The sequence below is a fragment of the Zonotrichia leucophrys genome, chromosome 2, assembly GCF_028769735.1.
Source record: "Zonotrichia leucophrys gambelii isolate GWCS_2022_RI chromosome 2, RI_Zleu_2.0, whole genome shotgun sequence".
Classification (NCBI taxonomy): Eukaryota; Metazoa; Chordata; class Aves; order Passeriformes; family Passerellidae; genus Zonotrichia; species Zonotrichia leucophrys.
The window spans coordinates 17,346,740-17,628,245 of record NC_088171.1 but is presented as its reverse complement, the minus strand read 5'-3'; the positions used below and the strand labels follow the sequence as shown (position 1 = coordinate 17,628,245).

Below are 281,506 nucleotides of genomic sequence, written 5' to 3'. Positions count from 1 at the left end.
TAACTGCCAAGAAGAAATTCATTCTACGTAGAAAGTGAGCCCCATACAGAGCTACAAATCTCTGTCTTTAATGTGCTAATGTCTGAGTCCTACAGTGTCTGAACCATCATGTTTCTGCCTGGCCAGCCTAAGTAAAGGGACTAATTCAGCCATCAAGGGAAAGCCAAGTGCTGCAGCTGAAAGAATTAGAGATCTGACTTTGTTCTTCACTGAAAAGACAGAACACCTAAAGGTCATGGCGCTGTTCATTACAGCGCTCTAGGGTGCAGGTGTCTAGATTTTACACTGTATTTTGGAGCAAGAAACTGGGTCTGAGGTTAGAAGAAAAGGAATATTTACCTCTTTCTGTAATAGAATAAAAGCCTTGCTGTTGAAATTCTTGCATTGTAAGTGAAGATGAAAGAACCCCTGTTCCATAAATTCCCAGAGTGCAAGAGCAAAGGCTGTTTTCCCTAGGCACAGAACAGTCACAAGTCAAGCAAGGATGGAAACCTCCCATTGAGGTTTCCATGAACAGAGCAAAGGCTGTTTTCCCTAGGCAAAGAAAAGTCACAAGTCAAGCAAGGATGGAAACCTCCCATTCTCCCACTACTCTTCAACAGCTGTCCCAGCACATGTTCTCACTCCAGCTGATGCCTGATGCTCAGAATTCCAGAAGCATTCAAATATCTAACTTTAAATTATGTTAACCCAGATTGTTTAATCCCAGTCCTGCAGAGTACTCACTTTTAGCCTGTGACCTGTACTGCCCCAGGGACAATTTTCCATAGGTCTGTGACCAACAATCAGGAGGGGCAAGTCCAATGCGCTGCTCTGCAGTATATGAAATTTCTAAAGGAGTTGTCACCTTCCATAGAAAGGAATTGTTTCTAAAACACTGGATTTCACATTACAAGTAGCAGGATCTAGTGTGTTACTGGCATCTGACCTGCACTGGACATTAAAACCATGTCGGATTTTAATTATATAGAAACGAAAATATACAAGCATTAAACTAGCAAGCAGGACAGGGAGTATAAGAGTAGGTGTACTTAATTTCTCCCATTACCCTGGAAAATGTTATTATTTTATATAATCCTGTATCACTAAATTTCCATTTTCTCCCACCTCTACACTCCCTGCTGTTGGACTTCTATTTCCTACCCATCCTCCTCTGTCTTGGTAATGAAAGTGGTTCTGGAAGAAGAGATGGTTGGGACCTGATGTAAACATGTTTTTGTTGCTCTGAGAAGCTAAAAGGAAATTACTTGTATTAAAGAGTCAGCTGCAGCCCACAGTTCTTTAAAGGCAGCCTATAAAGAAGGATGGGGCTGTGTGGTTGGGGATTGCACACACCAGGACTGCCCAGCAGGGCTCCCCAGGTGCTCCTTGCTGGGAGGCAATGCCCACTGTGGACAGTGACTCCAGAGCAGTCCCTGCCAAGCAGCTCCAGCTCATTTCCCCATTCAGATGAGCCCCTGCTGTTTGTATTGCACTGGCAGCCAGTGGAAGCCCAAGCCTGGCAGCAGTAAAAGCTGTAACACTGTCAGCTCCTGCCTGCAAAGCATGGAAAGGTCTCGGGGCACAGAACTTCTCCCAGGACTTTGTCTCACATGATGATTTTTCTCTTTCACCAGTATTTCCTTCTGACAAATGGAGATTATGGAAATAAAATGTGAAGATTTTAGGTTTGGATTCCTCTTTCAATGAAATTGACTTTGGGACTTAGGTAGTTTATTTTCACCAGTTCCCAGATGCATGACTTCCACCAGCACATTTCACCAGCATGACAAACCCTCCTGGCTGCAAAAAGCTCAGAGAAACAAGGACAGCAGCTCTGCACAGTGCCTGCAGAGAGGACTCCTGGGGCAGGTGGGACTGGGCACCTTCCTTCTGCACTTTCATCACTGCTGGGATCAGAACACACAGAAATGAGTTATTAATCCCCATCCCTTATCCTAATGAATCCCGTTATCCCTTACAACCCTTATGGTTATTGGCTCTTACACCAACACTTTGGACTGCTACTCCAAATAAGTCTAACTATATTTAATTTGGGAGATTGAGGATTAAACTGTATTAATAGTGATACTAATGAGCAGGACATTAATAAAATGCAGAGTGCCATAAGTAAGGTCCTGTTATTCAGTGAGATTCGTGACAGTTCTGAATAGAAGCTTTAATAAAAATTTTTAGACTGGAAGTTTATCACTGTGTTATTTTCTGTAATAACTTTGGATTAAAAAAAATTGTTTCCTGTTTTAAGACTACAGACCCAATAAGCTGCCTCAGGACTTCATATCCAACAGCAAATGACAAACAGCAGCATTTGATATAGTGCAAGTGCCTCCACAGCTCACTCTGTCCTTTTACCTTCAATACAAATGAGTTGCAATGCTGACTCCTACAGAAGTGTTTTTCTTGCTTAACCAAACAGATTACATCTCACATTTACTAAAATTTCAATAGATATCAGTAGCTGAAAGAAATAATCATAGTGAAGTGAAATACAAAATACATACAATTTATGGTAGGGGTCAAAATTGTCTGTTCAGGCACACACTTAAGGACTTGTTTGTGCATATCACAGTTCAGTTTGTGTTGATTAATTTCTCCCTTTGCCATTTCTCTTATCTCATGGGGGTTTTTTGAGCTGTGTTGCAGAAAAATCTACAAGCAAATCATGTATTGTTGAAGAGACACTGGCACCCAAGAGGTATGCACAGATCATCTCACCACTTTGCCATTAGTTCTTTTTTTTGTCCCTGTGACAGACTTTGTCTTCTACAGATGACAATTTGCAATCACTTTCTCCTTTTCTTCTGCTAGTTTAGCTACAATCATTATGAAAGAAGAGATCAAATGATCAAACTAAAAAGCCTTACAGTGATTGGAGCTGATTGCAGATGCCTCAGTTGTAATACAGCTGAAATTACTGATGCATTTACAGTCCTTGAAAGCAATTTAAGGGCAGTAACTTAAATGAATTGCAGCTATTGATCACTAGTTTTCATATTTCCTTCATATTTCCAAAGCCTCTTCTTTGCTCACATTGTAGGCAGCGTCACTTGCATCCAGGCCTGCATTAAGAGTGAACAAATTAAACCACTTCTATGGAAAACTGGACACATTTGGCAGCACAAGTCACCACAGGGTCTAAATCCAAGCAGTATCAATGCTGCAGCAAGTTGGACTTCTGCATCACAGAGAACATTGCAATTAAAAAATACTCCTGCTCTCTCTGGGGTACACAAAAAACACCCTGGAATCATGCACAAAGACAGATTTCTGCAGGCTGGAACAGAGCCCTCTTGGTACTCTTGTTTTGATTGGAAAAGACCTTTAAGATCATTTATTCCAACAATTCACCTCACATAGCCAAGTCCACCACTGGACCGTGACCCCAGGACAGAGCGCTGTGCTGTCCCTCATCCTCTGCTGTATTACTATGTAGTCACTGAACATGAACTAACTTAATGCTCATGAAGAACTGCTGCGAGAAGAGGAACAGAAGAAAAAATAGTCTGAAGATCAAGGCAGGCTCACAGAGAAGGTCTCCTCTCTCATTCAGTGTTTTGGTGGTTGGGACTATCAAAAATAGCATCATGAGGTCTCAGGTCCAAATCTAACTTTTTCAAATGAGATCTGAACCCACACGAGCATTCCAATAAAGTGCTTGTTGGTGCACATAGGGGCAAGAAATGCTCTTAATCCCTTCTGTGGACATGTAATCTGAGTGAAGCTGTGATGGAGCTGGCACAAAACTGGTTAATAAATGTACCCAGAGAGATTTCTGTAGCTGGCACAGAGAACAGCTCTGCAGAAGTCTGTCCCAGACCTGATTTTTGTCCAGCTGCTCACTAACGACTCAGACTGTGAAATACAGATTCTGTCTGTCAAGTGACTTGATGGTATGGTGCAAGGAGGGGCAGAAATCTGGGAAGAACAGAGGAAAGGTAACAGCTGAATTCAAACCAAAATCTTGACAACCTGGAAAAATAAGATGAAAAAATAGGTTGGGTTTCCGTAAATGCAAGTGAAGAGTGTCACTTCAAACAGGACTGTGGTAAGTTGATCCAGGCTGGACATTGGCCTCTAAAGCCACTCTAGCACTCCCCTCCTCAGCTGGGCAGGGGACAGAGAATTTAACAAAAGGCTCATGGGTTGAGATAAGGATGGGGAAAGATCACCCACCGGTTACTATCACTGGCAAAACAGACACACCTTGGAAAAATTACCTTCATTATTGCCAATCACATCAGAGTAGGATAATGAGAAAATAAAAACTTAATCTTAAACCATCTTTCCCTCCTCCCTCCCTTCTTCCTGGGCTTCACTTCAGATTTGCTCTACCTCCTCCCTGTGGTAGCACAGTGGGATGGGGAACTTCAGTCAGTTCATCATGTCATCTGTGCCATTCCTTCCTTCTCAGGAGAGAGAGAATTCCTCACACTCTTCCCCTGCTCCGCTGTGGGGTTGCACTCACAGGAAACAATCCTCCAGCAGCTTCTCCAACTTGAGTCCTTCCCGCATGCTGCAGTTCTCCATGAAGTGCTCCAGTGTGGGTCCCCACCATGGGGTGCAGTCCTTCAGGAACAGGCTTCTCCAGGGTGAGTGTCCCATAGGATCATAAATCCTGCCAGCAAACCTGCTCCATTGTGGGCTCCTCTCCACAAGTCACCAGGTTCTGGCAGGAATCTGACCCAGCACTGGCTCCCCACAGGGTCACAGCCTCTTTCAGTGCATCCCCCTGCTCCAGGGTGGGTTCCTCCACAGGCTGTGGTGGATCTCTGCTCCCCCTCCATGGGCTGCAGGGTCACAGCTCCTCACCATGGGACAGGGAATCTCTCCTCTGGTTCCTGCATCACCTCCTGCCCCTCCTTCTGCACCGGTCTTGTGTCTGCAGAGCTGTTGCTCGCACATATTCTCACTCCTCTCTCCACCATTTTTTGTTCCCTTCTTAAATATCTTATCCCAGAGCCTCTACCACCCCCACTGATGGTCTCAGACTTGAGCACTGCTGGGTTCCCCTTGGAGCCAGCTGGAATTGGCTCTGTGAGACTTGGGGAAGCTTCTGGCAGCTTCTCACAGAGCCACCCCTGCAGTCCCCCCTGCTTCCAAGACCTTGCCAGTAATCACAGTCATAGATTGAAGGTGCTTTATGTAACAGCCTTTCAAAAAGGGTCTCAATTATTGCTGAACAATGTTTTATCAGAGAGAAAAAGTACATAGTCAGCCTGGAATATATGAGTGGGAAAATGGCTTGCACCACAGACTGAGTCATCCTCCAGACCTAGTCAACAGTGAGGACTGGTATAGCCCCAACAAGGACATAATACTCACTTTTAGGCATCACACTTCCAGGAAGATACTAAGAAGAGAACAATAATTATTAGCAATCTAAAAACATATAATCTTCAAGGAAATAGTAAAAGTTGAACTGTCTGCCTAAAAACCATGTCAAATTCATGATGAAAGTCCTCCAATATCTAGAAGATTACTGTAGAGAGGAAGGGATTTTTATTTCTTTGTGGTCACGCAGGCTCAGAAAAGAAACATTGTGTTCAAACTGCATCAGGAATTATGCAAATCAATATTAGAAACAGCTTTTCAGTGTTAAAGCTAATAAAGCCTGAAAGCAGATTACCTTGGGAAAGCACATGGTGTTGGAGGTTTTCAGAACAGGGTGGACAAATGTTAAGCAAGAAACAGATGACCCCACTTGAGGCAGAGGCAGGGGCCAGGGACTCTCTTTGAAACTCTTGCTGTATTTTTGTGTGCCTCAAGGCAGCAGTCCTGGGTTCATCTGTGACTGCCTGCAGTGCCTTTCAGTGACAGCTTCCAAGACTGTCTGTGCTGTGGATCAGCATGAAGTCAATTTTTCAAAAATCCACTGTAGCAAGAAAGCTGTAGAGATATCAGGTAATCAGTGTTATAATAGATGTAAGGAGCTGTATTTATTGTCCTCTTTGGACAAAGGCTGACCTGCCTGCTGCCCTGCCAGCTCCCCAGACTTCTGTTACCCTGCCTTAACCACAGAGTTGGTTGTCTCCTAGATCATCTGTTGCAAAATACAGATTTCCTAAAAAATTCTCAAATTTAAGTACCATGAAACAGGTCAGAACCAGAAGTCCAGATTTTGACTGAAATTTGAGTGTAACAAAATAAAAAGCAGAAGAGGGAGAGAAGGAGGTGAGTTTGAATTCACTCCCAGCAGTTCTGGTGGAGGAGTAGCCTGGGTACCCATTTTGACTCCTTAAAACCAGGAGTAGGGAAAAAAACCCTCAGCCTTCTGAATTTGTTTCAAATTTCTCAGTTTGTCTTGCCTATACTGACCACACTAATAATTTTTTTACATAGCCATAGTAAGATTTTAAGCAGATAAAACTGGTCATGGAGTTGACAGTTTCCCTGCATTGGCTTCAGGGCACCGGGAGGGAGAAGGAAGGGATGAGTGCAGGACCAAGGCAGCAGGACAAGGTGTACAATTCCCTTGGATCTGCAGAAGGGGGACAGCCACTGATACTGCACATCAAAGCACAGCCCTGGCCTAGTCTTGGATGAAATACAGGAAGCCAGATCCTGCTGGTGATGGCTCCAATTCATATTTCCAGCTGGATGATCTTGGATGCTCTCTCACCCTCTCACCTTGAAAATTAGCCCAGGGCAGTTGTGAGCAGGTGATAAAATACCCCTGTAGTGCCAGCTACTGACAGTATGTGTTGAAGGAAGGTGGCTGTGAATCTCACCCCTCTCCACCCACACAAGCTGAGTTCCATCCAGCCCTGCCCAAATCTATGGCAAAATTCCTACTGACTGCAAATGCACTGGGACAGAGTTTATGAGCTACATGATTTACAGGATGTCTTGGCTGCCTGAACTAATGTCCATTTGTTTCAATGCCATTTGTGGCACCTAACAAATCAGCTGAGCCCAGAGATGAGGCAAGGCCTGACAGGCAAATGCCGAGGAGAAGCCTGGATTGTCACTGCTGATGCAAAGCACCTCCTCAGCCATAGCCATTTCCCAGGGAGCCCTCCCAGGGCAGGACTCACACGATCACTTTTCACCTCCCAGCCAAGGGTTACTCAAACAGGGAGCTGCTTTTGGGGTCAGCTGGAGTGGGAGGAACCAGCTACTGCCCATCCTTGCAGAATCCTGCCAGGCCCTCATGCCCTGTGGCAGGTGGTGCCCAGTGTTGTATTGGAATATTAATCCCAATATTACCAGTTAGATGGTGCCTGGGCCAGTTCTGATCCCCGCTGCTGGGCCAAAGGCAGCACTGTAGTGTAATTCACCCCAGAGATACCTTGGCTGCTGGAGATTGCAGCAGGGCACTGAACGAGTCCAGGCTTGTCAGGAACTCCGTTTACCTCAGGAGAGAGAGCTTCTGGCGATGGTGAAGAGAAAAAGGAGAGGATTCTGCTGGAGGGTTATATCCAGATGTTTATTCCATGGTTACAGAGGTCTGAACCGGGGCAACTGCTCCAACCAGAATAGCGGCCGCATGGTCTGATTAACCTTTTAAGCTCGGGGACAGGGGAAGGGGAGGGGACAGGTGAGCTACCAAGCAGGTGAAAGGGGCAGGGTCTCAAGGGACTAGGGACACCTATACGGGCCAATGTCCCCCAGGGTGAGGAGCATCCTTTGAAATCGACCAACCACACGACGCCTTGCTGGAATGTTAAGCCTGATTGACAGGGCACACTCAGCAAGGGGTGAGGGGGAAGGGAGAAGGGAATATTGGCACACCTGAGAAAGGGACCCGGAAGCTAAAAACACACCACAACAGTGTTGGGTATTTTTCTGCTTTCTAGATAGATGAAGTGCTGCCAAACCATTACAAATCACTGCAGGACTAATGAAAGGGTTCCTGACCTGAACACATTTTTGGAGGCAAATTTCAGTGTGTAGATATGACTATCATACTTTTAAAGAGGCACCAGGAACTGGGTAACTGCTATGCTCTGACAGCCCAAATAAGAAACCATATTTACTTCATTAGAAAATTAAGAGGAAAAGAAATAAGAAATAAAAACATGAAGTGACTTAGATGAGGAATAATGGATTTTCAGTTCAATGACATGAGAAAGATTTTCTAAAAAATCTATTCAAGTTGATTTGAATGAATTTGTGTTGAGGAAACAAAAGCTATATCTGTGTCCCTCCACAATTTAATTTCTGATCAACCAAATAATGTTAAAACTAATGTACTTTTTCTGGGCACTATTTAGTCTATTGAACTTGCCATTTTTCTACACAGATAAGGTTCTCCACAAAAACTTGAGAATTAATGGCCCATACTCATCTCAGAAATGACATATCCCAAACATGTTGAGATTGTAACCACACTTCTGTCTAGCATGGCTAGAAGATCAATCAAAGCTGGTTTGATCCAAGCTGTATTTGAGCCCACCTGGCCCTTTTCTCCCTCCATACCTCACTTCATTCCTAGCAGAGTTCCTCCTTTGCCCCAGACACTTGCCAAGCCCCTGGGAAAGAGTTCATCACGGCCAGCCAGGAAGCAGCTGGAGATTGAGGTGCTCTCACACCTCCAGGTGCCTCCTGATGGGACCTGTTTGTGCCCTGAATACACCAAAGTGAGGCAGTTCTGTCTTTTTGTACGCTGTGGCCTGTGACAAGTTGGTGAGGGTAAGGCAGCTTAAACCTGAGCACCCATCAGTGACTAAAGCTGAGTCTGAAGTCCTCTGCAGTGAGTGTGGCTTTTCCTCAGTGTAAATTCCCTCATTTCAGTCTCATCAGGTCAAAAACTTGTTTCCCTCCCTGTGTGACAGTTTCCTTGGAGGTGTGTCTGCCAGGTGGAGGCAGCCTGGCAGCTGCCCTGCATCACAGAGATGATTTGGTGAAGCAGTGCAGCGCACTGTGACCAGCCAGCCTTGCCTCCACCAGACCCTGGAGACCTGACACAGCTCCCTGTGGCTGAAAAGAAGCGAGAGAAAGATGACAAATGCTGTTGGTTAATTCCAAAACATCAGTGAGTAGAAAAGATCAGAGGTGAGAGCTGAAATGCACAGTGCAGACACAACCATGGCAGGAGGGAGGGCAGCAGGCACTCCCACTGCCACTTGTTCATGTGGTTTTAACCCACTGCAATTTGCTTCTTCTAAATTGAGAAAAGGATAGGGGGAGAAGATGTCTCGTTTTCTGCAGGTGTCTTCCACTGACTCTTTTTAAGAATTTGGCTGAAGGAGTAGGAGGAAAAGCTCATATTGCATAAAAAATGTTGCATTATCCCATTATGCTGATATCAGTCATTTACTATGGGAGAAAAAAGTCCTCCCCTCACAACTGCAGACTGTAAAGCATTCTTGGACTGTGCACTGAGACAAATGGTAACAATTGCTATGTATTTGCAGCATTTGGGTGCAGAGGGAAATAAAAGGTATCCTGTGCTAGCCCTTCAGAGCTTGATGGGTTTTCTCCATGGAAAGGACAATGTTTTCAGACTAGGTAGTTGTTTTCTACATCACACGGTTGTGATCTGGTTCTTCTCACAAGAAGAAGACCTTCAGTGAGTGGCAGGTTTGACTGTTTAATAGAAGCCTGAATTTGTCAGGAGAAGGGACAGAAAGCTGATGTAGGAACCAGACATCATTAATGCAGAGCTCCACTGGCCTGGAAGAGCTGAAGGATTTACCTGACACACTGGTACCCAGGCAGGAGGGCCACTAAATGTGACATGATTAAGATGGATTTCTTTGTTAGTCTTTCCTGTAATTTCTCTGTATTTCTGTTGCATTCAGGAGACCTTAGAGTTTTACCATGGTGAATAATTTAGCAACATGAAATTATTTGTTTCATTCTCACCTTCAATGTCATTCTTTTTAAAAGAGACAAGCTGATGCAAGGCTGTCCAATTAAATTGTTACATTTGTAAGCAGACTAATAATATCTTGGTAGCAGCTGAGATATACTTTACCCTTCATTGCTAGCTATCTGGAAGAAGCTGCTGGTACAATAAAACACTATTTTATATATCATTACAGTGATTCCTAATATTTTTCCAAGTCACATTTTCATGTAAGCATTTTAATAACCAATATATATAAACTCATTAAATAGAGCTGTTCCTCTCATTTTGTTTTCTTACATTTCTAAGGCATAAATATGTGTCTATTCTCAGTACTTGATTTTCTTGTATTTCCTTTTCCTTCATGTCTATACTTACATCATACTCATTCCACATTTTACTACCATATGTCCATAAAGATAATGTTTTTATCAATGAGGCACACAACAGAGATAAATAGCAATGTGGAATTAAACATGCCAAGCTGTTAATAAAACCTTAGCTGAACTTTGCAGTTAACTTTCTGCCCAGAAATATTTTCTTTTCTGTAGAAGATATTTTACATAATGAAGCTTTAAAAAGAAAAGCTCAAAGCATAGGTCCATGGACTGGTTTAGGGATGAGTGAGTCAGTGAGATTAAGGCAGGGCATGCAGTCAAGCTTTTCAGGCATTAATTGCCTGCTAAGGAGGAGTGACTGAAGCATAGGAGGGGTATTAATTTTGGTGGAGACCAACAAAGAGAAGAGAAATTTCTCATAATTTTATTTCTCAATCCCACTCCAATAAAAATTAAGCCTGTGAGAAGGTTTTTTAAAAGTGAAGGCAAGCTGATGTGAGGATGCTGTGCTGGGATGAGGAGAGTGCAGTCCCACCACCTCCAGCCAAGCCTTCTGCTGCAAGTACCACAGGCAGCACAGGTGAGCATCCCAGCACACCACAGAGCTGCCTGTTAGGGCAGTGCTTTCCTCTAGATCAAGACAGTGTATGTCAGAAGATGATGTTAAAATTAAAAGTTGCCAAGTACAGGAGGTGCTTTCAAGCTAACTGCAGACAAGTTCACACAACTTGTCTAATGTGATGGGTGTTTGAAATTCTGGATGTGTTGAAGTCAGAGACAGAAGTGCTGCTGCCTCCAGAAGTCACAGGAACAAATGGCCAATCTCTGCTGCTTGGTGGCCCCAGAGCTGGTTGGGTTTGATGCTGTTTTCACATGGTCCCAAGCAGCTGTGTTTGGCAGTGGTTGATGGGGAACCCACCCCCAACCCTCTACTTATCCAGTAATTGCCACAGGCTGGCAATTTGGCTTTTACAAATCAGCCTTAAAGCCATCCTGGGTATGCAGAGAGGATAGAAAGGAGCTGAGGTTGTAAAATTAGCTGCTTCCAGCCTGCTGCTCCCAGCAGAGTGATGGGGGGAAACCTGCAGGCAAGCACAGAGGGGGACAGATTGGAGATCCATACTCCAGGGCAAAGGCTGAGAGGACTGCCAGCCACTCTCCAAAAAGCTGGATGCTGATTTATTCTCCAAGGAAGGCAAAGAGAAACAAGAATTTGACCATGGACAGCACAACGAACCATTGCCCCTTATTCTGGGTGAACTGTACTGTGACAAAACAATTCTTCACCAAAAATTAAACAAGAAAGCTTGTGTTTCTGAATATGAGAAGAGTGCATGAAATGCCTTCAAATTACTTATGAAATGATGACTCTCTAATGTTTTTAAAAGCATTTGGAAAATGTAGTAAATACAGAAGCACTGCACTGCTATATTAAACAAAAAATAGAAACTGGAGCATTCATTGGAGACTGTGAGGTCCTCCCTGTGTTTTTTGAAGCCCCATAAAGGCCTCTGTGGCCAGGATTATATTTTCTGTTAATTCTGCAGGGTGGTTTATTTCCTACAAAATTCCATAATGCAAGGGTAACAGAAGTCTTTTGAAAATGTTTCATTAATAGGTAACAGCACTGTTCTGACCCTAAGATATATATACAAAACATATATGTGGAAATCAAGTGTTTGTTGAAAGTAAATGGAAGCAAAGTAACTCTGCCAGGGTCAATGAAGCACTGGCTTTCATTCATTACCCTAAGCTGATGTTTTCTATTAGAAGAGCTTTAGATGGAATGTGCCTGAGATGTTTTAAGCAGAAGGACAGGGATCAAGAGAAGATTAACTAGGGTGATGAAAACCTTGGAGTACACATTAGCCCATTTATGTATAGAAAAAAGTTGATTATTCATGTATGCCTTATTATTTAACAGGCATTAATGATTGTTAGCATTTAAACAAGCTCCAGTAAATCAGCTGCATTTCATGGCTGGTGGCTGATCTGCTGCTTTTCTCTATATCAAAATAACTTGGAAAGTGCCTAGAAGTATGCTGCAGATTTCTTTCTCTTTATGAGCTACTAAGATTACAAGGACATCACCACATTTCCTAAGTGTGAATTAAAAGAGGGCAAGGATTTTTTTCTAGCTGCTACTTTCTTAAAAAAAGAAATAAACACAGCTGTCTTTAGTCATAATATTTAGTAAGCAACAGGCCATGCTACACAGAGATGAAATTGGGAAAAAAACCAAATAAAAACAAGAACTGTAGTTTTAACTACCTTGCAGTTCCAGTATTCTGGAAAAAACCCCATGTGTTTCAGTTTTTAAATGATGGGTTTAAACTCATTATACTCTTCTGTAAACTCAGTGAAGACAAAGGTTTTTCTGAATGGTCATGACTCAGTTTTCAGATTACTATGAAAATTACAGGGATTTGGCTGCATATGCAGTTACAAATGGAAACTATTTTGTTAGTCTGATTCTAGTATGGGCAATTACTTTCTTAGACATATGCTTGTTATTTTTTAATAGATTTCAGTTTGTTTAATCTTCTTTGTAAATTAAACTGTCATGAAATGGTGCAAGAGAAGTATTTATTTTCAGATCCACCCCTGTTTTACAACACACCCTGCTGTATTTTTCCCCTACTTCTTATTTGGATAAAGCGCCAGAAACAAAATCTTGCAAAACTCAACACTTGAGTAATCATGTGGCCATTAGAGTATTTGCTATATAATGCCTAGTGTGTTCTGAGCACTCACTAGTCCTCATTTTCTGACTGGTGCTTCATAATCTTTTAATATTCTTCTTCAAATAGGAAGCAGGGAACTTCTGCTTTCCTTTCAGTACAAGTGGCCAAATGTTTAAATGACAACATACAGCACCATACCCCAGCTTATAGCAAAACACTACTGATGCTTCTCCCAGGTTTCCTCTGCCAAGCCCTAAAACCACAACACACTGATCATTAAATTAACTGAGACATTGTAATATGCAGCAAGAAGTTCTCCAGGATTAACTTAGCTCAGTCTTTGCTTCTGGAGTTACTCTGGGTACTGCTGCAGTACCTGTGGATGCTCTAAAAGGTGCTGTGGCTCGTGCTCAGGTGTGTGCTCCCTCTCTCAGCCTTGCAGAGTCACCAGCACTGTTGCTCATTTCAGGATACCAATCAGAAAATCTATTTCTTCTCAAAAGAACAGGTTTTCCTGTTGGAACAAATGTCCCTTGAGATCTGGGCACAGGCATGGATCAGTGAGCAAGAAAAGCAATATTTGGGAGCATCCAAGGGCTGGAGTGAGGCCAGGCTGGACCATCTCACTGCTCCCTGGAATGCCACCCTGCTGGAGCTGAAGTGCCACAGGCTTTGGGCAGCCCTGCTGTCCCTGCTGTGCTGCAGGTCTGTAAGGTCTGTTTCCATCATGTGTAGAATGAAACCATGAGCCCCATGAGCAGTCTGCCCCTGGCTCCTGAGTTATTGCTCTATTGCATTAGAAATGTTTACCTAAGGGGCCTATATCTTCTGTTTCTGCTTCTGAAGATACCCCCCTTTCATTAAACATCCCTCTCAAGCCTCTTGCAGTTTTACCCCTACTGTGATTTTCACTCATGTATTTTCCTGTTAATGAGAGTGACAAATGGCTGTGATCTGGACACCAGCTTTTTTTCCACTGAAAAAAAACCTGACCCTTTCTGAATTTCAATTTCTTACTATTCTGTTTTAAGCAATGGCCAAGCCTCTCCCCTTTACCCAAACCATTCAATCATGTGACATTTTTTCTTGTGTTCTTGTTTCCCTAGGATAGATCCTTAAACATGCAGAGAAAAGTACTGGAGCTTGCATCCTGCAGTAGCACATCCTCAGATTTTCAGAGTCTTTCCATAAAGGTGTGATTACCTGACAAAGGAATTGCTTTGCAGACCTCAGCATCTTCTGGCTGTTTTGTCCCACTAATTGCTGAAGTTGACCACTAAAGCCAGTTTTACTTCCTGGTGGGCTATTTCAGCATTAGAGCAAAAGACACCTAGAAAAATGCAGTTGCCAGCTTTACCAAATCATTCTGTCAGACCTATATAAAGTTACCCTACCAATAAATTGAATGAGAATGAACTAAATAGCTTTCTACTGATGTAAAAGGCTTATATTTCCAGACAGAACAAGGGACTTTGTCATACCACACTGCTGGCAAGCGTCTGCTTTTGTCTGTCATTTTCCTTCTCCAGACTCTGATTTTATTATTATACTGCTGTAATGAAAAGCACAAATCATCTGGACAGCAGTGGCAAGGAGCTGTATCTCACTGCTCTGATGTCACCAAATGACTGTATTTCAGGGCTCCATCATTATACAACTTCTGTAAAAAATGCTGACTAGCATTGAAGACTAGCATGCAAATGAACAGTAGCTGGCTACATGGGTCCACTCTGAGTCAGTCACAGGGATGGATATTTCAGCCCTGGCTACATGGGTCCGCTCTGAGTCAGTCACAGGGATGGATATTTCAGCCCTGGCTACATGGGTCCCTTCTGAGTCAGTCACAGGGATGGATATTTCAGCCCTGGCTACATGGGTCCCTTCTGAGTCAGTCACAGGGATGATATTTCAGCCCTGTCTCTGCCTGTGCCCTTCACCCCTGGCTGCCTGCACAGCTCCTGATGGAGCCTTCTGCCATTCTCTGCGAGGGTCAGGGCCAGGGCTTGGGAATTCCCCAAGGGAAAAGTCAAACATTACAGCACAGCAGGGAAAGTTCTGTTTTCCCTGCAGCTTCACAACACTCGGACAAGTGTTTCTTTGCTGTTGCTTTATTTGTCATCCAATTACTTCATGCATCAATCTCTCCCACCTGACAGCAGGAAAATATGCTTTCTGAATTGCACACATTTACTGGGACTTGTATGCAAAATTCCCGCAGGAGAAATCACAGTGTGATATTGTAGCTTTTTTTCAGGTTTAATTCTCTTTCCTTTAAATTAAGAAGACACTGGACTGGAGCACTAACTCAGCATTGTTTCCACTTTCTGTGGATAGTCAAATCAGCTCCCATCAAAGTACACCCACTCACATGCTAAACAGCAGGGAGCAAGTCTCACTTGGGTCTTTGTGTAAAAATTCACAGAATGGAGATTGAATCAGGACAAACTGAGTGACCTTGCTTTCAAAGGCAGATCAACTTTATTGTCTTTAGATGAAACGTTCTAGAGAGAGGTAGTGATTGAGCTATGTAATGTGATATCTGGAAAACTGACCCCAATTTCTGGTTACTGACCCTCATCTTACCTGCTACTGCTGTAGAAAGCTCAAGTAGCTGTGCAAAGGCAAGTGTGAACATGCTCAGACTCTGCCAAAGGTAATGATACGTTTCTACCAACAAAAAAAGCTACCTGGGGAAAAACTGGTGGGATTTCGTTTGGAAAATTTTGCAAGTAATTGTTTCTTTTAAGAAAAATTCAATCCAAAATTATACCAAGAAAAAAGCCAATGTGATTATTCACTGCAAACTCTTTTTAAATATACTGGTATGAAAATGATATTTTGGGAATATTTTCTCCTCTTCCATGTTGTTATTGGTGCATGTAGAAGGACATTGCTGCTTGTGCTCCTGTTCTGCTTCAGCAGCAAAATGGAGTCAGAGGGGCACCAAGAAATTCTCACCAGTGAAAAAATGTAGGGTAAGAAAAGCTGTGAGAAAGGGCAATATAAAACATTCTACTTTCACACCAGAAGCTGTAATAAACTTATTCCAGGGGCTCTGTGCATCCACAAGGTATGTACAATCCTGTCAGCAACAGCTGCTTAAACTGTGCTTTTCTTCAAGGAGGTATCTTGGATAATCACTGCAAAACCATATTGTTCTTACATCTTGTAAAGCAAAAACCTATCATGTCCAGACATTCATGACAAGAACTTTAAGAGATGGGTTTTTTTTGTGAAAAAGTGTCAGGGATATTTGTGTATTTAGTTGTCGTAGCACCAATTAGCATTTGAAATCTGTGTATCTCAAAACACCAGTATGATTCCTAATGTCCAGACAGTTGAACAGAAATACTTCTGTGGCCAGCTCAGTATTGCAGACTAGGGGCTTAATTTGGACTGAGGCATGGTACAAAACCAACTAGATCAGATCATTAATAAAGCCTCAAAACCTGCAACCCCACCTTGAGACATGAGAGACTTTGAGGCACAAGGTCCTCAGTGCGCCAGTCTGCAGCAGCTGCCAGGGGTGTCCTGAGCCTGGCTCCTGGAGCTGCAGGCTGTGCAGGGCAGGCTTCACTCAGTGCAGTCCTCTCTGGACAACAAACTGGATTTCTCACAATCTCTTCCACAGACCCCTCCCACAGATTTCCTTCACATGCAAAAGCCAGACATGGTCTTGGAGATGCTGGTCTGTCTTTTATCCAGGCATCCCCTACCAGAGATGAGGCAGCAGCATTTCATTCTCTCCTCTGCTTCAATTAATGCAATCTCATACCTCAAGGAAAAGTACATTGCACTATAATTTTTTCAACTTTTTTTTTCCCCCTGAAAAATATATAAGGGTTTTGAGTACAACAATGTTAGTGAGCTTCCCTCTACAAAGTGTATTGGAGCCTCACTCCACAAATGTATATCCACAGGTATATTTATCCTGGGGGAAAATCTGCTTTCTTCTGTCACTGACATCTTTTCATAAAAATCCTTTCTTTAGGATTTCTCCCCTTTCTCAGAAGCTGTGGCCTCAGCAACAAAATGTAAACAATGGTTATCTGCTGCTGTGGAATGCAACAGGTGCGTCTGTGATTGGTCTCAGGTGAATGTTTGGATTTACTGACCACTCACGGCAGAGCTGTTCTTGCTTTCTGCCTGGACACAGAATGTTGTTATTCATTCCTTTTCTATTCTTAGCATAGCAAGCTTCTGAGAACTTTCTCTCTATTCCTATTAGTATAGTTATAATGTAATATATATCATAAAATAATAAAGCAAGCCTTCTGAACATGAGGTCAACATTCTCGTCTCTCTCTTCACCCTGAAAGACCCTTGCAAGCCCTGTAAATTCTTCTATTTCAGAGTATGAGTGTGCCGAATTCCTAAAGATAATTAGCAAATGCTTATATCTTTTCATTCACATGTTATTTTAATATATATACACACATGTTGCATCTCTACACATACCTGCACATAGAGCTTGTACTGCATTGAATAGATACAGGTATTGACAGCCTTCTTTCATTTGCTTACCCATGTAACCCTTTGGAGTACAACAAACAGAAACAGTAGCAGTATTGGTAATTCAATTTCATTGAATAATGATATTTGAGTCATTATTCTTAAAAAAGCTTTGAGAAAATACAATTTAATCTGATTCTCCTTTGAGCAGAGCAAATGACATGTAATTTTTTCCTTGTTGTTTCTTAATTAAGTACAAGGAGTATTGAGTTTCTTTGTTCCTGAATGTTGTACAGCTATTCTTAGTGGTTATTTTTGTGTTCATTATATTCATTGAAAACCTCTTTGCCTTTAGAAGACAGAAGGTCAAGTACCCAATGTCAGATTCTGCTCCAGTGTAGTCAGTGGGAACTTTGTCATTGGTTTTGCTGGAAGCAGAATTAAACTTTTATGTGTTGCACTATCTTGATTGTGAATGACTAATTACCAATTTGTTTTAGCACCTCTTTCAAAACTTATTGAAGAAAACTGAAATATTTTTTTGAAAAACAAATCTCTGATCATGTTATTTTAAAAGCCTGTGGAACTACCACCATCCACTACTTTACAAAGATACCCTGAGGCAGCTTTGGGAGGTGAATGGCAGACAAACACAGCTGTGCCTCTGAGGCACGTGTGTCCACTGGAGGCCTGACTGAAAAGGAGCAGTCAGAAGCAAAGGCAGGTGGAAACACAGGACTATCAACAAGGAGATCCACAGGACTATCCACAATGCAAGTCTTCAGACTCAGAGATTTCAACAGTTCTTTCAGGTATCTTCTGTGCCTGATGCAGTTGCCTTTTAGGTGAATGAAGACGGTTGCCTTTATCTGAATTCAAGAATTGGACTACAAAGGATAAGTATAAATCCATAAATACAAGGAAAATGTAGCTCGTGTGGTTAAAAAGCAAAACAAAATAAAAAATTGAAATAATTTGCTGTGTATTCCTGTAATACCATGGAATCTGGACATTTTCTAGCAGTGCATGAAGTCATGCAGGTAATATTGTGGGTGCATATTTTGCTTTCTTCCCTGTTACCACTCTTGTTAGGGCTTTGTGTGTTTGTATCTGTGAGTATGTTTGTCCTGTATTTTTTGGGATGCTACATGACTGGGCATTTGACCTCCTTATTGCTCTGTGCCAAATTTAGACAAATTGATTGAAGAAACACTCAAACTGAAACTCTTCATGACATGTCTATTTGTCCCCAGGTGTCATGGTTTGAGCCTGGCACAGAGCCAGTGCCCCCCATGAAAATGCCTCACCCTTGTGTCTGCTGTGAGATGTGACCAGGAATAAGCAAAACAGGCTCTAACTTAAACATAAAGACCACTTTATTACTTAAACTACAGGGAAATAGGGAGAGACTATAAGGAAAAAGAAGAAAAAAGAATTGAAAACCTTACAAAAAAACCATTTTCCTCCTCCCCACCACCTGACTTTCCCAATCCAATACATTCTCTCAAAACAACTGCCCAGCCCGGCACGACACTTTAGTATACTCAAACATCAGTTCATGAAGAGGAAAGGAGACCTTCTCGTTCCATAGGCTTCTCCTGGAAACACACTGAGAACCTCGTGTGCTTCTCTGTTACTTCGGCACCGCCCGGAAGAAAAAAGTCCTTCTGCCGCTTGTAACATCGTCCTTCCATGCCCAGTGCTCTCACCACTGACGGCATGGACCAGAGCTGCTTTTAGGGTTGTCTTTCAAGGATGCCTTGTCTCACTCCAAAAAGGCACAGTCTCTGCTTTTGGGACCTCTGTCCCCCCCATATTTTTCCAACCCCCTGGGGCCGGGGGGTCCTCACGAAGAACCTTCCTGGTTTTGAGGCACTGCCTCCCCCTAAATGCAGTCTGTGTCACAGGAACAACTGAGTCCATGGCTACAAGAAAAAGTCCAGCCAAAAGGCCACTCCAAATCATCTCTCCCCATCCAATCATCTCCACAATCTCCGGGCCAAGTCATCTCATCTCTCATCTCCCTTCTTATTCAGCTTCGAGGAGGATTAGCATTTTTGTAAGGCCCCAATCATGCAAGAAAGGGTTAAAAGTTTTCAGTCTCTGTCTGTCGGTCCCGGAACGACTCCCACGCACGCCGCCCACACGCTGCCGCTGCGGCCGGGCAGTCTCCCTCCCCCTTCTCGCTGGCTGCTCTCCTGGGGGGGGAGGGGGGGGCTGGCTGCCCGAGGGCTGACTCTCTGGGACCTTCCACCCTTCCATCCTCGAAGCCCCCCCGAAGCCCCCTCAACCCCATCTCTGTCCAGGCCCCGGGCCTACCACGTGGCTGCCCCTCCCCCGCCCAGCAGCAGCGGGCCGGGCGGGGGAGAGAGATCTGAACTCCTCGCCCGACGATGTCCAAAAGAGGAAGTGCCAGGGCAGTGCCCTGCTTTTAACCCCTGTGTATTCTCGGAGGTGTGTCCAAACCCCACTGGCTACACCAGGTGTCAGTATGAAACCCAAAACCTTCATTGGTTTGACCACAGCTTCCCAGAATTCCCACTTCTTCCTGGTCAAACCATGACACCAGGAAAGCTCAATCTTGGTCTTTAAAGAAAAAAATTAGTATTTATACCCCTCCCAACTGAATTTTTAGGGTTCTTCTCCAGAGACAGTTTCCAACAGTGCAAATATGATTAATATTTTGGAGGTTTGGCTTTGGTGAAGCATCAAGCATCATTTATGTGTTAAACATGCACAGACTCTGCAACTCAACTGAAGAAAGTTTCTGTTACACTTAGTTGTTTCAAACAAAACTTCAGTGTTGTCTCCTTCTGATGCCTGATGGTCACAGCCCAAATAGAAGTGTCTGGTTTGAATCTCCTAAAGGCAGAGATACACTGTCCTTTAGTGAAAGCAGATGGGACAGGCTGGGATTCCAGGCAATTACCCACACACAGAGATCCAGGAATAGAGCAGATGATGGTGTTAAACTCTTTCAGCCTGCTGGAATGGATTCTCTTTAATAATATTCTCTTTAAGAATAGACTCAAAGGAATAATATTTTTCAAAGTCACAGATTATAGCACTTGACAGTCAGTGAAAAAGAAGATGAACTTAGAGAAAACATAAGCTGAAGGCAATACCTTTTGGCACATGGTTAAATTTCCTTTCTCAGTGTGCCTGTGATGACCCAGCATTGTAACCAGGCAAACCCACAGTGACCTGAACAGCCCATATCCCACCTTCATCACACCCACCGAAGTCTCTTGGACACATGAAGTGGTTTGTAGCCCCACCAGCAGCAAAGGACTTGTGTTACTGCTGCATTATTGCACCTTTTAAAGGTGAGTTCTGGTCCAAGGTAATGCCCACACACAGAGACTGAACATTGGTTTTATGGCATGCCCTCACTGACATTGCACTAACGGATTCTTGTTCTGAAGGAGAATAGAGATTTTTAATTTCCATGCTCCAGATCTGCTTGTAGGGGCAGGAACTCAAGTGAGAATGTCCCAAAGCTGCTTCCAGTGTACATTTCCAGCAGCTTGGCAAAATTTGCAAAATCAGAGGTCTGGACACTATGACTACATTTCTTAATCCTACAGAAGCATTTGAGGGCTGCCAACAGGAAGGCTGCTGTTCCAGATTATTGTTTAGAAGTTGCTGAGATCATAGGTCAAAGTATAAGACAATGTATTAAAGATCACTGCTGGATTTGCAAGAAGAAGTTTTCTGAAAGAAGAATCATTGGTGTCCATACAAGGTTCTACATCTGATTTTAAGCCACTCCTTCCCAAAACAATTGCCAAAGTCTATCAGCAGAAGGGTGAAGATGAGCTGGGATGAAATTAAACACCTTTTCAGATGTAAAGTAATTTTAAATTTGCTGGTTCTTTTTAATTTTAAATGAATTGAAAGAAGCATTTTAATTTATTAAAATGCAACTTAATTAATTAAAATACCTCTAATAAAAATTAAACATTCCATTCAGGAATAGTCAGAAAAGAGCATCATGAGAATAATCACATAGGGGCTTTTGCCACCAACAGTTCTAAAAGTCAAGATGAAATTCTGAAACAATTGCAGGTTGCTAACAAATCTGTAGCTCCCAATAATGGGGTGTGATCAGATGTGCTGCATATAACTAAACCAAGGTTTGGATGCTCCTTCTTTTCCTCTTTGCAGCTGTGCCCAGTAGCTGTTCACCATGCAGCTGGAAGGCAAGGGCAGACAGCACTCTTCATTCTTTATGTGCTTCCATGGATTTCCACGTTTCTTTTGTGGACCTGGACTCAGCTATGACATTTATTGAGCAGTTATGCAGTGCTGGTGGTGATGACAAAGCTGCCTTCAGATCCCCCTGCCCTGGAGCTTCTGGTGGCTATTTTAAGTATTTCAGTGATCTGGTTTGCAGCATGGCCTCAAAACCAGCCATAACTTCACACCTTGGAGGTGGTAAACTTTGGCAGAGCATTACAATTCTTGTTCAAGGCTGTTAGGAAGGAAGAAAGGAATTTCTCAAACCAGCTTTGCCACTGAAGGCAGCACACAGGCTTGACTTGAGTCCCTGCAGAAATGCAGTCCATTAGGCACCATACAATCAAGAAGCCTGGGGTTTTTTTGATTGGAGGCAATCTAGAAGTCCAGTCAATGTGAAATGTGGTGCACAGCTATAATATGAACTATAATATGAAAGCGTGTGTTTCCTTGGTTCTCAGAGTTTTAGCATAATCTAAATATAAGTGTCTAATTGCTTTTTATTGAATGTGGGACTCTGTTTCTCGTTAGAGGCAAGTCTACATTTGCTTTGGTAATCCCTTGCAGAAGTGCCTACTGAATCCTGAAGTTTATTTTCACTGAGATTTCTGTCACACTTGAGCCTTTTTCCCAGTACAGGGAATTACTCTGTCTCCCCATATGGCTCCCATATTTCTGGGGTATATTTTTGTCTGTATGTATATATATATATATATATATATATATATATATATATACACAAACATATGTATATGTATGTATGTTCTACTACCCTGTCCCTCATTAAAGTAAACATGTACTATAAAATCTCTTTGTCACATAGGCAAAGCTTTTTTGCTACCTACTCGAATGCAAAGAACATTCTGCTGTTCTCTGTACACTTCCTATAGTACAGCTCTGCTGCTGCGTCCATGATCAGCTATTTAATATACCTGCTGGGAAAGTGCTCAAATCCTTTAATAATTTTCAGAGAAATTGAGCATCCTAACAAAAATCAGTGTGTCTAATTGCATGAAATACTAAGAAGTGGGTAGAAGTTCTATTTCTTCCAGAAATTTGAATTCTTACAGGAGAGCTGCAGAGAGTGACTACTCTGCCAGAATTAGACATACATGTCAGTGCCTTCTCACCAAAACACATAAGGAGATTTCTGATTTTACCCAACAGCCCACTTAGGATGTTTTAGAAGACTTGGTTTCAGAGAACTCTTACAGCTAAGGGGAATTTCAATCAAATCTGGCCAAAAGACCTAAATCCCCATTATTTTTTACCTCTTCTTTATATGTAGATACTATGTGTGTGTATCTATGTTTATGTAAAAACAAAGGCAATTAATTGACTCACACAAAGTACACTGAGGTAAGAGCTCATTAGAATCAAGGTAAATGATTTTTTTTTAAGGTATTGGCAGCATGGAAATTTGGAACTGATTTATGTCAACATTAAAGTATGTACACTTAATTAGCATTGATTTTAAAACGGAAAATGGTCTCCCAGAATACTGTAGAGCAATTCCTTATGCCTTAATTTGCAGCAGATATTGCTGCACCAGAAAACAGTTTAGTAGAAACTGACCTATTTTAGGCAAAAGATGTATAAACATTAAACTGTAAGGAGGAATTGCTAGGATAATCTTCCTAGATCTCACAGAGAAAAGTCTTCTTTATCTGTCTTCAGAGCTTGCCAGAAAAAAGGAAGATTCTCATTTCTTTTGTATATATTCACATTCCAGCTTTTAGAAAATGGATGGAGGTCTCACTCACACTAAAGATATAATTGTGGTAATATCATGCTCAGATAAGCACTGAATGACTGGGCAGATTTACAGAACAGGCTTTGGGGCCCACATTCTGTGCTTCCTTTTCCATTTCTTAAGCAGAAATTGATTCCTATGTTCAGTCTTGCAACACCTTACCCCTTTTGTTAGGCATTTTTTCACGGCACATTACCCAGCACAAATGTACAGAGCTGCAAACCTGTTCATGAGCAGAGGGGAAGGCAAGTGAAGCAGTGCTCAGAGCAATGGATCCCAGAGAAATTGAGTGGAAGAGATGCTGAGAATAAGGAGAGCATGAGAATTTGAACTTAGGTGTGTTTTCAACTCTTCTTTTTTCCTGTATTTCCTTTTTATTTTTACAGGGCAATTGGGCTAGACTGACAGCGAGAAGAGCCCTAAAACCTGAAGTTTTTATTTTGAATTGGTGACAACTGTTTGAACATGGCATGTTTGTGTTTTTCCATACATTAGACTGGATCTTTGGCAGCCACCACTCATCTTAACACACAGCAGCTCAAAGGAGGACACAGAACTGGCTGCATTGGGAGGATGAGGCTGCACAGTCCCCAGGCTGTGGTGAGCACCTCCTCACAGGAGCAGCCCTTGGGCTTCCATGGGATATAAACCCTCACTGGCCTGGAAACAGTGACTGCACACAGCTCAGAGCAGCAGATCTCTGTGATATTTGTTTTATGTAAACATACATATTTATTTTATGCATTCATACAACCATGACACATCAGGATAAAACTGCTAGATAATATCACATACCTCTACATTGCAAAAAGGAAAAGATGCTATGGATAACATAAGTGAAATACACACAGCTCTTTCCAAGCATGTGAACCCAAGGTTATCACATACATCTGCTGACAGTAACAGATGGCAGCACTAATTGTTGTTCAGGAAGTTCATGTTGTTTTAATTTCCTCAAGGGCAGTGCATGGACATGTACATGATGTGTTTCCATATTACCCTATTTATGCACTGCTTAGAGAAGTGCTGCTGCTTCCCACCAAAGGTGGGGTGACCTCGAGGCTTCTGCTGTTAGCAGAAGAGAGGGCTCAGCTGAGGAAAAGGGGGGCTGGAGGGAGGGAGGTGCAGGGACACAGGGAAGGGACACACAGGAATCGGCCTGCACCATTCAGAGCCCACAGTGTCAATGTAACAAACAGAATTTTTTTAATAGCGGAATATGGATGGAGCAAAATGTGAGCATGATTCAGTAATGATGCTTGATATTTCCACATCCAGTGGAGAGCAGCTACAATGGTACAGATGCAGAGGTTGCCAAGGAAACAGACGTGTTTTGCTTCAGATGTGCAGTGAAGCACATACTCCAGACATCCATAGAGCCTCATTACCACTGCCTCTGAATACCTCACTGCCATTAGGAATGAATTTTACCCTCGTAACACCCCTGTAGTGGTGCAGTGGTCCTTTATCCCATTTTTAAAGCAGCAAAGACAAATAGATTGAGCCAGCAGCCCAGCCACCCCAGCAGTCTGTGGTGAGATCCCTGAAATCCAAACAAGATCAGAGCATTTGTAGCCATGATCCAGCCAGTGCCATGACTTTTATGTGGTTCAACAATAAACTGCCAGGGAAGAATGTAAAGGTAACAAAACCCCAGCTTGTGATACAGGCCAGGGGATGGTTCCATGTTCATTTCCAAGGATATGCAATTCTTCCTTCTCAGGATATAGCAGGGAAACATGGGTATAGTTCAAGGCTCTGTACTTCAGAATCAAGTGATGGTATATGAAAAATCTCTTCTCATCTGCATATCAGCAGTTTTATTACCAAATTGGAAAGGTAATAGGAAATTATAAGGAAATGAGCAGACATTACCCATAAAAGTCTGACATTTTACAAAGCTCTGTTCATTTCTGCCTTCAAACCAGCACAGCTCTCTGTAAGCTTGGAAGAGACGAAAAGGGAAAGTCTTCTCAATTTAGGTAAGATGAAGGAATGGCTCAATTATATGGAAATAGGCCATCTGATATCTAACCAGTGCTCAGGCTATATTTTCCTTGCTCTGTATTTCAATTTTCTTTTCTAGTCTATCACATGTCCAGCAAATTTTGTTCTCTTTAGAACAAAGAAACAATTAGAACCCATTACTCTTATAGTAGAAATTGCTGTGCTGAGACACACTGTTTTTAGATTTCTAAAGCAGAAGAAAGAGCACAGGACTCTCAGGGCATGATGTGGATGTCAGGAAATGCACTGAAAACACAGGCTGTGGTAATGGGCTTTCAGTCCTTTTAAAGAAATCTGGAGATAAGTAGAAAGAGCACTAATAAGAGCCAAATAATCCTCCACAGTGAACAGAGCAGTCCACAGTGCTTTCAGGCTGTGTGATGGGTTCAGTGTCTCTGCTCTGAGCTCTGAGTGCCAGACCCTGCTCTGAAACCTCCAAAAGCCTGGCAATAGCCTTTCTCCAAACCAGGGGGTTCTAATCTGGGGCTCAATAGCACAAGGTGAGGAGCAGCAAAGGGCAATGACACCTCCTGTCCTGCCAGTCTTTGGCTGGGTTGTCAAAGGGGCTGCTTCCTTTTTGACTGTCTGGTCTGACAAAATGGGCAACTGGGCATTAATTCACTTTGATGTTTGAAGATTACACATTTGTCTTTATTGATACAGAGCTTGCTTCAATAGTTCTCAAAAAGGAAAAAATATGGGTGTACAAAAAATCTTTGAAGATCTCTACTGCCTGCTGTTTTTAAGAAGCTTCTTCATCTACTCATGAGAAATATTTTTCTCATTTTTTTCTCAAATTTAAAATATGAACAAGCTGCAAAAAGAAATCAAAACAAATAAGTGTTAAGAGGAGAGAATCCCATCCAATCTACCTTTAGACACACTCTTAAATATTTCTACCATTAAAACTTATGTTCAAAAACATTTCCAAGGTCTTTGATGGAGGAATTCCTAGATTTCTTCACTCACACCCTCTTTTTCTTTCTAATAAAGTACCAATACATCCTGTTGCATCAAATAAAATTTAGGTTTAGCTGGAATCCACAGAAAATGAGGAAAGGGAGTGACTGTGACCTTCTCTGTTTTCATTCTTACAGCTTCTGCTCTGGGTATTTTCTTTTGTCAGATTAATTTGGTCTTTGAAGACTCCACTGTTGATCTCAGGGCACCTAAGCCATATCAGCATAGATCTCACATTAAGAAATAGACTAAAGCCCCCAAAATATCTACCTGAAACATTACAATTTTTTTACAATTATTTGTTCATTCAGAAATATGAGAGGAGAGGAGAAACATAACAAATCTGTACTGCCCAAAACTTTGTACAAGGCAAGATACAGGCTGTCTCCTTTTGAAAGGGACTTTATGGGGATTTAAAACTCAATTGCTACTCATCTAAACCTGTACAGAAATTTTTAACAAATGATTATAGTTAATGCCAGCTGACACCTGTTGTGATACACTTAAGGGAATAGAAAAGACAAAAATTTTTAAAAGGAAGGACTAAATCTCTCATTAACTGATTGCAAGTCAGGAGTCCATGTAACTTGCAACAAAACAGTTTGGGGCAAAGATTTGTCACAAACACACCTGTTTTATGCATGGCACCAAAATCAAGAGACATCCTTTTCTTTGTGCCTAGAGAGTTCACTCATCCCTCACTCCCTGATTTCCTTCAAAGAAAAATGAGTTAGCTATGAGGGCAAAAGATGCCGATGGCAGATAAAGAGGTTGCTGTAATGACCTCAGCCACGCCTACAGTAATTTCTCTCACTTACCTGTAGCATTACCTGCACACAACAGATGAGCCCATCTGTCTCCAAGCCAGCAACACCTCCAATCCAGGCAGCAGCCATTTGTCAAAACCTTCCCCAGGGCTGGAGAGCTGCCTTTTTCCTGCTCTTATCAACTAACTATTATTGCCACTTTTATGACTGCTCAGCTGTGGCAGTGATAAATAAGACCTTGCCCTGCCCAGAGTATTTCACTGGAACAAAATAAAAGTCCTCTCTAGCAGACAAACCTTTTACTAGCCGCCTTGAAGGGCACAGAAACACCTCAAGGGTAACATGAGCACAATCAGCATTTAGTGGCCCTGAAACCAGACAAATTCTTTCTTGTCTCTGTTCCTCAGTGGGCTCCAGCAGCCCCCAGCCACAGCCTTTCCTGCTTGTATGGAACCCCACTGCCTGGGCACATGCTGCAGCCAGGGCCTGGCTTGTTCACAGGGATGTGAAGTGTGGAGAGATGTTACTGCACACAGGCTGGGGCTGCTGTAGCAGAGGAAATGTCAGTGCTGGGTGGGTGAATTTCTGCTTCTGAATGGGGATACCAGGTGTTCTGGGGGGGGAATGGGCCTGGAGCATCCTCTTGGTGTAGAAACAGCCACTGGCACTGCTCAGCTCCAAAGACACTGCTGTCAACAGGTCTACAGTGCTCCTCTGGTGATGGGTAAGGGTATCCTGGTCTTAGAGTCTGGGCTGGGAGCTTCAATACAGACTGAGTATCTGTCCCCTGATCCAGACCTCAGTGATGTATCTTGTCAGTAACCATAACTGCTGAAGTAAGGATTTTCAATTTACCAAAGATAGTGTATTTCAAATCCCTGCTTCACAGTGGTTATTTTTTAGAAGAGAACAGATCCATGTGGATCTTTCAGATAGCTGGAAGGAATGATTGCAGAGGATATTTCACGTTTCACACCATAAATCCAGACACGTGACCAGGAGCCCTCAACACTTCACCATCAGTGTCAAGTCCAGTGAATTTGTATCTGCTGGTCTCCTGGGAGGCTCTGTGATATGGATACAGATGAGGTGAACTGCAGCACAGACAGAAGGAAGTCTTCTTTGAGTTAAGTTAGAAATAGATTTATTTATCAGCCAGATTTATTTATCTTATACCCATAAGAATACCACAATCCCTAATACAGACCTTAGCCTGGATACTTGCATTGGGTTTAGCATGTTTTAAAAGCACAAAAACTAAGGGCAACTGTTACAGTTCCAGCCTAAGTCTCTATTATCAAGTGATGTGTCCTGTGCTCCTACTGATTTGTGAAAATTCAGCCCATTTCATAAAGATGTCCATGTCTCATCATCTGCAATTTCTAGGCATTTAGTTCTGATATTCAAACCAGGATGGGCTTCTGGAACAAATTTCCCCTAAGTTGCTGTTAGATACTGAATACAGGCAACCTTCCAAGGAAAGTATTATTTACCCATAGGAGTACAGCAATGAGCAACAAAAATGCTACAGTAGCAAAATAACCTCAACACACCCCAGCCATTCCTAAACCTTGGCATGTCCTGGGGAATGCTCAGGTCCCACAAACTCCTGCTTGTGCAAGGGCCAGACTGCAGCAGGACCCTCAGTCATGTCAACTCCTGAGCTTCAGGAGGGGTCCCCCTCCCACAGCCAGCCTGCCTGTTTAATCAGTATTTCCATATGCTCTCCAACCTGTTTCTTATCAAAGAATATTGTGCCCAACCTGGACAAAAACAAATCTTCAAAGACTTTGATACCTGCATTGTAATTTAACTATGCCTGCAAAGCTGGACAAATTCTGAGATTGTCAGTTCTGAAATATATTTTATCAGGAGCACACCAATAAAACTGTAAGTATTTACTATCTTATATGCAAGGTAGGACTTGTGTTCTGGCCTCTGGAAACCAAAGAAGACTGGATGAAGGCAGGTCCTTTCCATACACTTGGCTTTGGGAGTAATTGCAAAGGTAAGACAAAAAGAAGTATTCCCTCTCCTCCCAGGATATAAGTGAATTCTCAAGTGCATATGCAAACACAGAACCTGAAAGAAGTTTTCAAGCTCATCAATACTTTAAGAGCAAGGGGTGATGCCAAAAGTGTGAAATGCTGCAAGAGCACTGTCATGGAAACAGGTCATCTCTAGGTCTGAAAATGCCACCTCCCTGTCTCCTAGGGCTCTACAGGTCCACACAGGACAAATCACCTCTGGTTATGCAGTATTTGAGCTTTCAGAGGCATGTGGTGTTTATGTGGTGTTTCCCAGATGAGCATGAGAGGGAAGCCTGAAGACACAAACCAAGAACTGAAACCTCTGTCACACACCAAAACCTGAGAGAGCAGAAGTACAGGTGCACAGCAGGGGTGGAGAGGTGGGAACAGTGGATTTTCAGCCTCATGGCTAACCATGAAAGGAGGATGAAAGGCAGAATGGATAAATAAGAGGGAAAAAAACATTTATAGCAAGTCAAACCCAAGTATTTGCAGCTTCCCACCCAGTACAGCTGTCACTGCACACCTCCAGCAAGGACAAAAGGTGGGTGACAGCTTGACCACCCTGGACAAGGGCTTCAGGAGGCTGAAGCAGGTGAGGATAAAAACTGCTCCTCAGACAGCATCACAGAGCTTGTACCTGTTGGGAGACTTGCAGTATTGGGCACTATTTTTCAAGGACTGCTCAGTGCTGTTTGAAACATATTACACTTGTCTGGCACTCGGGGGAAAAAATATCCTCAAAGGTTTTGGCACAAATCAAGCCTGTATTAAAGTTACTGATGTGGCACTAGTTTGAAGCAAAGGTTTAAAGAAATCTAGGTACTTGTTCAAGAAGAAATAAAATATAGGGCATTTTCAGGCATAAAGGCATCTTAAGCAATTTGTCTTCTCTACTTGGTATAAAGCACACATTTTCATTCTCCTCTCCTAATAAAACCAACAAATGTACTTCTCCTTCAACAAACAGTGTATTTTACAGTATATACTAAGACTTTTTCTTTTTTTACCTCTTGAGTAGAGTATGAGTTTTTTATTTGAGTTTGATGTAAAGCTCCTCTGGCTCTTTACTCAAGACACCTGCATTCAATCTGTGAGTATTCTCAGATGTTTTTTTTATACTCTGCTAGAGAAGGCTGCAATCATGCAACTCAGATGTGATTACCAGTCTAAATCACTCACCAGGCCAAACTTGCTTTGAAAGCCCTTATCTATCATAGGGACTTCTGAACTGAATACAACTTGTGATTTAAAACAATGAAGCAAGTCAGGAAAAAACAACTGTGACCAGGACACTCTGTCAACATTCCACACGCACAGAGCTCCTGAAGACACTTTAGTACATGTCTAGATTATTGACTATAATAGAAAAATACCCAAAGGAGAATTAAAGGTACCATTAGCAGTCAAGTGATGATAACGTGGAGCTCAGAGAAGCCTCATTTATCTAATGAGAAGTAGTTCCCAATATAAACATAGTTAAGAGGTAATGATGAAAACTGAGGTTTGCATGCCAAAACCCACAAATATATCCAGAGAATTCGCAATATAAACTGGTATTTAATTAACCAAATTACCCAACTTTATGTTCCAGCTGAGTAAAGTACTTTATCATATTCAGGATACTCTAATACCACTTTAGTTTACAAAAGTTGGTGGGTTGGAAATGCTTCAAAGAAGAGACAGAGAAGAAGCCAAATGTGATGGAATTTTCAGTTGAACAAATGTTTAAATACAACTGACTGAAAGCCCAAGAAGTTCTGACAAAAATTAGTTTACGTTCCTATACATGGAATTACCTAAACACTGGAGATTGCTTTTTCCTTCTTCCACTTTTCTCCCCTTCCATCTCCATTCCCCCAGTCTTCTCTTTTTAATTTCCCTTTCATTCCTCTATGTTTCCAGTGAAAAAACGGCAAAGGTAAAAGTTGAAGATATTGATTTTATAAGAAGATGCAGGGAATGCTTTTCCACAGTTCCTCTTTTAGAAAAAATTCTATTTAACGGAGACCAAGATGATTATATAAATATATACATACATATTTGTAGGTATGTATTTATGTATGCATGTATATTACCATGACAGGCTTTTACTTCAAGGTTCTGCTAAAGCCAGGCATTAACACCCTTCTAAGAAGGAAATCACATCCAGCCTTTTAAGGCTACTTTCAAGAAATGCCATTTAACTGGATTGCACTGGAATGTCTGGAGAGCAGCTCATTTCCCCTTGAAGAGCCTGTAACAAAAGATGCAATCCTGCAGGTCAAGATGTGCCTGCAGAGCTCCAAGGAAGGGCTGAGGAAAGCTGTGCAAACTGCAGATGGACAAGAAATCTGGTTTAGCAATAGCGATTTTATTATTTAATGCAAACAAGTTTCTTGGATCCCTCTTTTACAGTAATTTAATTTCATACAACCAGAACCAGACAGTGAAAGACAGGTACAGACAGGGAGATGCTGAGGCCCAGCAGATGGGCAACTCAGCTATTTTGGGGCTCACTCACTACTTATTTCTGCCAGGCAGCACAGCAAAAGCAGCACAGGCACTGCCACTAGCACAGTTAATATCTTCAGAGGAGGCAAACCCTCCAAGCAGAGGAAGGGGCACCAGGCTCAGTGGCACAGTGTGCTTTGAGACCTGCACATGTGGAGGATGTTGTACAAGGGAACATCAGGCCCCTGAAGAGACCTGTAAGGTGACCCTGAAGTTATCATGGGGAGCAGACAAACATCAAGATGGTTTGGGCTGTTAGGGAAAGGGCTTGAACAGTGTCAGCTGCTGAAGGCCAGAAGAGAAGAGGCAGTTTTGATCCAGCCCGGAGGAGGATGGTCCTACTTTCAACAGAAGTATTTCACAAATACTTCTTTTCTCCTCCCTCTGAATGTTATCTTTGGGTAATTTAGAGTATATTAATAATGCCTGCAATCCCTTTGTGACAGCACCTCTCTTTCCGTTCACATCCAATAAACAAAAGCATCCCCAGAAAGAAGAAACAGATGTACAATCTAAAACACTTGTAGAGTTCCCTCTGAGAACACATGAGCTTTAACTTGGCCAGGCCCTGACAGAAGCACAGCTGTGCTACTGCAGCAGGCTGATCTGGACCCACTCCCAACACCATAAAAGCTTTCACACATGTAGCAGAGGGTCTATGAAGCACCAAGGCAGGACAAATTTGTTTCTTTTCTGTGTTAGTGGGGCACTAGTCATGACCAGGATAAACTGCACTGCTCTTATGACAATTTTCATCTTTCTTGCTGTTTCAACCATGGGAACAGAAGGCAAGCAGATCTCTAGAAATGTCCACTGTTACTGTTCCTGTGTAGTGCCACTTCAGCAGGCACAGGTGACTAACTCAGACCACATCCGTGAAATGCTGACCCAGGAGACTCAGTGGCAAAAAACACAAGAGCCACCATTAGTCTTCCTCAGAATAGAACAAGAATACCAATGAAGTTTTATCATTTTATTTATCTCAGTGAAGTTCTCTTAAAACATATTACACTATAATATTAACAAAGGAAAGCGTCTAAACAGTATTTTTAAAACAAGGTAATATTTCAAAGTAGAAAATTTTTTAAAAAGCACCACTAGAAAATAGTACAGTTTTCACAGTGTACTGCAATCTGCAGAGACCACAGAACAGAGGAATATCCACAATATTAAAACAGACTTCACATATTCTGCCTAGTTTTGACTTGACAGAAAGCATAAAAAATTTGCATAGGAAATAAATAAATTCAGGTAAAACCTTTGAACTTGCAAAATGTTTCCCAATACAAATAAATGCAGGTTTTGTAAGCCAATTTTTTTTTCTTTTGTATTAGCAGCACTATACAACCTAAATTATTTTCCTCCTGTAATGATTTCCATAACAACAAGTTGTCCATTATCTTCCTAACACAGTAAAATAATCACTTGCTTTCCTGTATGTATTAACTTAAACTCATTCTGTACAGGTAGGATCTCCCAGCCTCATACTTTGTTATTTTGTGAATCCTTCCTTTGGAAACATTCTCTGGCAGATAAGATTGAAGAGGCTGTCTCCAGCTATTTAAACCATATTATTGAATGAGGTATCAAAAGATGCAAAATAAAAGTTTTTAAATGGATTCTGTACTTCACAGTATTATACTGTACTATTAATAGAAAAAAAAATTCTACATTTGTAAATATAATTTATAAGATACCTGTCAACAAAACATGCAATTTATTACAGCAAATGGGGTAAGTGCCATAAGATTAGCATTCTTTGTGCATCAATTCCTCTTGGACTCTATCTTATTCAGGACATCAAGCACCAATTAATGTTGCATGGTATGAGGCAATATATATCATTTTCATAGATGCAAAGGCTATACACTATGCCATTAATTAGGCTATCATAAATCTTACTGATTCCAACATACTCAAATTCCTGTTGTTACAACCAAGGTCTGAGTGCCCTCAACAACAGATCCAGGTTTTTCTTTTTTTTTGAAAGGGAGAGATTCAAAAGAGGGTCAATGATCAGCCTTCTCTTGCTTGAAATAAAGCTAATCTTGCTGCAAATTGCAATTAATAATACATATTGGATAAGACTTTTTTTCAACTCTCTGAGTGTCTTATCTCAGATGACATGAGTAAAACATTATTAGATAAATTATCATGACCAGATGGATGCCAACTACTGTGTTTCTACCACTGTGCATCTAAAAACTTACTCTGAATTTAAGAGAAATTCTGGGCATACCCCACAGAACCCTCCAAAAAGTTTTATTATATTGAAGAATTGATTCTCTGGAACTTCTCTCAGTTGTAATAACGTTCACTTGTACCTTCTTTGTACCTTCTGTATCCTTTAATAACAGTGCATTTAAATGCAAATACCACCAGCATGCATAATACAGGATTGTAGCATCATTCTCTTCCCTGTTTAACTGCACTAATCTCACAATCCCACTCAAACAAAGCATACTCATACAAATCATGCCATTAGATTTGCTATATGCCACATATAGACAAATGTTTATTATATTCAAGTAACATCTGCACTTTGCTAAAGAAGTACCAGATTATTTCAAACACCAGATTCTGATCTCTGCTACACAGGTTTAAATCTAGAATGAGTCTTAAGCTGTCATCCTGGTGGGTGACAACCTTCAACAGAACTGCAGAGCACAAACCAGCAAAGGATAATAAGGGGCTCTGTTTATGAGGAAGTGGCTTCCTTAACTTTTTCTAAAACAAAAGCATTGTACCTTTCGCTAACATTGCCTCTCCCTCTTACCATAAAAATACCCAGGTGTGCTCTCTGCAGAGCTTCTCCTACATCACATGCAGCCTTGTACAGAAAGCAGAATGTCAGAAGAACTTTTACTCCTGTGCCATTTCATCTTTGTTCAGTCTCAGTAGACTCCAAGAGTGAAGTTCCCAGAAAAACTGCTCTGCTCCCAGGTAACACAGCTCTTCTGCAGACAGATACAGATGCTTTTCATTCCAGAAATCCTTCTCTACCACTACAAATGTCCTCTGTAATGATAACACTATTGTGCAAATGTTGAACACCTTCAACAGCAGTTTTAATTCATCCCTCCTTATGACCTTGCAAGCACAAATGAGATGCTGGCTACACACAGGCACTGAGATTTCTGTCCCTGACAGACTTTGGGGACACCAGGATTACTGGTTTGTGTGCTTACACTGGCTGCAACACAATGCCCAGGGAGGTGTACTCTGACAGACTGCCTGGATTTTGCAGCTGAAAGCAAGAAAAACTACTGTTCTCTATTTGGAGCAGGAGAGCAGTTTGTCACAAACCAGAATCCTTGAGCATGTTCTTGAAGAAAAAACTGATGATGGAAAGATAATTTCAGATGTTAAGGACACAGTTATAATGTCACAAGTTAAACCAATGACCAGGTAGAAGTCTTGCACTTGGGTTCATTCTATTACAGAAAATTATAGGAGGCCATTATACAGCAAAAACAGTGTAACAAACCCCAAAACAGATTAAAACACAGCAATGTACGTATATTTTAGCTATACATACTCAGGCAGACACATTAAAGTCATATAGTGCATAACATTTCTTTTTAGTAGGGTTAATTTAAAGCAGCCTGCAAGTGCATTGCTTATGTCTCTCTTCTGCAGTTACATCTGTGACACAAACATATATCCTTTTGTAGGAATGCTGAAAGAAAGCTGGAAAGAGATGTGACAAGGCTTGTCTTTACTCCTAAAAAAAAGAAATAGAGAGAGCGAAAAAGCATTTGTAGAGGAGACAGAAGAAAATGGGATAAAACAGTCTCTATAGTTTAGAAAAATAAATAATTAGCTTGATGGATGAGGTGGAAGAAAATAAAAATTAGTGTCAATGAATACACAATTTCATTGAATTAACTGACTGATTTGACAAAAAAAAAAAGCCTTTTAAATGTAAGTACCTGTTTGGCAAAATAAATAGACTTGTGAATAATGGGGATTTTTGATCAGAAAAAGATTTTGCTGTTTAAAAGTAATGGAATAAAAATTTGCTTAATTTTCAGAAGTTTAATTTTCAAGACATTCTTTTAATACTTGTTTCTTTCTGCCTATGTACTGTTCCTTGTTAGAAGAAACTTCCTTCCTTCTCATTCTGCAACTTTTCACTGGCAAAACTAAAAACGAGAAAAGCCTTCCTAAATTACTTAAATGCAGATGACTTCCAAATGGAATTAGAACAGTCATTAGTTCCACTGTTTTTGTTGTAAAAATAATATCCTATTTTTGACCCAGTCTCTTTCCACAATACTAAGAATGTATACTCCAGTGTTGCCACATTATCACCTATTTGAGGCATGTTCTCTCAATATATGGAAAGCACAACATTTTGTAAGATGTAGACAAATTAGCCCCAAAGTACATTTAGTCCTTTTATTAGCCTGTTGCATGAAAAAAAAATTAAAGCAGGTTTCAATTATTTAGCTGTGCTGCTCTCAGTTACAGTACTAAATGCTATTTACCCTCAGCTGCAATTTTTTATGGTGCAGAAATAATAATTTTTTTTTATTAAAATAAGGGAATTTGATCTGAATTCCACATTTCCCTGTCTAAAGATGGTAACAAAATTAAAATCTTGACTTGAAAGCTCTTGTTTCCTTTAAATAGTGATAATTCAGTTAGGATTATATTTAAATATTCCTAAAATTGAGAGCATTTTGTGGGATGACCTGCTCAAGTCAACACAGTATATTGTCAAATATGTATAGAATCAGAGCAGAATCCAAGTACAATTGAAACCCCAATTCCATGCTAACTTCACTGGGCAGAAATTAAGATGAAATCCATAAAATAGATATGCTGGTTCCATGTTCATGAGTGATCTGGTTGATCCTTCCACGCACACAGTCAAGAGAAACTGATATCAGTGTTCCATTATGTACTTCAAAAGATGCACGGAGGGACACACTGGTCCAAATGCTTCCCTCTGGCATCTGACCTCCAATCTGCTGAGCAACTGCTGTGGGTTGCATGTGATCCATGGTCAGCTGATTGAGAGTCACTCTGAGCACATTGCAGGAATGGATTAGCTTTAAGTTAAATGCAATGCTGGCTACTCCCTTTTCAGTAAAAATAAAATACTTCTGAGCCAGCTGTCCAGAAGAAACCAGCTGTATCTGTTTCTCATTGGAGGAGACCTGGGTGAAATCCAGTAGTTTGTTTCTCACTGCTCCAGTAGGGAGACCTGTAACAGAAACTGTGGCTGATATGGCACTAGAAACCGCTGAAGGGATCCAGATGAGGCTGAACATACTGATTCCGGAACTATCTCCAAAATACCGAACATTACACTGTGCAGGAGAAAGTATCTCAAAGCTAACCAGATCTCCAGCATCAACCTTTGTGGCCCCAGAAGCAGATATTGATGTGTCCCTGTAATTTACCCCAGATTTAAATACATTCATTAATTCTCTGTTGGTACCATTCCTATTGATGTAAGAAATTAAAGAGAAGCCCTCCCGGACACACGTATGACCCATGGAATACAATGCTTGATGAAACACAAATTTGACAACACCAGTTTCAGTGAACTTTATAGCCCTACCATCATGAGATAAACTTAGCATATAAGGGTCAGAAACAGAAATTATTTTAAAGGTAGGTCGATAGTTGGTTTGGTAATGCATGGCTGTTGACATCTGTGCACTGAGTGCCACAGCACCTGTGTCGTGGGACAACCAAAACAAACTGAGTGGGGTATTAAGGTCATAAATATTTAAGTCTTTGCTTTGATTGCAGAATTGATTAGGGCTCCTCAAATACACCGAAAGAGTTTGGCTGGGCTCCACTTCAGCAGCACTGCTTAAACTAGTGCTCTGGAAATACTTTCCTTCTGGCTGCTCGATGCGAACACCACTCAGTTCATGGTCTTCCTCACTGCCATTAAGCTTTAAGGAAAGCTGCAAAAAGTTCCTGCAGTTGTGCTTTACTGCAAAATTCAGGTCAGTCCACAACAGACCATGTTGCCTGAATACCAGGCTGCTCTCTTCAGTGGACAGGATATCACAGGGGAGCTTTCCTTTTATCTTCAAGCTCAAGCCAGAGTAGACCTGAGAGATGCCAGACTTCACGGAGGGCAGAACGATGTTTGCAGCCCAAGACTCTGAGAGCTTGTTTTCACTGGCTGCTGAGCAAACTGTGTCACTGACAGTGGAACAAGGCACAGCCACCATTCCATCTTCACACTTTAAACATGCTTGGCACTCCTGCATTTCCTTATTAAAGAAATACTCCTCTCCACACATTCCCAAAGCTGCATCCTTCTCAGCAATTCCAAGGCACCGGAAACCACCTGGTCCACAGGAAATGGACTATTTTTATTGTCATACCTTTAAAATACTAAAAATAAGAATTCTACAATTTCACATATCAAGTATCTTTATATATCTCTAATCATAAATGAGAAAACAGAAGACAGTTATGATGTCAGATCACTTTGTGCTATTAAAGGAACCTCGATAGATTACAGAGGAAATATTAGGCTAAACTCACCTTGTCCAAGCCAAGCCCAATGGTTTGGAGTGAAAAAGAAGCTAAAGAGGGGCAATTCTAACCAAAATCTGTAATGTATCAGATACAATGATATTGCTCCAAAGACAGTCTCTTCCTTCTCTGATGTAAAAGGCACAGTGACTGGTACTCCAAGCAGCTACTTTCAACTAATGGAGAGCTCCCCTACACAGGGAGAAACGTGCACTGCCTGCCCAGCCATGCTACAGGGTAGCTCTGCTGTCACTGTAATTGCTGAAGCAGTGCTTTGCAATACAAGGGATAAGGATCCCTAGTATTCACTCCATATACAGTTTTTAAAAAACCTGTAAGGGACAAATGGGAAAACCAAAACTGTAAACAGCAGGCTTAAAATCATTATGCAATAGCCCATGCATTTAAAAAGTGGAAAACCACTGCCCTAAGACACAGGACACCAGTGGTTGTGATAAAGCTAAAGTAAAGCACTGCTGCAAACATGAGGAGAATATACATGTGCTGTTTGAAATTACTTTGTTGGACATAAAGCAATTTCATGCTGTTAAACGGTACACCATGACCTCAGTGGATCACAGAATGCACACCAAAAGAACAGGTTTTAAAAACAGCCTGTAATTTTCTGTGGCAATTTTCCAAGAGCACCACCAGCAGCCAGTGCTTCCACCTAGAGCAACCAGAACCCAAAACCTTTGTACATGGAGATTTCAGGATCTGAATCAACACACAAGATCTGAGGCATCCTAAAGAATAACCACCTGCAGTCTGTGCCTCAAAACTTAATCACTAATGCAGTCATTTACGCTTTTTTATCACCATGATCAAAACTCAATAATCATCTTTCTAATAGATCTCCTTAAATATCCTTTAGTATCTAATCCTATGTCATACACTTGCATTATTCTTGAGGTGGAAGCTTCCTGTACCTTGGCTGGGATTTGCTCTAAGACTGGGACTACCAGCATTTGCATGGACCCCCAACAATGGATTCTCCCTTGCTAGCCCAGGGTGTGGCTGGCAATGCTAACTGCTGATGTAGACAGAAAAGCTCACTACACTTGCTGCACACTGCAAGTACACGTGAACCTGGCCACAAGGGAGGTCAGAATGTTGGCTAGAATTCACTTCTGATACTGCATTATTCAGCAGAGAACACCAACACTGTGTTAATTTATACAGGTTTCATATATTCACCCTCATATCACTTTGTCTATTTACACTTCATTCACTTAAGTGATGATTCTCCACTAACACCAATATGTAGGACTGTACAATTTATGATGTGAGAATATTCCTTCTAAGATCAGGTACCATTTTATCAAGAGTACACTACAGAATGGTAAGATTTTTTTCTATCTGAAAAAAAGTCAAGAGAAACTTAACACTTTGTTCCTCTCTGAAAGTGTCTTGTTTTTTAATGAAAAACAAAAGTCAAATAAATAAGATTACATTTTTTTCAATTAAAAACATTCTAGAGGGAGTATAGAAAAAAGTCCCAGACAATCTTTCCCTTTGAAATCAGAACATGACATTTCTTAACCACTTCTGCTTCTCATATCAGCAGCTCCACCATCACTGAGAAATACTGGATGAACTAAGTACACACATACAGCTGGTTCACATGGCACAGAAAATCTTCAGCAGCGCCTAGGAACACTTTTTATGCTCTTTGTTTCTTACAGATATTTTAATGTATATTTGAGTGTTTACTAATAGCATGTTTCACAAATATTTGTGATGGCTATATGCGCTAATTTACTGCCTAGTCTTTTATTGGTTAGAACTGCAGCAGGTGTTCCCCCTGGGTTTACTTCAAATATGTGACTTCAAAGCAACACCCAGACTGCTCCTTGCTGTGGCCACAGTTGCAAGAGCAGCACCCTACCCTTCGCCCAGAAGAGGTCCAGCAGTAAATGATAGCCAAACATCAGAAACCAGCACAGCAGCATGCTGGGACTGCTTCCTACTGCTCTTTATCACTTTACAACCTCTGCCACCTCTGCCTGGCTGCTTGCTCTGAGCCCTGCTGCACCTGGTTTCACAGTGAGCAGTCCAGCTGTACTCAACCTGGCTTTGTGAAATTGAGTCTTCCTGCAGCACATTCCCCAGCCCTTGGCACTCACAGAGGCCAGGTAATTGCAAGGCAATTACAGTAAGCTATGTGTTTATTTTTCTGCTGCTACCGCTCACAGCTGCCTGATGCAAAGGTTACATTTGGGCAGATTAATATGGGAATTGTTCTCTTTTTAAACACTCTGTCAAACTTGGATCATCACATATCAATATGGTTCACTAAAAACCAGGACTATCTTTCAAGGATTTCATTCCTCTTTCTCCTGCATCCCACAGTAAGTTCTACAGTAAGTCCTCTTTATTTTGCATGGCATTCCAGGGAGAGTGCCTTTGGCTGATTCTATTTGTTGGATAAACAGTCTGACTACTCTCCCATGGTTGTCTAAGAAGGAAGTGATGCACCAAACCCTACTTTCACTGATTACATACCCCTAACTGTTATTGAATGACCAATGACTTAATGACTAGTCTTTAATCAAATAAATCAACAATTCTCATCTCACATAAAAGTGAAAAAAAGCAGCAGGCAAAGAAAGCATGATGTAGAGGAAAGTGGAAGAGTGAAGAAAGAGAGGCTCCTAGTTACATGATTCTTTACTGTTATTTTCTCTGTCCCCCCTCACACTGCACATTGAACAAGAGCTGCTACAGATGCAACAACCTTTGCGTGCAGCTTGAGAAACCACATTCAACATCTGGAACTCATATGTCACATCACATCCCTGTGTCACATCACATCCCCTCCTTTACCCAAAACAGACATTCTGTCTCAGCCTTTCCTCTGCCACGTTAATCACACTTGTGTAAGATCATGAGCTACCATGAACAGACAGGCTGAAAGTCACCTCTAACAAAAAATTACAGGAACACTCTCTCTTCCACGACAGATGACAGGACACCAATTCCTGTGCAGGTGATGGGTAATAACTTGCTTTCACATATCTACACACCACCATTAAAACTGGGAGAAGAGGAAGAGAGGGAAGATTCCTTTCCTTCCAAATACATTGCTACTGCCTTTCTGTGGTCTGACATACCATCACTACCCATCTGTTTCTTGGCAGTGTTCTGCCCTCACTTAGCTCCTCCTGCAGTTGTACAGATCCTTTTTTGGTCTGGTTCCCCTCCACAGAACCCACGGAATAAATTCCTTACAGCCTTCCCCCTCCCAAGCCACAGACTGGAGCAACAGTAAATTGCTACCACATTGGTGGCTCTCCTCTCCTAGGGCTGAGGCCTTGTGGGCTTCCATCCAACAAAACACAAACAGGAGCAAACCCAATGTCTCAGTAAAGACAAGACAAAGCCTTACACCTTTCTGATGCTCTGACTCCAATTTTGTGCTCTAAACTGTCTTGCCTCCAACTGTACACCTCTAACACTCTCCAAAAAGGTCTTGCCCTTCTTTTGTAGGACTGATGGCACCTTGTGTGCAGCATTTACCACACCAGGCAACACTAAGTGCCCTCTTCCTCAAGTCATTTCCAGTTTGCTGCAGTGTTTGTAGTAATACCATCCAAACCAACACAGCTCCTGTCTAGAAAAAGTAAGGACAAAGGAAGAAAACCCACATCCTCTTTTGATCCTTTCCTAGGCTCCCACATTTTTCTCCACCAGTGACTGGGTAAAAAAGGCACAAAATCACTCACAATCAGCTGAAAACAGCCCTTGCCCCTCAAAGAGGCCACCCCTTCTTACAAGTCTAGAAGCCTAGAGGAGGAAAAGCAGCATCTAATGAAGCCCATCCTGGGTTATTTGACTGTGAGACCTCAGATACAGGTCACAACTGGTGGAAATGCTCTATTTGACACAGAGTTCCTTTCAAGGTTTTCTGGATGACCAAAAATTAGACCAATATAAAGAAACTTAGTACCTGGATAAAATTTGCTCAGCATGTCTATTAATTTTGCTCTTTTGTGTCTGACTGCCATGAGAATGTAATGAAATAACGAAGTCTGCAGTGCAAAACACCAGACAGATATCTTCTTAAATATCTGAAAAACTCCCCCAAAGTGTCCCCAAATAATAGAAACTGTTGATCTTTCCTCAGTATTTGACAATATTGTTGCTAAGGAGAATAAGATTAATGGAGGGAGGTCTTATAAGAGTCTTCATTAGATCAAATCAGGTATCTACCCCAGTGCACCAGAAAATGACAACTATTTTTCTCCAAATAGGAATAATATCTTTGATTTGGGCCCTATTTGCACCAGCATAAACAAGAAGGAAGTGAGGTCATAAGAGAAAATTAAAAGCAAAGCATATAAACCCCAAGGAAAATAAGGCAAAAGGGACCATCCATTGCTTCCATGGGATATTAATGTCCTAAATAGCCCATTGTCCAGAAGAACTTCTATCAAATTACATATTAGTATTTTTTAACCCCTTTGATTCCAGCAAGCTGTGCATGTCACTACTCATTGACATACAAGCCTGTGTCCTTATCTATTTCTTTGGCCAGTTCCTGAAGATCTAATTATCCTCATTCTTTGATTTTCACAGAATATAACTTACCTGGAGTATTCAGGCATTTTATCCTCTCACCACAAATGCTTGGAGATTCAGTGCACTCATCTCTGTCCTGTAAATCACAAGAATCATACTGAAACAGTTTAACATGACAACTTAAGTTTGAAACAGGCATTTCAGGCTCTGTGGCATCCATCTGTCCATAAAAGGTGTATGTAGGGATGGAGAACAGGTTGATCCATAAGCATGTTAGAGCAGGACAATTTTGATTTGGATTTGTTACCTGTTTTAATCAGGTATCCAAAACCACTGTGTGATGCCACAGAAAACAAACAGTGTGCAGATGAGCTGACCAGAGGGGTTGCACATGTAACTCTTGTTATGATGCACATCCCCAAGAGTGGGGCATCAATCAACTGATCTTAAGGACAATGCAACACTTGAGACAGTGAAAGGAAAGGCTTTTAAGGACATTTCATCTGGGAGGATGCTGATAACTAAAACACACATGAAAAGTAAATCAGAAAGTAGTATTCCCTGCCAGCAAGCCCTCCTTTCACCCAACAGCAGGCAGAGGGGAAAGAAAAACAGCCTTCATTTGCCTTTAAATGTTAGCATTAAAGAAAATTGAGGCTAGCAGAGAGGGAACTGGACAGACACATCCAGGTTCTCAGTATCTGGTCCAGCTGGCCAGGCTCACGCTAAGCTAAGAACTGGGGGCAACACTTAGCAAACAAGATGCTGCTTTAAATATCAAGTTGCCCATATATCTTAGGACTTCTAAATGGCAGAAAGCAAACAAAGACTCATCTTATTGTGCTTGCATGCTAGTTTTGTGTTGTATAGTAAGATGTATTTTATAATAAAATGTATTTAACAATATAAGTATCCATGTTCTGTATTTGTATATTATGTTTAAGAAAGAACAAGTTCTTATATTTATTTTAACTGACAGCTACTATTTACAAACTTTAAAAGAAATGTCTGACTTATGCTTAATAAAGCTTTCCTGTGCTTTTCAGAGATGTCTAGAAGCTCCTGTAGACTTGTAATGGAATTAAATAAACAAATTTAGCATGCATAAGTCTAAATGCTTCAGGATGTCTTTTCCTACCACAATGAAAAGAATTGAAGTCCTGCCAGCTGTCAGGTTTGGGAAAGTGTCACACCCAACAGGCACAAACCAGTGCCTCATTTAGAACACTAAATGCTGAAGAGAAACACACAAGAAAACCTTCAGGCATAGACCCATTCAGTAAAACACATGAATCAAACTGAATTTTTCTAGCTCTCCAAGTAGTTATTTCCAGAATGTTATACCACTATGTCCAACACAATGCTTCATAAGCAGTAACTGAAAGACACAGAACTATGTTTCACCTGGCAAATCCGATCAGAGTTTGCAGAACACTCGGCCATTTGGAAAAAACCAGCAGGACACAATGTGCACTTTTCACACTGTGAAGGTGTCTTCTGGAAATTGCAAAATTCATCACTTTCACAAAGGCCACAGTCCAGCAAAGACTCCCCAACATTAATCACTTTTGCATCCACTTCTACTTTGTGCCCAGAGTATGACTTCTGGAGGTGATTTCTGACCTGGTTCTGAAGTCCATGAAGATGACTTTCAAAATAATTTTGAATATCTTCTTGCAAACTCTGAAATGACATTTGTTTCACTGTATCAAAAAGCATGCCATACTGGATTTTGATCAGGTCCATTTGCTCATACATTTTTCTTTGCTGTTCAAGAATCTCCCGTTGCTGGCTAACCAACACGTGCTGCTGTTCAGCAAGTTTTTGCTGCAAATCAACAATGATCTGCTGTTGGCTTTTTAGCATTTCTGTGAATTTCTCGTGCCCTTTCGCAAGGTGCAGCTGTAGTATTAGGGCATCTTCAGATGGAACTTCATTTTCTCCTGAAATACAAATGATCTATTATTGTCCAAGCTTGTTGTATTATCTCTTCAAAGGCATTCAAATTTTAGCAAATTAATGAAAAGTCTCACTAAATTCATCATTATAAGGTCAGTTTGCTTTACAATCCTTGTAGCCCCTTCATGAAACCACAAGGTTTTCCATTTCATAAGCAGCTCATGCAATCATCATTTGCCCCTGCTTCAGGGTGTAAATTAATCACACCAATAACAGATTAATCATTCTTATGTACATGTTCAAACACAGTAAAGAGTAAATGGCCAATTTTCACTGTAGAAGTGATAAAATGAAGTGGTAAAACTTGCTATTAAGGGTAGTAAAAGTAAGGGTCAATTGCAAAGACCTGCAAAAGGAGTCTGTGATACTGTGCAGCAGCAATAAAATGACAAAAAAGAAGTTCAGAGGAGATAAAGTTGAACTGAGGTTCTCACTGAAAAAAAATTCAAGTTTTTTTTAGATCAAATGTCATACTTGTAGATTATTATTACTCCTTGAAAATGGTCTTGAAGTAATATATCTAGATACAGATGTTGGGCTAGAGCCATGTAATCATCAGTTCAGTGCCCAACAGAGTTCAGAAAGGCAAATAAAATGCTGGGACTAATTAGAAGAAGAACATAGAACATAATATATCATTATGACATTACATTAATCAATAGAGCATCTGAATACAGAATGCAGTCTTGGTTCCCCACCTCAAGAAGGAGTATAGAAGAACTCACAAGTTCACAAAAAGGGCAGCAAGGAAAATCTAACACATGATACTGTTGCAATATGAGAAAGTAGGTAAGACTTTTCAGGATCAGGAAAAAGAAAAAAAGAAACCAAACAACTGTGCTATATTACAGGTATCTTAGAGCAAGTAAATGTGGAAAGACTTTTCTGTCTTTCTTCCAATACAAGAATTAAAGGACATTAAATGAAGGCAGCAGTTCCACACACATCAAAACTTAAAAAAATAAAATCAATTTGGGGCTTAAAGATAGACATCAATCAGATTCAGGAAATCTAAGCAACAAACTGTTGGAGCTGGGAAAATGATCTATGAAAATATTGTGTTGTACTTTTTACAGTATCTGCTGCTGGACACAGCCAGAGAGAATCCTCAACCCATATAATCACTCATCTGCTCTTAAGCAGCACTGATTTTTATTCTTCCAAACAGAGAACATGAAAGATGACACAATGAACAAAGACCATATCTAGTTCTTGTTTACAGTTCCCAAAATATTTTGCTGTTTGGTTAGTTTTACTCACAGCATAAGGCACATGTTAATTTCTATTTTTCAGCATTAAACAAATATTAGGGTAGTTTTCAGTATACTGGATTTGAGAAAACAAAGACCAGGATAAGAAAACAAACCCCAGTTTCTGTCATTCCTTCTTTTGGGATGTCAGTCTTTCATCTGAAGTAAGGTGCACTCACGGTGCTGCTGAGAAACAGCAGGGACAATGGGCTCATCTGATGTGAAATGGGACTACAAGCCTGCACTCCAGCATCTTCACCTGGCCAAAATAAATGCTGATTCAGCTGCAGCTGGCAGGAGTCTTCCAGACAGCAGGTCTGTGTAACCCCACAGACGGGCTGTGCTGGCTGTGACAGGCACCTGCCTCATGCACATGAACCTGCAGACATGGACACCACGCTGGGAATCAGCCTGAGTCCCTGGTACTGGCCTGTACACTGGAGGGCTGCCATCAGGCATGGCCTCAGCAAGCATCTGAACCTGCAACTCATATGAATGGGGCTTTTCAACAGGTTCAACAGACTACTTGGTTCACCAAAACACAATTTTTTCCAGCAGGTTAACTAGAGCAGGGATATTTTAATTACTAAAGAATCACTGCAAATCTACTCAGGCACAGTCACAAAGCTGGCAGACATAGACTGGGGTGGGCCACCCGGTCTCCACCTGTGCACAGTGAATTAATGCAGGGAGAAAAAATAGCCTTTGAGTCACCTAGGCAGTATATTCCAGCTCCCCTGCTGTCTGAGGAGAGGTCGATGGCAAAGGAACATCTCATTCAGCTGGTATTAGTGATGTGCTGAAATGGTACCTTGACAGAAATGTTCCTCTAAAAACACAGAAAGACAGGAACAGTCACTGACCTGTCTCTTGAATCACTGAATAATGGCTTGTGTTGGAAGAGTTCATCTTCCAGTGAAGATAAGCTTAGAGCTCATCCAGTCCTAATGCCCTGCCACAGGCAGAGGCACCCTGCACGAGACCAGCTTGCTCAGAGCACCATCCAACGTGACCCTGAACACTTCCAGGACTGGGGCATTCATGAACTCTCTGGACAATCTGTTCAGTGCCTCAGCACCCTCACAGTAAAGAATTGCTTCTTAATATCTTACCTACACCTACTCTCTTGTAAGTTGGAAGCCATTCCCCCTTTGTCAGGGACATTCCATCTGTCTGAGTTGCAGCTCTCCCCAGACAATTGTCAATGCATTTCTCCCAATTAGAGATGTGATTATCACATTATTTGTTCTGTTTGTTTCAGTAGACAAGCCATGCTGGAATTGCTACACAAACCACACTCATTTGCAAGATTTGACTCCAGCTGCCAGTGGGGATTCCTCTGCTCTATTGTAGGAAACCCACTGACCTATGTTCAAAAGAAGGTCTCAGGGAAACACAGAGAATGTTAGAGGTGACAAGCAGAGCAGAATGCTGGATGCTTGCCTATGTACACTGACTTGAAGGAAACCAAAGACAGGCAGCATGCCTTATTTTTTGTTCCTGATGCCAAATACATGGAATTTCTGCTAGATGCTGATAAATTCAACATTCATAAAGAACAGTATGCTGTTCTTCCACTCCTAGGAAAGAAAGCTTCCTTATGAAAGTCTGGGTTGGGTTCTGTCTTTGGAATGGGCAAAACATGTAAATATGTCCTCTGTCCAGTTTGGACAGAAGCATGTCTACAGCAAAACTCATTCACACTAACTGCAGCAGCAGGCACAAGGCAATAGCAGTACAAGAGGAGAATTTCTGAAGGTGCAGTGGTCCTCATCTGAAAACTCACATAGAACCCTGTGTGCTATCAGAGGTTTGCTCTCTGTGTGTTCCGTGCAGACAGTGCCTCCCATGAGATTACATGGCTTAGTGGGTAGAGTTGTACACTGCTTTCTCTCCAATATATGGGACACTTCTCTCTGCCACAGGAAGATGAATGCACAAATCCATGATCACCACTGCCCATAAGCCATTCTTGATGCATTCAAGGATTTTGTTAAGGGCAACTTCTAACCACACTTCTCTTCTTCCAAGACTTCGGCCAGCATCAGGCCTGCAAAGAGCATAAAATTGAAAGAGCGAACTCTGAGTCTCCAAACGTCCTCACCCTCTGACCCTTTAGCTTTAATTCCTCTGACCCACATCAGAGGGGACAAAGGACCCAAGCCTAAGGCCCCAGAGATGAGAGGTGCATATAATTCACCATGTTAGCTGTAACTGCTGATGGTGTTGCAGACTGGGCAGCACAGACTGACCAGAGACAGCCAAAGAATAAGAGACTGTTTGGAGAAAGAGGTTATGCTGAGCTGGATGCTCTTTGTAAGACCTGAACAGATACAATATATCTGTTTTCAGCACCATCTAAAAGTATTACTCTTTTCTGTACAAGCAGAATGCTCCTGCTATTTGCTGAGGCTTGTATAACACAGAGAGAAGGGCTTTGGTATGGACAAAGAAAATGCAAACATCCTGGGCTCATCGGAAAAACAGAGGCGTGGTATTTATGGTGACGTTATGAAGAAGAGTGTGCACAGAAGCAGAGAAAAGGGAGGTTAACCATACTGACTTGTTTTCAGTCCACCTTTGGTCAAGTGAGCATCCAGAGATACTCCAAGAAATCTGGGAACAGTTTCAGGCAAGAAAAGGGTAGACAGTCACTATATTATGCACAGGAGAGCTTAAATGTCAGTCCTGGGGCTGGAATCACCAAGTGCAAAAGCCTCCTTTGGAGGAGATGTCATTTCACTAGGTAGACCTTGGTAACTTGTAGGCTTAGCATGTGCTCTGGCGTCTGAGGCAGCCGTGGCACTCATATGCCACGCAAATGTGACAAAGCTTAAATTACCATCTTCATGCTTTTCATTAGTTTTTAACATCAATGGGAAATAAATCACCCTTCCTAATATATTTGCTATCTTTCAGACAAGGCATTAAATCAGAATCTAAACTGTTTTGTGGTTATTAAAGACCTGTTGGTGCTATTCATATCAGTAAATCCATAAATCCCTGACCATTAGAGACATCTTCTGCTGACCTATGAGTATAACCACAGACATACCTGGCTTCCTACAGGGATATCGAATTCACCAGAGCTCTGCTTGTCAATGGACAGGCAAGGGTTCTGAACAATGCACTGCAAGAGACCCTTTACCATTTTTCCCCCCTGGCTATTACAGTGAGACAGTTTGGCACCAATAGCAGGCTTCTTACCAACAGCACCAGCCTGGGTATGGAATGCACCCCATGGAAGCTTTTTATGATAGTGCTATAAAGGAAGAATACCAGAAGTATCAGACTGCAAAGAGAGAGACTCAAACTTGTTTAAAGACTGCACTAAAAAAAGATTCTGCCACGTTTACTCAGCTCTAGGTCTCCGAGGTGCAAGAGTTTAAGGTGGGGAGAGGAAGGGGAGCAGAGAGAGGAGCCACGGCAGCAATTCCCTCGCATAATGTGAAGACCAGGGCTAGATTTTCTTCCTAACTCTCCCAAAACAAGGAGCTGTGGCACAGTCGCTCAGGAGCCCCTGCATCCGGGCTCTCAGAGGTGCTGAAGCCCCTTGGCCCAGCAGACACCTGCCCGGCCCGAGCAGACGCAGCACCCTGCGGCTCTCCGTGACCGCACAGAGCCTCCGCGGGTTGCAGGAACCCTACGTGCCCCGGCAGGGCGGAGGTGCTGTGGAGTGTGGAGTGTGAGGTGTGCCCTCCCGCCCGCGGTCCCTCATGCCGCCCCGCACCTGGCTTGACGTCGCAGGTGAGCTGCACCCCCGGGGCGCCGCCGCCTCGCTCGGGAGCGCCGTGGGCAAAGTCGTCCCCCGCGAACTGGGCGGCTCTGTCGGCGGCGCGCAGCAGGGCGGGCTCGGGGCAGCCCTCAGCGGGGGCCGAGGCGCAGGCCGGGCCGCGGGGCCGCGGGCGCAGGCGGGGCGGCAGCAGGCGGCACTCCAGGCCCTGGCAGTCACGTTGGGTGGCGTTGGCGGCGCAGTCGCCGCCGGGGCAGGCGGGCAGCGGGGCGGCGGGCGCTGCCTTGCCCTGCGACGGCCGCAGCGGCGCGGCGCCCTGCAGGAAGGAGCGCGCCGGGCGCCCGGCCCGGCCGCCGCAGCGGGGTCCGCGGCAGGGCGGCGGGGGCGCGGAGCCGCCCTGGCACGGGGGTCCTTGGCAGGGCTCGGCCGAGCCGCCCCCCGCGCCCAGCAGCGAGAGGCAGACGCCGAGCCAGCAGCGCGCCCACCACAGCCGTCTCCCCGGCATCTCTGGCCGCGCCTGCAAGAGAAGAGAGGCCGCGGCGGGTCAGGGCAGATGCCCCTCGCCCTCCGCCCTAGCCCGAGGTGCGCAGAGCCGCGGAACCCCGCCCCCTACACCCCTCTCTCCCTCCGTGGTGCAAGCACCGTCACAGCATCCCAAATCCAGAAAAAACTTTTCACCGCCGTCCCGTCCCTCCCCCGAGTCTCCCGGCGTAACCTGCGGAAAGGTGCGGGGCGGCGCCCGAAGCAAGTGCGGCCTCGGGGCCGGGCTCCTCGGAGCGGCTGCCCGCAGCGGGGACCAACCTCCTCCGAAAGCTGGAGGGGAATGGAAATGTGCAACATTCCTGGGGCTTCGTTAGCATCAGATTTCCCAAGCGCCTCCCTTTAACTCCTTCGCTGCTCCAGCCCCTGCCGCTGCCCGGGGCGGCGGTGGGACGGAGGCGGGTGCGGCTCCGCGGCTCCCGCCGGCTTCGGCTTTCCCGCCGGCGTTCCCGGCTGTGTTATCCCGTGGCGCCTAGACTGGGATATGTACATGTCTTTAAAGGCTGGCTTTTGTTTCGAGTGATTTTACTGATCCTCAGGGAAAACAAAAAAAAAAAGGGGGGGGGGGGGGAGGGAACCCCCAAAAGCCAAACAACCAAAACCTCAAACCCAACAGTACAGGCGCGACGCAGTTTTCAATAAAGAAAATTTCACGCGGCTGAGAAAGTTATGGGTAGTTTGGATTTCTTGGTTCCCACTTCGATCGTCAGGAGCCTCAATCGAAGATAACCACGACTGCAGCTGCCACTTTCTCGGAGGCTGCCGAGGGCCGCAGCAGACCCGGAGCGAAGGACCGATTTTGAGCAGGGCAGCCATGGGCTATGCCCGGGTGTGTTTGCTGTCTGATAAAGCAGCTTCCCCGGGCCGCTCCTGGCAGCGCTCACACCGAGGTGTGAGGATCAGCATACCTTTCAAGTGCTCCGAGGCGTGAATAACTCCCCGCAGCAGGAGCCACCTCGCTTATCTAATCTCTTCCACATGCTGCCGCGGGAAAGCGACACCGACTATGTGTCCAGCTCAGCACTAACTGCGACGCCGCTTTGGGAAGTCGGCCGGCACAGATACAATAGCTGTGAACAGAAGAATTACAGAAAATTCTATTTATTGGTTCATTAGCTTCAGCTTCCTTCCATCCACGGGTTCACACATGTATAAATCCTCTTCAGAGTATCTTTGCAATGCTTTCACACAACCCCTTTGCTATCACTTATACAGGAAAGAGGAGAAACAGTATTGTTTTGTAGGTTGGTTGATTTGCTTCAGGGTTTTTTTCCCTACAAATACTGTTTGAAACTTCTTGGGAATCTCCTTTGTTAGCTTTTTTTTGTTTTGTTTTTGTTTTTTAATTCAGGCTGATTCATTTACTCTTTCTCTTGCTACTGGAAAAGCATACCAAATACACCACTTGCAAACTGGTTTGTCATTTTTTGACCAAGCATTACTTATGTTGAAAACATTGACTTGTCAAAACTGAAATGCCCTGTGCAGCAGCAGCAATAAAGGCTCCAACACACAGGGGTTGTAACCTCTGCTGAATTCTGCAGGGCTGGTGACCTGCCAGGTTCTAGAACACCTGCCTGGGACAGGGATACCTGTCAGCTCAGATTCATGAAATGCCCAACAGCTCCTTGACTCTTTGCCTTGACCTTCAACAGAAATAGAATTCCAGGGTCAACTGCTCCTGAGAGAGTCTGTATTTTCCTATGGCTTGCAGTAGCTCTATAAAAAGGCATAGAATGAATGGAAATAAACCTCCACAGTTTGTCCCTCTGGGACAGCCCAGCTGGAGCCCAGCTCCAGTATGGAGCTCTGCATGAGCTAGTTTTTTTTCTTCTAAATGAATACCTGTGTGTTTTCTCTAGTTCCTTGATATGTTTTGCAGCCAGTACATTGCTACCACAGCTGTATTATTTTGGGGATCTGTGCCAGTACATATAAAGCTGCATAAGATACAAACTCATCTTTGGATCATCTTCAGAAATGCCATAAAAAGGCTATAGAGTTGGGGATGATTCCCAGAGTGGCTACAACTTCAGGCTAATAATTCATGAAATGACATGAGACATGATGTTCTCAGACACTATACAGATCAAGAGCAACTCTCCTGAATTTGAGTTCTTTATATACCAATGCGAAAAATAAGAAGAGAATTTACCTTCAAACCTGAGCCTTAATAACAATTTTTGTTTCTGGAAAAAAAAAAGCTTTTTGACAGTGCCAACAAGAGTATTGATTCACACATTTGACTTTGGAAGTGTCTGTATGAAATGCTGCTATTGATTTGACAAGTAGCATAAACTCATGGACGCCATCCCTTCTGATTGAAAAGCTGTGCATCAATTAAATGGAGGGGGTGACACATGTAAAATTGTATGTTCTGCTGATGTCTAGTACAGGGCATATCAGCTATATGACACTATTTGTAGGTACTGTGAGCAGGTGCATAGGTACCCGAATCACCCAGCAAACCTGCTGAACATCCAAACTGAAGTCAGTGACTTCAGTAAATACACATAAAGCTGTATCTGTTGTACTCTTGCTTTTCCTCCCCGCATGGGCACTGTGTAAGGATGGAGAGTCCCTACTTCATGAGTTTGAAAGATGGTTTGGAGCAATGCTTTTGTTTTTCATGGCATTTTTCAGATTGGCTGTGTTTGCTGGCACAAAAGGAGCAGCTCAGTTCAGAGAAATAAGTGAGGGGCTCCTACATCTACACTAGTTGCAGTTTGGGGAGTGTTCTTCAGACCTGACAGTAATTAAAATAATTCAGAACTGGTTTGTACAGCTACAGCCAGTACTGGTTTGTACAGCTACCCAGTCAGGCACTGGTACTTGTTTGGTGTCTGTCCAGAGAAGAGCATATCCTGTTAGATTCCCCCAAAAAGCACCCTCTGCAGGTGCCAAAATTGAATGTCTCAGGCAAGAAAGACTGGGGTAATTGCTGCAAAACAGCCCTGCTACTCTGAACCAGCCCACAAACCCAGAAAGAACCCAAATCAGATTTACACAGCGCCACTTTCAAGCAGCCACAGCAGCTCTGTCGCTCCTTGTGCAGCGGTCGGTAGGCTTTGCCCATTTCGAGATCCATCTTACCGAGACCCTTGCGGGAGCATCACCCGCATCTCCCGCAGCCCGCGCACCCCGGGGCGGAGGGGCCCGCGGCGCTGCCGGCCCGGGGCGCCAGAGGGCAGCAGGGCCCCGCGCCTGCCCGCCCGACACGGCCCGACTGGCCCTGTCCCCTCCTGGGGGCAGGCCCTCCCCGGCCCTGTGCCCGACCCCGGCCCTGACCCTGTCGCCGGCCCTGTCCCCGACCCTGTCGCCGTCCCCATCCCGTCCCGGCCCGTCCTGGCCGCCCCTCAGTCGGGCTCGCTGCCTTTGGGCACCGGGCGCGGAGGGGACAGAGAACCGGGAGGATGCACCGCGTCCTTAAAGGCCAGTGGCTTTCACCAAAGCTCAGCGGCACGTTTTCTCTGCTTGTTTCTTTGTTGAGGCAGCTGAATGAAGTAAAATGTTCTTTCTAGCGCGCTCTGTGCGTGAGCCACTTTTTGAGAAGTCCAGACAACCTGCATTAAGCATTTTTGAATAACGTTTGGAGTTGGATGATATTTTGCAATGTGGATGACAAAACACATCTAAAGCAGTCATACATAGCACATTTTATCAATGTGATTTACTTCTCTTTAATTTCTAGTTTAACCACACTGCACTTTTGGAAAAAATCCCTGCCAGGTACCTAAATCTAAACCCCACGTTGTTTTCCCGCTTTTCACAATCTTTTACAATAACAATGTTAAACAATTATTTGATCCTGCAGGCCTTACAGACATGCTTAACTTAGCAATTTGAATTACTACTTCATCTGGCAGCACTGCTTACAGTACATACCTTTTAACATACACATTTTTCTCTAATCAAAACCCAACCAGAACAAAATAAATATTTTTTGTCTAGTTGTTTTCAATTATTTATTTTTTACAAGACTATTTTTAGGCTAAAATTCCAAGTATTGCTGTCATTTTTAGTAGATGTTGTTTACCAAAGAAGACTGATAATTAAATCAATATTTATTCCAGATGAAAAACATGGGAGTAGTTTTGAGTTTTGCCATTAAAGCTAATGGGAGTTTTGTACGAACATTAGCTAAGAAAGAAAAAGAAACTAAAGAGAAAGAAATCCTACCAGAATGTATCTAACTTGCTATCAGGCAGCATTTGAAACACTCTAATTTTGCTCAATGCCTTGTATCCTTCACTGTTTTTCAGAAAATTAGCAAATTTAACTCCCAAGGTGTTTTCAGTATTTTCAGAACTGCTAAGTTTTTTGTTTAGAAATTCTTTTAAATGAGCACTAATCTTCTACTTCTAGGTTGGATTTCAATAAATTAATTCCATACATTGTAAACAGATTCCTAATCAAAGTATAGATGAACTAATAATAGTTGAACTGGTAAGAGTGCATGCCAAGGGATTGACAAGTTTTGCCTAAAGCAGTCATTTCAAACAGTTTGCAATACATAATGGATAGACCTCAAACTTTTATTCCTTCCTTCCTTTAATGATTTTAGGTCATGGAAAATGTCATGCAATGATATGTTAAGGCTAATTTGTCTGTAACTATTCCTTAGATGACTGAACCACTAGATGAACAGAGCAGAGAGCCATGTTGCTGAAGCAGTGCTTCTCTGTGCTGCATCCTCCATCAAGAACTGACATCCAATCCCACAAATAGCCTCCCTTAGATGTCCAGACTGTCAGCCCTTTACAGGTAACAGTTTACCATCTATTTGGCAGAGGGAAAGAAATGGGAACTCACAGCTGTCCAAAGGGAGAAGACATAGAAACTCCACTGAATAATGACAATACTAAAACAATGCCCCCTCCTCCACAAGATTTCAGGGTTTCATGAAAACAATAGAAAAGGGAAACAGTATAGTTCAAGGGACATACTTTACTGTTGTTCAGTTGCACCCAAGAAGAAGTTATTACCTTGCCATATGGATACTGAGAACTGGAAAAAAGAAGAGCTATTCTCTGTGAGAGGATCAATGCCAAAGATCTCAGAAAACACATATTGTCAATAACCACCTGCACAGAAGCAGCAGCAACAGCTCTGCAGTGTAGCTACAAACAAATGAAGAATCTCCTTTTCTAAGTAAGTTTGGGACTTACCTGTTACCCAACCAATCCAATCTTAGGGAATCGCCTGAAATAATTTTTGTGAACATTCATAAAAAAAAGCAGATCAAATTAGTCTGGTAGTGCAAGTTTATTATTTTGTGGCTTCTACATCTATGGTCAAAATAGACCATAGACAGGTAATACAAATCTTTTTCTCCAGTTGCCGGGGGAAAACTAGATCCTTTTCACAATGTAGTTCTTAATTGTACTAAAACTGAGCAGGAGACTACATACACCACAGCTTGAAACTAATAGCATTTCATTGTTTCCACAGCCTATTGTAGTTTCTCTGAAAAACAGTCTGCTGCCTCATATCAGTGTGTCAGTGTGCTCCACACTGGCTCACAGGGCTGCACACAGCTCTGCCCTGCTCTGTGTTGCAACTGCTTCCTCCAAGTGAGCTGTATCTGCCCTGTGGATAAGCCTCCAGGCTCTCAGACTTCACATAATCTAGGATTTTACAGCTGGAGCGTACCATGAATACTTTGAATTGGTCAGGGCTCAGACTTTAAATTTTCTGAGAAATCTTGCCAGTTTGAAATTTTAATTTGTCCCAATTTAGAGAGAAAGCTGTTAAAACATTTCCTAGGAAATGGACATTCTGCTAACAATGTTATTTGGGAAACAAGGATCCAGAGCATTTCCAAAAAGCAACAATTTTTTCCAAGCACAGTGGAGCCCTGAATACCAGGAGGTCCTTGTATTCCTGGATCCCTGAGACAAGGAAGAGGCCATCACACAGGAGTAGATCTGACTGAATGGAAAACTGGCAGCTGTCCTGCCTTGCAGAGGACTATCAAAAGTTATCTGTATTCCATTAGAAGGCTCACTGAGATAAGCTTTCATGAAATGTTTCACTCTCAGTGAACCAGCAACTTCTGACAGAAAACATGCCAACAGAACAGTGTTTCCAAGAGATGCACTCATAGCTGGATGACACAATGATAAAAATATCTCAGACTTGGCTAGGCTGGCTGGTCAGCACGAGTTCAGTGCTATGAGTCTCAGCCTCCTGAAGTAATAATAATCTTTGAGTCACCTCTGTTCCCCTAATTGCTGACTGCACTCCTTCAGTACTGCCACATGAGCATTAGAAGCACAGCACAGAATCCTTGTTAATGGTTTCATACTTGGTTAGAGAGAATCTCCTTGACAGATATTTTTGCATTCTACTTTGAAAGTTTGTAGATCACCAGGCTACCCAGAAATTCTCCTGATCAAAGCACCTTAACAAGGAGTCTTCTCTTTTTCCTCAGGGTCCCTATACCATGGTAATGGGAAAAGCATGCAAATGATGAAGGAAGATTTCTCCTGTGTGGCTGTAGAGCAAGTTTTGGAAGACTTTATTGTGTTCTCATGCCTTCATACAGAAGAACTGCTAAGAGAAAGTGTGCTTGAGGTACATCACATCAGTGTACGTTCAGGCTACCAAGAATTGTGGGGCAGGGTCCCTAGCTGGACAAAAATAATGTGTTTTAAATCAATGTCAGCAAGTGCAAGAGATATCTAACTTACCCACTTTAGCTGCTGTATTTCCTTCCATACATTGTTTCTAATGGCCAGAGGACAACCTCAAATCTAACCTGTAGTTTCTCTTTTTCATTACAGGAGTAGCAGAAACTGTCCTTAGCTAGTAATACTCTGTCAGATTTTCCTTTTATAAAATCTAGTCTGAGTTTTTTTACACTTTTGCCAGTTTTTAACTGTTTGCATCAATACATACTCAGGTGTTTGCAAAAAATGTGATAGAAATTAATTTAAACCAGCAGCCTTAGTTCTTGCATTTCCCAAGTCAGGAAAGTTGTATTTTACAGCCTTAATAAAAGCTTTGGTTTTGTACATACTTGTATGTTAAATATTTGGTATAAAATAAATTGTGGGCAGGTTCCACCTATCAAAACTCCATGGCCCCTGCAAAAGTAAATATATCTAAACAGATGTAATTATGGTGTAGGTCAGATTAAAATGTACCAACTACTCTTGGAACATCAAAGAGCCTGAAGGGAAAATGGGGCTTAAAGGAAATATTTTTAAAAGCTAATAGGGGGGAAAAAAGAGGAAAAGGTCCTGGATTCACTAGAGTGAATGGTAAAGCAACCAGTTATAAATGGTGTCATGCAGAAAATCAAAGCAGAAAAAAAAACCCCCAAACTCTGCAAAATCAGGAATTGGTTGAGTGCAACACTGGATTAATTATTATCTTTGAAAATCTTCAAATTAATTATCTTTGAAAATCTTCAAATCACAAAACAATGTTTTTCGAAACAAAAAATATTTGGCTTACTACAGAGTGTATGTGTAGAGGATTTTGTCTTATGTTATAAAGAATAACAGACTAAGAAATCTAAACTTCACTTCCAAAACTGTACAGGACTTGCCAATATGGAAGTAGGACAAGATGGTCCTGTTTCTATTTTACTTTGGTTGACAGATTCTATTAAGATTAGTTTTCTTGGAACATAAAAAAAAAGCTGAAACCAAAACCAACTGTGTTTGGAATTATATACTTAATATTTTCAAAAGTTTTTGGCAATGCTCCTTCTAATCGATTTATGTCTAACAATTAGAAACAATTACTATGTCAAGCACAAGCCAAAAATGAAGAAATTAAATGTAACTATGTGAAATCTTCCAGGGGACATTTCAGACCAGAGTCACACCAGGTCTGAATCTGATAATCTTTCTCTTTGTTTTTTAGACATACAGTCACTGAATGTATAAAATGTTTAAAATGGGGACTTGAACCTGGAACTGAAAATCACAAAATCTTGAGTGTTGTCTATATTTCACTAATGCTGAAAAATATCACCAGTCAGTCTTGAGGCTGCCAAAGAGAACAAATAAGAGGACAGCTAGGTAATCTTTATGGACACAACTTATAACAGTGTAATTTTCAAAAAAGCCAGACTGCAGAGCTACAAGAAAGATAGGAATGCATCTTGGTGCCTTTTGCCTTCAGCGTGAAAATGGGAAGAAAACTTCAGTTTTAATAATTACTAAGACAAGTTTCTCTTTCTTTCTTTCTTTCTTTCTTTCTTTCTTTCTTTCTTTCTTTCTTTCTTTCTTTCTTTCTTTCTTTCTTTCTTTCTTTCTTTCTTTCTTTCTTTCTTTCTTTCTTTCTTTCTTTCTTTCTTTCTTTCTTTCTTTCTTTCTTTCTTTCTCTCTTTCTCTCTTTCTCTCTTTCTCTCTTTCTCTCTTTCTTTCTCTCTCTCTTTCTCTCTCTCTTTCTCTCTTTCTCTCTTTCTCTCTTTCTCTCTTTCTTTCATGACAATTTCTGATTTTCCAGACCAACAATGGGAGAAACAGCACAAGAGTGATAGCATGGAGTGCTTATATGTTTCCAGTTCTTTATCTTCATTCATCAAGGTTTTTTGTGTAGAGGAAAAGTTTTTCAGACATACCCAAAGGAAAGGGTATAGCTGTAAATAGTTTCTGCAAAGACATGCAGCATTGTCAATTTAGATCTGTGCATTTCCATATGCAGCCTTGAAGTTTTAAGAACAGGGGAGTTATTCTTGCAAAAATAAGTAAATTGTGACTGTTTAGACTACTAAATACTGTAGACTTGATCTTCATTTACCTCATGTGAAGGAGCAAATGTAAATCAGGGGCTCTGTGTTTTCCTAGCAATTATAAAAGCTCTTGAAACAAACATTCAAGATAAGCTTCTCTTTTTTCCTTTCTATAAATAAGGATTCACTTTCTCCTTGAGAAAGGAAGTACACTCTTGCTGTATAAGACAAGCAAATTAACTTCTGTGGTTCCTAGGGCAGAAATCTGCACAGTAACACACCAGGCTCTTCTCAATAGTGCTACAGTGTCTGATGGTGTCTCAAAATCCCTTTGTAAACAGTTTATATTGATCTTTGCTCCATGCTGTGAGACGTTTTGGGATATTTTTTTCAGTATGGCTATTTGCCCACCATCAAGACCTTATTTTGGTAATCCCAAAAATAGACTAGGATCAATTACAAAGACTTTTCCTCAACAATGTAGTTCTAAAATAAATTTAAAGCCCAAGATTTTGGCAAAAAAATCACATTAACAGTCAAACTGGAGATGTTTCAAACACTGATTGATCAAGACCCAGCTGAGTTTATTCTACTCAAGATAGATTTTCATTAGATAGTCCAAGGAGAGTGTTTGTTTTGGCCTCTGTTTCTAGAAATAATATTAACCTGGCAAAAAAATTGTTTCCATAAAAAAAAGGCTGTTGAGCAGGCTAAATATCTGTGTCTTTCTTCTCAGGTACTACATTAGTTTCACTTACATCCTGTGTTTGTGTTTTCAGGAGCTGCATTCAGTTTCAGGGCTATGGTTAAATCACCTGTCTAGATCTCTGAGGTTCTTACCTGGCCAGAGTTTGTGAGAGGGTCATAGGCCAGTGCAGGTATGTTCAGAACACATCTGAGACTTAAAGAAGTGTTCTCTCTCCATTATGCACCCCTAATCCCATAATGATTTGATTCCTAGACAGTTAAGGTGCAGATTTCCAGGCATCCAGGCACAGTCACAGAGCTAATGGGACCTAATGGGACCCAAATACTTTTTACAATCTGAGGCAACATTTAGCTCTTTTGACGGTTTTAGGTAGTTTTTAATGCCACTAGTAACATGGTTACAAATATCCAGTGGCAGACTTGAAAAACCTCAAGCTCAGGTCTTCTACACCCTTGTTTAGGTCCTTCACTTTCATTTTCCTTGCTTTATTATCAATTTATATGTTTTAAGGGAAAGAACAAACTTCCTTTAGAAGGAAGAAATGTGAGACAGTTACTAGAGGAAAAGAAGCTCATTAAGGAGATTAAACCAATGGAAATTTTCCTTATTAGTTGAAGAGGTTTCTATTTTTCATTTCATATGATCCTTGCAGAGAAAAAGTGGTATATAGTGTTGTTAAGCAAGACTATCTTCACTTCATAAGACAAGAACATATTTGCAAAGTTATACATGTTGAAGACTTTTTTCTGGAGTATGTTCTCATAAATGGGATGTTCCTTTTGTATGCATGCATCATAAGGCATGGAAAAGGAAAACCTGAATACAGAAGAAAATTATGATTAAAGATGCTGCATTGATCTCTGAAAGTCTTATATCTTATAACTTTTACAACAAATTACCACCAAGGTGAAGTTTGCTTTACAGTCTTCAAAAGAAACAAATCAAGAGCATACTGTGTATGTGACAATACTGACTGCTTAAAAAAGCAAGTGCATGCCAGTTGCTGAATTTACTTGGAATGCACATTTATATGTTCCAGGTTCACTTGCAATATATGTTTTTCAATTTTTCTCTTTATCCAGCTGTAAACTCAAGCTCAAGTTGAGCCTAAGAAGATTTAAGAAAATACCTGCTTCCACAAACTTTCCTTCTCTGCTGTAAACTGGGCATCATCTTTGACTCAGATATTCCCAGGCCAGCTGTGTCTAGAGATTGCTGATTATTTTCTTGAAGCACCTCTAAAATAGGTGCTCTCTTTCCATATGTCAAAGCTTGAAGCAAGGCTTTCATTTCAAATCCTTATCCATGGTTTCCTGATGTGGTCTTTCTCTCCTCATTTATTCTTTCTTGCTCTGAAAATTATTTTCTAGGCCTAATACTTTTATTGTGTCATTTTGTCTCTGCATTCCTTAGCTGGCACTGGTTTCCCACTTCTATCAAATGCAAAGTACTGATCTTTTTCAAGTTCCTCCATGTACTCTCCACATTTCACACCATCTCTCTCTCATTACAGACTCATAAGCCCTCATCTCTTCTTTGCCCATTTATTAAAATTTAGGACAGCCTTCACATGTTATGTTTTACATCTAAAACTTCTAAAATGTCTCTGCAAAAGGTTTTTTTAAATCCAAGATAATGTAGTACACATACTTGCTATTCTACTACAACTACCTGTACTTAGAAAAGTTTCTGGCAGCTGGGGATAATCTAAATGCTATTGCAAAGGATTTTCATTTGAAAATGAGCAAAAATACTATTGAGGAGTGAAATGTGAAGAGTAGGCAATCTGAATTATGTTCAGATGTAATAGGAGAGATGAAGACTAGTGCCACTGTGGCAAAAAGTGAGCAGAATCTGCAACATGCAAAAGAAGCACAGTGCATAAACACCAGTCATGGTGGAGTGATCATGAGTATGGGACAAGAACTTCCTCAGCTGTTTTGCTGAAGTACAGCCATAAACTGCCCCTTGTTCAAGAAGTCCTCAACGAAACTGTTAAAGATATTTAAGTAGTTAAGTCTGTTTGAGAAAGTAATCTCCTTACTTTCAGAGAAACATTATCAGCCAAAGATATTTCATGCTTATTTTATTTTTAGAGCAGAAGGAACAGGTTTTCAAGCTCAAGATATATTATTTGACATAGTTTCTTCAGAAATTTTACCCCAAAGCTGCATCTTGCCTTAATGTGTCCTGCAACAAACTCTTTAAATTGCTTCCATGGACATAGCTAGTACATAGGAACCCTGACCCTCAGTAACATGAAAGACCAGTAAAGCATGTGATTCTGGCTGGAATACCTAAGCTGTTGAATTATTTTAACTTCTGTTTTTTCCTTATTCCCAGAGAAAGCTCTGTTCTGGCCAGCAGATGGCTGTATCATTGTGCAACAGTACTATTTTTTGTTGACAAATGGGCACTCAAGCTATCAAATGAGGGAAATATGACAGCATTTAATATATTAGTTATAACCATAGTCTAAAAATAATACAACTCTATATTGCAATGGTGCAGTGTAGAAACAGAAGTTGTTGAATTAAAGAGAAAATGAGAATTCACTGTGTTCTCCTAACATTAACAAAAATAAAAGCTACCAGAGGAAGCACAATGCTATTGTCAAGTTCCTCTTTTAAACATTATTGATCTTATTAAATTTCAAAGGGAGCTCATATTCAACTTGTATTCTATGGAAAAACTATATTGCCAACTTCATCTGGAAAACACAGATTTTGGTTCTCTCCCAGTAAACCTTTCATTGTCTTATGCTCTTGTGAATCAAGTGAGATGCTTCTTGAGTAAAAGTGACACAAATGGCCACAGCTGGGTTATTGTAATTTCTTTGCACTTTTGAAGGAGAGCCTTACCTTGACTCTTGCTTGACTCATAGACATTTGGTTACAGACCAGCACCAACTACAGGCCATAGAAAGCTGAAGAAAAAAAGATAGAAAGCTCAAGGTCTCCAAATTCTTAATAGAAATATTCAGAGTTCAGCTGTACATTACCTGAACAAAGTAAATAATACCCTTCAGAAAATCTATAATTTTTTGGAGCACATATTTTACGAACAATAGGGAAATAAACCAGTTCCCTGACTATCTTATTTATCAGCAGCCATGTGAAGCTGAGATCACTGCTGCAGTGTGTTAAGATCTAGCACATAGCTTTTCTTTCAGGATTCATCATACAAGATTATGGTAGGGTGGAAACTAAAGAATATTTATTTGTTTAAATATTGTCTTGTGTCTCACACAAATCTAACATAATCTGAGCTGGCCAAGACAGGTCAAAGCTGCCATGGTATTACAAAACCCTTAGCCTTAAATTTTTGCCATACATGTACTTTTTCTGTAGACTCAACTTGCACTTCTAAGACACCCCTTGGTCTGGCTCACTGGGACCTACCAGGAAGGACTGAATGTGTAGCCAAATTCCAGCTGTGAATTTCATATGCGTGAACTAATTTCATATGCACCTCCCTTTGAGGTGGGGCTAGAAGATGAAACTCTTAAAAATAGGTTCCCACAGTTGCTTCAATATTTAGTACATGGTCTGAAAGCAAGTTCTGCTTTCTAGTTTCCCCCCCACCCCTTTTGAGCAGTAAGTGCCACACACGTGAAATGTTTTTTGCAGGAGCTATCAGGAACTTTGTGAGTAAAACAGTTCAGATGTCTATTTTTTAAGGTTTCCATCTGTTTTTTGCAGACAGTGTTTACACAGATGGGAAACAAGTGATTATGCAAAAACTCCACTTTGCACTTCTGCACAGCAGAAAAAACCACACAGGTAGTTTGTAGTGCAGCTTTCCTCATGCTATCCCTCACCCCACATGCATATTACATCTGGACAAATGTTACACAGTGCACATATGCTCTAAGTGACAGACACATGGCAGAAAACTTTGCAGCCTAATACTGACATGCAGCTACAGCAAATCAAATGTGCAAAAAGATTTAATTGGCATTTGTACTTAAAAAATACCTGCTGAGAGGGTAAGAAGAATAAATACATACTCAGATTTTGGAGATACTTTCTGAGAGCAAAAAAAATGCTGACAATTATCTCCTCAAAGAGTTCTGTAATCACTGTGAAAATAATGGATGTCTGGGAAGTGGGCAGGGAGTGGAAAAATTTTATTTTGAACCCTGAACAATAGGAAAACAAATCTCAAAATAAAGTTATAAAGTTGTTTGCAAGTACTATTGTGTTGTCAAAAGAAGATTATTAAGGGTTCCTAAAGCTTTCCCTGGGCCTCCAGGAAATGGGGAAATATTCAATATTCATGTGAATGTAATGAAACAGTCACCATGTAGCAGGTAATGGAGAACACTTAAACTTTATTTTAAAAAGGGGAAAGTTTAAACTGGTGTGACTAGAGGACCAATTTCCATGCTTGCTCTCACACAAGCTAACACATCCACCTTTGAATTGATGAAACTTCAAGAGAATATTCCACCTGTATAAACCATGCTTACAACATTTTAACAATCAGAAGGAAAAGTGCATAGAGAAATAAATCCCAGAGGAAAGAAGTGAGTAAGGAATGGGTTGAATAGCTTTAAATTAGTAAAATATATAATGAATTTCTTTCTATTAATAAAGTAAGATAATTCTCTCTTCCTTTGTCTTCAAGTACCTTATATTTACTTCAGTAAGAAGCTTCAAAACCTTACTCATTTCACACTTAGTTTAGCATTTTTTAAATCAAATACTCAGTTTAAAATGATACTTCTCATTAAGCTAACTTTGGCACACATTGCTCTGAGCAATATCAAAAAGCCTATTTTGTACAGCTAAAAAAATTATATCAATAACAAATGCTGACATTTTCAAATGAAGACCCTCAGGTTACAATTTTCTAGTTAATAACAAGTATTGGAACAAGTTAGATGAGATTTCAATATTCCATGCTATGACATATACAGGTTTCCTTTTAAGGGTGCAGCTGATTTCATTCATCATAAGATTAATAAAGGTAATAAATGAGATGTGTTAGTCAGGCTTTTCCTGCCTCAGCTGCAATTTATGTTAGATGCTCAGCTCTCACAAGTGAAGAAGGGGGCTGACTTGAACAGATGTCTACAAGGAGCAGAAAGGGATAGATAGATAGATAGATAGATAGATAGATAGATAGATAGATAGATAGATAGATAGATAGATAGATAGATGATAGACAGATAGATAGATATCTGCTATGTATGAACAGTTAAAAGAAATATGGATGTACACAATGATTTTTATATGTGAGAGCAGGAAAACTTTGATTTAAAACTCATTGAGTCCAGTGAAAAAGTTTCCCTCAGGCATCTCTGATTTATTAATCAAGACCTAAAAGAAATTTTAACAGTGTAAATCCTGGATATCTAAATAGTTTCCTAAACATTTTCTACATGCAAAAATGGAAGCCATTGACTAAGTCAAGGCCCTATCATACACAGAAGAAAAAGAAAAATGGAAATACATCTTAAAATTATGATGGTGGATAGAATTCTATTAAATAAGATTTGATCACATACTTTTCAGAAGTACTTCTAATTTCCTGCAGTTAAAAGTGTGAGTTTGCCAGCTTCACTGCTAACATTTTCAGATTAAAACATCTTCTTCAGCTTTTCATCCAGGTTAAGATACTGGTTTGTTTTGCTTTTGGTTTTCCACCGTAAGAGCCAATGCTTTCCTCTTAAGAATAATGGAGAAATAATTCTATTTTTAGTTCTGATTTGCTGAAAGATGCCTTCAAAAGGATAGAAGGGAAGACGGGAAGAAGGGTCAGGGTGCTCTGTAGCACACTGAGTTTCAGCTGCTTAATTTGCTATAATTTTAAAGAACCTTATATGACATTCTTGTTGACTAGCTTGTGTATTCAATGCAGTCATACTTCAATTTGATTTACTGTGACTTTTTAAATGTTGCTGTTGGTAATTTCTTTGACATAAACTCTTTAGTGAGAGCTTTCTGTCTTTCATGTAAGGAAGTTTTAGGATTTACAGGTCTTCCGTTGTATTGCACAAACACAAATGATTTTTTTTAAAACCCCACCCTTAAATTAATACATATTGGAAGAACATAAAACCTGTCATTGCTACTTCCTTATACATATACTTTTTACTTTTGGCCTTATAAGAAGATGCCAAACATTTTTCCGGAATGCTCTGACATTACAGTCTGATGTGGTGATGTGAATCACTTCTCACTAATTGCAATCTCCTAAAGCTTTCTGGAAAAAGAGTGTTGTGATGAAAGAACTTATCTGATGTACCCTAGAGGAACATCCAGTCATTGTACCAAAGATTTTCAGTATCTGCATTGTACTACTTGAAAAGAGGATACTCCAGTCTTTAGATATCACTTCCCTTAAACACATATTTTTAATCCTATCTTGTAGCTTGTATCTATACCTTTGTCCTCTATGATCAAAACTTCCATTCTTCCACCTGAAAGTTATTTTGTTTGAATAACCACAAAGCAAACAACCCTTTCAATTGTAATTGCATTCTCTATGTTTTGCTATGACAAAATTTAATTAATTGCACTGATTTATTTTCCTCTTTTTAAATCTTGGCCAGGGGCACAATGGCTTGGCAATATTTTACATATCTGCACCCTCTCCATTCATAACACTGAGGGCTATGGGCTGATCCTGCATTACTCTGGGCAGGTAAGATCTTAGCATGGTATCTCATTTACCCTGTAGAGAAAATTAAGGTCAGCCTCTACAAAGTCAGATGATTATTGTCAGTGTATAAAGTGATCTCAAGAAAATTTAAGGGAACACATTTATGGTAAAATGTTGTTTGTTTTTTGTTTTTTTTTCCAAGGGATTGTTGGTTTCCTGACACTAGAAATACATCTATTTGTTCCCTTTCAAAAACAGATGTTCTGCTTTAATTCTAAATTATCTGCTGCTTTATAGAAATATTACTAGGACGTGGAATCCAAAAGGACTGGAGAGGTCAAGAAAGCTCTCTTCTTTATTCCTCAGAATGGGTGTATAATGACAGCATATCTACCCAGTGATCTACTCACCCAAGATAAGAAAAGGAAAAGAACCATCTCTAACTGCACTTGAGTCATGCAACCGTTGAGAAATGCCCAACTGTAACCTGGGTGGAGTGCACATCTCCTCTTCCCATTAGAAAATTAAAAATTCTGGAGGAGAGCAGGCAGAATGTAGGGCTGGAATTCAGGGGAATGATTCTGCTGCACATTCATTTCATCTGACAGAAAACAAATTAGGAAGCTTTACTTATTTCCACCTCCTCTTCCCACAGACTTTGCTTTCTCTAACATTAGAACACACACTGTTAATCAAGTTTGTATCTGCTGTAGCATTACCCCCACCCTATGAATATGTGATGGCCTCCACCCATCCCAGTGGAGCACAATCGTCATGCTCCTGGACACAAACCAAAAACTGCATAGATAGCACTTAAGATTTTCTGCAATTTCTGTTCTTTTCTTTTGCTTTCTTGAGGTATGCTATTCTTATCTCAACTGTTCCTCTTATAGGCAATGCCAGGTGAGCTTTGGAGAGCTGCAAAATATATGCAAATATATTGCAAATGTATGCAAATACTGCCATTCAGCTCTCTCAGCCTTTTTCAGGATATTTGGAGAGGACAGGAACAAATCTAGAGACAAAGCAAACACAGGCTACTTTTACAAGCAGAATAGATGTTTTCTATATTAGCTTAACAAATATTTTGGTTATGTATTTAACAACAGCTAAATAAGTGTGAAACCACCAGTGTATTCAGGGTGTGACCATGTTATTGGTAGGTCACATACAGAAATAAAAATATACTTTCTGACAATAAAATGCACATTCAATATTACTCCTTAATACATCCAGAGTGTTCAGTGCTAAGTGCTGATTTAAAATTTGACTTTGGGATAAATTTAAAAACATAATTGCCAATGAATCTTTTGAAATTACTTCTTTCTTTGGTACCATAATGATACCAAAAATTCAAAAGGAGCAACTGCAAATAAAGTTAGCAAAAACAATATGCAGTATCCATGGAATCTCAGACTCCCTAGTTCCTCAACTAATAACTAATAGTTTAATAACTATTTCCATGATTTTACAAATGTTGTTTGCCAAATTTAGATGTATTTTCCTGAGCCTGGCCAAAAATGAAGCTCTGACCTCACTAAAGACTCTGGTAAATTTTAGCCAGTGAAATAATTTGAAATAATTCGGGCAGAACAATGCACTTTTTCCTAAATGCATTCTTAAATATGGCTGAGCTGTCTCAGCTGGATTTTTTCAAAGCAATTGCCCCTCAAAGCATTGAAACATATTTGCTGTGCAAAACATAGTGGTAGTTTAAAATGCTACCATCCTTCTGCCATAATTATTTCATCTCCAGCAGTGTTGGAGGAATGAAACACAGGATTTCTTGGCCACTTTGGAGCAAAATCTGGAATTTTAATACAAATTTCCAATAAACACAACAGTAAGCTGAACTAACTGGTGACTTCTCTAAACTGAAGTAACAGAAGGAGGCGATGGTGACATCTTTGCCTTTTTTCACTACACTTCTCTGTCATTGCTTTAGATATAGAAGAAAAATATCTGCTAAAAGCATTGTTTTGGCAAAGTTGTAGGTACCAAAACCAGGATTTTGAATCAAGAGAGAGTTCTATTTTCACACGGCTTGCAGTAGGCAAAATCTCTCTTAAACTTGGTGACATCAATGCTTCCAAGGTTACACTGAATTTTCTGACACTTGCTCTATAAACTTCAGATGGAAACGTCTCGATTATTTTTTTCCTCCCCAACTTTTTATGTAATATAACGCGTTATAAAATCATTCCTGCTCCATCAATAAAATCTAAATACCCTTCAAGGCAGCCTTTTCCAAAGGTACGAAGTGACAAAAAAATGCCATGAAAGCAGTTAGAGAAGTGCCTTGCACGTTAGAGAAGATGTAGAGTCACTAAAAGGAGCGGGGAAATAAACTCAAATCTGTTTGAAAACCCGAGCGCGCCTGACAGCGCTGTCCAGCCGAGAGCGGCCGCGGGAAAGGAGCACAAGGGCCGGGCAGGGCCGGGCTGGGCTGGGCTGCTCGGGCCGGCCGGGGTTTGCCCGGGGGACTCGGGGCCGCCGCCTGTGGCCGGGCCGGGCCGGGGGCGGAGGGAGGTGCTGAGAGCTCGGCGGGGCGGCCCCACTTCCCTCCAGCAGCGCCGGGCCCCGCTGGGCTGAACTGAGCTGAGCTGAGCCGAGCCGAGCCGAGCCGGGCCGGGCCGGGTCGGGTCGGGTCCCGCAGAGCCGCCCTGCGCCTCCTCGCAGCCTCCGGAGCCGCCGCCGCCCGCCCGCCAAGGTAAAGCGGGCAGGGAGGGAATGCGGGACCCCTGAGGGCACAGCGGGGCGGGAGGTGCGGCAAAGGCCGCTCTGGCTCTGGGCAGGCGGGGGGAGCCGCACACGGGACAGCCCCGCACACCGCGCTCCCTCCCCTCGGGACCGGCCTGGCTCCGGCGGGCTGTGCGGGACCGTGCGGGTTCGCGCTGGGTCCCGGTGCCGGTGGTTCCCCTCGGCGGGGTTAAGCCGGGTCAGACCTTCCCTGTGCCCCCTCCCTGGGGGAAGTGAGCCGGGGGTTGATCATTGCAAGGCAGGGGTGCCAGAGCTTCCCCGAGGCCGGTGGGGATCCCGAGGGATGCGCAGTGCCCCGTTTCCGGGTCAGCGTTGGGAAAGGGAAGGCAGGCGGGAGAGAGCTGCGGACCAAGAGAATACGGTGTATTTTCTTGGTCTCTAATCAGTCTTAAACTAAGCGTGTAGAAGGTGGTGCTGTCGTGGCCAAACAGTCAGGAGAGACTTCTAAAGAGCACAGTTTACATCTCTCTGCTGGTGGTGGTCTTTGGCCACGTGGTGTGGGGAAAAACTTTTTTTGTGTCGCCTGATTCAGAGAGCGTCCATCCCGCAGGATACCCTCAGCTGAATGCCACGGGGAAGTAACTGAAATGCAATCACCACAAGCTTGGGGTGGTTTTTCAATCCCTCGTGCACCAAAAAGAGAAGTTATTAAATCCATTCATTATCACACTGGGAAGAGGTGTCCGGTGGTGTCTTTTAGGCAGCATCCGATCCAGCTGCCTAACGATCTTAACTGTTGTTAAAAATTTGTTGCAGGAATACAGCCTACAAACAAAATAAGCAGGGTTCCACCAAACTAGCAGCTTAACTTTTTGACTTTTAAACTTCTCACTTACTGCCCGAGATGACTCTGGTTCTGTGAATAATTTGGCTCCAGTTTGTCTCTCCCTGTCAGAACTCCAGTTTGCAGAACTTGGGCAGTCATTTTTCCTCTTTGGTTCTAGTTCCTCTTTATGAATTACATGACGTGTGTGTTTTCTCATCTCTTTCAAACCTGCTTCCATGTTATTTCACATATGAAATTTGTTGATTTTACCGTTGATCAATTACCCTGCTGCTGCACAACAGTGCAGTAAACGTGGTTGGGCTGGATGTAGTCCATCTGTGTCATTAGAGACAAATAGGTGAGCCCCAGTGCTCCAGAGAGCTGTGCTATTGACCTGCTCCACCTGTGCAGTCTCCTAATCATTTGTGCCCACTAAATCTACAATTTATTTTTTTTCTGGTAACTTTGTAAAGAGTATGAATTTTGGTTAAAACTTGCTGTCTTAAACAGAATGTTTAACTTTTTGCTGAACCTCTTCAGTTCTGTTTTCCCCAGTGAGCTTTCTAAGGAGACTATTACATTTAATTGTACTTAATCCTTTGAGCAAGCATTGCTTAAAAATTGAAATAATTTGGTTTGAAATATGGCATACAAATGTCTTTGAGAGGTTGAATCAATGGAGTATTACAAATAACTGAGTAGTCCTTGTTTTATTCTCAGAAAATTCTGATCCATCTGAGAACACAACTGAAAAAATGTACTATCTCTGAAAGGAACATTTAATCATTCCCCGTGACTTCTCTTTCCTTTAAAAATACTTCCTGTGGGTATTACAGACTGTTCTGGTGTTTGGAGGCAGAAGGACTGATGGTTCAGTGTAATTATTGAGTAAATTGTGTTTAATTGTTCATGCTGGAATTTGTGATTATTGGTGTGTAGTATCCTCAAGTAGGGTATGATGCTTTTGAAGTGCTTGTTTATTTTGTTATCAAGTGTGTTTATTACAGAAAAGTTTGGTTTTTTTGCAGGTCAAAAGTCACTATATTTGGTCAGTGTCTAGTAGATCACATGCCATAGCTCATGTACCTGTAAATCAGGCGTAACCTTGATTTTTTTTGTAATTTATAAAGAGACTAACACGTTTGATAGGGTAACAAACAATCCATGGGAACATGGATTCTTTTTAAAGCATGCTTCTGTTCCAGAGGTTGCTTTACAGAAATGTAGCTGAATTTTGTTTTCCTGTATATCATTAGGATATCAAGGCCCTTATTCTTTCCTGCTCTCTTTGCAAACTACATGGGTTTTCCTCTCTCACAGACTATTTTTTCCATCTTTAGTTGCAGTATATCTTGATTGTTTTGTTGTGGGTCAGTCTGACCTGTTCTGATGATGACTTCCCATGGTCAGGTGCTGATCTGGGGTTAAAGTGAAAACAAGATCTCTTATTTGCCTGCAGCAATATGGAAGTTTTAGCCTTCCTTTGGAAGGTCTCTAGTGACAATGGTAACGTGCATCCATGCAGACCTTCCAAAGCACTTCTTGGGCTTTAGAGGCAGGACTCTCCTCATCCAGCTGTAGACATGAGCATCTGAGTCACCTTTACAGTCTCTTACACAGAGAGATAGATACTGCTAACCCTTGCTTTGGTGGCATGGTTTTAGGCCCTATAAAATTGTCTTCCTTTCCCTTCATTGTCTAAAAAGAGGTTAGGACAACCACGTCAGATGCAGATATCATAGAAATGCAATCATATGTCTTTCCATGATTAGGAGTGTTCCATGGCTCTTGGAAAAACAGGCATTTAGGGCATTTCCTTATTGTCCAGCCTACTGATCCCTAGCTACCCTAGATATTACCAGTAGAGCTACCAGTGTAGAAGATATATGTTGTACTGTGAAAGAAACTGGCTGCTATGTTCTCCTCAAGTTTCTGTAGGACACTTTTGAGCAACTACAGCAGCATATATGTTCCTCACACCCCTCAGTTTCAATTTATTGTATTGCTTTTGGGTTTTGAATGAAAAGGAAGCACAGATGACTTTAATCTGACTTAAAATTTTACTGTGCGAATTCACAAACTAGTTTGGTAATGATAGTTCAAAAATGTTAGGTTTGTCATTAGTTTCAAAGACTTTTTTCCAGTAAAGTGACCTTTCAAATTTGTGACCTAATTGCTCTCATAATTTTTTGCTGCCAGGAGCTACTCCAGCCTGCATGCAGCTCTGTTTCTTCCTGTTGAACATTGATTCAGCATGCTATGAATTTAGGCTCAAATAGATAAGGACTAAAATCATTAAAAGTATTAGGAGTATTTTGGGGAGTAGATGCATTATGAATCCTAGAAGAAGGATGACCTACACATAGGATGTGTATATACAAAACAAATTTTTCTCTGCTGCTCCATTTAGAAATGCAAACAAAATCATATCTGATAGAAGTTTTGCACTGGGTACATCTCAGTGCGTTTCCATTTTTGCTTTCACTCTGTGATCTAAAGCAGCGGATGTACAAGTGTGCCATGTGACATCAGTATTGAGGGATAAAACTCTCTGGGTCTGCCATCAGTGATGAGCACACCCCGCATGGTTGGTGTCACTACCAACGGAAAGTCCTCAGTTGTCCTCAGACAATCCATCTGATAAAGGAAATATTTTGGTGAAAATCGTGTTATTGTACTTGTCAGGGAGAGTGAGGATGGAAGGGGAGCAAATCTGCCTTTAGCAGCATTGCTGGTCCATCAAGCATAGAGAGAATCACTGGGAGCTGAAATCAATCACACAGGCATTCACTGGATGCTTTTGCTGATAAAAATGGCAAATTACCATTGGAGTCCCCAGTTTTAGGCAAAATGATGTGTCTGCCTCAAAGGAAACTCACCAGGAAAGTTATGAAGCTCAGCAGAATGTTTATTTAAACTGTTGGCATCAAGTCCATGTTGGCAGCAATGAAAACGTGCTCCTTGGTGGCCTTAGTTGATCCATTTTGGTACTCTCACTGCATCTTCAGGTAATCCAGACTGCAGAAACATCATTACTTCTACATCAGAGCAAGATTTTGATGTACTTTTGAAGATTTTTCTAGTATTTTCTAACAGTGCTGGAAGGCCCCATTCCCTCACTTGCTATGGGGATTTCATTGAAGCACATAAATAAGAAGGATTATCAGCCCAAAAATATTTTTGGAAGGTGATTTTTTTTTTTCTGTCTGATTGCAAATTAAAAAAAACAAACCCAAGACAAAAACACACACAAAAATACACCCCCAGTCAAATAGACATTACTGTTCTCTTTGCTTTTTGATGAAATATTGTCTTTGAAATATCTGCTGTAATGTGCCTTGCAGGTCGTAAGTACCTGAGATAGCCTTGACCAAGCAAGAATATGTGCCAAAACCATGAACACAGATAACATTCACAAATATTTGTTGTGGTCACAGCTTAGTTTTGTCCCTTAGTGATCATATCCTCATGGGGAAGGTGACAGACCTAATGTTTGAGACAGCAAATACTAACGAGCCAGTGGTTTTGGATGCCAGTTCTAGGAAGGAATCCATCACAAGCTTAATTGCAGTTCTGTTCCGTGGGAACTATGTTCTTACATGGAATCCAGCAAAACCTTTCATATCTGTCATTAGATTGGCCTTTTTTGTCTCCCCTGTGTCATGATGGAGTTGCTGTGACTAGATCAGCATTGTTCCATCCCTCCTCCACTTCTGAGGGAAAAAGAGAGGGAGGCAGTGGCATTTCCTTCTCATGGAAAACCTTAGAGAAATCTAAGAATGGAAATGTCACAAGGTTCTTCTGCTCTTGGTGCATTTTCTTCTCATGACTGTTTCTTTGTGCAGTTCAGGGCTCTCTGGGTTGTGACAAAGCAACCACTGCCATAACAATACAATGTCCTCTCTGTGGGGACTGCAGGCTTCCACTTTTCCTTACACATCTTCATCTGAAAGCTGCTGCTTGAAGCATGTAATCACTGCATTGTATAGACTGAAAGAAGCAAATTTGCTAGGTGAAAAGTTGGCAGTGAGCCGTGGAATTGTACCTGACACTTCAGTCAGTAGTAAAACTGAGATTTATAAAAAAATCTTCATTTAATTTTTCTGTTACGCACTATGTTACTGAGCAAGGTACTTTGGTGAAATATCTGTAACTCCATATTAAAACATTACTTGTTTTATTTGATTTTAATATATGAAATTTGTATGAAATAAACAGATGGATTCAATAAATTTTTTTACAAATTTGTCCATTTGCTTCACTCTTACTGTGAGAGCATTTTTTGTTAGTGTATTTTCATTTTTCAGTGTTCCTTTCCCATACCATGTGTGCCATCCCTTAAGCTTTTCTGGCAGTAGTAAGAATATGTGATTATAGGAAAGAAAATGGTGATTTAGAACTTTTGCCAATGAGAGGTCATAGGAATAAATTATTTGTATGGGGAGACAGTTGTGTCATGGACCTTTGTAGCATATCTTGTACTTACCTAGTGGCTCACTGTGGGAGGAAGTGGGTGCTGGAAAAGCTGAACCATTGTCTATCCAGCATAGCAGTTCCTGCACTCGGATTTGACACTGTAATTTTTCTTTCCTTTTTTCCTCTTCCTAAGTTTATGCTATTATTTTCCCTATTCCACACTTTTAACATGTCTTGATTCTTTAGGGAATTGAGGAGGGGAAGGATTTTTCTCTCATTTTACTCCCCTTTATGCCTTCATCTCTCATCTGTGGGCTTCCTTGTCTACTGCATTCTGCTTGTTAGGCAGTCTATTAATGTGGGATCAGCCTACTTCATGGACTATGAAGCTAAACATCAAAATTACAGTATTGTATTTTGCTGACAATTGTTTAAAGTACTCTTGTTGTCATCTAAGTTCTGGAAAGCAGTGTTGGGTAACAGGAAAAAAAAAAAACAGGAAGGAAAACATTGCACCAACATCAACAAACTACAGATTATGGGAAGGAATGTGGAAACTATAAATTTCTGTTACTCAGGGTTACATTACTCTTCTGCTATTCTGCCCTGCCATCATGGCAGGTTCTGAGGTTCTGATACTGAGTTCTGATAACTTGTATGTCTGAAGTTGTCTATACCTGAGTAGAGCTGAAGTAGACATGTTGTCAGCTCAAAATGGATGAGCCTGGGTAAGCTGGTGGTTCATGAGCTCAGGGGGCTCACTTCCACCCAGCCTCCTGCCTTTTCCAGGAGAAGATGTGTTGGCAGAATGGAAATATTGTTCCTGTGTGCCATTAGTTTGGCACAGAATAGGGAATTGGTTTTTTTACCAGTCTGGGTGAGGGCATAAGGTTGAAAATATGTCTTCTCCTACCATTTTACCTCTGGATAGGTGATTCTGGAATTAGTAGAATGTGAGTTCTAGTATCCCATGTTAACATTAGAGTAGGACTCTCTTGATTGTATTTATCTACCACTTTAATGTTAATCCAAAGCCAAATTTCATGTATTTATTATCTAATAAGGATACTTTGCAGTTGTACAGTCTTCCTGAAGCTATTTGTGTTTTAGTGTGTCACTTTTATTCCCTCATGAATGGAGTTATAGCGTGTCACACCATCCCTGAGATAAATGTGCAGTGTAACTTCAGCTGCAGATAAGCCTACAGTTATTGGCACACCACATTTCCCAGAAGAATAGTGAATATTAGCAAAAAACTGCTTTCAGAATTATCAGTGTGTGCAAGCTTTTTATTGGAAAATACTGTGCTTATCAGTGATAGGCAACTACAGTGCTGGAAGCAGTCTAATTGCTTTTGATCCATGCATTTCAAAATATGAGCTAGTGTTAAAGCAGAAGAGAGTTACAGAGCCATGTCATGTACGTAAGAAAGAGGAAAGTCAACATTCTAATTACCAAATCTGCTTGTGATTTTGAAACATTGAGGCCAGCTACCATTTCCGTTGTACCAGTCCAAAACTTCAATTTCCATTTGTAGTATCTACTAGAATTAGTAACTGATTGGATCATGTTCCTCCAGGCTGGAGTCTGCAGATTCAGATGTTCTCTTGTACTTTGCTTCATAAAAGTGGGCCTAAATGTCTGTTAAGGATTTTTTACTAGATGTGATGAAATAGCTAGTTAAGGAACTTCCATCCTGCCTCATTTAGGTATATGAGAGACGTGGGTCGTATGAGATTTTCCTTGACATCTAGCTGTAAAATCACTGTGAGGAACAGTTAGATCTGTTTCAGACCTGCAGTCCATCTGGCCAGAAGGTTATCCCCAGCAGTGGCTGGCATCATGTACTTCAGAAGGAGGCAAGAAATCTCATGCTGGAAGGTTTGGGGTAACCTGTCTGTCATGAAAGCTTTATTCTGGTTCCAGATTGGTAGAGTCTTTATTTTAGATCTTAAATCATGAGGTTCATCATCCTTGCCTGAAGCTCTCTGCTGTACTAGCACTTATAGCTACAACTGCACGTAGAGAAAACCAACTCATCTTGCTTACTCACCAGTTTTCATGATGAGTTTCACAGTTACACCTTGTGTGTTTCCCTGGAACAGTTATTTGTTCTTTCATTTACTACCCCATTGAATTTGTGTTGTAAGTCAGGATGAAATGGTGCCTCAGTAACTTTCCCCTAGGTTTTGGTGCATTTTTTTAATCACACTAGTTTCATATCTGCTTTCTGTGACAATCAGTTATTCTCTTTCCAGCTTTCCACTTTATGGTGGGACTCTGTCACTTTCATCATGCTTCCCTAGTTTTCCTCCATCTTCTCTCTTTGCTGTGGGATGATCTACTTTGTGTAGTTTGTAGTATACAAGGATGAATCTCTGATTTGAGCAATTTACTCCTCAGGGAGTCTCTCTAAAATATTAAAGATTTTTTCATTCCACTCCAGAAAGCATTTAAGCATTAAGCAATAGCAGGAGGTTGCTGTGCTGTTAGTGGTCACCTGGGTAGTCAAACTGTTCATTTTGGTGGTCCTGGTACTCTGACATTTACACTGTGTAGTGCAGAGACCAGGACCTGAAGGTGTGCTTTTGATGTTTCTGTGCGACTTGTCAAAATATACTTCATGTATTTTTATCTCTGCTACTTACGTATGTGGCAGCTTAAGAATAGCAACAATACTTTGAATGTGTCTGTAACACACCAGCTCACCAGATCACTAAGTGGGCTGATTCCTGATACTGTTCATAGCAAAAATCCACTCTAAGTCTTTATCTTCTGACATCATGGTGTTCCTCATTCCTTTTTTGTTGTAGCCCTTTGGTTAAACTGCACCAACTCTACTGAGTTGCAGAGATGATAATTGGTGTTTGCTGCTCGGTTTCCCAGAGCTTTGTGCTTTCCCCAGTGCAGAAGCCTTTTTACTGTGTAACTTCCTGTGTAACTTCATCTTGCTGTGAGCAGGGGCTAGCTTTGAGTATTTCTCAGAACTGTCAGATTCTAAAATACTGACAGTTCAAACTTTGCTTGGTATAGTACCATATCTGGGGTTTTTTTTATGTACACTGTATGGTCACTTTTTCAGATTTCATTTCATTTTTAAACAGTGCTGTTTTTTTCTTGGGTGGTTGGTTTGTTTTGTTGTTGTTTTTTTTTTTTTAAGCAAGGTGAATTTTTTACCACTGGTTTTGGTATACAAACTGTGGAGTGTTAAAGATTCTATCAAAGAATTCAATTTCCTGTCTAAATTGGGAAGATAAAAAAAATTAATACATCAAGTAGTTCTGCGGAACTTCTGTTAAATAGTAGGGTAAATTAATGAGTCAATATTTATCTATTACATAAACTAAAAGTGAGACTCATTGGTAGTTAGAATAGGAAGCTGATGAGAAAATGTCCCAATCTCTTAGATATGAAAAAGATAGGAGTATTAAATAAAACAAAAAATTTTTAAAAGTTTTTTATAGGAGTTTAGTGAACATTTGAGAATGTGAAAAGGACAGAAATAAAAAACAAGGACTACTTTTAACTAAGGCATCAGTTTGAAAACCAGTCACTTTAAAAATACGTTACATTTCACATATATGGCTTCCCACAAGGCCCTTCTCAGCTTGGGGTTTTTGGTGTTTTGTTTTTTGTTGGGTTTTTTTTGGGGTTGGTTTTTTTTTTTTTTTTGTGACAACCACAATTTCTTCCTTTTATTTAAATTCTGTTTTTTTTCTCTTCCTTCTCTTTTCTCTTTCTTACCTACATGGCATGGCTCTGTAACTCTTCTTTTCTCCGCTTAAAATCTTATGCGTAGTCTGGGAAACTTAAAGTACTGTTCTGTTTGGTTAGGGGTTTTTTCTGTTTGATTTATTGTAGTCAGTAGTGATTTTAAGAGTTCTTAGTATGAGTACAGAATAAAGAAAACCCTGATGGAAAAGTTACAGTAGAGTAGGACTGGGTATGAAGCTCAGTATTCTTCTGGGCACTTTGCTAAATCTTTTCCTTTGTTTTGTTAATACACCTACACATTTCATCTTGAATTTGTGGTTTGAATAAGTTCAAGGCTATTTGTAAAATTCAGAAAAATTTGCTGATCCAAAATGCAGCAACATCCAACAGGATAATTTCCAAATCTGCAAGTTTTCTTACCTGTTTCTTCTATTGTGGCAATCAAATAAAATAAATGGATATAAGGGGAGAGAAGAAGAGTGTATGGACAGTCTTCTGCAATTCCATGTCATGGTGGACTCATATTACCATCTTAAGTTGTTCTAGCTCTTGGCAAGATCTTTAGTGAATATGTAGAGTTCTTATGCTAATTTAATAGATAATTCAGTGTATTTTAACATAAAAAATTTTCAGCATGTTTGTTGATTATGATAACAATTTTGTCTTCCTAAACCACATCAATAAAAATTCAAGAGAAAATAAAATACCAGTACAGGCAGTGGCTTGATGACAACATGACTTTATCTTTTTTGTTTATGTTGTTAATTACTGAGGAGGGTCCTTAGGTTTGATTTTTACCCTTTTAGACAGTTCTTACTACTCCTCATGATAAGAACTTGCAACTGGTAACAACTCAAGTAATTTTTTTGCCATTTTTATATTTCTATTCTGTAAAAATATAGTAAAGGAGGATTTCAGTTTGTCAAAAGAACTTGTATGGGGATCTTTTCCTGAAAGTTGATGTAGCTAGTGCTTAAAAAAATCTACTGGAACTGATAAGATTTCCTTAGAAGATATTTTGATCTCCTAAATCAGAAAACAGGAAAACATAAAATTATTCAGCACTATTTAAACACTGATGAGATACTTGTCAGTATGAAGTGCTGCACCATTTTTTGTCACATAACAAATGTGTCTTCACTCTGCCTGATCAAATAAGTGCCATTTGATCTAGCCTTTCTATGAAAATTGATTCTCCAAGTGCCAGGTGTGTAGGAAGCTACACAGCTGTTGATCCAAATAAATTAATTAAGATTCAGTAATGATATGCCACCAGCACAGAGCTGAGTCTACAAAACCAGGATGTTGCGTACAAGGCTCTGTGTGAGAAGCGTGATACAGAGAGAGTGAGCCATCCCGTGTGGATGTGTCAGCTGGAAAGGAAGCAGATAAGTTGACTTTAACTCTCCACACACTCAGTCCTGTGTGATGTCTGTTCCTTGGGCAGAGCTGTGCAATTTCCACGTCTGGGCTAGGATTGCCCTCAGCTCTGTCAACCACATCCTATTAAAATGTCTTTAAGAGTATCCACTTCCCAAATCTTTAAGTCTTTTATTTCTGGGATATGAGAGAAATGTGAAAGTTCAGTTCTTGGTTGTCTGTGCCTTGTTTAGTTACATCACAGTTCTCAAAAAGCAGATACTTATTTTAGGGTTTAGTGACCTTTATTATTTATCCATGGAATAGTTACATGAATCAAGATGCTCTATTAAAGGAAAAACATTAAGACTGAAGAACAGGAAACTTGCTGGTTTCCTTCTCTTACCAGTCTTTATAGTCATTAGAATTGTCTTCAGTTGATTGCTTTTTTGCATCAGCCTGGTTCTCATCTTGTAAGGTGCTGTGGTTGGTTGCCTTTGGCTGGCTACCAGGTGCTTACCAAGGTGCTCTATCACTTCCCCTCCTCAGCAGAACAGAGAGAGAAATTACAATGAAAAGCTCATGGATTGAGGTAAGAACAGGGAGATCACTTTCCAACTACCTTTGAGCAAAACAGGCTCAACACAGGGAAATTAAATTAATATATTGCCAGTTAATAAGATGGTAGGATACTGCAAAATAAAAAATGAATAAGATCTTCACCCCACCCTTCCCTTCTTCCCAGGTTCAGCTTCACTCCCAACTCTTCTACCTCTTCCCACTCAAGTGGCACAGGAGGATGGGGAGTGGGGTTTGCAGTCAGTTCATAATACTTTATCTCTGCTGCTCCTTCCTCTTACACTGCTCCAGCATGGGGACCCTCCCAAGGGAGACAGTCCTTCATGAACTTCTTCAACCTGGTATCTTCCCCCAGGCTGCATTTCTTCAGCAGCACTTCCAGCCTGGATCCTTCCCACAAGGTGGAGTCTTAGAGGGGCAGCCTGCTCCGGTGTGGGTCCTTCACGGGGTCACAGGTGCTACCAGAAAACCTGTGCTCTGTGGGCTCCTCTCCACAAGCTGCAGTTCCCTCCAGGAGCCTGCTTCAGTGTGGCACACCGTGGCCCTCACCTTCATTCAGGGCAGGAGGACCTCCACAGGCTGCAGTGTGGATATCTGCTCTGGTGTGGTCCCTCATGGGCTGCAGGGCAACAACCCCTGAGCTGCATCATGGGCTGCAGGGGAATCTCTGCTCCAGCATCTGCAACAGATCTCCCTCTTTCAATACTGACCTTGGGGTCTGCAGGGTTATAGTGCTTATATTTCCCACTGCTCTTTCACAGCTGCTGTGCAGCATTTTTTACCCTTTCCTAAGGCCACAGAGGTGCCACCAGCATTGCCAATGGTCTCAGCTTTGGCCAGCACCAAATCTTGGAGCCACCACGAACTCCTGTCCCTGTCTGACATGGGGAGGACTTCCTTCTCACAGAAGTCACCACTGCAGCCATGCCCCCCTATCCCCCAAACCTTGTCACAGAATCCAATACAGCTGCACACAAACCCAGAGAGCTGATAGAACGACTTGCATGTTTAAAGTTTGGCGGCCCTAGTTTGAACCCTGGTTTTATGTGTTTAGTACCACAATTCTCAATCCTTTGCAGGCTTGAGCCTCTTCATAAAATGATGTTTTTAGTCCTTGTCTCTGGTAGCATTCCATGGCAAATACCCTTTTACACTGCTGCTTTCCCTGCAAAAGAACAGATTTATGAGGAAGAGGATTATTACAGAAGCTGTGTCTTCCCCACAGCTGAGCACCACTGGTGTGGGATCCTGTCCTCACACTGCCCTCTTGCAGCAGCCGCTGCCATCAATGGTCATGTAGCATGTACCCATTTCCCTTGTCTGTGTGCTTCCTCACATCTCTTGGGGTTAGGTAAGACTGCAGTTCTCTCAGTGCAGTAATAATTGAAAGAAAAAAGGAGAAATATTGAGCCAAAAAGTTGGTCATGTAACCATAACCTGATAACATTCAATAAATTCCTGTAGTATTAGTTACCTAAGCCAAAGAAAAAAGGCTTTCAAGATGAAACAGTAAGGAATTTCCCAACATCAAACTTCGTTTCCCTCTCTCTCACAGGCTGCATTTTTTTATGTTTAAGATACAACCATGGTTTATTAGCAGGTGACTTTGTTTAAAATGTAAATGATAAAAGGAGGTAGTTGGAACTTAGCACAAATCTGAAGTGTGTGTTTTAGCATGTACAGCCTCAGGGTTCTGAACTCTTAATAGATACTTCTGAGGTATAGATTCAGGGTTTGCAAGTCATGAGCAATTGTTTTAAGGTTATTTGTGAACACAATATAAAAGAGCATTGTGTGTCTTCTGTTTTTGGCCATTACTGGCTTTGAAATTACCTGAAATGAACTTCTTGTTTCTGGTGGGGTTTTTTTTTCAGATGGAGCAAACCTGTGATGATATAGATGAAATGTTCAGCAATTTACTTGGGGAGATGGACATGCTGACTCAGGTAAATAATTATTTTTTTTCCATCAAGATTAGAAAAGTAGCTATTATGTGTTCGAGAAAAGAGGGAACTGTTCTACATTTTTCATGCACTTCCACTCTGAATAAATGCAGTTACGTTGTTGTGGTAAACCTTCAACTAAATTTCTCTGCTTGAAAGTTTAAACAATTGGCCCAAAGAATAAGGTCATATCAGTACAGGGTAGGTTGTTAAAGAGATCTAACTGCTTGTGAAAGACATTTTCTGAAAAAAAAAAAAAAAAAAGAAAAAACAGTCCAGCAATTTAAATTCCTCTGGATTTGATCCAAAGAAATTAAAGGATTTTGTGAAAACAGGAAGAGTTTGAGTCTGAATTTTCAGGTATGAATGCTTAGCATGCATGGGTAAATGGGATATAGCCTAAGTGTCAAATGTGAACTTTGGAAATGAAAGCAACATTTTGAATATATGTTTAAAGGATTCTTTAGATATGGCAAAATATTAAGCTGCAGTGAGGGTGGCATTCAAGAATTCATGCTGATTTTGTTCCCAATGCAGAATACACTCTTGGGAGTATAAAACAGCATGAGCCATTTTCTAAAGCTCTAATCATTAAATACTTCCTGTAAAAGCTGACGAAAGGAGAGTTTTTATTTCTAGAAAAAAAAATCTACAAAGGGAATATATTTGTTGTATTTTAATAAATGAATGATTGAAAACACTTAAGTTGTCATCTTGGATGTGTGAGTTTGGTTACAGCCCCTGTTTGGAGGGGGTCTTTCTTCTTGATGAATGCCAGCGCTTGACAAAATAAATACCAATAATTCTGAGGCACAGAATAGAAGTTGTGTTTAAACTGGGTGAAAGCTAGGATTTCTCATGGTGTTGTTAGCTGTCAAATCACAGTACCTTGTCCCTCGGTAGCTTTTCTGCTCTTTAGGGCTTTTTGTAGATGTGCATATATTTATTTCATGTATTTATATATCTATGGAGGGATTTATGGTAATCTCATTTCATTATTATGCCTTCAAAAGAACAAAAGACTGCTTGTGATAAATTTTACCTCCTCAGACTGGGCACAGCAGTGTTACGAGAGCAGTGGTGCAAAGAGTGTAAGAGAGTGAGTCTCTTGTCTCTCAGCTCCCCGGTGCAGCACTGGGTGGGACGGGGTGATCCTGAAATTGGGATGGGCTTCTCTCCTCTCTAAAGTTCTGGCATCACATCTCCCATCAGCATGGTGTGGGACAAGCAGGCAGGGGTGTCTGAAAGCCTGAAGACTTGCAGTTAGCTGAACTGGATCTGTTAATTCCCTCAGACTCTTTACTTTCAAAACAAGACTGTAGATAGCTTTTCACACTCTTTCACCTGTCTATCAGTTCCCAAAGTAAGTGTAAATGATAGAAGCATGCAGAGATACCTCTACATGGTATAACAGGGCTGAAAAAGAAATGAAAATTCAGAATTGGTCTTTTCTGCTGCAAACTAGGAATCTCTATTTACACAGGTTTGCAGTTTACATTGCAGTAGCATGGGGTTTTGTTTGTTGTATTTGGGTTTTGGTCCTTTTCAAGCAATAGGAGGAAGCAACAGCTAAGTTTCATTTATAATAGTAAATAAAGCACTCTGGAAAGAAAATGACACTGTGGCTCAAATGTGTACACAGCTAAACTCTTTCCACGCTCCCCTTCAAAAAACCCAAGGAAGCTGAAAATCAGTCTGGCTTTGCCCACTGTCTCAATTAGAAGCAGTCCAGTTCTCTGCTGTTCCCCGCACCACGCCCAGGTGGTGCCTGACACGAGTTGCTGCCATCAGCATTGCACTGAGAAGCAGCAAATCCCTTGCCATGACTGTGGCACAGTGCTTGAACCCTTGTCCTGGCCCTAGGTAGTCTTCCAGTCCAACATGATCTCAGAAACCAGTGCATGCCAATCTGTTATTGAAAAATTCATTAGATAAATTCAGGTAATTGGTTTTCAAATGTTAATGTATATAATAGTAATTACCATTACAGTATCAGCAGATATCTGTTTTTCTTCTACCTTAACAGAGTTTAGGAGTGGAGACTGTACCACCTCCATGCCCCAAAGTGTCCAACAATGAATTTAGCTTTACAGTTGGTTTTAAAGATTTAAATGGTAAGTAGCTGAATCGACTCTTTCATACCTTTTACACTTGCTTAAAATACCTCACAGCAACAAATGAGAAGAAAATCTTTACATACCCTTGATCAAAAACCCCAAACCAAACAAAAGAACCCTGTTTTGCTGGAGGGGGGAGGTATATTTTTGTGTCTCAATTTAGGAAACTTCAAAGGGAACAATTTTTTTGGGACATTACTCAGTTTAAATAGAAGTTAGACTTTTAAAAATGTCTGAGTGTAGAAGAAAACAAAGTTGAGAAGTCTCCCAAATAACTTTCTGAAACGTAACATTTTTAATGTAAGGATTTAACTAGGTGAAAGACAAAGTTCCTCAGTGTGATGTCAGAGCTGCGTAAGCAATTCAGTCCAGTCAGCTTCAGCTGCTTCCACTTTTCAGTGCTTATTCTCATTTAGGTTTGCACTGTCACTTTTGCATGTACAGCTGCTTGCTGAGGCTGTATAGCAAACCAAATGAGGGGATTTGTCTGAGTTTTGAGTAAAAACCCTTCCTTTGATTTTGTTTGTGATTGAGTTTTGGGTTTTTTGGGGGGTTTTTTGACAGGCCTGGTTGTTTGCATTAGCCTGAGTTGTTTTTTTCCCAGGATCAGTTCCTTGTTGGGCTTCCTAAAGGCTCTATCAGTAAAGAGGGTAGAACTATGTTAATAGAGAGGATCATAAGCCAACTTTCCCACTGTAAAGAAAAACTTATTAAATACTATATTGACATAACAGGGAGAGCAGAGTAAACTGAGATGGCCTAGTGACATGTTCACACTTAGTCTCATGAATTATTATTCTTTATTCGACTATATTAGCATTTTTGAGTATCTAATTCAGTGCTCTCCATCCCTCTCAAAATCTCACTTAAATGTTTTCCCAGTTATTTGGTTATTTATTTCTTAACTGGACTCTTTAAAGGTATTTAAACCACTGACTCTGTTCAATCTTAAAGAACCCTTTTCTTCTAGAAAGCTAAAGCATCTTACCGTATATCTTTATACCATGTCTGGTTCAAACAACCACAAATTACATGTGGAGTTCTGGTATAGGATTTTATTTTCTACTCTGTCAGAGTAGAAACCAGAAAGAAAAAGTTACAATGTTTCTTTTAAAAGATACTTTTTTCTTTGTTCCTTGCTTAAAGGAGCCTCAAAAGCATATGTCACAGATCACACAATTACTGCTGTGCTGCAGATGATACCATGCAGTTTCTTGTCTCTTAATATTCTTTGATTCTGCTTCATTTTAATTTTTGGGTTGTAGAACAGCAATAATACATGGAGATACTCTTGATCTAGGCCTCAGTTACAAGGTTTGTTGTGTGCTGTTCCAGAACTTGCTAAGCATTTACGTATTGTGCTCACAGCCTAATGGGAGCTCATGGAATTTCTTGCATTCATATCAATAAGCCTGAACCCAGTGACCTTGCTGGATCAGGGCCATGTTTGTAACATCACAAGGGCCTGAGACTGTGCCACTGGAACTGAAGCTTCCTGTCCTGTTTAGTTTGTATTCCCAGAGTTCCTGGTACTCTGAACTTCAGTGTGTGCAGATTAGTGGCTGTTTCGAAAGCATGTTTGTTTCTTGAACCCGTGTAAAATGTTGTTTCCTTTCCTATGACCCTGTAACCATGCCTTCTGCAATTTAATCTCTGCTGAACTGGGAACAGTGCTTTGCATTGCTCTCACTCTCTGACACATTGTGTGATTTTCTTTACAGAATCCCTAAATGCCCTAGAGGACCAAGACTTGGATGCTTTAATGGCTGACCTTGTAGCAGACCTTAATGATGTTGAACAGAAAACTTTACAAGCCCAGAAAACTTCTTCTTGCAACCAGCAAAGTGCAGTCACTCAGCCTTCAACAGGCTTGAATAATGACATTTATTCTAAAGTTAGTCCCTATGTTACCATTACTGGACAGTCTGTGGATGATTTGCCCCCTCCACCTCCACCACCAAACCCTGAACCAGAACTTCCACCACCACCACCACCTCCTCCTGAGCCACTTACTCAGGTAAGTCTGAGTCAAACCTTATTTTAAACTTTCCCTAGTTCTTGGACTTATTGCCCATTCCTTCATCTTTCTAATCATCATTTTGATAGCCCAATACAGGCATAATCATTGCAAATGGTTTATTGTAACAGAAATCTATCACTGAATTCTTTTAAGAAGCCCTGATCAGTTAATATCTTCTTATGGAGAGCTTAGTTTTGGCATCAGTGCAAAGCATGGCCAGTGATCTCCACTTGGTGAAGATGTCACTACGTGCATTCATTGCAGTCCTTGCTATTTGTACTGATGAGAAAATTCTGTGGATGTTTCCCAGCTCCATCCCTGGCCTAAATAGGAAAAGCTGTGCATTTGTGGAAAACTCAACATTTGCTAGGTGACCAGGTCCAGGGACAAGCACAAAGCACAAGAGGTACCTCTCGTGGTCCTAACATGGAATTACTGCTCTTCTTGGTTTGTCTTGAAAGAAAGTAATGAAAACTATCTGGAATAGGGGACAAATGCTCTTAGAAGGTGTCAAAGTTATCCGTAGGTAACTATATTTATAAATATTTATAGTCATAAATAGTTAGATAGTATATAAATAGATATAGTTATAAATAGAGCAACTGGTTTGCCTGTATCTAAAATTTCAGACTTACTGCAACCTCTTTCATGTTGGTGTTTCTTACAGAGATGTTTTAACGACTGAAATAAAATGTGATATTTGTAGTATTTTTTTGACATGAAGTTTCAGGGGGGCAGATAATGTGAGAATTCTCTCCTCTCACAGCCCTGTGAGAAGAGAAGGCATTAAAAGAGTGATGCAGCCCCCCAAAAAATGAATCTGAAATCTTGAAATACACAAATATATCTCTTTCAGTATTCATGTTGACAGTAATTATGATTGAGAGAAGGTGTTTACATTTAGGGAACGGAAATATTTTAGGGAACATGAAAAGTGTCAGTTGGTTTTGCTTAAAACTGTGGTCAATTCATTGCTGTTTAAAAGCCCATGTGAACTGAATATGATGTGAACTGAATATGAATCACCTCAACATCACTGCTGCCCCTGGGTTTGGAATCATACAGCAGACATATTTAGCAAAGGGAACAGAAAATTGGATAGGAAAATTGGATATGTCTGATGACATAAAAAGTGGTTCACTAGATAAAGCTTCATTTGATGCTCAGGGCCTTTTAACACTGTTTGAAGAATGAAACTCATAAACATGGGAGAAGCTTTGCCATTTTTCTGCACCTCAAAGATAATAGTTCACTTCGTGTCCTAAAGGAATATCAACATTTGCAAAATACCAGCTAAACAGCTTCAAAAGCTGAAGTATTTTATGTACCTAGTACAACTGATATAGAAGAGATGCTATCAAGAAGAGTTTTATCCATTTCCTTCAAAAATTTCCCCATCTTGATTTAGACTCATGATCTTTAAGGAAGTACCAAACTTCTAAGTAGTCTGGTTTGTCAGCTGACAAGTATGGTCTGGAAGGGTGGCTGGTTAGGTGGGCTGAGACTGGCCATTCAAGGGCTAGTAAGTTGACATTTGCTGGCTGGTAGCAAGTGAGATCAGCACTGGGGTTTATATTATTTAACATTTTTGTCTGTGACCTGAGTGATGACATAAACCCCCACCTGAAACTGTGCTGAAGAAGCTTTTATTTAAGGGCACTGGCTGTCAAGATCACTGGCAAGACCTTCAATGCAAGGCCTTCAAGTGCAAGGGGACTTAAAACATGAGGGCCAGGCCAGCAAAATACTCAGAAACCCAGCAAGGTACAAGGTGTTACCTGGGGTGTAATAACCATTTGTACATTTTGGGAAAGGACAGGCTGAGCAGCAGCCCTGCTGAAAAGGGGATCCTGCTGGGTACCACAGTGAATAAGAACCCTGAGTGAAAGATCATCTCAGCAGAGGAGACTGGCCTCTGTTGGGAGAAGTATGGCCAGCAAACTAAGGAGTTATTGTTCCTTTCTCTTGGCACTGCTGGTCCCACTGCTGGAATACTGCGCTATGTGGAGATGCTGGAGAGTGTGCATCAGAGAGCTGATGGAATGGCCAGAGGCCATCGTGCAGTGATCAGGGGCCAGCAAGGACAGGCTGAGGGAGCTGTGCTTGTCCAGTCTGACAGAGGAGGCTGGGAGTGATCTAATGACAGCCTAAACATACCTGAAGGATAGATGCAAAGCTAGTGAAGCCAAATTCTTCTGTAGTAGTGTTAGATCACCAACATGGAAGGGGCAACAGCTACTTATTGTAGCTTTGTAGTCTCAGAGAGGACATTAGGAAAGTTTTTTCCACTTCAGATGGAGGTGTAGCACTGGAACAGGTGATCAAGAGGGATCCCAGATTCCCTTTCTTTGGGGGCTTTCCAAGCTTTGCTAGGTGAAATCATGACTGACCTGATCTAATGTTGGTGGTCATTCTGCTTTGGGCAAGAGCCTGACTATGGACCCTCAGGCCTCTCTTCCAGACAGCATTTTTATTGATGCTGGGATCTAAAGCTCACTGAAATCAGCCATGATTAATTTCTGTCCATTGAGTGCTGTACTGAGATAATTCTTTATTAACTGACATTGTGCATTACCTGAGGGTCAAACAAGATTTTAGAGTGGGAAGAGCATATACTTCCTAAACACAACTGGAATTCTATATGAAAAATATGTAGCCAAAAGTCACTTCTCCCTCAGTTGAACTGTTCCTCTGAGACTGATCTCTAATGATATTCTGGTCTTTTTCCAGATTCGGGGAGTGTCAGAGAAGGATAGGAACAGGATGTAGAAGCATTTCTAAGGAATATAACAGCAATACTTTATTTCCTCATTAAGGCATTGGTTTGACTTTTCCTGCAGCCTTTGCCTCATTTTATGATACAGGTTGTATTCAAATACTAATGGCATACCCACTGTGGCTCACTGTCCACAAAACTGCCCACAGGGCTATTACACAGACTGCAGTGTGAATGATGGAGGTAATAACCATTTAAAATTAATATGGAAAGAATCAATTTCAAATTAATATTCATTGTCTTGATTAGTATTTGTTTTGACATGACATTTCTGCTCAGTAAAATGAAATTCAGCAGTAAGTGGAATGTATTTTCTGTCATCAAAAACCACCTTCCTGTTAGCCAGATTCTTGATAAGTGATTCTTGACCCAATCAAGGCTGAAGTTGTGTTTAACACTTCTGGTTATCCACAGTCAAATAAGACCAGTGTTAATAATTGTCAATGCTGCTGTGATATTAAGCTCCTATTTTCTAACCCTTAGGTGTGCCAAAATAATGTACAGCCTTTCTTTGAGGGAAGCATAGAGCTGTCTCATAACTTTCCATCAACTCTGACATTTCTTTTAAAACTGCCCTTAAGCTAAATAAAGCTTCTTCATTTGCTATTGACATGATGACTTTATGTGCTTCTGTTTAAAGAGCCAGAAAACGTGGTGATGATCCTGTGGGAAAACAAATCCTGTAGCTTGTCAAAGCATTTCTCTAACACTGCTAAAATTTTGCATCTAATAGTTTATTTCCTTTTTCTGCATTAAGTCAAAGCTTATGAAACCAGGAAGGCTGTCAGGTGAGAGCTCTGTTGCATGGATTATACAATGGGAGAATTCTCTTCAGCACATGCAGATGAAGCCTGAATTACATCTGCCTAAAATTTTCATCAGCAAGCCTGCCCACACAACACTCAACCACTTTGGTTAAGATGCTTTTCCTGCTTGCTTCATGTAAGTGGTAAGGGAAGGGTCAGAGTGTGAGAGGCTGTGTGCTTTTCCCTCTGCACAACCATCAGCCTCCCTGCAACAGCCACCTTTGTGCAACTGATTGTGTTCAACTACAGAGGCTTTTTTTGGATTCTCTAAGTTAAGCAGTGCTGAGATATAGCAATGCAAATTTCCACACCTGCAGAGAAAAAAAAAAAGATATATTTTTAACTGATTGCACAGTATTTATAGTGGAGAATTTGATGACAGGAAATGTGCTTGAAGCAGCAATAAAAAAAAGGTGTTTAGTTCAGTCAGTCAGGAGTACTTTAGCTACACTTGAACATGCCCCAAAACTTGGGATGAATAAGATAACCTTCCTTCTCTTTCTTTGCTATTGTATGATATCTCAGTAACAGGGAAGTGATGGCAATGCTTAGTTAGGCTTAGTTTCTTGCAAATGCATCTTCTATGAGTTGCAGTCAGTTCTCTTGGTGTGAAGACCACTAAAAATTACGACTTTAGGATAGCAAATGGGGGCTGAAGGTAACAGAGATCTTGTGTGGAAGCAGAACAGGAACTTTCTCCCGCAGTCCTTGACTGGCAGTTGGTAGTCTGTGAGTAGTGTAGCACAAAATCTTACCTCTTTTAAACAGTGGAAACTGTGAAAGTAAGAGAGCAACAGGGATAACAAAAATCAGCAGAGAGGCAAAAAAGCAAATACAAGACTGTCTTCAACAGAGGCAACAGGGATGTTAAGTTGGAAAGAAACTGAACCCTCCAGTAGTACTGGAGGAGTCCAAGGCAGCCCCAGGAACCACATTCACTTGTTGTCCAAAATGTGCTTTTCAACTCCAAATGTGACTGGAGGAGAGTTCTGGAAGAGAGATGGCATAAAAGAACAGTCCCAATCTTGCAGCAGTCACAGAGGCAACACCAGGCAGCTAGTACTACATTTGGTACATGTAACTAAAATTCCTAGCACCTGGGGATCCAGAGTCTTCTTGGATCACAAATGTTATTGATGTTAAGAGAGAGGCATGTTGTTGATAGAGCTGCTTTGTAAAAGGAGAGCTGGGTGATACTGAGATTTTTGGGATTCTTACTGTGGAATGAAGTTGTGTGCTCTAACTGTGTCTGTGTTAATATGAATAGGTCCATTCATATAATATAAGCCAACTATTGGAGGTGTTCCTCTCAGTAAGTATCTGTGCAATAAGAGATCATATGTGACAAGTCAAAGAATTTAAGTAAATTAATGTACTGAACACAAAGTATAAAATTATAAGTGATGTAATTGCAAGCCAAAATTTCAGTATAATCCTACTTAATTTCAGTATAATCCTACTAAATTCTAGTTCTCTTGCCCTGATGAGAATCAAGTTTTCTTCCAAGCAGCTGCATGCACAATGCTATTTCACTGAGCCTGGATCTTCCTTCACCTTCTCTTTTGTATCAGCTGTATGTACAGAAACACAGAAGAGTTCAGTTTTCAGGCATTTTTGTAGCATTTGAGGAACAGATCATGTAAGAACTATATGGCTGAGCAGCAGCAGGGAGCATGGGACTTGTAAACCAAAGCTTTGGCTGAAGGATCTTAGGTCAAGGAAGTCTGGAAATTTTCTGTATGTATGAAGGTTGCTGTGACAAGCTTTATCTTCAGGATGTAAATATCAAGAAAAAACTCTTTTCAAGTAAATGTAAATTGCTGAGATTACTTAACAGGAAATATACCAAATATCTTGTGTCTTTTCAGGAAGAACTAGAGGCAAAGGCTAAAGCTGACAAGATTAAACTTGCATTGGAGAAATTGAAGGAAGCCAAAGTTAAAAAGGTGAGCCATAAAATAGTAAATGCTACCATAAGAGCTACCACCTAAATATATGTTAATATTCCTCTTAATAATGAATTTCTTACTAAAATGACTAGGCTTTTCCATATTTAATCTGTAAAGATACTCCACTGAGCTCTCATCATCCACCTCAAGAGAAGGTTCTGGGTGAATGCTACTGCCAAGGGACTGATTTTTTAGAGGACTTGGAAAGCATTGCATCTTTTTCTTTTTTTCTGTGTTGGGGCAAAACCCACTGTTCTGATAAGTTGCTTTAGAGAAAGCAGAGTGTACATGAAAATGTTGCTGAATTATGCTGTGCTGATCCCAGGAGTATTAAACTTTTCTTTATGGTGGATACAGTGGATTTTGCTAATCCCTATTAAATTGATGAGGGTCTTCTTGCTAAATCTTTCCACAGCAGTGTAGTAATGAACTAGCATAACAGAAATTATTTTAGACCAACAAATTAGAAGCTGGAGGTGTTCAGTAACTCTGAATAATGGATGTAAACTAAAGACAGTCATGATCTTTCAGTCTTGCTTGAAGAAGATGGGAAGTGTTGGAGCCTGCAGAGCTTCCAGGAAGAATGGAAGTTTCCAATAAATTTGGGAATGTCCAGTCTTGAGGTGGTTCCCACAGAACACTTTACATTCATCTATAAATGCTCTTTCTGAGAGAATGTCTTGGGAGGATTTCACTGATGTTGACTTTGTAAAGCTCTGTAACTAAAGTTATGACTGCTCACTGGTCACACTCTTTTCCTTGTAATGTTAGCAATTCTTCTTTGGGAGACTTTGTCTTCCCAACTTCTTTCCCCCCTGTGAATATTTGTAACCATACAGTAGAAGGTGGGTTCAATCTTGTCACTATGTCACTATAATGGAATTACTTTGTCACTCTTGAGTTTTAAATTGACTAAATATTGTCAAGAAAGCTGGTTTTCTCTCTTTTACTAGAAGCAGAGGGCAGGGATGATGGTGAAATGCAAGTTCACCGCCTTGGACTTCAGGAGAGAAGACTTTGGCTTCTTCAAAGGTCTTGGAAGAGTCCCATATGGAACTTCCTAATGGGAAGAAAGGATCAAGAAATCTCGTTAATATTTAAAGATCACCTCCTTCAAACACAAGAGAGTTCCATCCCAGTGGAAGATGATCAGAAAATATTGTGAAGATGATCAGGAGTATCTCCTGAGAGGAGAGGCTGAGATTGCCTAGGGCAGAGAGGGATCTATGTGGTGCTTGTCTATCTCAAGAAAAACCTCAAGAGAGGGTGCAAAGAGAATGGAGCTGGGCTCCCTTCAGTGCTGCCCTGTGATGGGACCCAGGGCAACAGGCACAAACTGAAACACAGGAGGCTCTGAATGCCAGGAGACACTTCTTCCCTGTGGGGGTGGGTGAGCCTGGCACAGGTTTCCCAGGCAGGTTGTTATCTCCTCCCTGGAGATGATACCAAACCATCAGACAGGGTCCTGGCTGTTGGTCTTTAGGTGGCTCTGCTTGCCTGGGCAATGATGGACTGATTGACCACCAGAGGTGCCTTCAATCTCAGCTGTTTGGTGATTCTGTGAAGATGGAAGCTGCATGCATGTTTCTGAGCAGTCAGTTATAACCAGACATAAATCCCCTTTTGCCTTAAACATGTTAGATTATGCATGTACAACATTCTTTTTCTGTTTAATCTGCACTATGGCTCAGGTGCTTATTTTACAGAAGATTCTTCTTACAAGGATTGGAATCAAAGCAAGTTCATGGCTTTTGTAACATTTGTTTTTGCTTTTCAGAGATAGTGTAGATTTTCTCTTGAGGATCATAACTCTCCTTCTACATGACCTTTTACACAGAATGTCTCTACAGAACCAAAGCTTTTTATGCACACATTTAAAAATAAAGAACTATTTAAACAAAAATATGGAAAGTCCTCCCAACTCACCAGCAGTGTACAGACCTTATAGAGAATTATTCTACTGTTTTCAGTACTAATGGAGCATTTTAAGTACCTTCTTATAATGGACTTCCAGTTCTTTATCACATTTTAGGTACTTCAGCATTTTCTTGCATTGTTCCTCTCTGAAGAAAGTTCACTGTGTTTCTTGTTTAACAAATACTTCACCATATAAAGAAGTAATGAGTGTCTTAGGTTAATTTGGTCAGTTAGTAACTCATGAGGGGAAGAGGAGGGGATTTTTTCTCTGTGGTGGCCAGTGAAAGAACCCAAGGGAATGGCCTGGGACAGGCCCTCCAGGAAAGTGTTCACAGGCCTGACAGAGTTCAAGAAGCATTTGGTTCGAGAAGCTCTTGGGCACATGGAGCAATGCTCTTGGGCTTGTCCTCTGCAGGGCCAGGAGCTGGACTCAGCGATCCTGATGGGTCCCTTCCAACTCAGCATATTCTGTGAACTCATCTGTTTTCTTATTGATGACAGCTGGACTATGGCCCATCTTAGTACAATCCAATTTCAGGCTATTTTGTTGGCGTGGCAAGATTCTTCCATTCTTTTTCTGTATAAAATGAAATTTTCCACATTCATAGCTTGCATTAAGGACACTGTCCCTTTGCACTTGGTTTCCCTATCAAGCATTTTCCTTAATTGCACATCTAGTAGATTTAGAGAAGAGATTAACTTCTGCTTTTTCTTCATAGCAATTTCACCTTTCCTGAAAACGTGCGTAGGACAAGGCTTCATTCTATTTTTAGAGAAAAGATCTTTATTTTGGGGAAAATTATAATGTGAAAATTTCGGAGCTGTTTTATTCTCTCAGCTTGCTTTGGGACAGGATGCCTTTGAATCAGTAATAACCTTCAGCGTTTATCTTTCTTATCTGTGTTAGCAGATTCAGACGAGTCCTTTTGTTGCTCCTGAAATTAACTGCCTGTTCTGTGACTTTGTTCTCAGCTTGTTATCAAGGTGCACATGAACGATAACAGCACCAAGTCCCTGATGGTGGATGAGCGCCAGGTGGCACGGGATGTTCTGGACAATCTCTTTGAGAAAACCCACTGTGACTGCAACGTGGACTGGTGTCTGTATGAGACGTACCCAGAGCTGCAGATTGGTGAGTGCTGTAGTCACATAGCAAATAGATAGAGGGCTGGTAATCTTAAAAGATCAGGTCAGTGTTGGTAATCTTGAAAAGATAGTGACATTTCTCCTGCCCATGTGTCCCCTGATGTTGGAACATCACAGGCTCTAAGCTGAGGGATGCTGCAGGAATATGTTTGGTGTGTTTGTGCTGTAGAATTGAGTCCATTCAGCTGTGCTGTGACCTGCAGAAGGCTCCTTGCTTTTCACCATTTCCATTATTTTATTTTACACAAAATGAAGGAGCCATGTGAGTTTCAAGGTGATGACAAACCCAAACACACCAGTACTCAAATCCACTTTTTGAAGAGACAATGCCGTGCTGGAGTGCTGTCAGCAGGCATGTATTACATACTGGCCAAACAAATGTCATTAAACAAGACTCTGTGAGAAGTGTTTCAGTCATTTCTAATGCTCTTCATTTGTGGTAATAATTTTTCTAAGTGTAGCTGTTTACAGGGCACTGCTCTGTGATGGGGTTGCAGCTCTGCTGATGGTAAGTTATGACTTATGGAGTAATTAACCTGGCCTCTGGGTCCTAGAAAACAGCTGTGCAAAACCTATGAATTGTTCTGTGCAACATAATAAGTCTTGTTTGAAAAAGGCTTCAAGGTTTCTTTCATTAAGTATTCTCTAATTGTGAAATATTTTAGAATCTTTTTATTTGCCAGCCTGAAAAGGTATTGGCATCAAAAGGAGAAGGAAAATTACCACTGCTTTCTTTCAGAGTCACATGTGACCTAGAGAAATGGGAAGTTGTCAAACAGCCTTTAACATTCTCAATTGACAGTCTCCCAGTAGAGATGGGAAAATTCTCAAATAAAGTCAAAGATCAATATTGCACTTTAAAAGAGTCCCAGGTGTAGTCATTCTGCTAAATTAAACAATAGAAATTTTAAAATAACTGGTAAAAAGCCTGACTGGTCATGAGCAAGGAGATGCTCATCTGCTTGTAAGAGTGGTGCAGAAATTTACTGCAAATCTGTTCTTCTACATGATTAAGATAATGATGCTGCATTCTTTTGTACCTGCTTATCTTAACTAAGAAAAAACTGGAAATGTCATTTGACCCTAGAAATCTGACAAAACTCACTGAATAATTTTGGAGTGTTTTCCTGTCTTAGAAAGTTGCTCCCTTTTTGTCCAGTGTGACTTGGACAAACATGTCTGAGTATTAGGATGACATCACAAAAGGCATATGGTTTCTGAATCTCCATAGTCATTAAAAAGAATGTACTTGTGTTTCTGCATAATCTGGATAGATATTTGAATTTCCTATCATGCAATTAAAACTGAAGGTATCAAGGAAATTGTTTGCTACAAACATAGGGGTAAATGGTTGGAATTTTTTTTGTGAAAATTCGTTGTGCTACTTTAGTCACAACTAATGCTAGGTGATTTTGGTTAGTGTTAGGGTATTGGTATAGTAAGAAATTATTCTCATAATGAATTAAAATTATTTTAAAAGCCAGGACAGAAGAAAAATACAAAAGGAAGTAAACTTGTATCTGCTTCAAGAAAAAAGGAAAAATCTATTAACCCTGATGCAGTGATCTATTACCAGGTCCAGGTCTGCTAAGGATGGAGCCTTTTTGTTTGCAGAAGGCAGTTTCAATATGAATGGGATGGTACATGTTCTTTCTTCTGCTTCCAATGCACAGCAACATGCTGTTAATTTTGTTCAAAATCAGAACAATGTGAGCCATTCTTCATTTTCATCAGTATACTTCTTGGCTGCTCTAGATAGCTTTATTACCATCAGCACAAAGACAGAACTTTTCTACACTTCATCTTTCTGCCTGCTTTCCACATTAGTATTAAAGAGAACAAAATTATGTTTACTTTAAGGAGCAAATCTGAGCAGCAAATAATTCTTGCTGAACTGAAGGTCCAAGCTACTTTTATATCACAAGATCCTTTACATACATATATGGTTATTTTGAAAGACTATTATTGTAAATAAGATAAACTACAGATTAAAATTAAATACATGTTAAATATCACAAATAATCTCAGTAGTGAGATGGTGATGTAACACTGGGCTGTAGGTGTACCAGAATGCAATAAAGACTGTTGCAGTCTTATAATAGGCATCCAGATTTGACTTTTTTTAGGTAAATTAGGTAAAAATACCCTCCTGAGGATGATAAAGTCATATTTTTCATACAAGAAAATCTTGGTGCAGCAAATGAACAAACAAAAATATATGTGGCAAAAATTAATGTTACTGTCTGAGAATTGTTTCATGCCTATCTTGAAGTATAAGGTGCTGTTCATCCTTCAAACTATTACTGGGGTTTTATATAGTGCTTCCTATTTCCAGTGCATTGCAGAAGTACCAGTTGCTAAATGAGGAGTGTTATGTTGTTGGTGTTAAAAGTTACTGGGTCCCTGCAGATGGGTCTTGAAGCTAATCTCATTCTGTGAATTTAATTAATTCACCAGATAGAGGTTGGATGGGATGTCCTAAAACCTTGTCAAAAGTAACAAGGGTTAAAGAAAACCTACAAAATGTATGTTTTGTTACTTCCTCTGATGCTAGGCCAGTCTAGGCCATTGGAAGATTTGATCACCAGGAATGGGAGTATGGCTGTTCCCAGGAAATGGCCAAAATTCTACTGAAAATTTGAGCTGGGTGAATTCCCTATCCCAGTAATGAATTTGTAGAAAAGTGCAGATTGGGACACTCCAAAATGACCTGTCAAGTTATGCTGAATTCCTTTTCCTTTAAAAGGAGTTTTATTTGAGCAATTTATATATTTTATCTAAATGAAACTGAAGTGGTTTCAGAGTTACCTCAGTTAACCTCAGCACACCCTGTGGCTTTTCTGGGTGGAGGAGTGGGGTTCAGAGCAGATCAGGAGGGGACAGAGCCGAAATTCTTGCATTCAAAATGGTCTCTCACATCCCTGGTAAGGATAACTACAGAGATGCTGCGTGAACCAGTATATCTTGACATTAGTTCTATCTTTGTTTTTTCCTACTCTGCTATTTCTGGTTTTAAATACAGTTGCTTGAAACCAAATATTTTCTTTTCAGTGCATAGAATTCTTCCTGCTGACGAAAAGCAAATCTTCATTGTAAAGAAGTAAACCAACAAATAAATTAATTCTTTACTTTTTTTTTAAATTCATTAGCCAAAGTTTGTCTATATCCCTTCTTCCACCCCCCTAGTCTGTGGTACTGCAAACCTTAAAAAAAACCAAAATCAGTCAAAAGCAGAAAGCAGTTACACCATGAAATACATGGGTGTAACTACTCCTGGTGGGTCACTGCTTCCATCCATCCCTTGCAGTCTTCAAGCAGCAGTTCAGAGATTCAGGAGGAATCCAGGAGCATGGCACAGCTACATAAAGTGTCTTCTGTAGCTGCTTTGCCCTTCCATGTGACACGATTTCCTGTGGTGTGGGACTGGTTCTGCTCCCATCTGTGCAGTGGAAAAGAGTGCTGGACTGTCCAGCCCTGAGTGAGTGAATCAGATAATGATTACATTCTTACACAGGAATTTCTGCAGCCTCTGGAGAGGGCAGAAACAGTTTGAATGTCTTACATTATCTTCTCTGTCTCTCCAGAAAGGTTTTTTGAAGACCATGAAAATGTTGTTGAAGTGTTATCAGACTGGACTCGAGACACTGAGAATAAGATTCTGTTTTTGGAAAAAAGTCAAAAATATGCTTTATTTAAAAATCCCCAGGTAAGCTAACATGGTATTTGGATAAGAGTCTAAACTAAGGTCATTTAGTCTGCATGTTGCCTATTACATTAATGATTTCTTTCAGCTCTGTCAGTTCAGAGAAAGCAAAACTTATATTTTCAACCAAAAAACCCACCAGGATTTTAAATGCAAGGATTTGAAAAGTAGAGTTTTCTGATTCTTTTTTCTGATACTTTTTTAGAGTCCTGTCTGTAGAGGTAAAAGCTGAAGCATGTAGTTCACCCCTGTAGTACAAGCCACTGCTTAGGTACAGCTCTTAGAACTGTGTGAGATGGCACAGCTCTAAAAAACCTTTGTTTTTACTACAGCTTCTGCACTATTCCTGCTGATGAATATAAATATTTCCTTGAAGGCCCAGTTTTTGCCAATTGTAAATAAAACTTCATAAAGGGTATACTTAATGCTGCAGAAGATTTACTGGGTTTTGTTTATACTGAGGAGAATTGGTTATCAGTAACTTGTTGTCATGGTTTGAGCCTGGCACAGAGCCAGTGCCCCCCATGAAAATGCCCTCACCCTGGTGTCTGCTGTGAGATGTGACCAGGAATAAGCAAAACAGGCTTTAGCTTAAACATAAAGAACACTTTATTACCTAAACTACAGGAAAATAGGGAAAAACTATAAGGAAAAGAAAAAAAAAATTGAAAACCTTACAAAAACCACTTTCCTCCTCCCCACTACCTGACTTTCCCAATCCGATACATTCTCCCAAAACACCAACTGCCCAGCCTGGCACCACACTTTAGTATACTCAAACTTCAGTTCATGAAGAGGAAAGGAGTCCTTCTTGTTCCATAGGCTTCCCCTGGAAACACACTGAAACCTCGTGTGCTTCCCTGTCACTTCGGCACCGCCCGGAAAAAAGTCCTTTTGCCGCTTGTGACATCTTCCTTCCATGCCCAGTGCTCTCACCACTGCGCATGGACCAGAGCTGCTTTTAGGGTTGTCTTTCAAGGATGCCTTGTCTCACTCCAAAAAGGCACAGTCTCTGCTTTAGGACATCTGTCCCCCATATTTTTCCAACCCCCTGGGGCCGGGGGTCCTCACGATGAACCCTCCTGGTTCTGAGCCACTGCTTCCCCCTAAGTGCAGTCTCTGTGTCACAGGAACAACTGAGTCCATGGCCACAAGAAAAGTCCAGCCAAAAGGCCACTCCAAATCATCTCTCCCCATCCAATCATCTCCACGTTCTTCGGGCCAGGTCCTTGTCTCATCTCATCTCTTATCTCCCTTCTTATTCAGCTTCGAGGAGGATTAGCATTTTTGCAAGGCCCCAATCATGAAAGAAAGGGGTTAAAACTTTCAGTCTCTGTCCCGGAGCTGCGGCACTCCCACACACGCTGCCCACACGCTGCCGCTCCGGCCGGGCACTCTTCCCCCCCTTCTCCTCCTGGGCCAGCTGCTATCACATTCGGTGTCGCCGGCTCTCTCTCTCTCCTGGGGGGGGGGGGGGGGGAATGGCTGTGCCCGAGGGCTGACTCCCTGGGGTCTTCCACCCTTCCATCCTCGAGGGCCTCCTCACCTCCCATCTCTGTCCAGGCCCAGGGCCTACCACATGGCTGCCCCTCCCCCGCCCAGCAGCAGCGGCTGGACAGGAGAGGGTGATCTGACCTCTTCGCCGCGACGTCCCAAGAGAGCCTGCCAGGGCAGAGCCCTGTTTTTTAACCCCTGTGTATTCTCGGAGGTGTGTCCAAACCCCACTGGCTACACCAGGTGTCAGTATCAAACTCAGAACATCCATTGGTTTGACCACAGCATCCCAGAATTCCCACTCCTTCCTGGTCAAACCACCACACTTGTGCGCTTTATCTTTGTAAAGGAGGATCTGCACACTGAATTGCATCAAATTATTCAGATAGGTAAATACACAAATTATTGTATGATGTGGTCAAAGCTGTGTGTACAAACATCCTGGAACATGCAGTTGCTGGATTCTGGGACAGAGGATCTTTTCCCCATGTCAGCTGACTGTTAGCTCACTGAGCATCTGGTTTGTTCCGAAGGGCAGCAAGAGATAAATGAGCAATTCAGCACTGCCAAAAAAAAAAAGGAGTCAAATATGTAATTTGGCAGCAAATCTCACCAAGCTGCTCATTAGGAAATTGGGGTTTTTTATAGAATGAGCCTGTATTTCAAATAAAACCTATGGAAAAGAAGTTTCCTTCATTGATATTAGTATCCACAATCAGGAAAAGAGAACTTTTTCTGCAGTGTACATGGATTAATGTTGATTTTTAATATGAAACAGCAAAACCATGTTTGGGAATACAATATGGTGGCTCAAAGTGTCCTCCTTTCTAGAGCACATAAACTTACCCAGCAGCAGAGGTTCAATTCCTCCTTTGATTCATACACTGTAGCGTTATTTGGGTAAGTGGTTTTTGAGCCCTTCCTCAAACAGGAAGTAAAACTTTGATGAACATTCTGCTGTGATGAATATTGCATTTTGGTTGCAATGAAATTTAGCAATAAACGTGACCTAAACCAGAACCAAACAAAAGTGTAGGTCTGTCCTTGTGTGTCAGCTGGATCTGGACAAGTCTGCAGTCATTGAGCTTTAGCCCCTCTGTGTAAGCTCTAAAATGAACAGTCTGAGCAAACTGGATCGGTTGTGGCTATCACACTGTTGAAATATTTTGCCAGTAATAAAGTCTGACCATCTGTCAGGCATGGTAAACTCAAACATTGTGAATGGGGAAAATAGTACAGACATATCAGCACTTTGTGGCAGCAAGTAATCAGCACTGTACAGAGCTCACACTAAATACTGAAATATTGTAAAATACACATCTGCAGTGAGTCCCTGAACAGGCAAACCACACAGAAATGCTAAGTTGTGGGGGGTAGGGTGTTTGCCTAGCTAACTGTGTACAGAAATTGCGGTGTAACCAAAAGGAAACTGAAATCTTGTGCTTGGGACTGTGTGCTTAGTATATTCAGCCTCCTCCTAACTCAGTCAAGGCTGTCACATAAAACTTTATTTTGAGAGTACACAAATTGCAGAATGCTTTTTGACACACCCATGGTGCTAGTGCCAAAGCAGCTAATTCCTTGTTTATTTCATGCTCATTCTGTTGGAAGGATTTTGTGGGGATCTCACAGGTTTTTAACTTGCATATCTTTTTCTGGGAAAAAAGAAAGGGCAAATCCCAATGGTGGCCAGGTGCCTACAGTTTATTCTTAGACAAATTAGAGGTACAAAATTTTCATCACAAATATTGGACACAACTAGTGCTTTAAAAAAATCTTATAAAGATGGGCAGATGCCTTCCTAAAACAAGAGGACCTCTGAAGAAGATCTGTGTGTGGCCAATGTTTATTGTTTTCTTTCTGTGAACTAGTTATAGACCTATTTAGCAACATTTAATTAAAAGTGTTTCATTTTCTGAGGGTGAATTGAGATTCTGGAATGCAGGATTATTCTCTACATGCTGGCAGTATGTTGCTCAGTTAATGCCCGTGGCTTTTTTTTTTAAGATTGTAATTTTTGTCATGCAGCACTTGGTAGTTTTTCTGCAGCTTTGTTTCTGAAATATTTTTTTAAAGTTTTTGGAATCCCTTTTAGAAAAAGCTTTTATAAAATTCTCAGGTGTCCCCCTTGCCACAAAGATAGGCACACTTTTGCCCTCTGCTCACTGTGATATGAGAGACCCTGTAGGGAAATTGCAGTAAAATACTGTTCCATGAGTGCCACCAGTGACTCATCTGCAGAGAGGGAGCATCACAAGTCTATGACTAAAGAGTGAAACAAAAATACATTCTGGTGCATGGGAAAATAAAGAGAACCTTTACAACATTGGAAAGGTGATGCTTTGTCATATGGTTGAGTTATGCTGGTTTTCTCTTGAAAGGAAAGGTTGTCAGGGCTCAACACCTCTTTCCAAAAATCTCAAAGAATAATTCTCAGCTAAAAGGTACTACAAAAGGAAGAAAAATGAGGGAAAATGGTTGTTTTTAAGGTGTAGCTGAATCTAAACTCCTTGCTGTGAATGCTGGTCATGCTCTTTGAACGCTGTCTTTTAGTTCTGTTTGCATGAACTTCCATTTCCTGTGGGGGTTTTTTGATAAAATCAAACAGTGCAGGCAATGCCACCTATGTGTGCTTTTGGTTTTTTGTTTTCTTATTATTGGACAGTATTTATGACAATTATTGAAAGTCTGTACAGTGAGTACTTTATGCTTCTGCTCCCTCATATGTAAGCCAAAAGCTAGATCTGCACCTTCCAATGGAGAACCCATACACTGAATTGATATTTTATTTCTTCTGAAGAGCAAGAGTTCCCAGCAGCATTCAAAGCAGGTGGAGTAAGGGTTTGTAACAGCTTTCATTACAAGACAGCTATAGCAAGTTTCATGCTTGAATATTTATCTGCTATCGACCAGGTGATACTTTTGTTTTTCACCAGCTTGGCCACATTTATAAATCAAGGTTTTCCTTTTGTCTCCACTGTTACCCAGTGATGGAAACATAAAAAGGTGACAGGGAACCTGGTTATTGAGTATGCTGGCAAAAGTGCAAAGAAATAGAAGTGAGGAAAGGGAGGTGTTTTTTACTGTACTCCCATTGTTTTGTTATCTTAATTTCTCTCTCTTTTTGGAGTTTCAAAAGATCTTTGCCTTTAGGTTCATGTATTTTAGTTCTTTTATGATCTTCAGAGCAATTATAGGCATCTTCTAATATTTTTAATGGGCAGATTCCTAGAGGACACACCATGATATGAGTTGCAGATATGACCTTGTTCTATTTTTTCTGCACAAACCACGCTGCATTGAGTAGCAGTTGCAATGATCTGAAATGGGATGTGAGCTGGCCAGTTCTTGCCTCATATTGGGTGCAGGTTGGATGAGCATAAGCAGGCAGCCCATTGCTCAAAGAAGCTAGTCATGAGTAGGAAGCAGCTGCCTTGTTTTATGCACACTGTTTGATCTGTGCTGTTGTGGATTTTTCAGATCTTCTGGAAAATCAATCTCAAGAGCTTGAAAGCAGAAATACAACCTAAGTGTAAGAGGAGGCAGAGGGAGCATGCTGTCTTGTAGCACCTGTTTTTTTGCCATGCAAGAAATAGTTGCTGCTGCATTCCCACTTGGATGGGTCTGTGAATGAAAAATGTGAAAGGTGTGAGAGAGGTGCTGTTTCATTTAGGAAATTCATTTTTTGAGTATAGAGACATGAACACCAATCAGAAAGTTTGATAGTGCTGTATTTAAGTACTGTTTTATCATGATCCAGGTTTGCTTTGCTTACATGCCAACACAGATGTTCTTGGACACTACTGAAAACACTTTCTATCTTCCACTGTTTGAGCATTATACAGTGCAGAGAGATACACCCTGATTATTTCTTTACCTGCCTTTCCACACCAAAGGAGAAGGGTATGTCCCTAAGTGGAAAGGTTTCATGCAGAGAAATAGTTAATTCTCAAATCTGTAGCTATATGTAGGAAGTTGCCCTGCAGCTACATCTTGTCCCATTAATGACCTGACATCCCAAACCAAACATGCATTTCCCAGTGATGTCCTCACACAGGAAAGAGCTTGCCTTTTGTCATGACCTTTGACTACTGGACTTGAAATGACCTCTTCTGGACACATGTGGTTTGCCTCCTCTAGGATGAATGCTTCTGATCAAAAATAGCAGACCACACAGTAATGAAACAAGTAGTGTTCAGTCTGCTCCCCAGTTTTTTAGCCACTGACAAATATGTATATATGTACTTCCAGATTTCAGGAAAGAGACATAAAGGAGGTAATGAGTAATAAATGAAGTGTGTGTTGACAGGTGAAAGACAACAGTGTACATCTGTGTAACATTGGGTTAGGTGACAGAGCCCCTAATGAAAAAGCTGTGGCATTAGAGATCCAGCATGGATATCCTTACAAACTTTCTCTCTTTAGGATTGATTATTTCAGTACAGGGTGGTCTGGGCTTCTGCTAAATAAATGCCAGATGCCTCAATGTGAATCAGTTGTAGTCAGAGGAGCTTTGTTCCACAGAAGGCTGACTAAGTCAGATGGATGCTCTCCCCACAAGTTGATGAGCCAAGCCTTGTTGAGACAAAGTGTACTTGCCTTGATAAAACTTCATTGTGTATTTTAGTGGTTGTACTATGTCTTTATAATGACCTGGAGAAGAAGCCTTACAGCTTGCATGTCCCTGTGCTTTCCAAACACATCCCAAGGTCTGGAGGCCCAGCCCAGCCTGGCAGTGCCCTCTGAGGCTTCAGGGCTGCAGTGGTGCTGCCTCTCAAGGAGAGCTGTTGCACAAGCGCAGATCACTGGGCTGCAGCTGCTTAGAACTTTTAAGTGGGTTTTGTTTTGACCTGATTTTGGCTTTTTTCCACTCTGAATATTGTCTTTAGATGTGACTGCAAAGCTGTGGTCCTTACTGGTAGCTTACTTACAGATTTGGACTAAAATTCTGTCCAGGCATTCTGAAGCCAGCTGCATTTCCTAGGATAATGTCTATTGTATTGAATGTTAAAGTTTCTCACACTATAGACATGGCATCAGCATAGGCCACATTGCAGGTGTCTGTGTTTCTGAGCTTCCCTGATTTAATGTGAAGTTCTAAGAAAGCAGTTTTTAAAAAACTGGTTTTGAGATCCAGACATCTTCTGCTTCCTCTCCTGGTGCCCCTCCAAAAACGGTCTGCTCTGAGGCTTGCGTTCTGGCAGACATCTGTTCCCAGCACTGCTTGGAAATGAAGATGTGGTTGTGTGGAAGAGTAGTGTTTCACTTCAGATAGATTGCACAGCTGTAAATGTTGTCTACTGGCAGGGCAGATTTGCTGCTTGTTTGTTTGTTGCTTATTCTATGGCAACAGCCTGTTCCTTTATTTACACACTTCTCACTTGTATTTTGGTATTGTTTGGTACTTTTGGTATTTTTTATTTTGGTAATGTTTGCATTTATGCTGCAGTTTAGGTGTTGAGAAGTTCTAGGCACATAAACATGTTGTCGCTTTCTCACAGTCTTGAGACATGAAAAAACAGAGATGAAAAGTCAGATAAATTGAAAAACTGTAAACCACAAGAACTCTGAGTATAACCATTCTGGCCTGTTGGGCATGGATCCAAATGCTACTTCCATCCTGATCTCCCTGCTTCCTTCACTGCCTTACAGTCTGCAGGCAGCCAGCTCTGCTTCTCTGGCCCTGCTTGCTGTGGAGCAAAGCCACTGCACATGCCCCAGCACACAAGTCCTAGCATCCTTCCTGCTTGTCAGAATCTGCACATAAATCCAAGTGCTGTCCTTTTGTCCATCTGTACAATGCAGATGGATTCAGACTGGTTATTGCTGTTTAACAGTGGGAGAATTTGTTTTCATGGGTGAGCATGTCCTCGAGGCACTGTGGTTCCTTTTTTGTGGGGCAGGCAGGAAGCGTGTCCTCTGAGGACAGCTGCAGTGTCACACAAACAGAGGAGTGCAGGCTTTATTTTCAGTAGGCTGGAGCACATGTGCCAAGATATCATGGTGATCACTTCTTCAGATTTCTTCTAGATTTTTGAACAGTTTCTTCACTGCATAAAAGTATTTTGAAGAGGATGAGCAGGAGTACAAAAGTAGCAATAGTAACTTTGGATAAAGGCTTTCGCATATAAGCACTTTAACTAAAAATTGACAGCTGAGTTATATCCAGAATGTAAGATACAAAGCATGCAAATTACCAGATTGGGTTGTAGGGAAAATGCTTTCTAGCCTTTTGATACTGCATTGTATTCATTGTACATCAGCCTGAAATCAAATGTTAGGTTCTCTACAACCTGTAATCATATAGGAAGCAATGAAAATGGGACTGCCAAAACCCAAACCCATTGATCCAGAAAAAGAGCCAAAAACATAAGCCACTGGTTTAAAGTTTTGGAGGCCATATTTACATGGGCAAAAACAATCTTGTATTACCTTTGGATTATATTCAGAATAAAAAATTAAAATTCATGAGCAGCAGATGTGTTAAACTTATCTGTTAGAAGAGTCCATAAGCATCTGTCTCTTGCACCTGCTGATTGGTACTCAGTATTGAAAGACTCAGTAACTATTGAGTGAGTTTGTGGATATCTAGTTACTTGTATTGCCAACTTTATAATGAACATTAACTTCTTTTGTGTCTTTGTCAGAATTTCTACCTGGCAAACAAAGGGAAGAAAGAAAGCAAAGAAATGAACGATAAAAACAAAGAGGCTTTGCTGGAGGTAAGCCAAATTATTGGGCTGCTAATGCAAATGTCACCAAAACTCTGCCACCATTTGCATCTGCTCTGCAGTAACAGCATGTAGTTCTTTGTGGGAAATGGTGTAACAACAGGAAGTTCTGTGATCCTTGGTGGCTTTGTATCTCGGGTTTAATATGTTGACTTTTCTCTGCATCAGCTGCTCCTCATTGAAAATGCAGATTATTCACCCTTAGGCCAGCCCTTGGGACTTTTTATTGTTAGTAAGGTTGATCAGTACCAAACAATTATCTTCAGGTTAGAAGTGGATTTACTTCTCAACTTATTAGCTGTACTACAACAGAAAAAGACACACTCACTTTTCCAGAAAGTTTGTTCCTTTCCTGCTCAAATTTTCCTTCAGATGTACACTTGAAAGAGAGAAAACCAGAGTTATTTGAAAGAAAAAATTACTGCAGTTCTTCAGGCAAGCAGTCTGGTAAAAGCTCACAAAGAAAATGCTTTTCTCAGGTGACTAAGGACTCACATTTCAAAAGTAGTGCATCTCATGAAGGCACCAGATGTTAACCAGCAGAGGTCCTGGTGAATTCTAAGTGAAAACATTAAGTGATAAGTGTGTTGGCATTAAAAATTACCCAACAGTAAGCCCTTCAAGCAAACAATTAGTATATCTAATTAAATAGTGTTTTAAATGCTAGCATGTATTTGAAAGTGAAGGCAGAGATTGAGCTGTTTTTAGAACTCTTAGCAGTCTCTAAAGAATCTCTCTACCAAAGTGTTTCTCTACAGAACCTATAAACACTGCAGTAGAGGAAAAAACCCAACAGTATCAACCACTCTATTCTACAGCCTTCATTGAGCACATCTATGTCTAGTTAAAAGCCTTTGTAGGTTTTTGCTTGACCCCAAGGGATGGAGGTTTTGCAAGCCTTCTTTATCAGTGTGTGAGCACCCAGCATTAGCTTGGAAAAGTTTCCTTTGCCTGTCTAAGTTGTCCATCCTCCTAGTAACTGCACTCCCCATGTTCATATGTTCACTGTCACAAGAAATGTCTTTATTTTTCAAGGGAGCATTTTTCTGCTATATATTGATAGGATTGTGCTTAATGGGTTTATTTTGTGCATTATTATTCTTGTTGCACAGGAAAGCTTCTGTGGGACATCTGTCATTGTGCCAGAGCTTGAAGGGGCCCTTTATTTAAAAGAAGATGGAAAAAAGTCCTGGAAGAGGCGTTATTTTCTTCTACGAGCTTCTGGAATTTATTATGTACCCAGAGGAAAAACCAAGGTCAGGAAGCCAAATAATCCTTCTAGCAATAAAACAATTCATGGAGGTGAAAGTGTAGAACTCCCAAGGTGACATTTGAAGAGCACTGTCTGGTGCATCTGAGAGGGCTGAGATTTCCATGCTTTAACTTTGACTACACCACTTGTGCAAATACTAGAATGCAGTCACTGAATCCTCTCATGTTTTTCTCCTTTTGATTTCAAGGGATAGATAAAAGCATTGATAGAATAGTGCTCCTCTGGCAGGCAGGAGGGAAAAGAAAAACAGCAGCGCACCCATCAGCTGGTTGTGAGCTGCCAAAAGCTTCACTGTTATATGGGTTCCCTGTGAAAGAAAATCTTAAAAAGTTGTCAAGTAACCTAATTTCTTGTCACAAAAAAAGGTAGAATTTTACTTTGTTTGATACAGACTTACTGCACCAGTAACCAGCATGTGAAATGCTGTACTTTTTTAATACTGTGTACCTAGAGAATGTGTTGTGTCTTTTATGGTTTTATAAGACTGTCCTTTGTGTAGAAAGAAGTGAGTCAGAAGCATCTACCCAGCTGAATTAGATTTACTTACATTTATTATTACAAAATATCTAAAGATGTTGAATTGCCAGCACTGGATGTATTGCACATAAGGGCGGCTGGCTTTTCATTTCTGCAGTGATGAGGTAGAACAGTGGATTCTGGGACTGGTGGTTTTTGGTTTTGGGTTTTTTTGTGTTCTGAAAACCACTTCTGTTACGACTTACAGTACTGCTAATGCTTCATATTTAGAAATGCTGCTACTGGTGAAGCTTTTCTGTTAGGATTTTTGTATTGCCCAAGAATTGCAAGGCTGAGTTAGGGGTGAAGTCAGTAGCCCAGATGAGGTGCATGTATACCAATGCACGCAGCTTGGGCAACAAACAAGAAGATCTGGAGGCCATGGTACAACTGCAGAGCTGTGATGTAGTTGCCATCACGGAAATATGGTGGGACGACTCACATAGCTGGAGTACTGCACTGGATGGATACAAGCTCTTCAGGAGAGACAGGAAAGGAAGAAGAGGTGGAGGGGTGGCCCTTTATATTAAGCAAACTTTTGATGCCATCGAAATTGAAACTAAGGAAGATGGAGTTGAATGTCTATGGGTAAGAATAAAGGGGAAGGCCAACAAGGCTGACACCATACTGGGAGTTTGTTATCGTCCACCCGACCAGGAAGAAGAAGTAGATCACTTATTCTATAAGCAGCTAGGTAATGTTTCAAGATCATCAGCCCTTGTTCTTGTGGGTGACTTCAACCTACCAGACATCTGCTGGGAACTTAATACAGCAATAAAGAGGCAGTCCAGGAAATTTTTAGAATGTATGGAGGACAACTTCTTGTTGCAGCTGGTGGGTGAACCCACCAGGGGAGGGACTATGTTAGATCTGCTGTTTGCAAACAGAGATGGGCTGGTGGGAGATGTGGTGGTTGGAGGTCGCTTGGGGCAGAGTGATTATGAAATAATAGAGTTCTCAATATTTGGTGAAGTCAGGAAGAGCACCAGTAAAACTGTTGCATTGGACTTTCGGAGGGCAGACTTTGGCGTGTTTAGGAGACTTATTCAGAGCGTCCCTTGGGAAGCAGTCCTAAAAAACAAAGGAGTTCAGGAAGCGTGGGCATACCTCAAACAGAGATCTTGAGGGCACAGGAACAGACTATCCCTGTGTGCTGAAAGATCAGTCAACAGGGTAAACGTCCAGCCTGGCTGGGCAAGGAGGTTTTGGAGGAACTTAAGAATAAAAAGAGGATGTATCAGTGTTGGAAGAAGGGTCAGGTCTCTAAGGAAGTATTCAAGAAGGCTGCTAGAGCATGCAGAAAAAAAATTAGGGAGGCCAAAGCTCAGTTTGAACTTAGAATGGCAACTTCTGTAAAGGATAATAAAAAATGTTTTTACAAATACATTAATGGTAGAAGGAAAGGTAAGACCAGCTTTGTTCTTTATTGGACAAAGGAGGGAACTTAGTATCTGAAGATGAGGAAAAGGCAGAAGTGCTTAATGCCTATTTTGCCTCAGTTTTTAGTGGGAAGATGACTTGCTCTCAAGACACCTGCCCGCCTGGGCTGGTTGATGGTGACAGGGAGCAGAATGGTCCCCCCATTATCCAAGAGGAGGCAGTCATAGAACTACTGAAATGCTTAGATATTCATAAATCTATGGGACCAGACGGGATCCACCCCAGGGTAATGAGAGAGCTGGCAAATGAGCTTGCAAAGCCACTCTCCATCATTTACCAACAGTCTTGGCTCACTGGTGAGGTTCCAGATGACTGGAAGCTGGCCAATGTGATACCCATTCACAAAAAAGGTGCAAAGGAAGATCCTGGTAATTATAGACCGGTCAGCCTGACCTCAGTACCTGGCAAAATAATGGAACAGTTTATATTAAGCGCCATCACGCAAAATTTACAAGATGGCCAGGGTATCAGACCCAGCCAGCATGGATTTAGGAGGGGTAGGTCATGTTTGACCAACCTGGTAACCTTTTATGACCAGGTAACCCGCCTGGTGGATGCAGGGAAGGCTGTAGATGTTGTTTACTTGGATTTCAGCAAGGCCTTTGACACTGTCTCCCACAGCATAGTCCTAGACAAGCTGGCAGCCCGTGGTTTGGACAGGAGCACTCTTTGCTGGGTTCAGAACTGGCTGCATGGCCGGGCCCAGAGAGTGGTGGTGAATGGTGCTGCATCCAGCTGGCGACCCGTCACCAGTGCTGTCCCTCAGGGATCTGTGCTGGGGCCAGTTCTGTTTAATATTTTTATTGATGACATGGATGAGGGCTTAGAGTCCTTTATTAGCAAATTTGCAGATGACACTAAGCTGGGAACCTATGTTGACCTGTTAGAGGGACAGAGGGCTTTGCAGAGGGACTTGGAACGTTTGGATGGATGGGCAGAATCTAATGGGATGAAGTTCAATAAGTCCAAGTGCCGAGTCCTGCACTTTGGCCACAATAACCCCCTGCAACGATATAGGCTGGGGACGGTGTGGCTGGACAGTGCTCAGGTGGAAAGGGACCTGGGGGTGCTGGTTGACAGTCAGCTGAACATGAGCCAGCAGTGTGCCCAGGTGGCCAAGAAGGCCAATGGCATCCTGGCCAGTATCAGGAATGGTGTGGCCAGCAGGAGCAGGGAGGTCATTCTTCCCCTGTACTCAGCACTGGTGAGGCCTCACCTGGAGTATTGCGTCCAGTTCTGGGCCCCTCACTTTAGGAGGGACGTTGAGATGCTTGAGCGTGTCCAAAGGAGAGCAACGAGGCTGATGAGGGGCTTGGAACACAAGCCATATGAAGAACGACTGAGGGAGCTGGGGTTGTTCAGCCTGGAGAAAAGGAGACTCAGGGGTGACCTTATCACTCTCTTCAACTTCCTGAAGGGTGGCTGTGGTGAGCTGGGGGTCGGTCTCTTTCTCCAGGCAACAACAGACAGAACAAGAGGACACAGTCTCAAGCTGCGCCAAGGGAGATACAGGCTAGAATTAAGGAGGAAGTATTTTACAGAAAGAGTGGTCAAATACTGGAATCATCTACCCAGGGAGGTGGTAGAGTCGCCATCCCTTGAAGAGTTTAAAAAAAGACTGGATGTGGCACTTGGTGCCATGATCTAGTTGAGGTTTTAGAACATGGGTTGGACTCGATGATCTTAAAGGTCTCTTCCAACCTAGAATTTCTGTGATTCTGTGATTGAAACTTAACACTTATGTTATTTCCTGACTAAAGTACAAAGGGGAAAAAAATTTATCTTGTAAAGGGATGTTGTGCTGCTGCTCCAGTGACCTGTTTTATAACCAAGCCACAGTGAAAAAAAGATCACCTTGCTGCTTTCACAGCAATTTATTTTGACTTTACCTGACCCTTAGATAATGGCTTTCATGCCTCAAATCAGGTTGTACACACAACATCTTATCAATTAGGGTCTAGAATGCTATTTAGAAGGCACTTAAGGTGGGAAAGAGTGAGAGTAGTCAAATGCAAAGTCCATCTTGTACATTTCCTTGTAGCATGCCTCCAACAATGACCAGTAGTACAATGCCAAAGCAAGGCAAGCATGTCCTGAGAGTTACTCAGCCTTTTTTCATCATCCAGTGATACCTTTCCAGTGACTTTTCGTCATAGTGCAAATGAGGGAAGTGCTTTCTTTTTTCAGGTGATAGGCTGTAAACATAGTCTCAGATGGAGAGCACAGTCCCCTTGTTTCAGCTGTTTAGCACTTTACTGCCTGTTTGTCATTACAGGCTTTGTGCCATCCTGCCTGTAACTGAGCAGTTTTAGGAATTGTGTGCTTTAAAGTCACTATATTACCACAACAAATCTAGTTCTTTAGGGGATAGTCACAGCTCTTTAAAATGGTGGCACAGTCATCTGTTTGCCCCTGCATCTGTAACAGCCTTCAGCAAAAGGATGCCATTGCCCATGTCTTGGCCATTCCAGAGAAAGTCAAGTCTCTTAGCTCAAGTCTGTGTTAATGGTGATCTACGTGATTGCTGCACTCTGTGTTGGAACAGCTGAGGGTCAGGTACACACCTCTGTTGTGGAGATCTAATCTCTGGGACATGAGCAGGATGCTGTGAGGGTGTTAAACATCTCAAAGCACTGCAGTAGAATTCAGTAGAACTCTTCAGTTAAAGCCCTTAAATTATGAGAGTTCATCCCTTGTCAGGGTAGTATGAAAAGTGCACGTGCACCTTGCTCATCATTCAGTTGTGGGCAGAGCAGTCTTTCTTTGAGGTACAGAAATGAACAGTTGGCAGATAATGATATCTTCAGCTGCTGCAGCTGTTTTAAAATTCATCCAATATATTCCTGTTTTCAGTATTTACAAAAAAGCAAAGACATCTGGATTACTTTTGGTACTTTGTGCTGGCTGTAAAATACATGGTAAAAGTGAAAATACAGGGCCACGTTCAGATAATTTTATACACATGCTAGTGGTGGTTTTTGTTTCAGCGTTCTTTGTTAACAAACCAGCACCAGTCAGCACTGCTGTCTTAATTTCTTTCTTCAGCATTTCTCTGCTTACATCCCATTCAAAAAAGGGCTGTTAATGGACAGGGTCACAAAACAAAAGCATCAGAATTACAGATAATTAAAACATCTATTTCTGTTAATTGTGTTGCTTTGTCATGTTAACGTTGCTCTGTCATGTTAACATTGCACAAATATTCACATTAAGAGCCTTTGTCCCTTGCATAAAAATCTGTTCCTTAGAAGATAATAACAACTGCATTCATATTGGTCTCATCACTATTGCCTGGTTCCTAAAGGAAAGGAACAACACATTATGCGGGATGGATTTCAGCACATTTAGGAACTTAAGGATGTTTGAAAAACCGAGGTCCACACACTCACTGACAAAATCTCTGGCATCATCAGCTGCAGCAGAGACAGGAGAAAGAGAGAAGTCCTGTCTACATCTAGTGGGAAGTGTTTCACCACATATCTTACTTGCAAACTCAGTTTGTAAATAAAGCCAACTCAAAGGGCATATTGTAATGAAAGTATCATTAAGAATGAGAACAGGAGACAAGAACCATCATATGCATATTATATCATACCCCCATATCATATCATACCCCATTTTTAGGGGTAGAGGGAGCTTGTGGTTTGTTGTTTTATTTTTTCTTTTTTCCCCCACAATTTCCTGATTTCTCAGTTTAGCCAACAGTGACCATGTGAAATGGCTATTTTTGCATTTCCACACAAAGGATTGCAAAAGTTACTGTAGGCAGAATTCATCACTGAGAAACACCCAGCAACAGAAACCTTGTTACTTTAGCAATATATTGTAAACAAGCAAATGTTAGGTTAAACAGAAATAGAATGATGCCAAGAAATTTGAGAAAATTCAAAGCAAAACAGATTAAATTTTGCTTATATCCTGATGAGGTTTGTTTGTTACATGTACAAAAGAAAAATAAGCTCCCAAAGCAATTTAGAACCCCAAACCTTCTTTCTCCACTCAGAATTTTAAGGGTGTGGTTTATTACTGTGGTGTTCTCTTTTGTCATATTAGACATAAGCTAAAATCTCCACACAAAGCAATGAAGCACAGCATAACCAGAACAACAGCAAAATGTTGAACTGTGTTACAGATCATTCATGATATGTATTGACCCTCTTCCTATTTTTATTTTAAGAAAGGAGACACCTAAAATTAATCCTTGCTTTTTCAGTCAACTTCGCTGGCATTCATTCATTTGATAAAGGTTCTATTAATGAGTTTCATATCAAAATTCAATTTTCTCTAACAATGATGGGCTTGGTTTTCATTTATAGACATCACGGGATCTGGCATGCTTCCTTCAGTTTGAGAACGTGAACGTGTATTATGGTTATCAACACAAAGTGAAGTATAAGGCACCTACAGATTACTGCTTTGTCTTAAAGGTAATGTACAAAAAAAAAGTTCTGCAAATATCACACAGTTTCTTTTATATGCAAACAGTTGCTATTTACACTAGTGATGATAGAGTAACTCCTGCAAAATCATGTGTGATTTCTTCTTTCCTTTCTTACTATCAGCAACATACATTTAGGACCTTTATTTTATTACTGACAGTCCTGTGATATATGTCTGCACTGCATCCTGAAGTTGTCTTCAAACAGGGTTGAATATGCTGACTGTTCAGGTGACTGGACACATTTGGGCAGGTGACACCCAGGGCAGATGTATGATGAGAAGTCTGGCAGTCTCTAATTTTGATGTTATGAGCACTATGAATTATACACCAAAAACCATGTCTACTTTTTTTGTGGTCTAGTCATACCTGTTGAGGGGTTTGTTGAACTGAGATGCAAAATTTTGCAGGAATAGGCATCTCATTTGTCATATTTTATTGCACTGCTGTTTCTGGCAGGAAGGCAAAATACGTTGCCCATCCACTCATGAAAATCAATGCTCGTTCTTGAATAAGTATCTCATTGCTGCCTCTCCAGGTAATAGAACTGCAAATAGGCCGGGAATTCTGCATCCCTCTCAGGAAAGGAAAAGAAGCCCATGTTTTTCACCGAGTTTAGACAGCAGAAATGAAGCTTTGAGGTTGTAGCAATTTGCTATCTGTCATATCACTGTGTACAAGACAGAATATAATCTTCTTGCTGCTCTTCTTTTTATAGGCGTGCAGTGGGAGCAGAATGTCAGAAAACACAGTATCTTGCCATCTCAGAAAAAAAAAGTACAGGAAATATTTACATCAGAGTGTGGTACTTACAGTACCACATTTCTGGCTGTAGTCGCACACTTAAAGCACTTTTTAATTCAGTTCCAAAATGTCTGCTAGCCTAATTTGCATATGGCCAAGCAGAAGTGGTTTATAGACACAGACTTATTTTCTAAAACAGATGTATCTAATTAACACAGATGAACAGTTTTAGTACTACAGTCCTACACAAAACACTCTACAAGAGACACAGGTGAGCTTTCAGAAGTTAACAGGTAAGCATTGCTTCTGAAAAGTACAACCTTTTATGAAAAAAGGGGAAAGGGAGCTGATGTTAAAAAAAAGAGGAAATTGATTTTCTAAACAGATGACTGGTCTAAGAAATATCCGACTAATTTAGTAACAGTTATTCACATCCTGTTCGCGTGAAAATAAAAGCATGATTTTTGAATGCATGTAGCAATGTGTTTAACTGTTCATAATAGTTAGGTGAACTTTCTGGACTTACTGCCATCTTTTCTGAAAAGAGGTATGCTACTTACACTAGCAAAAAATCACACCTCAACTGAAATTCTTGCTTTATCTCATGTGTGATGTTAGTGCTGTACCTTCAATGAGAAATGGGAAGAACAAGATCAAAAGCTTACACAGGAAAACTTCGTGTCTGATAGGTTTATAAATGTATGAAACCTACTTAGCAAATTGTGTTTGCTCTGATGCTTCTAAAATGTGTTTGCAGTACACTAGAAAAAACATTGTATCAATAATTATTTCTGAACAATGTAACTTAGTGATGAATAGATTATGTTACAGTGCTTGTTCTTCCTTTTAATTACTACAAATCATCATTGGGTAGATTCTTTATCCGCTCAGTTTCAGACTTGGCTTTTTTTAACAGCTGACTTGCAGTGCTGGAGTTGGTCAGGAGGTACAGGCAAATACTGATGTCTTCATATTTCTGTTGTTTCAGAACTGAAAGTCTCCCACTTAGTGTGGCTTTCTGAGGGTGGTGAAGAGTTTAATATTTATTATAGTTTCTGTACATCAATTTGAATTCTATATATAAATAGAGTATTAATTCTACTGTTTAAAGCCATGCTGCTGAAATTAGTTCTCTCATATCCTTGGCTTACCTTTGGAGGCTGGAGCTGAGAATGTAATACATCTTGAGATCTGTGGGCCGAGGGAAAGAGCAAAGTTAAATGTCAGTCTCTTTGATTGGATCCTTGGTGACACAGAAGTGTGTGGATGGTAACGCTGAGCCATTTATCACACTTAGTCACATTTTTGTCCTGTTTGGTTTGATCTGTAAGTCTCCCAGAAGAAAATCTCTCTTGCTGAGAGACACATGTCATGACATGTCAAAGGAAAACAAACCATCATTCTTGAGATATTTCTCATCCTGCCATATTTTGCAAATGAAGTCCTCAAGAAGAAATAACAGTACTCTCACATACAGGTGCAGTGAGGAAAAGACAATGCATTTAATAGGTAAACATTTGTTTTTATGATACAGGAAGCCTGGTAATTTTGGAGGAATTTGGATGCCCAGCTCAGTCCAAGCCAGTTGGAAATTTCTGCACAGCCAAGGCTCTGCTGTGTTCTCACAGCTCTTCCATTCCCCTATGTGTGCCTGGCCACAGAGGGCAGGATAAGATTATCTGTCTAACAAGTCGGGGAAGGTAACTGAAAGAGTAGCAGCCACAGCCCATGCTAGCTGTTCACTGAGGTGGCTGTAAAGCAAAGGAAATATTTGGGGAAAAAAGAGTCTGGAAGCCTTTATTAGCTCTGGCAAGCTGTAATGCCACTTGGGAAGTTTTTTAATAGCATGCCACTACATTTTTTAAAGAATTTAAAAATTTTAAGAATTTAAAAATTTCTATCTGAGGACCTCTTAGGAACTGCTATGTCAAAACAGTGAGCAGTCATCAGCCAAGTTACTTGCTCTGCTGTGTTTCAAACATAACAAAAGAACCTGCCCAGCTCAGAGGCAAGAGCTTGTACTTTATAGTACAGGAGAAATGCAAGGGTGTAAAAGCTTGAGCAGTACCTTGCTTCTGTGCTGGGTGGAAAATCCTGCTGAATTCAGAACTGTATTTTCCTAGCTTTGAGAACTGAGTTGAAAGTGTACCATATTAATTTCTCAGTGGTTAAGCTATTGGCATCTTTACTTCAAAAACAGGGACATGCCCTTTGTTCATACAAATGGCAGCAAATGGTCAGTAAGGTAGGCTGGTTTGGAGTTGAATATGGCCTAATACTTGAAGGAGTGTTCTTTCTTTTCCTCCAGTCCCCAGTTGTATGATGAGCCTCCTAAACTAATATTGTATGTATATTTATAGTATTTGTTCCTGCTTTGAAGGTCTTGTCTCACATTAGCAGGGAGAAAAGAGAAAGCATTTACTTCCCCCCCCCCCCCCAGTCTTGGTCATCTTTATGCTGTGTCTTTATGGAGGGAAGAGCACTCAGGAAAAATTTTAAGAGTGAGCTGAGCATTCTTGCCATTTTTACATCTATGTTCCAGGCATTGCCAGGAATGCAAAGAGAGTGCAAACACTGTAGCTAATGTTAACCACAGTCCTGGTGACCTGGTTTTAGCCAGAACGAGATTTTTCAGGTTGACTGGCACAGCCTTGAATAATATGGGTGTTGCCTCAAAGTCTTCATGACATTTCTTTGACTGTTGCTTCCCTTTGATCTCTCTAAATGGGATGTGGGCTTTTTCTCCAGTTTCTTGTCCTTGGCTGCAGTCAGGTATGGGGCTTGCCGAGACAGTGAGCTTTTAGTTACAGTGCCTGTCCCAGCTGACATGCACCCAGTCACCATCCAGAGCTGCTCCCTCTGTCCTGTTGCTTGTATAATCTAGGTGTTTCATTTCAACTTCAGTGATCATACCCGGGTTATGCTTGGGTGCTGGTATTAGTGTAGCAACAAGATCATGCGCATCATGGGCAGGTTACTCTGATACTTAGCCTGAAGCTGTGGTGGGTTTTGCAGCCTGGGATATTGGAGCTGCACCTAAACTAGCTCAAATATAAGTATTCTTATCTGGATATTCCTCTTACAACTAGAGAAGCAGGATGTGTTGTGTGTGCTCCTTGTGGATCATTTGTTCCCATTATGTCAGCACCCCACTCTACTATACCTCAGCACAAAAATGGGATGGGCTTTGCTTATTTGTTAATAATCAAGACACTGAGGAAATAATGGGCAAAAGGGTGGGGTGCCAGAAGCAATTAAACATCACAGTGTTTACTAGCAAAAGAGGGAGCATTTTGCTGAGCTTATTCAGAAGTTTCCTTTCAGGATGATTCAGGAGACAGCTGCAGTAACAGAACAAAGCAGCTACTTCCCCATATCAGGCAGCAGAAAGCCCAGCTGTGACCAACCAGAAGGAGCACAGTTGGCTCCTTCTCCTTTGGAGGGGAGAGCAGGGCCACCTTGAGCTCTGTGTGTGCAGCAGAGCAGGACTGATGTGCCTGGGTCCTGAGGGCAAGGCTGCAGCCTGGCACAGAGCCCCCAATGGAGTTGGCTTTCAGGAATCCTAAGGCTTTGGGGCAACTAAAAATGAACTGTGCTTTATTTCCCAGTGGCTATTTGGTCTGTGCTGAGCTTTAAACTTCTTCAGTGCACTTGTTCTGTACCACTGCTAAACAAACCTTCCTCCCTCAAAGGAAGTCCCACATTTCAAAATCCAGGAACAACACAAAGAACTTTCAGAATATTAAAAACAGAGCCTCTGAGTTTAAGAAATAGTTTTCGGACATCTGCTCTTGTAAATATGTAGATTATTCCTATTTTGTGCTCAGCCTGTTTAATGCTTTCATAAATTTAAAGATCCCACCCTTCTCTTTGACGTCAGATAAAGTGAGTCTTTTCCTAATGGAGATCTCCATATGCAGAGAAGAGGAAAGGAAAGGTCAGCCAAGTTTGAAAAAAGACCCACATTCAAACCTGCATCTCTCGAGTTTGGATTTGTCACTCTGTTCCCAGCAGAGGAGGCAGGAGAGGATCACAGCACAGCTCTCTGTGCCACCCTGCACAGGGTGCTGGCCACCCCTGGGAGAGCAGTGGTGAGGGAACAAAATTCTCTCTCCTTTCCAGCAAAAATATATTCATACACAGCACACAGCAAGCAGGAATGGTTTAGTTCCTCAGAACCACCTTTGCATTTACAAATGTGTGGTTTTACATCTAGATTCCCTGCAAATTTTCTCATTCGCCATCTCACGTTATATGGGAATTGCTGTGGAAGTAAATGAGACCTTTAATTATTTATTTTATATTCTGAAACTGAAAGCCCACAAAAATAAGGCATTTCACCAGAAAGGAAGGGATCTGCCCATCATGCTAGCTACAGCATCTATTACACTGAGCAGAAATGGTGACTAATGTTCATTTTGTGGATTGTCTCTGTGTGTGCATGCGCACGCCTGCTCATCCAGGAGCTGATTTTGTCACACCATGTTGAAAAATCTTTCAAAGCAGACAAATAGCAAGGTAATCTATATGCAAATTTGCTGGTTTAGTCAGTCTGATGTGCCTGTGACAAAGAGTGGATTTAATTATAGTTTATTGATGCTGGTTATGCTTGAGTAATCTGAAGGTAATGGTGCATAATGCTGAATTAATCTAGGATGAAAAAAATTGGTTTCCTGGGGATAAACTGAGACAAAGGGAAATCATCCTCTATTTCTACAGCTGGGTACATTTTCCTGTGCAATCAAAACAGTTAAGTTTTCCTGGAATCATTTGACACCATTATTTTAAAAAATAATTCTAATTGTTCAAAGAATTTTGAAAGTAAATTTTCAAAAATAATAGCTTGTTTGCAATAGCAGCATCATTTTAGCAGGTGATTTGGCATTTAGCTGCTTCTTTCCTGATTCCCTCCTCCCTCACACCCTGTGTGCTCTGTGCAGGCTGAGTCATGAACATAATGCGTTCAACACAAAGACAGTTAAAAAGGTAGAAGGTCAGAATTAGAGTGTTTGAGATAGAAAACACTAGGAATAACAACTATGTAGAACAAATGGCTAGTGCATGAAACAAAGATAGAAAGCAGGAGATTAATTTTTTTTTTAATGTGAAAGATGTGGAAATTGTTTTGGTATGAGTGCTTCAGATAAGTGTTTCAGAGTAAATTCATTGCAGGATTAACTGAGAAAGCAGAAGTAGAAACACTTTTTATTGCAGAACACTTTCAGGTATGTGGGGTTACAGTCATGTACATGCACAGTTTTGCCAGATTAATGTACGGAGAATAAGGACAGAGAATGGACAGGGAGAAATTGAATATGATAGCTTTGGAAAATATTACTTCCTGCAGAAAGCAGACCTCTTTGGTTACAATGGCTATTATATATATTTTTAATGACCTAAAATTTTTGCCTCAGGTCATTAGAGAAATATAGGTCAAAAGAATAATTTCCTTAATAACAGAGCAATTACTCTTTTGTACTAGAGCTCACACATCTTCAAGAGATCAGTTAAGTGTGATCATCTTCATGCAAGGGGTGCCATAGCATCTGAATTTGACCATGATAAATATTAGATTGCAAATCTGAACCATTTCAATGTGACTTTTGAAAGGTAATGACTATTAATTCTACTTCCAGCCATGGGAGCCAAAGGAGTCTCAGCTTTTCAGGGAAACTAGTTCAACACAGCACAAGTTCATTGGTAGTAGTTAAGGTATCCAAAAGCATTGAGCATTTTGTGAAAATTCAGCCAAAAGCCAAAGCTTGTGATCCAAAGTTAGTCACTCTTTATGCTTCTGGCTATTGTTTCTGCCTCAGAGACTGAGCAATGATCCATATATTTTGGGGAAAGGAATGCAATGAGATGCCTGAATAACTTCAGTTTACTTTTCATCTTCAGTGTTGGAAGAAGGCAACTCAGAAGAACATTTTATTGGGATAATCTCCAATTTCATGCACACATGGCCTTCAGTCATTTGTTTTGGCAGACACCACAGAAACCACATCATTCAGTTCCCATTTCTTCAAGTTTTCAATGTGTTTTATCTTTTTTTCCTTAGGCAAAGAGTCTACTTTATATCTGAAAATGCTATCTGTGGACAAATATTTTTTTAAACCTCTTCAGAAAACAAACTTTATATTCGAGTGCTTCTGCTTTTTTTATCTCCAGGCAGTTGATACTTACAGAAGAGGCAATGGGACAGGGGAGAATGCTAGGTTCTGTTCCAAGCCTCTTCAGTGCTTTTCTGGGTGAAACATGGCACATCCTTTTGCAGCCTGATGTTTGAGATGCTCAGATCTTAGTACCTACAAAATCAGGCTCAATGATGTGACTAATTCATCATTATTAAGAGTTTTGACATTGAAAGATGAAAGTTCACTATAGTCCATATTATTTCAAAACACTATTCATTTTTTTTTAATTTGAGAAAAATTCTGGAGAGCCTTTCTACTTGCATATTTCCACTTTTCTTTTAAACTATAACTTCTAGAGTTGTTACTGTTTAAGCAGTTGTCTTTCATAATTCATTTTGGTGCTGCATATTTCATAGGCTAAGGTGCTAAACCTTCCAGAGATGTTTTCACTTTGCTGTCAGATGATTTTAATGATCCTTTAAAGACATGGTATGCACCCTATAGCAAAATAAGTTATCTGTGTATGAGGTGTGACATACTGGTTAGTGGTTTTCTGCAGTATTTCTCATATGGCTGTTATTGATGTTGTTGACCTCTGTGGTGTCACAGACAAGTTATTACACAGACTCTGAATCTAGTTCAGTAAAACCAGACTACAGCTGCTTATGTCTGTGTGCTGGACTAAACATTCTCCTGAGACACAGGAGCTGTGAAAGGAGGAAATTGGTCCACACAGAATCATAGAATTGTTTAGGGCTCTTCATACCAAGTCAGCATTTCCAGGCACTTCCAGTTGCCTAGGTTCTTCTTCAGATTGCTTATTCTGAGTTACCATTTTAATGCACTATGTAGTATATTTTGTGTGAAGCTTTAGGTGGAAAATTGAGCTTTTAAAGGTCAGCATTGAGAGCTGAGACTTCTGCCATTGTACTGCCAAAGCAATTCCACTATGATACAGTTCCTCCAAGCGAGCAAATGGTGGGGTGGGTGGGCTGTGAAATCTTCGGCTGAAACATTTTACCTTCCTACCTAAAGTGGCAAGCTTCATGCATCTAAAAACCACAAGAAGCCAAATGTCTCCATCTGAGCCAGTTACTAATAATCTTGTATGGGTTAGGAATTTTCAGGGCTAAGCTTAGTGGTGCTGCTGGTGTTTGTTCCTGTGGTCTGGCCTTGCAGACAGCTGCTGCCCGGAACAGTCCTCTTAGACCTGATCCAAAGCTCTTGTGAGATGAGAGGGATATTTCCAGTTGACCTCAGTGGTCAGTGGATCCAGTAATGAGTTAATCTTTATGTGTCATTGATAAAGTTACATATAAAAAGAGCCAGTGCTGCTGCTGCTTCTGGGAAAATGAGATGCATTACAGTTCTCAGCTATGACAAAGAGATTATACAGGGTGCCTGCATGGCTCTGAGGTGTCTGACCTTCCTTCTCAGAGCTGGAGGTTCAGCAGCCTGCTAGTTTGGTCCCTAATTGACAGCACATATTTGTGACTGTGCACTCAATCACAGTTGCTGATTGGAGTAATTCAATCAAGGAACTGATTGGGGCAATTTGGAATAGGTCCCACTGGTGAATATCAGTAGTTGAGATGGATTGCCTGCTGGAGACAATAGCCAGCAAATGACAGGGTAAAGGGTAGCCAGTGAGTAACTCACATGTTATCCAGCAAGGGACACTGTCACCTTGTTCCCTGACTATTCCCCCTCAATTTCTCAGGATTGTGAGACCCCCCACTCTGGGTTTATCTCGGCTGTTTGAGGGGCCTGGAGAGCCCTGGGTGACCTTGGGACAGCCCGGGTATCGAAAGACGAGAAGAGGCTTCAGTTCTTCTTTCTGGTTTTATGTTTATTAATTGTTTATCTAAAAGATGTTCTTTCAGCCCAACAGAGATCCGCACAGCAGTCAGCCATGGGCACACTCCGTCTCCCTCCGGGGCAGGCACCTATCTTTATACCCTTTGCTACGTATACAATATTTATCATTTTTCCCCAATACCATCTATTGTTATAACTCGGTGTACTCTTAGTAATAACCAATCCAAAGGTGCCACCGTGGCCAAAGAAGATGGAGGAGAGGAGGAAGAAGGAGGAGGACAGGACACACCCCAATTCCTCCATCTTACTCCTCTAAACCCCCCTGTACATAAATCTTAAACCTTGTGTCTCACCCTCTAATTAACTAATCTTTCCACCCTTCACCCCGGTGAGGCCCTGTGAAGCCCTCATCCTTGTCGTCTCCTGTGTAGGGTTAAAGTCCAGCTACCAGACACTTCTGGCAACATTCCAGGACTCCCGAGACCCCCAAGCTGGTCTCGGAGGCTCAGCATCTCAGGGCTGAGATTTTGAGATCCGACATCTCCCCCTTCTGTTTGCCCCAAGAAAACCTCTTTTACAATCCAATTCATGGCATCTGGGACGACATGGATGAGGCCTAGGAAAGTTATTACAATATAAAATCCTAAACTATTAAAACATAAAATCCTACCCTTAAAATTCTTCTCCAAATAGGAGAAATGTCAAAGAAATCTGCCCTTAAAATTCTTCTCCAAATGGGAGAAATGTCAAAGAAATCTACCAGCTGATCAATTTATGATCCTTTGTCAGTTTCCCCTGTAATAGGTAAATTTACTCCGTTGCCTGTTACAATTCAAGATCCCAAGGAGAAAACCCCCCAGAGTCTTTCGTTCTTATACAGAAATATTCAAGACCCCAAAGAGAAAAAACCCCCCCAGAGTCTTTCCTTCCTCTTGTTTCTCTTCTGAGTTGTCCTTTGCAGTCTGAGTCCCGACTTTTGTCTGAGTATTCGTTTCTTCTTATATCTTGTTGAGGAAAATCGCTGGATAGTTGCAGACTTGTTACGAAATGATGTTGTAGCTCTGCTGAACCGATCTGGCATGTCGTGCACTCAGGGGTTACCTAGTTTTTGATTCAACTGACAATAGGGTTAGAAAACACACAAGCCTCCCCAGGAGGGGAGAGGCTTAGGACCCCGAGGGTTTTTACCAAAGGCACCAAGTCTGGAGAGGGCCCCTCCTCGCCTGAGACGTCACCGGGGGTCTGGCCCGCCCCCGCCCGCGCTCGGCGCATGCGTGCTTTCCGAGCTGCTCTGTGTCTCTCCCGAGGTAATTTTTTCCTCTCCCTTTTTTTTTTTTCCGCCTCTGAATTTTCCCCCCTCGGTCTGCCCCTGACTGTCTCCTCCTCCTCCGACGCTGTGTGTGTGTGTGGCCTTTCGTCAGCGTGTGTGGCCGCTCCCGCCGGCACCCGCGCTCGCCGCGACTCGCTCCGATCTGCGTCTCGGGTTTTTTGCGTCACAACCGCGCGCCCCTGCGTCTCCCTGACCGCCTTTCTGGGATTGCGCAATTTTCCCCATGCCGCTGCCCATGTCGGGCGCCCCGGCTGCGCTGGCATGTGACTTCTGCCCCGGGTTCTTGCGAGTTTTGCCTGCCGCGCGCGTTTCTGCTACCTTGCCGGCCCCCGGGACCGCTGCACCCCCCGGCCCTGAGCTTAGCAAAGCCGTATCTGAACACGCCTTCTCTGTTTTTTCTTCACCCGCGCTCCCCGCCTGCTCCGCCGCTGCGAGAAAGCGCCTCCCCTGATCCCTTTTTCTTCCCCCCCCTGCTCTCCCCCCTCGGTCCTGAGTCCTCCATGCTCTCTGGGCTTTCTGGACGCTTTTTGGGAGTTTCCCAGGGTTTTTGGGTTTTGGGACCGGGTGTTTTAATAATATTTCTTGCTCTTTTTTCTCCAAGAGCATTTTTCTTCTCGGCCTTTTAAGGCCAGAGCTAATTTTTTCTTTCCTGGAGCCTTGCTCCCCCCTCTCTTTCAGAGAGTCCCCCCCCCGGACGTCTGGTGCGTCTCGGGGTTATTTCTTCCTGGCCTTTTAAGGCCAGAGCTAATTTTTTCCGGAGTCTTGCATTGCTCCCCCCTCTTTTGAGGGCCCCCCCCGGACGTCTGGTGCGTCTCGGGGTCTTCCTTCCTGGCCTTTTAAGGCCAGAGCTAATTTTTTTTTTTTTTGTATGTTTGTGTCACACCTTATAAGGTGGACAAAATTTCCCGTTGTTCCTGGGAAGGTGTGCCTCCCATGTTCTTATTTTCAGGCTTTCTTACCAAATCTGTCGTTCAGAGCAGTCTGGACGTCTCGATCTGTCCAGCAGATCAGGAGAAATGGACCCAGGGCGCCTTCTGGTTCCAGTGCGGGCTGTTCTGCTACGAATTTTCTTCGGCAGAAACTGAGAGGTGGAATTCTCAGTGACTGCTGTTTTTTTTTTTTTTTTTTGCAGTCTCTGCTGGCTTTTTTTCTCTTCTTCTCTCTTTTTCTTCTTCAGGGCTTTGAAGGTGGTGGTGCCCCCCGAAAGGTTGTGGTGGTCAGAGCTCACCCAGTGGAAGCCAAATGTCCGGTTTATCTTCCCCCGAAAGGTTGTGATGGTTCGTGCCCACCCAGGGACGCCAATATGTCCGGTTTATCTCGGCTGTTTGAGGGGCCTGAAAAGGCTCTGGGTGGCCTTGACGCAGCCCGCGTATCAAAGGATGAGAAGAGGCTTCAGTTCTTCTTTCTGGTTTTATGTTTATTAATTGTTTATCTAAAAGATGTTCTTTCAGCCCAACAGAGATCCGCACAGCAGTCAGCCATGGGCACACTCCGTCCCCCTCCGGGGCAGGCACCTATCTTTATACCCTTTGCTACGTATACAATATTTATCATTTTTCCCCAATACCATCTATTGTTATAACTCGGTGTACTCTTAGTAATAACCAATCCAAAGGTGCCACCGTGGCCAAAGAAGATGGAGGAGAGGAGGAAGAAGGAGGAGGACAGGACACACCCCAATTCCTCCATCTTACTCCTCTAAACCCCCCTGTACATAAATCTTAAACCTTGTGTCTCACCCTCTAATTAACTAATCTTTCCACCCTTCACCCCGGTGAGGCCCTGTGAAGCCCTCATCCTTGTCGTCTCCTGTGTAGGGTTAAAGTCCAGCTACCAGACACTTCTGGCAACATTCCAGGACTCCCGAGACCCCCAAGCTGGTCTCGGAGGCTCAGCATCTCAGGGCTGAGATTTTGAGATCCGACATCCCACAGTCTGAAAATATTCACGGGCAGGGTAAGGAGTGAGTTGAGGAAATTTGCTGATGATATTATATTATTCAAATCATCGAGGAAAGGGCAGACTGAGCAATTCTGGAAGGCCATTTTGAGGCTGAGGTTCAGTGCTCAGTAGTTGTCAGATATATAAATCAAGGATTAGGAATTATTAGGAAAGACACAGATGATAAAACAGCAAATGTTGCCTTACAGGGCACAAGTTCATGGTTTCTGTTCACCTGTGCAGTTCCGATCCTCTCATGTCAAAGAGAATATATAATAAACTTGTAAAATATCAAGCAGGGGCAATAAGGATAAGCAAAGGTAAGGAATTACTTTGACTTGAAGAATGACTGAAGAGACTAGAAGCTTGTGGGCTAGAAAGGGTATGATGAGGATCTCTAGGCTCAGGAGTGGCATGGAAAGGTCTGGCTAGGGGTCAGACATTCAGTGTCTCTTCTAAAACAAGAATATTACACAAAGCTAATGGCAGTCAGGTTCAGAGGAGGGGGTGGTTCTTCATAGAGTGTGTGACAAACTTGATAAAGTTGTTGCTAAAAGGTGTTGTGGATGCCAGAACTCTCTTTGTGCTCAATAAAAGCTGAAGAAGTACATGGAAGAGAGCTATTTATGGAGAAACCCCGTGATTCTCAGAAAACCACCAAAGATCATTGCAGACAGAGAGCTACAGAGAAGGAAGTATCATATATGCTTATCTTGTACTTCCTCTTGCCCCATTCCTGGCCACTCTCAGAGTCCAGGTACTGGGTTCAGGGACCTTTGATCTGACACAGTAGAGGTGTTCTTGTGGAACTGGTGTTTCCATAGGGTGCCCCAGGGGAGAGGGCTGCAGCAGCCTCTCCTGAGCACCCCAGAAGCAGATCCCCATGGCAGGGCTGTGTGCATGTGCAGCACCATCACCTTGCTTGCTCTAGGCTTTGACCTCCTCTGCCCTGTTATGCAGCGTGGACATTCTTCCAGGTGTCTGCATGAACCATTTTTTAAATTATGGAAGCCTTCTATTTTTGCTTGTAATAAAAATACACTCTGGTAGGTGTGGTGTTTAAAAATGGGGGAGAATATGTAGATGCAATGGATTTCTTGCCATGAAATGAAGGGGAAGGAAAAGCTCCCTTTTTTCCTTTTTTAAAGGTTTGGGTGCCATCTGTTGGGCTCAGTAGGACCTTACACACTAAAGCAAAAATGCTGGTTGCTGGTTGAGAAGCGCCTGAAGAACTGACTTTACAAGGGTTTCAGTGTATTTGCACCTCCTGGTTCTTTTGTCTCCATTGGTGATAACATAACCCAGGTATATGGGATGTACTCTGTCACACAGAAAAGTGCCTGCTTACAGTTCCCTTATAAAGGTACCATTCAGGCTGAATTCTCTGATTTTCAGTGTTTGGTCACGTAATGGAAAAATAGTGGAAGGAAACAAGGATTTTTGGGCATTGTGTCCCAGCCATGTCTTGTGCTACCAGAGCCTACTCTGAGCAGCATTCAGGCTCTCTGAGGCTCTGGGAGACAAGGACAGGCAGATGCTGGGAGCTGGAGCAGGCTCTTTGTCCAGGGCCCTGGTTACTGCCTTGTTTGATACGTGGCAGAGGTGTATAAAAACAAGATACAGCCCTGTACACTGGGCTGTGGAAAGGGGTCATGTGTGGGGTACCAGGTGGGGGAAGGTTCACAAGGTGGGCACAGCCTTGCTCTGCAGTTAAGGCACGAGGTGGCAGTGAGCTGGCACCTCTGGGCTTGCACTGGGAGCTGTTCCTTGCTCTCAAGATGGGAGTGCCTCAGAGCAAGGTGGTGGAATGAGGCAGCCACGGGCACTTCCAGAGTCAGAAGCAGACTCAGCATATTCATTGTCCAGGGGACATGGCCAGCTCTGTGTTTGCAGAGTGGGACCTGTGTGAGCAGGGGAGTGCAAACATGCAGGGACTTGTAACAAGGTTACAAGTAGTAGTAAGGGTAATATCCATTTGTTTTTTCTCTTCCTCACTGTTATCTCCATGGTATGTTCCCTCTCACTCCATAATTTGATGATACAGGGCTTTGGCAGCAATAGTGATCCTCCATCCCTTGCTACTCTTTCTCTCCCCAAGCCACAATGTTCCTTATTCCCTTGCCCTGTGTGAGGTCATGCTGTGGGCTGCTGGGTTTAAAAACCAAAAACTAAAGCTACAGCATGATGAAATGGGTTATATTTAACCCAGACCAGTTCCGTTTTTTGGGTTTGTTTTTTTTTTTAATCAGAATGTGGCCTCCTGAGCAGCTGGGTCAGGACAAGGAAGGGAAGCCTGGTGTCTGCAGGTGAGCAAGGGACACGAGGCTGAGGAGCAAGTCTGCTGTGTTTGGCCCTGCTTTTGGGTCACCCAGCTGTGGGCAGGCTTGGCTCTGCAGCAGGACATCCCAGCCAGCAGCAGATATTTGTGAGGAGGTGGCACCTGCATGAGCCAGAGGCTGGCAGTGCTCTGTGCTGGGAGGGACCTTGCTGAGTTCCCTGTGTGCAGCACTGCTCTGCTTTGGGGACTTAATGACACCTCTAAACCCAGTGTCCTTGCTAGATGGAGGTGGGCTTTGAATTTTTAACTGCACAGGCTGAAAAGAGCAAATCCTTGGAGCATATTTATCTATTCTTTGTGCATTCACAATATTTCACTAACTGTGCACTTAGAATTTTTAAGAATATAGATAGAAATGAACATATAAATAAGGGATAATGAAGTGTTTTTCCTTTGGGTCCACTCTTTCCTTTGCATATCAGGAGATGGCAGTATGTCATTCCATCCAAGTTACTAAAGACTTTCATCCTTCTCTGCTTTAGCAGGGAAACCAAATTCCTTCAGAGTCTTAGAGAGAATGTTCAGTCCTAGGCAAGTAGGAACTCTGGCATTTTAAAGGTCGTTGAGTTGCAAAGATATGTCAACACATATCCATACTACCTTGGTCAGTAAAGGAAAGAGATCCTAAATTTTGTCTAAAATGAAAAAAAAATGTTTTAAAAATTGTAGGGGTTTCTGGTACAAACAAATGAAAAAGAGTATTTCTGATGGTGCTGGATTTTGAATGATCCTCTGTCCAGAACATACAACAGTTTTATACATAATTTTTGCAAAAACAGCAAGAGTAAAGAAGAATAAAAATATATAAGAAGAAAGCTAGAATTGAGCCCAAAGAAAAGCAGTCAGTCAGGAGGAAAAATATACCTGAGCTAAACAAATTTAACATAGTCTTTGAAAACCAATCATGTTCAGTGTTCAGTCTAAGTGCCTCATGTATGGCAAACCACAAAATGAGAAATGAGAAACAGACTTTCTTCAGTGTTAGTACATTGAGTGTTAGACCCTGAACCAGAACAATTATAGATTTCATTGAACTCTAGATCACTGTTACATTTCTGAACTCACATTACAATACATTTAAATGATTTCAAGCAAAAGCTGCCAGTGGCAACTCGTGTATTGTTCATAATCACCATATTTTTTATATTTTCTTACACTCTGTTTTTGCTGCCTTTTTTTGTTCAAATCACCTTCATTATGTGTTTTCACAGGGTCATTGTGTGGTTCCTTAAGACTTTCATATAGTGATTTAATTTCTGTGTTTGTCTTATTTTATAAATTAATATCTTTCAGCACCCCCAGATTCAAAAGGAGTCACAGTATATCAAGTATTTGTGCTGTGATGATAAAGCAACCCTGCATCAGTGGGTAACAGGAATAAGAATTGCCAAGGTGAGATAAAAAGCAAATTTACTGTAATATATTTTCTGTAAAAGCAGGTCTTCCTGAGGTTGCTGACTGTCATCACCTCAGCTGGAAATGCTGTGACAAGAATGGACATTCATGTTAATTTTACCACAGAAACAAAGATCAGAAGTGCATGATGAGGATGGATTTACTGAATGTCCCTGTGCCTTAGCTATCAGTATGTTTTTCCTATTAACACAGGAGTGAGTTCAGTAGCTATAAAACTCATGTACTCATAAAACTTACTGCACAGTTATCTGGCTCAATAATAACATGCTGTAGCTAAAGTGTGCAAGCTCTGGTCAGTCCAGTTGTGACATTTTTCAGACAGTCCTACCCAAATTGTCTGCCTCACTCTGTTCCTAATTGACAGCCCATTTTTCTTTGTACAAAACATTAAGGTAGATGGATCTATACATAGCCTTGGTATTGGCTGTATTTTCCCACATAGACCTACTCCTCTTACCTGTTAGTTTGGGCTTTTTCCTGACAGTTCTGCTGGAGGGTGGCATATAACAAAGGTGTGGGGTGAACATAAAATTATGCTGTGTCTTATGCTGGCAGAGCTATTTGCTCTAGAGCCTGGGATTCAGTGTCTCAAGTCTCCAGTTTGAAAATGTAATACTTGGGAAAATATACTGAGAACAGTTGATTTTAAAGCGAGGTTTCCAGAATTTTACTGGTACTGAAATGACATGTAAGAATGATAACAGTAGGACTGTCTGGTCACAGGGATTTATGTTTTATTGTGCTTTCCTCCTGGCCCTACACATAAAAGGCACACTACTTCTAGAAAGACACCTTCTAACAAAACTAGGTAGAAAGAAACAAGGTCAGAAAAGTTGTCCAAAAGCAAAATGAATGCTTGGCCTATGTCAAGCCAATGTCAAGCTCATGTTATTGTTTTGATTCTTTTGCAGTATGGCAAGACACTCTATGACAATTACAAATGTGCAGTGAAGAAAGCTGCCTTGGCCTCTCGGTGGGCAAATCAAAAAGTGGTGGAGCCAGCTGCCCCTGCAGGATCCTCATCAGCAGGTGAAGTCACATTTATTGCCCCTTTCTGTTATCATCAGTGTTGCATTGAATCTTTGTCCAGAAAATTGTCCTCTGGATTCAGCAAGATGTCATTTTATAGACAGGCCAGTGTAGCAGCAAAGCTCTCACTTTACAGTTAGAACTTGGAGAATACAAAGACAATTCACTGAAGATCAGTTTAAATCTGCACAACTTAATAAGGCATTTTTCTGTTGGCATCTGAATCCTTTATCCTCCACTACATTTTGCAGACTGATGGTCTGTATACTGAAAATTTCTGTTTGCCTATCTCTACACTGGCTGCATTGGAGTTTTTCTTCCAATTAGTAAAAGGGGTGAGTGGGATATTGTGAGATTGATCACTATGGAAAGATTAGAAAAGATGATAAATCATTATAGAAAGGGTGAGTCACTCTCTGTCCTAGCCTTTCACTCATATGCATGATAACAATGTGGGTGTTAGGACACAAGTAAGAAAGGACTGTGTTATTTTCTAACCTTACTTTTCCAGTACCTCCATCATGCTGCTGTTACTGATCTAATAATGATACCAGTAAAACAGTGCATGATAGTAGCTGTAATTTGCATGACTATTTCTAATTTACATGCTTAAGATATGCTTTATTAGGATGGACATGCTGGCCAAGTACTTACTGTCATAAGGCAGGTAAAGTTGAAATTACTATTGGAAGTTAATACTCTGACTTCTCATGTAGACAACCCAAATAGCTTTCTAGGGCTTCAGTTCATGTTTTTTGAGTACATGGGAGATAGAAGGTGGTCTTCCTACTGTTCCTTGGAGTCAAATCATGTTAATAAATACACATCTGGTGTGGGGAGACCAGTAACAGATTGTTTTGAGATCAGGGAGATTTCTGATGGGGAAAGGTGTTTTTAAGGGCTTGTTTTTCTACTCATTATCCTGCTCTGATTTTGTTAGCAATAAATTCACTTTGTATCTCTTAAGTTGTGCCTGTTTTGCCCTTGATGGTATTTGGTAAGTGATCTCTCCCACTTCTCTGAGCCCACAAATTGTTTGTTAAATTTCTCTCCTCTGTCCAACTGCAGAGAGGAGTGAGCAGCTTTTGTGGGTGCCTGGCATCTGACCAGTGTCAACCCTTGACAGGAGGAAGTTTACTTGAGTGAGGTTTGGCAGTCCTGGGACATTGGTGTTCAGGGGCTGGCAGCAGCAGAGAGGGGTCTGGCCGGGGTGCTCCATGCTGGTGCTGCCATCTGTCCTGGATATGGGCAGGACTGAGGCCCTATAAGGGTGTGTATACATCTCTGAGACTTCAGCTCCTGACTAGAACCCAGGAGCCCTGCATGTGTTCCATAGAATATCTGCTCATTTTAACTAATGGATTGCATTAAATGGTTAAGTAGCCTGGAAAGGTTTTAGTCATGTATGCTGTCTCTGTGGAATTATCTCTGAAGGATCATTAGTGTTGTAACTGAGGCAATTCACTGTAATTCTGGGTATCTTACACTTGTCATAGCTGCCCTATATAAAGCCTGGGGCCTGACTATGCTGCTAGAACTGCCTAACTGTGAGCAGCTGTTGGTTTGTGTTTTGGAGAAGGAACAAAGGATGTTCACTTCTGTTTTCAGATGGCTCCATAGCCATTTGTATGAGCTGACTTCAGTACAGGCTAAAATCTGCTATAGAAAACTACAGTCCTGTGTGAACTGGGCAGGGCTGTACTCTGTTAACTTCAGTGGCAGCCAAGGAAGGCAGGTGAAATTCTCACTTACCATGTAGCCATTATTCCCTGGACACAGTGCTGTAACCAACACTGGTATGTTCACATGTACCCCAACCTGTGTAGTCTGTGGCTCTGAAGCGTCCCAGGTGCACGCGTCCCAGGTTCACCTCAGTCAAATTATGTTGTTTCCCTGTTTGCTTTGTGCCTGTGTGCCTTTGAACACTAAAAAAATCAGTGTATGTAGTGGTCCTGCATGATATGCATCACAGTATCATGGTGTTTGAAAGATGGAAGATGTCACTTTATGCAGATGTTACTTATCACTACAAAGATAAATATTTTGCATTTGAGTGTCTATATTTTGCGTTATTTGGACTACCTTTTTTTTTCCTTAAAACAAATACTAATTCACTATAAAATGTTGAAGAAATTAATTTGTAAAAATACTATAAAATTTAAATTAAAAATAAATCTTGAGAATAGAATGTATGGGCTCACATACTATATTGTCTGGGAGTACATTAGCTGGCTGGCAGGAGATGATGTATGAAGTGTTACTTTCAAGTCTTGCATAGTTTATGATGTCCATTAACAGAAGAGGAAACAGATTACCATGTTCCAACCTTCTGTTGCATGATTTTTGCCAAGTAGAATACCATACCTGCACTAGATAGAGTGGATCTCTCTCTGCTCTCCTTCATTTAGTTAAATCTCAGTATGACTGAGGGCAGCAACATCTTTAAGCAGTGTGAAAACCAAACTCTTGCTCTGCTATGAACAGCAGACAAAGGGAGGTGAGACAGTAACTTGCTCCACTTTAGGGAGCAGAACCCTTCTGGGCCACAGAACCCAGGGATTTTCATCTGCTTCCACTAAGGAAGGAGAGCCACAAGATTGGTTTTATCTCTTTGCTGACTTCCGTGTGAGTCCTTAAACAAATACAAGATTATAGTTTGAATGATCCGAATGGTACTTTGGATTAAATATGCTGAACAATATGCAGGCACAGGTATAAAACCTCAGCATGTTAGACCACCTTCTGTCATCCCTTGAAGCTTAAATAGCCTTAGTAAATTAGGCACACTGCAGAGTTTTTCTTCTCTGCCAGTCATGGGATTTGCAGGTATGGCAGTAAAAATACTTTATTCTACTTCTTATCATATTCCTGGAACCTCTTTGCTGATCAGTAAAGTATGTGTTAAGATTAAAGCCACTGTTGTTGCTGTAGACAGCTAAGGGTTCACTAATATCTGAGAAGTACAGGAGTGGAACTTTACTGGATCTCAGAGCTGTAAATTATAATAGAGCTAAGGCAGTCATTAAGATTTGCCAATGCAGGTCTCTAGGCACCAAACTCTGTCTACTACTTTGACACACACAGCTTTCAAAAGTGCTGCACTAAACTGGAGAGTATTTAATCCTCATCAAACTACACAGGGGCAGAGGATTTTTTTATAATTAAACTTGTAAATTTGTTCCTTGGTCTCACATTCATTTACTCCATTTGACATTACTGGGTTATTTATGCATATTCCTTGCACAAGCAGAAATGGTGGGCAGATGTTTTGCAGAACTTTAACTCCGCCAGCTTTCAGATCTGCACTATCTGAGACCACAGTGAAGTTCACAGATCTTTATGATTCCAAATGGGGCAGATATTTCAGAGCTGGGGAGATGTTTTAGCTCATTTACTAAAGAAAGTGGATCAGCCCCTTGGTAGGATTTCAGACTTCCCACTGTAATGACTGGTTAATATGAAACTATGGTACTTTTCATCTTTAGCCTAAACTAAAGAAAAAAAAGGCAATAAAAACTGGGAATATAGTAATACTGGTAATACTACAGCACACTGCAAACTTCAAAATGCTGTTATGAAACACAGGTATTTTAATGTGAGGTGCTTATGGATTTTAATGTAAGGTACTTTATTTTCCTTAAGTAATAAACTGAATAAGAAGAGTCACAAAATGAGCTTGAAGTAAAAAACAGATTTTACTGAGTTATGTATACAAACTCTGTAACAAGTGTTTCCTTGTGGAAGTTGTAAAGAAATTGTTATAGTTGGGTATTCCCTGATCTGGTTAATATCACAAAAACGTAACACTCTCTTCCCTCTGGCTCCTCTCCTTCTCACAGGTACTGTTCAGTCAAATGGACAGATTCCCCAAAGTGACCATTGTTCCAGTGCAGAACTTCCAGACACTCAGAATAAAGTGGATACAGCTGAGGCACAAGTGAGCAGTTACTACAGCTAAATGTCATCTGTGAATGAGTTTTCCAAGTTTGTTTTCCTTCACTTACTGTCTTCCTCATCAAAGTGCCAATGAGAATGATTTGGCCCCTGGGAAAGGTGGCTGCCTCCCACACTGCAAACAGTGTGTGTGCTGTGCAGAACCAGGAGCCTCCAATGGGAGGTGAAGGCACAGCCATCCACTGCTTCTGTTCTTCAGAACAAGCAGCCATGAGTTCATGTAGCAGGAACAGGAATGTACCTGCTGGGATAGTCTCAAAGTGTGCTGCCAGAACCTTGGTGCCATGTTCTGTCTTTGCCAAAAAAAAAAGGTGTTGCCTTAGAAACTCAAGACATACAATAGTGTTTTCAGTAGGGAACACTGCACAGCTGTGAAAAAAAAATGAGTGTGTAAGAAAGGAGAAACTGTGAAGAACTAAGGGAAAACCTTACATGTTTTCCTTCAGCTCTAAATGCATTTCTTGTTAAGCTCCAAATTTAATGTAATTGCACCAAGTCTGGCTATAAAAATATCAAAGGGTACAGTAAAAGAACCTCAAGAGCATTATACAGAAAAAAGGTGTGCATTTGTTTGCAGTTCATCATTCAATCTCTTCATAATGTTTGAAGTGCACAGGACAAATGAGATTAAATTCCTATGATTTTCCTGTCACCAGCATCACATGTTCTACACTTCTTGTTTCTGTCTTTGAGTTCCTCATGTTTCTCTGTTGTGAACCTTACTTCCTCTGGACCAGATCACATTCTGAGAACTCAGCCACTGGTTCCCTCCTCCTCTGTCTCATTTACTTCCATGTTCATAGGCAAGGAGTGAGGAAGAGGAGGCACACGTTATAATTAGCTCATGCTAGAATTAATGCTGCAGGGGTGCAGAGCACTTTTCTCTAGAAGCAGCAAACAGGAGGAACAAGAGATCTGTGTGCAGCCATTGGGCTTTGATCCCATTGCAATTATGGACATGGCGGGAGAGCTCCCATGACTGCAGTGTTGTCATGAAGGGCCACAGGCTGTTTAGCAGAGACAGACCAGGAAAGTGCAGTGGTGGAGTTGCACTCGATGTGAAGCAACACTTGGAGTGTGCCGAGCTCTGCCCTGGTGAGGATAAAAGGGCAGGCTAGGAAGGGTGACACCATTGTGGGTGTTCGCCACAGGCCGCCCGATCAGAAGGAGGGAGTGGATGAGGCCTTCTGCAGGCAGCTGGAAGCAGCCCCACAGTCACAGGCCCTGGTTCTTGGGGGGCTTTAACTGCCCTGACATCTTCTGGAGAAGCAAAACAGCAAAGCACAAGCAGTGCAGGAGGTTCCTGGAAAGCACTGATGACAATTTCTGTCCCAGGTAGTGAAGGATCCCACAAGGAATGCTGGGCTGCCCGACCTTAGACTAACAAACAGGGAAGGCCTTGCTGGACATGCAGCGCTTGGGGCAGCCTTGGCTGCAGAGACCACGAGACTGTGGAGTTCAGTATTGAAGGAAGAGGTAGCAGGACAGAGAGACAGATTTCAAACTCCAGGACTCCAGGGGAGCTAACTTTAACATCTTTAGGGATCTTCTTGGAAGAATCCCATGGGAGAAGGCCCTGAAGGAAAGAGGAGTCCAAGAGAGGTGGTCAGTATTCAAAGATCATTTCTTCCAGGCACAAGGACAATGAATCCGAAAGATACTTCCATGGTGTTAGTCTTACTAACTGCAATTACTTGAAATTTTAAGACCATCTTCTTTTGTGGACAGATTCAAAGCAGCACTATGAATACTGTCAACAGGGAGGGTTCCACTGTCAAAACCTCTATGGGCAGCTTCAGAAAGAAAACAAAATACTCTTCATGGTTCAGGCAAAATGTACTCCACCTAATTTCTCTGTCTACTATACTCATGTATTTTCACATCTTTTTATGTTCTTAGGCAGTGGCATTAGTTTACACGTTTACTTACTGTGCCTGTCCTTTTATTTTTCTGCTTATTAAAGGCTGAAACAAATAATGCCAGTGCACCTGGCCAGGCACAACCGTTGCTGAGGCAGAAAATCCAGAGTAAGAGGACCTCACTGCAGCCTCCTCCTCCACCTGAAAGGCGTTCATCTGCTATTTCTTCTTCGCCAGTTCTACCCTCCAAGGTGATACGAGACAGTGGCATTTTCCTAACAGATCCAGAGAGCTTTCCAGCACCACCACCTACACTGAAGATTGATTTTCCTCCTCCGCCACCACCATCTGATTTCTGTGAACCACCTCCTGATTTTGTGCCTCCACCACCACCAGTGTCCAGCAGCAGTAATGGAGATGTGCCATTACCCCCTCCACCTCCACCTGTCTCCAATAAGCCACCACCACTTCCAGTGAAGAAACCTGTACCACTTCCTCCCAAAAGGCTGGAAAACACAGGACAAGGTGGAGAGCCACAGTCAGCAGGGCCACCTCTGATTACAGGGGGAGGCAAGCAAGCAGATTTCATGTCTGACCTAATGAAAGCTCTTGAGAAGAAAAGGGGTAACAGCTCCTGAACTCTGGGAGTGAGTAGACTTTAAGACATAGCTGATTTTATGAGGCACCACAGAAGATCATGCCTGGATCAGGATTCTCCAGGAGGAATTCCCCTGCAGAGTTTCTTTTGAACTCAAGAAGATGGGGTACCCTTTGTCCCCCGCTTTGTCCCTGCAACCTTTGTCCTTTCCCCCTGCACCTCGCCATCCCCTGCTCTTAACTCCCATTCCAGCACCAGGCCAAGGTAAGAATCAGCTGGAGAGTCTTGTTTCCCTCCACAAGAACAGCCAGGGATGGTGGAGCAGCACTCTGGAACCAGCCATTTCAGAAACTGAAATTCATCTACTCTGGCTGCCTTTTTAGTAGAATTGGAGTTAAAGGAAAAATACAATGTCCTCATGCAAATTTTGAGAAGTGGGAAGGAAGATCCCTTTTCACAGAAATGCCCTTAAAAAGTTCTTTATCAGAAGAGTTCCAGCCGTGGGGGGCTTTCTTCCAATACAAAGGTGCTTTTAAAATTTTGAAATAGTCTGTCTTAAAAATTAAAACCTCAGCTAGATTATTGTGAGATGCAAGTTAGGGCCAGGACCATTTCCAGACAGTGTCACCCCAAATGTTGTATACTCCTGTTTCTGTATGCAACTGAGTCATACCTGTCAGCATTCACAGCTGCTGCTTTGAAATCTCATTTATTTGGTTACCTTTGACAAAGAAAAAAGTTTTATTTTGAAATCATGTATGCTTCCATGGTAAGCAGGAATTTTTTTTCTCTTGGCTAACATCTGTCTTCAAAATGTACCTAGAAATGATGTGTCTTGTGAAAGACTTAGTAATTATCTTGCACCTGATAGGAATGTCTCTTCCCACAGGTTTTTCCTTTGTTCTCCCCATTTAATTCTCCACTGTTGATTTAGGAAGCATTCATTGTTAGCTCTTAAATAAAAATAGCTTCTATTTTATATCTGTACAAAGTGTCACAGTTAATGAACAGCCATTTTACTGGCAATTGGAACTTCAAATATTTTAAAGAATTTTTGCCTATACCTTTTAAACGTTGTTTTTCTTTATTCTGGTGTTTGCCTCTTCTCATGCACACCTGACCTTCTAGGATACCATCAGCAGTATGTCTCTGTATTTTAAATTATAAAAAAGCATAAAAAGCAAAGTGTGTGGTCTAAATAAATAAATGCATGCAAGCACCTGACAGAGGAGGGAGTGAGCCTGCTGTGTTTGCCAGAATGGATTTCTAGATCCAGAAGTGGTGATGGAGTCGAGAATGACAAGCTGGTGGCAGTGCCACTGTCTGTGTTTTGGGTCACCTTTAGTCTTATTTGTGGCTTAAGGTTGGTTTGTCAATACTTACACACCTGCATTACAAGCTTAGCAGAAATAAGAAGGCTGTAACCATGTCTTGATAAAGAACCTTTTCCTTTGAAATTACTGCTTTAAAAAAATTATTTTATTTTCTTTTGTTTTATTTTATTTAAAGCTGAAAACAGTGTTTGAAACCACATGCATTTCTGCCTGAAATGATTTTGCTATAAACACCATGTTAAGCTGACAGAGAGAGAGTCCATCCAGCTCTTACTGGTTTTTGAGCTCCCTTGCTTTCAGCTGAACTGAGCAAAAAGCTCCCACCAAAGAACTATGCCCACCATTAACCAAAGTGTCACCTGGAAGTCTTAAATTGACATGCTGGGACATTCCAAAGGTATCAAAGCACCTTCAATCTGCCAAACTTAAAAATCCCCTCTAGGCTAGTGTAAGGCTCAAACAAACCTCAGTTTAAGTGGAGAAGAAAAATACCAACAGCCTAAAAGTAAGAAGGTTAAAACCAGGAGGTTAAAAAAAAATTAAAATGAGGAAAGGATTACTGTTTCCCAATCCCTTTCCATATATAACTGAAGGAAGCATTATGCAGAATCATTGAAGAGCTAGGTGTCATTTTATGACTAAGTATTAGGAGTGCACTTATTTGAGATACTTAGGTGACAGCAGCTGTCTGCAAGTCAACTGTTTTTAAATCAAATTACTTTTATGAAATATACACCCAGCATCAAAATAAAGCAGAACATGTCCTTGGAAAAATGTTGCACAGTAAGGTCACAAAGCACTGAGACTTTTACAATGGCTTTGCTAGCATTCACTCTTCTTGCCAGAATGCTCAGTCTCCCACCCTATTTCCTCCCTTCTCTTTTGTTACAACACAAAAAAATCAATTTTAATACATTTTACATCTGCAGTCGATCATAATTCATGCACTTAATCTTACACAAAAGAAGTTGAACTTTCTTCAAAACAAAAAAAATCAAAGCCTACAGAAAACTCCAGAAATGAAGTAAAATGCTGTGATGATTAGACCTCTATCAACTATTTTGTGTAGGTACATGGTTACATGGAATTTTTTCAATGTAAGATTTAAACTCCATTCAAAGAACAAAGCTACCTCTTATTGAACACAATTATCTGGCTTGATCTGGTACTAAAATACGCTGCAAAATACAAAAAGTTGTTCCAATGCTGTAATTCAAAGCATTTGTAAAAAGAAATTAATCCTTCTACCTCTACCTAACCTATTGTCTTCTAAATGGTCTGCACATCACTAGACCTTACAATATTTTAGCCTGAAAATATCTGAAATTGCAGCATGTCCTTTTTAACCTTCCTCCATACCTGAAATGGAAGCAGTCTCAGCTGAGATGCTCCCAACACAGTCCTTTTCCAGGGCCAAACAGCAAATTTTTCCTGAGACTTCATATCTATGCACCAATAATCTTTCTACTCCTATCAAAAGGTACTTTCAAAGAAAAGTGGTCCTCTGGATAAGCACCTGACACCAGCAAAGACACCAAAACTTACTCTGGAGTGAGTTTTGTCTCTCATTTTGTCTACTCTTTTGTCTCTCCCAAGACAGACATCTTTGCTAACTATTTAACTGAATTTCCCTTAAATCTTTTGTCGGATTAACGAGACAAAACATAATCAGAATGAGAAAAGGTGTCAAGGTCTAAGATGATCCTCTGTGCTAGGTCTGCAAGGTTTAAGAACATTTATGTCTGCAGAACACCGCTAAATTTGATGAGTGTGTAACAGCAAGAGGAAAATCATCAAAATACTGCATTATTAAAATTAGCTTAGATAAATTTTAAATTGATCAGTCCCTAAAAGTTATTTTAAGCTAAAGACCCACCTGATCAGCATGAATTTTGAGAGGTTAAGTGCTACAATTTGACAGAACTTAAATATTGGGACTCAAAGTAAAGCACAGCTGAATGTGAGAGGCAGAGTTCTCGATGCCAGTAGAATCTGCTGGTGCAACCATCCATAGTGATGCAATTCTTTAATCTTGAGACTTCCTAAGTTGGTCAAGAACAGATTCCAGTCCACAAAGTCTAAGGGAGAGAAGTTCCTGTGGCTTGATCCATTAGCCCAATTTGGAGGCTTCAGCTTTGACCTTGCTCACTCTTCTTGCTTGTCTGAACCTCCCTCAGGATGAACAGCTGACTTTGAGATGCCTGGCCCAGGCTGGGGGGCGCAGGGAGTACCCAGCTCTCTCTGCAGCCTCCTGCCTCTGAAAGGGCTGCTGCAAAACCTGCTCTAGGAGCTCAACCTGGAAGCCATTAAAAATGGGTAAGTCTTTATATCAAATGTTTTCTGGCAAACAAGGAAAGTTTTTTCCTCCTGACTCCAGAAACTATCACATGAATTGCTTAATGTTATTTCTACTACTATTAATACAGTCACTACTATTTATGTTATAATGAATACCATTAATAATTCTGTTAATATTTTAAATAGCAATTGGTGTTACATGGTACAATTTTGGTCAAAATGTAATACAATTCAAAGTGTAAATGTAAAAATTGTTTCAATAGCTGTTATGCCAGTTATTATTAAATCTGTCAAGAAAAAAAAAAATAGATAATTTACCTCCGAGAAATCATTCAAATTAGCTTTTTCCACTGCTGATTCTGCCATCCAATTCCTAAGTATGTATCTAGGATTAACAGCTGAAACCAAGAGTAAATAATGTTAAATTTAGTTAGACATATTAAACAAAAGGAAAACAGTCATTGAAACATGTCACTGAAATCTTCAAGAGTTAAATTTGCAGATCAAGAAAAAATGCATAAAAAGGAAAAGGAATTTATCAATCTACTTAATTCTCTGAGTTGCTAAAAGAATTTTTTAAACTTGCACTATCAGTAGTGCCAAAATGCCAAACAGAAATTAGAGTAGCACAGAACATTGATAGAGGAAGGATTTCCTGTCAGGAACACCAGCAGGCTTTTCAAGTGCAATGAGTTTACCATGGCCTAGGTTCCTGCTGTGTTGATGGAAAACATTTCAATGTTGTCAGTACTTTCCTGGAGATCACAAAAAATGAATATTGTATTATTTAATTTACAAAGTAATTGCTAAGATATCCTTTAAATCTTATGTATATAGGCCATAAAAGCCTTTAATGTTAAAATTCAGCTGTATTTTTTAGAAACTACTTTTTCAACTTTCCTTTTAATCTCCTGGCTGGGGGTAGGCAGAGGTTCCTCAGTTTTTTCCACAGCTGCCTGTTGTATCCTTTTGGAAACCCTCATGACAACAGCACTGCTTCCCTGGCTTGTTCCAGGCTGCTTTTGTCTAATGAGCAGTAGAGAGAATGTAGCAACACTGGAAAATGAAACTGCTGAATTAATAAACCAGGATAAATCCTACAGCAGAGCCACTCCCAACTTACAAAAGGAGTTTTATCAAACTATATGCCAAGGACAATTCTAATAAGTACACATAATAAGCTCTCTAAACTTTCTAGCAGATTATGTCAATGAAATTCTTATTTTTGTTCTGCAATTAAAGGCTGGAATTCTACTTCAGTAAGTTTTCCTTTTATCTAATAATCAAAACAATGTTACAGAATAATTGTAACACTTCAAGCCTGCTTTGAAGTCTTAATTTGCAATTGGTCTGTATATTTTGCCCAATTCAAAAAGCATTTATTACATTAAGGCATTAGTGATACCAAAGATGTTTCACTCATGCAGTTGAAACCAAAAGTCGGTGATTTATGGACATACACAAACTTCATCTCCTTCTCTTTCCACTGATGTCCCAGTAGGTTTTATATTAATAAATGTTAGGTTTATATGTTTCTTTTTAAAAACCTGTGGACCTTTATAAAATATTCTTATAAATAGCCTTACAGCATATTTGAAAGCAGAGGAATTACCAATATTGCCATCTCAAACTCCCCTCTACTCAAGTCCTTTAACTAATTAGTTATTAAATTATTTTATTTACAAATAATATATTAGAAGGGGTCACAGACATTTTTCTTTTTCACATCCCCCCTGTCTAGTATGTATTTACATATTAAAAAAGTCAATAAATACAACTGTTTACTGGGAATCCTGATAACCTCTACACAGGCATAACAACACTCTGCCCTAACTAATAAAGAACAGTGTTTTATCATTTGGCAAAATAATTTGCTGTGTCCAAGTATTTGATTTAATCCAGTAAATGGGTTATCAGTAGTAAAGTGGGATAACTATTTTAAAAAATATTTTAAAAGGTGAAAAAGTTAACATATGACTCATTCAAAAAATGGTAATTCACATTAGAGCTGTGAGTCATTTTAGCAGGAGAATATTTGTCCCAGAAATAAATTCTTAACAATTGCAAATTGACAAGTTTCACAGTGGTTTTAAAAATGTCAGTATTTAACATAAGTGACAAGATAATTATGAAAGAGTAATACAAGCCAGGTAAGAAAAGGACAAAGCAAAAGAACTTTTGTGCCCTTTATAAGCATGATCTGGTCTACTTTTTTTACATGGTGCTTTTGTAAAGAAATACAATTTTAGACTTGGATTGTCAAAACTTTTGATCAACCCCAGAAGAACTAAGTTTAGGCAGAGCAAGATAAAACACTACTAAGAACAGAAAAAATAAAAATAATGAATAAGTGATGACTTTAAATGATTCAAGTTAATGTACCTTTAGAAGTGAGATTTTTTATTACACTAATAATTAGAGAAGGGTGATGAATAATGAGGTGTTAATGCCAATATATTCAAGGTCAATCAAAGACAGCAGTACACAATTTAGTGGAACTTCCCAACCCAGTTGAGAATCTGAGGAGCCAGGACAGATTTGTCTTCAACATGAAATGCTGGGTAAAAATGCAGAGTTGAGTGAATTGAGCCAGATTTCTGCTGGAAGTTGTGCTGACAAGGACAGCTGTTACAAATGCTCAAACAACCAACAAACAAAACAAAAACTGAAATAATTTTTTTAAGAGACCACAGGGGTGTCTAAGTAATCTGTTTAAATCCATGGATGTAAAAATGTAAAAAAGAACAAAAATAATCCCAAAAACCTCTGTAAGAAATTTCAGTCACACTGTAATATTGAGCACCTAGCAAAAGTCCAACAAGAGTTGTTGATTTTAAATAAAACAATAACAAACTAACATCAGTAGCCTATTATAACTTTTTGCAGCTCTGCAGTATGAATAGAGTGATGGTTGATTATATGGAAGAAAATGAACTGAACCATGAATCTTTGCAGATCAGGTTTTGACTGCTACCAAAACTAAGACCATTAGCACAAGTGTGATTTTGGAGGCAAAAATCCTTTTCCATGTTTCATCTGTCTCCTGCCTGTACTATGAAATCTTCTGAGATGCATGTAGAAAAACATGATGATAGTTTGCAGAAGATCATTGACAAATTAGGATCCTTTCTGGTTTGGAATAAAACCTCAGAATGTCAAGATTTTCTATAAAAGCAGATTTAAAAGATACAGCAAAATAAGAAATCTGTTTAAACAGTTTTCAGCATTCAATTTTAGCTGAGGAAAACAGGAGCTTGAAAATTCAAAATGATAATTGAGTGAAGGGCCTCAGAAATTCACAGATGAAGCTTCTTAACCCTATTGAAAACCAATAAAATAAATACTTCTTCTTGCTAGCTCTTTTCATATTAACTTTCTAAAATGCATATAGAATTTTAAGAAGTATTCTTCAAAAAGGATAGAGCCTTTGTTAGAAATGGGGATGCAAACCTGAAACCATAAATTGTGCCCTCTGTAATTTTACTACCTCATTACTGAAAGTCAGTGCCAGCTCCTGCCATTTTCCTGGCAAATCGATTGGAGCTTTAGAAGAAAGGGGCCAATCAATACCCAACAAAAAAGTGCAGCCATTTCCATCCTGCTTTGCAGGAAGCACCCTGCAAAGCAGTGTAACAGTGAAGCCTCTTGTGCAGAGTTTGATCAGATCTTGTAGCTCCTTTATTCCCTTTTGGCCATTGATTTTCAGTAGCTCATTTTCTCTTATAAGCAAATTTCACAAATTTACCACAGCAGCTTACTGCAGATCAAAAATATCTCCCGCTGAACAATTCTCGGAGTTTCATATGCACTGTTTCTGCTGATACCTAACTGCAGAACCTTTGCCATTCTGTCTTTAGAATAACTTGGAGAATCAAAGCACCTTCCTTTGCCTCCTATGGCCAGATAGTCCTTTCTCAAGGAGTTTTTCCTCTGGGTGACAGAAAGAAAAAGTGTGTCCCTATCAGAAATCTGAATTCTGTGTAGCATGTAAAAAGGGCAGAGACAGACAGAATGAATGTATATTGCTACAAGATTTGGAGCAGCATAATGAGAGTTTCTCCTCTTAAAAAAAATACTGTATTTTAGTTCTACCCAAAAAGAAAAACACCTACCACAAAAGAAACATATGTAAATAGATATTTGCCATCTGCAAGCAGATGATTCCTTTGGATTGTTTTACTCACTTGCCATTCTTGTTCTTCTTTTGGCATCTGAGTCACCAGTGTTACTACACATCAAAACAAACAAAAAGAAAAAAACAGAAAGCACTTCAGCTAGTGAGGATTAAGCTGATTTATTTTTAGAAATATCTTATTTGACTTCCATTAAAATCATTAAGTGCTCTGCTTTTGTGTTTGGCAGAAGCTGGTGTGAATCTCTATGAATAATTAGACTTGGAAAAAACTGCACACTTTCTTGTAGGTTTTGTGCCTGGTATTGACTTTTCCCCTAAGAATTTTGTTTACTGAATAAAATTTCCAAGTACCTGATGTGTATTTATTTTGACTACTATTAGCCATACATACCATATATAACTAAGAAAAAAATGTTAGATTCTTTATTGATTTAACACAAAAGAGTCCTGTGCATTCCTATCTATGCAACACCATGGTTTCCGAACACAATCTGTGTATTAGCAACTGTTCAATTTCCATCCCCTGCCACCATAAACAATGTTATTTCATGGTAAATATTTATAAATAAGCAGTAATTAAACACTATTCATTCCTATGTACTTGCAACGCCTGTTTGTGATTCTTGGACTGAATCTGTAGGATTGGTATTTGAAGAAAACCTGTCAGCCAAAGAAAACTGATCAGGTGCTCAGTGAAGGACAAAGAATAGAAATAACTCCTACCATGTCCTTTTGATGTACCTGAGTGTCAAAACAGAACTACAACAGTAATTATTGTTGAATCCAGCAGAATGTAGAGCCGAGAAAACCAAAAAGGCATATGAAACCATGTTTGGGCCAGTTTATTAATCCCATTAAAGACTATGCACCACAGATTAAATTTGCCTGCTTCTGGCAAATACAGATTTTAAACTACAACCAGACTCACCTGTTTAATCTCATGAGGTACATAGTAACCCACTCTGAAAATAATTTGTGTTTACCCAGATCCTGGAGAGCCCAGAATTCCTAAAGAGAAAGAAACATTTATTGACAGATAATCAGAGTTATTTTTCTGTTAAGCAAAAACCAAAGTAAGCAACAAGTACTGTGTTTTAGCCCCAGCTGGCAACTGAGCCTCACATAACCACCTGCTCATGGTCCCCCTCAACTGGGGTTTAAAGTAAGGTTAAAAGTAAGAAAACTTGTGGGTTGAGATAAGATCAGTTTAATAATTGAAATAATTTAATAATAACAATCATAATAGCAATGTGAAGGAAAATATCAAAAGGAGAGAGAAATAAAACCCAACAAGTGATGCAAATGGAAATCAATTGCTCACCAACCTATGCCCAGCCAGTTCCCAGGCAGGGTATCTCCCTGAGCTCTCTGCTGGTTTATTTGCTGAGCATGCACCAAGTGCTGTGGGATATCCCTGTGGCCAGTTTGGGTCAGCTGTCCTGGCTCTGTCCACCCCCAGCCTCCTTGCTCAGGGCACCACGAGAAGCTGCGAAGTCTTTGACTCAGTGTAAGCCCTGCTCAGCAACAGCTAAACCTTCAGTGTGTTATCAGCATTATCCACAATCTGAATCCAAAACATGGCACTCCACCAGCTACTAGGAAGAGAATTAACTCTTTTCCCAGCTGAAAGCAGACAATGAGCAATAAAAAGATTGAAAAGGCAAATGTATTATGACTGTTCAAAGAATTTTCTCCCTAAACATTCTATTAGCATCTTTTGCTCTGTATTGAAGTTATTTATTTTTGCTAGCATGATGCAACTACATGAATCCATCTCTGTTATGACAAATTTTACCTAAACATTTCTAGCACTTCACTCCTGTTTTTTCTTGGCTTATTGTCTGACCTATTTGATTTTTTTAAGCTACATAATTACAGGTTTCACTCTCTTCTGAGACTCATACATGGGTCAGATATGTTCATAGAGTTGTTTTTCATCAAAAATTGTGCAATAGCAAAATATATAAAAAAGAAAAGGTGGAGAGAAAGAGAAACTAAAGTCTACAGGGACAGGAGAAAACTGAGAAGAATAGAGACCAGCAGGAGAGGAGACAGGACTTGGAAGATGCTGACAGCAAGGAATCAGAGCTTGGGGTTACTGCCTCCATGATGGACAGCAAACACAACCCAGGCCTCCCTGGCTGATTACACTGAGCCAACAGCTGCTTCATATTCCTCAGCTCACAGACAAAAAATGAACTTCAGAGAAAGAACAGATTAGGAAGAAATGGACAGATAAAAGGAGCTAAACAGCACATATTTGAGAAAAAAAATAAAAGTAAGGGAAATTAAAAACAAGAAGAAAAAGTTTTGATCCCATCTGGGTTTTTTGGTTTTGGGTTTTTTTTGAGGAATAAGAGTAAAAAGTATATGAAAATTATATTTGATCATAAAAATGAGCACAGAAATGACTAAGAGCTGGGAATCAGGCAGGTGGATAACAGGTGAGTATGAGAATCAAGCATTTGTTCAAAGATGGGCACAGTTAGGCTGCTTTAGGAGGAATTTCAGAATGTTTTCAGTTAACACTAAATGCAAGGACTCCTGCAGTGTTCCCAAAGGATTCTAGCATTTTTAGGTCAATTTTGGTATGCAGCTGAAAAAATCTTTAATATTGATGCACAAATCAATAGGAAAACTTACTCATAAAGTGTGTAAATAAACAGAGATGAAATTACTTTAAAATTGAAATTCTTTAAAACAATGAAAACTTTTTACCACCATAAAATTGTACTTGTTTTTCCACATCAGTTTTGAAACTCAGAATTTGTGGGCTAAATCATTTCATTGTGTGAGAAAAAAAAAAAAAGATCAGGTTGCTACCAAGTGAAGGCTGGAAATGACCCTTGGTGTGGCAGCAGGATCACAACTACACCACAATTGCTGGTTCCTCAGCCAACACCTTCAAAGATGGGAAGATGGAGTTGCCATAAATGGAAAAATCCCTTGGGTTCCATGACAAAAATACCTTCTCTTACAAATACACCCATCCTCTTATCACCCTCCTGTGCAAACAAATAATTCCAAAGCCACAACTCCTGGGTTTTTTTGTTGCTTACCTCCAGAGTATTAAAACTTTTAAACTCTTAATGGCTTCAAGTTCATAGAGAAGGTCAGGATAGACCTCTTACTTAACAGAAGAAAATAAGGAAAATCAGAAAATTTGCTCAAAACCACTTAATTATACGTGGAAAAAGAACCATCAACTTCTCATTTTCATTCAGTGTTTTACATTGTCATCCTGCTGCCTAAAATCAACCTCCTAAGTCCTGCTCTCATTTTAAATTGGCTTCAAAAACAAACACATAAATCAGATGTCTGGGGAAGGCAATGAAGTTTCCCAGGCAAAATTAACAATATTCATCACATGGAAATACATCACTATATTAAAAAATAAAAGGAAAAAAAAAATCATTTTGGCTCCTGCAAAAAGGCCATTTTCTTTCCAGTTTAGGTTCCTTTTCAGAACCATATTACAAGCTTCCTTTTCAGAATTTCCCTTTTGCTTTTTTATTCAATTATGACTTGCCTAAAATCTCAGTCCAGTTCAAATATGTCAGCTATATTTCCACTTTCAAAGATTGCACTACATCCAAGTAAAAAATTTAAGTACTCTCACGTATTTCCTGAAGAATAAGTTTAGTCTAAGTTAGAGCAACACAGGATGAGATAGCAGGCTGAGCAGGACACAATAGCAAAATGTATTCTCATGCTTTAAGTTACATTTAAAACCAATCTCATGCTCAAGGAAGGGCAGAGGCCATGCTGGGAAAAGATTTGTAGCAGGAATTTATGTTAAGATGGAATCTCACTTATCATTAGATACCAAGATAAGCAAATATGCCTGAGAGCAGAGGTTTAGGCCACCTGGTAAACCCATGTCAGAACAGTCTGGTTGACCTGAGGCTGAAATTTTCCTCATGAGCCCTGTGCAACTTCACTTATTGGACAAAAAGTATTCTTATACAAAACAACAAAAAACCAGGGAGATGAAGGGGAAGAAAATTCTTTGTAGCAGACCCACATTAAATGTGACAAAAATCACGTTCTCATTTGTGTATGAGTATTTACAACCACTCATATTGGACCTGTACCAAAGGGTCAAAATCTGACTTCAGCGTTTTTCATGAATGCACATTTCATTAGCACTTTTCATTAACATATCCATCATTACCAGATACAGGCTTAACAAGGGGTGGTAGCCTGACATAGGTGTATTAGTCCCTCTGTCCCTTAAAAATGACACAATAATATACTTCCCAGACAAATCATGCCTTGAGATGGCCTCTACTATATCAGAGTTATGTCAATTTGATTTTCTCTTTTTATATTAAGCATTCCTAGGACTGAGTGCTTGTATTTATACCTCAGGAATATGGAGCTCCTTTAACTGGTCTGCAGTAATTTCACTCAGCTCTCGGAATGTCATTGTAAAATCAGCTTTTGTATCTTCCATAATCTAGTGAATAAGGACACTTCCATGAGTGCTTTTCAAGTGTGAGGTACCAGTTCAGATGTTTGCCAACAAAATTAGCAAAGTAAACTCACTTTTAAGAGGAAAGCAATCAAATAGTTATCATTCTCATTCTCCCCAAGAAGACCCAATTTTGTTTTGAATAGTTCTGTGAAACTGAAAATAGTAACAAAGTATGGAAGTTGTGAACATTATATATTTTATAGTACTGTGACTAGAAGGTTTCAGTTCTGAAAGTGCATACCGACTGTGATAGAGCTCACCATACCCCTCCAAAATCTGGGAAGCTCTGCAAAAAAACAGAAGAAATGTCAACTTCTAAGGAACTGAAATGCTGCTGCAGGTATAATCCTGCTGTACAGTAAGCAACAAAAACTCCTGCCTGCTATCTCAGAAACACTGATATTCTGAATCATCTGGGATCTGTTCTTCATATAAGAATCTTTACAGGAGGCTATTAAAATACTTCTTCATTACTTCAAGACAATCCATGGTCTTCCTAATAAAATGTCTTACAAAACAAGCGAGGCAAACTAAGAACAGAAAACTATGGGCAAAAGTCCTACCTTAGTGAAAGGAAAAAGGATCACACAACATCAATAGCTCCCTATAGTCCTATTTTACTACTATTTTTGATCTAACAAAAACTTTTCTCCCCACCCTCTAATCTTATTCTGGCCAACAACTAATCCAGAATCAATTCCCAGTTAAAAAAATAAAATATTTTAAAAGCAAATCCCTTTCTTTCCTAAGCATGTGGTGATTACAGTGTCTCTCATCTCACTAGTTCCTTTAAGCATTATGATATTTTAAGGATTACTTACAGCTGCTTTTGCCTGGGATCCAATAAAGGTTTTAGAGCTTGTAACAGCTTGCTCAGATTAAACAGCCCAACACTTGCCTGATTTCCTATTTTATACCTTCTTTCATCATCAGATGTATTTGGAACAAAATCTGTTTCAAACAAAACATTACTTTTCCATAACAGAGTAATTACAATAAAGAATCAATGTTAAAATATTGAAATACATTCATTTTTATACTTACACAGCAAACTTATAGAAGACTTAAAACCACTTAAATATTTAAAATTAGATCACAAGAATACTCATTGAAAGTGAATTAACTCAAGATCTATCATTTGCAAATCTAAGGAATACATCCTTCACACACAACTTCCCATATGTTACAAGTGACATTTTCCTACCTGAAGATACAAGGTAAATTCAGATGGTTACAGCAAAAAATAAACACTTTTTCATTAAAAACAGTCTTTTACACTTAAGTTCAGTATTTGTACTACTTCTAGTGCTAGTATTTAGCACATAGATTAAGCAAACAAATGTCCAACTAGATTCAGGATTTAAGTGTTTGTGGAAAAGTCACACATATAGTAAACATGTATTTACCTGTACAGTAAACATATATTTAATAGGCCACCTAAGCAAGATTTGTTTCAATTGGACAGTCGAGCTTTGTATTCACATAAAAAATACGCCTATATCTGGATTTTATATCCAGTAGTAAAATATTCTATCTGCAGCAGCAGTGTGTGAGGGGATCAGTGGGAGCCCCTCACTCAGATCAAAGCCAGATAAGCTGATCAATGCACACAGCATCACCTGAGTCCTCAGAGAACATTGACAGCAAATGGAGCTTTAAGGAGGACACTCCCAACTTATCTGTCAGATCTGGTGAGTGGTTCCAATCTGAATTTTGACTCTAACACCTCTCATCTGGCTCTAGGGTGCACTGTCTGGCTGGGACAGAGTCAGTTCACAGCAGCCTGTCTGGAGCCGTGTGTTGGACTTGTGACCAGAGCAGTGCTGATAGCACAGCAATGTTCTACACAATGCTCAGCAGGGCTGGCCCAGCATCAAGGGCTCAATTCTCATTCTGCAACCCCAGAAAATGAGGCTGGGGTGGGCCAGATAGGAGGGGATGCAGCTGGGACAGCTGAGCTCAGCTGACCAAAGCAATATTCCACACTTACATCATCATGATCAGCAATAAAAACTGGGGGTAGTTTTTCCAAGGCAGTTGTTGCTTGGGAACTGACTTGGCATCAGCCTGGTGGTGACATATGGTGAGTGATTCTCTTTGCATCACTTGCTGCTCACTCTTGTCATTTTTTTCCCCTTGACTTACACAAATGTCATTATCTTGACCCACAAGCTTTTTCTTAGCCTTGCTTTTCCAATTGTCTCCCTCAGCCCACAGCAGGGAGGAGTGAGCCAGTGGCTTGTGGATCCTTAATTGCCAGATGGGTTCAACCCACCCTATAAAGAAAGATCTAAAAGCAAAAAATCCCCATTTTGTTCAATACAATAGAAACAATATGACATTTATTCTCATGACTTTTCCTTAATTTGAGGCTGCAGGCATGAAAACACATAGCAAGATAACCACTGCTGATTCTGAAGTTTATTCAGTTGCAAACTATAAACAATATTCTAAGAATACACATTTATGTACATACTGAACCTGTACCTATCAATCCCAGACTGGCTGAGTTAATACTTTCAAACAAAGGTTACCATGACTGTGTAGGTTTGATTTCTTTTCTTCCAACATATAATTAGCTGCTGTGACTATAAAACTAGAGCTTTCATGCATGCAAGTTACTGTATTCCACTTCTGCTTTTGGCTGCTTCCAGCAATACACAATTTTTAGTTTTCTAGGCTTCTGTTGTAGTATCTATTGAATTGATGGTGATCAAGTAGAAACACTCTCATGGAAATGGGTTTAATAGTAATATTTCATTAACAAGACTTTTAGTCATTGAATGCAACCTATATAGTGTATCATAAAACTGGTCACTAATGCAATTTTTTTTTCCCTAAAGCTCTTCAAACAGTACACATGCTTAGGGTTTTTCTAATAATGAAAGGAGTTTTCATGCAATGCAAACTATATAATTCAATATGAAAAGATTATTTTAAGTAAAAAAAACAAAAACCAAAAACAAACAAACAAAAAACCAGATGCTACACTCACCTGGGTCATAGGAGTCCATAAATCCAAATGGACCATAATCTATTGTTATGGACAACAAACTGAAGTTATCTGTATTGCACACACCTACAGTTAAACAGAAAGGAGAAACAAAAGTTAAAATTCCACCTGAGCCCCAGTCTCTAGGCATTTTGCTGTGAAACAGGTGCACTGAATTTAGAGAGCTCTCAGGAATCAGACTCTGGAGAATGTGCCCATCCCTGTGCCCCCAGCACATGCCCCACAGCACACCCAGGCTGCTGCTCCTGCTGCTGTTTTGGGGTAAATGCCATAAAACTGTGGCAGAGCCAGACAGCTGCATGTCCTGAGCACTGTAACAGGCCAGGGCTGGATGTGCAGGGATCAAATTCAGAGCAGTTAAACTCTTACACATGGCATCAGCACCCTGTCTTTGTGCACTGCACTGCTGCAACAGCTCTGAGAATTCTTGCTCCCCTATTCTCATCCTGCCAGAGCTGTGCTCTGAGAGATCAGCCAGTGTAACTCTGTCACAAAGCCCCTTGTGTGACAGATAAAGCTGTAGGTGAAGACATCAGCAGAACAAAATATCAAGGTGACAAATAAAAGCCATTTTAAGTCCATTACTGTAAAATGTCCCTCCCCTAAAGCCAATGCCATCTGGCACCTTACCATGTGCAAACCCCACAGACATCCACAAGGAAATGAGATTTGCAGTCTCTGACACGACCGTAGAGAAAAATTCCTGAAATCAAATACATCTTTTACTTCAAATCCTCTGTATCAAAAACATTGAAATACATCAGCATTTTATTCACTTTAGAAATATGTAATACATTCTATTTTTCAAATTTAAGCATCTGTCTGTCAGGACTTGTCATTCCCATTCTAAATTATATGAATGCATAATAACCTTATTCAGCAAAGACTATAGTCAAATAAGTATACACAGATGGCCTTAAAGTAATGAAGTAGTAAAACTTAAAAAAAACAAACCAAAACATACTATTTATACTAGGCAGTGTACTAGAATATACCATTTATACTACATTTACATTAGCAAAAGCACATTTCATCACAACATGACTGATCCCTGATAACCTGTTTGTAAGAGAACAAAATAGAACAGAAAATGGAAGCTTCACAATAAACATTTCCAAAATGGAAACTGGTAAAAAATGCTCACATTTGACTTTGAGAAAACAAAAAAAAATCAAGAAGTACATTTTTACAGCAGAGAATTAACAAACTTTTGCTAATAAAACCTGGAAGCTCACTTCACATTTTAAAATCTTGTAAAACTTGAAATTGTGAAGATCTTCCTGTAATTTTTGTTCACACGCTTGTGAAAAATAAAAATGACTCTCAAAAAAGACTTACCAGGTATCTATTTGAATCATTCATAGCTATTGATGGAAAATGTTCCTGGATGATAAAGTCTAGCAATCTTCTGTAACAGCAGAAACAGAATTCTTTAAACAAAACTGGTACTTTGGAACTGATCATTAAAAATTCTTGTTTTCAAACAGCAAAATGTTGATCTACAGCTTGCCACAAATAGATATTTTAAAAAACCAGTCTGTTTAGACTAAGTCTATTAATCACATTAAGCTCTTCCAAAATTCATAGAGATAAAACCTAAGGTTGTAGCCATAAATAAGACTGGACACAGTCTTAAAATTAAGATAGAGAGAGTTAAAATTATCCCCACATTAAATCTCCAGAGCACACCAGGACATGGTTCTGCATGCAGCAATATCCAGTTTTTAGGGAAAAAATAAGAGTTTGCATTTCCAAAAAAACAGTATAAGATTAGAAGGAATAACCATTCTACATCAGAATTCTCACAAAGAAAATGTTCTGACAGAATTTTTATGGAGTATGGTTACTTCCACAGTAGCTGACTGATCCCAAAACAGTTCTCCACATTCCTACAAGACAGGCTTAGGGAAATGGGATACAAGCACTGAAATTTGCAGGACCTGTCACAGAAAACTGAGAAATGTAGGAACTCCCACTTTCAACTTACAAATCTTTTCGAAACAACTCCTCCCTAGTGCTTTGTTACCAGAAGTACTTAGATATAAAACTTTGTAAGATCCAGGTTTTTAAAACATCTCAAGGGTTTTACCCTTGTGAGGTAAGATCTTTGGTATGCCTGTATAAAAATAGCAGATTACCTTTCTGAATGATGTAATCTCACTTGCTAAATAATTGATGTCTAAATTCCAACTGTATACATGAATTCTAATGTAAGTTGATGCTTGAGAAAACTATTTCAGTTACTGTGAAGATTCAATTCAAACCTTAGTAAGTCCAGTTCCCCAGAGTGAGCCAAGATTTCCAAGGATCCTATACGAAACCACGACTTGGCAACTCGCAGCACTATTGCACCTTAAATATAAAGACAAGAGTGTTGAAATGGAAACAGAGCATCAGCAAAATAAAACAGTTCCATAGCAAAAGCCACCATGTGTTGTTTCTACAGACACAGAGTTTGTATACACACAGTTCAAACGGTATTTTTGTAAGTATGCCTAACACATAACAGATGAATATGTATAACATAATTTTACTACACATGCATTTTAATGATAAAGCTTGATTTGCTATACCAGCAACCATAGGCAAAATTCTGTTATTGTATTAATACTAGAATCACTCCAGAAATGCCAGCCTCAAAGAAAGAACACAAACAGATTTGTCCCCATGCTGTGCCATCTCTCTCTTTTTCAGAACAGGTGTAGATGATGTAGTAATGATATAGCCACAACAGCATTCCACCCATCCTGGTAGTGCTATCAAAACAATGGAAAACTTCCCTAGATTTCAATATCACTTTTGTAATGGGAAATGAAAATCAAAATTATATTCTTTCAATATGTATGCCACAATCATAGAGGACCAGTTCAGAGGGCTTCATTTGTTCAACCAAGATATGTTTCAGACTGATTTTCTCAGGGGGGTTTTATATCTTAATAAATTAAATTAAGCCAATTTATTACTTTTTATTACACATTTTTTCATGGAGAATTAAGTTACAATGTTGTAATATTTTAAAATATGTTCATTACCTCTTTCTTTCTTAATATTTCCATTGTAAAACTGGTCTCTCCACACATCATCATCACTTACAACTAAGCTGTAGCAAACAAGAAATGAATGTTAAAAGTAATCTCAGCAAAAGTAGTTCATATTGAAGATCAAAGTGATATTTTATATAAATTCATTTTCTTCATAAGAAGAAAGATTGTTTTAGCAGCATAGCTTTGTATTTACAAATGACACAGGTAAAGAAGATGCTGGGGCTTAGCAAGACTTTTCTTGGAAGATGGCTGCTCTCAAAAAGAGCAGCACATTCACTTGGAACCTCAATGACAGATTAGTGTGACTGTAACATTAACTAAGTCCCCGTTTCCCTGGGGACAACATAAAATTTTGAGGAGAGAGAAATTAGAAACCAAATTGTTGCATGAGATGGAGGTTGCCCTTTACATGAGCCAAAATTATGTCAGAAACTTGAGGGACAAGTCTGTGACCCTTGGCAATCACTGCTACTGGTACTTGGATTTTTAAAACCAATCTCTTCCTTTCATTTGCCTTAAAATTCTGCACAACCTATAAATTTTCATGTTTATCCAAATATTGAGGTTTGTGAGAGTTCAGTACAACTTGCTTTAAGATATTTCACAACTTGCATTAATTTATTTAAATAAAATATGTAATTTCCTTGTATTTTCTGTTCTGTCAGGAAAAATCAATCCTCACAAAGAAGGGCTTCACATTCCTCTAAGGTTAACGAGTAGGAAGTTTTCTCTCCAAAACACGGACAATCCAGCTTGGTGCCATCTTCTGAAAGAGATTTTATCCCCCCAATAGGCACAGAAGACTCCTCGTTCAAGACTCTAGCAGGAGGATAATTTAGCTCACTTTGTATAATTCTTCTTTATCTTTGCTTGTTAACTGGAAAATATCCTTCTACTCAGGAGAGATGTGGACCTAATGGAGTGGGTCTGGAAATGACCAGAGCTGGAGCAGCTCTCCTATGAGGACAGATTGAGAGCTGGGGCTGTTCTTGGGGAGTAAGGGAGACCTTCCAGCCCCTTCCAGCCCCCAAAGAGGCTACAAGAACTGGACAGGTACCCTTTACCAGGGCCTCTAGCAATAGGACAAGGAGGAATGGCTGCAACCTGAAAGAGGGCAGGTTTAGATCAGATATTAGGAAGATCAGATATTACTCAGAGGATGGTGAGACACTGAACAGGTTACCCCAGAAAGGCAGTAGATGCACCATCCATGGAAATATTCAGGGTCAGGTTGGAGTGGACTTTGAGCAACCTGATTTAGAGATGCCCCTGCTCATTGAGGGGGAATTGGACTAGACCAGTAAAAGTCTCTTCCAACCCAAATTACAATTCCATGATTCAAAATACAGTTGGGTGGCATGATATCTGATATTTAATGCAGCTATTTATATCTGCTATTAGGTAGTTGAAGACAGCAGAGAAGAAAGAACCAAACTTTTCTTCGAGGTACACAGCGAAGAACAAGAGACAAACCTATTACTTCATTCCTAAATATGACTGAAGACAGTCATAGTGTTAATTCCCAAGAGTTTAATTTTGGAAGTACACTAGATTCTGGTTTTACATACTTGAGCATTGAAATGTTAGAAAGAATTCAGTTGAACCAAAAATGTGGTGTCGGATCTCAAGATCTCAGTCCTGAGATGCTGAGCCACCGAGACCACCTTGGGGGGCTCGGGAGTCCTGGAATGTTGCCAGAAGTGTCTGGTAGCTGGACTTTAACCCTACACAGGAGACGACAAGGATGAGGGCTTCACCGGGTGAATGGTGAAGGGATTAGTTAATTAGAGGGTGAGACACAAGGTTTAAGATTTATGTACAGGGGGGTTTAGAGGAGTAAGATGGAGGAATTGGGGTGTGTCCTGTCCTTCTTCTTCTTCCTCTTCTCCTCCATCTTCTTTGGCCACGGTGGCACTTTTGGATTGGTTATTACTGAGAGTACACCGAGTTATAAGAATAGATGGTATTGGGGAAAAATGATAAATATTGTACACGTAACAAAGGGTATAAAGATACGTGGCTGCCCGGGAGGGCAGACAGTGTGCCCATGGCTGACTGCTGAGCAGATCTCTGTTCGGCTGAAAGAACATCTTTTAGATAAACAATTAATAAACATAAAAACCGAAAGAAGAACTGAAGCCCCTTCTCGTCCTTCGATACGCGGGCTGCCCCAAGGCCACCCCGGGCCTTTTCAGGCCCCTCAAACAGCCGAGATAAACCGGACAATGTGGGAAATCCATATAAACATAAACATGTACAAAAAGGTCATAAAAAGAAATAGCATGAAGTCTCACCTAGTGCAGTTGCTTGCAACAGTAACTGTGGGTTTGAAACTTAATTATTGTTATTGTATTTGCTATTTTTAAAGATACCTAGTAGCTATTCAAGCTGAATGTTGTGCTAACTGCAAAGAACAGGCAGTGAATTATTTCAGGATGGGGACAAATCACAGAAATCAATTTGCTCCTTTTATTGGAGCTGTACTGATACAAGTAGAATTAGAGTGTTTTGGTTTTTTTATTTTAATACTCATTTGAAACCAATTAGTATGTAGGATTAAGTACAAAAAGCTCTGATGTAAATGAGATGGAAGAAGAAAATCTTAATCCTTCAAGAGAACACCAAAAAAATAGAAACAGAGAAGGAACCTCAGACACCTACAAAATACGGTGTGCAGCTGAGCACTAGGGGACAGAAGGCACAAAAGTTGTGCTACTAAACTCTACTGTTTTGAACAGACCTCTGCCAGAAAGGTTGTTTCCTTTTTACTGTGTAGCTCTTATCAGGCTCTCTGCAAAACTCCTACAGAATACCAGCACTTCTACTGCAGATAAAAAATCCATGGAGGCCTCAACATTTAGTTAGCACGGATGTGCAACACTTGAGAGCCGGCCAGGTAGCTGAGCAGCCACACAGACACACACATTCCCACCAGAAAAGTAGCTCTCCAATGGTCCCTGCAGTTGGTAAGTACCATTACTGGAGAGAAGGCAGCAGCAGACCAGCTGTACACTCACCCACAGGAAACAGAGCACTGAAATTGCTCCCACAGCAAAGCAGCTGGAACTGCACTCACAGAAGGATTGGATGGATGGATGGATGGATGGATGGATGGATGGATGGATGGATGGATGGATGGATGGATGGATGGATGATATCCCTCCCTACCTGGCTCTCACTTAAGGGCTTGACTTTACACTCCCAGTGCTCTGTCTGCTGTTCTGCATGAACATCAAGTCCCATGCAAGTAAAGCCACTCAAAACTGAAGCCAATGCATATTGGCTCACTCTTCTGACTTAACAGGTAACACTGCTCACTGGTAGCCTCAGTATGTGACTAAAATGGTACTGTATGAAGTGTTCTGTATCTGGCAGTATAGTCATAAACTGGAGCACCCCATTGGGAACACAGTACTTAAAATTAATAGAGCAAACCAACCTGCTGGGTGTTCTGGGATAAGCCATAAGGTTTTTCCTCCCACTTCTGCCAAGACTTGACAAGACCTCTGTTAAGTGCATCCCACCAGCCCCAGTACAACAGCTCCCCATCGGGAAGAATATGGCTGTCAGCTGGGGTTTTTCCAAATTAAGTCTTGCAAACAGTCTGCAGAGCTTGTACAACAGTCAAGGGAGGCAGGCATTTAACCAATCTGCCAGCAGAGAGCTAAAGCACACTGTGTGCTCAGTAGAATTCGTGCACAGTAAAGGGGTAATTTCATACTGGTTTTGCACTGAACAATTTGTTGAGACGACAGCAAAGAGAGGCTCTAACCTGCCAAATGATTTCCTGCTGATATTCAGACAGATTTAAAGTTCTGCATTAACAGCCAACAGCAAAGAGTCTCAAGATGAAGTCAGTGAATAAACCATCAAAAATGTCATTTACAAACACTGCACTTCAACAGAGCAAATGAGTTAGAACTAATGCTAAAGAGATTTGCAGACACTTTGCAAATGCAGACACCTAGCCATGTGGCAGCTGAGTACAGGCCTTTTCTGCAGAACATTTGCTTTCTCTAAAGCCTGAAACACTGCAGTACAGACTTCAGACTATTTGGAACACAAAATGAACTTGGTATTTTAAATGTGATCATCTGAAAATATTCAGTTACTTGATTCTGAGAAAATCATCCAAATGAATGAATGTGTTAGTCTCCTTTGGTTCACACAGAATTAGTTTTAAAATTTTTTTACAAACTCTCTCTTTGCTGAAGGGGTGTTTGCATAGACAAAGAATTGAGAATAATTGCCTACATTGAGTTTTACATTCAGTCAATATTAATATTTGTTCATATGACTGACAATTCTCCCCTACAATCTTAAAAATGGCAGTACAAAAATAGCCCCTTTCCACATTTTCCTAGTTGGCTAGATTCTAGAATTTGAATTGACTTAACAGAAATGAGTCCTTAGTACACTGAAGTTAAGTTGTATTTCCAGAATCCAGCAAACCATGTGATGCAATTAATTGCTGTATTTTATTATTATTGGAAAGTTTTATCCAAAAATCTGTGGACAATATATTTTGTTTTGATTGTGTACATATGAAGAGATCTTTCATCTTGGGAACTAACTGCCCTGCTTTATTGATGTTTAGTAAAACTCAGTCACGAAATTACCTGTAAATTAGTATACTCTGAACAAAGGAAGGAAAAATACCTAGCAGCTCTGCTTGTAGGAATTCCAAGATGGTGCATGGCCTCACTACATAAAAACTCTCGAACAGAAGAGCGAAGCACAGCTCTCCCATCACCATTCCTATGGAGAACAGAGAAATAAGGACCAGGTCATAAAATCAAAGCAAATTTCAAAAAGAAAACATTCAGTTTTAGAGTACACAGAGTAACTGCAACTAACCTGGAGTATGGGGTCTTTCCTGAGCCTTTTAACTGCAGTTCCCACCTCTCACCATGCCTGCAAAAGTACCATTGGCATTTCGAAAAACAGACCTCAGGCTAACCATGAGTCAGCTAGACTGAACACAGAGTTCAATCAGACACTCAAAAAAAGTCACACCTGTTTGTATATACTCCGATCAAGTGGGCTCTTCCATCCCCCAGCTGACCTGCCCAGCTACCAAACTGACAAAAATGAAAATCAAGTTATTGTTCTCTATCATTTACAGAAGTTATACTTGAAACAATACATATTAAATCTAGGTCCTCACAAAGGACACATTTGCTCACATTAAAATGTTGAATCCTAAAGCTGTACTTCCATACTCACTCCAAAAATGAATCAGAAAACCACAGTACCACCAGTAATCCTCTTTTTTTTTTTTTTTTACCTTCCAGCTACAACATACAGCTACAGACCTGTCTTTTGTATAATGAGCCTTTAAACCCACATGGCTTGCGTTGGTTTTTTTTAATTGGAAATTACAAGTAAAATTCTAGCATTCTTCTCCATGAATAATCATAGCCATTTCAATGAAACTTGAACCTTAGTAATCATGGTGTTGCAGTGAGGCTCTGTCCTTCTCCACTCCTCTGAGCTATTAGTATTAGAAACTAATAGTTGGCCAGGCTGCTGGGGTGCTAAGCAGACTCAGCAGCTAATGAAAGTTAAAAACATAATTTGCTTCAGGCATAAACAAAAGCAGAGCAAGTAAACAGAGTACTGTGGAAGGATATTATAGTTCTTTTCCACCTGCAGCCCATTATGAAGAACAAGTTTGCAATCAAAGTGTTAGTAAGTGTTCATGTACTCACAGGTATTATCCAGGTATAATTCACAAAGACCCACACAATTCCACCTGGAGGAAGGAGTGCCATACTTACCTGGTGACCCCCATACCTATGGGCCAGTGGAACAGACCCAAATATCACTTTCCCACCACTGATGAACTCCAGAAAATCAGGTGATCCTTTGACAGATATATCAAGATCCAAAATACTTTCAAGAACATCCTGGAGAAAAAAAATAATACTTGAATATTATCAAATTGTCAGCAGTAATGAACATGTTTTCTACAGATTTCATCATTAAAAGACATCTCACAATATGTTTTAAATTCTCTGTTTGTTTAAAGTATTTATTGAAAAGATATTTCAGGATAAACAGCATATGAATATTAAAATATACTTTAGTACATGTATTATTAATTTCTACTAATTAGAGAGGAATAAAAAAACAATAGCCAACCTTTGAAACAGCTACAAGACGAACTCTAGATTTAAAAGGTGTAGGATAGACAACTGAAAAAATGCAATTTCTCACATTACGGACATAATTTTCTTGGATCACATCAACTGGAAAAGGATCTGTAAACATGAAACAGACAATAAATGCTGTATAAAAATAATTAATCATATTATTCTTAACATGCTTCCTCTTAAATTCAGCCAAAATGCTTTAAAAACAATTAAAACTTATAATATTACAACTTTACCTATGTATACTAAGCCTTCATGAAAAGCAAGCCCAAATAAATTTAGGATTTTATTGTTTGGAATTTCTGAAAAGGACTAATTTAAAGAATCTATCAGGACATTCTGGTTTTAAGATCTAAATCATTTCTAAGAATAGATTAAATAGACTGTGACTGGAACAGTCTCTGGGCAGTTTGATGTGGCACTCAGTTATAGACACCCTAAAAGACATCTGCAGGAGACAGAAAAGTTCAGCTTTCCCCACAGCTGAACAATGCAGTGCAACAAATTTAAGTCACTGTGCACCAACAACTGCTGTGCACATTCCATATGCAGCAATGATCACCACACAACCCAAGAAAACAGATGAATCTTTTCTGAGTAATGTAAACAGTGAATAAATGGGTGAGAAGATGTAGATCTTGCTGTAGCATACATGTGTACTCAGAAGCTGTGCTTCATTCTTCCTTCAGACCTACTCTGTGCCCTTTTCCATGGTAACAGAGGACAAATACTGTTTTAAACCAGTGTGGTTTACCATCTTTATGGACTTTTGCTTGCAACAATCTTACAATTCCACATTAATTATAAAATCTCAGTACCTCATAGACACTGTTTTGTAAAAATTTTAAGTTAGCTAACATCATAAAGAGCCCCCTTTGGAGCCTTGCTGCTAACCGTGTTTCTCACTACCTCTAATGACAGATCCTGTTATAGCCAGCTGCCACAAGATTAATCACTGATGATTATTTCTTAAAGCTCATAAGTAATTGCATCACCTGATGAAATTAGTTCTGTAATGTTATCATATCAATTAGTACGTTTTGTATGCCCGAGAGCTAGAATGCTTTGTGTACTTCCAGAGATGTGTCAGGTTATCAACTCTGCCTTAACACATAAGTGGGACTCGGAGGGGGGGGGGAAGCTCCTTATGACCAATCTAGTTTTAACTTTATATTTGACTGTGTGTATCAGGTCTTAGTTACTGCTTCAGGAGCTGCTACAACTCAACAAGCAAAATCGCCGGGCAGGGCAGGAGTACAGAGCCCCGGGACCGGGCAGGGCAGGAGTAGAGAGCCTCGGGACATGGCATGGCAGGAGCACAGAGCCCCGGGACCGGGCAGGGCAGGAGTACAGAGCCCCGGGACCGGGCAGGCCGTACCTAGGAGGCTGTCGGAGGACAGGGCCCAGGCGCAGAGCTCCGCCGCCCGGCGCCGCGGGCACTGACCCGGCTGAGGGCGGGAGGCGTTCGGGGCCGGGCAGAGCCCGCGGGAGCCGCACAGCGCGGCCACACAGCCCCAGGCCAGGCAGGCGGGCAGCCAGGGCCGCCACCACATGTCCGCAGACCGCGCCTTCCAGAGCCGCCCACGAACCCGGCCTGAGGTCTCCCGCCCCCAAAGAGGGCGTTGGGGTGCTCGCCCGGCACCGGGCCGGAGGGCGGTGGCGGCGCGGGGCTTCCGCGTCCGGGTCGCGGCGGTGCCGGGAGGCGGTGCTGGCGCGGCGGGGCTGGGGGACACCATGGCCTTGCGGTGGTGGTGGCGGAGCGGCTCCTGGTGCCGCCGGGCGCCGCCGCTGGGCTCCGTGCCGAGCCCTGGCCCCCGCGTCCCGCCGGCCCACAGCGCGGCGGTGAGTGCGGCGGCGCCGGGCGGGCGCGGAATGAATGGGGCGGGGGGCGCCGGGCCGGGCGGGCACCCGCGGCCGCCGCTCCTTCGGCGTCCCGCAGCCTCCGCCCGGGAAGCGCCACGGCCCGGGGATGGTTCTCTGCCGGGGGGTCCTTGCTGGGGGCAGGAGCGCGCTCGGTGCAAGGTTAAATTCCGGATTAGGGATTTTCAGCGCTGGTCAGTGTGTGAGCCCCTCGGAGCCGGCCCTAGGTGGGAGCAGGGGAAGCAGTTCTCCTTATGTGAGATTTTGAAGGCGTTTGTGTGTGTTAGCGTTGTGAGCGGTAACGGGGCCGGTTCGCTCACTGCCTTGGTTTGGAGCTTCTTCACAAGGCCAGGCTGCTGCTCGGAGCCTCGCTGAGGTGCTCTGGCTGTCCTGACCCAGGGACAGTGCTCTGGCGAGCGCGTCCAGCATCCCGCAGCAGCCGCTGCTCCAGGGTCAAGCGGCAGTGCGAGGGAGGGAGGGAGTCTGTGTGTGCCCGCGCTTAAGGATCAGCTATTTTTAGCGACAGAACGCGGTGAGAGGTTCTAGAGAGCGACTTGGGAATGTCTCAGCCCTAGGGCCGGACACTGAAGTCAGACAGCAGTGGGTTGCAGATCTGTGATAAGCTTGGGCTCCTTGCCTTGTCTCCTTGCATGGCCTTGTGTAAGCACGGAGGATGGAGGACTGCCCTTGAGCCTTTACAGGGCTTTTGTTTGCCTCCCACTGTCCAAGGAGAGAGAGGCTTTACTTTAATCCACGTCTGAGGAGACGCTGAGGCACGGGGAGCAGGAGCAGGTCTCCTTGAGCATTTCTGTGTGAGTTTTTCCAGAAGCAGTTGGGTGAACACGTGGATTGCAGTGATTTTAGGCTGGCTCAGCCCAGCATTGGGCAGGGCTCGGTTCTTCCTGGCAGCATTCCCAGGAGCAGAGTAAAAGCTGTAAAAGCTGTACTTCCTTCCTCAGCCTATTTCTGCTGGAATCTTGTACCTGGGGCTGTGCCTTCCTTCTCCCGTGCTCCTGGGCTCTGCCTGCAGGGAGGGATCCTTGGAGAGATTGCTAGATTCGCAAGTCAGGTTCTGGACATTTAGCAGGGAAGATGGGCAGGTGTAAATTATGAACATCAGGTGGAATTGAAATTGCTTCAGAGAAAACAAGGATGTGGTTTTCTGTTAGTGTACTGAAACAGCTCGTGCTTTTCTCTATGCTTTGATTGGTGCCAGGCAGGAAATACTTGAAAATTGCACCTTGGTCAAGTGCAAAAGCAAGGTTTTATTGAAGCAGCTTTGGTAATTTGAGTGATAAGCCTCCTGGGCTGGGCCTGCGAGGGGAGAAAGTCCAAGGCTGTGGAGCAGAAGAGTCAGGTCAGTGTGCCGGGTGAAGGGTGCACTCGGGCCTCACGTGGTGTGGAAGGGGTTATGAGACTCCCTTTGCTGCTGGGTTGTTAAAATGGAGAAATGGAGAAATAGAGCAACGGTGATGAGTACTTTTTTTTTTTTTTTTTGTAGTCAAATGTTTTCTGGCAGTTTAAAGTTCTGATAAAGTTCTGTCCCTGGTTTTATTTTTTGCAGATGTGTCACATTACCCAAAGAAGTTCAACTTTCTCGTTTCCAAAAATATGTAGTATATTTTGGCGGTAAGTTGGAGATTCACATTGTTGTGCAGCGGGTGAGGACAGAGTTATTGGGTGAACTGGGCAGTTACACCTCTGAGCTGTGAACTTTGAAAATAAGGTTATTTACTCCAGTGTAGACTGCTGCTCTAGTGCTGAGTCTGAGTCTCAGTCATCTATCCTGGAGAGTAACAGGCAAAGCAAGAATGTTGCAAGAAAATACATAGGGTTCACTTTGGGAAAGGAAACATTAGAAGAAGAAGAAACTTCAAATTCAGGAAACAAACAAACAAATCTCCTAAGCTAAAGGCATCTTAATGCATCCAGGTGGAGCTTTCAACCTTTTCTGATGAGCTTTCCTAGCACCATCACGCTACCTGGAAGTATTGATTTAATTTATTATGTAGCTGGGTATACAAAGGAAAAAATATCAACTCTAAGTCAGGAATATTTTTTCAGGAGTTTACCTGAGAAGGAAGACAGTAACAGAACAGTTGGGTTTCCAGAAGCGAGGGGTCTATCTGCAAATGTAGGCTACACTATCCATAGTGTATTCAAAAGGAATAGATGGAGAGCAAGGTGATGTTCTGGGCCTCAGGATATCTGGGGTCTCTTAAGGGCAGAGTTTGTGTGTGTTTGCCAAATGCACTTTGCCAGGTCCCAAAGCTTTATGATCATCAATACACAGCTTTTCTGTCCTTGCACCTTACTGTCTGTCTGAAAAAGAGTGTTTTGATGTCTTCATATATTTTAGCCATTTGGTTAAATGGGGTATGAGGGGAGAGGGAGAGAAAGAAACCCTTTCAGATGTTTTTGTATGGGGAATCAGGGGAACATGACTTCTAACAAGCCTACTCTTGAAAAACACTGTCCCCAGGTTTCATCATACAAGTTCATCCCACTGGTGCAGCTGCAGTAAGACAATTAGTGATGAAAAATACCAGGACCCTTTTCAACTTGGTAGAAAAGACTTGAAGAATCTCTATGAAGATATTAAAAAGGTATGGGATTTTGGTGACTATGGTGGCATGTCATGATGATTGTTTTTATTAGGAGCCATCAGTTTGGATATTTATTGAAGTAATGTTATTTATGTTTATGAACTGCTGTCTGAAACTTAAACTGAAGGGAAATGGTGTATTTCTAATATTTTGTAGAACCAGAATGCAGTTTTTCTTCTGATTTGCAGCACTGGAATGCATCATTTACATTTCAGATTACTCATAGTAATTTTAAAAATAACTTGAACTTACACTGGGTGGAATGAATGTAAGCAATAACCTTATACATGCATACTGTTGTATTTACACTAAGCAGACTGACTTTGTGACTTCTATGCTGAAATGCTCTTGTCCTTTTTATAGGAATTGCTGGTGTCTGCAGCAGAACTTAAGGAAATGTGTGATTATTACTTTGATGGGAAGGGAAAGGCCTTTCGACCAATGATTGTGGTGCTAATGGCTCGGGCCTGCAACATTCACCATAATAATTCCAAGTGAGTTGGTCACTTTCAGATATGCACATCATGCTTGAAAGTTATCATTCTTGTGTCTCTGGAAAATACTTTATGAAAATAAAATGCTCCTCAGGAAAACCTGAATGTAAGTTCCATCTTGAAGCTGTATTTTTGTAGCTGTCAGTGCAAAAGGAACTCTGCTGGGTTTATTACGTATTTCCCTGTTTTAAATTGTGGAACTATACTGTGCTTGTAAGCAGGGTGGATAAATAATGTTGCTGAATTACTATATTTGTAAGGCTTTAGTCAATTCTACCTCCTTGCATAAATGCTTTATTAGAACCTTTAATACTCTTTGAAACTATGTAAACTTCTTTAAGTATTTTCATTTGTAACCACTCCTGTTGCTATTAAACTCTGGTCACAGGTAAGAAGTTTGCTGTGAGATTTTTTTAGTAATTGTGCAGAAAAGCTATTAAAGAGCTGGTATGATTATATTCAAAGCTGTGAGATTTTGAAAACAGTAAGAGGTTTTTTTTCCCACCCTCTAGTAGCAAGTTTCTACACTTTATGTAAGATTCTAAGCTAATTAGTCTGGTGTAATCCTTATGATCTCCACGTTACTTGAGAGCAGTTTTAACTGAGCAGATCATGCTTGGCCTGTATTCTCTGTCACTCCTGAGTCTGGCTCCTTGCAGATGCTTCACTCCACACCTTCCTGTCAGCTGCTATGTTTGCATTTTGAGGAAAGATGTTGGCTGGAGTGTTCTCCAGTTGCCATCCAGCTATACTTCCAGTCTTGCCTTGTATAGAATTCCAAGTAGATAATCTTTGGTCCCTTCCCAGAAGTGTTTCTAAACTAATTTGTCAGTCTTAAGGGATTTCTCTGAGCTCTTGCACTGTTTTCTCTCTGTAGGACTAGTTTAATGCCTTGGTGGACTTGATTACTACCTCAGAGCATGGCATGTATTTTGTTGCATGGATAGCACCTCCCCCTGTAGTCCCTTCTATGTGAATATAATTATGAAGGAGAAAGCAAAACTGAGCTGGCAGTGTCCTTTCCTCTGTGTGCCAGTTCCTCGTGTTTTAGGAAAAGTCATCCAGGATTAATGAACTTTGCCTCAGCCAGATTCTGTTGTCAGTTCTGGACTGCTTCTTGTCATTGACTCTGAGATAGCAAAAGGAACAATATTGGTTGTGCAAATCCTCAGGGATACCTTTTGCCACAGACTGGCTTAATATATTCATGAGTGACCTTGACATGAAGAACAGGAGTGTGAGGAGGGCACTTTTTGATGACAGAGTCATTCTTGATGATCATCCATCTGTGGTGAAATGTAAGGAAGCACAGCAAACCAAAACTTTCTGCTTGAGCTTGTAGGGTCTCAGATGTCCCATTAGGGCATAACCCCAGTGTGGTTTGCACCCACCTTTGTTATGAAAACCCTCAAAGATACCCTAGCGTGCATCAGCCATCCAGGTCAGCTACAGGAGTGTATATCACACTTCCTGAGATCATCAGCATCCCTTATCCCTGTGCTCAAAGTAAGTGAAGTCCAGCTGGCTTCAGGGATGGATTGCAAGGATAATCATGAAGATTGAAGACTTGTGGTCTACAAATTTATCAGGAACAGAGTGAAAGAGCTACTTAAAACAAAGCATTGTGTTTCTAAGAGAATGGAAATATAGGAGGAGATTTAACAACAGGGACAGTGAGTTTTTGGAGCATCTTTGGAATCAAAATAATGGTAAAAATAGTTTTATCTCATTCTAGTGTGTAGCATGAAAAGCTTATGAACAAAATCATGTGTGCAGTACTGAGAAGGCTGGAACTGATGTCATACAGTGTGGGAGCAGAGCAGTGAATCAGGGAGAGGCAGCAGTAGAAAGACTGAATTTGCCTGTATGCTCAAAGCATATTTGCTGTCTTTTGACATATGTATATGCTCATGGACATATTCTTGTCCACATGTTATACTGTCTCAGAACTGTCAGGGCCTGTTTTGAGACCTGCCCTATGCCAGTAAGAAAGTGCCACACATTCCTGGGGCAAGTGTTTGCTTTGCAGTAGCCAGCCCTCAGCATAAGTCCTCTGGTTTCTGGATGTCTGTGTCATTTGGCAGTGTTTGTACATCTGTTGTGGTTCTGATCAGCACCTCCAAAATACGTTCAGTGTTTCAAAGGCCTCCTCAATAATCTGAACATTCCTAGTACAAACCAGGCTGAGTCACCATCTTTGTCATGTTGCTTTTAGAATGAATTTCTAGTGGCAAGAGAAAAAGTGTTTCAGCAAAGGAATGGAATGAAATCTCAGGGTATTTACCTTCCTGTTCTGTGCCCTGTGCCAATTTGTCCAAGCCTGTGATTGTAATTAAATATCCCTTATGTTGATACAAGTCTTCACTGTACTGCTTGTTGGTTATTGCATGGTGGCCAATGCTTTTGAGGATTGGCAAGGCCATGCAAAAGGAATTAACGTTTGTACTGTGGATACCCAGTTCCTGTGAGCTGATAAAGTTTTATGGGCATTTTCTTCTCTTTTGCTTTCAAGCTGATTGAAGCTTGAAAACACCTGCTCTGGATATGCATATACTTCAGTTCACATTGGTACTATGATTGATTCATTATTGTTCTTTCTTTAAGCAACATTGTCTCTAGGTGGCAAATTGTTCTTACAACTTTTTTATGTTTGTGACGAAAATTGTGTATGTAGAGAAGTAATACTGCATATTTTTAACTCTGCTACTGTTCTACAAACCTGGGGGGGGGGAATACTTGCCTTACATTCTGCTGCTCCCAGTGTTTTTTCAAGATGTTTTTCACTTTCAATTTTTCATTTCCCTTGAAGCATTTTATCATTCTGTTCCTCAGTTAATACTGATTCTTCTCCCAGGCTTGTTTTTCTTTGTTGAGGCTTTGGTTCCCACATGTGAAGAGACTGACCACAGTATCTGTAGGTTTGTAGGGTGAGCCAGTATCCTGTACTGTTCAACCCCATCTTCTTTTTTTTACATTTGCCTCTGGGGTTTGTATTGCTGATGTTCAGTTTCTGCTTCATCTTGCTGCCATTCTCAACTGTAATATAACTTGCTGAACCCAGCATGCTTTTTCCTGCTTTTTCATTTTCTTTTCTTCTTTTTCTGCAATTTTTGTGTAAAAGGTAATACTTTTCTTTATTTGGCTGTTAAAATAACAATTTAGGAAGGCTACAGGTCCTGATCTTACAAGGCATCCCAGGAGACCTCTTTCTCTTCTCCTCTAGAATAGCTGAGGTTTCTCAGGAGAATGGAATGGCCAGGTGGCTCTGCTTGCAGGTTAGGTGACATTGATCATTTATGTTTAGGTTTGAATGAGGTGAGGTATTTACTATACCATCAGCAGGTTAACTGTTTTTCTAGAGTGGGGTCACTTTATTGTGGTCATAATAAGGAAAATGACAGTTGTATAAAGAATTATCTGAATTACTGCCAAAAAGGTATCTGAAGTGTGTTGTTTCTTTGCTCTGGAAGTTTTAAGTGTCCTAAGTACTACCCTGAATCTTTAAGTCCCTTGGGCAGTGGCTTTTTGCTTATTGATAGCAACTTTGTGTGAGAGTAAGAATTGTTTTAAGTAGTTTAATTTGGGGTCATGCAAACCCTCAATTTCACACATCCACTGCCTTGATTTCTTCACATGCCTTTGAAGAACTTCACAGAATTATCACTTAGCCTGACAGGACCTAGTGTTTCTGTATTCTCCAAAGTGTTCACAAATGAGAGTTTTTATTTGTATTGCTACAACCAAAAAGAGTGGGGCAAATAAGAGAGGGCCAAAGAAATATGTAAATATAAATATAAATCTTAGAGGGCCAGAGATAATAGGTAAAACAGTGAGCACTAAAGTTTGGGGGAGTGGGTGAGGAAGGGAAATAAATTTATCAGAATAGTGTGAGAAACAAATAAAATGGCAATAAAATAAAATTGAATATGTCCTAAAGATAGAACCTGCCAACAACCTTAGTTCCCTTTTGTTTCACTCCTCCAAACTGCTGTTGTCAAAAGCCCTTGGTGCCAGCTGCTCTGCAGTTTTCTCTGGTGTTAGCACATGCAGTCTCTGTGCTTTGCAGTGCCCTTCTGTGTCACAGACTCTGTTTCTGAGATGGTTGCTTCTTTCAGCCCCAGGGCCTTAGCAGGAGATTGATGCTGGAAGGACTGTGGCCATAGCACAACAATGTTGCAAGTTCTTTTCTCATTTCCTGTCCTTAAACTGGCAATATTTACTTATTGGCAAACACACTGCCTCCAAGCTTTTTGTTGGAGAGTGTAAATACTGCTTTGTGTGGTTTTGAGTTTGGCCCTCACCGTTGTTGGGTGGTTTTGGTTGGTTGTTTTGGTTTTGGGCTGGGATGTTTGGAGGGAGACATTTGGGCTTTCTTAACCTGTGTGGTCAGCCTTGGCTTGTTCAGTGTTCATGAAACAAGTTCTGTAATGGAAAACACCTCAGGGTACAGCACATCTATAAAACCTTATCACTGAATCAAACAGGGGGTCCTACTGAAGGACAGAACATGATTAGTTCTATAAAATATCTGTAAATATACATCAGCTCAGGGTGTCTTTACTTTGAGAATGACCTAAAAATGGCATCTTTCCACTTACTGGATTTGCTGTTATCTATTCAGTTACTGCCACTTTTTGCTTTTGTTTTGCAGGAGAAGCTGAATGAAAAATGGCAGGGGATGAGAAAGATCCTGGGGTTTGTGTGTTTTCCCCTAAAAGTAGGCATGCTCTGATCTAGAATTAGTCTCACAAGAGGCATGCAGGAAACAATTGCAGAACTTTTTTGCCAGCAGTGGGTAGAACCTTGCTTGAGACTTTGTGGAAATAGTAGTTTTAAAACCCCTTCAGATGAAATTGTCACATTTGATACAGCGTTCTGGAAACCATGAACATTCCTATGCCATTTTTAGTCATTGTCAGAGATAAGATAGAGTATAATGCAGAACATTTCAGAACCTGCTTTTGAAATAACTGGTTTTGTGCTGTGTTCATACTACTGAAATATTTCAGTGTGTCAGTGAGTGTTGCCATTTACTGCTGCTTCCCAGCAGGAAGTCCAGTCTGCTGACATAATTAATGAAAAAGGGAATCCCCAAAAGGAGAACAGTGCATGAAAGAGGCTGGAGACCTTTACAGTTTTTTGAAGGTAAGTTTTCTCCTACTTAGTAAGAGTAGTTTGGTTTGGAAAACTGTTTACACTGAACTAGCATTTGATTAAATCACTAGTCTGCATTAAGACTTGCCTCCAAACAACTATGAAGGTTTCCAGCTCTTATTTTGTGTTGTGTAAAAGCCATATTTTCACAGCCTATGAGCTACCCATTCATCCTGCTATTGTTCAGGATGTAGAACTCCCACTGACAGCAGTGCAGAATTCTGTGCAGAGGTAGGTGTCAGAATGCAGTGTTATGTCAGCAGACTGCAATATGTTCTTTCATTTTGTGATTAATCACTACATTTTAAAGGACATAGGCAGTGCAGGAAAGTTTTAAATTCCCTTAGCTGTGGTGAAATTATCTTCTGGCTCAGTTCTTTTTCTGTTCTCCTGTAAAATAGTATGATTTTCTCTGTTGTCTGTGTACCAGAGGTACATTATTTATATATCAGAAGTAGTTTCTTTCTTGTGTTGTGGGTTTTCATTTTTTTGTGTTATTGTTTTGTATGTGGGGCATTTTAAAGGTCCATGTGGCCTTGTTACAGCTATGAGGCAAGACTGACTGGGATGGCCATTTCTGGGATCCTGCATGTAACCCATGATGAAAACAGAAAAATACCAGAAGACAGTGGAAGATGGATACTAAGGGAGATGGTCCTTTATGTGAGCTAGGTTGGCTCTTTTATGTGCTTTTTGCCAGTTTTGTTCTCTAGAGAATTGTTTCTGTGTTCTTCTGTTAACTTCTTTTCACCTAGTTTAAAAAAAAAAAGTAGTGTGAACTACTGAGAGTTGAATCATCAGTGTTAGATCTTCCCAAAGGCTGAGTTCCAATAAGTGTTAGGTATTTGGTGTTTACAGTGTTAAAGTGCTTGCAGTAGAATCCTAGTTAATTCCTCAGGCTTCTGAAGAACCTCTGGGGTTTTAAGGTAATCAGATAACATAAAGGAGAAGATCTATGAGTTATATCTTTCAAATGTAGAATGCAGGTTTCTGTTCCTTCTGATCTCTCCAGCTTGCTGCTTGGTAGAGTTATCCAGCTGTAGAGTTTGTGATGCCACGATTATAGGTAGAGAAACAGAGATAAGGAGAACTTAAAACTCATCTACAGAGCTACCTGTCATTCTTTTCTCTGCTGTTTTCCAAATGTCAGTCTTGGAGCCAAGCATCCTTGATGCTGTGCTGTTTATTGCAGTCTGGATTTAGAGGGATTACAGTCAATAACACAGGAGTTTTGCAGTACTGTTAATGCAGCAATGTAGAAATGGGCCTCATGAGGATGGACCCATCCCTCTGCACTTACTGTACTAATGTGATCTTACTTTCTCTTGTCTTCCTAATTCCAGGTTTGAAAGAAGGGGTGAGACCAGGAAAAAGCTGTGACAGCTGTTTTCAGAGGAACATTTTTTGTTTGGTTTTTAATAGAGATTCTGTAGTGTATTGCAGCATATAGAATTGATTTAATTGTTTGACAGTTCTTGTTTTTTGATTTTAGGGAGGTGCAAGCAAGCCAGCGCTCTGTGGCCATAATTGCTGAGATGATCCATACAGCCAGTCTAGTTCATGATGATGTCATTGATGATGCAAATTCTCGCAGAGGAAAAAGGACACTTAATCAAATCTGGGGAGAGAGGAAAGTGAGTTTGCTAATATGTGCAAGGCTTGCCTTTGAATTTCAGCAGAGCACAAATACCTAGAGGTTTGTATGGCTAGGTCTTGGAATATGTCAGAAAACATATGAAGAGATGTGCACAGCTTGTGGGTGAGACAAATGTGTTTTCCTTTTCTGAACTGTTGGAAGCATTACCTACTGAATGGTTGAAGTGTGTTAGTGTTGGACCTGTCCAGCCTCCACAGGAGATGACTGAGAGGGGCCCTCGTACATATCTGAAAGCAGTGTCACAAAGATGGATCCAGGCTTTTCTCAAGTAACAGGACAAGAGGCAGAGGACAAAAACTGATGCACAGGAAGTTCCACCTGAATATGAACAGATTGTCCAGAGAGGCTTTGGAGTCTCCCTCACTGGAGAGATTCAAGAATCATCTGGATGCAATAATGTGCCATGTGTTCTGGGATGACCCTGCTTGAGCAGGGAGGTTGGACCAGATGACTCTGGCCCCTTCCAACCTGGCCCATTTTGTGATTATTGCTGATTATTACTGATTTTGGCATTCCCTGTGCCATTCTCTGCAGTGCTGTTGAAATACTTTAAACTTGTACCTCATCCTGAATGCTGATTCAGTGGTGAATACAAAAATGTTTTCAGTCAGCGGGGAATTTTTTTTTAAATTGATGTTTTCTTCACAGAGCATTACAAGAAAGGTCTTCACCAGAAAATACAGGGAAGGAACTTGAAGCAGTTCAGAGTTCACATGGCGTAAGAGCCACAAGAGAATGGTGAAATAGAGAACTAATGTTAAAAAAAGCTTCATAAGCAAACACATACTGCATACAGAGGGGACAGTGCTTATACAGAAAAATATAACCAGTACTATATGATCAGGACTCAAAAATTACTCAGATTTCAATATTTATATGTTATGTGTTTTTTCGCTGTTGAAATGAGATATTTGTGCTTTATGTAGGAAGGTTTTGTAATGTGAGTAGGTCTGACAATTAAAAGAACTTGTATGGTCAGTAGTAACACAGGAGAAGACTTAAGGGATCACCTTTTTGTTGTTATTGTTGTTAGGCTGTTCTAGCTGGCGACTTCATCCTCTCAGCTGCTTCTGTAGCTTTAGCACGAATTGGAAATACCACTATCATCTCTGTTCTGACTCAGGTGATTGAAGATCTGGTGCGTGGTAAGGTTTTTTCCTGTTTTAATCTTCCAGTTTTCCTGCCTAAGCAGTAAACCCACAAATAAAACCTCCCTTCTGTGCAACTTTTTAGGTGAATTCCTCCAGCTGGGTTCCAAGGAAAACGAGAATGAGAGATTTGCTCACTACCTCGAGAAGACTTTTAAGAAGACGGCGAGTCTGATAGCCAACAGTTGTAAAGCAGTATGTACGTCTGTCTCTTCTGAGTTAACATACCATACTGTAAGCTTCACAGCTAAACCAGCATTGCTCTTTGCTCTGGAGACCCTCCAAAGCAAAACCCTGAAATGGTATTCTGCCAGAATGTGAAAGGGTTGGAGATTGTGAATTTTATCACAGTTCAGCTGTGTAGCCTCCAATATTGGTTTTCACTTTTTCTTTGAGTTTTTTATTTATACACAGATTTATTGTTATTCTCAAGAATCAAAATAAGGTTCAAATAATCATAACAATGGCAATCTTCAATTTATGTAATTCTGGAACTTTGAGACAGTGGTTTTAAACTCAGTTGATCATTTTTGAGTATATAATTTGATTTTAAGACTTCTTTGGCATCTGGCCCTACTCATTGGTGCTGAGTGAGACCTTAAGTGGTAACAGTGGGAGGAAACAAAAAAAAAAAAAAAATCAGAGAATAAGCTGTGTTGGAAGGGACCCATCAGGATCATCAAGTCTAACTTCTGTCCCTGCATGGGACACCCCAAGAGTCACACCATGTGCTGAGAGCATTGTCCAAACACTTCTTGAACTCTGTCAGGTTTGGTGCTGTGACCACGTCCTTGGGGAGCCTTTTCCAGTGCCCAGCCACCCTCTGGGTGAAAACATTTTCCTGATATCTCTACATCACATTGTAAAAAACCAGAAGCATGTACTTAATTTATCTTACTTTGTCTGGAGATTTTAATTACCAATTACTTTATCCAGCCCTGTCACTCGGTTCTCTTACTTGATTACAAAAAGATCCAATTCAAGATTATGTTCTTATGGATTCTATAGCAAGTGGAATTCTTAAAGAATTAGAGTAAAAATCTGTGCTGATCATCTTCCTTTGTTCTCAGGGAACTGGTGCATTTGTGCAACAGACAGCAGTTGAAAATTGCTTACATCAAAATGATCACATAGAATGAGACACATGGATTTTGGGGAAGGAAAAATACCTTTTATTCTAGTTGGAGGAAAGAAATAAATTCTTCTGGATTGCTCATATTAATGGCACTATGACCCTGACAATTTTCTTCTGCAAGTCTTGTTTTATATCAGTAGGCACCTGGACTAGTAAAGAGCTTCACATTATTCTGCTACCCCAGAAAAAACATACACAAGTTTTAATATTAATTTTGACAGTCTGCCTAAAAGAATCTTTGCAGATGGAAGAAATCACATTGCCACTGGGTGGATTCTCCCTACAGATGTGCTAATTTAAGCTTTTTCCTTTTCGTGACTTGCAAGAGTTAAAGATTGAAGCACTTCCCGTAAGACTGAGGCTGTGATGCTGGTCAGGGGGCTGTTTGGCTGCATTTCTTCTAGTGGCTGGTCTGAGTTGTTCCATTGCTGAACTGCTGGAGCTTTATATGCTGTAAAATCTGTGTTAGAAAGGAAAACAGAGGGAGAAGGTCTCTCTTCATGGCAAATCCTTATCGCTGCACATAGTACCAATGAGTTGAATATGTGTGTTTCCCTCAGTTTCTTTCTGTGTGGATTAGGAGAGCTCTATTGATAGCAGTTAAAAGGGATTATTTGGGGTTTTCTTTGTTGCATGTGAGTGTTGAGATATTTTTGTTTAGGTGGCTTTGGCAACTGAAGAAATGGAATCAAAAGGGAGTTCTGTTTTCTCTAGCAAAAATGATAAGCAGGATCATCAGTTCTATCTTGAAAGGAAATTCAGTTAGGGAATCAAGAGTATTCATATCTTGTTTTCAGGGACAAAATTAAAAGGAGAGACTGTGGGTTTTAGAAGCAGTTCTGTTCCTGTCAATGATAGGAAAAACCTGATTAGTTTCTGTGATTGAATAAATACAAGTATTAAATGGAAAGGAGATGTCAGACAGGTTCAGGTGGCACCTTAGAATTCCATGCCTTAGAAATGGAAGAGGAGAGTATTCCTGCAAAAAGATCTAAACAAGACATAAACTGTAATTGATGCATTCTGTACCACCAAAGCTTTACTGCATTTAAATCAAAATTCTTTAAGTTAGGACTTAGAGAGAGAACAGTCTGTTCAAGATGTTAAGAGCCATCCCAGTCTCCAGTTTCTTTCTACAACAGTTCTGCATGGGGGAATGTTACCAAAATTTCAATTAAAGTGTATTGTAAAATGAGGCAGTGCCAGATGGCCCAGAGTCATTGAAACCTTAGTTACTGCAAGGCATTTTTCAGAGAAACATGAGGTGACTTTAGTTCAAGAATTCAGAAACAATAAAGCTGGAGTGGAATTTCTGTTTAGTCATCAGGCCAGCTGGAAATAGCAAAATAACCTGAGCAGGTTTTCTGTCTTTTTTTAAACCCTGCAGTAATGTGAATTCCTGGGCCTCATAAAGCTATTTATATTTTGCATGGTATACTTTCAGATAAGGGATCAAATCCTGCTTGCTTTGAGTGTAAGGGTGCACTAGAGATTGTTGATTTCCATATTAGGAGGAAGCTTGTGCCTCCTTGTGTAAGGCACTGGCGAAACCAATAGTCTGAAGCTCTGGATATTCTGTGAGCTCCTGCTCTAACCAGTTTCTAGTTTGGTGTGTACACAGGGCTCCAGCACAAAACCGTACCAGCATGTGCAACTGGTGCCCAGGAAAATAACACCTCTGGCTGTGAAGTCAACTCTCCTTTGAGCAGGTGACTTTCAGAGTTTCCTTCCAACCTAAACTATTCTGTGGCTCTCCTGGAGAAAGGAACAATGCTCCTGCCTAGAAAAACAGTGGTGAATGAGAAGGCAGGAACCTGACTGCTTCTGGAGATGGGCATGGAGGAGAATGGCTGGAAAAGGGGAACACTTTAGAGCCTTTTCCTTTCCATGGAGGCCACAAATCTAGGACTACAGGAACTAACATCTCTTGTAGTGTTTATTCAAGCAAATTCTGGCCCAGCAGCAGGTTGTCCTCTCTGACCTACATAGCACTGGTAGAGATGTGCAAATGCTTTCAACTCCACCTGCCATATTGTCACATATTAAATATCAGAGCAGGATGTATCTCCCCAGAGCTGATTATGTGAAATTCAGTAAAGAGGCAAATTTGGTTTATAGCCTCTCATATAACATAAGAGAAACAACTTTTTAATTGCAAAAAGTGTGTTTGAAATAACACCAAGGAGATTGTCCTGCTTTGCTGAATTCAAAGAACATTTCTAAAGAATTTGTTTCACTTGGTATTAGGATTTTTCATCATGATTTAGTGGAGGACGGGCCTGAATTCTTGCAAGATTAAATTGTCATGAGCCAGTCATACCTATTTGGGGAGCTCTAGGCTGTTTTCAAAGGGGGAGTTTTATCAGTTAAACACACATCACTGTATTGACTTGGTTATCCTGATTTGTATTTGCAAATGTGGGTATTATCCAGAGCATTATCCCAGTACAGCTCCAGTTAAATTCCATGTGGGAGTGCCAGGCTGCCTGGCTGCAGCCCGGCCAGTGTCCAGCTGGGGGCAACAATCCTCAACAGCAGTGTGAGAAATTGCATCCTGAAGGAACTCCCTGAAAGACACAACCCAACTGCAGGTTTATTATGTGGTCATGGTCAGAGGGTTGCTCACTTGAGGATGACTGGCAGAAAAAATCTCCCAAATTTTTAATTTTTTTTGTCTATGAACAAGAATTGACCTTTCATGTTAAATGAGGAAGCTCTTTTCTTTACACAACGCTTCCTCCCACCCTCTGCCAGCTACTGCCCACTCTGACCCTTTGCCATTAACCAGGATTTTGTCACTGAATTCTGTATTTTAATCCTCCACAGGGAATGAAATGTGGAAGTAGGTAAGGATTTCATTGGAACAGGGTAGATGCAGTCCCCCTGCCATGCTGACATTATGTGATTTATATTATAGAAGCAACAAAAAGTTAGCAGTAGATGTTAGGTCTTCGGGCAAATACTGCTATTTAAGAGACAAACATCAAAAGGAGGATAAAAAGGCAAAATGTTCTACTTTGATAGTCCCTAGCAACATCTATTTAAATATCTCATATTTGCAGTTCACTCTGTTTAATAGCCTTCAGGATTTTCTATGATTATTAGAGATAAGAAGCATTATTTTCCTACTAAACTGTCCTCTTTTAAGTAAAAGTGGAGAATGTGTGATGCTGTTAATTTCTCAGTCATCCAGATTCCTCTGGGGTTTAGTTATTCACAGATGCAGGTTATAACTGGGAAGTGTTCTGATGCTCAGATATGAAGTGCACTGCTGCATGAAATCATCCCCCATTTTGTGCAAGTTGCATCACATTTATTAGGATGTAATATTGTTTCTTATTTCCATCTTCATGTTCACCTTCAAAGCTACTGCTGGACATGCTTTTAGTTTGGGGCTGGTTTTGGGGTTGGAGGGGTTTTTAATGTTCCTGCCTTACACAGTCTTAAAGAGGAATACATATACATACATACACACACACACATACTTATTTTTATATTGTGTTTTCCTAGCATATATTTTTAGTCTTAAGTAAAATGTATCTTCACTCCTTGCATTGGTCACAGCAGATTTGGAATGCCTGCAATAAACCAGGGTGGGTTTTTGTCCCCTGTTCTAATTGGTTTATTGAAGGTTGAAATAAATCTGAGTATTTAACCAACCTCATTTTGCAAAATGTATAATTGGTACATAAATGCAAATAGCATAAATGCCCTTACTTCGAGGCAAGATAGTTATTCTCAAACCTTAGTTAATGTCCTGTATTTTAGTTTTGTGGAGTTTATTCAGCAAAATTTCTGTCTCTCAAGTAGTTGATTGTACTTTCATGTAAAATGTTTTGTTTATCTCAGTTTAGTGATACCTTTGTGAGCTTGGTGTGCTTTCTTCATTTGCTGTCTTTTCTTTGCCACTAATTATCCCTCAGTAGCTTTGCCTGCAGGCTAATCAAGTCATCTTCCTGAGCAAGTCAGATACAGTTAACATCACCTTAAAAATAATCAGCCTTATGTCAACTGCCCCTACTGTACCAGGTCCAACACATCCAGCTCTGTGATCTTTTATGAGACATGTAATGTCCATTTATCTGCTATCTGACCTCCAATTATCCCCTGGCTGATTTATGTATGTAATTAGTTTAATTTCCCCATCACTGGACTGGATACAACTACTACCCTCCCTGCATGTAAAGTGCATCCACATTTCTTCTCTCTTTATCCTTGCATTGTAATTTCTAAGCCTGATAAATATTTAATGAAGCTAATCTCTTTGCAGATGTGAATGTAGTTTTAATACTGCACTGTTGTTCAGCCTTGTTTTCTAGTAAGCTTGGCCAGTTTTGTGTCTCCATGAACTGAGATAAGCCAGAATGTGCCCAAGTCAGCTTTTTTTGCCTTTCCCAGATCCCTCCAGCCTGTGCTGGCTGTCACACCTATGGTCAGGGGCTAAAAGTGCTGCCTTTTGTTAACTAAAGCTTTCTATTTACTTGGGGTTTTTGTCTTTTCAGGTTTCAATTCTAGGCTGCCCTGATCCCAAAGTTCATGAGATTGCATACCAGTATGGAAAAAACGTTGGCATAGCTTTTCAGGTAGTGTTTTTGTTGAACTGAATGGAATCTAAAATTCTAAACTTGTCCAAAGTGTTTAGAAATCAAAGTGGGCTGTCTTAATCCTTCCTACAAATCTTGTCTTTAACAAGGATTGTTCTGTATTTAGCTCTAATACTTGGAAAAGAAATTTTAAATCATCTGTATGTTTATTTTTTTAGTTGATAGATGATGTGCTGGATTTTACATCGTGTGCTGACCACCTGGGGAAACCAACAGCAGCAGATCTCAAGCTTGGATTAGCCACAGGCCCTGTCTTATTTGCCTGTCGACAGGTAAGTCAGCAGGAATGAAAAATGCAAACTGCTCCTCACAGGGCCAGCTGAAACACATCAGATCTCCAGTGACAGTGATGAGAGGGGCCCGGGCACCTGTGACAAATCAGTGGGTTCAGTGTCAGATGGATTCTGTGCACACGCAAGAAGTTCTGAGAAACACCTTCCTGCACAACTCTACTTACTGTTAGGCTCTTGTGGGTATTGAGAGTTTTAGGACATTTTGTGTAGGTTATTCCTAAGTAGCTTCTTGCTTGTGTTTTCTCCTGAAAACATCATCTTCCCAGCCTTGACTGTGTATGTAGGCTTTTTTGCCTTGTTCTGGGCTTTGTATCCATCTGGGGCCAAGAATTTAAATCCCTGCCTTGCCTTTAGGTGGGTACCTTTATTTACTGGATTTGATCTTTTCATCTCTTTGTCCTCAAGTATTATCCATTTACAAAAAGGAGTAGGTTTCCTGTCTGAAGGTTGGGTAAGAGAAAAGGGACTGTTGTAAATAAAACAGGCTTAAAATTGGTCAAGATTTTCAGCGCCTTAAAAATTATTTGGAGGATCAAAATGAAAACAGAAGCGTGAGCAGCATGAAAAGACATTAAAATTGGTGCTAATCCATAAAAAGGAAAGAAACTGGTTTAATTCCTTGCTCTAGTGTCTTGTTCACCAGTGACAAGCAGATTTGGGACTTAAAAAGCAGTCCTTCCTGCCAGGCTCCACAGTGTGATATAAAAGCTGGCACAGTTAGTTCCTGTAGAGCTCTCATCTATGATCTCTCAGTGGAATTGCTTTGAGCTTGACATGGGAAAAGTTCTAAATCATTTAAAAAAGCCCAGCAACTTTGACATTTACTTCCCCTCTAAAAGAGCCTGTTGTGGGGGGAGGTGGAGCATTCACATCTGTTTGCTTCCTTGTCCTTTGGGCATTTGCAAGGATCTGTATCTCAGAACAGACAGGAGCACAGAGTATCAGCCAGCTGACAAAGCAGATGAATGCATATTGAGAACAACCTTCTCTGTGTCCTCAGTGTCTCCCCATACTCATCTGGGGGGATTCACAAGCATATTCTTGAATGATTATTTCAGAACTGTGTCATCAGCAATTGGAGCTGTCCAAAGAACAGTGAGACACAGGCAGAGAGGGAGGATGGAGTTGTAAAACTCTTTTTGTGTGTGCTAAAGCCACGTGCAGAAGGAAACAAGGCATGTTGCAAATACCCAGTTTTGGCAGAGAATGGGTGACATTGATTGTCTTGTGGGTGTTGAATATTCCAATTTTTAAATTAAAACTATTTCTTACTCATTTGTTTGGGTTGTCTGTCTCTGACTTTGAACTTCATCTATCTTTTAATTAGCTTTACAAGATAAATTAGTTCATAATATAGAAATGAAATAAAATCTGTCAGTCCTATTTTAAAATCTTGTTCTTTGTAGGCCACTTTTAAATGCTTTTCCTCATTTATATCTTTGATAGATGGGAACTGTACATTTTTGCATTGAAATATAATATGACCATCTTATAAAGTTTTCTGCATTATCCAGAAGGCTTCTTTGCTGCAAATGTCCTGCTGTTTTCAAGAAACTGGAACAACAGCACTGCAGACTTAACTGATATATAAACAAAGCATGAGTGCTAAAAAATGTGGAGCTTCCACTGACACTGGTGATGCTACTAAAAGATATTTCATGTATTTGTGTCTGAGGAAAAAAACTCATGAGCCAGGACTTGAAGACAGTCCAAAGTGTAATTATTAATTATAGGCTGTCTTTTCAGATTAGTATTGCTGCTATCCTTTCATGTAGCTGGTACTCTTCCAGTTGTCTTCCTGACAAACATTCTTTAGTTTTTAATGTGCTCTGGATCTTCAGTGGCAGATGCCTTTTCTTCCTATCCTCTCCCCTCCCTCTGAAATACACCTTTGTGCATTAGAATATATTAAGGAGAAAAAAGTGTTTACCTTGATATAGTATCTATTTATTCAGTATTTAAAGTTAAATTAACTATTTATTCAGTATTTAAAGCTCTCTCAGTAAAAAAAACAACACCCCATTTATTTTTTAAGGAAATCCACTAGTGTATGCTAATTCTAAAGCTCCTCTTAAACAAGTACAGCTGAAGAAGAAAGGTTTATTTTTATTATAAGCATTCCTGTTAAATGCTGATTTGCTGCCCACTAAATAGGCAGAATTGCTAATAACAGCTCTGCCTTACAAGTTTGGGGATTTTCATGTCCTTTAGTGCTTAAATATAAAAAGTGATCCTATATGCATCCTATATAACTGTAAATATGAATAATGTGAAAACTGATTGCACGAACACTGCAATTAAATTGTCATTACCTGGCAAGGAAGCTAGGATCTAGAAAAAGCCATGACTTTCCTCTTTTAGATGAAGGATGAGTCATCACTGAATTTCTGAATGCATCTCCAGGACTGTGTATGAGTAATAGGAGACTGTCACAGCACTGATGGGTGCTACATGTTTGTACCTGAACGAGGTTGTAAAGCTGCAGTTGCAGGCCCAAAGGTGTGCAAGGAAGGCAGATCATTGTTTACAAGTATATGGCAATAAAATCATCTTTGTTTGACTCTAATCCTCTCAGGCAAGATGAACAAACAGCTCTTTCTTTCCCTTAAAAAGAATTCTTCTGTGGAGTAGCTGCCTTGAGTTGTAGCCTTATTTTGTTAAGCACTAGGTTTTTCCGTTTCTAGGCTGTCTTAAGAAAGAGGCTGCATTTTTACCTAAGTGATGTGATTTTTCTCAAAACAACTGACTTGAGTTACCTGCTTGATTTGTAGGGAATTGAGCCTGCAGTGCTAACTACAAATGCTACATGGCTGAAAACAAAATACCTTATAGATGTCATTTTTCTCTTAGTTAAAAAAAAAATCTGTGTATATAAAATACCAGCCCAATGGAAAATGTAAGAGAATGTAACAGCCAGTGTTACCATAAGGGGATTTTACAAGTTGAACTGTACAATATTGCAACAACTAACATCCTGGGTTTTCTGTACATCTGGGGGCAGAGGTGCTTCTTCCAGGAGTGCCAACACTGATCATCATCTGTCAGAGTATCTGATGCAGATTATTCACCAGGCAGTAGCCACATCAGAAGTTACCACACTGGAACATCTGCTTAACATGATAAAATGGCAGGTGCTGACTTCTGCTTCCAATTGGCCACAGCCAGCAGAGCCAGAGCCAGGTTTGTTATAAATGCTTGGGCTCTGCTATATTCCTGTGCAGACTGCAAGTACAAACCTAAAGCTATACCTGCAGCAGCAGCAGTGACAGGGAAGAGGGCTGCACTTTGGTGGTGTTCTGACCTTAGCATGGCAGGCAGCTACATGGAAAACAACTCAAAAGCAAGTACAAACCCTTCTCCCTTTGTGCTCAGTTTCCAGAAATGAATGCTATGATAATGAGGAGATTCAGTAAGCCAGGAGATGTTGAGCGTGCATGGAAGTATGTGTTGCAGGTAAGACTGATATCAAATATTTCTGCTCTCTCAGCCTGAAATTCATTGCCTCTCAAGTAAAATAGCAAATACCTGTTGAGTAGCATGCAATGTACAATGCCAAGTAAGAACAACTCAGTTCTCCCTCTGGCACAGTGTTGTAGCAGAAATGCTAGGTACTGAAGAACTTTTTTTCTTTTTTTCCCTCCAACAGCATAATATCTCCATAAGTAAAAAGCTCACACATGAACTCAGTTCTTCAGCTGAGGCATAGCTGTATTCAGCAGCTGGTATAAATGGCATGGCATTTCCAGTCAGTCTGGTAACTTCTGTGCACACCTTATACCAGTTTTAAATTACTCTGGTCTAAAAAAGACTAAGTAATGGTCTGTGCCAAATTATTACCTATTTTTCAGAATAGCATGGGGGTTTTGTAAATCTCTAGGGCAGGAGAGGAAGGGATAAGCCATTAGTTTGTACTTTGTTGTTAATACCAGTGGTGTTTTGTAATGCTGAGTTGCTGTTTTAGCATGGATGAGTTTTAGTACTGGGACAGTTTGTGGCAGGTAGGTGGGCTTCCCCAATTACAGAACAAATCCTCTTTCCCCATCAGAATAGAATGTATGAGGGTACTTACTGACTGCAGAACCTCCCCTGTGCCTGGACAAGGCAGCAGGCGGCTGATGAGGTCCCTGTTTTCTCTCCTCCCTCAGAGTGATGGTGTGCAGCAAACCACCTACCTCGCCCAGCGCTACTGCCACGCAGCCACGCGCGAGATCCGCAAGCTGCGCCCGTCCCCCGAGAGAGAGGCCCTGGTGCACCTGACAGAAATGGTTCTCATGCGGGACAAGTGAGACAGCTCCTTCCACTCCTTCTGGCAGCTACTTTACCAGACTGTGCCTACATGTATTTCAAAAGTTACTTGCTTCCAACAACACAAGCCACCAAAAATTATTTTTTTAAAAAAACCTCCTTTTTGTTTTTTTTTTTGAAGTTTTACTTTACTTTCTTTTTTTTAAACTAAAGTTTAAAGTGTTTTACTGAAGGAAGCCATGCAATTCAGAGCAAATCAAACTGTGCTGTACAATTGTTTTAGTGGGGGCTATTGATTGTGGGGGATGGGGAAGATGTTTACATGTTGATGCACAAAGGCCACAATGAAAATAAATCAGTGTATGAAAACTGAAGCTGTTCCAAATTTCACTTGTTTACACTAATAAAGAGAGCATGCATGTACAGGAGCTGGTAAACTCCTCTGAAGAGAGGGGGTTTGGATGTTTCCCTGGCTACTTAACAGAAGCACCTGGAATTTTATATAGAGATACTGGTTTACTGTAAAAGACTACAAGTGGATTTTTAAGTGGTTATTCATCAGTGAGTTCACTTTATGCTATTGGTGGCTACCTGCTAGCAGTTAACATGGTGCAGAATTTGAGATTGTTACCAAGTGAATGTTTTTGTTCAGAAAACGAAAGGCTCAGTATTTCTAACTCAAACTAAAAATGAATGATTCACCAGCCAGTCAAACCTGCAACTCCATCACTTTAATCACTCATTTATAGAATATATTCTGTAGCACCCTAGAAGCTGCCTTTGAAGTCCCAGACACATTCCTCTCACAGTAATTACCCAGTACTACCACATTCCTTCTCAGGTTATTTCAGCCTCAGAATCTGTAGAGCAGGAAAGCACACCCTCTCTGGCTATCTCTGCCTGTGATCCCATAACAATGGCCAAGTTCCTGTCCCTGAGTTCCCCTGGGTGCTCTCTGGAGACAGCCTGCTCCTGTCCCTCTGCTCCAGAGCCACACAGAGTTCCCACACAGAACTGACAGCTGCAGATGGTGTCCACCTCACTGCATCCAGGTAACGAAATTCAATCAAGAACCCTCACTGAAACTAAGTGTGGGCAGAAAAGAACTTTTAAGAGTATGTATAAGTGTGTAATTCAGGTTTCAGATCTAATTTATTTTCCCTCTGTCAGTGATAAAGTCATGTTACAAACAATTGCTTTTTAGTACATTGCCTGGGATAACACAGCCATGATTTTGCTACGTTAGCATTCCAAAATTCTTTGCCAAGCCAACCAACAAAGTAATGGACAAGACCTTTGGTTCACTTATATATTTATGAATGGAAAAAGTCATAATGTAAATTTACTCATTAAAAAAACTTGGGTACAAATTACACATACATAAGACCACCCATTTTTTGAATCACATGGACACCTTAGACCCAAACAACTCATTGTAATAGACTTTAGTGAGAATACTCCAGGTAAAGATTACAACAATTGGAAGCATCTTGGATTTTTAAAAAAGTATATTTCAATACATAAGTTTGTATGCATGCTTTAAACAAATATAATTCAAGAATGAGCAAAGAGTCTAAACAAAAAGTAATATGACCAGCACTAACATTAAACTTCTCATCCAGGTTTTAATATGTTAGTCTAACGTAGTGTTAGTTACCATGCTGTACTGAAAAATGTAATGGCACAATCTGATCATGGTTCATTAAATATTATACCCTACTTCCCCATAATAATTAGGCTGGTCATAAAATTAACAATGCATAAGTAAATAAGTATAACCAGTTATAGACAGTTGCTTGTTTTACAAATTGCCATCAGGTAAGACATACTGTCCCCAGAGACTCAGAGATGGACATTCAATCATACCATTAAAACAGTATGGCCTGAAGAAATGGGCACAATTTTTTGAAAGTATATTAAGACAATTCTGTTAGCTTTTAGTTACCCCTTGTAAATAATCATGGTATGACTTGAATACAAGACCAAACTTTGAAAAGCAAAGGATTTTAATCGGCATAGTGCATGATTGATTCAACATAATTCCCAGGAAACAAGCCAGTTACTCGATTGCAAACTCCTTCATACCAGCCGTCATCGTTCTTCTTTATCACATAAATGATTGCACCCTCCATAAACGACAGCTCATCGTCTTTGTCCTTTGTATAGTCATATATAGCAACAACTGTGGAATAAACAGGGACACATTTAGCATTTTATTAATAGCAACAGTATTAAAAAACAATTGTACTTCAGAAAATATTAAAAGATTAGTTGGCTGTTGTGGGATTTTCAGTAATGAATTCACGTGCTTTTCCTGTCGAACACTAAGCCCAGAAAATGGAATTTCACTTTCCTTGCAGCATTAGCTAGCACTAAGAAGTGCATGTTGACTAACTGAACACTCAGTTAAACTGCTGGCAGAGCAGTACATCCAACTGTGACACGGTAAAGTGGGGCTTACGGACACTTAAAAGCTGAGTTAGGGAACACCTGACTTGTGTGGCACTCATTTCTGACCAGATTACCTCAATAGCATGTGGATCTCCTAGTATCAATCTCTTGATTAGAACAAAAAAATTCTACAAAAATTATTCCACTGAGGCCCCTGTTGGCACATCAGTGTGGCCTTGACACATCACTGCTAAAGCCACTGCACACAAATGAATGGGCATTCCTACAGAGCTTTTGTGTCATAAGGAGTTCTGGAACTACTTTTCAAGGAGCTGCACTGAGGGCAAGTAGGAAAGTTGCTGAAGAGTGTAGAGGCAATATCTGCTATTTTCAGTACCTGCTTGGTACTACCTTATTCTTACCAACCTCCAACTTGCTGTGTGCCATTAACAAAGCAGAGATTTCCCCAAGGAAAGAATGTTGCCACCACCAATGCTGGAGTTAAAAACTACCACTGTGAATATACAGACTTCAGACCACAGCCTTAGCCTTCAAAAGTTAATATGGATTTATGCAATTGATCAGCTTTATGGATTCCAAGAATCCACTATTTTACACCTACATATAATCTCAGCTATCTGATGTCTTAATGCCTAGCAATGCTGTGCTGTATCAGTTATTTTCAACCCTTGGGTATGTCCTGCACACAGTCCAGCTCAAGTGAAGAGGGAACACAGGAGCTCTGCCACAAACACCCCAAGTACCTGTCCCCATTTTGTACTCACTGCAGCACCAGCCAGCTCATGAGAAAACTGGCAGCACTGCTGCTGACAAAATGGTCAGTGCTACAACAGACAACTCCACTGGCAGGAAATCTGCTTGTCCATTATTTATGGGAAGAGACGTTTACTACGTGACTTCATACCTAAGCACAGTTCCGAGTCTGCTGATCTGGAGTCACTGATAAATCTCCAAGGAGACCTCAACATATTTTATAGCTCAAAGTCTAATAATGGACTCTAGTAATCCAGGCTGATGAGATAAACGCTTGGAATTTCTGACCATTTTGCAGAAATCTCTAGATGACTGCCCAGCAATCCTGAGGTAGGTACAGACAGTCCAGCTCATCAAAGATGAAAGCCATCCAATTTTTACATCTGCTTCCCATGAAGAAACTTGCTTTTGCACCCATTCTAGAATACCTGAATGCATTTTATAATTTGTCCAAAGAAGGATTATTAGGTGTAGACACAAGGTAAGGAAAGCATGGCTTGTGTTCTGACTTAGAAGGGACAATGACTGTTTTCATCAGACCCACACTAAGTCCTTCATTCCTTTCAGACACCATTAATCCCCTGATACTGCACTAACACAGCTGCAGTGCTTCTCTTACCTTTCTCTATGTAGTTTTTAGGTGCCCAAGCAGGATCTCCATCTGCATAGGGATCACTGTACTGCACAACAGCAGCCTCCTCATCCTCATAATCCACAGGTGGTGGGGGTGGAGGAGGAGGAGAGTCATCAAACATCGGCATCTCATCGGGGGGCGGCGGCGGGGGAGGAGTTGGGCTATCAGCAACTAGAAACATTTGGAGATTATTGTTTTCTCTTAAATCAAGACAGGGTGGAGATGCAAACAAACCTGAGGCTGAACACTGTAAATAAAAGAGCTGGAGGGACAACACACACAGCATGCACTATAATACCATGCACTGATTAGAAACAGAGGCTTTGTATTAACAACTACAGCACACAACTCTATTGGTTATTAGTGGTCCAATCTATGTGTAAATGCTACTAGAGTCAAAGCACATGCTGCGGGGCATAAGCTGAACATCAGCAGAGAGGAAAGCTTCCTGCTCCAATGTCCATGCGCTGCAGCGGGAGCTATGGAGGACTCAGTGGCACCCTCTGAGCCAGGCAGCAACAGCCCCTGACTGGGCCAGCAGCTTGACTGGCTTTTAACAAATCCTTTGTCTGAACAGTCACTTCAATTTACTTCTGAACACTGCTTCCTTGGATTCCTTCTCTCTCAGAGCTAGCATTAGGGAACAAAAAGATCTGGTGTGGATCATAAATACTAGTCTCTTCCCTTTTTTAAGATTTAACCAGGTAAGAGGAAGCCAAGTAATCCTTCTGCAGAAGAAAAGCTTTGTACAGATCCTTATCTTGCAGGCTAGTTTGTGTGTGTGACATTCAGGAATCAATAAATGAAAAACAACGACAAGCAGCTGCTGCTCTTAGAGAAAAAGTGCTCAAGGAATTAAATGTATAATCCAAAATGTCAAATCCCTGCCCTGAGATTCTCCAATCAGCACAGTTACAAGTTGCTTTGGGAAAGGGAAAAAGAGAAAGGCATTATGGTACAAATCACTTTTTAAATCAGTTCATTAAATTAGTTTCCAGTAACGTTGACAGCAGCTGGCAGCAAAACAAGAGAGATGGCACACTCAGATGCAGGACATCAAGTCCCTCATGCTATTCCTAGGGAGATGTGGTCCACTACACATGGCCCTGGTGTAAGCACTATGAAGCCACAAGTTACTGAAAGGAAGCTACTGTTACTGACATCAGTTTGGTTACATAGCAACACAGACTCATTTTCAAGAGATCTGGGATTCTGCACACTGAAAACATAGGCTGAAAACCACTGCTCTAGGCAGGGTTTGATAGAACAAGGCATCAGGCCTCAGAATGTGCAGCTCCAGCACACAAATTCTGAAAAGAAAGTCAAGCAACAGAGAAAGACCAACACTGCACTGAATGAAGCTTTGACTACTGATAGTTACAATGGCACTGGAGATTAGAAATTGGGGTTTGCTTAAACACTTTTTACTTTTGGCTGGTCACTACCCTAGTGTGACATAACCTTTGCTCTTCAGCCCCATGCCCCTGACAAGGGACTTGGGTACAGCTCCCCTGTCCTGTGTGGGTCAGGCTGGCTGCACTGGGACAGCTCTGGCACCTGCTGCCAGGGGCAAAAGGGGTCAGGAGCTGCTGGGGCAGGTTCTGTCTCAGCCCAGGCACCCAGCCTGCTCCCTTCCCCTGAAGGGCCAATTCTTCACCTGCAAGCCCAGCTCCTCTTCAACTTGACCAGTTGAGCTGAACACCCCACAGCTCTCTGCATCAGTAAGACTGGCTGCCACTGTATTTATTAGTGATTCCTCTCCCACACAGAAGCCCATTTGTGTCACTTGGAGACAGACTAACAAAGTCTTTGGTGGAGTGAATGCTACGTCCTGCCCGTTACTGAATAGCACTCACAGACAGGCTTCATTAATCCACCACAGACACATGACAACACTGTTTATGAATGGACTGGTTTTGTGCTGCAGTTTAGCACATCTTCCACAAATGTATTTCTCTCCTTAGTTTCTGTCTGCAGCCAGGGGAAAAAAAAAACAGAGTTGAAACAACAATCATTTGAGATCTTGAGAAATCCTTACCTTAAAAAAATTTTTTTATAAATTTTAAATGCAAAAAAAGTTACATTTATTCAACAATGAAGCTGCATATTTGAAAAGGAAAGAGAGCAGGAAATGCAAGTGTGAAAGCACCAAGACATACTCTAACTGAGATGCAGTGCAGGAACTGCAAGCTTTACAGGAAACATTTAAAACAATTCAACTTTGCATTTAAACAAAGGGAGAGAATGGAACAGAAAATTAGACAAGTGCCACTCCATTGAAGTATCCCCTTGCCTCCTGGACCTTAACCTAGACTTCTGGTTCTAAACTGTGCCAGACTCTAGGACGGCATCATTTCTCCTAAGGGAGGGAAATAAAGCATGCAAAAAGCCACTTCAAATGAAAAAGGGCAAAGGGACAAGTATTTATATAGCTCCAAACTGAGATCTTCTCTTGTATGCATTCCCACCCTTGCTCTTTAAATGGGGACCAGCAGACTCCTTGTGAAAGGACTGGGTGTGAGAGTACAGCAACTTAAATCAGCTGTCCCTGAGCACCAGACACTGGAAAACCTCTCTGGAGGAGATGCTCACAGTTTGAACAGAGGAAAAAAAGAAGAGGCATTGCATAGTTTCTACACCCTCTATGTCCTTGTCCTCTGAAAGAAGCTCTCAAGCAGTCTGTTTTCCAAACCTGCAGATCTCTATGATAAGGAAAGGACAAGTCTACCCACATCTCCCTAACAGCAGAGACTTCTTGAGTAAACCAGACTGATGAAAGTCCAGCACACAATGCCAAAACCCAAGAGCAGCCTCTAGAGCCAGCTCTGCTGAGTGTACGCGCAGGCTGGCGCACAGGCTCCAAGCCATACTCATTACAGAACTTTCCAACCCAAAGGACTATTAAAAGAAATAAAATAAAGAACAATTCCTATGACCAGATTTAAGGCTTCAGCTGTTATGCTGCAGTCTCATCCCCAAGTCAGCTTGCACAAGTCAGTCTGTCCCTTTCACCTCTGCTCTCCAAGGGCTGTGTTATCTCCAGGAGGACAATACTCAGAACAATTCAGAAGCAGGTGTCAATTTTCTCAAGTTTATCTGCAAGTGAAGATATTCTGTAACCTTCATCTTCAGCAGGTTTACCTCTACAATTACTATTTTGGAAAGGTTTTCAACAGAATTTTGTGGCACACTACTCTACATCAACGTGATTCTTGCTGTTTACCTAGCACAGCACCAAAATACCTTCTTTTGGAGAGAGAACCAGAGAGATGTCTCTGATCTCATGGGGAATGCTCAGAAGACAACCACTTAAATGCTCTAATGGGAAGCAGAACAGCAACACTACTCAGACCTGGGGTCCCTAAATGGATGTTGCAGCTATATAGCCAACTGTGTAGTAGTAGCCCCTGAGATCCTAGCAAATCTCAAAATGGTTCTCAAACATTTTAAAAGCATTTTTTAGTTCATACTCTATCTAAATAATATTTCATCTGTTGTTTACAGAACTGCAACAAACTCCAACTGAAAAGGATACCTCCAGATCAGGAACATGACTTTACACCTGCACTAGCACTTGAGACAGTAACACTCACCTGGAGGGAATCAAGCAGTAATGGTAAAAGCAGAGTTACCAGTATAAACACAGCACCTCTTACACACCTAACAAGCAGAGCTATGCTGCTAGAGGCTCAGCAGGGAAATAGAACAGAAAGAAATGGAGAATGAAAGGCTACTGAGAGGAGAGATGCCTTACAAGCTCCTTTGTAATGCATTAGGTCTTAAGACTGCACGTTTTCAATTGACTGTACAGCTTGCTGAAAAATGCTACAGTATTGGAATCAATGGTTACACATTACATGTTCTGACAGTCTACAGAAGCCTTTCTAATAAAAACTAATCAATTATCCCTACTGAAAAAGGCAGGGTGATTCAACATGAAATTAGTATTTTCAATTAAAATACAATTTTATATTCACACCAAACATATGCCACATTTCACACTGTACTTCTGTAATAAATTTGCAGTTCAGGACTTAAATGGGTCAGTAATAATCATGCACGTGTTATAAATATTGAAGAGTGTGCCCTTCAGCTCCAATAGCATATTGACACTAGAATGCAAGATGGTATTAGCTTCTGGAAAAGGAAACAAAATAGAGTCTGACTTGCCAGCCATGCATGCTAGAAGAGAGTAGGCTCTACCCTTTAACAGCTCAGCTTGTCCAAACTTACTGTTTTCCTGCACCCTGGCCACGAAGCCTGTGAGAGGTATCTGTGGAGTCAACTGAGGCATAGGGGGAGGGGGTGGAGCAATAGAAACTGGTAGCAACACACACACCATATGGGGAAAGTCAAATGGACAAAGGAAAAAAAAAAGGGAACAAACAAAAGCAGCCGTCAGTAACGAGGACCACAAAACAAAGTATGTAAAGAACAACAAGAACACACACACACAAGAACCTTCTTCAAGCTTGTGTTTCCAACAAGGCTGAATTTGTGGTTAGCCAATGGAGGACCAAAAGCAAAGCATGCCCGTGTTCAGCCAGAGAACAGCTGAATAAAGTGCAGGCTGCGTGGCTGGAAGCTCACAGGGTGCGTGTGAAGGTTCCTGCTCTGTCACACATTTTGTGTGCTCACCTGGGGAGCACAGAAAATTGAGTTTTTGTCTTGCTGCTAAATAAGGATTACTCAATTTAGCAGTTCTCTTTTCCAAGTGAGCTACTAGAAGTAGAGGTGATGTTTTGCAGGATTCTGGACTCCCCCTCTAAAATCAAAGTGGAACCTGTATCAAGTGCAGCAAAGCAGCACTGACACAGAGCAAAGGCAACTTTTGCAAGGGGCACAATGTTCCAGCATCAACACTCCACATTCACACAGAGAGCACCTCCCACCACTGGGCTCTGCTGGGACTGGGGCAATCAGATAGCTTACTGCAGTTTTGTTTTTCTCAAAAAAAAGGACCTTGTTGCTTGCTGGTAGAAAAAAACAGATGGGTCTAGAGCAGAGTGGAGCTTTATGAAGCCTTCTGTGGTGAGAAGGCACCCAGCAACCTAAAAGGCTGGCAAAGGCTTCAACAGCTCTGAGTGGCTACACGAGCATGTAGAGCTGCCCAGGAAGCCCATGCAATCTTATTTTCTGTGAAATATGTGCCTGTCTGGTGAGTAATGAGACCTGTGACCACACCTGTGCTCAGAGACACTGGGCTGACAGCCCCAGTGCTCAACTGCTCCCTGCATAGGTAGGGAATGGGAGCAGTCAGGCAAGCCACCCAAACTATCAGCTCTGGAAGGACATCTCCCCCTTAAGTGCAGGCAATGAAAAGCATAAAACAAAACTCCACCCAGAAACTCAACAAAACATCAACTCATTTGTTTATACAGTGTCCCTTCTCAGTGGAATTTCTCTTGCACTGGAGCAGAGAAATTCCAGTGAAGGTGGGAATTCAGCATGGTAATAAATCCAGTTGGAACCAAATTTGAAAGAGGTTCTGTTCTTCCAAGTAAGCAACAGTTTTAAATAAAGCTTTAACTAAGATTAATGTTTGATGAATTAAAATGAAGCATTTAGTTCATTACAAAACCAATAATCAAATAAACTGTATGGGATAAATGATTGATAAAAACAGAACAGTGTCTCACAAAATTGAAGTAAACATCTAAGAAAAACCAGAGCATTTGTTAGCATGAAAAGTAAAATCTTAAGGCAACATGGGACCTGGGTTTAATGTCAAGACAGTAGCACTAAAAAAATAATCACCAGTTACAGAAACAGAGGAAAACAGTTTCAAGTAGCAAAACACACCCATCAAAATACTGTTTAAAAAATGCTGACCATCAGTATTTTGAAAACACCAGAGAGGCTAGATTAAGAAACAGCACCTGCATTTGAGCAAAAAATTGCTTTGGACAAATGTAAACATTCAGAAAAAGTGGTGTGCACAGCATTTAAGACAACTGAACTATTCCCAGAAGTAAAATCCTGTTTATTTAATGGAACTCAACTGTTCGGGCAGGAGGGAGTTTCTGTTGTTATGGTGAATTAATTTGGAGGAATGAGAATGTGGAGGAAAATGAAATGCTAGTATGGGTGAGCAGGAGTAGGAGGAAAATCAGGTTTGGAAAAAAAGAAAAGATAGATACTGTGTCTGCATATAAAAATACTTTCTGACAAATGTAATACTTCTAAACTACTCAGAAAACTCTTCACTTTGGTGTCCCAAATATTTTAAAAGCATTCTTTTCTTAAGAGTAAGTACACAACAGCAAACACTGGTCTAAAGAGATCTTGAATCCAAACATCAACATTTCTTTTCAAAAGAAACATTCCTCTGAAGTTTAAAGACTTGGCATTCTGAACACTACCAAGAAAAAAACATTATACAACTACCACTGCTCGATGTGTACTTGATCAAAATTGATGGAAATGGCAACGAAAAAGTTTCCTGATAGAGCTTCCTACCAGCAGCCAAGATCCTTATTTTACAGATCTTTCTGCAGGGAACCTTGTTTGCCCTTCTGGGGTAGGAAGGCAGGAGGCTGCTGACTAAAACCTGCTCACTTGCCCATGGCATCCATCCCTTCCCTCATCTCCTGCAGATGCTCCTACTAGTGTGAAAGCAGAGAAGCTTTCTGCTAAAAGAGAGAGACTGAGCTCTTTAACAGTCAAGCTTAAAGAAAAGAACAAAGGAGAAACTTGGAATCAGGAAAGGATTTAAGAAAGACACAGAGACAGGGAGGAACTGTGTGACAGGAACATGAACATTGTGCTCAGTATTCTTTTGCCACCATCCAAATAGTGGGGGAGTGTACTCCAATCGCCTTAGGTCTTCCACAAAAAACTGACCCTTGGCTTAGTTTGTGCTCTCCAAGCACACCTGAAATGCCAGGTATAATGTGCCTATAATTAGACAGGCAATCCTAATAATTTCTTCTCATGAGTAACAGCAAACAAGTCAGGGGGGAAAACAGTATAATTGCATATAGTGCAATCACTGTGCAATTTCAATATGGTTTTTCTTGTTTGTTTTTCCTTCTATTTCAGGAAAGAAAGTCGTAATCTCATTGATGCTTTTCATAAATGAATTAAAATGCCATGCATGCTTTTACAATCATTTTGCTCAAAACAGTTTGTGATTTCAGAGCGCAGCAGCTTACTTGAATTTTGAGAATAAAGAGGCCCGCCATTAACATGAGGTTGAGCAGAGAATGGGGCAGTCACAGAAGGATTCCGTCTGTATCCACCAGAAGATGCTGAAGAAGTGGTAGAGTTGTGTCGTGAGATTTGCCTGGTCATTGTGCCATACTGGGAACCAGGAGCTGAACCAGGAGCAGCTGAAAAGCATTAGCCAGAGGAACCAAGGACAAGACTTAAGCAGAGCATTACTTGGGATAGAATGCAGAAAACAGAAAAAGTCCAGAACGTGGAAAATACTTGATTACAGCTCTCCAACAATTTAAGATCAGTAACAGGCAATTAACAGAAAAAAACAAACATCCCCATTACAATCAATAATGAGAAAAAACACACAGAACATAAACCAACACTCATATAAAGGGCATTGAGAAATGCTGAGAGTACTTTGAGAGACTGGATTGGACTGGAAAACTGAATCCAACTCTTAAGTGTATCTCAATTATACTACATGCAATAATACCCTTTATTAAAGAGCACACAGAAAAAAAATTCCACATTCTGCTCAAAACAAATTATTTCAATTGCAAAGCTGAACGTGCCCCCAATATAATATAAAACAACACTCTAACAAAAACAGTGAAACAAATGTCATGAGCTTCAGACATTTGGCACATTTATCAATCATATTTGCTGGTTGTGCTTTTATATTGATGGAATTTGTACTAACAAATCACAATCACCAATTCCAGCTGACAAAGATGTCATTTGTTCTTCATGATAAACACCCATATTTACCTTCCACCTACTGGATCCACAAACTTCAAGGTTAACAAAACAGTTTAAGTTCTTTCAGATTAACCTCTGACAGAAAGAAAATCACACCTTGCAAACTAATGAATCTCACTCATTGTAGTTGCATGAATTAACACAATTCTTAAATGCAAAAATTAGTTTGCAATAAAGTGTTTTGTGCTTTTATACACATATATAATTATATAAGACACAAACAGCAAGCAGACAGAAGTTTGCAGTCCTGTGGTGCTATCCAAAGTCATTTTCACTTAGCATTTCAGTAAGGGAGAGTGCAAAGGGTTACGTGGGTCAAAGCCTCCAAAGCTAGTTTCATAACTCAATCAATTATTCTTGTCATCAGCCTGTGACAGGAAAGGGTGGGGTATTTTTTCCTGTCTATTTTGAAAAGTACTACTTTTAGATCCCACCCTAACTGCTGTATGTAGTGCTTGAAGCAATTTCTCAAGAACTGCTAGTTCATATCCTCAAGTCTTCCAGTTTGACACCTGCCTGCAGCATTATGGAATCAAAGCCAAGCTACTGTGACAGACACTTGTGCTTTCCAGTCACTTTGTGCCCACAGAATAGAACACACACATCACCCTACACATAAACTACCATTTCTGAACTAGAGTGCAACTGCTGTGACTTAGCTTCTGCTGCAGGAGTTACACAGCCTAATGCCAATAGTCAAGCAGATTCTGAGATCTTATAGATCAAATTAATTGGATCTTAGCTTAATTGGGAGCAGATTTCAAGCAACTAGCAGCTTTTTTTCCATACCTAGTGCATTTAGCTTCAGAGGCTTTAACAACAGGAAATTAGTGGAGATTAGATTTGTTGAAAAAAAAAAAAATCCCAGAACTGATTTTTGTAATAAAATCACATAGGTCCCACTACAGAAGAAAAACCCCTCACTGAGTTCATTAGGAAGAGGTGATTATTGATTATGCAGCATGTCTGCAATCACTTCAGCATTGTCAAGTCTCACCTATCAGACTGCCCATCGGGAGAGGTGGAGGCAGTGGTGGTGCTGGCGGGGCTCCAGGAGGAACAGAAATGTGTGCTAATAAAATAGTTTATATTCCTAATTAGGCCATATTATTAAAAATTTTAAAAAAAGAAAGTACAGGCACTTGATAGGCTTCCCAAACAAATATAAAAATTCTACTTCTGTTAACTAATACCAATTCAGACCCTGATCCTATCCAGGGTTCTGTACATGCCAATCTTTATTCTCATTGACTTTTATGGGATGCCAAATGATAGTAAGATTTCATGCCTATTTATACCACTGCAGGACCAGAAAATGTCCTGGAAAAGGAAAGCCTACATGTATAAAAGGAAATGAAGACTTGTCGTCCAAGAAACAGAGAAATCTCTGCAACAGCAAAATTACATTACACCAAAACTCCACTATTCTCTTTTGTGTCTCATGGGCTTGCAAAACACAAAGTCAGTGACTGGGCTGGTTTATTACAAGATAATAACAGTAAAGAAGGACCCTACCCAATCTTATCATTCATCATTATTAAACACAAGGGAGTGTGCCTCCAACACTGAGATCCCTCAAGATTCTTTCCCCACAGATGGCAAGTTAGCAGAGTATTTCAGAAGCCAGTATTTCCCATTAAACATGTACATAGTTGCTGCTGCTCTCAGGCCATCCAGAAATGCCAAAGTGCAGACACATTTAAAGTTACAGTTAAGCTTTAAAAGGATACATTTGTCTTTTACTCCCCTTTTACACCCTTGATTGCCTTGTAAAAACATGGACCAGCAAAGGTATTTTAACCATCCATTATTCAGTAACTGACTGTCCTGCAACTACTCTTGGTAAAGAATTAAAACTTTAGGCATCACTCAGCACTCATAAGTGATTTCCTGAGTAGGACTGTAGCTCAGGACAGTTTGTAGCCCACCATGTTGAGTGAGAGTCCCTGTGCAAACACAAGGAAGCAGCAGCAGCCAGCAGGGAGGGGTCCCACATACCTGGCCCAATGGTCGGCGGTGACGGGGTAGGCACGGCAATGGGAATGCCAATACTGCTGCTGCCACTGTTCTCCCGGCTGCCACTTCCTCCACTGCTGCCACTGTGTGGAGGGATAGAATGTAAGAAAATAGTGCAGAAGGTAGTCTCACACCTGAGGAGTTGCAGCTGCGCTAATGACCAAAGATTAGGAACAGCCCTGCCCTTAATAGGCCATAGCTGTGCCAATAAGAAGACGAGTGCTACAAAAGGGTGGGTTAGCTGGGGAGGAGAGAGTTGCAGTTTGTTGGCTGTACTGTGAAGAAGGAGTTAGTGCTGTGAGGAGCGGACCGTGAAAAATCATCCAGAAGGTATGGAAGATTTACGATAAGGTGACAACACCACTGCACAAGAAAAACACAAGTATGAGCATCTCCTACAAAAGCATGTCAACAGCCACACTTCTTGTGTGAGCTCTTCCAGCCTAACTCAATTACAGACTCTTGAAAAACTCCCTATTAAATGTCTCCGTCTTTACCTACAATTGCATACAGATAATCAAGTCTGGATGCATTACATTCCTAATAAATGGAATTAGCTAAGCTGATAAACATCACCATGAATAAAATGTGCAATTAAACGCTTCAAGAAATTAAAAGGTAATCAACCATGCAAGTTCTAGGCAATGGAGTAACAACTGCAGGACCCTTGTAATAGTTGAAAGTAATATGCTGGGGCTGGACAACTTCATGGATAAACTCTAAATAATTATTTAAGATTAATTATGTTGTCAGCTGAAGGAACATTTCCTCTACTCAGAGCAGAAGTTTAGATTGCTAAGTTTTCAATTGAGAATGGATATGATAAACCACCTGGGGTGGGGTGTGGGGCATGGTTGCATAATTTTCTGCATATCTAACACTCTCCACTACCAATGCTTATGTATAAGTTTGTTTCTAAGACAGTCTGAAAGTTAACAGTACAGCCAGCTCAAAATTTGCCTAACTAATGTTATATGATATGCAAATCAGAGGCCAGCAATGCAAAACATAGTAAACTATTGGATAACATTTCTAGACGTGCCTTTGGAGGCTGTAACATTCTTTCTATTTTCTTAGAAGGAAATGAAAAAGAATCAAAATTCAGGCAGAATCTATCCTTATTTGTATCTAAGAGCACTCCTTAGTTTAACTCTTGAATTTATATGCATTAAATGGATAATGTAAAGGTAACTAAGCACATAAGATGTTTTGAAGCCAAAACTTCATTTTAGTTCGTCCATATTAATTAAGAGTACTCAGTGAAGTTCTAGTTTATGTACCACTCCTGGATAGCTATAAATCAGTCAAGAGTCAAGTGCAAACCATTCAAATATATCTCTTCAGAAAATAACATTACAAAAAAAGAAAATCAGTGATGTGAAATGGAAGCCAAGATAATTCCTTCAAAATTAGTGTTCTGTCTGCTGAAGACCTTGATCCTGTCACCATGGTTGCAGCTGAATTTCTGACTGCAGCCTACATAAAAGAAGATCTTGTGAGATGGGAGCGAGGAGCATTCACAGTAGCCAGCTAAACAGACTAACGAGATCCTCATGCAGCGACATTTAGAAGTTATTTAAGTCTGACAGTATTTCATATCACCAACTGTGTCTAAAATACTCTCTCAGTCCCTGTTAGTGACCTACCATGTTTAACTGCCTACTGGGAGTTTTTAAGATAAGAAAAATATTAAGAAAGAAGCTCTCTAAAATACAAGCTAACCTTTTAACTACATTGAATTCTTTGATCTGTTTTTTTCCCCTGCAGTCTGAAGCCTGTGATAAAAATCAAATTGAAAAAAAATGAACTCACTCAAGAGCCACAGAGAAACATTTAGCCTTGCAATTCAAGAAGAAAATAACAAGTTTTAAAAAGCTACACTCAGAATACTGAATATGAAGGCACTTCTTCATGTTTGGAAGTCAGCAATGCAGTAAAGCTTTGCTGATGCAATGGTAGAATAACTCACCTTTTGGCCTTTCAACAAAAAGCCAAGAGGCACAAAGCTTCAAGGCTTTTCTGTGACTTAGTAAGCATTGCCTTGCCAGGCAGGAGAGTTACTGTGGCAAACAGCCTACCTGTGTGTCCGTGGTCTCTGGTTCAAGGAAGCTGTCCTTCCTGGACTGTGCTGACTGCCCAGCCTGGCAGGGCTGGTCATGTAATCATTCGGGACTGTTGGCGGCTTGACTGGCTCCAGGGTTTTGTAAGGAGTATTGCGTCTGGTCAAGGAAAAAAAGATTTGAAGACAGAAAGATAAAGAAACAGAAGATTAGAAGGATAAATAAGTGAAGTTGTAAATCCATTTGTTTTCTAAATCTTTTGTTAAAGATCATGGCAGTGACCCTCACTGCGACATAGTAAAATTCCAACAGGCAGCGTAGGCAGGTCACACTCAACAGCCCAAAGTACTCTTACATAGATCCATACAAGCTGGCCTACAGCACACAGACTGGTCAAAAAAGCCAAAACTAAACTATCCACCTGAAATACATTATTTGAGCAACCTAACACACAATAGCTACATCTGCATAACACTCTGGGTAAACTGTCAGCACATGACAAATTTCTGTTGTACTAATCTCTTATTCCCTCCCCCCTTTCCCTTGCCATCAGAATCCTTTCCAAAAGTACTCTTGGCTAAAGGTATTCATCTCATTAAGACATCAGCAAGGCTGAATCAAGATTCACAGAACAAGTGACATTTGCAATCACCAGTACTTCTCCTAGGAGCACTGCTTCACACAGTAATCAAGCAACCTCATCTCACATAAGCAGATCTGGAAGTGCCTCATAGATGAGCTCCATTGTCTCCATTTTGTGGCCCAAGAAAGCGAAGCCCAGAGAACTCCAACTGAGTAGGCTGCATCAAGTCAGAAATATAACACAGATCTTTTGAGATGTATTTACCAGACCCATTACTGCCATAAGAACAGAGCATTAATTGCACTGAATCGCAGAGCTCTTCAGTTCTCAGCAGTAACTGACAGGTCCATTGCAAAACACAGAATTTGGCAATGCATCAGAGCTAAGCAAAACCAAAAATACTGAACTGCTGGCATTTAATAATTTGTTCAATTACTGGTTATAACAGAGTTGCTAAGTTATACAGTTTCCTGGTATTTTAAGAAACTTACTGACTTTCTCTCTACAGTGTGAAAAGCAACAGTACTAAACTTACTTGTCAAGGTTATTTCAGTAACAGTCTTCCCTATCATTTTTATTTGGTAGTCTTTAGATCTCTACTGCTTACAACCAGAATACAAAATTTCTTCTTTTTTCAACAACTGATCTCTTTTGGCAGATCTATAGGTGGTGACACCCTGCATATTAAAATCATCTACAGTTCTTCATATAGACAAGTTAATTTACAAACACCACAGTATCTGGAAACAGTTACAGTATTTCCACTTTTTTCTTTAAGAGGTTTTAATAATAAATTGTTATAGATGGAAGACAAAGAACTGTTACAGATGGAAGACTGTTCAGAGCTCCCCACCTCACTGTCCTCCAATGTTTCAGGGCCATGCTGGGAGCCCTTGCCACCAGGGAGAGCTACAGGGAGCCCAGAGTCTTGCTTTGATCCAGGACCCTCAAGGAATGACTTCAACTACTCCCACTACATCCAGTTCCAGTAATTCACTTATTCTTCCATGGTACTTCAAACCAGAGCACCCAATGATTTCCACAATCTCTCTCTGATCCTCTGAAGAGACCCCTGCTTACTTCATCCCCTTTGGCTTTTCACTTTTTCACACTTCCATGCAGGACTCCCTTTAGATAGTCCTGCCCTGGAGGGACAAGCTGCACAACAGGCAGCACCTACTTAAAGACCAATGTTGCACACTAAGCTCATTCTGGTTTTACATACTTATCTCTGTCTTCTGGATCAAAGGGAGCAGAGTAGCATCCTTGTGGTTTTTAGCGATTTTTTCCTGCATAAATTAGGGTAAGTCATGCCTGTGATATTTCATGCCTTGGCACAACACGGCTGCTCAAGACAAGAACTGTACTTCCTGAACAAGAAGGGCAGATAGAAATCTCTCTTACAAACCCACATTATTCCTCCCCCTCAGCCAACTGCTGCCGCTTGTCAAGCTCATCTGGAAATGACATTCAGCTGATTAATCCTTATCAGGCACCAGCCAAGGCAACCAAACAGCTCTGGCTTGTTCAGGGGGGAGTACTGAGAGAGACAGCGCACCAGTACATCAACGCTTCTGTTTCACTAGCAAGCATCTAAGAGGACATGAAAGTGCTACCCAGGTTCCCAGAACTGATAAACAACTCTCTCAGCTGGGATAAGAGACACAATTGGAATACTGATTTCATGCCCTTGAGCAATGGGAATTTTCACAAAACATGCTGAGGAAATCTCTAGGTTAATTTTCTGTGGAGTATGCAGCAAATGCTACCACCAAAGCATCAAACAGGGATTAAAAATCACTCAATCCTCAACAAAAGGAGTTGCTGCTTCTAATTTTCCTTGACCATTGCTCCTGATCTCCACCCTGCTCTGTCTCAGTACTCCTCATTTTTCCAGCTTCCTGCCTCTCAGAGACAACATACCTGACACCACCACAACCATGCCAGCCAGCTGTACAGTGCCTCAGTCCCCCACAGTATAAGGAGAAAGCTGAGTGTGACAAACAAGTAGAAGGTCATTTAGGATGCCTTTTGGAAGATGTTGCACAGTTGGACAAAACCATATGGCACATGCACTGAGCTTCTCAAGTATTAAAGTTTTGGTCTCCAGGAACAATTACTTGCTGGCACACCAAGATAAGCAGATTTCACTCCCCACAGCTCCACAGCAGCAAAATAGATGCAGGGAACTCTGCTCATAGTGGGACTTGGGAATAGCAAAATCCTTCCTCATTTAAGTATAAAAATGAAAATGCACAAGCCAGCAAGAATCGATGTTGCCACTGTGTTCACAATGCCATAAATTTTGCTTAGATAATGCAACAACTACAGCACAAACAGCAACTTCATAGCTTTTCTAATATTAAGAAATGAGTAGACAAGAACTTTACTCATAAAGTCCTTCCCCCACTGAAGTTAAAACTTTAAGATTTGTTTCTGTCAATAAGGATTTCTTCCCAAAATTCAGGAATAACAATAGCCTCCTCATTTATCCATATCCATATCTAATCCTTCCCTGTGAAAAAAAACTCTTGCAGTCATCCTGAAAACAAGAGTCAATGCAGCTGAAGGAGTTCATACAGAAAGGGGTATTGTGATTTTTTTTTTTTTTTTTTTTTTGCTAAAGGCAACCAGAATTTCCATCTATCCATGAATTTAAGAAACACCAACACTGGCACAATTAAAAATGTCTATTACACAGGAGGGACCAGCCAGTCCATTCTTACCCCAGAGTTCCCCGGCCTGACATGGGAGGACTTGGTGGTTTTTGTGTAGGCGGATTTGTTCTTGACAAGGTGCCAGTTCTTGCAGGCTGGTTATTTCCATGCTGAAATAAGGGAAAACATGATTTTATTTTTATAACAGAGCAGCTCTATTACTGACAGCTTTTTTTTCAAGTGTAAGAATATAAAGTGAGAATTCCCAGACAGCTGTCAAACAAGTTTTCAGCTACACACGAGACAGACACCAGTAAATACAAAGAGTCTAAACACAAGCTTAATGTTATTTTCACTATTAATTAACAACAGATACAGAAAGGTAGGCAATTGACAAGTTCATGCACAAATGTCTTCTATCATTTTTTCCTTAAAGGGAAGCCACATTTGTATTCATTGTCATTCAGATGTTAATAATTTAAATCAAACTTTAACACTGACTGTAAAATACAGCCAGCACAGCCCAGAATTTCTCAATCTGCCCCTGCTATATGACTAGCAGAGTCATTCAGGTTGTCTGGGAAGTCTCCTGCAAAAAATGTAAGTGAAGGGAAACAAGGCATCTACTGAATTCAGAGCAAAGCACTAAACGTGTTAGAGAAATTAATGTATCTATGTATAAATGCAGATGTCAATGTATCACTGATATATTGACACGCTAAATGCTGTAAATGAAAAAAAAAGTATAGCATGTTTAATCTAGATATCCTATGGAAAGCAGAAGAGAGTGTAAGAGAGCGCTAGTTTTCAGTTTTAATGGCTCTGCAGCCTCTACTATCAGTCACATGAGGCACTGTGGGTCAAAGGAGAAATAACACTTCTTACCTTGGCTTTTAGCCACTTAACGTTGGCAAAAAAAGGGGGGAAAAAGGTAGAAATTAATGGCAGATCCATCACAACTGATATGACAGGTTAAACTAATTACATTTTAAAGAAATCATTTGTGTCTACTGATAATTAGCTCATCCCAGTACACTAAGCGAGATTCTGCTGTGTCAGTTATTGAAAATTCGGTGTCTGACAAAGTGACCACAGGAAAAGCACTCGTATCAAAATTAAGTTTAGCTAAGCTTTGCCAGATATGTCTGCCAGGTTCCTCATGGGCAGTAAAGGGTTGAAAAGCCCTCTGCTGACCATTCAAGCCCAAAACCACATCAGTGCTCTTTCAATGGCAATATGCACATAAGAATTCGTTCACAAAACCACAGTTTCAGCAATATGCAAAGAATTGACAGGCCTGTTGCTTTTACACTTAACCTCCGTATGTTTTCAAGAAATCCTAGCTGCTGCACTGAATGGTAAATAAAGAAAAGGGAATTTTTAAACAGGATGAGCAGCAGTGCCTTTCACCTCTGGTTTATTGATTGAAATCTGATTCAAGCCAGCACAATGCTGTCTGCTCAAAACTGTTTTGGCAGGGATATAATGATTGTTATTCTGAAATTTAGGCTCTTAGAATCAAGTCTTATATTATTCCACTGTATCATTTTAACAGCCTTCATGATTGCAGAGGGGAAAAAAAAATATCAAAATTTGGCCTCATAAGGAAAATGTAACGTTTTAAATAAACTCAAGCCAAGTTCTCTCATTTTTGGGGGGAGTAAAGGCATCATAGGAGCATGGGTCAGAGGAATAGGCACTCATTTTTGAAAGGGTTATTTTCACCAATTAAAAAAAAAAAAGGCAAATACAAATACCCAAACCAAAATGATCCCAATGTTTTTTTGAGGTTGCTTGGAATTAAATTGTTACTTCCAGAACAAGCCTTCACAGGCAGAGCATTTCAAACTGTGAGTCTGCATCTTCTCCTCCTCCTCCAGGAAACACAGACTAGTTTAAAGGCATCCATTAACTCAGTTTATAAAACTAGTGAAAACATGCAATACAGCAAACATGAATTTGAGACTTCTGACAGGGTCTGTAAAACCAATGAAAAACAGCTTGCTTACAGCTGAAAAAGTTTGGTTTACCAATCAAATGAGGTTGAAAGCCACTGCCCTTACATTATTCATATTACAAGAATAGGAACATAAATCCTGTTCCAAAATTCAGATTAAAAAGTCTAGCTCTGGTAAGTAAATTTGAAGGTCAATCCATTTATTCCCAGCCTGGGCAGAAGTTCATCAGCAGAGTTCACAGGCATTTAAACCACCTCTGTCCCCACACACTCATTTCATGGATAAACATGCAGATTCAGTTCCCAAGACGCCAGAGTACTCTCCTAAGTAGTGTATTTTTAAAACAGGCCCTTAGTAATGAAATTTGCTTTCTCTTCTCACAGGAATATGTGACCCTTCTCCTTACTTCACCAGTTGCCAACAGCAATGGCATAATACAAGGAATTTGTTAAAGGAGGCCAAAAAAATGAAACTCTTGGTTCTGTCCTTCCCCAGCAGACATTGCTTGAAATTTTTGAAGGCTTAAAAGGAAGGGTGGCATGGTTTCTTATCCAGCCACTACTATTAAATTTGCCTGCCTCAAAAAAAAGCAAAAAGCTTCCTTCCTTCCCTTCCCTTGTGCAGTGTCACTCAGCATTTATGGTGAGTACCTTCCATCCCCCTCCTAATCCCTGTTAAATTCTGTCTCCACTGCAGTGACACTATGAATATCAACATGTAGCAATAATTCGTTTAATCTTCCTCTTATTTCAAACCTTTCTACTTCTAAGTACATCAAACATTTATCTGAAGTCCAACAGCTCTTGACCTTTATTCCTGTCTCTAGGACTACAGCAGGTAAGCTTCATCTCTTTTGCTACCAGTTAAACACTATACAGACAGATTGTTCAGAAGAATTAGAAACTGTTGTCATACTGTTTTCTATATGTACAAAGGTCTGTAGATGTCCTCTCTGTTGTTGTCAATACAAACAAGAGTCATACAGGCAGGAAAACAGAAGGCCAGAACACAAAAGGAACGGGGATTCACATGGGAAAGCAACTCCTGATCCAGAAGACCTAAGTAAGGGGGGAAGGCAAATGAACCTAAGCAATATGAACCATATGGCTATTTAATCATGGCTAACAAGCTAATTAATTAGGAGGATACTTTTTTCTTTTACTTATTGGCTGAGCTTATTAGGTCAACATTGCTGCATTTCTTGGTCTGAAAACCAAATGTGATGCTTTCCAAGCAATTAAACAATCTGCCTGGTATTGAGAACAGTTTATGCAGCAGGGTCTAGACTCAGTGTGATGTGAAGAAGGAGGTGAAAAAAAGGCAGCAGAAAACCTACAAGAGTGGCAGGTAGGTGCTTAATGTGTATGCAAGCATCTCTCTACAAATGCCTCTAGGGCAGCCAGCCTGCTGGGAGGACATGACCATCACCAAGTGCCTGATCAGTACCAGGAAGGTCAGAGCCAGGAGGGAGGGACATGCAGAGCAGGAGGAGGAGAAGTGGTAGCATGCACACAGTTCACAGCTTCAAGAGGGAAGAGATTGTTCTGAGAGGGTATAAAATAAGAGACAGGAGGTATAAAATGGAAAAAGCTTAGTCAAATGAAGAGCATTACTGAGAACTCGAGCAGAAGCTGTGAGGAGCATGATTCCCTTCTCCTCCTGCTACTTGTATTACTGCACACACAGGAGACCGTTCTCAACCCAATACCAGCATCCTGGATGACACACACCAGAACAAAAACAGTCTGTAGGCTTCCTGGGGATGCTTGTGATGCTGAGGGTGAGAACTAGACAGACCAGGATGTTCCCAGAAAGGAAACAGAATAGGCAGCAGTATTGGTTGGGGTTTCTTGCAATGATATAGCAGATGATGTTTTAAGGAAGCAAGCAGAAAAATCTTGCCTTTCCAGGGAAAACCGAACAAGCATGTGGCTGTCCTGGATAAAGCTTTAAGGGCTGTCACAAAACTAGGAGAAAGAAACCACAACTTCAGGTTTGAGAAATAAGAGTCAATGCTGCTCATCTCCAAAATGTTACAGCTAGGGGAGTGACACATCCATAGGGTTTGGAGAGCATGGGAGAACAGGCTGGCCTAGGACTGAGAGCCAGCAATGGGCCGGAAAGGAGCAAAGCAATTACAGCAACAGGCAGAACAGGTGTTTGCAACAGCCATGCAAGGCATCTATCAAAGCCAAAATTGAGGCCGCTCCTGTAACTCATGCCAGGAATTCAAAGCACCTGGACTTTAGAACTTCAGCTGTGGGTTTGCAAGGGCAAGCAATGACTGCTAGTACCAAGAGAATTATTTGCTTAAGGCAACTCTTTTGGCAGTTCCAGCACACTCAGTTCTGGCAGTCTGAAGAGTACAAAAACACCTTCTGCTAAAGGCAGTACTGCAGGTTGCTGTACCTGAGGTCAAAGGGACAAGACCAAGATTGGCATGAAAAGGGTGTGAGGAAATCAAAAGTACCCACTGGTAGTCAGAGGATGTCAAGACATCAAGGGACTCCACGGGCTGGCCTCAGAAGGCAGCCATTTAATGGTTTTTAATAGGTTTTCATGCCAAGTAACAAGTCATGGGGGAACATTAGTCATGATTCAGGGAACTATAAATCTATCATTTGAGCTATAAACTGTGCTTGGAAAACTAGGGGTAGAGATGATTGCAAGTAACTCACTTATGTGAGCAAATTTATCTGTAAGGACACAAAAGACCACCTGCACACAGAAGCAAAATCCTTATCATGCTGATATTCAGCAAGTTTCTCCTGCACATTTCAGCTATGAACTCTGCAATTTCAGAGCGCAGAAACTTCAAATCTCTATGCAGGTTGTACTTCCCCTGCTGTATTCACTCATTATTTCTCTGACTCCTGAATTTAAAGAGCCAATTGCACTCTATATCCTGCCATATCTAGGATGACTGAAAGAGGTCATTAAAGACCCAATATAAATGCTCTTCAATGGAAACAAGGGTTTAAAGTGTGCCAGTCTGATCTCCATTAATAGTAAATATCTGGCAAACTTGAAACTTTTATATGTGGGGTCTGTAAAAGCAATATTCAGCCAAAGACAGGTCATCTTTGACCAGTAATCACGGTTGTCAGCAACAACAGAAAAAAACCCCACTTGGTCACTCTTGACTTTTTAGTCAACTTCCCTTTTAAAGTTACTTCCTTTATGAGTCATGGAAGAATGCCCCTACAGAAAGGTAGCTGCCCAAAAGACCTTTAGAAATGCTATTATGTGTGTGCAGCAAGTCAATTTTGCACAAGATTGCCTCTTCTCTCATTGGTGAGGCAGTTCTGAAATATGACATGGTGACAGAGAGCAAGAAAAACAGAAGCTGGAAAGGTGCTTGTATGTGAAGGCAGGGATTGCCTGAGAAAATGATAAAGCACCAAGCTTAGAACATGGTTTCCTTACAGAAATCAAGATACAGAGTTTGGTAGAATATGTAATCAAAGATGTTCAGCAGACAGATTGTATATGGGTGTCAGACACTCAGGGTAAAACACTTCTGCCACACTAGTTTTGTGCAGTTTTAAAGAAATGATGCCTGTGTCTCAATTTTCTTATCAGAATGTCTATATTTCCTTACAGTCTATAGTAAAGTAGACTATTTTCAGGAAAGGCAGGTTTCAAATTAGTATTTCTTTAAAAATTGAACATATGTAGGTAAGTCTCTCTTCAGGGAAATTTAACCTCTCCTGCTAATATTTGCAACCTAGTCATCAGTCTTCTGTTAACAGTAATCAGATGTATTTTGTCAGTATTGCTTCTCTCCTTTCTTTTTTTTTCCTTTTTTTTTTTTTTTGGTTTAACTTTCCAATTAAAAGAATTAGCATACAAAAACCTGTTGTGGATGATAGACAAATGTAACATTGTCCTCTCAGCACTCACAAGTCTTGTTCAGAGAAAGACACCTAGATTCCTGCTTTTAAATTGTTCAAGATTTTTCAGTTGATTTGGTGACATTGAATCTAACTACAATAAACTAAGACTAGCATAAAAAAATTAGAAAATAAAGAGACCTCAAAGTGTTGAGTTTCTTTTGCAAGCTGAAAGGCTTGAAACCTACATTATGTCAGATGACACTGGGCACACTTCTGACTTTCCAGTAGCAAGTGCCCTATGGAAAGCACACAGTGTTAACACTCACAACAGAGTCATTGGAGTTGGCAACAGGAAGTTCCTTTTTCCCCCAGAGAAGCATTCTTTACCCTACAGCAATATTTACTGTTTGGCCTGACCCCAGAGGGATGATGTGACATTAATGAAATTGGCAACATGACATCCTTTGAAGCGTGAATGTCTGACAGAGGCTGGGAAGGGACAAAGGCAGCAGCAGCTCCAGCTCAGAATCTCTATCTCACTTGGGTTTTATTAGAGTGAATTATTTAAAATTTAATATTCCAGCAGCTACACATAAAAAGTCTTATCCTAAAGGGTAAGTAAGCTTGATTAGGTAGCCTTTCACCCTCCCATCAGCATCTCATCTGCATTTTCATTTTGCACTGAGACAGATATAAGCATGGACTGCAGACAAGTAGGACATGCTGAGAAGGGTAAGAGCAAGAGTCCCTTCTCTAAGCTTAGTGTTTGTCCAGTTCTGACCCAATCCCTACTTTAAGAGAGTCCTTCCAACTTCCATTTGCTTGAGAAAGATTTCTGAATGCTTAACTCCTGTTTAATTTTCTGGGCACAAAAACTTCTTACAGCTTTCATGTGCCAAATGAAAATTTCTTTATGGTGACAAAATTACAATTTTTTTCCTTAAAAATAAAACCAAAAAGGGATCAATCTTTATATACAATTGAAGTTTGGTTTTGAAGAACTATTAGTTCCATAAAATAAACTTGATCCGATTACAGCTATTGGGCATTTCAATTAGGCATGCACTCAACATTTCATCTGCCTTTAACCATAAGGCATCATCACTTCAATTTCCTACTTAGCTGCCATTTTACAAATTGCTGCAATTCCACCTGCCTTCTATTCAAAAAGAAGATTATTATAAATTCAAAGGCCAATTTGAGTTTGGTTTTTAAGTGGAAATTTAAGGTTTTTAAGGCAGCTTCCAAAGCTTCCTCCTTCTCCCTGCTCTTCAACTAAGGATTTTCTGTATGAGTAATTGTGTTTGACCTATTTATTTGCTGGCACAGTATTTTTTTCTTTCCTTGCACAAAAAAAAAAAAAAAGGAGAAGAGGAGGAAGGAAATGTTAAAGTAGCCTCTGCCTAATAATTTTGAACCAAGCTCTACACAGGAAGGTAGATAACAACACTTACTCTTGTTTACAAAGAATTACTTTAGCTACATTCCCCTACGCCTGAGGGTGACAGCTGAGCAACCATTTAACAGAGCAGCAAAAATGTCTCCCTGTGTGTTTCTTGGAGCCATCAACATATATTTGTATTGCAAAGGAAAGCCTTCTTCCTAGCAAACCAACTTAAAAAGCCCTCCTGATTTGGACTGATGCCAGCCTCAGCTTCATAGGCATGTATATTAAAAAAAAAAAAAAAAAAAAAAAAAAAAAAAAAAGCAACTTTTGGAGACATTGTATGTATCTGTCCCTGCAAAGGGAACGGCAGGGAGTGCAACAGCTGGGGCACTCTGGGGCTGCTGTGGAGGTTTCAGGCTGAAAGAGAAAGCACCTGTGATCTTAGGATGCTCCACAAAAGCTTTTCAACCCAGATCGTGCTGGAGGAGACACAGCACTGCCTTTCAAGGAAGTGTCTCCCATCAGTGAGGAAACTGCCATGGAGAGCAGCTGCTTCCCCACCACTGCCACCCCCACCCTCAGCTGCCCCACAGAAATTGCTGCATGCATGGGAGACACAGGGGGCATGCAGAGCCCTTCTCCATGCCCCAAGCACATGCATCTGCTTTTGCATCCTTTCTACACAGCCACCACAAGCAGAGACAAAGAAAATGAACTGTGAGTATACACACGAGGTGGTTTTGCATTTGCTCAGATGGAAGACATATGATGAAGACAGCATTTACCCTGAGGATTACACACCTCCCTAATTTCATTATTTAACTCTGTGAGGCATTATTTTTATCTACACTTTCCATATGAAACAATTCAGGATCGCCCTCTAAAATATACTGCATATTTAAACAACATTTTTCTTAGGATCAATATTTAAATACATAAAAGCAGAAACAGATATAATCCAGTTGAATCCAATATCCTTGATTTCTCCTCCTTGTATTTTTCCTTTATGTTTCTTTATCAAATCCTACACCAGAACAGAGTCCCACTAACAGCAATAAATTGTCATCTACAGATTTCAAAGTGTTGTATCATTTTTATTTAATACCTAAATGCCAATATATGTGCTGTATCTCATTGACAGTTGGTACAACAGAAAACATTCAAGGATCTGCAAGTTCGTCAAACTGACAACTGTTCTAAGCAGATCTCAAACTTCTTTTTCTCTAGAAAAACATGCTTTCTAAGGCCTTATTGGACATGTTGCTGTCCAACTTGTGGTGAAATCTTTGCCCAAGAAATTAAGACTTAACAGAGACTGAAGCATCTTTTAAGACCACTCCAGATGAGACAAGTTTGTAATTCAGTTTATTGAATGTTCTCCCCTAACTGTAGATTCAAGAGGCAACTCAGATTTTCAGCATCATATTTCTTTGTGCTGACTTCCAACAGGACTTGATCCAGCTCCTGAAGTTGTTTTGGTTTGATTTTCTGGTAATATCAGTGCCTACATCTAGGTGACTAAGTAAGCTACTTCCGTCAGAACCCTGACGTGTGTCACACTCTCGGAACCCAAGTAATAAGATGGCTAAAATATTTAATTGTGTCATTAAGTCAGGACACTCTTTTCAACAGTGTCTCTAACACACGGCAGCCACCTTGAACTACATATCTGAGGTCTCGCTGGCAGTTTATTTCTTTTGTATAACAACTTTACATAGAAAATACCAACTGTTTCATACCTTTGACAGGTGTAAAACAGACTTAGGCAAGTCACTCAAATAAACAATATCAAGATATAATTTGCAGCTGTCTTGTAATTGAGTTGGCCATTTGGTTACTACTAGAGGCTTTTTTACCTCTGAAAAGACCAAGCTTTCAGTATAGAATAAACAACTAATCTTCAAAAAAACCCTTTACCAAAACCATTCCATAAGAACTACCTAGAAATGAGTAAACAGCACCCACTAAAAAAAGAGGGTTACATGAATAAAGGCAGTAGTACTCCCAAAAGCAAATACTGATATTGGAAGATGCAACAGCTAACCCTTAATAATCTCAGCCTTCATGGATCAAACAACCTGTTTTGAGTCTGCATAACACAAGCAGTTCAGCAAAGCATCAATTTCAGAGACTAACAGTAATTATTTGACTTTTAAAGTCTTCTACAGCACTTGATCCCTGGAGCACTTAAATGCAGAAACCAATAACCTGACATTGAATTTCTGTACTCTCTATTCATAGAACATTCTCCTCAAATGCAGGCTGTACTGAAAAATCATCAGTTTTTCTGACTCCAGTGTTTCTATTTTATAGCAATTCAAAATACATCTGTCTGTGTCAGGCTTCTACACAACACTTATTCATCAAGACTGGCTTAATTTATTACTGAAAAACAATCCTGGGTTACAGGTTTAATACAGGTTCACCTATAAACTAAAAAAATTTAGGTAGCCTGAAGTCACTACATATTAATTCATAGTCTACAGCTGTCATGGTATAGAACTGCTTTCGAACTTGTGTTGGAATTAGACTCCTGTGGATATTTGGAGGGCTACTATGGAGCAGGAGGTTCCCTGGTCTCTGCTGTGCCAAGTCATTCCAAAGATCCTTTCCTCAAGCTCAGCAATTCAAAGGGCACTTGATGGGCTGATACAGCTGCACAACTCACTGACCAGAGCACATAAAGAGATGTGCTATCCTTTAGAGGATACACAGGCTTTGAATAAATGCCATCCAAGAGAAGATTGTTGCAAACTGAATATACTTTGAACACATGGTCTAGAGGGATACAAAAGTATTTTTTACAAAAAGATAACCAGAGAGCAAATGGTGTTAAATTAATTCATTCCATCTACAACCATTTCAAGATAGATAGACATTATCTAACTAAGGTTTTTATTTAGAGAAAAGGAAAGTTAGGCTGTCCAATGGGAGTAAGACATCAAAAGCCACTGAGATTTAAAAGCAAACTAGCTGCCCCTTTTTCTTCCGTTCACCTACCAAAAAACCCCAACCCCACCAGCCAACTTCCCCATAAGAGATTACTTCCTTTATTTCTTTAGTTATTGAGAAAAACTGAGTGGCAGTGATAACTTAAGGCAGAGGAGGAAGTAGTGATAATTTTAAAAGTCACTCATGGCTTTTTTGACAAGTCATTAGCCTAAGATGATGAGCCATTATTTCCTGACGCTGTGACTGTCACTAACAGTCACAAGGGTAAGGAAAACATTGCTCAAAAAACCCTCACTGTAAACCAATCCATTATGTTATTGAAACGTTTGTATGTGGGAGCACATCACACCCATAACCCTTCCTACCATAAAGGAGCTACACATTTTAGTACCAGTAACATTCTGCCCCGACCCTGCCTCCTGGTCTGTGTTACTTTGGGTCCTCAAGTGTCCAGGAGTTCTTACCTTCACGCCATGGCCAACATCATCCAGCACCGTGTAGTCTATAGGTTTTCGAATATACCTTACAGGACGTTCCATGTTCGCTGGTGCTATAATTTTGTGAGTTCTTGATGTGTTCTTATTGGTCGTCAAAATGCCTATCTCTCTGCGAGCCACCTTTTCTTTATGGATGTCCACAGTCTAGATTAAAAACAAGAAAGTATGGGTTTCTTTAGGCATTTGCTGTTTTCTTTACAGAGCTAGCTACATGTTTAGGTTTCACTGTTAGACAAAGAGTCTGAATGTTAATGCTGCTGGAAGGATGCCAGTTTATTGGTGAAATTAGTTTAATCTACACAAACCTTGTAAGAAAATTACACCTTAATGAAATAACCAATATTAATAATAAAATTACAATTATATGTTATTCCTTTGACACCCTAAAGACACTATGCAGATACAGTCCTGACAGATTAACCCTCAGTGTTCTTATGACTGACACTAGTAATAAATTACTCCATCTCCACAGCTGGGAAACCAGGACAGACAAGCTAAGCAATTTGCTCAGAGCCCCGGAGGGGACTCAGCTTGGGAAGTCTGTGTGGTAATTTCTTTCAGCAAAGCCATCAGTGCATATCAGAGTGAGAGTCTGCACAAGTAGGGACCAATTTCAGCACTGGGGCTAGTTTCAGTCATACTGCTCATAGCAGCTTTACTGAAAGAATAAAATAAAGCTTTAAAGATGCATGTAAAGGAATATAAAATATGCTGCATTTTATTCAGGAAAAAAAGGAGATAAAGATCAGTCCAGCAGTCTGTGAAAAATCAGACTAAGCTTCACATAACAGACACATTCTTCTACATGGAATATAATCACAGCTTAAGCCCTAGCTGAAGAACAAGTGCAAATCAAGCATTGGATGTCACAGAAATCCCATTTCTAGGAAGCCTATTTCGAGATTCAGGGATTGAATGTACTGGTTTGAGTACCTACTAGAACCTCAGGATCTCAATGAAGGAGATGGTATCTGACAACAAAATGCCCCTTTGAGCAAAACCTCTCAAGCCACCACTTTATCCACTGAGGAAAATCAATCTTAATCTATAAGCATCAATTCTTCCTAGAAAGGCTATCACAGAAAAAAAGGTGAAGGTTCAGAAAGAAAGAAAAATCCTTGTCATCCTAAATCCTACCTCATTTTGGTACATATCTAGAAATGGTTTAATCTAAAATGAATATTGTGATGGGCAAGGTATTGTTTAGTGAAGCAAAGTCAAAGATGAAGGTCAAAATTAGCTGATATTTCTGCTCCTATATGAGGCAAGATAAAAAAAGCAAGATTAGTGTTCAGGAAATTAACATTTCTAGGAAAGCCAGCATTCAGCAGTCACTGTGAAATGAAATGTCTTCAGCTGAACTGTCTTTTTCATTAACTGGTGCACATGCTCAAATAATCTTAAATTATCCTGACTACACAAAGACATAAAATTGTAAGACCCTTCCTTAACAGTTCTGATAGGCAGCATTGCAGATTACAAGCAGGAACACAGGTAGAGAAGCACCTAAGAACAATGATACCAAGCAATCTTGTTCTCACAGCTTCAGCTAAATAACAGACTACTTGTAACACTGCAGAAGGTTCTTTTACTTTGAAAGCACACAGAATCTTCATAGAAAGAAGAGTTGTAATTTTCCAGAGCAATGCAAGACATTAAGTGTGTATGTCTGCATTAGCTTATATGGAATAAATTAATTAAACATCCCAGTAAAACTATGGAACAAGCTTTATTGTTCTAAACACTCACATTCTGAAAAATCCCTAAGTCAAGAATTTTAAAAATGCCTTTCCAAATAAGACAGTCCAATACATCAAGTATTTACCTACATCAGTATCAGGTACCACCCACTGCACCCACATTTTCTCTGGCAGCCAATTTCACAGACGAGAGAATGAAGTCTAAAGAATGAGATTAGTCTAATTTTTTCAAATGCAGCTATAGTTTGTTCTTTTCCTTTCAGAGACTGAAACATACATATTAGTTCTGCCTTTTCAGTGTTTTCTTGATCTTGCTGAAAGAATTATGAGGGCTGTGCTACACGTTCATCTCTCTTCCAATTTTTCTGCAGAACCAGAACCTTTCTGTTCAATGATAACTCAAACTGTCTTACAAAACTCTTAAACAAGTCTCCATATTTTGTAATACGTGAGCACTGCATGTGAGAGAAAAAGCACCAATTTTAAAGTCCCCTGAATATCACTGCAATTTAGGAGGCTGAGAACATCAATTTAAAAAACATACAACCATGTTTCAAAGTAGGGTTCTTGAAAATACAGCTAGGTCCCTAGAAATAAATCCATGCTTCCACTTAATCCTCACAAACCAAACCTGTTGTAACTAAGAAACTGATTTTTTTGTTCAGTGGATGGACAAAAATGCATCTTTATGCTAAGAGTTCTCTTAACACTGACAGCAAAAGATAAAAGACAAAACAAAAAAAGCCCTTCAGAGTACAAAAAACCCACATCTTTTTCTAGCAGGTAGTCCATGAAATTGACTTTTCTTCCCTTCAATGGACAATGAAAGTTCTGAACAGAGGATAAGAAATTCCAGGAACAGATGCTGTACCATACATGCTTTAGAAACTGACTCAAGTAATATTGCAACAAATTGCCATTAATGAAAGTACCTCTTAGAACAGGAAAATACTATATATTAATTTTATCAGACAGCTTATCCAAAATTAAGTATGGAGCAGTGAATTGTAAGGTTTTGGCATGAATTTCAGTGAGAAAAAAAAAAAAGAGTACTGCATCACAGTGCAGGGCCAGCAACAGGGCACATATGTAAATCCTGAAAGGCATTCAGATATGCCTGTGCAAGAGACTAATTTGCTGTTCAAAGCAAACAAGACTTCAACTCCTACCACATCTGGTGCACTGGAAAAGCAAGGCAGGATTTTACCCCTATGCAAAGCAAAGGCTCACAGCATATGCTTTGCCCAGAGCAACAGGCTGCCCGTCAGAGCTACCAGACAGCATCTTACCTCTTCAAGAAATTAGTGGGCTTTTTTTAGATCTGCATATTATTAAGTCTTATGTGAACATTATGTAAAACAAAGCACACAACAATTGGTCATTCTTCTATTTTCATTTCTATCTGCTTGATGTTCATGTGGAATTTTATTGTTTAGTCATATGTGATATTTTTCACTTTCAAAAGAGGAAAAACTCAACACACAAGCAATTTTTAGTAGGATAGCAAAGCTTTCCAGCCAGTCAACAGTTAAATTTCCAAGAAAGGCAAGCCACATATACCAGGTAACAGCCAAAACAGACTATTCCTAAAGCTCCGGTCACACCTGACATGTGCAGCTATGAGTGCTTGTTCTGATGTGGTAACAAGTCAGCTGTACAGTAGTTGGTTTGTGATTTCATCACAAAACCTACTTTTAGGTAAAGATGGAGAGGAACAAAGTATGGCTAACTGGCATGGGTTAGCACAGGCTAACAGGCACTTGCAAGCAGTCAGACCAGCTTCAGGTATCTGTGACCTATGCTGAAACAAATACATAGCATAATTTAAAATTTGGGGGAAAGGGCAGGGATTTTCACTCCTAGAAACATAATCCAGTGAGACAAAGCCCAGCTTTGTATTGATTTGGAGAAGAGAGAAAAGACAGTCTTTCCAGAAGCACAATGTGTTTCCTTTGGGAAGCAAATTTAAATGAACTTGTCAAACAAACCCCTTTGCCACTACAACTGAGTGCCAGGGACTATGCCAGCTAATCCATAAGCTTGGAGGCTGAAGGAACTGTTAATTATTAGCTGATTCCAATATTTGTCTTCTTTAAATGATATAAAATTAAAAAAAGCAGACAGTTAAACAACAGGATGTGGAGTTAAAACTTAACTGTTTGCTTCCTTAGAAGTAGCCTCAAGGCCAAGTGAAGCACAGCAATGATACAGCAAATAGTTGTTCTTTTATTATCCTGTGCTGCAGATACCACTCTACTCATGTGCTAGGGCATGCCAGCCCAGAACAAACAATTTACAATAAATAGAGACTGAAACTCTACTAGCTCTGGCCAAGCTAATACAAGGGTATCTAGACATTTTAATAAAGCTCACACATATGGGGTTACTAAAATAAAAAAGGAAAAAGAAAAACAAAATCCTTTTCTCTTGAACTACTGCAACTTACAAGTTTAAGGAAGAGCAAAAAGTCACTTCAAAGACTTTTCCTTGGTCTTAAAAATCTAACATTCAAACACATAAGACCAAAAAAAAAAAAAAATCCTAAGGTTACTTTTAATGACAGCTTTTCAGGCCATTTCATGCAATACTCTGAAGAACTTTCACATCATACAAACAAATGCCCTGTCTGTGCCACACAGAGCTGCAAGCCAGTAACTTTTCAATTTTTCCCTAAACTCACTCAGAGAAGAAGGAATGTAGGATCACAATCCACAGACTTCCATAAGATGCCAATTTCTCTAAAGCAAGGAGACAAGGAAGACTAAGCAAATCTTACTAGCAACAGTTTTCTGTAATTTTGAAATTGCTTCTCTTTTTTGCTTTTTCAGTTTGTAGTTAAATATAGGGTTGGGTCTCTTACTAACGCTTTATTTCAGGCAAGTAGAGCCCTGATTACAGGGCATCAGTGCTATACATACCTAAATGTCAGCAGAATAGATTACAATTACTTTATACAAACAAAGCCCAGACATCAGCCATGCAAGCAGCATGACCTCCTACCACTTGGCACCCCCATCTTCCTACTGCACTGGCTGTAATCACACGTCCTGAGGCTCAGCAAACTGTTCTGCACAAACTTGGTGCTGTACCTCCCCCAAAGGAATCTGCTCCACACCTCAAGTCCTGTGTGCACTTTGGGCACCTCAATGCAAGGACAAACTGAAATCAGAGCATGTCCAGAGAAGGGCGAAAGGTCTCAAGGGAAAGCCATACAAGTGGCTGAGGTCACTTTGCTTCTTCAGCCTTGAGAGGGGAAGGCTGAGGGGTGCCCTCATCACAGCTGACAACTTCCTCAAGGTGGGCAGCACCTCAAGGGAAGGTGCTGATCTGCTCTGCTGAGCAGCAATAGGATATAAGGAAATGGAATGAAGCCATGTCAGGGGAATTTCAGCCTGGACGTCAGGAAAACGTTCTTCACTGAGAGGGTGGTTGCTCACTGGAACAGGCTTCCCAGGGAAGTAGTCAGGGTTTCAAGCCTGTCAGAGCTCAAGGAGCACCTCGATGACGCTAAGTCATATGGCTGAGCTTTAAGGAATTGGACTCAATGATCCTTATTGGCCCCTTCTAACTTTAAATGACTGTATGCTAAACACTGCATCATTGAATTCCAAGTTAATGGAGATAACCATTTCATCCATTCTATACCTGAACAGCAAGGTTCTCTTAACCAAAGGGAATTGCTGACAGTACAAGATAAAAGAATTACATAAGGAAAAAGAACCCCAAAGACCTCTAGTCAAAGACAAGCCAACTGGAACACTAGATTTGACATATCACATCACAGCAATCCATCAAATACAGTGACTTCTTTCAGGAGAAACTGCGCCTGATGTGACACAAAATACTGGGCAAAAGCACAGGTGTCAGACTGAACTTTGTCAACTGAACTATGCAATGCATGGGACAGTGAGTGTTGCAGAGAAAGCTTTGTTTCCTTCCTCAACCTCTGGTACAACTGTCAGGATTCCAAGCTTACCTCTTTACATTCTACACAATAGAAAGGTAGCATCCATTCTACTCCCCACAAAAAATTAGTCACAGCTTCAGATTTGATTGGTCATACACAGCAGTAAAATACATATAGGCAAAAACTTTATAACACAAACAAATATTTTCTACAAGTTCACACATCCAGACTATAAAGTGTATTAACCAAAGGAAACAACTGAAGAAACAAACGCTAAGGTGCTTTCGGCATCCCTTAATAAATAAAACAACCCAAACCCTCACTCTTTGCAATCTGTTCCTAAACCCAGCTTTATTATAACCCTTAGTGTTCTTCTCCAAAACTAGAGACTTTATTGTCTTCCTATATAGTACATACAATAAGCTTCCCTGAAAGGAAAATAAATTGGTGAGAATAAGAACATCAACTTGCTCTGTTTTAGAAATACAAGTTTATTCCACTGCTACTTCCAGAAAGAAAGCATATTTAGTAAGACCTTTTAAATAAATGAGTTATGGCTGAGTAAAGGCACTGAAGAGACCTGGACAATGCACGTTGCACAGGCCACCTGCAAAGAAGTCAGTTTGACCTACAAAAAGAACAATAAAATCCCCAGCTTTAATGAGCTCAGTCAGACAGCTGACTTCAGTGAGAGCACCATTTTATGCTGTTATTTTGTAAAGAAAATCCAACACGGAAATGTGAACACATTTAAACTGCAAATAAATACTCTACAGAGAAGAACAATTATGGGCTCAAGGCACATCAGGCATGAAAAAGCTCAAGTGAGTAGTTTGGGATTTTATGACATAATGTATAATCAGATATCTACACAATGTTACAAATTGCTTATTTCACCAACTCTTGATGAAAGCACTAGCAACTCAAGTATTTGACTTGAAACTATTGCTTACATATGGTCTGATCCCCACCAAGATAGTGTTCAAGAAACTCAAGAAGCTTACCTACAGAAATAAAATAGTTTACTTCTCTCTCTTGTCCAGGAGAGCTCAAGCAGGCCTGGCCTCACAGGACACACGGAGAGCAGAGTGAGGGCACCACTGTGCACACTCATTTATTCCATGGGGATCTCCCCCAAAGTATGAGGCTGTACTGGCATTGGGAACTGTAACCCCCAATTCCATTGACTAGAAACTGTTTGAATACCCCAGCTGTGATCCCACCAACTCAGTTACAGACCAAAACTGGCCAATTTGGTGAGCATTTGCCTCTTCCCAGTTCTTCAGCACAGACACCCGGTTAAGTTAACCAACAACTGAAAAGCATATTAAAAAAATAAAAGAAACTTTGAAGTACTGCTCTGTTATCAGGGACTGGGGGAGTCAATCCTGTCTCTTAAGGCAGAAGACTGATGCAATCTTCTATTATGCCCAGTTGGCTATCAATTGTGTGAAATTCAAGTTCCTAGTTAGCTTTGAACAAATTTCATATGAAGGCACCATTTTAGAAGCTTTATACTGGTCATCTTTCACTTTCATAATAAAAAGGGGAGTGGCCTTTCTTACTATTCCCTCTTCAAGAGGCCATTTCAAGATATTTTTAACAGCCTCTTGGACAGTAACCAGAATCAAGTCTGCTAAAGGACTGTCTATTTATCAATTTATCAGTGAATCCACAGAAGAAACCCAGTGTTAGCAACAAGCAACAGTTACTGGAGGAAAATAAAAAGGGAGATGCTTTTTCCAATTCCCCAAATTTCTTTAAGAACATAAGGATTTCAAGACCTTTTTATTTCACATAAACAATCCTTCAATCCAATTTTCACTAAGGCTAATAGCTGCCTAAACACCACTACAAAAATTCATTTGAGAATCCTCAGAATATCCTGCCATGCCTTTTGAACTTGAACCATGAAATTAAGGTCTCCTATCACTCTGAAGCATTTGGACATCCGAGTTTCACCTTGTGTCTTTGTTTTGTATGGGGTGCTGGCAATGTAGGAGGCAACTGAAATAGATTAAAGAGTTGTATTTCCAGAGCTGGAAACACAGCAATGTTTTTGGTAGGTTTATATAGGTTTATAAAGATAGAAGTTTCTCACACATTCTTGTCAACATACAGACAAGTGACACAAGTGACAATAGCAGGCCAAGCTCTCCAGAAAGCTTCATCTCCTGAAGTCCTGGTAAATCCAGGCCTCTTAAGGTAAAAGGCTAGAGGAGCCAGATAAGCCATATCTCATGTAATCTGATATGCCACCTTCCTTTTCCTGCACAGAGGGCTCACATTCAAGAGCTTTTACAGATTGACATGATAAACTAAGGCCAGCAACACAGATATATACAGCAACTTTCACAGTCCATATAACATGTTTGTCACCAGCAGAGGGGGAAAGCCACTAGAGAGATCAAAGGAAAAATAATGACAGAAATACTAAGTCCCACTTCCAGAAGTAACTCAAACATAACTGTACACCTTCAAAATACATTTCTATGCATAAAACATATATATATATATATTAAATCACAATGCTAACAATGCATTTTACTAATATTATCCAATGGAGAGAAAGGTTTAAAAAGTGTTGATTGTGGGCCTTATTTTGACTGTCTATCAGTACTTCTTCAACTATGTCTGAACACAGATTATATATCAGTTTAATCCTGTGGAGCTAGCCCCTGATTTAGAATTTACACCTTTTTTATATACACTAGCAATTCTTTCTCAGATTCTCCTAGCAATTGATGTTGGCATAAAGCAAACCAGATTTCAGCAACACTTGAAGATATTTTATAACTTCACATAGATTTTTTTTCCTGGGATATCAGGACAGCTATAGGGGGTGAGTAGTCAGGTAGTGAAGTACACCACACACATCCCATTCACTCAGTACTGTTTTTAGAATTCAGAAGCACAGAATGTAAAACAATAATGCACACAGTTTCATATCAAGTTTAAGCTATATTTATTTCAAGGCATACTTAAAAACCTGATTCCTGACTAACAGAACATGTGCTTACAAGTGTTTAAAAAAGAAAAAAAGTGTGGTTAAAATCAAGAAACCGAAAACAGAAGCTAGAGAAACAGGCTTAAAGATTACTAGCCATAGACAAATAGCCCCACCATAAGCCTTTCTTCCAAAAGGAAGACTGGAATTCACTGAGAATTGGACCCCAACTAGATCCCAGTTCCCACAACACAACCTGTGGAGTGGCACACACACCTATACAACATTACAGAAAAGGAAAAAGACAGACTTATTCAGCTGAAGGATTATTTCCATACATGCTTTTCAGAGCACCCTATTAGGAAATCTAGTCATGCATTCTGCTGGAGAAGCTGACCAGAAAGGGGACACAGGGCAAGGACGGACCAGAGGGGCTGGGAGAGGGTACACGGCATTCTAGGACAGGAATCAGAGCAAAGAAACCAGCCCACTCGTCCAAGAGCCAGACTTGAGCTCGTGCCTGGTTCTTCTTTCCTGGTGCCAAGTGCAAATGGGAGGACTGCTATGGAGGATACATATTCATCCCTCAGACAGCACTGAAGGAAAGAAGCTTCTCACATTATTCTCCCAATGGTTATTTCAGGCATGTTCATGTGAGAGGGTGATCAGATAAAATGGGGCACCTGACAGAAGCCAGTAGGTCTCACCTGTGAAATGCCACCTCACAGAATTAGGGTCTATGAATGAGAAACATCTTTGGAGAGACACAAGGAAGTCCCATCACACCCTCACCACCTGCTCCCCACTTTCCCCAACTGAGAGGAAGATGATGTCAACACAGAGCATAAGGAGGGGAGGTCCACAGAGCATATCTGGGAACAGGGAGAGGAATGTGGGAAGTAAGACTGGCAGATGGCAACTGAAGGCAAATGGAGTTTGAGTCCTGCAGAGGAAGAGATTTTTAACAGCTATAGAGAGGCCCTTCTTATGGAAAGAAAGAAAACAGTTAAGACAACAGCCCTCCCTCCTCTCTGCTGCATTGGTGAAATGCCAGAAGCACTTTAGCAAAGTTCACATAAGCATGGGGGAAATGGAACTTCAAACATCTGGAGAATGGAGGTCAGACAGCGCTGCAGCAGCAGCTGGCCCCGCACGCAGGAGGCGGCTGTCTGCCAGCATGTCAGCCAGGGAAGAGGTGGGATGGGGCTGGGCCTAAAAGCAAGAGCCTGGAAAACAGCAGATTGAAGTTCTATTCCTGGCTCTGCCAGACTTCCTGTGCTATGCCAAGCGAGGAGCTTTGCTGCTTGGGCTTGGAGCTGTGCACCTGCACCAGGAATAGACAGGGCACAGGTGGGCACAGGTACAGGCAGCACTGCCACAGCTGCCTACTCTGGGCACAGTGACACACAGTGACAGCCCAGATTTCTCTGTTAAACACTTTCCACTGATGTTTTTAATTGCTAATGAAAGCACACAAATGAGTCACAGGTAACACTTCCTGTGCTCTGGCAAAACCTACATACACTGCAGTAAGAAGTCTGTTATGAACATTATTCATTAAAAAAAAATAAACACTAGCTCTCCAATGACCTGTGATACATGTTTATATGGAGTACAACATATTTTTTGTGTTCTAGATAAGCTTCTTTTCTTTCAAATGCAACTGCTATTTCAATACCTTCTTCAAGAGCTTGAGTATAATAAACAGAAAAAATGCATCACTAATGTAAATCTCTGTGGGAAGACAGAAGAGGAGACAAGGCAATTATCTCCACTTGCCTCCTAAAGTCTATGCTTTTCAGCACCCAATGTCAGGAGTGGGGGAAGAGAAAGAAACAGCTTCCATGGTGTTATTCCCTGTTCTGACACAAAATCCCTGATCACTCTAGAATATGGTTTCCAGTACTTGCAGGGGATTCAGCTGTGGCTGAACCCCACACCCCATCACTTCAGAAGCACAGCACAACAGGAAGTACAGACCCAGCTCTGCATCAGATCAAAACTACAGCACATGGCAAATTACCAACTGGTAACCGTTCACTTGAGTTTCACACTGCCACAAACATCTTTCTGAATGTCAGTTCTTTTACTCAGCCCTTCCTCTAGCCCACCACTTCCCCTTCACCAAGACAGGATTCCAACAAGAGAACTCCCAAGGTCCACCCCCTCTCCTCCAGTGCTCTACACAGTGAACTGAACAGACATTTCAATGCTTAACTAACACCAGTTGCTGATTAAAATCAGTCTTTAAATTGGAAGACACTTCAAAAGAGAAGTGTTTCAACAGTACAATCCGATGGATTTTTGACAGAACAACATTTGGGATGTGCAGTCATGTTGCATTTGTATTCAGCCCTAAAGAGCAGATAAATGCTTTTGATTATGCAAAGTCAAAAATCCCAGCTGTATGTGTAAGTGTATTTCAGTCTGTGAAATTAGATATCAGTAACTTCAATTTTTTTTCTGGGTATTCCTGAAGATGTGCATGACTAAGTCAATTCAAAAGAAAAAAAGAAGAAAAAGAAATATGCTTATGCAAACTTCCACATAAGAGTTCCAGCATCTTAAAGTAGCTGACTGAGTCCTTTTCCTTACTGGAAGCAATGCACTTGTCTAGAATTAAACAAAACATGCAAACCTAAATATATTTTTGACTGTAGGAAAGCACAACAGAAAGGAAAAATTAAATGGCTTCTTCAGTAGTTTGGACTCACTAAGAACCACCATGGGAGTAGAACAAAACTGTATGTCAAACGAAAAGCATTTTGTGTGCCAAAAAAAGCAACTTCATAGGAGATGAACATGTGCAATTGCAAAGAGCACTGCAGGTGGCTGAAAAGGAAACCATCTAAAAAAAGCCTATAAAAAATAAACTCAACAGAACAAGTCTTAATTTTCTGAAAGTTTGTCTGAGGTAAGAGTCTGATAAAGCTGTAACAATGATGAGTCAGAATGCTCATGTCTGAACAACAAATAAAAAAAAGCCCAATACTTCACATTTAGTTGTAAGTTGGCAAGTCAAATTGGGAAGAGCATGGAACAAAACCCATGCCAAGAGAAAGTGAGCTAATATTGCCTTAGCCTTAATGCATCACCTCTTCAGTGCTTTATTTAATCAGCTCTAATAGCAAAAATAAAATATTTTCCAATAATAAAGGTTATGTTATTTGGATGGGATAGTGGACTTATTGTATATTTCAAAATAATTATTATGCTATAGTGTAAAAAATCTCACACATAAAAGCTATTCTCATTTATCACACGTATTTACTTGAAAGTGGTCTGGATTAATTTTCAGACACATTTTTCTTAAAACAAGAAAATTCCAACTAGCAAATGACCTAAAACCAACAAAAAAAATACACATACACAAAAACACCTCTCCCAAGCATGCCCCTTCTCCACATGAATTCAGGGCCTATGAGATGTCTAAGTTCTGACAGATGTCTGACAGTTCTCAGAGACTGTTTCCCACACACATAAAACAAGGACAACATGTTGGAATTACAATCCTTTAGCTACCTGCAGATACAGTCTGATTACAAATCACCCAAGGCACAATGTTCCTTCTATCCCTCTTTGATCATGTCATCTGATGGCAGTGATACAAGCTAGTGGAAAATGTGCTGGTTTTCAGCTGGGTCAGCACTGCACCAGGACTAACTCAGGAGTTCAACAGCCATCACGTGGTTAAAGGTCACACTATCAACACCACAAACCCTCTTGCATTAGTGCCACAAACACAGCTTACCCTACATGAAACGTCTATTTCTCATTTCCTAAATGTTCAAGAGTAGAATATTCCACTTCATCCAGAACAGAACTACTAAAGTTCTGGACTTCTTTTAAAAGGATTTTTTAAATTAAAATGTAGGCAAGATGTTACAGCAAACAACTTTGTGGCAGCACTACGAGGTGTTACTCCAGTGGAGTGATAACTACCAACAAGGATTTGTTTCCTCTTGTCCCCCTGCCCATCAGTAAAATAGGGTGGCAGGACCAATCCTCAGCCACTACAGATTCCAATCTAAAAGTTTTCAGTACGCATATTCTACTTTACAGTTCACTTACTCTACTCATACTACTGTCTTCTGCATATTCTTGTAGCAAATAGCCCTTCCATGTCCCTTGAGTACCAAAACAATCTGGGCAATTTCTTGCTTTCGTTTTCAGAGAGAAACATAGAACAAAATGGATCCACTTCCTTACTGTGCCTGTCCTTTCTCAAACCCCCTTCAGCAAGAAGGTACATCAATACAGGACAAGATTAGAAGTATTATGAACTTCCATCAGCTCAAGCTTAAGATACTCAGGCAAAAAAGGAGAGTTGACAAAAACACCCTCACATGTTTCCTAGGACTGTGCTACTATTTTGGACTGAGTCATACAGACTTTTTGCAATTTGGGATATATTAAGTAAATGCAGAAGACAGACAAGCAAATCACCAGCATGTATGACATTTACCAGTTTAACAAAGTGGGAAGGAAGGGCCAAGGCAGAGATGGAATTGCTAAACTTGCTCTAATTCTCTATTGCCATTTTTATTCCCACACACAACTCAAGCAGGAAGTTGCACATTGTTTCTGTAAATGGATTTCCCTTAGCCTCCCAACCCTTGGCCACAACTGATATGAAATACTGCAGTTCTGTCTCTTGGTAACATCCAGATGGCCTCAGAAGTCCCAGCAGCACTTACCCCATACTGAGCCACAACCTTATCCACCCTAAACATTTTCTACCTAAGGCAGGGCCTACTGGCAGAGGGAGCCTGGCCCAAGAAGAAGCTGCGCCATAAATCAGCCCCTCCATCTGGGTCACACCTCAGGCCTGCACAGGCACACACCCAAAACTGAGATCTTGACTTTGTCCTGTGAAAGAGCACCTGAACACAAACACTGCAGCCTGATGGCAGGTTAAGAGACAGGGCAAGTCTTGAAGAGAAGCTTTGTGTGTAGGCACAGAGACACAGGCACACCACTATGTCCCTGCTGCTTAATGTATCATTCTACTATTGCTACAGTCAATTCATTAGACTGGTAATGTGCTCAGAATCAGCAATTTCCACTGTGCAGTTATTAGCATATTGATTAAATATGATTGCAAACACTTGGGGAGAAGCAGAGCATTAGCCACTGGAGAAGACAGAGAATGAAGCCAGTCAAAGAAGCAGCTGGAAGTCTGCAGTTTTCAAGACCTTGTCTCCAGGATAACTGAGCCCACAATTCAGGGAACAGGGGGCAGAGAACAAAACACTGTCTGTCACAAGATAATGGCAGGAAAAAGAAGACTGGCCATCTCCTGCTGTCACTTGAGCAGAAGTTATACATATGCTACACAAATATTGACCACTGAAATGTTTACAGCTAGCTGAGGAGGGCACAGGGGTGTCCTGGTGAGGATGCTCCCAACACCATGGTGGGTTATAAGCCTCTGAATGGCACCACACAGTTTCAAGAGGCAGCTATTCCACAGCACAGTAACATGTGCACCACTGGACACTGACCTGCGCAGTGCTGGACAGCCAAACACACACTGCAGGAAAGCTGAGTGCACAGGAGAGCGGTGGGGATTGACAGACAGCTACCTCAGTCAGGGAGGGAGGTGCTGCTCACTTCCCAAGAGATGAAGGGTACATCACAACACTATTTCATGGGCTGCTAAAGACAGCTGTGCAAACTTCTGTGGCCTACCTCCCCCCACTGCTTTGTCTGGGGAGGTCAATGTACTTTTTGGATTTGAACTGTGTATATCCACTCAGCAATGCAGAGTGTGTTTATTCCCAAAAGTATACAGCTAATATAAACAAACAACTACACATTTGTTTTAAGAGCTACCACGACTAAGGAATCTCGGCAAATGGGAAGGAGGGGGAAGAGCACACAGGAAAATTATCCAAGATCTGCAGACTGCTCACAATCTGTTTTCCCAGGATGTTTGCTTAAGTCACATAATTGTTTGCAGAACCTCTGCTTTCTAAAAATGCATTTGGAAAAATTCATTCCACATTTTCTTAAATCAGTTCCTACTGATTAGATGATGCTTTTCAATATTCTCAAAGTAGGTGACCAGTCATTATCCAATAATGACCAGTCAGCCTCTGAAACATATTCTAGGCAAACATTTCGCATGAAAATGAGTATTTTTAAAGTTTTCCAAATAATTTTTTAAATGTCAGATATATTTAGTCCGAATATTCAAGCCAGCTCTAGTAGAGAGCACCTCTGAAGAAATTTTTGCATTGACTGAAGGACTACACATTAATGCAGCTCAAGGAAATAGAGTCTTAAAGTTACTGGGCTGAAAATAAGATGTAACTTGGAGTTGTGGTCCCCTCACTCTCCTTTTGCTCCCACCAATGGAGGTCTAGAAGTATGAAGCAAGCTAACTGGGAGTGAAGCTTGATATTCTTGCTGCCAGCCCAGGGGCACACTGCACTGCAGGAGGAATCTGCTGCTTAAAGCAGCAAAATCCCCAGTGACTGAACTTGAGTTTTGCTCAGTGAAGGTTTATGGAAACCATCCCCCGCTTCCTGAGCTTTTTGTTATTTATTCATGTGCCACAGCCTGAGCTCAGAAAAGGAAAAAACTTGTTATTTTAACCAAAGCACCATGAACACCCCCAGCAATTCTCTCCTCCAGTTTTAGCATTCAGATTCCAGAGTACCATCAAACACAACTACTACACCATGAGTGCTTTGAAACTGTAATAGATGCACCACTTCTGGGGCCAGCTGTCATGCTACCATCAAAATAAGACACTAGCAGACATATCTGTGAGTCTGAATACCGTCCATAACACAAAACCAGATATGCTTAATTACACATCAGTTTAGGATGAGGCCAGACCAGGGATATGGAAGTAGTGCAATGGCCATCCTCAGTGTGAAGAGTGGAACAAATAAAATAGAGGATGATCTGGCTCCTATCAGCTTATAGGTGATATAACCCTATTGGTACTGGCTCTTAACTTGAGATTCAAAATGCATGAGGAAACTAAATCAGAATACAGTGACACAGGTAAGAGATTAGATAGCTGAGAAAGGCTAATTTGCTTCAGGCCTTTTGACTGAAGGACTTCTCTCTTCACCTTAACAACTCATAATTACATGAAGTTAGAACATTTCTGTTATGATTTGGAGGTTCCTCCATTTCACAAATGGAGATTGTCCTCAATTACTTCAGCATCTCGCTCATCACCACAGCAGGAAAAAAGTGCCATGAGATGGAGTCTAAAATAATATCATATTTCTACCATTCTTCCACTCTCAGAAGCCATAATCTGCTAAGACACACGCGCAGGTCAACTGCATCGTTTCAAGTTAAGTTTCTTTCTTATTTTTAATCTAAGTTTTAACTAAAAGAAATTCAATAACTATTTAGAGGAATGCACAAATTGCTAGTCCACAACAGCAGGCATTTATTAGCTTATCATACACTACCTTTGAGCTATTAAAGAGCAAAAAAATATGTACCCTGCTCGAAAACTTCAGTTAGCATCTTTTTCAGCCTAGCTTAGGTGACAAACCTTTTTCACAGTAGAACTCCTCTTTTCTAGTCTTCTACTACATCTGGCCATTCCTGCATCTTGCTCAATACTTGACTTAACAACACACGTAAGAAAATCCTATAAATGGACAAAGAAGGATCAGCTTCCCAAAGACGACGTTTATCTTCTTTCCAGTCTGATAAAGGTTGATTTGTGGTTTGAAGGCTTATCTTGCAACCTTATAAAGCCCAGTTTTGAACATGGTTCAAAAATAATAACTTAAAATGAAAAAAAATAATCCTCTAAGACACTGAGTTCATCATGCAAGCAGAAATTTCTACATTCAAATCAAGCCCTTCAGTCATTATTCAATTTCCTTGTTTTTATATTTTCAAATTATGTCCCAACTGACTTTTCCTGAAGCAATTATATGTTTTATTATTTCCATCATGACCCCTCTCAACTCTAAGGTCCCCATCCTACTTGTTCTTAGTTTATATATAGAAGCCTAATAGCATTTAATCATACCCTTGCTGCTCCTGGTCTTGCCACACAGAGGAATTTGAGATAGCATGACAAGATCAGGTTGATTACTATTTCTCTCTTGCAAGCAAGGACAGAGAAGCCAGTTAAAGAAATAGCAAGCCATGCTTCAGTCCTGGGGTGAGACCATGCTGAATTGTACCATTGTAAATAATCATCCTAGGACAACGTGTGAGGGGAAGAAGAAAATGCTTTTAGGCATGAACAGGTGAAGCTACATTAAACATTAGCACTCATACAAGGACACATTCATTAAGAAGTCACAGCTACTCAGCAGATTCTCAAAGAGGAAGCAAACAACATACAAAACCATCACCATCAATATGTGATTCTGTGGTCACATATTACTTAAATTTTTATGCCCATAAGATAGAATTAGATACAATATTAGTCAAAATTATAAAATAATCTAACCATTTGTTGGAACTAGAATTTAATATTAGAGAGGAAAATGACAGCTTTAGTAAGCTACATTTTGGAATTGAGAAAGAGGCACACATACTTTCATGCTGGTTACTTCTACGTGCATAGTAAACATCCCAAACAGAAATGACTGAAAGAGCAAATGATGGCCTTAGCTAATTGTCAATCAAAATGTGCTCATTCAAAACCCATTCTGTGTTTTGTCAAAAAATAAAAACCCTATACAGAGTACAGCTTTTAAACAAACAAATTTATAGTTTTATTTCTATTATGGCCACAATGCCCCCTCTGTGATGGCACTTGCAGCAGGGTCAGGGAAGAATTAACAATATTCTCCAGCAAAACAAGCTGTCCCAAATAAACATTCTTCAGGGTAACCTATTTAGGTCTTTAGCCAGAAATTATATCACCCAACATCATTTCACATTTTTGTGCAGTAAAGAGAAACTTCCCTTTGTGGTTTGTGACTGCCCCAGTGATGCAGAGATGATGCTGGGGAAGGGAAGGAATTCCCACTGGGGCTCCAGAGCCACACAAGTGCTTAGTAAGATCAACATAGCTGGACAGATTTTAACACTTCATACACACTTTATCAAAGTTACAAAAAAACCAACAGAAGTTGTCCCAGCTTTAGAAGACCAGCTACCAAGTAATTCATAGACCTCCCATGTGTTCTCTATATGCGTACGACCTGTAAGGGGGCTTCTACAAGACAAGCATAACATGTATCAATGGGCCCCAAAAGGCTACTAATAAAGAGAAAAAAGTCAAACCAGCAGCACCATAAAAAGTGGCAGCATTATTACTGGCTGATAAACACTCATGTGAATCATTACTTGGTTTTCCACCTGCAGATCAAAGTTAACTAAGCACTTATTACCAGCCAGAAGAAAATACTACGCAATTCCTATCTGAATGGCACAAGAAGTCCAGCCACAAGCACCCAGCAGGATTTTTTTCTTGAGTGACAGCTTCAGTGAGGCTGTACAATGAATGCTGTTGCTCATCTTCTTCACAGCAAGCTTCTTGCACTTGTTTTTCCCCTCAATTTCCCCAAAAAGAGTCAGTTAAAGCGCACCACTACCCAGCTGCCACAAAAAGCAAAATTCCACATAGCTGCACTGGATGGCACAGGTACAACAACTGAGTAAATGCTTTGGTAGCTGGCTACCTGCTGTTTTATAAGGCACAATGATCTTATCATCTCATACACTGCATTTATGCAATTAAAAAACATTGACAGAGATAAAACTTTAATTTTATCTAAACCAGGAAGTATTCATATGTGATGACTGGTGGGTTACTAAGACTGGAAATAGAAGTAAAATCACTTTCAGGCAGCAAGCTAACCAGATGCATCTGAAGAAAAAACCCCAAGATTCCTTGGAAAGTCCAATATGTGACTTCATATCAGGTCAATGACACATTTCGTCTGTATGCTTTATCTCCCAGATATGAGAGGTTTTAATGAAAAAGACTGCGCAAACACTGATGTCTCCTTTGTTACACAAAATCGTCAAAAAGGCTTTTCAGAGTTATGTTCACAGTCCTGGATTTTTGGCTTTGACTTCAGAAAACAAGAGGCTGCATCAGGTCTCTTAATTTAGTATCTAGAGCTTACAGCAAAATAACCACTGAGCAGAAAGAAGGTTTTAATGGTCTAAAACACACTGAAAACTATACATTCAGACTGCCCTTCTAGCAGACAGTGGAATGGGAATAAGCATATGAAGGAATTCATGACAGTCAAAGGCTATTAAAGTAAGCAACTTTGCTCATTCCCCAAAAATATGTTCAAAACCCTGCATTCCACCGGGAAAAAAATAAGTGTACAACAAAAGTTTCTGATTCAGTTTCTTCATCAAAGCAACTGCTCTTGCCCCTCACAGAAAGGCTGACACTGTGGTTGCTCTCTCATAGGTGTTTATAACTGAGTATCATGGGAGGGCTCTTTGATTTGTTTGTTGGTACTGTGCTGGGATTTTCTTTTTGACTGCATCAGCTGAACTGCACAGGGATTACAGACATCCTACATGCATTCATTTGTGGACATGAAGGGAATTTCTCAGCTGAATAGCTGACAAGGCAACTCTTACACATTACACTATTTTCTGAGCAATTTATATATATCATGTAAAAGCTGATATGCGCAAAGTTGAAAACAATTTTCATAAGCAGACAGATAAACAGAGCAAGCACAGCACAACTTCTTGGAGCCTTGGCCTCTATGAGGGAGAGAACAGGAAGAACAGGATGTGAAGCAAAGGCCACAGATAACTGTCAGCACTTTATTAGGAGAGAGAACGTCACCCAAGGCAAGCTTAATCTAAACAAAAGGTGCAAGTTTCTTGCCATATTTAGAGTATTTGTGGCTGCTGACAGGCACAGGCAGTCCAAGAGAACCAGACAGAAGACATTAGCTTTCTAATATAGACAACATTCGATGATGCACTAGTTCCTGCTGATACTTTTGGTCTCTCCACACACTTCTGAATGTGTGGAAAGGAAAGTCTGAATGGAAGTGGAACTTACAACATTTATAGATATATGATGGCAGCTTCTCCCCTGACTTTGTAATTATCTGCCCCCCTCCATCACCAATCAGTTCCTATGACTTATCATATGCCTTTCAAGGATACAAAGTCAGCTTTTAGGATACATCCAGCTGCTGCAGTGTAACACCAAAAAGAGTAATGGCAGAGATCCAGTGCTGCATCACACTCCAAAATAAAAAGGCTTTTCCCAGCTCCATGTACTAATCTGCCAAGCGTCAGCTTATGGCTAGCTGTTTAACATTACACTGTCACCATCAGGCAAAAGACTAACTGCAGAGACAGACACAGACTTAAGTACTACTGGGCTACCATAACATCACTGCTTTGCTTTTTCTTTAGCAGAGCAAACTAACACAACTCCTTCAACCTCTCCTTGCAGGCTGCTCCATGCCCCTGATCATCTCTGCATCCCTGTCTGCTGGACTCCCCAGCGTTAGTGGTTTCCTTAAATCACTCTTGAACAACACAGAGGTGACACAAAAAAAAAAAAAAAAAAAAAAAAGAAAAACCAACAAGCCAGACCCAGCACTCCTGATGAAATCGCATCACTGCCTTTGATCTGTCAGCCGCAATCTTCCCAAGGCAGCCCCACCACACTGCTTCTCTTATTCAGATAGCCTTGTGGTGTTGGCTCAAGCTCAGCACAGCACCCATCAGCACACCAGCTCCTTTCTAACCCATTACTACTCACACAGTCTCCTCCCAGTGCATACAAATGCACGCTAGGCCCTACCCTAGGGTGTAGGACCTTGCACCTTGCCCAGTTTGCCAAGGATTTTGCTGGTTCAATAAGAGTCCTGTGTACTGAAGCTCTGCCATTTAGTGTATGAATCACCTTCCCTAACTTAGAGTCAGTCCCAGACTTGTTGAGGATATGCTTTATGTTCTGAATGGTCTCCAAACAATGTTCTGAACACTGTGGGCTCCAGTACTGATCCTGCTGTTAGTAGCAGTCAACCATTTGCTAGTTCTGGCTAATCTTCTCTCCAATTAACAGTCCTTCCATCTAGCCCATATGTTCTTTAGGCCAGAGACAAAGGTCAGGGGTCTAAGCATTTACTTTTTTTCAGTGAGGCAACTTCAGCACAGAAGTACCTGGACAGCTGTACCTTGCAAGCACAGTCACCATTAAGAGGATCTGGAAAGGTCTTTTGCTCCCATCTGTAAGCATACTAAAGTACTTCATGTAATTGCTTTTTTCTAGGCATGACCATCCACATTCATCAGCAGATCTGTCACATTTTCTACCCTGTTTCTACTTCTTGGCTTTCAAAAATGAATTAAACTATGCTGTGATCATACAGCGCAATCCCTAAATTAATTAGTATCACAGTATCACATTAATCCAAAGCACACACACACACCTTGAAAGCTCTTTTCCACAAAAATTCAATCATAAAGGGTCACCACTGTACCTGCACAGCCTTTTGCCTCTTCAAACACCAGAGATGGGCTGAGCATGTAACAGCTCTTGTGCTCCTCTTCCCTGCCAAACACCAACTTGCTGCTGCTTTGCAGCTCACCCCTTACAGCCCCGGAACATGTTCAGCAGGACTTCTCTGAAACCTAACCCTCATCAGTCCTGACTGGCAGCAAACCCACTGGAAAGGCCTTAGTATTTGGGATTGTCCCTGTGTGATTCAACACAGGCTACAGCTGCAGGACTCAGCCTACAAGCAGACATCTGTGTCTCTGCACTGTTGCCCTGACTTTACCTACACATCCATGCCACAGCAACATAAGGCATTTGGCCTTCTGCTTGCACATAGCACTTGAATTACACATGCAATTAATTAGACATGGATGGTAACAGGCAAGATTCTTCTGAACTAATTCAGGGGAGTTTTTAAATTATTTTTTTAGTTCTAAAAGCTTATCACTTTAAATGGCAACAAAAAATGTGTGTGTATCTTTTTTTGCTGAGAGTGATGTTTTCAGAACACTTTCTTGCAATAGTCCCTATTTTGTATTAGAGGAGCGCTTCAGATGCAAAAGAAAATCTTCACACTGAATGTTTAAGGAGGGCAGTGTTTCCTGGTGAAAATTATGATTTCTTTAAAAGGAGACTATTGCTTTCTTCATGCCTGGATTTAAATACTGAGCTATTTTAAAACTGTTTATGTAGAGGGAAAAAAAAGGAATAGTTGCTACATCCAGTGCTGCAGCTCTGACATAAACATGAGCACTGATCTGTTACATTTTTCAGTTTTGACACAGTAAACAAGGATGCCCCTGTCAACCTCTTTCCTCTGAGAAATCTGGCTGCCCCATCTTCATTCTCTTGAACTTTATGGAAATGAAGCAGCAAAAAATGTATCTTAAAGTGCTTGTTTTAAGTCAACTTTCATTTCCAAGAAGAGAAGAGGAAGAGCTGAGCACAACCAAGAATCAGCGCTGAGTACAGAGGGATGATCACTTCCCTAGTCCTGATGGCCACATTACTTCTGACACAGGCCAGGATGGCACTGGTGGTCCTGGCCATCTGGGCACATGCTGCATCAGGTTCAGCTTCTGTTGACCAACATTCCCTGGTCCTTTCCTGCTGGGCAGCTTCCTAGATACTCCTCCAAGCCTGGAATGCTGCATGGAGTTGTAGTCCAACTGCAGCACCTGGCACTTTGTCTCAGTGAACCTCAGACCACCAGCCTGTTTCATTCCATCCAGCCTGTCCAGATCCCTGTTCAGAGCTTTCCTGCCCTCCAGCAGACCAACACTTCCACCCCACTTGCTGTGTCTGCAAACTGACTGAGGGTGCTCCCAATCCCTTCATCCAGAGCATTGATAAAGCTATTAAACAGGACCAGCCCCAATACCAAATCCTGGGGAACACCACTGGTGACTAGTGACCAGCTGGATGTAGCTCTATTCACCAACACTTCCAGGTTTGGCCATCTGCAGAGTTTTCTACCCAGCAAAGAGCACACCCATCCAAGCCATGAGCAGCCAGTTTGTCCCAGAGATGCTGTGGGAAATGATACCAAAGGCTTTACTAATGTCCAGGTAGACACATCCACAGCTTCTCTCTCATCTGCTAAGTGGGTCTCTTTGTCATGGAAGGAGATCAGGTTGCTCAAGCAGGACTTGCCTTCACAAACCCATCCTGGCTGGGCCTGATTCCCTGGTTTCATGTGTCACATGTTAGCACACAAGAAGGTTTTTGCTCTGGCTGCTATGAGAAAGCAATTCCATTGCCTCCACCTCAGAAAAGTGCTCCCTCACCATACTGCGATTACTCATGTGAAGCCCCTGTGTTTGTGCTTAACCAGAAACCAAAGCCAAATAAATTGTTTCCTATAAAACCAAGCACAATTTTCATCTGTAAAATTAGGCTCCAGTAACAATATAACACACTAGTTCATCACCTAACTTTTCATGAGTGTTTTTTCCAGTGAAGAGGATACAAAGCCAGGAAAAATACAGAGTGGCTACTAATCAGGCTTATCTATCCAGGGATTTAGCTTAGAGTCATTCTGGAGAACATGCACAGTGAACTGAAAAACAGTATGGAAACAGAAACTGTCTGGGCTCAGAAGAGCCACAGGACTTTCTTTCTTAGAAGAACTATCAAATTGTATCTTATTTCACAGACAGCTGCTCGTTTTTGCAAACCCCAGAATCGAGTAATTGACCTGGCAATGCCTCAGCTCTGTGCTTCTAGGCAATACTTCTTAGAATGCCTTATTGAGAATTTGTTTATCCTCAAGCTTTAGTAACATGAAAATATTCACAACTGATACAGGCACAGGGAAGGACACTGGAGATCCCAAAGCATTTCACAACAACAGTCTATCACAGCAATTGTACAGCCGATTTAAGACAGGCGGTTGAAGCATTTGAGCAGAAACACTTCAAAGCAAATAGCTGAGCTGGTACGTGTGCACTATCTGTATCCAGTTTAATTCTACAAAATTAGTCTGCAGAGGTTCATTTATAAGCAAGGATTAGTTTCAGGCAAGACCAACCAGGACAGAAACTACAAGCAAGTGACCTTGTTAAACACTCCTCAAAAGCTTAACAAAGCACTGATTGTTCACAGCCTTTAGCAAACAGTTCATGTATCAGGTGATTCAACAGCTTTCAGCATAGTGCCTTCAGTCCAAGCAGCAAATAGTACAGTGGGTTAACACCTTTTATGCTAGTATCAAACATTTTGGCTTTTTCCATGGTTAGCCATACTAGTTGGCAAATGAGAATTTAAAAATAATCACTTGACACACACACTGTAGCTCTCAAACATTTAAGAAAAGATGTGCTCAGTATAAGAGGGCATCCAATGCTTGGGAAAATCTGCAGATTCAGTTCTTTTTTCAGCCATTTCTTAAAAGGTGGTCATAATCCCAGCATCTCTGAACACTTAACAGAAAAAAAAGCTTATCTAAAGCAATTTCATTTCCTCCTACTTTTGTTTCAGTGGCAGGTACTTTTTAAATACTCCACACAGCTTTTAGCATTGTTTAGTTCTCAGCACATGTTAACCTCACATGCCTTTTTGATAGGTTTGTTACTAGGAGGGCCCTTCCATACGCACTGGAATCTTCTCCCTGCTGACATGCTTTTGATAAACCACTGTGCTGCCATTTCACAAAGATGTTTAGAAACCACAACTCTAAAAATCCAGTAAGAGTTAGCAGGGCTGGGAAGGGAGACAGCAGAGACCATAAGAAGCATTTTCTTGCACTTATTTGGTCTAAGGTGTACCAGCAACAGGATGCTGGTTGACCAACTAAGGTTTTTAATTCACTGGCTGCACTGAAAAACGTTTTAGGTTGCATCCTGTGCTATTTGTTTACAAAACATCTCAAAGAGACACAGGGCAAAGCCCAGTGAAGATCTGACAATTTCAGTAAGAGCACAAGAGAGCGGACACTGGGCTTTTAACAACTCCCTCAAGCCCACTTCAGAACAGCAATGTAAGGGTGAAATAACCGAGTCCTGTCCCTGCCTGCACTGGCACTAAGATGGCACACACCTGGTTATGCAGCAAGCCACTTCCAGATTAAACACAGCAGACACTTTCGGCTGAGCTGGCATACAATCAGGCCAATGACCAGGTACAAGGCAGGCAGCAGCAGCAATGCTTCCCCCCCCCACAGAAGCAGGCAGCCAGGGTGAAGCTTCAGCCAGGGAAATACAGGCTGCCACAGAGAGGGATAGAACTATTCTTTCCTGTCATCTATCTCCATGTCCTCAGAGCAGAAACTCCAGTAATACTGCAGCCACAGTTCAAGTCAGGTCAGCTCACTCATTCAGCTGCCTTGGCTGGGAAGGAGTTTGGCTTGAGCAGGTAGTGGCAGTATGTGAACCCCTCTCCCCTTCCACACAGCACATGAAATTATATCCTGCAAGGCTATGAAAACAAATGAACTCACTGCATGTGTTAAATAAAATACCACCTCCCATATGGCACTTCTAACTGGATTTCCTTCAGAAACAGAATCCTTCTCTCTAGCCCTCCCTCAAGCACAGCTTCAGATCTTAAAATCTTAATAATTAATTCCTGCTTTAAATCAAATATAATTCCAGCGTTCTTGATATAGGAACTATTTTACTTTGGTCATGACCTTAATCACAAAGCATGTTTCATAAACATTGGAAAGAAAAAAGCCTTACCATTTTCTATCACAATAAAGAAATCAACATAAACTATCCAACTCAATAATAAGAGACACAATAATGCCTCCTCCAACACTGTCAGTCCTCTATTAAAAAAGAAAAGAGGTTACCTGGGAGATATGGTTGATGGAGGACTCCATCCTCCGTAGCTGGGACGCCTGGATGTCCAGCAGTTGTAATACATTGTTGGCCAATGCATTGATCTGATAAGCAACACTGGCTAGAGACTGAGTTGTGTAGGCTTTCGTCTCTTCTAATGCTTTCCTTTTATCTGGAGCCTGTAAAGCAAAACAACAAGACATCTGGTTTAGGCCAGGAAGTGGATGGGGAAAATGGACAGGAACAAAAAATACAACCTACATTTGGAAGAATCTGTAATCAAGAAGGTCTGGCTGAGCAGCCAAAGTACTTGATCTGCATGAGATTTTTAAAAAAACCTCAATCATACAGAGGCGAGAAAGTATTTGAAATATATTTAACAATAATAAATTTAGGTGCCAAGAAACAATTCATTCAGTAGGAAAAACAACACTACCGTGATTTGCTGGAGTTGATTTTTTAAAGCCTGTTCAATTCCTCATTTCTCAAAAAGCCTCCAAATCCCCATGACCACTGAAATGCTCCTTTTGGCATTTCTTATGAGGTCATGCAGCCCAGGCTAATTAAGACAGAAAAATATTTTCCCACAGTCGGGTGTCCCCTATTCCACATGCTATCTACAAAGCCCACCCTCCAACTATGCTGGCTACTACTCCCACAGACCAGGAGAAGGATGAGCAGAGCATCAGGATGGCATGCACAGAGGCCTCCTGCATACAGGATTACTTGTGAAATTATCCCTCCTCACACAAAAGCTTAATAAACTTTCCTGGACAGCTGAGAAAGTTCATCACTGATATTCTGAGGCATCAGAAGGGAATATATGCTTTCCCCTGAAGGGTAAAAATACAGGGAAAGGGTAACCTTCCTACTGAAATCCCACCTTGCTAAGGTAAAGTCCTCAATCTGTCCTGAGGCATGGCTCCCTAGTCAGAGGGCAGGTTACTGCCCAAGACCAGGAACTGATTACATGACTTGAGCTGCATGGCCCAAGTAAGTCTCTCCTCTCTGACAGGAGATACCAACAGCACCTCTACCACGAAAACACACAGACAGAAGCCCTTTTGAAGCATTCCCTGTATCACACCTTAGCAGATGGCAGTGGAGGCCATGTATTTCATCTGTTACCCAATTTGCAAACTGCAACTATCCAGAATTTCCTTCCACTTGCAATAGAGATGCACTGCATAAGGAAGAGTTTGCCATACACAATGACTCAGTGCTAATTTCTTCCCAATTTTACATATTTGTGGAACAAACACTAGACCTCAGCAACCAATAGAAAAAGTCCATATTAACAGCCCCTTCTAATTAGACTTCTATTTTTATTGTTGATTTCTTTGAATAACACTCTACACACATTGCACGCAAGAGTTACAACGTTAAGCACAAAGCAAGGAAACAAAGACACTCCATTAGCATTCAACTGAGCCCTATGTTTTCCACTTTCCAAACACTCATTCATTTTTAAGTCCTGTCTCTTATTTTTAAGAAGAAAACCAGAAGGCAAGCTGTTCATATATATTATAAGACTTGCATCATTACCTACATACTGCAACTTTATGCTACGCTACATTTTGCTCATATATTATCTAAACACTGGTGAGTTCCCCCCAATTCAGGAATTTTGTTCATATTCATGACCAACATTCCTAGCAATGTTTGACATTTATTAGTGACACTTGACACTTAGTTAATGCCATTCTTCAAATGGAATTCATATACAGAAGACTTCTAAAACATGAAGCAGCAAGAATGGTTCAATGTAAACTGCTGCCAAAGGGCAGAACAGCTATTGCATGTACTAAGGAGAGACTATGTAAAACTCCATTTTTTAGTATTTCCAAATGCAAACAAAGTTACCTTTCATCTAAAAAAAAGTATTGTCATTTCTAGCTGTCAGGAAAAATTAGTAAAAGTCACTTTGCTTCTTCACTTGCACATAACCTGCAAAATAACTACTAAAGGTTTAAAAAAAATTTCTGAAAAGAAAAAATTCTGAAAGGCTTTCCAAAGAGATATTTTAAACTTCAACTCACAACTAGCAGTGACTTTAAAAACATTGTCCTACTGAATTACAGCCTAAAGATAACAACTTTATCATACTTTAACTTCTGCCACTGTGGAAAATGGTAAAAATGCAGGTAGCAGATCAGTGGTGTCTGAAATAAAAGGTTAACTGAAATAGATACAACTAATAAAGCAGCAGTCAACATTAGTGCAACTTCATATAAACTCAAGTGGAGATCTGCAGCCTTTACGCAAGCAGTTTTCTTATTACAAAGTTTCAATTAAATACTATTAGGCTAAACACTAAGAGGTGACAAAGTCACAGCACTCCATTACTGAGTGTTGTCAAAGAAGAAAACTTCAGTGTGTAACAAGTTTCTTTTCATCTGTAATGATTCGTTGATTAAATGTCTCGCTCTCATTTGCCTAAGCACCAAACGTTTTAGTTATTTGCTCAAATTACTACTTTGGCAGCAGGATTAAATGAACATAGTTGAGATGTGGAATGCATTTCATGTCCTGTAAGAACTAGATCAGGAACATTTTCCAGCCTTGCAGATAATTCAGGCAATTTCAGTTTGCTGATTAACAGTTTAGATTAGAACTTGACATACAGTCTTTTGCATTATTTTAATGCGAACTGCTGGCATCACAAGACATAAGCTAAAAGCTTCACAGACAGCAAAGGCAGGAGGGTAGAGGGAGAAGCCAAGAACTGTGTGACAGAAACAGGAGGGAGCAGAGACTTCCAATGTTCTTCAGCTGTTACTTTCACATCTTTTCTTAAGCAAAAACTGAAAGCAGACTAGAAGACAGCACGTGTTTATATTCAATGTAATACACAAGCACTAGTTAACCACTCAATTTTGAGACAACACAATACAAAGATTGTCACCTGACTTCTTTCCTAATGGTTCAGAATTACTTTGCAATCTAGTATTAAAAGCTTCAAAGAAATTGTTTTTTCACAAGTTGTCCTTGATATAAACAAAAGAAATTGTTTTTTCACAAGTTGTCCTTGATATAAACAAAAATTTGATCCCATTTAGTAGCAAAGTGGATATTCTTTACAGAACATCATAGCTTTTGAAGATTCCCTCCTGTAAACTCCCACCTGTATCCCCAGTTCACCTTTAACAGCCATGCGACTATGACAAAATTGCTGTTTGAAACTGCCTTCACATAACTAGATTAAATACTAAAAAAATTTTAAAATAAAACCTCTCATATAATTTAATGGGGTACATAAAGAGAGTTAAAACTGCATGGCACTCCACACAAAAACACATACCATGTATTTTTGTCAAATGAAACTTGGATTATAAAGCTTCCTTGAAGAGTTTACATAAATACTATTGTAAAGTCAAAACTGGTTCTGCACCCAAGCAATTGACACAATAAAAGCAGAGCAGAAAATTAATTACTGAGTCTCCAGTTCAGTGACATGTCAAGGTCACTCATGAGGAACCTCTCCACCACGCTACAGCTGATCTTGACAAGTCACATCTTCCCCCTCTCCAAACTGCCACCCACACAGGCACATCCCCACAACACTGTGTGTGCATTGTTCAAGCCATCTGCCCTCCCAGCTCCCTCTCTCTCAGCTAATTCCCACCATGTGCCAGTTCATACAGCACACAGCATGTACAGGCTCCCTCCACAAATCTCATCAGCTCACACTGCAAAATCGTCTTCAGAAGTCAAATTTTCCCCTTCAAACACACCAGTCCATACCCTCAGTACCTACTGTCCAAACTCTCTTCTCCCTCTTTCAACTTCAGCTCCATTCCCTGTGCTTGAAACTCCCTGTAAGATAAATTCCCCACGAGAACAACTGGTTCCATTTGACAAAGGTCAGAAAGCAGCTTATCAGATCACACCAAAGCTGGCTGGCCTAGCACAGGCAAATCAAAATGCCTCCTTAGTATGTGCCATGGATTGCTCCACATATTTCATCTTCAAGCTGTTGGAATATGTGCAAATTCAAGCAGAGAAAAACTCATCCAGGATAAACTACTAACAGAGAACTGCCTTAAAGCAGCCCAATAATCAGTAAGTGAAACAGAGCTCTGAAGTATTGAGTGCTCAATAGCTCTTCAGATCCTTGGAGTTCTGTTGCTGGGCTTGATCACTCTCAGCAATCAACTTTATACTCAGTTCTATTTGCCTCTGCTGTCACTGCTTATGCCCCTTTAAAATGCAACACTGCAGTACATTTGCATTTGCTTCACAGCAAACACAAGAAAATTGTTCAGTCTTATGCTTTGGTATTTTTGAAAAAGAATTCTACCTATCATTAGTTGATTAACGATAAAATTAGGATTACTACAGTCAGTTGCCACAGGAATTCAGCAATCTCTATCGGGCATCACAGAATGCATTCACAGAATGCATCTATGCAAAGTCGTCAATACATTCATTAGTGTTCTCTTGTGTTCATCTCATCATGCATCTATCTTTGGTATTTAGAGAATGCTTTCTGATAACACAAGCACAACAGTCCAGGATTCCAAGTCCTGTTTTTTTCACTAGGGTTTTGCGCCATTTTATCTCAGAGGTCTGTACCAACCACCCAGTCAAAATTTCATCTTATGGGCTTGTGTTAACTTCAACCTACAGCAACTTTTCAAGTCAATAGGAAATACTTCTACAGAATGGTGAAGATGTACATTCTGGAAGTGGCTTGGAGACTCCTAGACATCAGTACTTTAACCTGCCTGAGAAACACCTGGGGGTACTTCAAAATGGAAGGAATGGACTTCTGAAAAGTGGTTTCCACACTCAGAAAACAGGAACACACCTCCCTAAAGTAGTGGCTTGTAACATTATGTGGAGCTTCAGATACATGTGTCTGAAGCTGCTGCTTCACTGATCTGATAAGGTTTTTAACAAATCAAAGCTGATCTTGAGGGTTTCTTTGCTACTTCTGACTGCTAATTGCAAAAACCTTGGGCATCTCTAAACTATTCACAATATATGCTCTTAGACCAAGTATTTCACATCCAAGCAGTAGTAATGTGTTTTTAAAAGGTTTAAATATGCCGTATACACTAGATTAGACTTTTGGCTCAGGAGCTAAATGTAATTTATGTTGAAAGCCATGTCCCAAGATTACTGCAAATAACTGAGGAGCTACATACTGAAATAAGTAGGTACCCCACAGATACAGGTTCTCCCTTATCTGTTTTTCATAGAGCTTGTCAGACTGCTTTGTAAACACACTGCACCACAGTAGACTTTTTGGCTGTTATGGATGGTTATTACATCAGAGTATCAGTTATACATTAAAGAAAAGAGAAACACTGACAAGTCACAGCAGCAAATGCCACAGGTTTCTACACTCTGAAGAAGTTTCAGGAGGTAACTACCTACCTGGAAGTCATCCAAGTAGATCTACACAGACTGTGGTTATTAGTAGCAGGTACTCAGCAGGGAGCATTCAGGGTTTTTATCACCACAGATACAGCCTTAAGGGATATATGATATGGCATTCCAAAGTGGCATGGGAAACTAAGGTTTCAAAATTTACCAAAGGGAGTGCTTACATTACATATGCCATGTAGGTTAAAAATAAAGTATCAATCAGTATGTATGTCAATTGTCTCCTGCAACAGGTTTACAGCACTTGTGCCATACAGCCAATTCCATTGAAGAAATTCTCTCTGCAATGCATTAGGCTTGGCAATACTTCAAGGGGATGGATGATGTGCTGAGTACATCCCAATATCCACAGAGTTATATCTGGCCTGGAATTTACCTGCCTACAGCTTGGACTGTTCTTCACTGATCAGCAGCCCAATTCCCCCTCTGGAAAGTGAAGCAAGCCATCAGAAGAGTTAGCTCAGAAGTTCAAACTCAACCCTTGTCCAACATATTAGGACAAGAGACACCCTCCCACAGCACCAGATAAGGCTGCAGAGAATTACCAGTACACTTCACCTAATGTCTCAGTTCAACTTAAGCAGATCACTATCCATATTCTTGTTACTGAAACCCCTTGCTCTGCCATTCATATAATTACTATCATCAGTAAAAACAACTGTGGGAAATTTAAAAAGCAAGCTTTGTGGGGACAAAGAACAGGAAGGGACTTAGTCCAAGTACAGCCTGTTAAAATGACAGGACCAACCCAGCCCCCATACAAAGCAGCACTAGAGCCAAAAGCTACACATATTCCAGACCACTGGCAAATCTCAAGTAAAATTCTGCATCACAGAGATCAGTACTAATGTTCATGCAATACAAAAATGTTCAAAGGTTTTACTCAAGTGATTTTTATCACAACTTGTCATGTTGTTGTAGCTTTCTACCATTCCTGAATTTGTGTAATTTGTGCAAGTAAAAGCTCAAAATTTTAATTACCCCACAGCCTGCAAGATATTAATAGCAACATATTGCAGTCACTGAACATGTCCACCTCCTGTCCAAGGTCTCTCCAGGGGGCTGGCAGTCAATCCTTCACTGACAGTGAAAACAAGAAATAGAACAGACTATTCAGCACATAGTGAGAAGTAGTGTCAAATAGAAATATCAAAGCTCTCAATCACTTAAGTAACTAATTGTTCCAGGTGTATGGAGGAATCTGAAAGCCAGGTAAGGTACAGAAGGATGCCTAACCATTAAGAGCAAGCCACCCAAGACACCTCTCACTATGGAAACCCCAAAACCAGCATGATTAAAATTCTTTCAAGTTCATTCAGTAAACAGTAATTCTTTCCATCTACTAAGGCAGAAATCCTCAATAAACACAGCAAAGCTAGCATCTACCATTCAACTCCAGGGAATTTCCTTCCAGCATCTAAGACAGAAAAACCCACTGGTATGAAATAATACCATGTCTGTTGAGTTTCTCCAGATAAGATGCAGTAACTCAGCTAGACAAAATGCAGAGAAACTGGAAGAACTTGAAATCTCTTCTCCCCAGGTAAAGACCTTGCACAATAAAGCCGGAATTCATTCAAGGCACCAGAAGATGAGATGATCACCACCACCACTACACCACAGCCCACAAACCATATTTCAATCTGTTTCTTTTTAGAAACACTATCTTGACAAAAAACATTGACGAGGCAGCTTCTTTATCTCAAGGGTCAAGTCACATACCAAATTACTGTTTAACAAACACATACAGCAGTGTAACCAGCAGTCCCTCTAATTCCCAAACTCTGTTTCAGACAAGCCCTTCCCCCAAATCCTGTATGCACGAGACAATCAGCTAGAAGCAAATCCTTCATTTCCATCAATAATATTCCCCTGACCAGTCCTGAATAGCCTTGATAGCAAATTAGCATTTCTATGGGCTGAGACAAAATTTAGTCGATCTCACTGTGTCCCTGATTTTCTTTTACTTGCATTTTCCATTCTGTTGACTAACTATAAATAGAAAAGTCTCAATTTTTTAAATTATCCTCTTTTTTCAGGAAGGTAGAGGGAGAAAAGCTTCTTTATTAAGGGAAGAAGTTAATTCTAATAGAAAGTTTAAGGGAAATACATATATCATTCATATACATATATACATACATACACACTTAAACAATAAATAAATTTTAAAAACAACAACTGAGGAATTCCATGTTAATCCAGGCTGCAAACATTATAGCAAGAAATAAATCTATCCACTAGGAATGTGATTTATAAAGCAATGCAGACTGACAGATGGAGCCTGGGAAGGTACATGCCAGCTGCTCTGTTAGTAGCATTTTCTGCCCAATGCAACAAATAAGGTTCATTGGCTCTGGACTAAGCCACTCCTCTTATTAAAAACTTACATATATATATTATTTATATACAATATCTAAAAATACTGTTGAAAATGTAATTTTCAGTTCTTCTGCCAAATCACATCACAGAGATATCTCAGTAAATATGTTGGCACAAAACATTGTTACTGTCAGTTGTCACAGTCTGTCTATACAACCATAACTGCATGCCACACTGAACTCAAGCGACAGAAGCAGACATGCCCATGTGTCATTTTCACACAACCCTTGGACACTCAATTAGTAAGGCTTCAAGGCTGCACACACAGCAAGGCTAAGAAATTTGGTCCAAGTCTTACATTCTGTGTTTTACATGATTTAGACAATATAAGCCTCAGTACAGTATTTCGTTCCTGTAAAGCACTGCCCAATAGCTGCACATACAGTTGCTCCAAAACTACACCTTGAACTTTCTTGCAGTGTCTGATTTGCCTTAAGACATCAAACACAACTTTCTTCAGTGCAGACATAAAGCAGGCTCTGACATCAGAGATACCAGCTCCAGAGTGTTTGATTCATCATCCCTAGGTGTATTTACATAACGTGAGATGTGGCACCTAGGACATGGTTTACTAATGGACTTGGCATTGCCGGGTTAATGACTGGACTTGATGGCCTTAAAGGCCTTCTCCAATCAAAATAATTCTATAATTCTGTGATTCTAATGCCACCCTTGGACTATCAGACAAAGAAATCCTTGGCACTTCCATAGCAGTCTTCTTCCTTCAACACTACGAAAGCTACCCAAGGCTTTGGAGCATATGATTGTTTTGACACACCAGAGCAGATAACAGCAAATTAGAGAACTTACAGTGCACAGAGAAACAAATAGAATGTCTCTCAAATATTGATTTTGTTTTTGTAATAGGGCTTGAAATTAAAATGGCTTTCTGTTTACTTTCTTAAGTGATGGCTCCCACCCTCAAATATTAGCTCATCTAGCAAAGACATGCTCCTTGGTAAGTCAGAGACTTATTCTTCACACTTTTTTTTTGGTGAGAATAAGAAAAAAACACTTCAGTATTTATTAGTTACTTCAATATCCTCTCTGTGATATAGTGGCAGCGACGCAGAACCAAACTCAAGTTTCTCCAAATGGAGAGAAAAATCAGAACTCGATAGACTTTCATGTCATGCAAGCCTTTGAATCCAGACAGCTCAGTCACCTGCTTTGGGGCAAAGCTGCTCAATTCACTCGTGTGTAAAAGTTTCATTATGTTTGAAACAATGTTCGCTCCTATGGGTTTTGCTTACCTCTTCAGTTTACTCTCAAGGACTGGTGACTGCTGACATGAAGTCTTTTATTTCTGTTCTGACAAATCAAACTGAGGGTCTAAATCCAGAATACAGCAAATCTTTATCTGAAGATAAGCAACGTGCTAAAATTTGATGACTTGACAGGTAAGCTTTAAAGACTTTTTTTTCTTTTTTTTCCCAGATTCTCACTCTCTAGTCCTCCCTACCTTCTATGCAGGCCTGGAATACTCCTGGGGAGATTCCAATTAGAGACAAGAGGAAAAGTTTTCACAATGAGAACAACCAGTCAGTCACTGGAATAATCTTATCAGGGAAGTGGTGGATTCCCCAATACTGGACATCCAACTGGACAGGGTGCTGGGCCATCTTGTCTAGATGATGCTTTCTTTTGCACAAGAAAAGCTGGACCAGATGATTATTAAGGTCCCCTTCCAACCTGGCAATCTATGTTATGTCAACAGTGCTCTGAACCCATACAACAGGGTAACCTCAATATCTGTGTGCAAAACAAACACACCGAACATCAGCATCCACTAAAGGATTGGTCCAAAAAACAAGGAGGCCCACAGTGCAGAGTGTAGACCAAAGCTACACTCTGCACTGCAACAGGTTCCTCTCCATGGAGATGTCAAAGATGTTGCAGGACAACAAAGCAGCAAGGAAAGTGGGAAAAGAGAGTAGAGAAAGTCATTAGCAGGCCTGTCCAGCTCCAGGGAGAATCTCAAGGCAACAAAATGTAGAGCCAAGAGTTACACTGGCTTTAAGACAATCAGCAAGTTCCTGGATTGCACGTGTTCCTAATTCAGGAACAGTTCTCATGTTTAAGAGAGTCACTTTAGACACACAGCTGCTGCCCAGATTTTACAGTTCAGGCAGTTCCCAAACATCACAGTATTTTTAAAACAAAGAAAACAATGGCCATTATAGGATCAAATTCTCTACTCATGCTTTGTATCACTACACAGCTGACTATTTAGTGTCTTGAAGATGAATACACTCAGTCCAGCAGAAAATCACCACATATCTCACCATACTTAAACCAGAAACTGGTGGATTCCCACAATTTTGTAGCAGCTTATTTCCCAGCACAAGGCATACTCTCACATAGCACATAGGCTATACAGTGATTTCATGGCAATAAAGTAACGGACTGCAATACAAGGAATGATTGTTTTTATAAGAACTTGCTTGTCATTGGAAAAAAATCAACCTAGTTTCTGTTTCTATCTGATCACATAAACAAATACTGTTCAGACTTTGATGCACTCCTGCACCTGATGGTACGATTTTTATTTTATAGTGGCTGTAAGCACACTACATCCAGCTTCTGTTTACATAATTATTTTTATTATGTTAAAATTTTATCCTACAGTTAGCAGCAACATTCCAAAACTTAATACACAGAAGCTCACTTACATAGTGGGTTATTTAAATTGCAACAAGTAAAAATTTATCTCCTCTAAAAACCACACACAACAGAGCAAAACAGATGGCTCAGGAGAAAGGAGGAGAGGGAGTAGGAAGGGCGAGTCAATTTGGCAAGTCATATCTTTCTCCATCAAAAAAGTGACAGAAGAATAGATAACCAGAACTAAATAAATATGGTAATATCCACATCCAGCATTAGGTAAAACCTAACTTTCAGAAACCAACAGAAGAAAGCAAGCAAATTCTTTAATAGGAAATACAGCATCAAGTTCAGGAGTGAGGGAATTGCTTTGTTTGGCTTTTCTAAACAAAGTCCTTGGTGAGACAACTGCTGTGCTATTAGCTAGTACAGCAGTAGTTCAAGTGAGTAGCTTTCCCTAGAAATACAGCTCCAATGCCTCTTGCAGCACAATTACAGGAAAGTTCTCATCAGTGCTGAAGTTGCACTGGTGTTTTTAAGATGCACCTTCACATCACTTTAAAGACTGCTTCCCCTTCACGTACAACGTAGAGGGCAGATTTAAGCATATGCAGGAGGTGCAGAGCCATACAGGTGACAGCAGAGCTGCATTTCCATGCAAACAGATGCATAAGAACAGTCATATCCACAACACTCTGTCTCCTCCCCTGCCAGCAGTAAAACAAAACCTGAACTATTCTATTTCAGCACTTGTCATAGGGCCATCAGGACACCTTGCTATCTCCTCTGTCATCAGCTTGAGTGGCCTTATTACAGCTGCAGAGGAGCTGTGCTCAGAGAAAGACTCCCCTGACAAGAGGAACACATCACCACAGCTGTGCATCTGCCCATACCCACAGTGCCACCCATACCCCTCTGCACCTGTACACCCTGGGGGAAGCTGGGCTAAAACACAGGAGAGGCCACGGGAGGACACGTGCAGCAGTGGAGCAGCATGTGGGATGGTGGATCTGTCATTTCCAACTGCTTCAAAGCTTGGGATGGCCTCTCTACACTGCAAGAGGCAGGAGTTACTACTTCTGCCAAGAAAATTTTATGCCCATTAAGTCTGCTGGTAAGGCTCACTATCAGAGATAACATTCTCATATGATACACTATGATGTGAGCGTTTGCAAGTAAGCCCAGGACTGGAACAATTACATTTCATAAGTCCTGTTCAAAACTCTAATTTAAAACAGCAAGAAGTGGCTGTGTCAGTAAAGAAAAAAAAATGCAGTTGTACTCTAAAAACATGCTCTTGGTTTTACTGAAGAATACACAGTATTTACATGTAAATTAAATCCTGCGTGAATAGGGGGACAGAGAAGAAAAAACTTTTTCTACAATAAGAAATGACACTCAGGACCAAAACCAGCCTAAACACTGAAGGTATGTCCAACGCAGAACTGGAGACTGGTCTTTTTACCACCTCCCCCCCACACCAGCTCTCAGGTTAGGGAACTGCTTTTCAGCTTCCTGCCTTGTTGTTTTTCAAAGGAAACTGCAAATTTTCAAGCACAAAAAACCACACAGACTGACAACAAGCATGTTTTCTGTTCAACAATAGAGAAATTAATTTTGCTATTCACAAAAAGAGAATTTTCTTATCATCATGGATGGCCACATTTTTGCACCCTTTATACTTAAATGATGATGCATTTTTTCTTAACTTTCACAATGGTTGTTTGCATTTAGTCATTTTCTGAGGAGGCAAGAAGCTTAAATGAGTACCTTTGCTCATTATTTATGTTCTCTATTTGCATAACTCCTGCACAACTGCTCCATTAAACACCTCTTCCCCTCCAAGGCCAATTTTAAAAAGCCTCCTGCTTTATGAGACTGACAAGTATGACTCACAGTATTCCCCACATTCATTCCCCCAGGCCTCGTGGGATGCTGTGCAGCCAGTAAAAGTACCTGCTCCAGTTCATACTCCCCCACGCCCACTGCTGCTGCAGTAAGCCCTTACAGCAATCTGGGGAAAAAGTAAAGCTATTTCTCTCTGCTGTAGGCAGGAAACAAATAGTAACAGTATTTGCTTTTCATATTGTCCTTCTCAGCACCACAGTTAGCAAAAGAGAGTGGCTGAACACAATGAAGCAAGTTACACATTCTCTTCCCCATTCTTCCTGTGCTCTTATTCCCACCAGAAACTTGGGAGTTTTCTCAAGACCCTCAAACTGCTTTTCAGCAATCCTTCAAACCATTCCCATTTTCTATCCACAAGGAAGAAAGTTATCCAACACAGATTATCTACTCTTAAAGTTCCTTCTATGCCCAAGGAACACATCTAAATACTCCTGACATTCAGGACCAAAACCAGCAACTTCTCTCTCCAGCAGAGAAGCAAAAATCAACAGGTACCATACGCCTGCATACTTGGCTTCTACCCCCAGTAAACAAGCTTCTCTTATAATTACAAACATACCTCCCTCAGTCTCTGAACAGTCAATATTCATTCACTGCAGAGTACTGAGAAGAGCTGATTTTACAGTTTGTGTTGATGGACAGTAGGTTTTCAAAGAGGAAATGTGTGCTAGAAAGCTTTCCACTGACTGTTATCATTCTCCACTGGTTAAAGGACAGACTGATAAAGAAGAATGAAATGCATATTTAGAAATGACAGTCACTAATGAAGAGAGAAAAGATTTCATACAAAGTAAGCTGCATTGTATGAGCCCAAGCTCCAAATACATCTATGGCAACAACAATTTCTCTAACATTCAAAGTTAAAGACATCTTAGAAATTAGATTAAAAATCTGTTGCCATTTAAGTCAAATCCCAGGGACTACTGTGGCAACCACATCATTTCAGTGCTGGGAGAACATATGGTGTGCTGCAGCAGGAAACACACCCACGGTATTTGAAGAGAGCCCTTGTACAGCCAAGCACTTCCAAACCAGACGCATATTTTATCAAATGCAGCTAAAGCCAGGAGTTTGCATCATAGAAACAATAGCTCCTCCCAGAGATTTAGAAATCCTGCAAGTCAGACAGCCAAGCAAAAGCTGAACAATCCCCAGCCAGGTCTCAAAGATCTTGCCAATGTAAGTGCGTTGATCCACCCTATCTCTACTTGGTAGTCTGATACTCTCTGGACCTTGACTGAAACACCATCCAAGCCACCTGCTACGAGGCTTCTCAGTGGAAACCTTGCAGGTTACAATAATATTTTATAAAGCCCTTTAAGGATCAGGTCCATCTCTGCTTTGGACACACACACATTAAGAGAACGCCATTCCTCCTGCCACATTCACTTTCCTTCACTGTTAAGAGAAACAAAGCCCTCCAAGCAGAGGAGTTTCATTATGACCATTTTACTCCTTAGACTCAAAAGGGTAACAAAAGGACCAGTTTCCTGAAGAAGACCGGTTTCTCATAAAGGAAAGGTCTGGCTGCATATAAATATTAGAGGCCTCATAAGAATTTTACCAATAGGGAGAATCATGTCAGTCCCATTCCACATTGTCGTTCCAGCTGCATTCCATTTCCTCTGTACCCTGGTCATCAAGGCTACCTCACGTAGTTAGAGACTACTGCAGAGAAAAGGCTTTAGTCTCAACTCTGTGCCAACAAAGATAATTTTAAAAAGAAATGTGTATAAATGTCTTTGGTAGCTGAAGATTTCAAATTGTTAGCAAACCCATGCTAGTAGAAACTTTATCAGAAAGCCATAATGAAAAATAGCTACATAATATAAGTTGCAAGGCAGTAAAATATGCAGTTAAATAATAGAAAGAGATTAATTAAAAGAAATAGGCAAGGGAGAATAGGCTCTCAGATCAGATCTGAAATGAGACAAAGTAAACAACATGAAAGTGAGACCAAAGGTCTAATAAGCAATCTGCAGCAAGCAGAAGACTTGAGGAGGGAGAGAGAAATCAGCAAATTCACATTAAGATCACAGCCTAGGAGAAGCCTATGGAAAGAGAGAAACATCGCTAGTAATATTTAGTGACATAAGAGCAATTAACATTACTAGGTATGTGAAAAGACAAGCCATGGCATGGCATTCTGCAGCTACTTAGATGTTCATGCAGTAATCTGATGCACCTGCCTGGACTCCTTGTTCTTCTCTTGCCTATTTGTTTTATGCAGATGTTTTCTTATCATGGGCTTCAGAAAACACAGAACAATTGCATGAGGACCACAGCTCAAGTATTAACTTGTAGCACACCTGCTACAACAAAGTTAAATAAGATGCACAGCTGACAATGATTGCTGCAGGACAAATACTGCTTGGCAGATTTGCTGACCCCAAAGTACAACGAGGAGATCAGAAAGTGAAAGTGAAGATACGCATCTGGTAAAAGATTATCCCTGAAAAAAAAAAAACCAACTAAAAACCCCACACTTCCCTGATAAGGCACAGCTTATAAAAAGTATTATCATGTGAAACACTGGTGTGAAAGTAGCCAGCAGAGTCTACACTTCAATTCTTTTCCGAGAATTGCTATGCTTCAAGTGGTAAACAAACATTTTTTTTCTTGGAACTATTTATAACTTTAAGACCACCCAGTAAGAATATTACACTCAACTCTAAGGATGTCAAGCCAACATTTGTTTTAGTAAGACTCCTCTGTGTGAGTTCTGAGAGGTCTTCCTGCTCTTAACAAAAGTAGGAATGCTACCATATTTTATTCCTGTTTGTCTTTGAGGTTACAATAAAGTTAGGACAGGGATGCAGAGTCTCTTCCTCATGAGTTCTTTAATTATACATCACTACAGTATCAGAGCTTTCTTGCACATGGAGCAGCGTGCTTGCACTTTAACTTCTGCTGTATAAAGAGCACACAGAATTAATTAATTTTTGGGCTCAGAGAGGGAGGGATGACACTGCCACAAATATATCTGCTATAAGAAACACAAGAAAGATGCAATCTCATTGTAGAAGTGACAACCTTTACTGTTCTTTCAGAAGATACATCATCTCTGGAGGTTATGAAGAGGCTTTATCATAGAGGAGGCTCAAACGAAGTTTTGATTTTCAGATACTTTTTCAGTTTGCAGAACCCCAGCACATATGAGTAATTATGAGAGAAGCTTGTTTACTAAACCCATTTGATCTGGAACCTTTGATCTGGAACCTCTTATTATTATTCTTAATAATAAGAATATTATTAAAAATAAAGTATCCTTTCAAGTAGTCTTTTTCAGAGTTAAACTAACCTGCTGCTTTAGCTCAGCCAGCAGGTTACCTACAAATTCCAACTCATGTTAATACAAACTGCTGAATTTTACAAGTTGCACCAGAAAATGCTATACCTATGCTTCACTCCAAGTTGAAAGTCTCATGCAGAATTCCTCACCTCTCCTTTTCTTCTGAACTATCAGCATCATAGTAACAAATATACATTCTGCAAAACAAGCATGCATGGCTCCTGTTAACATCATTAAGGGCTTGCATAAGTAATGAGCAACACTATTTGCACAGTCTCAAGAAAAGGTGGCACCCACACTCTTATTAATTAACCTACGGAAAGTAACGCATTCAACGCATTCCCTGTAAAATCAGGAGGAAGATTTTAGACTTCTGTTTTCATCAGCTGCCTACAAAATTAATTCTTGAAGAGCCCACCTGTTAGAAATGCTGTACATTCTACTTCAATACCTGGCACTATGCTGATGAAACACTTGACTGAGCCTACCTCCAGCACCACCAGGACACACTGACAGGCTGGGGGTGCAGGAGGAAAGGCACGTGCAGTGCCACCTTACTCAGAGCACACTGAGACCTATTCTCCACAGCACCCTGGTCTTGGCTCTCAAGGGCTCTCTGCAAGTTTTGAGGTGCAAAAGGCTATTTCTGCAACCCACAGCAGACACCAAATCTGTCAGGAAAAGGGAGGAACCAGACTGAGGCACAGTATCTACCATTTCAAGTTCTGCAGTTACTTCCCTCTACATAGGGGTGGAAGGAGGTGAGGATCACTCTGACCAAGGCCACCCACCTCTGTCACCAGAGCTCAGATTTAGGAGTGGGCTGGAAGGAACAGCATCAAAGGAACACTACACTAGGGAACACAGATGCTAAAGAGAGCAAGAATGCTCAGGTAGTTATGAACAAGCCTGGACACTGAGTAAGCAGCGTCCCACAAGCAATTTCCTACTGTGCAAGAATGAAAACCACAGTACACTCCTTTACACTCCAAGTCACTAAATAAGGACTGAACACAAGCAGAGAGAGCAAGATATCCCCTTATCCCTCAAGGCTGCCTTGCTATGCCAGGACTGACTTTGTCCACACAGCTGCCACCCCACCATTCTGTAGCTAAGCAAGATTTTGGTCACCAGAAATGTCAAACACAGACTGCTTTCACCAATGAGAAATAGAGCAGCATCTTCTCGAGCCTCTGCCAAGACCCACCAACACACAGACAAACAGTGCTGTGAGCCTTATGTAACTCCTGACGTTGGCAAAGCAAAAAAATTAGAATATCAAGGCTCTTATGAGAGGTGATACGTTAAATTCTTAAGAAGTAATTGCTGCTAATGAATTCAATGATGGTTTCAGGTGCATATTTTCCTGAAAGAGTCATTACACTGCCTCTGTGCATACTGTCTCCGTGTTTCTGCAGATACCCACTTTTTGCTGTGTTGCAGTATAACAGAGGCAGTCTGGAAAGGGGTGGGGTGGCAGGGGGAACAGCACTGCAAGTCCACACAATCAGGTTCTGTTCCCAAATCTGACAAGATGTCCCTATATGACCTTCCATGAGCCAGTTACAAATTCCATGCCTCCACTTACGCTTTTGTAAAACGAAGACACTTCAAAATGCCAAACAAAGATACTGGGAAGTTGCATCGGTTCTTTTGTTTCAGAGTTCAGGCTTTTTTCTTCTGTTAAACTTAGATTAGATACTAACAGGAACTTTGTCCTCAGAAGTACAACACTTCCTTCTTGTACTCAGCCTGCTCCTGTACTCTTACCTTCATTACAATTGCCTTCCTTCTCCACTTTATGAGACCTTCCCAAGGCTCATCTATTTTCTCTTTACCAGAAGAGCTACTTACTGTAACAACCTCCCAGAGAACCAGGAGAAGTATTAGATTGGTGCCCCACTTAATCATACTTCTTCCTTCCTTCCAACAATTCCACAGGACTGTGCACAGCAAGAGCAGCACAGGGATCAAGGATCACACTCAGCATACGCTGACTGCAGACATCCTGCAAGCTTCTTTCTTCCAACAATGCACAAACAGAAGGGGGTGGAGAGCACTTCCCTTGTGCAAGAAACAGTTCACACCTGTAAAAGCTTATCCCAATCCACTTTACTGTACCTGATTAAGGTAGCACTTAAGAAAAATGGAGCAGGAATAGCAGACAACATCCTCCTGGTTTCTCAAACCAAATATACCGAAATTAATGGAAACATTTCAAATTTGGAAAAGCTCATCTCATATCATCTACCTTCTCTGGACACAAATCAGACATACAACATCCTGGGGTTCATCATCTTTAAATTCAGTGTAATCACTTGCTGATTCAGTGAAGTTGAGCTACAGTCTTATTGCTGCCTGAGTTAAAGCTTTATTTTCCAAAACACAGGCACTTGCATTGGCACAGGAGACCTACACAAGGCACAGATGAGCTATAAGCCTAACCCACCAAACTGTACCTATATCATTATTCTAAAAAAAACAAAGCCCAAAATCACACACAGAACAGCCAGTGCCTTTTATACTGCTGGCAAACATTTGCTTAAACTACCTTAAAAAGAACATTATTTCAAAGTATAATGCAACACCTTTTTTAAAAGAATATTATTTAAACCTACAAAGCATAAGAGATACATTTGTATTTTATCTCATTGCTCTCTAATTTTGAACTATATTTGGTGTTACAGAAAGCGAACATAATTTGTTTTTTTTTTTAATGTTCCAAATTTAGCAAGAAAACTCGTGGAAGAAAAAATATTACTGTATTTACTCTCAAACTAATTAACCTATGAACATAAAAGCATACAAGTTCTAACAGCACATAAAGGATTTGTATTAGTGACAATTTAAGAAGTTTATCCTTTTAGAGCAGCTCATTTCCTGAATTAGACATTCTGAGTGAACTTCTTTGTACCGAACTAAGTTAAGCCACTTTCCATGTGCCAAGCAATGAAACTGTGTCTGACCACCTACCACTGTTTAATGAAAAGCCACAAAAAAAGGTTCGCTACTGTTGGAAAGGAAATATCTACATTAGTGTTGAACGTCTAACTTATCAAGCAAAAATAGTTTCTCTATGCATCTTGGAAGATAACACAAATATTTATGAAACTTCCTGCATGCAACACTTCTGCTCAATGCCACACATTTACTTTTTTACCAACTGGAGACATATTTGAATTTTTTTGCAATAGCAGTTAAACTGAAATCTGTCCATATTTTTGTCTGTTTTACCCAGAATAGCTTGTTAATTCGCCATTCAGTTTCCACATACCAGTCAGAAGCTACAGAAGGAAGTAACATGACACAAAAACACACATTTAGGCAACACAGCACTTACTTCCTTAAAAGGTCTCTCAATTTATTTTTCTAAAGCTGCTAAATCTACCCACTTGAGACTATCAAGATGAGAATTTATACAAGGATGCAAGCTATTTGTTTAGAGATTCTCACAGTCATATTAAAATTATATTTGAGCTTAAAAACAAAAATTACAAATGGATCTTCACAAGCGGTCTAGAAGCTTGAGACTGACAAAAATTATGTATATCTGCATATGCACAAACAAGGTTATAAGGAACACTTGATTTAGACAGCAGGAGAGTTGTAAGCAGTGTTTTATAGCACAGAGAGGCCTCTCTGGGATACACCAGTCAACTGAAGTTGTTCAAAAGGAAGTCATCAGTGGAGTAACACTGCACAAGCTGATTTCCTGTGTCATTCTAATGCTTCATAAGAGAGTTATTGTAAATAACTTTCTTAAAACACCAAAATAACTTCCACAGAGCTCTACTAGTAATTTTTCTAGCTGTATTGAGTTATCAGCTGAAGAATCATAACTAGAACTGCAAATGCTTTAACTCCTTGTTATTTCTGCATTAAGTAGTACTGATCATGTTAATACTGTCTAGGACACTAGAACTCCTCACTAGCATCTTCAGCTTTATGCTACAGATTTTCAGATGGCCTTTTGGTTACAAGCACATCAAAAGGACTAGTCCCAGAATATACCTGCAGGCAAAAGGATTTGGAGAAGACAACATCTATGAGAACTTACATTCTGAAAATGTTTTTTAAAAATTATTACATCTATAGATAAGAAAAAATATTCCAGGAGGCAAAAATATGCCTTAAAGATTTAAGGTTCAAAACCTGCTCTTAAAACCATTCAGAGTTTAAGCCTCTGACCTAAAACAGGGATCTAATTTTCTACCTGCTTATTGAAATTTCCAACCAGAAACATCATGGATTTTAAATACTGTCAGAGATTAAATACACCAATGTACTTATAATGCCCTTTCCCTTCTATTGAAAGCCAAAATCACTACCAAAACATCACAATGTTCTTCAGTTACTATTTCTACATTTGGTTTTCTTTACTTTTTTCTGTCTCCCTTTTTCTCCCATCCCCATCAAGACTGCCATCACACTGTACTTTGCTTTTAGCACCGTAGGTCTTCCTTGGAAGCTTATGTGTTCTGCTTCTCCTGAATTCTTTTCTCTTCCTAACAAATAAACTTCCTAGATAACTAGAACGCATGATGATCTGGAGGGCTAACTGTGTTACCAGCCAGCATTCTGACACAGTCACAGTGTGCCTTAGCAAGCAACTGCTTCCTGCTTTTCTGAGAGCAGCAGTTTTCAACTGGAGATTCCCGAATGCTGTCATATTTCCTAAATGCTCCAGTAAAAGAACACTTACTCTCCACACAGCTACATCCACCATCAGGCAGGCAAGTCCCAGCCAGGTGAGCTTCTCCCCATTTCTCTCTCTCTTGTTTTTATTTTTTCCCTGAGGAATTTCTAAAGACATTGAATACAAGTTTTCCTCAAGAAATCAGCATCACTGAAATTTTACCAGAATTATTCTCAGCTTTAGTAAGACAGACAAAACAATATTCCTGTATTTTCAAATAAAATACATACACACACACACATATATATATATATATATATATAGCTTGAATAGAGCAATATTAGGGGTCAGAAATTATTTCCTGCTTAAGTCAGTGACGACTATAAACCAAAACACTGAGAACATCATTCTGTCTCCTATTACAATCACTCTAAACTGTTAGTGCCAGCACTCAGAATAGTCTGACAAACCTGTTTCACCTCAGTGGCACAACTCAGAGTGGGTAACAGCACATGGTAATTTTTACCACTATGGAGCACTTTGTTTTTTCTACAGAAGAAAAGAAACCCCTCCAAATTCAAAGTGGCTAAACTGAACCAGCTACATGCTACCAGGTAAGTTACAATATCTAGCTACTAGTGAAGTATCTTAACGTTCACTTCATGGCCAGGTTCTCTATTGTGGTCTGTCTTTTTTATAAAATACCCAATTACATTAAACACAAAGATTTTGTATTGTATGTTTGTTAAGCCTCTTCCTTTCCTTTTCTCCCCACCCCACAATACTCATACACCTAAATCTCATAACCCAGTGCCCTGTGTCATATTGCCTAATCCAGCAGCGGCCCCACCACATGCACTGGCAGTATAATCTGTTCAGTAGTCCAACTGGACAGCAGATGGCTTTGCATCAAGTGCTGATTAAAAAAACCACCTCCATCAAACACTTTAAAAAATACATAGTTTTTATCAATACATTTATCATTTTTACTGAGCAAATGTACAATACATGTAAAATACAAGCGAGGTATATACATTTTCCAAAGCTACTGTACAAGACTGCATTAGGAATTTTAGAATTCTGGCTTCCTTTCAAAAGGGGTAAACACAGCTGTGCAAAGATAAAACAGACCCCACCAATCCCACATCCAGCTGACCTTGATACTTAAGGTGAAAATGAGCTACCAAATTAAAAAAAAAAAAAAAAAAAAGGAAAAGCAACCCCAAATGACCGGATGGGAATTTGCTCAAGTGTTGTGTTTATTTGGTTTGTTTGACGAAAGTAAGAAAAGACAAGTTTCATGACTCTGAAGAAAATTATGTGACTGAAAATTCTCTGCACCTTTCTGACACAGGGAAAAGTCAGGAGCAGGAGACACGTCAAAACTTGTGCTGCAATTACCATACTCATGTATTTGTCATATTTCCCATGAGTAAAACCAAATGAACCTCGCCTCTTAGAAGCATTTATATCAGCAGCTTTCTCTGGGTGGAGCAAACAACTCGGAAGCATAAATAGACATTAACTCATACTACCTCATATACCACAAAAAAAAAATCAAAACTTGAAAATATGGCTTCTTAGAGCAGTTTTAATTCAAATACCTCATTTTAAAAAATCACTTCGTATCATTAAAGATGTGCTTCCATATTTGCTGCTCCATCACTAAAAACAGTATGCTTGCTTACCAGCAATGATGGATACCGAAGATGTTAGTAACCTGTATTAAATACTTATCACAGGTAATCTAGTATTAGATTCAACAAGTTCACTCTACGAGCTGTCTAGTAAATAAAGTTTATTTGCCTTTCCCCTTCAAATTTTTTACGGAAAAAAAAAAAAAAAGCATCTCTGGATGGTTCTGCATCCAGATCAGCATGACTAAAGACCGAGACTTAGAGTCACGTGATGTAAATCCTGAAAAAATAATAATAGCAAATTGTGCTTAAAGTAGCTTCACAAAAGCAGACTTTAAAGAAGGCCAAGAAGCACTGGCAATGTATGGGATGGAAAAAAATCCACACCGACCGGTGGAGAGACGCTACAACCAATGGAGCCTCTTCCCGCATGAGAGACGCGGTCTGCAATCCCTGCTGTAGGGTGTCGGAGCCGGGCAGGCTGCGAGAGGCACAGATTGCCATTTTGAAACGCCGCCTCACGCCCGCACGGCGCTGCCAGCCCACGGGCAGCCTCCTGCCCCCGCACGCCGCTCACGGCAGCGCTGCGGACCCGCAGCGCCGCGGCTCCCCCGGCCCCGCCGGAATCCACTCGCCGAGGAGGACCCGGCTCGGGTCCCCGAGCTCCGTGATGTCACCCGGGTGCGGGGCCCCTTCCGCTCCCCGGCCGCTGCGGCGTCGGCCCCGGCGGAGCGCGGTGCGGGGTCGCCCGGCACCCGCGCCCCACGTGCGGCGCATCCGCCCCGGCCACCGCCACCGACCGCCGCCCCGAGGCCCTTCCGCGGCCCCCGGAGGGAGCCCCGCCGCCGGGAAGCCGTGGGGAAACCCGGGATACCGGCTCGGAGCCGGCCGCACGGAGAGGCACGGGGGCCCCCGCGCCTCTCTCACCCCCACCCCAGCCCTGGGAGGTCTCCGGGATGTGACTCATGATAAATAAATACAGAGGGGGGGGAAGGAAAAAAAAGGAAAAAAAAAAAAAAGACACACCCTCGGAGCCGGACTGACATAATAACCCCCTCCCTTCCCCTCTGGAGCGGGGGAAGGGAAGCCTGGCCGTTCAGCTGGGAAAGTTGAAAGAAAAGGCAAACCCGAGGGACCGGCTGCGGGGCGGGAGCCGCGGCGGGGGCAGCCAGGCGCCGCTGCCCCTCGGGCGGCTCCGGCCCCGCCGCCGCACCGGAGAGCCGAGCCCCGCCGCCGGTGCGCTGCCCCGCCGCCCCTCACCTGGATGTAGTTGTTTTCGCAGTAGTCGGCGACTCGAGTGAGGTTCTGGTAGCTCTCGAGCAGAGCCCGCTTGCCAGAAGGGATTTCCTCCTCTAGCAACATCTGCAACTCTGCCATTTTCCACCCCTCCGCATCGCTTCCTCTTGCATTAAAGAGACAGCGGCAGCGCCGGGCTCGCAACCCGCCTGGTATTGTGGGATTCCTCCTCGCCTCGCTTTCGTGAACGCTCGCTTTCCCCACCCATCCTTCCCCTCCGAGGGGAGGGGAAAAAAAAGAAAAAAAAAAAAAAAAACAAACCAAGAAAAAAAGAGGAAAAGCCCGCCCTCGCTGTGCGAAGGTAGCCGGGAGTTGTAGGCAGGGCCGGCCGCATGCGCGGGGCGGCCGCTGCTCATGGGCACCGCCCGCGGGCCGGAGGGACGCGCTGGGCCCGGAGTGCTCCGGCCTGGCCGGCTCCTGTGGCGGGACCGCAGGACTGTCCTGCTGAGAGCCCAGAGACGAGGGGAGACAGTGATGTCCATCCCCCACCCCGCTCAGAAAAGCCCCAGCCCCACAGTGCTGTCCGGAGGCAGCGCCTCTGCAGCAGAGGCCAAAAGGGTCTGGGAGGAAAGCGCTGCTCTGGTTATCTGCCGTCTGGCAGGCTAAAATTTTGGAAGATCGCAGAATCAATTAGGTTGGAAAAGGTCTCTGAAATCATCGAGTCCAACCCATGACTGACCACCATGTCAACTAGACCACAGCCCTAAATGTAAGGGCCAGTGTTTCCTTAAACATCTCCGGAGACAGTGACTCCACTACCTCCCGGCAGACCATTCCAAAGATAACAAAAGACTGATAAGATGTTAGGATGATCATGGCTTGGGGCAACTTCCCTTCTAGGGAATTTCCCCTGAGGGGGAGGGAGAAATAATGAATCCAAAATGTGTAGATCTTAGTCAAGGCCTGTGCAGTATAACTGCTAACAGTTAGTGACTGCCTGGATTTAGGTTCATAAGAAGAGTTCAAATACTTGTCTGAGATAAATACAGTATTCCTGCTACTCATTTACCTCAGTTGTTAATCATTGTTCAGGGCTTCCTCTGGCTGTTGGCAAAGGTATGGAAGACAAAGGTCTGGTGATTACTTAGTACAATCTCTCTTGCATGTGTTTTTAGTAAGTAAAATCCTGATTTTGCAATCATGCCAGAAGAGAAGCCAGTAACAGCAGGTGACTGCTCTGCTGAGATGTCCGTGCCTGCTCTTGCAATGAGTAACAGGCCCAGAAAAAGTCATCTCCAAGGCTCTGCTGTTTGTGGCATGTGCTGCATGTCTCCAGTCACAAACACAAATGCAGTTAGTTCTCATTTTCTAGAGAAAGCCACACAGTGGTTAAAATTCAGCATGTCTCAGAAAAAAACTGTCTCAAGCTCACATTATAGTAAGAGAAGACTTGCTCATCTCTATAATCATGTGACATTTTACATGTTCTCTGTAGTCTATCTCCTGTTTGCAGTACTGTTCTGGTCAGGATGCTTTGGTGTACTTTTGCTTTCTCTAAAACAAAATGGAGAAGGAGAGGGAAAAAAATAGATCTCCCTTCACCTCTGTGCTCAGCAAAGTCCAGCATCTCAGCCCAGAACTGTAGAAGCAAGGATGAAAGGTAAGGAGCCTGGAAAGGACCAGTGGGCCTGGGAAACTCTTTGCAGTTGGAATTACGAAAAACAACCCCTGTGTGGGAACAGCCAGACAGGTACCAAGAAAAGTATTGGAGAGCTCTTTGAGGAGCAGAAGGAGCTGGTAGGTTTGCAGCACTTGCTGTGGGATAGAAATGCATCTACATTGCTATCTTCTGATGGTTAATTTACTTGGCAGCTTAGCAAAATTATTTCCAAAGGGGTTTTAATAACTCTCTTTAGGGCAGCTTGTAATGTCCAATAAAACACTTTATTTTGGATTCCTTTCAATGTAAAATAATTCCATTTGTTTGTATTGAGATATTGGTGAGCTTTAAATGTGTCCCAAGGCAAGTGTGACCAGAACCCCTGATGCCTCAGGTTTTAGCTTTTCTATTTTTCAGATTCTGTACTGCTTTAGTGTGTAGTTCTAAGCTGCATATTAGGGAATAGTAAGCTCTCTTCACAGAGTAAGGAGACAAAGCAATTTCATCTCTAGCTGGCAACCAAGCTAGAGAAGGACAAACGATCCAAATTTCAGGCCCAAGAACATAAACAATGTGGACTGAAGAGAGAAAAACAAGAAGGATGGGGCTTCATAAGCTAAAGTTATAACTGGACAATTAACTCCAATATGCAAATGGACCAGAACTTATAAAAGTGAGAGACCCTGTGACTGGTTGTCCATTTTGTGACCATTTTGGGTTCATCTTGGGGTGTAGCCCTGGCTGGGCTCTTGTACTGCCCAAGGTGTATCCATTGAGGCCTTCTAATAAATACCTACTTTATTCTTTACCTCTGTTCTAGGTCAGCCTTACAAGTCATCACCCCTCTTGGGCACTGGCTTCTCCTTGTTTCCAGTACTGACTTCTTGTTTCCAGCTGTATATTAATACAAAGACAAATTCGATTTCTCTATTCATTTTGACTGCAAATTGCTTAACACCCATTGGCTTGAATGAGTCTGTAATTGCCTACAGATCACAGACTGGCTTCATGGAAGCTGTTAACATCCTCAAATGTAGCACAATTGTTGTTGGCTCTTCTTAAAATGTTACAGCTGCCCGTGTAAAAGAAATTACAAATGTGCGGGGCCTTGCCCATTGACTTTTTTCAGTATGAGAAGAATGAGTGGCACGTGTTTTGCTGAATGTGTTGTGTTCCACTTGGTGAGCAGGCTTGTCCTGCAAGGCCATGACAGGACTCTGCTGGGCAGGTGCTGGGGGCTCCCCAGGGGTGCATCCACCTCACACAGCGGAGCAGCGGCTCCCGGAGGGGCTTGCAGCCCCGTGCCCTGCTGCCGCCTGAAAGGCCTTGCACAAACCCCACCAAGAGTATTCAAAATGTTCTCACAACGCAACACCTCGGAGGAGCACATCAAAGGTCGCCACCTTGTGACAACTGCGTTGAGGCTCTTCTGCAGCTGCCGTGGCACGGCCAGGCCTTGTCCCCATGCCCGCGGGTTAGACCCGGGGTAGATAAACAACAAAACCAGGGCCACTCCTGCAGGACCTGTCATCTGGGTGCCATACAACCATGGCAATGCTGCTGTGAGGGCCACACAGTGTAAGGTGTACTGGGAATTGTGGTGTGGATATGCCCAGCTGATAGGACCAGCAGGTCTTATTAGCTTTTGCCCCATGTTAGCCCTCCTTCTTTCTAAATAACTCTCTGCAGGGTCCCTTGAGTGCCTTTGTGTCTGAGGCTCTTGGATGTGCATTGACTCAGGTGCGATAGATCGAAGCTGGCTCCATGAGTCTGCATGGTGTGTACACCAAGTGATTCTAAAGCACCTGAAAGAGTGCAAATCTAGCAGAACCAGTGCTGAGCCACAATCAATAAACCTTGGGCCTGAGCTGACATTTGCTGAAGATAGTAGTGTGTATCTAAACTGCATTCACTGGGGTGTCTTTATAGAAACTGTTTTGTTTTGTTGTTCTTTTCATTTTGGTTTATTTTGTTGGGTTTGGGCTTTTTTGCTTTGTCACACTTTCTCATTGCACCAGCAATAAACTGCTAATCAGAAAAAAAAAATTACCTAACTTACACAAGATACTTCAAGTGTGCAAAAGAGCTGGGAATTAAAATTTTCCTGGCTTGGGCTGCTGGACTGGCAGAGGAAAATGTGTAATTATGTCCATCAATCTCCACCTAAACAATCACCCAAATGAGATCCTATCCAGAGTAAAATGTGCATATATATCTCTCAATGTCTCAACTTTACATCTGAGATTTTCTCCTCCTCAGTGGGGCATGAGATCTCCAGGGGCAATCCTCTCTTTTCCCATTTTTGGCTGGGAAAGAGAAATGTGACTATATTCTAAGTGCTGTTTAGAACAGCAGCAAAGTAGCAGTATCACAGCAACTTCTCCTGCACTGTAATTTGTGTAGCTCTGTAACTGTCTGTTCCCTTTCCTTGGCCATAGATTGGTATGTGTCTTTGTTTTTCCCTTGGGAACGAACAGTACTTGCTTCAGTAGTGTTGATTGGAAAATAACCCTTTATTTTTTGTTGGACCATTTCTCAGCTGGATTGATTCCTGTTTCAGTTGTTTAGCTACACAAGCATTTCTGACAGTGCAGTGGAAAGGGAGATGAGGGATCTGATGGGGCAGCTGGAAGCACAGAGGACACAGGGCTGTTCAGATCAGCCACATCAACTCTGCTGCCAAATGCCAAGTCTCATTTTCTTGTAAGAAAATTTTTGTTGATTGCAATGATAGTTACACAAGTATGGCTGTACTAGGACGAGGCTTTGTGAGTACTTAATACTCCTAACAGGGTTTTTTTCTTGGTACCAAAATTTGCTTTTTCAGTATTTCCTCTACCTGTTTAATAGCTGCCCAAGAAGGTGCATAGCAGCATTGGGTTCCTTTCCTTTGCTTTAGCACAGAGCCTTATTTAAGAACCAGAATAATGACCCATATTGATATTTCGGTTGTCCTCACAGATTGTTTGAGTATTGCAGAGATGAATGGGGCTGTTCCTGCATTTTTGAAACAATTTGTCATGCACTCTGCACTCTTTTCGTCACCTCCATGTGCCCTTTTTCCTAATTAATATTTTTAATGTTTTCATCAAAACTGTTAACAGCTGGAGATGCTGTTTCCTGGCTTGCCAGGGGAGGAGGGGTGTTTGGGGCAGGACTGCATCCCTGAGCTGGTCAGAGACCCCAGCACAGCCCCCTGGCAGTTGCTAGGCAGCCACGAGCTTTGTGCAGCACAGCCAGGCATTGCTAGGCAGCCTGAGCTGCTGGGGAGCACAGAAGTAATAAGATTCAAAATTGCAGCTTCAAGAATGCACAAGATAAGAGTGGCAAAAAATAAATAGTTTTACTGTATTTTGACATGACCTTTCTCCTCTAATATATTTTCACTTGCAGGATTTGCCTTCTGTCTCAACCTCATTTTTCATAAAACTCTCTCCTCTTCATCCCTCCTGCATGCTTATCTTTGCTCCTCAGCAGTACTCTGGTGTCAGCAATTCTCCTTTTCCGTCACCTCCGCTACACTTTTCTCCATCCGTCATCTCAGTGGTTCTCCTCCTGTGTTCCACTGGATCCCTTGTTCCTTTGGCCTCTTTAATTTTGCTTTTTACTCTTGCATATTTGTCAGCTCAGCCTTTGGCCATCAGGTTGTCTCCTGATGTTTCCTTTCCACTTCCACTGTGTCAAGGAATTCCTCTCCTGTTTTCCATTCCCAGCTCCCAGTCCAGGTCCCTTCTGCTTCTGTCACTTCCAGCTGCCCATCACAAGGTAGGCTTATCTTCTTAATCCCTCAAAATACTGTCAAGGCATCCACTGCCCTAAGAATATGGGAAAAATGGGGGATCTAGACCCTGGTGGTACAGGCAGAAACATGCAGAACCTCAGACAGCCCATTTCCTGCTCCTAGACCTACCTGGGAAGATGGTTATTGTGTGACAAATGCTAAGAAGACTTGCTTCTTACACCACTAACAAATGGAGCTAAACTGGTTTGTTATAAGAACATTTTGTGGAAGGACTGACTTTAGAGCAGCCACTTAAAGCAGGAGGTGGGCTTCTGGCAGTAATCCTTTTTATTAGCATTTTTTTTCATTCTTTTATTTTATAGCTTTAGAAAGGTAATTTAAATATGAAAAGAGCCATCTTATTGCAAGGGGTAGGCATGGAGTGAAAGTCAGCTTTTTGAATAGACCCATGCAGGTTTGGCATACTCATTAGAGGGTAGGTTAGGATTTTCTGAGTTAATAGCTGTTTGTTGGAGGATGGCAATCCTTTAAAATGGGAGAATTTCTTTGATATGTACCTACGAAATGAAAATTTTCCTGGGAAAGGTTTTTCACCCTACATGGAGCTTCTGGTCAAAAGCAGACAGACACCTTGCCCAGGAAAAAGTAATATTTGCATAATTAGCAGAGAAAGGGAGTATAACAGACCCAAAGACAAGTCTTCTGTGACTCTGAATTGAAAGCAGGCACTGAAAGGGTAGATGGCCCGTATCAGCAGTCCTACTTGCTCAGCTCTTTGGAGTGAGCATCCCTAAGAGGAAGAAAAACACTGCTTAAAATCTTGGAAAATGTTTTGAAGTCTGAAAACACCTTTAGCACCATTTCTGTTCTGTTTTTCACTGCTTGATAAAGACTATGAGAATAGCACAACCAAGAATGTTCCTGGGAGAATGCATATAGAGCCAACCCAGGCTTAATGAGACTCACAGGCTCAGACATGGTTTGCAGAACTGTAACTGCTTCCTTGAGAAGCAGAGCCTAAGATGGCTTTGCAAATTCATGCAACATTGCAAACAATGCCTCGAGACCACTGCCTAGTGCTGAACACAGGGTTAATAAGCTCTTCTGGACTACATTGCCACACACAGAACTGAAGTGCCTCTGGTGTTCCTTGGAGCAGCTCCACTGTGTTTTTCTCTTCTCCATCAGTTCCCAGTCTCCTATGATCACAGATAATTGAGTGGATTGTAGTGTGCTATCACCTAATTTATCCACACCTCAGAACTGATTACTTCACACTCCTGGCTATGTCTAACTTACTATATATACTTACTATATATTCCCAGACTAATTTATTTCTTATCCTCAGTACTTAGTTTCTGTGTTTGGTACAGTGGATGAATAAAAACCAGAAAACAGTAAACATCTGTGTTTCAGAGCTAACATTTGAGCTATCTCTGTGGATTTTTTTCTTAACAATTAAAATTATAAAAAAAAAAATTAAAGGCTTATCAAAATGTGCTTAGCATAATGCAAAGCTTTAAAAGAATATATTATTGTGAAGATAATCTAATTGCACAATTGCAATTTTTCATTCTATTTGAGGAAATCTGAGCATGGATAGGAATTACTTTTATGTTCTTTCTATTTAAAAGATTGGTGTTTTTCTAAGCGCCACCGTTTTTTTGATGCAGATTAAAAGCATTCGTATTCTGTACTGATTAATTGGTGTGCCTCTTTTGCATTTAAATATATACTTCATTGAATTGCAGTTTTCCATCACAAAGCAGAAAAGAAAAAATAATTAAATGATAACATCATGCTACTACAGAAGGAGCACTATTTCCCCAATAAAAATAAATATTTGACAGCAATTTTGTAGTGATAATATTACCAAGCACAGTATTTGGATGGCAAAATAAGGGACAACATAATAGGGTTTTTTTCAGCAAGTGAAAACACATTACAGTTCTTGGGTCTGTTCCAGCTCCCAGTGAAACAGTAAAGCTTCAACTGGAAGCAATGCTGAGTCTGTAGGGTTGAGTGGTGTTTGAAAAAGACCATCTTCCATAGCACTGAAGGCAAAAGGGATTCGACAGCAATTGGATGCACAGCAACCTTCAGGTGCAGTTGTATACTAGAAAATCACTTCCACACTAAGATAACATTGACATCCTCCTTGGTATTGTCCCAGTCAGAGCTCAAACACAGAATGTGCAGAAATGAGGGTAAAAAGTCATTACATATAGACTGAGGCTATTCTCTGTTGGGAACATTTAAAAATAAATCAGGCCACCTAGTGCATTCCAACAAATTTTAAAGGATAAGCTTTGGATATTCAAAAACAAAGAAACAAATCGGGGGGGGGGGTGTCCTGCTACTTTTCATTACATAACTGGAATAATCTCTTGTGCCTCTGAGACTGATTGCATCTCAAACTTAGTTTAAATATTAATCAATCTCAGCAACCACTTCTTGTTTCCTGTAGAATAATGTGGTAAAAATTGTCCTTTAATTACCAGTAATGAAAGTTACCTGCAGTGAAAGTGAATATATGCCACTGGAAAATGACTTGGTTCAGAGGACAGCAAATGCAAATACGAACAATCTTAATGATGCATAGGCACAATTAGAAGTGAATATGTAAATTACTGATGACAGCTTCCTGCTGTGCTCAGCTATTTGCTGTCACCATTAGCTATGAATGTTTTAATTTATTTGGTCATAACCATAATAACTCCACAGTATCTTTCTGGCCAGTGTGTTTGCTAAAGGGCTGGGGACTTTTTAAACAATGTCATTTAATAAATACCTACTTACTCAGTATTAAAAATATTTCTAACATACTTTAAAATAATTCTGAATGTGAGGTGGATAATTATGTGTGCCACCACTTCCCTTTAAATGTCTGACTCTTCATTTTGTATCTGACATGTTTGTACTTCTCAAAATTTCTTCAATATGGAAGGTAGAGCCTATCTATGTTTTTACATCAATTGAAAGATGTCTCACAACTAGATATCTTTTCCTATATGCTAAGAAAAAAAAAAGACTCATGCTGTTCTGACTGAAAAGGAGATCAAGATGTCGTTTTACATAGAAGATATATTATAGAGCCCTCACTGTACTGTGTGTGAAATTTTGAGTTGTTTTCCCTTGTAATGCTTTGCTTTTAGTTGCTTATACCTTTCTCAGACTTAATTTAGCCCAAGTAGCACATATTTCATAATAGAATATATAGATAAATATTAGTAGATATTTAGAATATTAATAGATAATTAGAATAATTAATAGATAAATAGAATATTTCATAATAGAAATATTTCTATTTCAGACTTTATTTTTCCCATCCAAGAAATTTGTGAGACAGGAAAAAGAAGAAATGCTTTCTGTAGCATCATTACAAATATTTCAGCCAAGAGGTTACACCCCCTGGAGCTCTGTTTTGAATGAGGAAGGTAGTTAGCAGAAGGTGGTTTCAGGGTCATACCTCCTGCTCTTCCTGAAAAACCTGACAACATTTGGTGAATTCCTAAAGTTTTGCAACTAATATATTTGCATACTCTCTATAGAGTTTATAAGAGCTAGAATTTATCCACAGAGGAACTGGGCTGTGCTGATAATGTTCCACTGTGCACTGCACGGGTCAAGGGATTTTCTCTGCATTTTTTTTGGGTTTTCATACAATATCACTGTGATGGATAATGGCATAGAGGGATTGTATCCCCTGGCATCTGGAATGTAACAGTATGATGAATTCTGGGAGAAGAAATAGTGGAGGCACTTGCAAGGGCCAGATAGAAGGGGCATGTACAGGTGTGAAAGGGGAGAAGAGGAAGAAAAGGTAAAGAGGAACTGTGATGAGATTGAAGATTGTTTAGATATGTGGTGTCTGATCATAGCACAGAAAAGGTGGGCTGTGGAAAACTCTAAAAAGATGCAAACACTTCCCACACAGGATATATGCTTGGACTCAGGACCTTATTTTCTCTTGTTTTCTCACAATAGCCAGAAAATTCATGGGACTCTATGGACTACAGTGTATAATCATCACCAATTACTCCTGCTGTGTAAAGGCCATTTGCTGTAGATCTGAAAAATCAGATCTCGGTGCTGGTACTCATGTTGGCCACACACCAAACTCTTTAAAAGTTTAAACAATGTATCTGTCAGTTAATCACCTAGGGGGTGCCATCATCTCTTATGATCTTATGGGTGCCATACTTGGCTGAGTATTATCATATAAGCTACTAAAGGAGGGAGGTACTTTTTATCCTAAAAAGCCTGTTGAAACAGGCTCTCTTTTGAAAACTCCTTTGGTTTCCAGTGAAAGAAAAAAAATGTTTTGTGGAAAAAAATTGGGCTGAATATCTTTTCTCAAGTGCCTAATGCATATAATTTTAAATTATTTTTATTGTGTGGCCTAAAGGTTCCTTATTTCATTTCAGAGACTAGAATTCAGTATTCAAATGCTTTTTTGTTCTGCATTAGGAAAAGAGCAGCAAATCTGACATACGGTGCCTTATTCAAAGATATTATGTCTTCATAACAGAAAAAGCCTCATTTCAGCATCCTCTTTAAGTATTATTTACAGTAGCCTCCTGCTATAACAGTCTATTAGAACAATAAATAGCTATCAAGTGATTTCCCATTGCAGTTCTGGGGTGGATATAAACGGCATGAATGTGTAACCCAAGCCTGTCGCTGACGCCATTCCATTCAGCGATTCAGGAGGTGTTGGCTCAAGCAGCAGCAAGCCTGTCCCAACCCTGCCACCTTCCAGCAGGGTCAGCACTGGCCATCACACTCCAGGGTCAGGCTGGAGGCTGGCAGCTGTCAGGCATTCCCTTTGTGCATGGCAGACAGCTGCATTTTCTGCATCGGAGCATCACTTGTTTTTCTGCTTAAGCAATGTTAGTAAGAGTTAGCACAGGACCATGTGAATATTGTGTATTATCAGTGCATAACTAAGATATTAATAGGAGGTTATCCAGTACATATGTTGAATATGGCAAAATTGTCCTCTGTACTTTATATCCAGCTTTTTATACCTTCTAATTTTAAATGTACCTACTGAAAATGGCCTGGAGCTTCCAATCCATCAGCTGTCAGGCTGCTCCACAGTCTGCTATGGTACTGGACAACTTGTGCAATGCCATATAACACTGCCATATAACTTTTCACAGATTTGCATAGAAATGTACTTTTCAAAGGTTTAGTGAAGCCACAGGGGAATATATTTATTTATAAGTGCCTGGGAATAAGGGTCACAGCAACAATCTAACAATTTATATGTAATCCATTGCTAGTGCTTATTCACAAAATAGACTGTATAAATTATGCTATCTAATGCATAACCATTTTTGTATAAAAGGTTTTAATCAAGTCAAAGGAAATGTCCAGAGAAGGTTAACAAAGCTGGTGAAAGGGCTGGAGAACAAGTCTTACAAGGAGCAGCTGAGGGAGCTGGGGTTGTTTAGCCTGGAGAAAAGCAGACTCAGGGGAGACCTTGCAACTCTCTACAATTACCTGAAAGGAGGTTGTAGCCAAGTGGGATTTGGTCTCTTCTCCCATGTAACAAGTGACAGAATGAGAAAAAATGGCCTCAGGTTGCACCAGGAGATGTTTAGATTGGACATTAGGAAAAAATGTCCTCACTGAAAGGGTGGTTAAGCATTGAAAAAGGCTGCCCAGGGAACTGGAATCACTGTCATTAGAAGTGTTGAAAAAATATGTGGATGGGGCACTTCAGAAGGGAACATGGTAGTGCTGAATTATTAATGGTTGGACTTGATGATATTATAAGTCTTTTGCAACCTTGACAATTCTAGGATTCTAATTTTTATTAATATGCAGAGTAATACCAAAACTATTATATCAGTTTCAAATTCATGCCTTAATTTATGTCCGAAATCTCACAATAGCAGTTGGATTTTGTGTGTTCCTCCCCCTCGTCCCCTTGCCAAGCAGATTTCTCCTATCATCATTTGTTTTCTGAATTTGAGTAAGAGACTTCAAAGTAATGATAGGATATGTTTTGCCCTCAGCGGGCATGTATTGTTATGTATTAAAGCAATATACCACTATTTGATATATCTCATATTTCTTATCATTCTCTGTTGGTTAGTAGGAAGAGATTTAGTCACAAGAGGAGGGTTTATTTTCATATGGATCAGTAATCTGAAAGCTAAAGTCAGGACACAGAAGCAATAAGTCTCTGATTTTAGCTGGAGGGCTGGTATGAATTTCTTCCTTCTCACTATTCTTGACATTTTGATTTTCTGGTTTGATATTTTATTATATTACTCAATAATTAATCCAGAATAATTTAGCACATCTCCTGCCACTTGAAGTTATTTGGTGTTGCTCAACCATTTCTCAATATCGTGCTTGTAGAAAGGAAAGGACAGAAATCTGAATACCATAAAACATACTGCCACATCTATTATGCAGGGAGGGCCTTGTTACATGATGAAAGAATTAATCCTGTCTATCTACTTATTACAGATGTTTAGGACGCACCTGACTTTTGTGCAGGGGTGGATGGATAAATATGTCTACCTCACAAACAGCCTGCTCCAGCAGGATGGAAATACCTGTTACTGTATTGCCAAAATGCTTCAGCTCAGCTGTGGGAGCCTGGCTCTTCAGGGCAGTGTCACTAATCCCTGGCACAATCCCAGCTCTGCCATGACCATGGAGGTTTGCTCAGACATCTGCGTCCGTGCAAGAGGCTTCTGCTTGAATGGTTTTGTGGCCAAGATTTGGCCATCCTCCCACTGCCCCACCAGCTCAAATCTGTAACAGGGCCTGGGTCAGCACATTTAAACTGTTTGACAGAACCTCCTTTACTCTGTCTGGAAGGAGAGGAGCATTAGGGAGAGCAGTTTCAGAGGCAGATCAGAGGGGCAGCAATCAGCAGCTGTAGACGTGCAGGAGATCCTCACCTCAGCCTCTTTGAAGTAGCTAGCGAGGAATGTGTGAATGCACCCTGAAATTGTGGAAAGAAGTTCTAAAAATTATTTACTTTATTAAAATGTAACTTGCCTCTGTCAGTTAAAATGAGGCAAAGCTTGAAAACTAGTAATTTGTTCTCTTTGTTTTCCATTCCCAGCCTTGGATTGAAGGGGGAGTTCAGTTACACTGCAGGGTGAGTTGACACCCTTGTTCTGGCACCATCCTGCTCTTTTGAACTGTGCCTGATCTGTGAGCTAATCTGATAAATGAGGACATTTTGTGCACACATGGTGTGCATTTTAAAGAGCTTCAGTGTGTTAACAAACTGCTCTGAATATGGTGGGCCCCACCAGAAAGCACATAATTTGAGGCACATGAGAAAGAGATGCAGACCTGAGGAAGTAAAGAAGGTTCATTTGGAATGACTGAACCACCACCACAGAGCTGCTTTCCAGGACAGACATGAGCTTTCACTTGCTTTTACTACAACTATTTAAAATGTGCTTTCTCAAGTCATTCCCAATCACTTTTTGATATCTCTTTTCAGTACTGTAAAATATCCAGAACCATTGATTTGGGGGCTTAACCTGTTTCTTTGTACCTTCAAATTTCCCATTTCAAGACACGTAAGACAGCTTCATATTTTCAATATCTGTGGTCAGAAATATAATAATTTTGTAAATTTTGTGCATATTTATTCTGTTATTGTTGATTCCTTATACCAGTTATGCCACACATTCTTCAATGAAATATATTACCATGATGCTTTGGTCATGCAGATGACAGCATCCAGCAACCATGAAGCTCTTTCACAATGATTTAGAAAAATCCACCTGTGAGTCTACTGTGAGTGCAAATCTGAGTCAAGAAATAAGGGGAATGGCAGGTGGCAGGAAAATAAACCACAATGCAAGAATTCCTGACAGCCAAGGGCTTATAAATGTACATAGGACTTAATTTTATTATTACAGAATCAGCGGGATGCTCTGGATGTTGAGCTTGAATGTGTGCATAAGTCAACACACCTGCTGTTTTATCTTCAAAAGACACATTTGGGCTGTGGTTGCAGTGGTTTGGTCTTTGATTTGTGAATGTCTTTTGTTCCTTCCTCTGTCCAGAGCACAATTTTGGATTTATTTATGCAGAATAAATACAGCGCAAGTCACCTAATTGATGGGAGACCCTGTGGGCAGTACTGCATCCTCTGGGGTCCTGACTGCAGGAAAGACATGGACCCATTAGAGCAGGTCTGGAGGAGGCCAAAAGGATGATCAGAGAGAGAGAATAATTTTCCTGCAAGGAAAGGCTGAGGGAGTTGGGGTTGTTCAGCCTGGAGAAGAGAAGGCTCCAGGGAGCCCTTGTTGTAGCCTTTCAGTACTAAAAAGGGACAAACATTTTATCAGGGCCTGTTTCATTAGGACAAGCGGTAGTTTTTAAACAAAAAGGCAGTAGATTTGGACTAGATACAAGGAAAACATTTTTTACAATGAGAATGGTAAAACATAGGAACAGGTTGCCCTGAGAGCTGGTAGCTGCTCCTACCCTGAAAACACTGAAGTTAGGTTGGATGGGGCTCTGAGCAGCCTGATCTAGTTGCAGATGTGCCAGCTCATTGCAGTGGGTTTGGACAAGATGACATTTAAAGGTCTCTTAAAACCAAAACTATTCTATGATTCTATGATTTTACCAATAGCTCATAATGTACTTATCAATTTTATACAGCACATCACTACTTTATACTCGATCATGTATGTACAAATATACATATATATAGTTGGTCATTGCACTGTTCCCTCTATCATAAACCATATTCTCCAAATATTTAACTATTTTAAATCTTTTTGAAAAAGAAAGTAAATAATGTCTGCAGTACCTTTATCCTGACAGACTGTGGAATAGAGAACATGACTAATCAAAAGCTTTAATCACAGTGTTTAAAACCCATGTTTTTATTTACATTAAAATGAAAAACAAGGGAGATCTAGTTATCTGCATCTTCTAAAATTAGATCTTCTTAAATAAGCACATACAGTTTAATCACATGCAAGAATTTTAAATGAGCCATCAAAGAGTGTTATGGACTGTTAATATTCATTTTCAGACAGTTTTCAAACACTGGAGAAGTTCCAGAGCACTGAAAGAAAGCAGAGGTTGTGCCGATATTGAAAAGAGATATATAGGTATTATAGTCCTATCAATTTAATATTGACCCCAAGTATATGGCAGAATGACTAACAGGAGATTCCACTAAGAAAAAAATAAAGAACAATTTAATTAAAGCAAATCAATAGGAATGTATGGAGAAGTATAAATATTTTCAGGATAGCTCAATATCCTTTGGTGTGAGAATACAAATTGAATAGATAAATGCATTGTAGAAATGTATTTATATTCTGTAAAATATCTAACTTATTAAAACTTTGAGAAACTACAATTTTAAAATTAAAAATAAATAATTATTTGAATTGAAAATCATTATGGTGCATATTAAATAAAAAAATGCTGATAGACTACAAAAGTGGTCATAAAGGGTATATTGATCTTGACTCCCTATTGGACTTAGTTTATTTTGGTTAACTTATTTTGATTAGCCTCCAAGAAAACAAACAATAAAGTCATTGCTGATAAAAGTCCCACGGAGACAAATAATTAAAAGAACAGACTGGCATGTGAGGACAATCTGATAAGCTAGTTTCACAATCAGCAAAAGTGATTGCAACCCATCTTGTTCCCACCACTCCAAACAGCTTTAAGAGTACACACTTATAACAGGGGCCCTTGACTACAAGTAGGGTAAGGAGATCCTGTGCTTTGAAGTCTTCACCCACCTCTATATCCAAAAGGGCCAGTGAATTCTGGATGTAAGAGTGAGAATATTGAGTTTGGAGGAGGCAATATTTCAGTCTTCTATTGCCTCTGACATTAATACAAGTGCCCAGTAGTAGTATCAATAATTCACAAAAGATGTTAAAGTATTGGAAAGACATAGCAGGGAAAGAATGTATTCACTGGAGTGAAAACATCGTTGAATTCAATTCTAAATAAAAGAAATCCAGGAACTGCTTGATTTCTATTTATACAGGTTTGTAGGATTGTTGGAGAACCCTTCAGGAGGATAGTAGGGAGCTTAGTAATCTAGAAGACATGGCTGCATAAAGATTACAAACTGATATTTTTAGTATTTTGCATAGCATTTTAATATTATGCAGGGTATATTTTACTGCTCTGTTTCTTTTGCATGGCAAAATTTAGTATTAATATTTGATTTCAGGATGTGTTAAAGTAATCCCTATGACACTGAAGACTTGGGCTCTTAACAGGTACATCTTTGGTTGGAGACTTATAATGCCTGCCAAAACTGCCCTCTGCCCTCTGTTAGATAACTCAGTGTGACAGATTCCAATGAATTCAAAGACTTCTGTGGACTCAAAGATAATTTTCATTTTGTGTAGCTAAATTGTCTCTCTTTCTTGGGTTATTTTAAAAAACCAACAGTAATTTACTGGGAAATCTATTCAGCAATTTCTTTGATTTTTTTCTAGTTTTTTGGAAACAAAAACTTACAGCTATCTTTCTCCATTAACCTATCATTTACAGAACTTTGATATTAAGTTTCTTATGCTGAACATATTTTATAGTGATGAGAATACTTTAGTGCAAAGAAAAGTAAAAAAACACTTAAGACACTTGATTTCCTCACTTTTCCCCATCTGAGTGAACTGGACAGGCCTTACCATCCCAAAACTGTGAAGCAAAGACAATACCTTTATTTCAGTTGAGCAGAAATGACCTAACAGTATAAACTGAAATGGCTCCTGAATGTCAAACTTCATTCTCAGTAAAGCTTCCCAGATAAATTTTGTTAGAAATGTCTTGCTGCAAACGTGATCTGAATATGAGAGTGAAAAATCCATGGTTCATAACTGGGACTAGCTGGCACTGATTTCTGTGGAAGTCTGATCTTTACAGTGACTGGTACAGGAAAAAGCTGGGTGCTTCTGGGGCTTGCAATGAAGTGAGGGCTCTGTGCTGAGACACTCAATTAAACTCAAGTCAACTTAAGTCTTAAATCCTTCTGAGAGCTTGTTGGAGGACTGACTCCAGTAATTCACCTATCTGTTGAATTAGGTTGTTGAAAGCCATTGACCAAAACCACAGTGGTATATTTTCTGCTGGATAAATGTCCACAATGATAAACACAGGCCTGAAATACTTTAGATGTTTGCCAGTTATATTCCAGGCTCTGCATACTGATAACTGTGTTCCATGAACAATGTCATTAAAATCATCAAATTTTCACAAAGTCATTTTTCAGACTTGCTAGAAAGAATAATAAAATTATTTTGCTAGAATTTTAAAAGAACATGCATAAAGTAAGGGTGTTTTATTTTCTTCCCCCTTCCAGATACTGAAAAGAAAATATCACAAGAGCTGTCTGGCTATAAATATGCCATTGCATAAGCACATTAATATGATACAGTCACAGTATTTTGTTTGCTATTCCCAAGAGGCAAATTACACAGGGATAGGCTGCTAAAACTTTAGCAGCAGTAGCTGAGAAGACAAGAAGCACAAATGTCAAAACAGGAAAAATATACCAGACACAGTTCTATTTTTCAGAGTCAAATTCTTACTCATTTACATTATGAAAATGTGTAACACCATAAATATTCCCAAATCAATCAAGTAATTCCAAATTTATATCACTGTAAATGACAGCACAATTCGACCTCCAGAAATTCTGTATTTTACTGAAGAGAAAGGATTAAGTATTTATTATAAGCTGTCTTCTGATGTTTATAATAAGATACAGTTTGTCATTGCTGCAGGATGAAACTACATACTTTTCAAAGCTCAGTTTTTGGCTCTGTAAGGGAACGGGATTTTTAGAATGTTCTTTCTAGAATATGCAAAATCTGAACAATTCTCTTATAACTATCTGCTCTCTCTACAAGAATAATACCTTGAGGCAGTAAGGAAAACTGAACTTTATTAAAAATTTCATCAAAGAGATGAATAGTAACCTTGGAGAAAAAAAAAAAAAAGAGGGGCATACGACACAATATGGCACTGCATTATGCTTTAGAACCTACAACAATATAAACCTGTTTTGACTTCATAAGTGCTGTACACTTCAATGCAAAGTCAAATGCTGCTTAATGTCTTTGGAAGTATGATCATATTTTGTTCTTCAAAGAGCATTTTATGAAATGGATCTAAGCATATACTCTTGCTACTCCATCTACTTTTTTGAAATATGTGTGAAGTGGGGGAACATGGAGGAAAACAAAAACACAGGTTGAAATATTGATCACTGAAAAACCTGAGATACCTGAATTGAATAGCTTAAAAAAGACTTGAAATAGGATCTGTTACCTAATCCTTAGGCTGAGAAGCTGCTGTTAATAATAGTTAAAAATAATTCCATTACTTAATCCCCAACTGTGAAATGAATGAGTATTTCTAGTGAAGTTGTTAAGGGGTGTAACTGAACCTCACAAGGAACTTCTATCCCCAAAAGCATTCTTGTTTGTGTCAATCTAGTCCTTTGCCCAAAGGGCTTTTGCTGAGGAACAGGGATTGGCCTACATAAGTGAACAAATTTCAGCTGTTTTTGCCATATTCATGGTAAGCAAATAATTCTCTTTCTCTGGATCTGTTGATTTTGACACAACATCCTTAATGATTTCATTAAAAATTCCCTAAGTAAATGTTATTTGAAATATTAGCCTTTCTACTGTAAACAGTGTAGAAAGTTTCTCCTCACAAAAACCTCTTTCCTTCTTAGATGACATCTTTCCATTCTTCATCAGCATGTAGATTTGACTGAGAAATTGTAATGCTAATTTCGTTCTTCATAATTATGACTATTAGGTTTTAAATAATTCATTTTTCCTCCCTGCTGGATTACATACTTCAAAAAGTAAGCCTTGCTAAAATTACATGCTCTTGGATCTGGGAGCTTACAGAACTTGCTCATAATGCATATGAGACTATGGTCCACATTCTTGAGAACCATTTTTAAAGTATTCTGTAAAATACACTGCTGTGATTCAGACCCTTGAGGGAGCAATAGGCATAATTGGTTCCAGTTTCAGCTTTTCACTTGCATAATTTAACTGACTCCTTTGTCCCTCAAGTAAAATGAAGGTGCTCTTCAAGCTGGGCTGGAGTATAGCTCAGCACTGGAAGCAACTGCTAGAAAACTAATGCAGTAGTATACAAATGAAAATGATACAAAGGGACAGTGGCAGCTCAGAAATGGCACAAAATGAGGATTGTAAGGTAGGTCCACACATCAGACTTTGATATACTATCCTGTGGCATAGCAGCATTGAACTCAATAACCCTCCCTAATGTACCTATGAAGGATATGTCCCAGGTTACATTCAATATCATGCTAGTCTGCCTTTTATTCAGAGATCCTCTAAATGTATT

General features: G+C 40.7%; 5 protein-coding genes across 17 annotated transcripts; 2 read left to right on the top strand and 3 right to left on the bottom strand.

Annotated features, from left to right (window-relative positions):
• Window positions 1-32,814: 32,814 nt before the first annotated feature.
• On the bottom strand, window positions 32,815-49,599 carry LOC135443645 (uncharacterized). Its single transcript, XM_064704081.1, has 4 exons — window positions 49,484-49,599; window positions 43,949-44,487; window positions 42,614-42,680; window positions 32,815-37,832 (listed from the first exon to the last, which is right to left on the bottom strand). The coding sequence occupies exons 2-4, from the start codon at window positions 44,408-44,410 to the stop codon at window positions 36,313-36,315; spliced, it is 2,049 nt and encodes a 682-aa protein (XP_064560151.1). The 5' UTR covers window positions 44,411-44,487; window positions 49,484-49,599; the 3' UTR covers window positions 32,815-36,312.
• A 19,016-nt stretch (window positions 49,600-68,615) lies between these two features.
• On the top strand, window positions 68,616-138,066 carry APBB1IP (amyloid beta precursor protein binding family B member 1 interacting protein). The gene is made up of 14 exons (XM_064704064.1): window positions 68,616-68,743; window positions 81,502-81,573; window positions 83,597-83,684; window positions 85,409-85,704; window positions 91,158-91,235; window positions 94,128-94,287; window positions 97,886-98,007; window positions 106,146-106,220; window positions 107,342-107,485; window positions 113,775-113,885; window positions 129,495-129,593; window positions 130,529-130,646; window positions 134,486-134,583; window positions 136,564-138,066. The coding sequence occupies exons 2-14, from the start codon at window positions 81,502-81,504 to the stop codon at window positions 137,095-137,097; spliced, it is 1,995 nt and encodes a 664-aa protein (XP_064560134.1). The 5' UTR covers window positions 68,616-68,743; the 3' UTR covers window positions 137,098-138,066.
• Window positions 138,067-138,467: 401 nt separating this feature from the next.
• Window positions 138,468-163,164, bottom strand: LOC135443641 (protein adenylyltransferase SelO-like). The gene is made up of 19 exons (XM_064704065.1): window positions 162,892-163,164; window positions 161,503-161,621; window positions 161,139-161,267; window positions 160,375-160,439; window positions 160,216-160,272; window positions 160,018-160,116; window positions 155,347-155,414; window positions 154,579-154,666; window positions 153,653-153,722; window positions 152,945-153,017; window positions 152,297-152,380; window positions 150,123-150,252; window positions 149,543-149,587; window positions 149,373-149,454; window positions 149,191-149,283; window positions 145,753-145,832; window positions 144,874-144,917; window positions 141,008-141,087; window positions 138,468-140,687 (listed from the first exon to the last, which is right to left on the bottom strand). The coding sequence occupies exons 1-19, from the start codon at window positions 163,064-163,066 to the stop codon at window positions 140,565-140,567; spliced, it is 1,704 nt and encodes a 567-aa protein (XP_064560135.1). The 5' UTR covers window positions 163,067-163,164; the 3' UTR covers window positions 138,468-140,564.
• On the top strand, window positions 163,058-185,055 carry PDSS1 (decaprenyl diphosphate synthase subunit 1). 3 transcript variants are annotated; one of them, XM_064704079.1, is made up of 12 exons: window positions 163,405-163,600; window positions 164,590-164,730; window positions 164,938-165,002; window positions 165,856-165,979; window positions 166,343-166,473; window positions 173,120-173,261; window positions 174,318-174,429; window positions 174,518-174,627; window positions 180,070-180,150; window positions 180,330-180,443; window positions 183,837-183,917; window positions 184,610-185,055. In XM_064704079.1, the coding sequence occupies exons 3-12, from the start codon at window positions 164,938-164,940 to the stop codon at window positions 184,748-184,750; spliced, it is 1,101 nt and encodes a 366-aa protein (XP_064560149.1). In that variant the 5' UTR covers window positions 163,405-163,600; window positions 164,590-164,730; the 3' UTR covers window positions 184,751-185,055. The 3 variants fall into 3 exon arrangements, with proteins under 3 accessions (XP_064560147.1, XP_064560149.1, XP_064560150.1); XM_064704077.1 differs by lacking the exons at window positions 163,405-163,600; window positions 164,590-164,730 and adding an exon at window positions 163,058-163,355; XM_064704080.1 differs by lacking the exons at window positions 163,405-163,600; window positions 164,590-164,730; window positions 164,938-165,002; window positions 165,856-165,979; window positions 166,343-166,473 and adding an exon at window positions 169,739-171,618.
• Window positions 185,056-185,842: 787 nt separating this feature from the next.
• Window positions 185,843-263,022, bottom strand: ABI1 (abl interactor 1). 11 transcript variants are annotated; one of them, XM_064704066.1, is made up of 12 exons: window positions 262,755-263,010; window positions 239,659-239,826; window positions 214,342-214,518; window positions 204,630-204,644; window positions 203,814-203,914; window positions 200,523-200,663; window positions 198,427-198,527; window positions 197,426-197,500; window positions 195,663-195,839; window positions 192,742-192,828; window positions 188,494-188,679; window positions 185,843-186,891 (listed from the first exon to the last, which is right to left on the bottom strand). In XM_064704066.1, the coding sequence occupies exons 1-12, from the start codon at window positions 262,869-262,871 to the stop codon at window positions 186,716-186,718; spliced, it is 1,521 nt and encodes a 506-aa protein (XP_064560136.1). In that variant the 5' UTR covers window positions 262,872-263,010; the 3' UTR covers window positions 185,843-186,715. The 11 variants fall into 11 exon arrangements, with proteins under 11 accessions (XP_064560136.1, XP_064560139.1, XP_064560138.1 ...); XM_064704069.1 differs by lacking the exon at window positions 192,742-192,828; XM_064704068.1 differs by lacking the exon at window positions 197,426-197,500.
• Between the last annotated feature and the right edge of the window lie 18,484 nt (window positions 263,023-281,506).

Excerpts from the sequence above, each read along its gene's own strand:
- LOC135443645 (XM_064704081.1), bottom strand. The coding sequence starts at position 44,410 with ATGCTAAAAAGCCAACAGCAGATCATTGTTGATTTGCAGCAAAAACTT. Across the intron at positions 42,681-43,948 it reads ACTCTGATCGGATTTGCCAG|GACAGAGATGAGTGCACTGA; the intron begins GTGAAACATAGT and ends TGTGATTTACAG. Across the intron at positions 37,833-42,613 it reads AAAATGCCTGAATACTCCAG|GTGGTTTCCGGTGCCTTGGA; the intron begins GTAAGTTATATT and ends CCTGTGGACCAG.
- APBB1IP (XM_064704064.1), top strand. The coding sequence starts at position 81,502 with ATGGAGCAAACCTGTGATGATATAGATGAAATGTTCAGCAATTTACTT. Across the intron at positions 81,574-83,596 it reads AGATGGACATGCTGACTCAG|AGTTTAGGAGTGGAGACTGT; the intron begins GTAAATAATTAT and ends CTACCTTAACAG. Across the intron at positions 83,685-85,408 it reads TGGTTTTAAAGATTTAAATG|AATCCCTAAATGCCCTAGAG; the intron begins GTAAGTAGCTGA and ends TTTTCTTTACAG.
- PDSS1 (XM_064704077.1), top strand. The coding sequence starts at position 163,065 with ATGTCCGCAGACCGCGCCTTCCAGAGCCGCCCACGAACCCGGCCTGAG. Across the intron at positions 163,356-164,937 it reads CGCCGGCCCACAGCGCGGCG|ATGTGTCACATTACCCAAAG; the intron begins GTGAGTGCGGCG and ends TATTTTTTGCAG. Across the intron at positions 174,628-180,069 it reads TAGCCAACAGTTGTAAAGCA|GTTTCAATTCTAGGCTGCCC; the intron begins GTATGTACGTCT and ends TTGTCTTTTCAG.
- LOC135443641 (XM_064704065.1), bottom strand. The coding sequence starts at position 163,066 with ATGTGGTGGCGGCCCTGGCTGCCCGCCTGCCTGGCCTGGGGCTGTGTG. Across the intron at positions 141,088-144,873 it reads AAGAAGAACAAGAATGGCAA|CTGTTAATCCTAGATACATA; the intron begins GTGAGTAAAACA and ends TCTTGGTTTCAG. Across the intron at positions 140,688-141,007 it reads ATTTGAATGATTTCTCGGAG|GTTGAGCTCCTAGAGCAGGT; the intron begins GTAAATTATCTA and ends AATGGCTTCCAG.
- ABI1 (XM_064704066.1), bottom strand. The coding sequence starts at position 262,871 with ATGGCAGAGTTGCAGATGTTGCTAGAGGAGGAAATCCCTTCTGGCAAG. Across the intron at positions 188,680-192,741 it reads GGCCAGGGTGCAGGAAAACA|TTGCTGATAGCCCAACTCCT; the intron begins GTAAGTTTGGAC and ends AAATGTTTCTAG. Across the intron at positions 186,892-188,493 it reads TAAAAACTACATAGAGAAAG|TTGTTGCTATATATGACTAT; the intron begins GTAAGAGAAGCA and ends TTTATTCCACAG.